General features: G+C 32.7%; 31 protein-coding genes, 1 long non-coding RNA gene and 2 other non-coding genes across 48 annotated transcripts; 16 read left to right on the plus strand and 18 right to left on the minus strand.

Moving 5' to 3' along the window:
• The first annotated feature begins 6,007 nt into the window (after positions 1–6,007).
• LOC101214476 (sec-independent protein translocase protein TATB, chloroplastic) lies at positions 6,008–11,494 on the plus strand. Of its 3 annotated transcripts, none has more exons than XM_031882452.1 (6): positions 6,008–6,382; positions 6,462–6,601; positions 10,104–10,163; positions 10,272–10,464; positions 10,805–10,942; positions 11,110–11,494. In XM_031882452.1, exons 1-6 carry the CDS (start codon positions 6,160–6,162, stop codon positions 11,217–11,219), a joined length of 864 nt encoding a protein of 287 aa, XP_031738312.1. In that variant the 5' UTR covers positions 6,008–6,159; the 3' UTR covers positions 11,220–11,494. The 3 variants fall into 3 exon arrangements, with proteins under 3 accessions (XP_031738312.1, XP_031738311.1, XP_004140768.2); XM_031882451.1 differs by having other exon boundaries at positions 6,012–6,382; positions 10,802–10,942; XM_004140720.3 differs by having other exon boundaries at positions 6,014–6,382; positions 6,477–6,601; positions 10,802–10,942.
• Positions 11,495–11,679: 185 nt separating this feature from the next.
• LOC101214239 (BAHD acyltransferase DCR) lies at positions 11,680–14,147 on the minus strand. The gene is made up of 2 exons (XM_004140719.3): positions 13,590–14,147; positions 11,680–12,690 (listed from the first exon to the last, which is right to left on the minus strand). Exons 1-2 carry the CDS (start codon positions 14,061–14,063, stop codon positions 11,800–11,802), a joined length of 1,365 nt encoding a protein of 454 aa, XP_004140767.2. The 5' UTR covers positions 14,064–14,147; the 3' UTR covers positions 11,680–11,799.
• A 3,800-nt stretch (positions 14,148–17,947) lies between these two features.
• On the minus strand, positions 17,948–20,242 carry LOC101210600 (F-box/kelch-repeat protein At3g23880). The gene has a single exon (XM_004140783.3). It carries the CDS (start codon positions 19,307–19,309, stop codon positions 18,191–18,193), a length of 1,119 nt encoding a protein of 372 aa, XP_004140831.1. The 5' UTR covers positions 19,310–20,242; the 3' UTR covers positions 17,948–18,190.
• A 180-nt stretch (positions 20,243–20,422) lies between these two features.
• Positions 20,423–21,823, minus strand: LOC101213996 (protein SRC2 homolog). The gene has a single exon (XM_011652874.2). It carries the CDS (start codon positions 21,529–21,531, stop codon positions 20,656–20,658), a length of 876 nt encoding a protein of 291 aa, XP_011651176.1. The 5' UTR covers positions 21,532–21,823; the 3' UTR covers positions 20,423–20,655.
• A 9,205-nt stretch (positions 21,824–31,028) lies between these two features.
• On the plus strand, positions 31,029–34,531 carry LOC101213750 (mediator of RNA polymerase II transcription subunit 36a). Its single transcript, XM_004140717.3, has 6 exons — positions 31,029–31,181; positions 31,489–31,799; positions 32,054–32,149; positions 32,258–32,335; positions 32,425–32,601; positions 34,109–34,531. The coding sequence occupies exons 1-6, from the start codon at positions 31,166–31,168 to the stop codon at positions 34,358–34,360; spliced, it is 930 nt and encodes a 309-aa protein (XP_004140765.1). The 5' UTR covers positions 31,029–31,165; the 3' UTR covers positions 34,361–34,531.
• Positions 32,822–32,893, plus strand: LOC116403024. Its single transcript, XR_004215754.1, has one exon. It is a non-coding gene; the product is annotated as a small nucleolar RNA snoR60 (small nucleolar RNA).
• Positions 33,910–33,981, plus strand: LOC116403025. The gene has a single exon (XR_004215755.1). It is a non-coding gene; the product is annotated as a small nucleolar RNA snoR60 (small nucleolar RNA).
• Positions 34,532–36,352: 1,821 nt separating the features above from the next.
• LOC101213514 lies at positions 36,353–38,371 on the plus strand. The gene is made up of 5 exons (XM_004140716.3): positions 36,353–36,492; positions 37,048–37,146; positions 37,239–37,607; positions 37,709–37,746; positions 37,824–38,371. The coding sequence occupies exons 2-5, from the start codon at positions 37,080–37,082 to the stop codon at positions 38,025–38,027; spliced, it is 678 nt and encodes a 225-aa protein (XP_004140764.1). The 5' UTR covers positions 36,353–36,492; positions 37,048–37,079; the 3' UTR covers positions 38,028–38,371.
• Positions 38,372–41,126: 2,755 nt separating this feature from the next.
• Positions 41,127–45,585, minus strand: LOC101211162 (ferric reduction oxidase 4). The gene is made up of 8 exons (XM_011652875.2): positions 45,376–45,585; positions 45,171–45,288; positions 44,896–45,072; positions 44,565–44,799; positions 43,130–43,457; positions 42,782–43,019; positions 41,613–42,325; positions 41,127–41,495 (listed from the first exon to the last, which is right to left on the minus strand). The coding sequence occupies exons 1-8, from the start codon at positions 45,536–45,538 to the stop codon at positions 41,356–41,358; spliced, it is 2,112 nt and encodes a 703-aa protein (XP_011651177.2). The 5' UTR covers positions 45,539–45,585; the 3' UTR covers positions 41,127–41,355.
• A 3,381-nt stretch (positions 45,586–48,966) lies between these two features.
• LOC101211894 (uncharacterized membrane protein YjcL) lies at positions 48,967–54,003 on the minus strand. Of its 2 annotated transcripts, none has more exons than XM_004140709.3 (6): positions 53,570–54,003; positions 51,975–52,201; positions 51,329–51,439; positions 51,025–51,180; positions 50,551–50,792; positions 48,967–49,598 (listed from the first exon to the last, which is right to left on the minus strand). In XM_004140709.3, exons 1-6 carry the CDS (start codon positions 53,899–53,901, stop codon positions 49,275–49,277), a joined length of 1,392 nt encoding a protein of 463 aa, XP_004140757.1. In that variant the 5' UTR covers positions 53,902–54,003; the 3' UTR covers positions 48,967–49,274. The 2 variants fall into 2 exon arrangements, with proteins under 2 accessions (XP_004140757.1, XP_031739024.1); XM_031883164.1 differs by lacking the exon at positions 53,570–54,003 and adding an exon at positions 52,996–53,027.
• Positions 54,004–60,730: 6,727 nt separating this feature from the next.
• Positions 60,731–63,652, plus strand: LOC101211413 (probable receptor-like protein kinase At5g24010). The gene has a single exon (XM_011652876.2). The coding sequence runs from the start codon at positions 60,880–60,882 to the stop codon at positions 63,361–63,363; it is 2,484 nt and encodes an 827-aa protein (XP_011651178.1). The 5' UTR covers positions 60,731–60,879; the 3' UTR covers positions 63,364–63,652.
• A 2,231-nt stretch (positions 63,653–65,883) lies between these two features.
• On the plus strand, positions 65,884–69,647 carry LOC101212629 (deSI-like protein At4g17486). The gene is made up of 4 exons (XM_004140712.3): positions 65,884–66,660; positions 67,404–67,665; positions 68,703–68,770; positions 69,082–69,647. The coding sequence occupies exons 1-4, from the start codon at positions 66,526–66,528 to the stop codon at positions 69,370–69,372; spliced, it is 756 nt and encodes a 251-aa protein (XP_004140760.1). The 5' UTR covers positions 65,884–66,525; the 3' UTR covers positions 69,373–69,647.
• Positions 69,648–70,081: 434 nt separating this feature from the next.
• Positions 70,082–72,998, minus strand: LOC101212865. Of its 2 annotated transcripts, none has more exons than XM_004140713.3 (2): positions 72,838–72,998; positions 70,082–71,539 (listed from the first exon to the last, which is right to left on the minus strand). In XM_004140713.3, exon 2 carries the CDS (start codon positions 71,111–71,113, stop codon positions 70,463–70,465), a length of 651 nt encoding a protein of 216 aa, XP_004140761.1. In that variant the 5' UTR covers positions 71,114–71,539; positions 72,838–72,998; the 3' UTR covers positions 70,082–70,462. The 2 variants fall into 2 exon arrangements, with proteins under 2 accessions (XP_004140761.1, XP_004140762.1); XM_004140714.3 differs by having other exon boundaries at positions 72,635–72,847.
• Positions 72,999–76,848: 3,850 nt separating this feature from the next.
• LOC105434851 lies at positions 76,849–82,656 on the minus strand. The gene is made up of 2 exons (XR_004215582.1): positions 79,156–82,656; positions 76,849–77,274 (listed from the first exon to the last, which is right to left on the minus strand). It is a non-coding gene; the product is annotated as an uncharacterized LOC105434851 (long non-coding RNA).
• Positions 82,657–84,449: 1,793 nt separating this feature from the next.
• LOC101212140 (beta-carotene hydroxylase 2, chloroplastic) lies at positions 84,450–87,262 on the minus strand. Its single transcript, XM_004140710.3, has 7 exons — positions 86,680–87,262; positions 86,497–86,556; positions 86,332–86,403; positions 85,967–86,101; positions 85,645–85,770; positions 84,989–85,045; positions 84,450–84,740 (listed from the first exon to the last, which is right to left on the minus strand). The coding sequence occupies exons 1-7, from the start codon at positions 87,067–87,069 to the stop codon at positions 84,648–84,650; spliced, it is 933 nt and encodes a 310-aa protein (XP_004140758.1). The 5' UTR covers positions 87,070–87,262; the 3' UTR covers positions 84,450–84,647.
• An 11,319-nt stretch (positions 87,263–98,581) lies between these two features.
• LOC101210355 (probable serine/threonine-protein kinase At1g01540) lies at positions 98,582–101,927 on the minus strand. 3 transcript variants are annotated; one of them, XM_011652879.2, is made up of 7 exons: positions 101,292–101,925; positions 100,912–101,019; positions 100,698–100,823; positions 100,132–100,293; positions 99,913–100,039; positions 99,554–99,763; positions 98,582–98,847 (listed from the first exon to the last, which is right to left on the minus strand). In XM_011652879.2, the coding sequence occupies exons 1-7, from the start codon at positions 101,801–101,803 to the stop codon at positions 98,815–98,817; spliced, it is 1,278 nt and encodes a 425-aa protein (XP_011651181.1). In that variant the 5' UTR covers positions 101,804–101,925; the 3' UTR covers positions 98,582–98,814. The 3 variants fall into 3 exon arrangements, with proteins under 3 accessions (XP_011651181.1, XP_031737951.1, XP_011651182.1); XM_031882091.1 differs by lacking the exon at positions 98,582–98,847 and having other exon boundaries at positions 99,376–99,763; positions 101,292–101,927; XM_011652880.2 differs by lacking the exon at positions 98,582–98,847 and having other exon boundaries at positions 99,619–99,759; positions 101,292–101,927.
• A 763-nt stretch (positions 101,928–102,690) lies between these two features.
• Positions 102,691–107,639, minus strand: LOC101211661 (glutaminyl-peptide cyclotransferase). Its single transcript, XM_011652881.2, has 11 exons — positions 107,175–107,639; positions 106,986–107,042; positions 106,132–106,167; positions 105,716–105,780; positions 105,282–105,345; positions 104,870–104,987; positions 104,520–104,617; positions 103,943–104,013; positions 103,817–103,844; positions 103,575–103,626; positions 102,691–103,172 (listed from the first exon to the last, which is right to left on the minus strand). The coding sequence occupies exons 1-11, from the start codon at positions 107,445–107,447 to the stop codon at positions 103,060–103,062; spliced, it is 975 nt and encodes a 324-aa protein (XP_011651183.1). The 5' UTR covers positions 107,448–107,639; the 3' UTR covers positions 102,691–103,059.
• A 1,743-nt stretch (positions 107,640–109,382) lies between these two features.
• LOC101210914 (heat shock protein 83) lies at positions 109,383–112,828 on the plus strand. Its single transcript, XM_004140705.3, has 4 exons — positions 109,383–109,789; positions 109,929–110,070; positions 110,184–110,464; positions 110,983–112,828. The coding sequence occupies exons 1-4, from the start codon at positions 109,652–109,654 to the stop codon at positions 112,531–112,533; spliced, it is 2,112 nt and encodes a 703-aa protein (XP_004140753.1). The 5' UTR covers positions 109,383–109,651; the 3' UTR covers positions 112,534–112,828.
• A 59-nt stretch (positions 112,829–112,887) lies between these two features.
• Positions 112,888–117,034, minus strand: LOC101212382 (protein REVEILLE 6). Of its 3 annotated transcripts, none has more exons than XM_011652884.2 (8): positions 116,806–117,034; positions 116,390–116,447; positions 115,458–115,581; positions 115,206–115,361; positions 114,574–114,678; positions 113,729–113,838; positions 113,549–113,608; positions 112,888–113,379 (listed from the first exon to the last, which is right to left on the minus strand). In XM_011652884.2, exons 1-8 carry the CDS (start codon positions 116,943–116,945, stop codon positions 113,335–113,337), a joined length of 798 nt encoding a protein of 265 aa, XP_011651186.1. In that variant the 5' UTR covers positions 116,946–117,034; the 3' UTR covers positions 112,888–113,334. The 3 variants fall into 3 exon arrangements, with proteins under 3 accessions (XP_011651186.1, XP_011651185.1, XP_031738778.1); XM_011652883.2 differs by having other exon boundaries at positions 115,176–115,361; positions 116,806–117,031; XM_031882918.1 differs by having other exon boundaries at positions 115,176–115,361; positions 116,645–117,006.
• Positions 117,035–119,144: 2,110 nt separating this feature from the next.
• Positions 119,145–119,917, minus strand: LOC105434852. Its single transcript, XM_011652885.2, has one exon. It carries the CDS (start codon positions 119,811–119,813, stop codon positions 119,307–119,309), a length of 507 nt encoding a protein of 168 aa, XP_011651187.1. The 5' UTR covers positions 119,814–119,917; the 3' UTR covers positions 119,145–119,306.
• A 4,224-nt stretch (positions 119,918–124,141) lies between these two features.
• On the plus strand, positions 124,142–129,878 carry LOC101210672. Of its 2 annotated transcripts, XM_011652886.2 has the most exons (10): positions 124,143–124,401; positions 125,180–125,259; positions 126,468–126,648; positions 127,092–127,204; positions 127,350–127,428; positions 127,789–127,817; positions 128,075–128,168; positions 128,431–128,520; positions 128,685–128,874; positions 129,189–129,878. In XM_011652886.2, exons 3-10 carry the CDS (start codon positions 126,490–126,492, stop codon positions 129,617–129,619), a joined length of 1,185 nt encoding a protein of 394 aa, XP_011651188.1. In that variant the 5' UTR covers positions 124,143–124,401; positions 125,180–125,259; positions 126,468–126,489; the 3' UTR covers positions 129,620–129,878. The 2 variants fall into 2 exon arrangements, with proteins under 2 accessions (XP_004140752.1, XP_011651188.1); XM_004140704.3 differs by lacking the exon at positions 125,180–125,259 and having other exon boundaries at positions 124,142–124,401.
• Positions 129,879–132,133: 2,255 nt separating this feature from the next.
• On the minus strand, positions 132,134–140,071 carry LOC101210102 (DUF21 domain-containing protein At5g52790). 3 transcript variants are annotated; one of them, XM_031882108.1, is made up of 13 exons: positions 139,664–140,064; positions 138,523–138,599; positions 138,312–138,395; positions 138,109–138,222; positions 136,842–136,928; positions 136,470–136,609; positions 136,291–136,378; positions 135,458–135,531; positions 135,054–135,160; positions 134,791–134,978; positions 134,231–134,277; positions 133,769–134,045; positions 132,134–132,438 (listed from the first exon to the last, which is right to left on the minus strand). In XM_031882108.1, exons 1-13 carry the CDS (start codon positions 139,842–139,844, stop codon positions 132,391–132,393), a joined length of 1,512 nt encoding a protein of 503 aa, XP_031737968.1. In that variant the 5' UTR covers positions 139,845–140,064; the 3' UTR covers positions 132,134–132,390. The 3 variants fall into 3 exon arrangements, with proteins under 3 accessions (XP_031737968.1, XP_031737967.1, XP_031737969.1); XM_031882107.1 differs by lacking the exon at positions 132,134–132,438 and having other exon boundaries at positions 133,656–134,045; positions 139,664–140,065; XM_031882109.1 differs by lacking the exons at positions 132,134–132,438; positions 133,769–134,045; positions 134,231–134,277 and adding an exon at positions 134,285–134,438 and having other exon boundaries at positions 139,664–140,071.
• A 2,204-nt stretch (positions 140,072–142,275) lies between these two features.
• Positions 142,276–150,498, plus strand: LOC101209857 (DNA-directed primase/polymerase protein). Its single transcript, XM_011652887.2, has 14 exons — positions 142,276–142,502; positions 142,797–142,933; positions 143,121–143,281; positions 143,385–143,531; positions 143,643–143,694; positions 143,803–143,977; positions 144,164–144,246; positions 144,647–144,856; positions 148,135–148,251; positions 148,421–148,577; positions 148,833–148,940; positions 149,156–149,221; positions 149,311–149,561; positions 149,888–150,498. The coding sequence occupies exons 1-14, from the start codon at positions 142,433–142,435 to the stop codon at positions 149,963–149,965; spliced, it is 1,812 nt and encodes a 603-aa protein (XP_011651189.1). The 5' UTR covers positions 142,276–142,432; the 3' UTR covers positions 149,966–150,498.
• Positions 150,499–151,377: 879 nt separating this feature from the next.
• LOC101210428 (protein SAR DEFICIENT 4) lies at positions 151,378–153,331 on the plus strand. The gene is made up of 2 exons (XM_004140703.3): positions 151,378–152,204; positions 152,542–153,331. The coding sequence occupies exons 1-2, from the start codon at positions 151,496–151,498 to the stop codon at positions 152,859–152,861; spliced, it is 1,029 nt and encodes a 342-aa protein (XP_004140751.1). The 5' UTR covers positions 151,378–151,495; the 3' UTR covers positions 152,862–153,331.
• A 1,680-nt stretch (positions 153,332–155,011) lies between these two features.
• Positions 155,012–176,724, minus strand: LOC101209928 (uncharacterized protein At3g49140). Its single transcript, XM_004140701.3, is given in 12 exon segments — positions 155,012–155,280; positions 155,282–155,326; positions 157,381–157,476; positions 158,352–158,504; positions 159,253–159,588; positions 159,723–159,848; positions 159,928–160,137; positions 168,516–168,583; positions 168,685–168,787; positions 169,352–169,574; positions 175,489–175,585; positions 176,526–176,724. Coding segments are annotated over 12 exon segments (1,572 nt in total). The 5' UTR covers positions 176,596–176,724; the 3' UTR covers positions 155,012–155,235.
• On the plus strand, positions 155,704–156,536 carry LOC101210178. Its single transcript, XM_004140702.3, has one exon. The coding sequence runs from the start codon at positions 155,887–155,889 to the stop codon at positions 156,277–156,279; it is 393 nt and encodes a 130-aa protein (XP_004140750.1). The 5' UTR covers positions 155,704–155,886; the 3' UTR covers positions 156,280–156,536.
• Positions 176,725–177,816: 1,092 nt separating the features above from the next.
• On the plus strand, positions 177,817–180,316 carry LOC101209439 (pentatricopeptide repeat-containing protein At4g21190). Its single transcript, XM_004140699.3, has 6 exons — positions 177,817–177,971; positions 178,213–178,297; positions 178,412–178,510; positions 179,117–179,260; positions 179,364–179,576; positions 179,760–180,316. Exons 1-6 carry the CDS (start codon positions 177,898–177,900, stop codon positions 180,159–180,161), a joined length of 1,017 nt encoding a protein of 338 aa, XP_004140747.2. The 5' UTR covers positions 177,817–177,897; the 3' UTR covers positions 180,162–180,316.
• A 530-nt stretch (positions 180,317–180,846) lies between these two features.
• LOC101209193 (dnaJ protein ERDJ2A) lies at positions 180,847–185,632 on the minus strand. 2 transcript variants are annotated; one of them, XM_004140698.3, is made up of 11 exons: positions 185,441–185,632; positions 184,557–184,785; positions 184,363–184,458; positions 184,074–184,194; positions 183,880–183,986; positions 183,547–183,764; positions 183,079–183,256; positions 182,868–182,987; positions 182,403–182,489; positions 182,075–182,185; positions 180,847–181,896 (listed from the first exon to the last, which is right to left on the minus strand). In XM_004140698.3, the coding sequence occupies exons 2-11, from the start codon at positions 184,740–184,742 to the stop codon at positions 181,063–181,065; spliced, it is 2,058 nt and encodes a 685-aa protein (XP_004140746.1). In that variant the 5' UTR covers positions 184,743–184,785; positions 185,441–185,632; the 3' UTR covers positions 180,847–181,062. The 2 variants fall into 2 exon arrangements, with proteins under 2 accessions (XP_004140746.1, XP_011651191.1); XM_011652889.2 differs by having other exon boundaries at positions 184,557–184,793.
• Positions 185,633–186,905: 1,273 nt separating this feature from the next.
• LOC101209685 (probable NADH dehydrogenase [ubiquinone] 1 alpha subcomplex subunit 5, mitochondrial) lies at positions 186,906–188,697 on the plus strand. The gene is made up of 2 exons (XM_004140700.3): positions 186,906–187,326; positions 188,234–188,697. Exons 1-2 carry the CDS (start codon positions 187,014–187,016, stop codon positions 188,425–188,427), a joined length of 507 nt encoding a protein of 168 aa, XP_004140748.1. The 5' UTR covers positions 186,906–187,013; the 3' UTR covers positions 188,428–188,697.
• A 1,668-nt stretch (positions 188,698–190,365) lies between these two features.
• LOC101208950 (protein SGT1 homolog) lies at positions 190,366–193,972 on the plus strand. The gene is made up of 10 exons (XM_004140697.3): positions 190,366–190,673; positions 191,118–191,187; positions 191,413–191,537; positions 191,719–191,848; positions 192,031–192,127; positions 192,221–192,286; positions 192,566–192,701; positions 193,182–193,264; positions 193,339–193,443; positions 193,548–193,972. The coding sequence occupies exons 1-10, from the start codon at positions 190,514–190,516 to the stop codon at positions 193,647–193,649; spliced, it is 1,074 nt and encodes a 357-aa protein (XP_004140745.1). The 5' UTR covers positions 190,366–190,513; the 3' UTR covers positions 193,650–193,972.
• Positions 193,973–196,868: 2,896 nt separating this feature from the next.
• Positions 196,869–200,232, minus strand: LOC101208704 (ABC transporter G family member 8). Its single transcript, XM_004140696.3, has 2 exons — positions 199,068–200,232; positions 196,869–197,720 (listed from the first exon to the last, which is right to left on the minus strand). Exons 1-2 carry the CDS (start codon positions 200,158–200,160, stop codon positions 196,990–196,992), a joined length of 1,824 nt encoding a protein of 607 aa, XP_004140744.1. The 5' UTR covers positions 200,161–200,232; the 3' UTR covers positions 196,869–196,989.
• Positions 200,233–208,167: 7,935 nt separating this feature from the next.
• Positions 208,168–209,514, minus strand: LOC101208464 (probable membrane-associated kinase regulator 5). Its single transcript, XM_004140695.3, has 2 exons — positions 208,633–209,514; positions 208,168–208,534 (listed from the first exon to the last, which is right to left on the minus strand). The coding sequence occupies exons 1-2, from the start codon at positions 209,468–209,470 to the stop codon at positions 208,422–208,424; spliced, it is 951 nt and encodes a 316-aa protein (XP_004140743.1). The 5' UTR covers positions 209,471–209,514; the 3' UTR covers positions 208,168–208,421.
• An 11,569-nt stretch (positions 209,515–221,083) lies between these two features.
• LOC101208221 lies at positions 221,084–223,174 on the plus strand. Its single transcript, XM_011652890.2, has 3 exons — positions 221,084–221,408; positions 222,403–222,564; positions 222,934–223,174. The coding sequence occupies exons 1-2, from the start codon at positions 221,153–221,155 to the stop codon at positions 222,558–222,560; spliced, it is 414 nt and encodes a 137-aa protein (XP_011651192.1). The 5' UTR covers positions 221,084–221,152; the 3' UTR covers positions 222,561–222,564; positions 222,934–223,174.
• Positions 223,175–235,291: 12,117 nt separating this feature from the next.
• On the minus strand, positions 235,292–258,087 carry LOC101209612 (gamma-tubulin complex component 6). Of its 3 annotated transcripts, none has more exons than XM_011652891.2 (14): positions 257,651–258,084; positions 256,717–257,436; positions 255,570–255,770; positions 255,138–255,449; positions 253,592–253,716; positions 251,966–253,069; positions 250,442–250,583; positions 250,172–250,331; positions 249,840–250,003; positions 248,380–248,465; positions 248,116–248,215; positions 246,999–247,060; positions 236,369–236,528; positions 235,292–235,873 (listed from the first exon to the last, which is right to left on the minus strand). In XM_011652891.2, the coding sequence occupies exons 1-14, from the start codon at positions 257,810–257,812 to the stop codon at positions 235,700–235,702; spliced, it is 3,672 nt and encodes a 1,223-aa protein (XP_011651193.1). In that variant the 5' UTR covers positions 257,813–258,084; the 3' UTR covers positions 235,292–235,699. The 3 variants fall into 3 exon arrangements, 2 of the variants coding, with proteins under 2 accessions (XP_011651193.1, XP_031738214.1); XR_004215166.1 differs by lacking the exon at positions 235,292–235,873 and adding an exon at positions 237,004–237,113 and having other exon boundaries at positions 236,392–236,528; positions 257,651–258,087; XM_031882354.1 differs by lacking the exons at positions 235,292–235,873; positions 236,369–236,528 and adding an exon at positions 238,436–238,611 and having other exon boundaries at positions 257,651–258,087.
• Positions 258,088–260,473: the final 2,386 nt, after the last annotated feature.

Genomic DNA, 260,473 nt, shown 5'->3' on the forward strand with positions numbered 1-260,473 from the left:
TTTGTTTTAAAAATATCATCAAACCATGTTGTGTTTCAAATTCTCAATTAATTTTACTTTTATAAATTTACAAACTGTTTTACCAACACTCTTACCCTAAAAACTTCAAAAAAATTCCATTTCTAACCCATTATTTTTTCCAAAATCAAAAAAAGAAGAAAGAATTACAAAGAGATGCAAAAAAATAAAATAAAAAGAATAATAATGATGATTGATGAGAGACGAGTAGTGCACGTGATGGAGTGCAGGAAAGCAATGGAATGAGGTGCAAGCCAACGTAAATAAAAGCAATTAGAAGGGTAAGTATGAGTGAATGAGATGAAGTCTTTATATAATATATATATATATATATATAATAATAACTTTAATAAGGAATTAATTAATATATTATTATGATTTTTTACTTGGAAGCATAACCCCCTTTTCCTCCCCCCCAAGTAGTGCACGTGTGCACATCCACTTGCTTTCATATTATGGGTTTTCGGTGTCAACAAAGAAAGTGACTTTTTTCTTTTTTTATTTAGATTTCATTTATTTTATTATTTCCTTTTCTTTTTTTTTTCTCTCTCTTTTTCTTTTCTTTTTTTTTTTTAATTTTTTCTCTCTCAAAGATTAAGCTTGCACGAATGGTTCTCTCATACCCATTATTCTGTTACTTTATGATGATGATATCTCAACCTCTTCTTTGGCCTCATTTACTAAAAGAAAAGAAAAAAATAATACCCTTTTCATTGACACCTAACTTTTTAACATTTGAGATGCAAATATCACCCCCCTTTTTTTTTCCTCTCCTTTTTTAATTTTAGCTACTTCACCTTTTTAACCTTTATTTTTGTGTTTTGGTTATTCTTGACCTACTTTTTCCTTTCATCTAATTTCTCATTGCCTTTTATTTTCTCCAACATTTTCTTCCTCCAGACTTCACATGTTTCACTTTTTAACATCAATAAACACCCCTTATATATGTAGTTTGAATTTAAGTGCCTAGCTACCTCTATACCCTTTTTTTTTTGCTCTAGCCTTTTTTTATATATATATCAAATTTATTGTTGATCATCATAAAGTTTGGATTGTCCTTTGTCTCAAAATATATTGATTTTAGAGATGTTTGGGTTCTCCTGAATGTGCACGAAAAACATTTAAGTATATTATCTAGGTTATTGTTCTTATTATGTCTAAGTGAATTAACTACGAGAATAGTTTGTCTTAGGATATGGGGTGATTTTGGACTATGAAAATTATCAAACAAGGAATTCACCTTAGGATGCAAGATGTGCATGAAACAAGAGGCACAACTTAAGGAGTATGTGAGGCGGTTCGAAGGGAGATGTCAACTAGCCCTAACGTGATCCTTGTGCAAGCTAGATTTAACCTTCTAAAGTTCTATTTGTAAATGAATTGAAGAAACAACACTAGGTTTAACTCCACTGTATATATAGAATGTGATAACTTCATATTAGTCAAATTTAAGTTCTTTCCTAAAAATTTGGTTTGATTGGTCTTGTGCTAAAAACTAACTTAAACATTGGAGAGTTTGTGACATGCCATATTAAGATGTGTTGAGTTTTTTAGGCAAAATATTAAATATGTAGTTGTTTTATATTGGTTATTTTGGAGAAATGTGGGTAACTCCAAACCTATAAAAAGAGCTCACTTTCTTTGTTTGCAAATGACTCAGTTAGAAACACTTTAAACTTCAGTGTGCTAACTCTAATTAAATTTCCTTTGTATTCTCTAGTTGGAAAGTGGGTAAAAGGTGAGAGTGGCAAAAAAATTTCAGCGAGTGTTCTTATAATTGGGGCTAGGAGAGAGAAAATCATTATTTGTGATTGTAACAATTTTTTTAACCGAGTGAATTTCTTGATTTTATGTCCAAGTTGGGAGTTTCCCAAGTAAATTAATGTATTTTCAGTTTTTATTGCTTTATTTAATATATTTGTTATTTATGTGTATGCTCCTACTGCATAATTGGGAGGTTTTGTCCCAACGGGATGTTATCCTAATTGTCTTTGTATGTAACATGATCTTCTTCGAAATACAAATTTATTGTTAGTAGCATGTGGAGATTTGATGAGTTTCTTTGATTGTATTTTGCTATCAACGCGAATTATTTGTGTAATAACAAAAGTACAACATGAAAGGTAACTTGGAACTTGTATTTTACATATAGGGACAAAAAAACTGATCACCTAGTAATCTTAGTTAAAAGACACATATAAGATAGCTTTCTCATCTCTAGCTTATATAATCTATGAATGAGATTATCTTTTAATTTCTTCCTAACTTGTTTAATTCTATAGGAATTTTAATTACTTTATCAAATGTCTCTTTCATAAAAGAGTGATTATGAAGATATATATTCTCTATACAAGAAAAAAGCTTCCAGTAATCTATCACATCATAAAACACCATACACCCTTGAATAGACTAATTATACTTCATTAAGAAAAGCTCTTATCACATAAAAGGAAAATATAATAAGATGGTAAAAAAGAAACAACGTTGATAGAGACCCACAAAAATAAAAACTAAACGAGACAACCTATTACATTGCATGATCGAAGAATCATTCAAAAGTATATAAAAATTGAAGAAGAGATAACGTCAAAAAATTAAGACGACATGTGTAGGAAACCTTCCAAGATCATAAGCAGTTAACTCAAGAGTCATCAATATGATAAATTCTATGACAGATATTGGATATCTGCTTTTTTATTGAAAAGATTAACAATTTTCAAACAACGTATTTGATAATACGAATTCAAAATTGGTGGGAGGGGCATAAAAAGTGTAAAATTGTAAATTGGGTAGAAACACAGTAGGGTGATATTTAAAAAATGAAAATGTGCATAATAAAGATAGAGAAAATGATGATGATGAATAGGTATGAAAGTAGATTGTGGTAATGAATGAAAAAGTAGGGAATAATTAGTGGTGATACCTTTAGCCTTTTACCAATGGCCACACGTGTGACAAGTTAAATTTTTTTTATTTAATTGTAGGCTTAAAAGAGAAAAAAAGAAAGGGCAATTAACTCTCTTAAAAGGGACCCAGCCAAGAGTGTGGAACAATTGGATATTTCTTTCTTCACAAAAAACTGACCCCTCTTTATGGGGTGGCTTAGTGTAGTTTTGGACCCACATTGCAAAAGCTAAACCAGCATATCACATGTTTGAGTTATCAACTAGGTGGTGGCTGACCTATATTTTTTAAAAGTCACATCTATTATATTATATTATGTTATATTATATTATTCTTTCCTTTTCTTTCTTCTATCTAATATGCTTTACTCATTTTACCATTATTTCAACATTATCAACTCTACTAATCATCACCCTTACATTCTAACTTTTATTTCACTCAAGATCTTATATTAAATTTGAGAGAAGATAATATATTGATTACAATGCATGGAATTTCTCTCATTTTCTTAAATAGAAAATTTAGTTTGATGACTATCACATAATATATATTGTTAAGATGAATGTAATTTAATTGGAATAAAATTTATAGTTTATTTACCATTTTTCAAGATCAAATGTTATGGTTTAAAATAAAAAGAGAAACAATTGGGTACAATTTTTGTTTTTCTTTCATTAATTAAATTAAGAAGAAATGAAATTATAAAGAATATAAGAAAGGCAAAAACCAAAAAAGAAATAGAATAATATTTGAACATAAAAAAACTAAAAGAGAAAGAATGTGAATGGAAGTAAAAAAAAAAAAAAAAAAAAAGAGATGTAGAAAGGTATAGATGCATGTATAAGGCTGCATTTTTAGCGCTACATATAGAGAGGTTTGGTTTAGTGTCTTCACTTTATACCTTCAATTATTTCCTTTTCTTTTTTTTTTTTCTTTTTTAACTCATCCTTTTGTTTTCCTTTAATTTGTCTTCTTCTCCATTTAAATATAGTCACTTCAATCATTTTTTTTCTCTCTCAATATTATCTCTAATATCTTATACTATACATTATTCAAAATTTACATTAAACTTTTCATTAATTACATCTATCTTGCTCCTTTTTATACATGTATATAGAGTGATCACTTGTATATAGTTAGTTTTTTAAAAATATATAACAAATATAATCAAGGTGGAATAAATTAAGACCGAACAACTTTCCATTCATTTATTTTAAAAAGATTAGATTAAATATTGTAAGAGTTGTTGGCTAATATATAGAGTGTGAAACGAATCTCAAACCTTAAGATTAGTGTTGTAACAAATTATGTGTTAACTGTGAGCTATATTCATGTTGGCGACTTTATTCTAACTCGTACTTTTGAATTTCAATATAAAATATTAGATACACGATGATGAAAAATATTGTAATATTCTTTGTAAAATGAAATCTCACTTTACCAATAATATTATGCTTAACTACTTTTGAAATTAGGTTTGATGTGTATATAATAAAGTATTTATATGATTGATAATGATATAGTTGCAAGGTAGGAGTAATAATATATATATATTATATATATTAAAAAAAGTGTGTGCCTTGAATATAGGAGTTGGGAAGGTGGGGCAACATTGGCATCCCATGTGAAGCATTTAATTTAGACTATAGTTTTCATGTACGTGTTTATATATATATATATATATATATATATATTGATTGGGTTTATTACATTTGACAATTTTATATGCTTGTGGACAAAGAAGAACACTATATATCCAACTACTAATGCTTGATTTTGACTATGAACTTCTAAGTTTTGAAACAAAATTATAATAATTATAATTATAATTGAATTGTTTGTTACAATTTAGACTTGAGTTGGGCCTATCTGCCATTATAATGTCCGAAAGAGTAAGCCTGGGCCCCATTTAGCCCAATAACCCGGCCCACTTACAAAACCTTGTTGGATATTGGAGTCAAATTTTATTTTTAAAAAAGATTTTCTAACACAAATATTCAGAAATAACTTGACTATTACAACTTTATATAATATCAACGTAGTAATTAACATGCCCCTATCTATTTTTAGGTTGGATCAATCCTTTCTGTAATTGCTGTACTAAAATTTTTAAAAAAAAAGTTTCAAAGAATAAAGTAAATTAATGGTAAATAATAAAATTGTTTAAAGCATTTATAAAATATAGCAAATTTTCATATTTCATCGTTGATAGCACTACTATCTATGCACTTATAAAAGTCTATCATGTTTGATTATACAATCATTACTTTATTAAATGTGGATTAAAATGCAATAATCACTTATTTAGCATGTGTTTACTTGTTCGTAGAAACCTTTATTTATATAGAAAAATTAAATTTGAAAAGTTGGAGTAAAAACATTAATTCAATCACTATATATATTTTTACGAAATTTAGAAATAAAAAAATTGAAAAGAAAATGAATGATAGTGCAACCAAGAAATAAACTCAATTCACGAAATAAGAAACCTAAAAGAATAGACTACAAATAGAGAAGAGAGTACCTGAAGGAAACTAAATACTATTTATTGAAAAAGTTTAGATTTCAAACCATAATTCGACAGTAGAGGTACGGCTGGCGGCTCGGATGCGGAAGAGGCGCGGCTCACGGCTCAAGTGCGGAATGGGATCGGCTCGCGCTCGGCAGTAGGACGGCTCAAGGCTCGGCTTACGACTCGGATGCGGAATGGGATCGGCTCCCGGCTCCCGTACACATACAGCTTGGACAGAGCGCGCGCTTGCGAGAGGAGACGGCTACCGGCGCGGACGCGGAAGAAAAGCTTCACACGGCGGCTAGGCTTCGTCGGACGATCGGCTGTGCGCGGCTGATGGAGATAAATTCGACGAACGATCGGCTGGGTTTCGAAGAAGACCTTTCTCTTTTTTTTAATTGCACTAAATTTGAGGACCATTTATAAATAATAATAATAACATCATTACTTTTTCTTTCTTATTTTCATTACATCATATTTTTATGTTCCCTAAATTTATTATCATCGTAGTTAAATTGAAACTTTTTATCCAGCTAGAGTTGATTATTATAGTGGTTCATAATGGTCACCGTTTATGTTAGAGAAATAAAAAAATAGAAAAACAAACAAAAATCTCAAGGCTACTGCGAATGAGGAGGGAGTGAAGTGAAGTGAAGCTGTCTGTATCCTAATTAGCGACTATCTGTTTGCGAGTCTCCCCCAGTTCATGGTTCTTCTCAATAATCATGACCTCCAAAATTTCAGTTTCCACATTACCATTTCCCCCATCTTCCCCAACATCTACTTGCTCAAGACTTTCACCCTCCACTTCCACTTCCTCTTCCATCTTATACCCCATAACCCCCAAATTTCATCTCTCCTTGTGTAATTTCCCACTGGGTCTCCGCCTTTTCTCTCCATGGACTGGTTTAAAGCACTTGGGTATTTCTACCAGAGGAAGGTTTCCCGGTATGGATATAATACTCTTTTATGTTTAAGATTCAATTACTTTTTCATATGTGTCTGTTTGATTTCATATTGTCTGAAAGTGGTATTTTTGCAGAGAGAAGGAAGAGAATTCCTAAGGGGAAAGCAGTTTTTGCATCTTTGTTTGGGGTTGGAGCTCCCGAGGCACTGGTTATTGGGGTTGTGGCTTTGTTAGTTTTTGGTCCCAAGGGCCTTGCTGAGGTTAGTTATACAATTCTTGTAGATTACAGAAATTTTGGAGGTATTTGGCTGTTTCAGATTTGTTTATTTCGTTTAAACGTTTTTGTGGATTTTATTGTCTGATGTTTTCTTGATGATGGCAAAAGTTGCGCCTTTGATAGAATGAATTCTCTTTAGAAATTAGATTCCATCTATTTAAGGTAGTCTGGTAGGTTTTGGTGTTGGTGCCGTTGACCAAAGTTTCTATTAGAAACAAGAAACTTCCCTTACCTTAATGCTCTAGTCTTTTTCTGTCTTGAGCCACGGTGGAGGAATAATTAGTGTTGATGCAAAAATCAACATTTGCTGCCTCGGCCTGGTCGAGGCCAAGCAGCGCCAAGCAATGCCGGCCCTAGTTAAGTCTTGTATTCAAACCCATTCCAGCCTTGGGGCATCGTTGCTATCGTTGCTGGCCCTGATTCTATTATTTGATTGGCTTTGTTGCCCTTTTTTCATGTTTGGCAGATTATACCCATTGGTCTCATAACAAGTATGCTGTATTGTCGCAATGACAAGAAGGGTAGCTTCCTAATTCTTTGACAGACCTTCAATCATTGTTGTGTACATGATAAAGTGTGTTAAGAAAAATCTCATGTATTAAATTCACCCTTGTGACTCGGTTTGTTGGTAACTTAAGGAAGCGTAACGTGTAATCACCATAGGTTAGCCAGCCTAGTTACACGAGAGCTATCATAAAAAGTGAGGTTATGAGTTTCTCTCCCATTTACCTTTTGGAGGAAAAGGTGATCTTTTTTGGTTTGTCTGCGTTTAGGCTTTGTTGCGGGATCTTTGGGAGAGAAACAATAGAATGTTTAAAGGTGTAGTGAGGGGCTCTAATGAGATTTCAAGGTTTCATGTTTCTCTTTGGACTTTGGTTTCAAATATTTTTGGTGGGCTTGCTTTTTTGTTTGCCCCTGTATTGTTTCGTTTGTTTAGCTAGAGCCCTCTATGAGTAATATTGACAACCAAACGTAGTAAGGTCAAACAATTGTCTTGTGAGAATAAGTGAGTTGAACCTCTGGTCCAAATACTCACAATTATTTTAAAAAATAACGTAACTTAAGGGGCATGACTAAGAATATAGAAGCTCCTTATGAAGAAAAGATTTGTGCACATATTTTGGGAACTTTAGAGTTGGGGAGTGATAAGGAACTCCAAGAAGTTTCATTAGTTTGTACTTCTCTGAAAGGGTTTCTATCAGTTATAACTTATATTACGATGTCATATTTAAAGCGCTGAGAAATGAAATCACTGCATTCATTGTCTCTTCTTTGGTAAAATAGTGGGTGGTAAATGTTTTATAAAGAATTGTGAGTGATGTTGATAGTGATTATATTTTCTAATTCTCCACATCTCTTTTGCTGTGCTTTTTGAAATTGAATAATTCTCAGCTTCTATCACGCTTTACTTGAAAAGAACACTAATGATACTTGATATGATTTTAAACATCTTGGTTATTACAATGGACTATCTGTTTATTTCTTTTCCGAGGGTCTTGTCCAGTTGGAACCCAAAAAGTGAAGGCATCGGCTGCCTCATAGGTTTCCTTTTCCCTGTGCTGCACTCTTGTTTTGAGAACCCTCATCATCAATGGTTCTCTGTGAGTATTGGCTTGTAACTGTAATGGAGATAAGAAAGAAGGATAATCTCATCTCTGAATTAAGTAATGCAAGTATATAAATGAAATCTAGCATTTTAAAAGATTCCTCCCTACTATCATTGGGTTGGCCTAGTGGTCAACAAGGTCCATGAGTTTAATAAAGGACCTAGAGGGAATGAGCTCAATTCAAATTCACGGTGGCCAACTACCTAGGCTTTAATATCTTCTAGTTTCCTTGGCACCCGAATGTCGTAGGATCAGACAGATTGTCCTGTGAGATTAAGTCAAGGTGAGTATTAGCTAACCCAAACACTCATTGGTATATCAAAGAAATAAAAATTAAAGGGTCCTCCCTCTTAATTTGATGTATTTGTTGTATGCTCTCAAAATTGTTGATACTGACCCAAATACTCAAACGGCAGTCTACCATTTGTACTTGTTTGGAGACCAAAGTACAAAGAAAGTTGGTTTGGCTTTGGAGATCTCAAAAGGCTATGAAGGTCAACAAGTTCTTGGTATACATTATTACAGTGTAGAGTGCTGAAAGTTGCTCATTTATGTTTCCTGATATGAGACTTGTAAAAGGGTAAGAGTAACTTTTTAAGACTGAAACCACTTGAAATGAGGAGATTGATATGTCAATGTTATTTATTAATTTGTTGTTATAAACAGAAACGGGCAGTCTTAAATGAACACATGTTAGTGAAGAGTAAGGTTAGCCTTGGGTCCTTAACCCCATCCTCATTGTAAAAAGATTATAATCCAGCAATATATCAATTGTAATGGCCCTAATGGGTGATCCTACTTCTAGTCTTGTGCACCTCAATGTAAACTTCAGGATATTGAGCTTTCCACTTGGATGCTGGAACTCAAGAACTTGCAAAACTTCCTTAAAACGTCGAAAATCTTTACCAGGGCCACTCCTTGGCAGCAAGGCTGATGATTTGAAACTGCTATTATATAAGACAATAATTTTGGAACTTCTTTTGGTGGCTCTATCTCCAAGTCTAAAGATGAAGCTGATGGAAAGTTCTTTTTCTTTGGTGTTTGATAGTTCTTGATTATAGAGCTTTGATCTCTGTGCCAATCAAATTTGTTCTGGGCAGGTTCATGTGAAACAAAAAAAAAAAAAGAAAAACCTCACTGTCAGTTTCCTATGTTGCCCTTGGGTTTGGTAGAATGGAATGCTAGGATTTATTTTGATTTGCTCTTCTGACTGTTAGATCAAACGAATGATGCTGCTCATCTGAAAGTTGGTAGCATTATGTGCTTGAAAACTTGTAGAGTATGGAAGGTGAATGGTCAAATTTGACTAATCTTAATCTGCTGGCTTTGTAGTCGAAACAGGTTGTCTGGCTAACTTTCTTTACATTTTCAACCAATTAGGATCTCTTTCTGTAAACTTCCAAGGTGTTGGCTGGGGAAGACGAGAAATCCTTGTTGAAATCTTGAGTTTAATTCTTAAAAACCTCTTCAGAGGCCTCCAGAATGTTGCATTTAATCAAAAACATATATCGAGTTTGCCTGAGTGAAATTCTAAAAAACATCTCTTCAGAGGCCTCCAGGAACTTGAAAGTTGAAGCTTTATAAAGAAAAAATCGTTCAAGTAAGCTGATCCATTGAACTTGGAATTGGATCTCAAAATAGATCAACCTCAAGTTAATTTAACTATTTTACCAACTATCAAACAAAAAGGAATTTGTTTTTATCAAAAGCATCTAGGACTTTGCATAAGATGAAAACAACTTGACATGCATTGATTACCAAGTCTAACAAAAGACCTGAAAACCATTTGGGCAGGTTTTTGTTAAATTCTTTAGAAGATTTAACCTAAAACATATCAATAAGTCCCAAATTTAGTTGACTTAACTTATTTACATGCAGGTTGCTCGGACTCTGGGGAAAACCTTACGTGCATTTCAACCCACTATTAGAGAACTCCAGGTTGTTATAAAAGTATATAGTATAACTTATATATCAGTTTTTGAGATTTTCTTGTATAACTTCTTATAGACCTTATTGTAGTTTTTTGTTCTTCATTTTTGTCTCTAGGATGTTTCTAGAGAATTCAAGACCACGCTCGAGCGAGAAATTGGTCTCGATGAAATTGAGAGTTCAGTTAACAGCTCATACAATGCCAGCAAATCTACCTACTCAAACCCACCTTCTGTTTCTAAAGCAGAAGAATTTGTTTCAAACTCACCTTTTCTTCCTAAAGCAGAAGAGCTTTCAGTGGCTGAACCAAGTGAGCGATTAAGTTATTTCTTATCCATATTCTTATTTGTTATCGGTACTTCTGTTCTAGGGAAGAAAGCTACATAGAAAAAGTAGAATGCCAAATGGAAAAAAAAAAAAGAAAAAAAGATCAGTAAGCAGCCTTATTTTTTGAAAATAGAAACAAAAAATTAACAATTATTGTTAAACCAAGCCATTTGAGAACATGAAATAAAATTTAATAGCTGCCGTGCATCATGTCTAGGAATGTTAAAATGAAACAATCAGTAGGGTTATAGAATCATCGTTCTGTCAGCTTCAATTATGATACGGTTTTTGAAAGAAAATTTTCTTATGTATTTTAACAGCAGATGATTCTTCATCAGCAAGCAAAGCTTATAGCTCTGAAGAATACCTAAAAGTTACAGAAGAGCAGCTAAAAGCTCAAGATGAGCTTCAAACCAATTTTGTAGCCCAAAACCAGAGTGGATCTCAAGTACAGCGTGAAGGTTGTTAAAATCAAATCTCTCAAGTTTTATTTGATAACTATTTTGTTTTGATCTCATTTTTTAGGTAAACATTTGAATTCATAGTCAAATTCTAAAACCAAATGGTTATCAACGGGATCTTCATTTTCTCACCCTCCTCCTAAAACTCTAACATATACTCTTAATAGGAACTGTTGAAGAACCTGCCACGGGTGCTCCTGAACTCCAAAATCTTGACATAGGTAAGGTTGAGGAGTCAACTGCCTCAGCACCCGGACCTCCTGGAACTGAGACGTAGAGTTATTGGAATCGGAATCCATTGTGGATGGATGAGTATTTGTTGTTTCATCAATGGATTGGATATGATACAACATGTTTGTTTAGGTGGGCAATTAGAAAATGTGTTAGTGTTTGGGAGAGGTGATTTTATCAGTGTCTTGGAACGTAATTAGTTTCTAGGCATTGGATAAGATGGTTTTTGTTGGATTACTATTAAGTAGAATTCCTTCCTCATTTCATATTAATATCTTCCACGGATTTTAGTTTTAAAAAAAAAATATATAATTCTTAGTCTATCAGTTTTGTGAAATAGATTCAAAACATATTCTAATTAGATTACCTTACAAAATGGCTAATAAATAATATCCATAAAAGAAATATATATATATATAAGAAATTTGAAATTCTAACATCTTGGTCAATAATTAAACAATTTCATTATTAATAAAATAAAAAAGCATTTTTGCGCAATTAAAAAGGAAAAAAAAAGGGTCACATAATGTAAATAACATTATAAAAAGCAATATTTCCCCAAGAAATTCAAAACCCCAAATTCTGTCCTCTTCCACTTTATTCAAATCACTTGGGAAAACAAAAACCTAAATCTCCAAAACAAACTCCTTATCCTTCTCCAGCCTCGCCATAGCTTCTTCCTCCAAGCTTATCTCCACATCGATTCCTCCATTCTTCCCTTGATACAGATACATCATCCCATCAAATCTATTATTACATCCACTCCTCACGCTCTCCGGTTTTCCCCATCCAAAATCCACCTCATACACTTTAAATCTCGGTGAACTCCCCACCGCCACACAGTTCATTCCAGCGTCCTTGAACTCGAAGATCTTCGGCGCACTCTCCCATTCTTTGTTCCTTTGATCGATCGCCGCTGCGTCGTGTGACACGATTGCCTTTTGGATCACTCCAGCCCCGAATTCCGCCGGATTCATCAGTAGTAATCCAGCGGCAGTCCCGGTGAATATCGCTTGGATTAGGTTTCCGAAGTAGCTCTCCGGCATTGGCGGATCCACGCGTTTACGGCAGTCTGCGAAAACGGTGAAGACGGTGATGTCTTCCGGCTTCAGGTTTCGGGCCTGTGTGACGTGACGCCATATGTGGACGGAGAGTGATTGGAAAGTGGAGAATGGAGTTGAGCCGTCCGGTTTTGGTGGATTTGCTGAGTTCACTTTTGATTTGATCTTGTTAATGGCTGTTTCTGTGAATTTGAAGACCTTCTCCTTTAGCGGTTTCGGAGGCGGGGCCGTGGAATCGCCATTGGCGGATGCGGGTTGCGGTGGCGGAGGGGATATGTCGAGTTTTACTCGTGTGTTGCGCGCCTTGGTGCGCTCGAGAAATGGAGGGACGGATATGTCTTGAGCCCCACGGGAGACCTCAGCCCATGAGCTCATAAAGTGCCACGTGGCGGTTCCATCGAGTACGGCGTGATTGAACGCGCATCCCATTGCGATTCCGTCCTTAAGCTTGGTTATCTAGACGGAAAACACACAGTATTTGGTTGTTAGTGGGCTGTCTGAAGCTGATTTATTAGCCCAGTTACAACTATTTTGCTCTGGGCTTGGACCATTGAACTACTGAGCCTAGGCCCACAATCCTCATGATGCCATATTGTGCCGGGGATCCACAACTTTGGGACCCAGGCTAACATGGTATTGAAAATTCAGTTTAATAATGAAACGAAAATATTAGAAAAGGATATAGTCACACATATAACCATTAGACTGAAAATAATTAAGGAATAATTGTAATGGAGGGTTATTTTTAGATTAATTTTATTATATTTACAAATTTGTTATATACTTAATTATTTTGAATATAACAAAGTTTTAAAAAAACTTTTAAATATATCAATCTGTTAAAGTATATCAATATAAAAGTACTGATAGACTATTATTATGTTGTAAATACTGTTCCATCACTAATAGATTCTAACTTTTACTATATTTGTAATTTTTAAAAATGTTGTTATATATTTAATTATTATTCTTAAAATTATCAATAATTATAATTATTCTTAAAAATGTTAATTTACTAAGAATCTTAAAAAGATTTTAACAAATATGAAAGATATATATATATTTATTGCATTTATATGGCTTTGACCATTTTGGACTTTTGTTCAATTTTACTCCTGAATGTTTTATGAAACTTATTAATTAAATATGTAGCAACATGATTGTATCGCTAATAATAGATTGGAAGAGTGATCTATATAAAGGTTTTAATGATATATTTGTAATTATTATTATTTATTACAATTGTAATGGCTTGTGTTTCTTTACACTAAAATTATTATCATTATTTAAACAATTTAAGTGAAAATCAACTATAAAGGGTTAAAATTCGAAAATAACTATCATATTTATTTTACCTGAACAGCCAACAATGGCCTCTGGAGACCTTCCAAGTTGAGGATCCCATTGTATGGAATCAGCTCCTTGAGTGTAGCCGTGCCTTCCTCTGCCACCAAATCGGCTAAACCCACATCCTCGGCGACAGCTTCGGCCACCTCTACGCCTTCCATATCATCATCATACTCCACTCTAAAAATCCCATCCTCATCCTTACCCAACCTCCCAGCAAGCTGATGGAATGGCTCAAGAACCATCTCCAGACCATCCTTCAGCTTCTCCACCGTCTCAGGGAACTTCACCTCCCCCCCATTGTCCCCGTAGAGGATGAGCTTTTGGTTGTAGTAGAAGGCAAGATAAGGGAGGTCAAATGTGACCAATTGGTAGTGTTTTGTACCCAGTTTTTTGTTGGGTTTGACATGGGTTTTGCCTATGATTTTCACCTTCACTTCTTTCTCCTCTTTTTTCACAGCTTCAGGAAGATCACCTGCCATGGATTTTGAACAAACAAACAAAGACAAAGTAAAAAGAAAAATAGAGATTAACTGAGGATGTGGAGAGAAAAGGAAAAAGATTTTGAGTGTTTTATAGAGAAAGAAAGTAAGTAATATGGTTGGTAGTGCATTTATGGGGTTCATAAGGTGCAGTTGTGACATATTAATGTTTGTCTTGAAAGTTGAGAACCCACTGGCCACTGGTTCTGCCTTTGGATGGAAGTTAGAGAAATTACATTGCCTTCTTCTTCTTCCTCTTCCTCTTGGTGCAAAATAAATTATATAACCATCAGGCTTCTTCCCTAATAATTTAGGACCCGTTGTGTTTATAAATTACTTTTAAAAAAAGAAATGTATTGTAATTCACTTCTTGATTTGTAGAAAAATATTTCAATAAACATCGTTCATTTCATGTAATGAGGTTGGAAAAGGTGTGTATGTGAAGGGCAAATATGGAAAAGGGAGGTCTAAAATTGCAAAATAATAGTGACAAAAATTGACCAAACAAGTGGTTGGAGAGTTTTAGTTGAGATGAATTTATTTTGGATTTTTGGCAAAAGCATCCCCTCTTTAATAACCCATAAGGCTCATCCTAATTTGGCATTACATATCAAATGGAACCCACCCATTTATTTTTATTGCCTTTTAACTTCACTACCAAAACAAAATAATAATAAAACCTTCTACCCAATTTTCAAACTAAGAAGTAATCTTTCTTACCCACTCTAAATTGATTAATTTATAAAATTTACAAATTTAACTAACTCAAATCATAACTTTCTTATCCCCATATTAGTTTATCAAAGATTAAGAAGTATATAATTTTATCCCATTACTAAAATTTAGGGTTTAAATAAATAAAATTATTATTGAACAAGTCATATTAACTTTTAACTTTTAGAGGTTTAGTGACATTTTCAAAAATAGCAAAATATTAAAACTATTTATTCCTATATCCATTAAATTTTCTATTCTGGTATAATTTTATGAAATTTTTTCAAAAATAGTAAATTTTACAAAATATTTACAAAATATTTACAACTTATAGCAAATTCTATAACTGATATATTATGGTGATAAAAGACTATCATTGATAGAATAAATATAAGATATGGTTCCAAATTTTGAATTGATCTTTTTTTTATGTGCACAGATAAACTCATATTTATTGGACATTTTCAAATATAATACAATGAATTAAAATATTTACAAAATTTCAAACTATATCAATCTATCAATGTCTATTAAAAACAACTCTAAAACAAGAATAGCTCAATTTATGACATAGTGTTTATATTCTCAATTATAAAGTGAAAGATTAGTGTTAGTGTAAGGATATTACAAGAACACTATGAAGAATCTAACGACCCATTTAGATTGATTTAAGAAAAAAGTGTTTTAAAAAAACACATTTTGATTTAAATTCTCTTTCGACTAAAACTATTTAAAATATATTTCAAAACTGATTATCGAACGACTTATTTTTTAAAATTAAATATTTTAAAATGCATTCCATACTAATCATTTGGTTAGACTCTTATTTTGACTGCGTTGACACATTGACTTACTAGATTAAACTTTGTAGATAACATTCATTTAAATCTAGAAAATTAAAATTTGGTGGCGAGAGTATCTAACTACCCTTTTCAAACTTATTGAAAAAATATATTTGATTGAACTAAACTCTTAAATGATTTAAAGTTACTCAATTTAGAACGTTTTTTTTTTTATCAAGATTTAAATGTGAAAATCGTACATGCATTCAATTTGTACACTTTTACTAACTTATTCAAAAGTCATACTAAAAAATTGAATAATTATCATTGATACATGGACATTTTTTTTAAGTAAATCGTAATCAAGAGTCTAAGATGATTAATTTATATTATTAAGGATTTAATGGATAAAATGATAGGTTGTTATATGGTATCTTTATTTTTTATAGAAAAAGTTATATGTATATATGTTGTGTCACATGTATTTTTGCAACATTAATTAATGTGTGAAGCCCACAAAGAGGTTGGCATTAATATAAACAGCAGCAATAAGTGAGAGTGCTTATTTTGGTTCCTAACCTTTCCATAGCCACAAAAGTAGTTATAGACTTTTAGTTAAATCAATGTTAACTCAAAATCAATATATTTCTATTTTGACCATTTCATTATCAACTTTTAATCAACTAATACTTAATTAAATACCCATTTAGAATGCAGAATGGAACCATTTTGAAATTATTTCTATTAGTATTTTGTATTCGATTGTTTATAATTAAATTTTCTAACCTAATCGCGAACCCAACAATACCAATTAAGTTAAAATTTGTGATTGGAGGGTAAAATCCATCTCAAAATCTTCAAATGAAATGTTTAGAGCTTCATTTCAAGTTTGGTTAATTAAAATCAAATGAACAAATATAGAAGATGGGAAGTAATTGGTTTGAAAACCCATCAACTCCATTAAATGGAATAACTTCCTAATCCTATGTTCTAACCATTTAAAATTTCTCACATATAATTTCGCATATTGTATGCCTTTAATTCTATGTTTCTCTCTTTAAAATACTTTAAAGATATATATATACACATTATCAAATAAAATTTTATTCGTCTCTATCCTAAATATCATTCACCAAAACCAAACTATAATGGTCTTACATGTCCTTTCAATTCTAGATTTTTCTTTTTAATTTTTAAAATTCATTGAGAAGAATTTTTGTTAAGGTGTTCCATTTTTTTTTTTTTTTAACGTTCGAAAGCAGTTTTATTTATTAATTCATGTATTCACCATTATTATTATTATTGAAAATTTAATGGAGTTAAATTGAGGTAGATGGAAAATAATGTCATATCCCATTAACTCAATTGAAGAATTATAAAGTCAATATAATGACTGTGAGTGTCAGAGTATATATATATACCAAAATCAACTTTAAAATTAATCTTATTATTATAATTATTATATAATAATTAAATTAACATTCATAGATTAAAAAAAATCTTTCTCAGGATGGTGAATGTCAAACTATCAAGTGCACATGGATATGGGTTTGTGCCCCTATATTAAATGTTATCATAAATATTGGCCACGATGCATAATTTCTTGACCTACAAAATTGGAGGAATTGTTTCTTTTTTCTTTTTATCATAAAATATTATATTTGAGAAGATAAATCAAACATACTTCATATCCAAGTTAGCACATGATTTTCCATTTTCGAAAACAAACATCATGCAATAGTTCAATGAGGAATAATTACATTAATTTACAAAATATAACTAGAGTAGTTAGACATCAATCAACCTCATTTGCGATTTAATTCCTCTTTTAAATATGAAATGGATTTAGTTATTCCATTATATAAAGATGAAAAGAAAATTGGATTATAAAAGATTAGAGAGTAACTTAGGAAAAAAGTAATGTAGGATTTTATAACTTACTTACTCAATCACCCATAGGGGAAAAAAATCTCAAATACCCACATAATTTTTCGATAATGTTATAGCTTCCCTTTACCATTTAATGTTGTCATTAATTTGTGGCACATTACTTCCAGTTCAAGGTTTTTGAAGTTCATATCAGACATTTATGGAGGGGGAAATGGATGATGATGAACAAAATGTGGAGAGTTCAATTTCATCTTCATTTTCTTTTCCCATAAAAAGTTAGTAAAAGTCAATGACAAGGTATATGAATCCTCTCGTTAGTTGAGGCATGTATTTTTAACCCAAATATTCGAAGTTACAACTTTTCATCTCAAAGTAATTTAGGGTGAAAAGAGATGATATGTATGTTATAATGTTTTCAAGAGTTCTCTACCTAGAACCATTAAAGAGTACAATTCAACTATAACTATAACAGAATATATATTTGGAATTCTCCAACAATTGACTCGAAAGAAATAGTCTGTACTATAAATTTTTATCTCCAAGTAATTCAGAGCAAAAAAAGAAACATGACATTTTGAAGAGACTACTTGAATGGTCTACCAATACGGAACATGAATTACACGAGTAAGATTCTAATTGTATTGAACATACCAATCCATGATGTGGTCATTAAAAAAATTAGATTCATATGTTCAAAAAATAGAAGATTACAGATTGAATCGTTATCAGAATTGTACCTTATTAGAGTAGAAGAAGACTCTCCTTATAAGAATCTGCATAAACCCAATGAGATCCCAATTCAATTCCAATATCTTCAATGCGATCCAGTTCAGTGTCAACCAATGCAAGGCTGGGGTTCCCCATCTCTTCAATCTGCCTAACAGTGAGAAATTTATAGTCTAAGAGGCTCCAAGGTCTTGTTATTTTCCCATGCAATGGCAGAACAATAGAGTTTAATCTCACCCAAGACCCCATTTTCAAAGCCCATGTGTCACACACTTGCTTCCCGTTCCCACCATCAGGCCTGCAATGGAAAATAGAAAGAGATTCTTGGACTACTCCCAAGCATAATGGTGGAGTGTCTATGTAAACCAAACAATCAGGCAACATTAGTCTATGAAACTCCTCAGTGGCTATGTCAAAAGAGAGAATGGAATTGGGAATTCCACCATTTTTGTGCTTCACAATCCAATAAATAAGCCCATTAGAGCAGATGGATTTGGACAACAATCTGCAGTCAAGTGCAGTAGGAATTGTAGGAACAGAAGAAACTCTCCTCCAACAATCAGCTTTGAGACTGTAAATTTCCACTTGATAACAGCAACTCCATTGCTCAATCCTCACAATTCTCAACACTATGTGATCGTTCGTTGCTTGATGGAAGCCAAATGCTAGGTAGTTTAGAGGCCAACAATGGTCCCATTTGGGAATCAAACTACTGGGAAGCAACCTAGTTTTCCTAACAGAAGGGTTCCATATATAAATTGGATCAACATCCAATAGACTTGCAGACGAAATGCAAACTAACCCATTATATGATCCACAAACAGAGAGTTTATAGCCTAGATTGGCCTTCATAGGAATCTCTGATCGAAAAGTTTCATTGAATGTTTCAGCATTAACAAGTGAGAAACATGCTTTCTGGTCTGTGGGGGAGCTATTGATTATGAGCAGAGAATTTGGGATTCTCTTTTCCAAATGGGCATTAACAAACAATGGGTTCTGAACTAATTTGTTCCATTCTTTGCATACACATCTGAATCGCAGAAGCGATTTCACAGGTAAATACGAAAGAATCTCAATCAAAATTTCAGTTGGACAATTTACAAACACATCGTGGGAATCTAGTAGTACTCGCATAGTTAGGCAGGAAATCCAAACGACAGAAACCAAGTAGACAATATTAACGAAAATAGGTTGAAATGCAAGAGCAACCCCCAAGAAAAGAAGTAAAATCTGCAGATTTCACCTGTGAATCAAAAGTAATTTGAACTAAACTCAAATGAAGATTGCAATCAAACAATTTTTATCGAGATCTATGCTAATATTTGGAGCACAATCAAAGTGGAAAAAGGGAAGAAACGGTTGGTTGATCAATTGAAAGTGAAAGAAAAAAGGTAAGATTCTGAAAGAAAGAGGAAAAAGAATTCACACCATCAATCTTTGAACTGATTCGATTGGTTCCAAAAGTGTTTGGGAAGAGAGAGAGAGGGTGAGATTAAAGTTATAGTAAGAAGCTTTAAGTTGAAGATTGGGATTTGGGATATGGAAGCTCAGTAGTGGCTGCCATACGCAGAATATTGTCCGTTACGGCGCCCACTACGCACATTGAACATCGTGACGAGCGCCATAATATTGCCGCTAAGCTTTCTCCCATTTCTCCCGCTTTAATTTACTATTCACATAAAGCTCCAATACAACCAAAATCCCACTTGGCTCAAATTATGTATTTTCTAAATTCTGAATTCATATCTATTGAAAACTCTTATCTAATTTTAAATATCGTATAATTATATTTTAAAAAATCAAACAAAAATACAATGAACTGAATCTACATTTCTTAAATATACAATAAAATGTTTATATATATATATATATAGAAAACAAAAATAAACGAACCATATAAACTAATTTAGACCGCCCACCCTATATGTTGGGATTGATATTGAAATTCAAAAGAAAGAAAAGTAGGGGAGAAAAGGCATATTCTAAATGCAATTATTGTTTTAGAAGAATAAGACATTAGTCCATATTTTGACTATAATCTTTTTCTTTCTTTCTTTCTTAAAAGAAAAAACTATAAAATAAATTATTCATTTTAAAATAATCTATTATAAATTAAGAAAGTGAAAATTAGTGAAAAATCAATTTTACACAGTATACACATATAGAAGTGTTAGGTTTTAAAACTATTATAACACTATACCTAAACTTCAAAGATTAAAGGATCAAATTGGTATTTTCTTTTTCATAAAAAGTGAATAATTGTTATTTATTAAAAATAAATACATATTTTTTTTGTGATTTTGAAAATTATTCTAGGCGAAAAACTAAGTGAGCCTAAACACGCATCCCACACCGAGCCCAACAAACAATAGCCTACAACGAATATATGAGCTCATGTTCCATTGGGCCCAAACGAACATCCCGAAACTCATGAACTGAATAGGCACGAACCGACCCGAATACGATTAGTGTTTCTTCCTCTAAAAATCTTCGTCGCCGTAGCCAAGGTCATCCTCAACCTTCTGCGCTGCGTCCTCGGCGATCTGGTCCTCCACATACTCGACGCCCTCTCCGATGGCCAATCCACCTAAAATTCCAGCAGCCGCGCCCACCGCTAGCCCCGTCCCCATCCCGAACTTGCTTTTCTTCTTCTCCTCCGGCTGCCCATAGTACGTATGTTCGCCATACGCTGGCTGTCCATAACTTCCCTGACCGTACGATGGCTGCCCGTAATTCGATTGGCCGTATGGAGGCGCTGTTGGTGGTGGCGCCGGTGCGCCATACCCCCCGTAGGGGTATCCGGACGGCGGAGCCGCCGAATAGTAAGGATTGGGAGGAGCAGAGTACGGAGCGACATAAGGAGGCGGCGGAGCAGAGTAATCCCTAGCGCTACCTGGCGGTGGGACTCCATACGGCGGGGTGTAATAAGAATCGGATGATCGGTAACGTGGTTCTCGGACAGTTACTTTAACTTCGATTTTCCCTTGCGGCCTACCGGAGGGCCGTTTCAATTGGAGAGTTCGTTGAGAGCTTTCGCCAAGTCCAACATCGTCGATGAGCTCCGCAAGGGGAAGTCGAGCGGAGCCAATCAACGGCTTGGTGTCTTCATCAGCGCCGACGACATGAACGACGTCGATATGGAGCGTGGAATCCTCGATCGATGAGAAGAAGGGAATGACGAGCGTTTCATCCCAAAAGGGCGATGTATCGCCTTGATTGTCGACCTTTGTAGACGATTTTTGCTTGGGATCGATCCAAACGACGGCGTAGGGCTTGAGAGTGCCGTACTTCCAGTTGATGTTCTTGAGATCTTTAGCGGACTGAATTTTGAGTTCCAATTCGTAGCGAGAGGCCATCGTGGGTGCCGGAAAGAGCAGTTTAAAGGGTGAATTGAGAGATGAAAATGGGATACCTAATGAGTTGTTTCCGGTAAAGACGTAGCTAATTCTAACATTTATAGGAGACACGTAGGTACTAGATGATAGTGGTTTGGAAACTAACCGTGGCTTTGTAACTTAATTACATAAATGGACATTACACGTGTCATTTTGGTTAATGCGAAATGACAATATTCTCCTTGCTGCTTGCTTGTTGGCAACTGGCGTGGAGGATTCGGCCTTCGGGGAAGGTAAAAAGTGGGGGAGCCATTAACCGGACGGGTGCGGTTAAAAAAGGAAAAGTCTGAGAATATCGTTTAATGCAGCGCACGAAGCTATGGACTAAGTTGATAGCTTAATTGCTAAGCAAGAGAAGCTGACGTCATAGTTGGTTCCTCCTTTTTTCTTTTTTATTCCAGTCAAGTACTCTCTATTTGTTGTTCTTAAATGCTGAGGTTGGACAGTAATTAACATGATAATTTTTTTTTTCCTCTACATTATTCAATTAAAATATAATTCAATTAATCGTAGTAGTCATTTTTTTAAGTATAACTTTTGCGGAATTTTGAATCCAAAATTTCTTCTTCTTGGTTACCTGTATCTTGTTCAATAGTTGTTTTAAACTATATATAATATAAATTATTATATATATTTAATAATTATTTTGTAGTTTTTCTTTCCTAAAAATATCTCTAAAACTTTTTCAAAACTTTCAAAAATACCTAAAAGTATCCTCGTAGAAATCATTAAAGTTTTATTTCAAAAACACTCTTAAAACTTAAAATAATAATTAAAAAAAATACTTTCACAATTAGTATACGAACTATAACTAAGACTCTTAATTGTTGCAAACCTAAATCTAAATTGAAAATATATCTCTACTAACAATAAATTTATTAGAAATTTTATTGAGTTTGAAAATAATCGATTTTAAAACTGGTTTAGTAAACACTGCGTCTTCCTCCAAATTCTTCATTTATTATCTATTTTTAGTGAAAATTGTGTCAAGCTCCCGTTAGGATAGAAACTCCTCAAGTTTAATTCTCTCCAAGTTTGTGAGACTCACTCTCATGAAGTTGCATCTTTCTATAATCTTTTTTTGTTTGAATGACTTGTGCACCTCCTAAATTTAAAGAATTCATTTTCAATAAATCAACATGCATAATGGTAAGGAGAATGAAGTATGTCTCCAATACACAGTATAGTGTTCCCTCTTCTAACACGAATCGAAACAACTACAACAATATAATATCAATGCTACTCTTAAGAGGACCGAGTGTCCATTAAATATGCACACTAGAATCACTATGAAAACCCCTTACTTCCATGGTAATCATGCACTAGATAAAGGAAAAATATAAAATATAAAAGACAACCATTGAAAAGGAAAGTAAATATCGCAAAATCGACATTTATGTAGACCATCACTTTTCCAAAACAACCACAATGCAATGTCATTTTCAATATTGTCAATCTTATAAAATCCAATAACTTTATATGAATTTATAACCATACAAACAATAGAGACATTTTTACTTTAGAGTTGTTTTTTTAACGAAATATTAACAATTTTAGTTCATGCACTAATAATGAACATTTTCTTAACATTTTTTTTTCAATTTAAGGATATTTTTTAAGCTTTTCAATAGTTTAGAGATATTTTCTAAACAAAAATTTCACAATTTCTAACCAAAAAGCACTTTTTAATAATTTTAAAATTTTAATAAAAAATTTAAAAGCTTAGGAGTATTTTTACCTAAAATGAAAAGTTGAGGGATATATCTTTATAATTTAGCCTAACAAACTAAACAACTCGTCAAATAATAAGATGTGACTTTTCTATAAAGTTAATGAGAAACAAGATGGGTCAATTTGCATATGTCACAACATCAATTTAATATCGTTTTTCCTATAAGACGTTTCTATTTAAAGATTAAAGTAGAAAAATAATTAATAAACATTATCATCCCCTACAAAATTGAGTATTTATTAGAAATAAATTCAACTAAGAAAGTTGTAAACTAAAAGATATGACATTTTAAACTTTGTACATCAAATGAATAATAGATCTAAAAAAAAATTATTTGATGAGATAGTCAATTTGCTTTGCTGACATACCATTCATAACATAAGATATGATAATAATGATAATAGAATTTCTTCCATTGTGCATGCCATTATATTGATACCATATATGTATATATGTATACTATGGAAAGTTTCTTATACTTTGTTTGACTTTTGTCGGTACATAAAAGATAGAGAAACCAAATTGGATCATTAGATCTAAAATATAGTTTCATCCTCTAAAATGAGAGAAGAAAGTTGGCAAAAAAGAAGCATTAAAAGCACATATAGCAAGGATGTGTGTGCCACCCTAAGTTACTATATACAACCTATGACATCAATAATACATGTAATTATTTTTCAATATTTTATGTTTCTTTTATATTATTTTCAAATTTTTTAATTTCATCGTCCCAACAATTTTATAATTCGTATGTTAATTCCTATTTGGAAATAAAGTGATCTTTTTCTCTTTTCTAATTTGGCCAACTCCTTTTAATGGTTGATTTCTCTTTGAATTTCAACATCATTGTATGGCTAAGAAACCATGAAGAAAAAATACAAGGGGTGAACACCAATAAAAATAGGTCCACTCACACGCTAAACTTCTGCTACAAGAAGGTTGAGTTTACACCATTGCAAAACAACCATTGGACAACAAACACTGGACGGACATGTGATTCTCAAACCGTACATTGTTGCAAAACAAACTCAATAATTCAACTCTCCATTTCATGAAAATGTTGGATTCCCACTAAACAAAGATTCGTAGAAGTGTTTCAAAATCCATTTCGAGTAATTCTCAAGTATATCAGTTTTTCTTTTCTAAACGACTTATTCTCAAAGCTAAACATGCAAAAAGTTAAACCAAACACACTTTACTTTTACGTTTTTTTGGAAGAAAGTTAAAATATTCCGCCAACAACTTAAAATAATCATCCTAACACTTTTGAAGTCTATTGTAAATAGTAGTTAAAAAATAGATTTAAATATATATATTTAAAAAGAAAAACACTTTTTCAACCGTCAATTATAGACTGTGTTGATAATTAAAGGAATTGGAAAATGAAAATATGTTTAAAATATTTCATCAAAATTATGACCAAATAATTAAAAATAAAAAAGAAAAGAAGAAAAAAAGTGGGAGGAAGGTGTAGTGGAAGGGCTAAGATGGTAATTGAATCCGAAGGAAAAGAAAGGAAAGTTAGAGAAGAAATAGAGGAAGGGAATAATGGTGAGCTTTAAGATTGAAAAAGTAAAGAAAGGGGGCCCACGCGGAGTCTACTCGTACACTAATTTGGAAAATGACCCTTTCTTTTTCTCTTTCGACAATTATAGACTTCACTTCATTCTGCAATTCCAAATATGTCCTTTTCAACACATGCCTGCTCTTAAGCTCCTTCCCTCTCCCATCACCACTCACCCAAACGAGAAAACCCAAATTATGTGTTGGAATGGAACTACGCCATCCCTTACCTATCTTATGTACTTTATGTGGAATCTATTATCCATACTTTACTCTTATTCTTATACACATTCTTACCAATCATCCTTAATCATGGACATAATTTTTATTATGGTTATGCGTAACATGACCTTAATTGTGAAAAATATCACAAATTTATGTAGACAAATATTTGGAAATAACTTTCGAACCTTAAAGATTAGTTCAAAACTTAATTTATTGACAAAATTTGAATGAAAACTATTAGTAGTTAATAAGTTGTTGCAAATATAACTCTAATTGAGTTTTAAAATAATTGTATTTTCAAGAAAATTGTATAAAAATTCTTATTTTGTTTTCATACAAATACCTACAGTTTTTTCATATTTGCCGTTTACAACAAATTTTTCAACAACTAAAATGAAAATCAAAACTTCACAGTGATAAATAACTTAACGTTTAAACTAGCCATTAACACACCATGATAGACTCTCTTGTTAAAATATTTAAGTTATAAGATCCGTAGTACTTTCAATATTCATTTTTTTCTTTGTTATATTATATATACACGTTAACTGAATTGAATATTTATTTATTTAGATAAAAGCTTGTCAAACAAGTAATAGAAAATGAAGATGAGAGCTCTTTAATCCATAAAGTTTAGGGCATTCAATAAAGTGGAAAAAGTAAAGAGCAGAATATTAATCATTTATGTTCTTAAACATAATTTTTATAACTTTTAAAAGTTTATGGCTATTTTAAAGGAAAATTGTTTTAAATAATAAAAAAATTTAGAAAAAACATCTCATAATACATCTTTTTTTACATACGACAGGTTTGGCAATATGATGATAATCTACTTTTAAATTTGTTATTTTTGTAATTTTAAAAATGTAAGTGACATGAATTCTTTTATCTTAAGTTTTCTCTAGCTATTTTTGCAGACTCCTCTAATTTTAACACAAAATATAAAAAAGAGTTACTAAAACTCAACTTTTAGTAATTCTTTTTAGAAGACTAGAACGAGGGACAATAGAGATCTATCGGAAAAAAAAGAGCGAGAGAATAAAAATATTTCTCTAACTCATTTGATTCTTTAAACTTCGACAACTTTATTTTAGGTTTTTGCTTCTAAAATATCTTTACAAAATATAATAATATTTATTTTAGACATAGATTTCGAACAAATAAAAATAGTTGTAATCGCCTATATATCCTTGATTGTTTTTTCTATCTAACCAACATAAAACTTTAATTGCATTCCTAATAAATTTGAAATTTTAATGTTTCAATTGAATTTTATTCAAACATCAAATATAAAGAGTGAAAACTTAATTAACCTAAGTCCAGAAAGAGTTGAAACAGATGTATCTGCCAATAAGGGGAGAATAGTCATGTTGAATGATTTGGTCTCGTGGCCAAACTTTTAATTTGATGGCAATAATAATATAATGTATTTGGAAAAAGAGGAAGAAGATAACGAGAATGTAACTTTTCCTTTTCGAAGATCTTTATGGTTGAGAATCATTTTTAAGGAATATTTATGGAAATAATTTAGAATGCTTCTCATTCTTCTGTTTCTATTAGTTAATTTTCTTTTTCAAAGAAAACCAAATTACACATTTACATTACTATAATTATGATTATGGTTAAAATGCTTTGTTATTTGTCTACATTTTTTCCCTTTCCATTGTCTTAGTTCAATATATAACATTTTTATTATAATTTTTGAAAGTATTCACATATACCCTTTTTTTTTTTACCTCCAACTACGAGCGGTCGTTTTTTATATTTTAGTCTTCAAAGTTTGATTATTTATACTTTTAAAATTAAATTTTCAAACGAGAAATTTAAAATTTCATAAGTGAATAAATTAATAAAAATAAGTTTGAGGTCATGATTTAAAAACATCAATAAATCACTTTCAACAATTAAAATATACACTAAAATAGATATTGGCAATGGGATGTTTTATTCAACATTTTAGGATGTAACTTTTATGCTATCAAAATTGATTTTATGTAATTCAATACGTGTTTGGAACGAATTTGAGCTCAACGACACCAACTCTCGCACTATCAAACTCTTACCAAAAGGCATGTTTGAAATTTGTTGGTTGAACACGATCAAAAATAATTTTAATCATCTTAAAATAGACTATTTGCGACCAACATCTTCTAATACTATAAAGTCTAGACGTAGTTTACATGTGCATTAAACATATCACGTGCCATTTTTTTTATCAACCAGTCAACTAAACAATCAAATTAATTCAATGATAATTTAGATTTAGTTTCTAACTGAAATAAAGTTTAGTTTCTAAAATTTCTTGATGAAACTAATATTAAGACCTTGTTTACAACAATGTGTAATAGAACGTAGGTCTTATCATGGAATATGTGATAAAATGCATTTGAAAATTGAAAAATAGGTGAGACGATAAATAATATCTTCCAGCTATGACTAACGTGATTATTCACAGGAATATCTAACGTAACAAAAACACAAATAACAAAGAAGACTTCGATAACCTAGCAAGTTCAGCCTACGTCTAAAGACCTTCTTTGCTCATATAATAAATATTATTGAGATTCAAAAGTTAGTAACTTAAATCTAAATCAAAATTGATAAGTTAAATAAACTTAGACTCTACGTGAAGGTAATTATGAATCTCGTCGAAGACGAATTCATGCTTCCTCTGAATTCATTGACCGCACTACAATTTTCTCAGTTTTCATTCATATTTCTTATCGGTCGACACCCTATCAAATCGTCTTCAATAATTGTCGTAACTCAAAAGGCGACAGATACTGCTTATCGAATTAAGATCTAATGTCGTCAACAATAATGTTTGTGATCTTATTAGTTAAAAGATATTTATTAAGATTCTTAATAAATAGGTCAATCTTTTATTTTAAAATAAATAATAATGTATTCAACAAACTTCCTAATAAAAGATTAATGTTGAAAGCAATCAATCACCAATTATTAAAAAGTATTCTTATTTAATTGTTTAACAAAAATTGGGTAGGATACACCGAATTTTAAAAATATTTTTTGAAATGATTTCCAAATTTGGTTGGTTTATCGCTAATTGTTATTGGATCTATTCACGTAAAATATAGAACAAATTCAAAATTTTGGGATATGGTTCATATTGGTAACACATAAATCTTGGAATCTTTTTTTTCTTTTTTCTTTCTTTTTGTCTTCTTTCTTTATGGGTAAAGAAAATCAGAGAAAAAAAAAAAAAGCTTTCTTTTAGTTGATGAGTGAGATAATATATGAGCCAAATTTGAAGATAAGTTTTTTTTATGGTTAATTAGAGAATGAAACCCTAAGTTTGTCAATATTATTTGCCCAAATAACAATACACACAAACAATTCAAAACAAAAAAGAGTAAATCTTCCGTAAACGAGACTTGCACCAATATCCCCTAAAATAATATTTCCGATTTCTTGCTTTTTAAATCAAATACTTTAACGATTTATTTGTATAAGTCATAAATGGTTAATAGCAATTTGAATTCTAATTTTAGATCATACCTCTACTAGTAAAATCGTAAACATAAATTCAACATTTTCATATTTTTTATATTTCAAACTATTTATCAAAAAATTATTTATAAATAATACATACAACTGTTCACACGAGAATTTGAAGAAATGTATTTTGTGAAATTGAATACAATCTTTGATATTTACTCTTTTGATGAATATATTGATGAATAGAACTTCTTGATCTTCGACTTGATATTCGGTCTTGTAGTTGCAAGTCGATTTGAGAATCAAGAAAAGTTTAAAAGTCTCTATTTATAGAGATATTTTGTGGGCTTGAGCCCATTTGATTGTTGTGCTTGAGCTTGGACCAATTTGATTGTTAGGTTTTGGCTTAGACCAATTTGCTCGTTGGGCTTGAACCCATTTATTTTATTGGGCTTGAGCTCATCTGTTTGTTGACCTTATTGGACTTGAATTTGGGTGAATTGAGTAAAATTAATTATAAAAATCTAATTATCAAATATTTGTTGTGATGATGTGGTAGGATTTAATTGACCGAAATTTATTGCTCAACAATTACTATTTTTAATAACATTTTCAATTTAGATTTTATATCATTCCTAAAATCATCAACTTCATTCAAATTTTGTACCAGACATACATTTTTTTCATTTTCTTATTCACACTTCCTTCTCACAAATGGCCTTTTTCAAACCTACACATACCACAACATCAAAATCTCTAAGTGTATTCATTAGAAAATAAATGTTAATAAGGCAGTTGACCAAGCTTTTTATCATACATTTTTTCTTTACAGCAGCATCCATTCATTCCTCCCCCTCTTTTTTGAAGTGATTGGACTTTTGTGCTTGCTATTCGACCCCTTGACCATTGTATCTTCTTGTTTCTACTGCAATTACTCATACAACAAGTTATACGCATCTACAACTTGTGTGTAATTGAAAAAAATATACATTAATACGTCGTCCGAAGAACTTGACAGAGTTTGAATCTCCTGTACTAATGATTTTTTTGGAACCAGTGATCTCAGCAACTCACAAGCTGTCACTTGTTCTTATTCTTGTTCTTCCTTCCCCCTCTCTTTTTTATATTTAAATTTGCTACAAATTATAAAAACAATAAACGTTTATACATAAAAACAAATCCTGTTGTTGTTTCTAAAATAAAGGGCATACCTGTTGATATAATTAAAAATAAAAAATTATTATACAATCTTGCAAGCGTTGTATTAATTATGTTAGCGTATACAATATACATATATAAATGGGCTCGTGATATCCCAACTTGGGAATTATCTCAGCTCTCGGATGCTCGTTCATTTGACATCCTCTCAAATGATGTTAAATTAGTTTTAAAATAACACTTGTTTGAATTTTGTTATTCGTGTTAAAAATATGTTTCCACCTTCAAAAGTCTATTTTTTTAAATGGCTTCTTGTGGTTAATATATGAACATGTATCACACCTGTTGCAACAATATTTCTAAATTCTTAAAAGTTATATTAGTCTCGTTATCTAAAAATAAAAATGATATTTTCATTTTCTACCGTTCAATTTATGAACTAACACTTCACTTTTTTTTTTTCATTATCTCTTATTTTGTTACTTCCATTTTGTTATTTGTCTAGCTTTTGTTAATCTCTAAAGAGAGAGAGAAAAAAAACGACTCGTTCAATTAAAGTAAATAGATTATAGCGACAAAAATAAAGATAATGATGAAGCACTAAAGCGACCTTAAAACTTAGTAGTTTAAACAATGTTATACCTTAATCGAGTTAGTGCTAATGACTAAATATGTGTTTTTTTAGTATACAACATTTTGATTCATCGGAATTTTTCTTCCCTTTTAGTATATGACTATTAACCGAGTTAGCTGTAGAAGATAAACAACATAGTTGGTAGTTGAAGTTGGTCACTCGTGGTGATCATTTGAATTGCCCACTAAAGGTGGTTTGTCACCAACATTGATCATCTTAAGTGAAAGCCGTGATAGTAATTAAAGACGATCAACACAAAAGTTGATCAATGAACATCATAGGCGATTTTCTCTAGAGTTGAGCGTGTGAAGGTGATCAATAAAGTTTGTTGTCAAAGTATGTGTTATAAATGTAATGCAAGAATAGCGGTTGGTTGTGATCAACAAGTTAACTTAATCAAAACATTAGAGTAAGAGAGAATCGATAAAAACAACTACTGTTGATGGACCAAACATTAAAAATTTGATGACTTCCACCGATCTAACCCAAGTATATATATAGAGAGAGAGATATAAGGTTGAAGTTTTTTTTTCTTTTTTTGTTGTTGAACAAACTGAAAATTTTGTATAATTTATGCACAAAGAAGAAATATTTTGTATAATTTAGTAAAGAGAGAGAGAGAAAACTCAGGTTTAGATAGTGGCATTCTTGAAAATAAACCAAACTTTGTCTCAAATTGAAACCCTAGGTTACCGTCCCCCAAAACCTCGCGCCCCCTATATATTTAAAACCCTAAACCATCGTTCTTACTTCGTGCTACTTTTCCATTGTTCTAAAACCCTAGCCGGAACTATCCTTCGCCGTCCCCTCTCTCAGTCACTGAAATGAGACCTCCTCGAGGTAGATACCACAAACTAGCAGTTCATCTACTCTTTGCGCTTTCTATTTTTAAGTTCTTGAGAATTATCTGTTGACTATAATGGAGAATAATAGTTCTAGCGCAATGTATTGTTTATCTGCTTTGGTGAATGACTATGATCGTTTCCCTTCTTACTTCCTACTAAATCTGTTCCTATGTAATATCGTTGGACCGGTTGTTTGATAGTTGAGTCATGCTGTTTAGTGTTATTTTTTTTCTTCTGCTTGTTTCATACAGTCTCTTTCACTTTGTGTGTGTTTGTAATCTGGATAAGTTGGATATGTGCAGGCCGCGGCGGTGGTGGTGGGTTTAGGGGCAGAGGTGATGGAGGAAGGGGAGGCAGAGGCAGAGGTGGCGGTGGAGGTAGAGGCGGCGGTGGTGGTAGAGGTATGTCAAGCCGTGGTGGTGGTCGTGGAGGTGGAGGTGGAAGAGGTCGTGGTGGAGGTAGAGGAGGGGGTATGAAAGGTGGAAGCAAAGTTGTTGTTGAACCTCATAGACATGAGGGTATTTTCATAGCTAAGGGTAAAGAAGATGCTCTTGTCACGAAGAATATGGTAACTGGAGAATCTGTCTACAACGAGAAGAGGGTATCCGTACAGGTGATTCTCGTTTAATAGTTATTTTCCAACAGAATGTGTTTTAGGTTTCAAATGACATTTATCAATGGGGGACTGTTATTTTGCAAAGTTTTCATGTGTTTTTGATGTATTGTTATTACTCACGAGAAATTCCGGTTAGTGCTGTGGCACAATAGTCGGTGATTGTTATTTTTTTGTTATTTGAATGATTTATTTAAGTCTATAGGTAGAACATCAACGCCTGTAGCTAATTGTTGATATGTTATGCCATTCAGAATGAAGATGGAACAAAAATTGAGTACAGAGTTTGGAACCCATTTAGGTCTAAGTTGGCTGCTGCTGTTCTTGGTGGTGTTGATGACATATGGATTGTAAGTGCTTTTCTCCTCCAACTGGATGTTTTAGTCGTTTAACTGTTTCACTCTGTAGTTTGTTCCCTTTTTTTCTTCCTAAATAGTTTGGTTACTTGTATATTGTAGAAACCTGGTGCTCGAGTGTTGTATCTTGGTGCTGCTTCAGGAACAACAGTATCTCACGTCTCAGATGTTGTTGGCCCTGTAAGTATTTATCTAAAGAGTATCTTTTGGAATTTTTCTTGACCTGATTATATGTTTACTTAATGATTGTTGTTGATTTTATTTTTCAGTCCGGTATAGTGTATGCTGTTGAATTCTCCCATAGAAGTGGTAGAGATTTGGTCAACATGGCAAAGAAGCGCACTAATGTTATACCTATTATTGAAGATGCTAGACACCCAGCTAAGTACCGAATGTTGGTTGGTATGGTGGATGTGATATTTTCAGATGTTGCTCAGCCAGATCAGGTTCACTCTTTTTCTTTTTAAATTCTTCTCATTTATCCTTATTATTCTCGTATGCAAACATGAATAAAATCGTAGCTCTTGTATTTTGTTTTCCCCCTTGATAACCCTTTCTAAGTTGTATTCAATGTAATTCGTTCTATATACTGTTTTTTTTCTCAACAATTGTGTTCATATTCACTCCATCTTTTTCGACACTAAACCCTTTTCTACCCGAATTATTTAGCATATGACGAATTACTCGGATTCCCCTTCAAGACTTCTTGAATGATGCACAACCCGAGTTTCTGATGCTTGAAGAAATACTTTTGAATTGGCTTGATAAATTATTTCTAAATTCCAGTCTTTTTGTCTGATTAGCAGTTTTTTTTTTCAATTTTTTCATTGTGTTTTCCCATTTCCGATTGTTCATCATCCTATTTTATTGTATCTCCTCTACTTGTGTGATTGAGTTCTCCCTTTGGGTTTTTTCGTCTATTCCTGATGATTTTTTTGTTATTATTATTGCACGTCATTGATTTTTTTTAATCTATGCGTTGATACTAATCAACTTGTTTTCTAAGCACTTTTTGCAATAATTTGGCATTTTATCTTTTACATGTTACTAGAATAGGTCATTTATATTTTGATCTGGACACTCCATCAAGTAGTCTAGTGGTAAAAAGGGAAATGGTCTTGATAACTATAATGAAGTGGTCATACGTTCAATCCATCCATGACCGCATTCTTTCAAAAAATTATTATTTTTTGAGTTTTTTTACATTCAAATGTTGTAGAGTCAGAGTTAGTGTCTTTTGATAAGTTGAGTTGTGTGTAAGTTGTGACTTGGACACTTGTGAATATAAAAAGGTGGTAGGGTCTTTCTAGGTATTACCTTTCTTATCCCCACCCTCCCCTAGAAAAATAAGTAAATTAACGAACTTTTGCATATTTGAGTAGTTATGGTAATGATCGATTCTGGATCTGCAAAAAAAAAAAGATAATCTACCCTGTATCTTTCAATTTTGGAGGTTTATAATCTTTCTTCGAGTCTACTTGAATCAGAGTAGAGAAGTGAGAAAAATAAGGAAGGAGAACAGTTATCTACATTGTTTAAATCATCTTGTCTAGAAATGGGATTAATGGTATTGTCCTACAACTTTGTGAGCCGTAGGTCTGTCACCAACTCCGTTCAGATTATATTATTGTTTGATAATACAGTTTTATTCTCATTTTCTTTAATCATTCTGCACTTATAACTGCTATTGAACATAAAGCTATGTGGATATCTTTCTTATCACTATTTTTGCCTTTTGGGCTCTTCTCTTTTCTAAGCATGTGATGAATTACTCGGATTCCCCTTCAAGACATCTTGAATGATGCACAACCCGAGTTTCTGATGCGTCCAGGAATAATGTCTCATACATTGATGAAACTGAACACTTCATCAGTCACTCATTAATGTGTCATTGAACAATGTTTCAATTTCTTACATTTGACATGGTTTTTAACAAACATCCCTTCAATGCAGGCAAGAATCTTAGCACTTAATGCGTCATACTTTCTCAAAGCCGGTGGCCATTTTGTTATATCTATCAAGGCCAACTGCATTGACTCGACAGTTCCTGCAGAGGCTGTGTTTGCAAGTGAAGTTAATAAGCTCAAAGCAGATCAGTTCAAACCGACTGAGCAGGTGACCCTCGAACCATTCGAGCGAGATCATGCTTGTGTTGTTGGTATCTATAGGGCGCCAAAGAAACAGAAGGCTGCTGCAGCTTCTTAGACAGTCAAAACTGTGATCTGTAGTTTATCAATGTTTCTTATCAATAGCTTGTAGGGGCGTAGGTGAGGCCTTGACGTTAAAAGAAAACCAATATAACTCAGATTGTAAGATTTTTATCGTTCACAATTTTGGTGATTATTGAGGAAAGAACTTCTGCATCTTTTTTCTTCTTCTTCTTATTGCATCTTTTATTTCTTATTAAACCAATTTTAGTAATTTATTCATGATTGTTAAAATTTTCATTGCATAATAACTGCCTCTAGCTGGCGAAAATACCAGTTCTCTAATTTTCTTTCAAACTAAAATAATCTCTTAACAATTTAATATTTAGTTTTGATTATGTTGGATTATTTGTGCAAATTGCATTCTCTTTATTTTTATTAGAATGTTATTTACTCGTTAAACAATGCTCCATATATCATCTATATCATCTTGCTTATCATACTTTTATTAAATTAATTTTTATTAATATTGGTTAAACTATAATTCTAATTTTTGTGACAATGAAGCAATACAATATTTTAGTCTCACAAAGTTAATTTTTTATTAATCCTAGTTAAACAATAATTCTAATTTTTATGCAATAAATAATTGCAATATATGTTGCCAACGAGATATTGAGGCAGATATATTTTGTGGAACTAAATTTTGTATATTAATTAATATTGTGTTTTGTATACAATCTCTAATATGTCTAGCTTGAGTTTATTTGCTTGTTGGGTTTAGACCCGTTTTCTTGGTGAGCTTGGATTTGGACTTGTTAAATCTGAGCCTATTTATCTTGTTGGGCTTGAGTTTGAGCCTATTATTTTTGTTTGATTCAATTTTTACCTCAGTTTAAATTTGGTTGGATGTGAGAAAATTTACTGTTCAAATTCAATTAAATTATGAATATTACCATTTTGATGTGATGCCATAATGCGATTTAATTGATCAAAATTTCTTGTTTATATTTTCAAAATTATTGTCGGATAATATTTCTTTTTAAATAATAAACTTATAGTGGGATTAAATTTAAGAATTATTAAATCTACTAGAGCTAAAACTTAACCATTGAAATACATAAACTAAGCCGATATGAGTTTAACTTAATTGACAACCCTGTCTTTATTACAATATCTTTACACAAAAAAAAAATATTTTAATTCTTTTTTCTTTTTTACCTCAAAGCTTACATGAAAAACGATTTTTTTCGACTCTATTTTTGTGTGGGTACTATGGTAGAGATGATTTAGACATCGTACAAAAAGATTACTCATAATTAGTATGGTATGTGAAGAGGAAAAATCAAAGGGTGATAGATTGAGTAATACTTATTTTGATAAATTCAAACGATGTTTGAAGGACTGTAAAAACATTGTGAATTATTTGTATTAGATAGTGTAAACATTTGATAATTTTTTGTGATACATTTTAATGGATGTTATATATTTTTAATACAATATAACTAAATTATATTTAAACTATGAAACAAGATAAAATCCAAAATAATATTATCAAAGAAAATTTCATTTATGGCTCCCTTTCTTTATTTATGGCTTCTTTTCTTTAAAAGACACTAAATGGAAATTAATTTCTGTTTTTTTAGATAAACAAGAAAGAAAAAGAGAAAAAACTAACAATACAGTATCGATAGGGACGTAAAAAGTTATTGAAAAAAATTATGTTCTAGTCATTTTTTAATATAGATTGTTTCACAAATAATCTTATATTTTTATTTTAAAAAATTATATTAAATTTATTCTTATAAATTAAAACACGTATTCATCCAAACTTAAGAACTAAAAAGTAATTTTTTTCAAAATTTATTCGTTTTGCATGGAAAATAAAATGTTAAAAAAAATATGAGAAAACTGTATTTAGTATTTTGTCAACGGTCATATTCACAAATAAATAAAGAAAGAAAGAAAAAGAAAGATGAAAAAGTTGATGGCATTAACGAAATAGCGGAAGCAAATGAAGGGCATCAACGTAAGCTCACAAGAAAGTTACCGTTGGAGAAATGTTGCGTGTATTTAAGTTCACTCCCCTTCAAAGGACTTCCAATTTTGCAACGGACTAAATTTCGAAATAATCGCCAGAAAATTTTCCATTAGAAACTGAAGGAAATCGAGATCAACGAATTAGTGACTGTGAGTTTCTCTCTTGTCTTTTTCATTTGAGCCTGTTGTTTCGATTACTGTATGATTCTTTGTTTAATTGAGAAACAGATGAACAGCAAGAAATCGTTGAAAAGTGATTAACAAGATTTTAGGGTTTTGTATGGTCAAAGTTGCAAATGGAAATTTGTTGTCCTTTCTCACGATCTATGCCGTCGACGGATGATGAAATAAGAACCTGGAGAAATTTCATAATGGAAAATTAGGGTTTTTCTATATGTTCTTTTTCAATTTGATTCTCTGTTTTTGAGATGGCTGAAGTATGATCTGAAATTAGGAAAAAAAAATTCTCACGGATTGAGAGCGAAAGATTAAGAAGGGGAAAATGTTGGCCTTAGGCAATCTTCATTCACAATCGAATGATTTTAGTTCTCTGTAACCTTGAATTGGATTACATTCTTATTTCCGTAGGTATCATTACTTGAGCATTATGCTTTTATTATAACGGATCAAAATGTAGTAAATAGGCCTTTTGCCTCGATTTCATCGTTTAATTTGCCTACTGGGTTCCATTCGTTCTATTCGCAGGAGAGAATATACATATCTGTACTATCAACAACATGGCAATGACATTTCAAAATGGTGGTCTTGTTCATGATGAGAATCTCAGTGTTCAGTATACTAAAGGTTGGAACTGAAGCTTTTTGTTTGAATCGAAGTTTAGTTCGTTCTTGATCCATTTGAGTAATATGGTTTTAAAATTGTAATTTGCATCACAGGATCTGCTGTTACAGGGAAGGCTAATGCGATGAATTCACAAAGAAAAAATGGTCTCAGTGGGCGAAAGCCCCTTGGCGATCTATCAAACTCAAGAAAGCCAGTCATTAACCAATCATCAAAACGGCAGAACACAAAGAATCTCACGTTTATTGATGAAGAAAATGGTGCAGGCAAAACGAAAAACATCCCAAAGGGATCTGAGAAAGTGCAGAAGGGTACTCGAAAAGTGCTTTCCGATATTTCAAACTTTGGAAAGAACATCAATCACAATACCATTTGTGAGGAGCGCTTCCTGCACAACCATCAAGATTGTATTAAAGCACAAAATTGCTTAGACAAGGATCAATTTCTGAGCATAATTGGACTTGGTATGGTTGTGTCAAGTTTTAACATCTATCATGAAAAACCCACTTCTCTTTGATGTTTCTAAGAATTTTTTGTTTCATATCTTTTGCTTCTTGTTATTTAGATCACTCTAAAGAGTTGAAGATAGCCACCACAATAAAGGTTAGTTTTGATGATATTTCCCGTAGTTCTACAGTTTTTTGGAGCAAAACATAACAACCATTTGGGTTTTTTTCCAGCCTGATAGCCCATTGAAGCTCAAGGAAATGGAGGAATTTGCAGGATTTGATGAATCTCCAAAGAAGTTGTTTCTCTTTGGAAGAAGAGGATTTGAATCATCACCGCCTTGCAAATCCCCAGAATCACCTTCACCTTCATTAGATCACTTTTCTTTCTGGGCGGATAGCAATAGTATCGATTTCACATTGATGAAGACCCCATGAAGCGCACACCTTGGGCTTTGATTTCATCTGGAAAGATTCGGTAGTGGTGGTATTTTGATTGATATGTAGATTGTAGGAAGATTGTAGACTCTATGGATGCTAAAACTAGAAATGTTTTGTTTTTTCGTAGATTAGATGCTTCTCAAAGGCTGTTTTAAATGAAGAAAGAATGTCGGTGTTTCTTTCCTTTCTTTTTTGTGTTTTGATTGAGATGAAGATTTATTATCATCATCTCTCTAAGCTTCTTTTTGAAAAGATGATTTTCGAAGATTGTAATGGAGCAGATCTTTTGTTTGTTCTGGGCAATTTCTTTGTATATATTATTATCTTCTTATTTTGGTTTAGTGTTTGTGGTACATAGCCATTTTCTGTTCTTTTTTCTCATTTATTGGTACACAACTGTTTTAGAGGAAATAAAGTGGAAAATTGAAAAATTAGCACCATTTTGATTTTATATTTTAAAAGTAACACAATTTTAAAAAACTCCTAATTTTATTTTTCTCGATCAATCTTGGTCGAGATCGTACCCTATATTCTTCTCAAAATTTTAAAACTATTTCAAGAGTTTTTCTCAATCTTAAATCGAGTGCATCACCAAGATAGTGCCGTTATTATTAATAAATTTGAAAATAAAGAGATATATTAAATGATCGAAATATCCGTGACATCAAACTATTTGATATCCTCACAAAACCCTAGACACATCATTTCATCGTTTCACCCCGAGAATTAAGCAAAAAACTCCGATAGATTTTTGAATTTTCCATATATCTTGCATCTCCAAATTTCAAATTGTTCTAATATAACTTTGACGATATTATGATCTACCGTAAGAATTTAGAAGAGCATTTAGAGCATCTGGAAGTGGTTTTGGTTGTTTGCTGTGAGAAAGCGAGCTATATGCTAATAGAAATAAATGTCAGTTTGTAAGATGAAGAATAAAGTATATGGGGCATATTATCTCTGGTGAAGGAGTAGAAGCTGATCCCAACAAGATCGGAGCAGTATTAGAATGGCCAATGGATATGTATCAAGGAAGTACAAAGTTTCCTTCTACTAATGGGTTTTTTAGAAGATTTGTACATAATTATGGAAGTATGGCTGTACCACGTTACGCAACTATTAAAAAAGGGAGCTTACCTGAGAAGCATTTGAACGGTTGAAGAATGTCATGGTGACTGTCAGTTCTAGCAATGCCAGATTTCAGCAAACCCTTTGAGATAGAAACCGACGCTTCAGGTTATGGGTTAGGAGCAGTCTTGATGCAACAGAAACGACCCATTACTTTCTATAGTCATACACTGCCGACTATTGAACGAGGAAAATCATTATATGAGAGAGAGTCGTAGTATTGGCAGTGCAACGTTGGCGTCCTTATTACTTATTGGGACAAAGATTTGTAGTGCGAACTGATCAAAGAGCTCTTAAATACTTGTTGGAACAGAGAGTCATTCAGCCTCTCGATCGTTATCTAAATTACTCGGGTACGATTTTGAAGTAGAATACATACGAGAAGTGGATAATAAAGCAACAGATGCACTATTATCCAGAAAACCGGAGGGTGTTGAGTTAGCCTCTTTGGTAGTACCCACATTGTTAGACATGGCTGGCAACCAATGCTGAAGTTTATGAAGATACCAAGCTAAAAAAGAGAATTGAAAAGTTGAAGGTGGATGGGGACAGTGTTTTAAACTGTTCACTTCAACAAGGTGTATCGAAGTACAGGGACGATTGGTAACCTGGAAGACCTCTTCCCTATAAAACTTATCATGTGTATTTAGGGGACATTCAGGCTTGAAGAAAGTTGATTCCCCTCTCTCTCTCTCACACACACACTACACACGAATTTCATCAGTCTTTGTGATAGTCATATTCTTGATCATAATTCTGAGCCGTAAATAGAGGGTTAGTGTATTCTGTTCATCTTTTCATCTAAAAGAAATAAACATAGTGGTTAATATAACATGATTAAATTTGTGTATAAGTGGATCGGTTCCAAAGATGACATGTGACTGCACTATTTTTTAACACTCTTCTGTACCGATTATCCATCAATATAAAAGAAAGAGTAAGAAAGTAATTACAGAGAGGACAGAGCTAGAGAGAGAACTGGAAATAAAATAATTTTAGGGATCGGTGAGGCGAGGTTTTATATAGAAAAGATTGCTGTTCTTTAAAGGAGAAGTTGCCAGCCTTCTCAAAGGATCTGGACTATTTTGGTGTGTTATTTCCTTGTTTTTTACTTATATTTCATTGTATGAACTTTGTGTTTATTGAATATAAGCAAATTATAGAGTACTGACTCTGTTCCTGCCCTTTTTGTTGGAATTCTTGTTGTTTTAATAGTGAAATTCTAACATCTTCCTAACGAAAACCAGATGCATTTACCTCTAGTACGATATATTCTATTTTGTTAATGAGCTGTTTGCAGTAACATTGTGGAGGCAATCTCCGAGGGAAAATGGGCTAGGGGACCTCTTGATCATTTTGTAGTGACCAAGATGAATTGAGAGTTAAAGAAGAAACAAGAGCAACAATTAGGTGGTTTTCCTTTTGAACAGCAACAAAGGCTTAAAACATGTCTCATGACTGGTAAACCCGTCGAGGAAGTTGCAATTTTTGCCAAGTCTTACTGAGATATAATATCAAGGCATGCCTTAAAATCTCGAAGTCTTGTTCATTTCAGGTCTTCAATCACATTCGTGCACTATCTTAAAGGTCATGTTAAATATTTTTGGAAGAGGGAGCCTTTTAAATAAGTTCTTCCAAGGCAAAGGCTCTAGCTATGGTCTGCGTTGGCATTATTCTTTTGAAGTTTGACATGTTTTTGTTCTCTGCCTGCCTAATTATTTTCTTGGTGGCTCAGTCTTTCATTTTTGGAGCTCTATTTAAGTGATCCATTTATTTATTGAACTAAATGGATTGGCAATCTTGTTAAAGCATCACTTAATTTTTGTCTTTTATTTCATAACATAACATGAGCTTGTTCCATTTTTACGATGTTCATCTTGTGAACTAGCTAACGTAGTATTATAATGAATATTTAACCCCTCAGAAATTTTGCAATTTTTCCTGTCCAAGGAGACAATTTTAGCAACAGGATACAACAAGTTTTTTGTTTGTATTCTCATTTGAATTTGGTACAATGTGATGTAGCTACTAGAATTTTCAGGCTGAAATGTATTGTGTTTACATTGGCTCACTTGAATAAACACAAGTAAATACAGATAAAACAAGAACATGTACTTTTAACTTCATAATCCAACATGGCTGTTTACAATTAAGGACACAACTTCGAATTTAAATTCATGCGCTGTAATTCAGGTCTTTACCAGGTGAAACTCATTGAGTGAAACTTTAGATTATCTCCATAAGCAGAAGAACAAATTTTTGCTACGTCATGCCGCATCCCTGTTGGGCCACTAACTAAAACTCCAATGTCCGATCCTTTGCAGTCAAACAAAATTTCTGCAAAACAAATCATGTTAATTACCATGTATCATAGTTGCTATGTATTGTGTATATATATATCATGTATGTATATGTAGCCTGCTTTTGGTTGATACAAAAGGCAGGAAAACTTACTGTTGAGATCAGGCCTGCCTTCATAATGAATGTTGGTTGCTTGAACAAGGGATTGATAGGGAAGGCTTTCAAGCTCACTATCACCTCCAAAGATCCATGACCCAGGTGATGCTTTTGGTGATTGAAAATTGTGAATTTGAATTTTTTTGTCATTTGAAGCATTTGTTTTTCTTTGCCACAGAAAGACTAAGCTAGAAGAAAAGCAAATACAAGCAAATGCCAAGAACATGTCCCAAAGAACTTTGTAGGTGTAATTATAGACGGCATCACCATTTCGTTCAATTGGGTAAATGTAGTAGCGAGTGACGATGCCTAAAAGAATCAAGAACATCACAAACGAAGATGAGATGATTGCACCAAGGAGCAGCCAGTTGTTTCGTCCAAGAACCTCCGAGACTGGCGAGTCCAGTGGATTTGGCTTAAACCATATCGTGTTTATAAGATTTTCAGAATTTGTTTGAGGTTGTTCTTTCTCTCTGGTGATATAAGCTTCAATCTGTAACGGTACATTTGATATTTCTGTTTGTGTACTAGATACTGGAAGCAAAAGATCCAACATAGTGAGATCAATGGATTTCTTGAAGGCGCAGATGAGCCGGATTTGCGGAACATGGAAGTTTATATTTGTGCTTCGAACAATCATTATCTCTTTAATTATTGAAATGAAAGGGGTAATGCCACTTCCTCCGCTTATCAGCAGCAGAGATTCATGCCTTCAAAAGAGAAAAACATGAATTAAATTGAAGGTAACTTGTAAGACTCCTAGTTATTGGAATAGTAAGATTCAATGTGTTAGGATACCTCCTAACAAGAACACTCCAGAACAAACAAGAACACTCCAGAACAAACAAGAACGAATAAAGAACACTGAAAGATAGAACTATATTGTAGTTTCAAGGAGAAATTGCAATATACCTCAACACATTCTAGAGGGCTAAGAGTCGTCTCCCAAATTTCCCAACTAGAAAACCACCAAAATTCTCCACACTTTACTCTCAACCCAAACCCTCATTTATAACTACAACCCTAACCAACTTACTAACTATTTACTAATTTTCCCTTCTAATTACCACACTACTATTCTACTCTTACTGATCTTCCTATTTCAATAACTTCGTCTTACATAACTCCACCAATTCAAGGCTATTTTTTTGGCTGTAGAAAGTCACCTTAAAAAGTGAGTAGAAGCAGGCCCATAAGGACCTTCAACCGAAACTTGAAGGTGATCCAAAGAAGAAGAAAGTTGTTTGTGAAGTTTTGAAGTCCAACTTCCCCCCGATTTGATAACAACACTCACGATATCAGGCTCCAATTTACAATTAGAAGTGACTGTAAAGGGATGCCATTGCAATTTGGAGATGCTTGGCACATTTATGAACATCACACTTGTAGGATTGTAGCTTAGTTCTGACCAGGAAAAAGGGAAAAAAAGGTAAATCCCAAAAAAAAAATTTGGTAAAAGACAGAAAATAAAAAGGAATAATTTCAATGATCAGCTCTTGGAGAAAAAACTAAACCTGGACTTTTCAAAAAGTTCAGTTCAACAGCGCCAGAAGGAAGATGGCGAGCTGAAACAAGGCTTACACGGCGTTGCGATTGTAAGAACCGTAAATATCGATCGATAGCCCAGAGAAAGATACCGGGAAGAATCAAGCATACATAAGCTACTCCCACATGGATTAGATAGAAGATGATGTAGAGAATGTAAAGATGGTGAGTGTAATAGAAAACCTCAAACATTTTTGGACGGATCGACTGAAGGCTGGTCACCCAAATAATGGTGGCAAATGCCATAGCAATCACTCCTGCAACGTTTGATACATAGTCCTCACTCCATTGTTTCAACTACTCAATATGATGCAACATTCAATTAGTAATGGTTCATAAGAAACACATGAAGCAATATACTAATAGACATAAATAACAATGGTTCTTATTGCTATTGCTTTGCAGTTGTGTTTTGATGTGTAGCCAAGAGCTATATATTATTTTACCTCTTTCTTTCTTCTTCTTAGTAACATGCATTTTATGGAATGAATGTCAATTATATATTTTTGAAAACCTTTATAAAACGGCTTGCTAAAGGTCATCATCTTGTATAATCAATTAGAACATAACTTAGGACATAATTTAGTGTAGGTTTGAAATATTCTAAAATGACCAAGATCACTCTTAAATATGTTTTTAGTTTGCATTGAAAATTGAGTTTAAAATAGTAAAATTAAATATTGAATTGATTAAAAGCATGTTAGCGATTTTAATAACTTTATCACTACTCACAAATTTCAAACATATGTTTGATCAAAACAAGTCTTTTAATCACAAAACTAATTTAATATTTAATTTCATACTTTCAAATACAATTATTGTATTGGGTTTGAATAATTAAGAATACGATCTTGAAAATAACAAAAATATATAATTTGAACTACTACTGTCATTATCCAAATATGCCTAATAAAGAAGACACTTTGTAACTATCATAATTTGAAAAATCTACGAGAATCTCCCAACCCTAGTTGAACATAGAAACTGCAGCCCCATACATTGACTACTAAATGACAATGGAAGGAACAAGGAAGAAAACAGAAAACAGACACCAATATATGAAAAATAGTTGAAACTTTCAAAAATAATAAAAACTACACTATGAAGTGTATATATGTTCATATATGTTTAAAATTATTATACCTTTATCTTTAGAATCTAAAAATCCTTTATAAAAATCTGAAAGAACCAATCACTTTCAAATGCAATATATATAGGACAAGAGGAAGGACAAGTAATTCAAACAAATGAAAGTAGAATAATTCTTAGATAATAAAAAAACAAAAACTTAGCAGACAAAAAGATGAACACCACTCTTTTTTTTTCTTCAAAAAGTTTTATATATGATGAATTGAAAAGTCAAAATTGATGGACCAAAGAACAAAGAAAATGAGAAGAAATTACCAGAGCCAGTTGATGAGTGAGGGCCCAGTAGATGATGAATCCAATGGTGTGTAATGCAAAGAGAAGATTGGAAAGATGGCCAAGCCAAATGTGATATTTGATGGATGATTCTGAAGTGAGTCCAATTAGAGGTAATAATGAAGAGCCTCTTGTTACTGGAAAGAACAAAAATGCCCAACATATGTTTCCAATGTATCCAACTCTCAATGATACACTTCTAAACTTTAATTCCCAACTGATGAACAACAACACTGTTGTTAAGTATAAAGTGTTTTTTATTCATTATAATAAGTAAAGAGAAACATACTTAAAAGCATAGAAAATAACATACATTGTTTCTCCAACATTATCCCTATGAAGATGACCAAAACTGACGTATAAGTAATTTCCAAGAGACCAAATCAAAAGCAAAAGAAACGAAACTCCAAACATAATCTCCAATGTATTAACAATCCCCAGTGGATTCATTACTACAACTGGTCGTTTTAGAAATGATTCTCCTCTGACCCTAAATTCCAAAAAAAAAAATCAACTTATTAATATTTAGGGAATTAAAGAAAAGAGAGACAAAGAAATAAAAGCTACAGCAATTAAATGGTTAAAAACCTCTGAGTAGAAAAGGGTTTAGGATCTAATTCTGAAGATTTCTTCTGAAAATGAAGATAAAAACAGCCCAAAACTGCCATTAACATGATGGGAAATGAGAAGAGAAGAAGATTTGTGCCTACAAAAAACAAAAAAAACAAATCACAAACCAAAATAAAGAAAAAGAAAAGGAAATTAAAGTATAATAATAATAAAATGATCATACCTTGTTCTCTAAAAAAAGTGGAGTTGAGATTCATATTGAGTTTGGGGGTCCAATAGTTCTTATAAAGCTTTGTGGGTAACATAATCCAAAGCCATAACCATAACACAAATGTTAAAAAGAAAATGATTTTCAAAGCTCTACCCATTGCCATTTCTTTTGCCATCGTTATTGCCCACTACTGATCTCTTGTGGTCTGTGGAATATTTATCCAACTTTTTTGTGCTATTTATATGCACAGATTTAGTAGAATAATTCAGAAGCCTTGCTGCACAAATGTTGTCATTTGATAGCGACCCCTACCAAAATTTTACGTTATAACTTGGCCGATGAGACTTTGATAAAGATTTTTCATAATACTATGGAAGTTTATATATATATGAATGTTGAAAAAGGTAACTAAATATACATTTTGGTTTTTGTTTGTTGTTAATTTTTGTAATACTACCAAGTTTGTTATTTATTTAGAATTGTTATTACTTCAAATTCATTAATGATATACTCAAATGGTAACGTCATTTATCATGTTCAATAATTTATAGATTTATTTTTAAAATAATAAAAAAATTGCTTTTCTAGGTAAAATTTCTCGAGAAAGAAATGACATGAAACATGCTTATGTACTCTCAAAAGAGTAACGTTTGAAATATTGGTCTTTTTTAATATAATAATTGGAGTAATCGGAAAAGTCTAACAATTATTGAATCCACTCTTCTCTTTATCTATCTTATCCTATTACTTTAGATTTTGCACCTATAGCAATATTTAGTCTAACAATGTTTAATCTTGTGATATAAGTCTATCAACTATAAAATTTATTTTATCACTAATAGATTGAACTCCATTATTCATCATTGACATGAGTTTAGGGTTTATTGAGTTATATTATTTAAAATTTATTAACAATAGTCAACGACGATAAATTTAAAACGTACTTGCATATACAAAAGCTACTTATTATCTTTTATGACATATTATAAAGCTTCAATGATAGATAATTCAAGTATAGGTTAGTTTTTTCTACTTCTTTACCTGGTTGGTTTGAGAAAGAAATTGCATCAAATTACATTGAATTTTCTTTTGTTGAGTTATCTATGAAAGTGACGTAGAAAAGAAAATTAGAGGAAAAAGGGAGAGTTGTTTGTGGTTAAAATCTATCAAATATTAAGAGTATGTTAGTGATAAATCAAAAATTCAACTGACATAAGATATCATTTTATTAAAAAGAAAAAACAAAAGTATGTTGTGAATTAAAAGTAAGTAAGTGATAAATTACTTGATATAAAAGAGGATATTTACAAAATTATGCATATAACGAAAATGAAAGAAAGAAATCACAAAATTGGAACAAAAAATTTCAATGTGAATCAAGAATGAGAAAAAAGATTAAATAAACAAAACAAAAAAAAAAAAAACAAATCCAACCAAAATATATATATCAGAAGAAAATTTGTATAGTAAAAGTAATAAATAGTATATTTTTAATTCTTCAAAAATATTGTTAAATTATGATGTCAAATAATATTGTTATTTCCAATTTAAAAGTTGAATTTTAAAAAATAATAAAATTTTGAAGGGGTAAATAGAATATATTGGAATGTATCAATTTATTATAAAAAAAGTATATAATTAAAAAAAATGGTTGACTATGATATACTAATTAATTTAGTTGAGATGGAAGTACATGTGACACCCAAAAGTTTGAGTTTGTTGATAGTACAAAAATAAAGTACAATCCATAAATCCACCGTTTCAAGTTTTTAATAGCGTGTTAGAAAAAGAGGGGAAAAAAAAAAGTAGAGCATAAAATAGAGTAATTTAGCATTTTTTTTTAAAATCTCCAACGTGTAGTTAGAAAGGTTGTACCGATACCACTAAATTAAGCCCAGGTTGATAATAATGAATATAATTTTAACTTGTGAAATAAGTAATTAGATTACTTATAGTTAAAATGAGTTAAGATGTTCTAGTTTACTACTCGAATTATAGTATTATAGTGTATTAGATAAAAGATATCAATGATCACATCCAAAATTATGGTTCTTTTATGATTGCTCTTCAAATTTTGAACTAAAAATAATCATAATAACAATAATAAAATTAAAATGTCATTTTGGTCCATAATTTGAACGTTTGTTCAATTTTAGGTTTTCAATTGATTTTTCCTAAACTTATTGATGGAGGTTTTCTTTTTCTTCCAACGTCATTTCTTTTAGTTTCGCCTGTCTTTTCATCTTTGGTCTCTCACTCATCTTCCCCAACATGATTGCCTATCTTCTCCAGTCTCACCCACCTTCTCTGGCACGATTGTCCTTCATTTCAGTTCATCTTTTCCTATCTGATCGTCCTTCCTTTCAGGTCTCTTATTCTCTGATTCTGACACTCTTTTTCAAGGAGTGATTTTGAGAGAGTGAGAGACACAGAAAGCGAGATTGAGATGGGTGAGACAAGCGAGAGTGAGGCTATGGAGATGAGAGAGAGTGAGACATAGTGATTTGTGAGTGAAAAAAGATGAGAGAACGAGAGTAAGATTGCTTTTTTCACGTGAGTGCGAGTATATTTTTATGATTTCATCCGAATTTGACGTCAGCAAAGGGTCATTTAAATTGTTTTTAAAAAATGAGATCATTAATGTATTTTTCTTAATTCTTTGATCATTTATATTCCAGCGGATTCGTGCTTAGTTCAAGGAGTAGTTAGACTTTAGGTGAGAATTCAACCTCTTACCAAGTTGGCCGAGCTTGGACATCAAACCTCTTAATTAAACATGTGCTCGTATTCCAATCCATAACTCTACTCTTTACCCCTAAATACTTTTTCGGGTAGCTAATGAGTTGGAATGTTTGCTAACGTAAGCATGAACAATAACAATATAAAAGTTTATCTACAAGCAATAATAATAAATAAAAAATGATGATTAAGTGTTGACATTCAAATAATAAACTTAGTGTACTTTACTAGATTTCATAATAAACAGTAATTGACTTAACTACAATTCAATGGACATTCTTTCTAGTTTTTTTTTTAATCCAATCAAAATTTCATATCCTATTAATTGTACTAAAAAAAATTCAATACTAGAATAATTATCATTATTATCGTTAAGAAAGAAAGGAGTGTTTATGCTTTCCTATGATAAAAAGAACAAACAAACAAAGATTAAAGAAATTTTTTTAACATTTATTGTAAATGTCACTTCAAATGTAATTTAACAATTAAATCATACATTTGTACATTAGTTTGATCATAACTTAATAGTTAAGCTATCAAGTAATATTAAACTTATATGAAAGTAGTAGTTTTTTCAAAAAAAAAAAAAAAAAGCGAAAAATTCATTATCATCTGGTATTGTTAGTTTTTGTTTTATTTTCAAAGATCCAAATTTTAGTAGCTTTCAGATTTATCACAATCATAGTATCAACAAACTAATTAAAAAAATATATAAAACCAACGATAAATTTAAATACCAATAAACAAAACATTAATTGATAAGATTTAGTTATTATAATTTCTTGAAAGAATGAATTTATAGATTGGGTCATAATAATAAGAAAATAACATCCAATTTTACCTATCAACTATTGTTCAAGTAGAAGGGCCGGAACAAAAGACCTCTTGATCATTGATTGCCTGACTTGTGAACTATTTATTGTGTTTATACAAAAAGACAACCACTATGCCTTCTATTTATTTGGTTTTGAAAAGAAAGGCTCAAATACCATAAACACAACTAGATGCACATAATTTGCTATCTAAAATCAAACTATTGCAAGAAATGCAAATAGATACTCTCCTCCAACGTGTCTTTTCTTTTTTCTTTTTTGAGAGAACCATTTTAAAGTCCTTCCCTTGATTAACATAAGTTTACACACTTTTGGAGGGAGAGCAAGGGTTTCTATGATCTACATGTATTTCAAGACCATCATTCCAAATCCAATCCCTAGGAAAGTTGCCATAGCTATTCCGAAAATGCCAGCAAGAATTCCAGGAATAACCATTGAACTCCAACCCTTAGCTGTGGCCATCCCGCAAGCTGTTGTGGGACCTCCAACGTTCGCGTTCGATGCTATGAGCAACGACTTTAGATCAAAGCGAAGCAGCTTCCCAAGACCAATGATTATGACAAGATGGACTGAAATCTGGACAAAAGCAAATAAGAAGATACTTGGTGCAGTGTTGATGACACTCCATACATTTCCACTTGCTCCCACTACAGCGAAGAAAACCTGTCTCCAGACAATGAGGTAAGTGTAGAGATGTTAGGAGTTTAAAATTTGTGTGTTATGAATAGTATCACATAATATCAGAAAATACAAAACTATATACATAAACAGAGTTTGAAACTAACGAATTCAGGTTGTTTTCTTAAAGACAGTTTTACTTATTGTGGTACTAGAGTTTCAAGAGTAATTGTTTCTCAGGATTTAACATATTATCTTGCTTATGAAAGCCATACTCTGTCAAACTCTACATTGTGGAGTAAACCAAATTTCAACAAATTTTTAAAATAGAAGAAAGGTTTAAGAAAGAAAAGTGTATGGAAAAAGTGAAATTCAAATTTGGAGAAAAGACGTACTTATAGACTAAGTTGTGGCCATTATAATAGCCATCTCTTCTTCCAGCTGATTAATAATTGAAATAACATATCCCTTAAAAAAAAAAGAGCAACTTCTGGAATTGAAAGGACGCAACCTAAACAAAGAGTCACATGTCATTCTAACAAATAGTTGACAAGGGATAGTTACAAATCATTTTTTTTCATCTTCAAAATCACACCATAACATGCACTTGGGATCATTCAAAATTGTGGTTAAAGCTATAAAATACAAAACTAAGTAAGATTTCAAACAATGAAACACATGTTCTAAAGTGCTTTCATATATGACAAAACATAATTGTAACCGTTTCAAAATCACTCCTAAACATGATTTAGAGAGAATGCATGAAAATATATATGTCTTTGTTGCCAATTAAATTCCTTGTAAATTCCAAAATTTGTGATCAACTCAAACATTCGTCACACGTGAGCATACTACGGATGGAGGAAAATCTTAAAGAAACCACAAGCAATGTGCCAACAGTCATTCCATGAGTTATACAACATTTGTGAAACATCAAATTTAGAAGGATTAGTGTAAATCAAGGTATGAAGAGTGGATGGGTTGAGATAGCATGTACCTGCATTAGAATCAGAGCCATAGCTTCACCAGAAGGAGCAAGGTAAGCAAACAGCTTAGGAAAAATGGTTGCTAAGACAACAATGACGGCTGTAATTGCTGGCATGCTACCACCTTGAATTCCAAAATATTTGGTCAAGTAGGAACCAACTTTACAAATGGCAAATGATACGGCGACGGCTGAGGCAGATTGTAACACTGGAAGCTTGTTACTAGGTTCAACTTCTGCGTCCTTCCCAACACCTACTCAACATAACTTCCATTAGAGGCTTAATTTGGCAATATTTCATACTGTTGTCAAGAAATCCCTAGTTTATCCTATCAAACAAACCGACCACAAACAGCACACATGATAATTCTAAAATTGCAACAATGGATGGAAAGCTGCAGATAATTACCAAAAATCATTCTCCAGGAAAATAGTGAACTGCTAGAGACTATACAGGCCCAGATAAATGAAATTTTATATCCCTACCGTTATCCAATGTCGTAGGTTCAGGAGGTACTTTTGATGCCAATGCAAACAATGTTGCAAAATACACTGCACAAATTACATTATCTGCAGCAAGACCAGCAGCTAATACTGATGGAGAAACACCCAGAGCATCAGATATGGCAACATAATTGACAGCTGCATCCGTACACCAAAGGAAAAAAGACCGATGAGTTGATATTGATGTGAAGAACAATAGTTGGAGGAATCAATGTGTCACTACCTGAAACTGAAACTGCCTAGGTATTCAAATAGAACTAGAAGATGAGATAAAGAGAGCATCTACCTCCACCAATATGTCTTCCCATCAGTGCGGCGGCAATTTTCCAACTGTCTTGACCCAGTGATCGCATTGGTACAAGAAAATAAGCCACCACAGTTCCAACTGTTGTTCCAACTATAAGAAAAAGAGAACGACAGAAAAACTTGTCAAGATGACCCTATGTGGTGTGAGTGAGACCAAAAAGAATCTAATGTCTGAATTAACTTATGGTTATGAACCAATGTCATTTATTGGACATCAATCTAATTCAAATATACAAAATATAACCACGAGTAACTGAAGTGCAATAGCAATTTAAAAGTCAGATGATCTTGGATATTTGAGATTCTTGCATATGCATTTATGAACTGTTATGAACTCCAGTTTAACTGAAAATCCCAAAAGGAAAACAGCCATGTTTTGTTAAATTGTTTTCTCAACTTATTTGAATGTTTTGGTTATAAAGAGAGTCCAAAGTATGTCACATTTCGTGAAGAGTCAAGAATAAGAAAAGCCAAGTTATATAGCTTATAAGCTGTTCGAATGATATTTTAAAATTGATCATACTATTCCCACTAAGTCATAATGGCTCGTAAAGAACTGATCAACAAGGCATGTAAAAAAAGATTTGAGAATCAGAAACTCAAAAAGAAATCATGGGGGTCATTACCTGAACCTAACAAAAATGCCAAGAGAAGTGTGCCGGTTGACTTTATTACACGACGCAAATCTGCTCTAAATAACAGCAAAGGAACGGCTAACGGTAGCAAAAACTCCAAAACAATAGCAAAAGCTGGAGCATCAGATGCAATGATCCCAAAATTACTGGCTGCAAGTCCTACCAATGTGCTCACTAAGGCACCACTTAATGCACTACCAACCTTCGTTTTCTCGGACCTTCAATTTTAAAGGAAGCAATAAAAAAATATCAACATCAAAGGTTAATTTAGAGGGTTGAAACTATTATAATATATAATTTACCGCAACAAGAAGAGGAAAGGATAAAAACCAGAACTTCATGTCAGAATATTCAATATATTCCTAAGAATCAAAACTAAATCCTAACCTTTCCAAGTTCTTCTTGTGTGTACTGTAGTGTGTACATACTAACTTGCATCTCCACTAATCTCATAAATCTGAGGTCTAACAAATTGGGAACGCCAAACCTTTGTAATACTACTCTGAACTTGAACAAATTCTAAGCAATTGTTGGTAATTTCCGTTGTTTTAATTAATAAGAAATTAAAGAAAAAATCACAAACATGCTGTCTAGATATGTTGGAAAAATTAAGGGACCTTGCAACTTTTTTAAGAAATATGAATTACTTTTATCATTTTCAATTGGTTTTGAGATGGAATCTTGTGCTATCTAATATGGCATCAGAGCTCACAAAACCCAAGCAAGTATTATTTCAACTAGCAGAAAGCTTAAACTATTGACCTCATTGTTAGAGTTTCGATTCTCTCACCTCTCAAGAAAATAAAAAACAACTGAAACATCCTTTTCCATTGTCTTAGTATTAAACTGATTTGGTATCAGAACAAATTAGATAAAAAGAGGCAGTTGCATGAGATTTTGAATTTGGAAATGGAAGAGCACATGATTTGCCAATTTTACAAGCTTCACAAAAATCAAAAGTTTCATTGAACTTCACAGGCAAATAACATTGTCTAACAAGCTCATTTGAAACCTATGGTGTCGAAACATTCTAACACTGTTTACACTTAAGATGACTTCGGTGAAACAGTGACAGAACCAATAAGAGTTTTCTTAGCCGACCTCTTAGATAAATTGAAGCACTACCATTGTCCTATTCCGAGCTGGTACAACTACAAACCGTCTTTCAGCATTACCTTGCCCATACACGTGTCCTTAAAAAGGCAACAATCAGAGTGAAATTAAAGAGCATCACAATCTCTATAAGATACAGTAACTACTCGAGATGAAACCTCATGTTGTCTAATACAGTATTAGAGCCCATAAAAATCTAAACGGATGTGATTCAAGAATGTACACCAAAAGAGACCACGTTGAAGGAGTTATTAGAATCCCACCATGGAAAACTCAGAGGTGACCTCACAATCAGATACATTTGCTACTTTTTTTTTTTTTTGCTATTAAGATGTAACCTAAAACTCACTCAGAGAATAGCGAAGTAATTTATAATCCCATATTCGTGATACGAAATAGAATTCGATTAATCTATCGATCAGGAACCTAAACACTAAAAGTTTTTTTTAAAAAAAAACATTGAAAAAGTTCACCAGATACCGAAGGCTCCTATGGAGAATAGAACAGTCCAGTTGCCCCACTGATCGTACGGAGAAACGAGGGGAAGATTCAATTTCAGGTGAGATCTAACAGCAACATCTCGTCTAGATTGAACATTTCCGTTGCTGGATTTGCGAAAGCTCCAGAATCTAGGGCATGTAATTTCAGCAGTCAACGAAGATGAAGATAAGGATTGCAGCGGTGGGTGAGTTGCCATCGAGATGCTCCTGGAGAATCCAACCGAGAATTTGGTGGAAGAGAAACATGGAGTCTGTAACTCAGGCGACTTCGAGTGAAGAATGGTGAGCTGTGACTGTGAAGCCATCTCCGGCGAGGTGGATCGGACGGAGATAGAAGGGCAACGATTGACATCATCACGGGTTAAAATTAAGGCATATAAATTAAGTATCTGTTTTTAACGTTATGTAAAATTTGAAACAGTGGTTGTAAAACTATTTTAAAAAAGAGTTGATTTCAGTGGATTCTATATATATATATATATATATTTATATATTTATACTACAATGCCTTTCACATTTTTTGATTTTTTATTATTTATATACGTGTCTCACACGTTTCACTTTTTTTCGTTAATATATGAGTTTTTTAAAAAAAATTAAAAATTGGAAAAAATGTAAGTGTAATTTTGATTAAGAAAAAATTAAATTAAAGTAGAAAAATAAATTTAATAATAAATAAGTAATGAGAAAAAGTGAAATGTGTCATACCCACATATATAAATAATGTGAAAATAAAAAAATGTGGAACGAAAAAATAGAATATGTTGGGTCCAGTGCATGAAAGTCGTATACTTCGTACACGACTTCACCTCAAATTACCTATTTTTAAAAATAGTTCTACACCCACCTACTTTGTATATATGTTTCAAAATTTACATTATTTTTAAAATAGATCCAAATTAGAGAGATTAGTACCCAAAATATTACAAAAACCATTTTCACATCTAAATGGTCCAAAATGGCAAAATGGCAAAATGGACCAAATCAATAAATTGTAATCAGTTTTTTCACATGTATAAATAATTTGTATTTTTTTATTATTGTCGAAAAAAACCTCATTTTTTATATCTATTTGTAAATATTTTCCCGATTTTGCGTATTTTTTCTGATTAAAAGTTCAAGTTATATATACTTCTCTTTTTTAAAATTATTTTTACTTTAATGAAAAACTAAAAAAATTATTAGAAAAATAGCAAATTTGACAAAATATTTATAATAGACATAAAAATTTTAGATTATATTAATAATAGACATTAATAATTATAGTGACATTGATAGACAATGATAAAAGACTATCGACGAATAGATTCCAAAATTTTGTTATAGTTTGTAAATATTTTAATTTATTTTTTATTTTTAGAAATATAAAAATACAAAATACATAATCATTTAAATTAAACTTATTAATATTAGAAATAAATCCATTTAAAAAACTTTATTAATATTAATTTTAAAATTTGTCAATCAATTTAAGCCTAAACTTTTTACAAAAGTTGTTATGAATTTTTTTTTCACAAAATATAGTAAAATAAAGAGTTAGATGAATTTTGGTGTATTTTAATAATATTTTAAATATTCTTCTCTGTGAAAATATCTCTAAGTATTTCAAAAAAAAAGTTGATTAGATTGTAAAAAATTTAAGAAATTAATTGATAAAGTTATAAGTCATATATAATATTTTAAACTGGATAAATATCATATAGGAAATTAGTTGTATAAATTGATATAATTGTTAGTATAGTTTTAATTAATACAACTTTAAAGTTCAGCTGTAAATTAATTTTTCTGTTTGGTCCTTTTTCTCTATATTATCGATAATTTAAAAAAAAATGTCAAATTATATTGCTCACTAGATTGGAAATTGGTTGAATTTAGTTTTTGTAATTTACATTTTATTATAATAAAAAGACTAACAAATAGTTTTAAAAAGCTTTGAAAAATAACGATAGGCTATTAGACACAACCTTTAAGTTAAAGAAAGTGATTTGCATGGATCGGATAAATAGGCCTCTTATTTGTGTCAACACTTTGTAAATTTACTAATTTATCTTTGAAAACCATATGCACATTTATAATTGAGAAACATTACTCGAAGCACTATGCACATTTACAATTGAGAAACATTACTCGATGCACGGTGCTCTATGCTCTATGTTTTATATGCTTTGTGTTATATATTAGACACTCATCCTCAATCCTCGATACTCAATAGTAGATACTAGCTACTTGATGCTCAATGCTCAATACTTAATACTTGATGTTCTACATTTTATTTAGGTTATATTTGTTCGCTACTCGATGCTCAATACTTAAATAAACACACAACAAAAAAAATATATATATAAATGCACTAAAACTGAAGATGAAATCTAGAAAAAGGACATAAAAGAATAAATCCAAAAAAAAAAAAAAAGAGAAAAATAGTAGAAAAAAGTTAGAAAAGATAAGAAGAAAGCATTTAAGGTTAAAGTGATAATTTTACACGGTGATGACATAAACAAAATGTCACTTTTCATTGGTTTTTAAATAAAAGTATCCATTTTCTTTTTGATATTTTATTTTAGGCCATATATACAAAATTTCAAACATTTACAAAGTTCTAGTTGAATTCTATCGTGTCTAATGATACAAGATTAACGTTTTTTTCTTTTTGTTACACAACCTCAAGTTAACATAAATAGTTTATGCGTAGTACTCCCTAAATCTATTAGACACAATTTTTAAGTTAAAGAACTTACTAGACTTTTTTAAAGTTCAAAATTTTATCAAATACAAACTTGGTTTAAGAAGATCTCTTAAACCTAAACTTAAAGTTAACAAACAAAATTGTAAGTTATCTAGAACTTAAAAATTTGCTCGGATCTAGATGAATCAAAATATATTTTTGAAACTATACTCATAAACTTTAGTCCAATTATCCATTTTTGTAAAAATGACATTTAAAGAATAATCGACATACCTACAAAATTAATACATAGATAACTTTTGAAAGGTAACTATACTAAATACTCAAATAAACAATTTCTTTTATGTAAAAGTTATGACATTTTTTTATTTATTTATTTTCATTTTCTTATATAAAAGTATACATACTTTACATTTAAAAGGAGAAAAGCTGAATTTAGCATACTTTCTAATTTAAATAAGTGTTATTTCCCTAACTTTTCATAAAAGCATTTTCAATTATAATTTTTATTATTTTATTACATTTTCTTGAAATTAATATTACCATAAACTTAGTTGCATCACTTTTAAACATACTTATGCAATTCAACATATTTATTATTAAGTCTATAAATAAGAAAGAAAAAAGAAGATATCTTAAAAGAGCTTCCATGTTTAAAAATGTCTAAGTTTTTTTTTTCTTTTTTTCTAATTTGAATAATAATTGAGAATCTAATTATTGGTTTCCATTAGGAAAAAAGAAAATTATGTGAAAAGAAAAATAAAAGGAATTTAGAAAAGAATAAAATAAAAAATGAATAATATTTGTTGGTAATGAAAAGGAAAAGCCACCCACCCACCCACTACCCTTAGGCCCCGCACTCCCCATTCAAATCTCCCCATCACCACTATATACTGTCTTCTTTAATATATATATATATAATATACACTTTTGATTTACAACTCACAATATCTCTATTAGAGGGTTGGGTTGGATTACACCATTTTCTCACCCCTCCAAATTAGGGTTTTTTTAGGTATGTTTTGTAAATAGTTCTTTTTGTTATTTATGACAATTTTTCTATGTCAAAATGAACCGAAATATTATTGACTGACACCTATGATGAGATGAGGATCGGCATAGATAAATGTGTATTAGTGTCTATCATTGATAGACTATAACATTTTGTTGTATTTGTAAATATATACATTTTAAAATTATACTTTTCATCAATTAATTATATTTTTATATTAAATTATAGAAAAATGAATGAAAATAATAAAATTGTTAAAAAAGTGTATACAATATTAGAGTGGTAAATATGATAAACTTGTCTCGAGTAATAAAAATTCTTAAAGTTGATAGAATCTAAAATTTTATTATGTTTTTAAAATATTTTGATTTATTTTATATATAAAATTAAAATGTATTAGAAAGGGACCCATGGTTGATTGTGGAAGAGGTTATTTATTATGACGCTTACATCATCTCAATCTCTAAGTCAATATGTAGGTTTGATTCACACGGATCCATGTTATTAGAAAAAAAAAGAGAAACTAAGTTTTTATACAATCGAAGATCAAATCACTTTGATAAAGGGAAATTTTATACAACTTTACAACTAGATAGTGCTTTTTTCAACTTTCTCAAAATTCATTCTATTGTGTGTGTATAGCTGAGAGAGATTACAAATATTTCTATTTGCAATTTTTTTATACTTTTTCAGACTTTACGTCGATTTAACTTTTTACACATTCTTACATTTTTAGAGATTAAATTTAACTCTGCAATTCAATATTATTTATATAGCTCAATAAAATTTCACAATTTGGAAGTATACAATTGAAAAGCAAACTATAATAGTGATAACAAAATATGTAGAAGAACTGCTCAAAAGTAAGGAGAATGTCATGGTAAGTTGTGAAATTATTTAGATGATGTTTGTAAAATTTAGGAGCTAACATAAATATCGAAAAATTATAATAATAATATATTATCGTGTATATGAAAATGTAACAAAAAGCGAAGTATATAAATAATATTAGAAATTCAAATTTTTAGAAATGCAACCCTAAAAAACATAAAAAGTTCACTCCAACTCAATCCAAAATTAAAACTAACTCAATTAAACATGTAAAATTTAGTGGATGGTTTTGGTTGTCGAAAATTTTGAACACTTTTAAATGGAATATCATATCAATTACGGATGAATTAACTGGTTAAATCAATATTCATTTGAACATTATCGTTAAGTTATTTATAAGCTATTATGACAAGAGAGTGAGTCATGATCTTTTAAGTAGTGAAACGATGAAAGAAAAGTGTGTTATGTTTGACACTACTATATTTGATGGATACAAACAATTAATTAATTATATTGATTGGACAACCACACTAAATGTTATGAATCTCATTTCATGATAAATTTAGAAAGAAAGAAAAATGCATCAACCCAATGGATGAAAATGACATGATGGGTTTATTTACAACCTAAAAGAAAGAAGAAAAAAAAGTCAAAACTACACACTAAATAATACATTTATTATCTTGATTATCTTGATTATCTATTACTGGAATCTAATTATCTTGTTGTTATTCAACTTTGTCCTATTCTAACTTTAAAGAAACACATCATAGTTTTAAAAACTATATTAGAAATGATGAACATTTGTTTTCAATTATTATCCAAATATAAAATTATAAATACATTTCATTTCAAAGGCTATTTTTTTTTAACTTGACATCAAATTATATTGTTATAAATCTTCAAAGCACTATAATTGCAAAATAGCCCTTCAAATCACTGCAATTTTCAAATAGTCCTTCAATGTTCCCTTATATGCTTTGTGTATTCCATTTCCACCTCCACTTCCACACTTTAGTCAATAGAAGATGAGTGGAAATAATCATTGCCAATGTGAAAATTCTACCAAAGAAATGTGATTCTATATTATGATTAAAAAAAATAATCAAATTTAACTCATAAATTAAAACTTTTAATTATCAATAGTCTTTTGCCAAATTATACTTTAAAGTTAAGTAAAGTGTAGGTTTTAGCTTAGAAAAGCAATGCAAGTTTTCTCCTCTAATCATTTTTCATCTGAAAGATCCTTAATAAAACGTATTCTCCTAATATGTGTTAATGAATTATATAAAACATATGTATAGTAAAAAAATTTGAATTTTAACGAGTTATGGTAAAATTGTTCTACTAATATTTGTTTCGGATATCAACGTATTTTATTGCACAATACTTTTCTTAATCTGAAAATTTATGGTTGTAATATTTCGTCCAAGATTTTGCTTCCTTAAAGAAGGGGTTCTTTATCTTAGGGGAACCTAAGATTCATGGGTGAAGTGAAGGGAGTTAGCTTATGTGAAGAAAAGACAACAACATTGAAAAGAGTTCTCATACACGTTGTTGAAGCCAAAGTGTGCACCACTAATTAACCACTCTTATGGGTAGCCTAAGCATGTGGAAAGTGAGAGGATGTCACACGCAGGGGGAGCCTAAGTACATTTGAGATGAAGTCTTACCTCTAGAAAGAGCTTAGGTGATCAATGAGTTGAGCTCTAGGTGAGTTCGAGTATTGCAGACAAGTATGACATTGTAAATTGCTTGGCTCTTTAATATTAGTGAATTATCCTTTATGGACACACTGCTCCCAAGATGTAGTTGGTTTATTATCGAACTAGATCATTGAATTCTACATCTCTTTATATGTTCACTTGTTTTTTATATTTTCTTATTACAATTGTTTGTTCTTTCTATTTGACACTCATAATTCTATGGCAAGTCACCTCAGTGCTTATGTTCCTGTTTACAATATAGTTAAATACTTCCTTTAACTTTAACATTTTTAATGAAAAAAATGTATCAACTAAGTTCACTTTATCACTCATAAAGTATATAAAAAAATGTATCAATTAAAATGATGATAAATTATTAACTTTTGTATTGGAACGGAATTGTGAAGTATACCAACAATGGAAAAAACGATTGAATTGAAATTATTAAGAAAAAAATATACAAAAAATATTATAAATAAAAAAGAATATTTGAATATAAACAAGCACGTTAACTGATATTACGTTTCAATCTCGCAAACAAATCAAATCCATTAGGTAAAGTAAAATTTAAAAAGATCAATAAATTAATAAAATTTTAATTAAGGGGCTTGATTAAATGAATAATTGGGGTAGTAAAGTCAGCAATTGTGATAATGGTTGGAAGTTTAAAGAAATAAAAAATAGGGAAAGAAAGGGGGAAAATAAAATGTTATGATATGATATTTGGAGAATTGAATTGAGAGATAGAGAAGCATGTCATGTCTCATCTCAAATATCTCATCTTATGCTATTCTTTCTTCACAAAATATGCGCTACAACTACAACTACAACTACAACTACAACTACAACGTATACATGAACAACTGTCAAAGTTGTTATTTAAATTCTTCTTTCTTTTCTACTCCTTCAATTTCTCCATATTTTCATTTTTCACTCCTCCCTCTCACTTTCCCTCTCTCTCTCTCCATTTCCATCTTCCACACTAATCCAACCCATTTCCCTTTTAAAGCTAACCTTCTTCTTTCTCTCCAACTCTCCGGCGCCTCCCATGGCCATCTTCACATCCCTCTTTCTTCCTTTTCTTTTTCTCTTCCTTCCTTTTCTTTCCTCTGATTTTGTTCCCTCTGACATTTACCTTCTCAGCTGCGGCTCATCTTCCAATTCCTCTTTCTTTAATCGCATCTTCGTCGCCGATTCATTGAAACCCGCCTCCGACTTTCTCGCCGCCGGTAAATCGGTGGCGCTTTCCGATCGAAACCCACCTCCGGATTCTCCTTCTTTGTATCATACAGCCAGAGTTTTCACCAGGGTCTCAAGCTACAAGTTCAACATCAAGAAGAACGGTACTCACTTCCTGCGGTTTCATCTTTCGCCATTTTCGTCGCCGGCTTTCGCTTTACATTCTGCAAATTTCACTATTTCGGCTAATGGGGTTTTTCTTTCTACTATTTCTCACGTTAACGATTCTGTAATTAAAGAGTTTATGGTGAGAATTGACACCAACGTGCTTGAAATCGAGTTCCAACCAGCTTCGAGTTCGAGTTTTGGATTCGCGAATGCAATCGAGGTATTTTCAGCTCCTAAAGAACTCATTACCGATAATGGAGCTAAGCTTGTGGATTCTGATGGAGGTCGAGAATATTACAAGCTCACATCGCAGATTTTGGAAACCAAATACAGAATTAACGTTGGGGGTCCCAAATTGACTCCATTCAACGACACTTTATGGAGAACTTGGGTGCCCGATGAGCCTTATCTGGCTTTAAAGTCGGCGGCAAAGCTCGCTTCAACTTTTCACACTCCGAACTATGAGCCCGGCGGCCCCACCAGGGAGGTCGCGCCGGACATCGTTTATATGACGGCGCAGCAGATGAACAAGGACTACTCAATTTCGGGTGCAAAATTTAACCTCACCTGGAACTTTCCATTGGACTCTAATGGCGTGAATCACTTGGTTCGCTTGCATTTCTGCGATTTTGTTAGTTCCGCTCTTAATCAATTATATTTCAATGTGTATATCAATGGCTATCCCGCATATAGGGACTTGGATTTGTCATCTTTGTCCCTTCAGCTTTCAACTCCCTTTTATATTGATTTCATTGTGGATTCTGGTAGTTCTGGGGATGTTCAAATTAGTGTTGGACCGTCTGATCTGAGCAGTTCTTTGAGATATAATGCGATCTTAAATGGAGCAGAGATCATGGAAATGGTGAACTCTAAGGTTTTGTTTACAGAAATTGAGAAAAGGAAAAGAAATTTGTGGGTTATTGTAGGTCCTGTTGTTGGTGGATTTATTGGTTTGTGTTTGATCGTTGCTGCAATTGTTGCTTTCGGATGCAAGAGGAGGAAGAAACGGAAGCCGAAGCGGGCAGAGAGCGCAGGCTGGACTTCAGTTCAAGCGTATGGAGGAGGCAGTTCTGATAGTAAATTATCAAGAGGATCAACTCTTGCATCTTTTGGGCCAAATGGATACCACAGCTTGAAGATCCCCTTCAGTGAAATTCAGTCAGCAACAAACAATTTTGACAAGAGTTTGATAATTGGTTCGGGCGGATTTGGGATGGTTTACAAAGGGGTTCTTCGGGACAATATAAAGGTTGCTGTGAAGAGAGGTGTGCCGGGATCACGGCAGGGCCTTCCTGAATTCCACACAGAGATTGCTATCTTGTCGAAGATTCGACATCACCATCTTGTTTCGCTTGTTGGATACTGTGAAGAACAGTCAGAAATGATACTGGTTTACGAATATATGGAGAAAGGTCCGTTGAAAAAGCAGTTGTATGGCTCGGTTGTGTCACCATTGTCGTGGAAACAAAGGCTCGAAATCTGCATTGGTGCAGCTAGAGGTCTACACTACCTCCACACTGGTTTTGCACAGGGAATCATCCACCGTGATATCAAGTCGACCAACATTTTGCTGGATGAGAATTATGTTGCTAAAGTTGCTGATTTTGGTCTTTCGAGATCAGGGCCTCGTCTTGACGAGACACATGTTAGTACTGGAGTAAAAGGCAGCTTCGGGTATCTAGATCCAGAGTACTTTCGAAGACAACAACTCACTGACAAGTCAGACGTGTATTCATTTGGAGTAGTACTCTTTGAAGTTCTTTGTGCTAGGCCTGCAGTTGATCCATTGCTTGCTAGGGAACAAGTAAATCTCGCCGAGTGGGCTCTGCATTGGCAACGAAAAGGGATGCTTGAAAAGATTGTGGATCCACATTTGGTCGGGCAAATTAATCCGAATTCATTAAAGAAATATGGAGAAACAGCAGAAAAATGTTTGGCTGACTATGGTATTGACAGGCCAACAATGGGGGATGTCTTATGGAATTTGGAATACGTTCTTCAACTACAAATCGGGCCATCAAATGAACCATCAGAACCTGTGGACATCGACGACTCCGACTTTCCAACATCCACAGCTATTCATCCAAGCAACATGAGGAGACATTCAGAAGAAGGTACTGATAATTTTTCAGACATAAGTACAACCAAAGTTTTCTCTCAGTTGCTTACTAATGATGGAAGATAGCTTATTAGCTTTATGGTGGGTTCTAAAAAACAGAAGAAGTTTCCAAAATTACAATCTCAATAGTTATGTTCCTTTTCTTACAACATATTCAGAAATAGGGTACTTACATTATACTGTAGAAAAACCTACACCCAGGCCTTCTTACTAATGTTCTTCTCAAGAACATACATTTTTTTTTTGCCATAATGTTGTGGATTCTAGAGTATTGTAAAGTTATCTCAAATTTAACAGGAAATTGTAATTTATAACTTAGTTGTGTTTGGTAATCCCTCTTTTTCTTTTCTTTTTAGTTTAACTATGGACTTATCTAGTTGACCATCTGATTTCTATTTTATAGATTCATTGGGTTAAGCGCAAAGCCCTCTAATTCTATTTTTAAAACTGTTTTCTAATGTTGTGATCTTTATATTATCAAACAGAGTTCGAAATTATTATGTTTGGCGTTGCTAAACTACTGTGTGTGTGAATGCATTATCTTGCCTTTTCTTTTTTTAATGAGATTTTAAATAATTCAAAGAAGAAAAAAATCTGAATCCAAAGCTACATGTCGAGTTAATTAATTAGGGTGTTCTACATGTCGTTTGTGGGAGATGAAAAGAAAAAAGGAAACTTGGAGTGGATATGAGACCGTGGCCTCTTTCTTCATCTTTTCTTTTCTGTTGGGAATCTTTTGGTTGTGACCCAAAGTTGATGTTACCTCCTCTATCATAACTTATAACTCTTTTCAATAAACTTCTCTCTAAATATTTATAATCTTAACAAAATATTATAATTTATTTCTGATAAATTAAAATACACTACAAATAAAATATAATATAATAAATAAATACTATATATAGTATAGTCTATCACAATCCATGGTCGACAAGTACCCCTATATTCTAAGTGAAAATCAATCTATCACAATGTTTACTATTTTCTTTTAAACTAAAATAATTTATACTTTAAACACATACTATTATAATCCAAACTAAAATAATCTACATTTCAAACACAAGTTATTGTAATCTAATTGTAGTATTTATCTACAACTACAATAATCAACTCCTAATATCAAACATTCTCCATGGACTTATATATGTATTCAATAATAAAATAGAAGAAATTAAAATGTTAAAGATTATTGTAGGATTTAAGCTATGTGATTTATTTATATAATAGTGTTAGTTGATAACAAAGGTTACTAAATTTGAAGATAGATTATTCAACTACTAATGGTTGAAATTTTAATTATTATACTTTTTAGATTAATCAAGTATATGTATTCATAAACTTGAATGATGTGGACAATGTCTTATCTTTGCAAACTAATTTCATTAGCAAGATGGACTCCTCCTTTGGGGAAAATGCCAAAAATTTCTCAACCTTTTTTCAAATTGGAGAAACAGTAGTTGTCAATCTTTCCCTTCATGTGAGCTTAAGCACACAAAACGATAAATGAAAGAAAACTATTTTGAGATATGAAAGGAAATTAAATATTCAAGTCTTTTAGTGGAAATAAATACAATCTCTAATTTTGAACATTATTGTATGAGTTATATTTATTTAAACATTGTATTTTTTTTTGTCATCCCTTCCTTAACTCAAAAATAATTAGATAAATCGTAACAATCCTCCGTAGATTGGGATAATAGTTACAATTATACTTTTCAACTTTCGTGGATTAAAATTAAACCCTAAATTTGTATACGTGTTAAAATTGTATTATTAAACTTATAATAAGTTTAACTATAGAGATTAAACTTGTACATAATAAAATCAAATACTCAAACTTGTATACAAGTGTTATAATTTTATTTTACATTTATATAAGTTTGAGGTAGCTAAATATTTAAAATTGAAAATTTAAGAATATAATTATAACTACAAATATATTTTAAACGTATATGCATATATGTACGCATTAAAGAATGGATATTTTATATAATTATTATGTAACAAAATTAAAAGAGCCAATAGGTTGTCTATTGTTTAGTGCGTAATTACCTAGTTGATTTGATTTTGAGCCACATTGGTGAAAAGTTCAATTGTTTATTTTGACCCATCACCAAAATTAAAATATTTTTGGTTAAAAAAATTACATAATTATTATAAATATAGTAAAATATCAAAATTTATTTGTTGCATATTTATAGAAATTGAACGAAAATGTAAAAGAAATATGGGAAGATTATTTACTCTCCATCTTAAATGACATCAACTCGGTCTTTCCTTTACCTTAACACGTTTTAGATGTGAATTGTTAATGAAAACTTAAGAAAATAAAAAAGAATAAAAATATTATTTTATTTCATTTAAGCAATAAAAAGAAAAAGAATTGAATGGATGAATGGATGGAGAAGAGTGATAGTGAGGAGTGAGTGAATGGTTAATGAAAGCAATAGACCACGTGGGGACCCACTTGTCCAAGCCATTTCAGACAACGCCCTTTCCCTTCCTTATGTCCATTGTCCATCATCATCACTCATCGCCCATCGCCCATCGCCCATCGCCCATCGCCCCATCCATCTTGCTACCTGGCACCGACTGCCACGCCAGCTGTGCTTTAGTTTCCCCCATTTCTTGTAATTTCACACACCCTTCCCCCGACCCCAATTTCGTAATCATACCTTTCTCCTCAATCATTTCGGGTAACAAAATTGAAAACCCAAATATTTTCATTAAATTAATTTCTTTATTTACTTTCAACATTTTTTAAAATCCTTCATTCCAATCGGAAATCCAATACTGTGTTTCTTCTGTCTGTTCGAAAACTCAATCTCAATTTTCCATTTTCCAATTTCCAATTCGCTTTTTTGGACTCCAAGAAGGAATCAGAAACAAATATTTTTGGTTTTCGAGTCAAGAAATTTTTGAAATCTCAACACAACCCCCACACACACCAAATCATCATCATAGTGAAGTAAAATAGATGACCGTGGCTGAAAGGTTGTTTCGATTCAATCAAACAATTTCATACAACTCTTTTCCTCCAACTCTCACAAACATTCATTGCATTCATTTCCACAATTAAGCTTCAGGGGGGGAAAACGCTCGCTGATTTAGGGTTAGGTTTTTTTTTTTTTTTTTTTTTCAATTTCTCAAAGAAGAGTAGGCAGAGGCAGAGGAAGAGGAAGACTAGGTTTACGGGTTAGGGTTCTGGTTTTGCGTTTTTCTTGAAAAATGACTGACGTGATACTGCATATATACGACGTTACGAATAGCGGATCAGATAAGACCAACAATACAATTGTTAATATCAACAAGATCTTCAAGGATGGAATTGGTCTAGGCGGTATCTTCCATAGCGCTGTTCAGGTTTCTCGCTTTCTCCTTTGTTTTTCATTTTCCTTTTTTTCTACGTATTTCCACGTTTATGTAGAGTTAGTAATGACTATTTCGATTGTTTTGTAATATTGTTTACCTTAGATTTTATCTCCCGTATGTTTTTCAGTTTAAGATGAACAATTGGTATCTTCATTGGTTTACATTGGCGGGAGCATCTGCTTAATGATCCAGTAGTATTATTTTGTGTTGCTCTGATTCAGGTTGATATTGTCGTCTTTAGTAGCTTAAGACTTTTGAGAGATTTTGCTCCTTTTATCTTTTCAGTTTGAAATGGTTCTTGTTCGGGAGATATTGGACTCTCCCCGGACCTTATAACTCGATCCTATTTGGTTCTTTCTACATTGTGATATAGCGTTACTAGTTCTATCTCTACTTAAGGAATGTGGAATTTTATGCATTACATTGTTTATTCACTTTTCCGCTCATGTTTCAATCCTATTCTGGCCATGGATAATCACAGATTTTACTCTGAAGTTCTGCACGGCAATGATATTTTCCAAGTTATTTGTTATTTCGTCTGCTTAACTTCAACAGTTGTGGTGTTTTTACATAAGTATGTCATTACTGTCAAACGAACTACAAGGCAGATGAAGCTTTCAGTTTCATTGTGTTGCTCATTGCCGATCATATTTTCCTACCCATAACTTCCCTACATAGAGTTGTGTTTCTAAAGATTGAACAAAGTGTTGGATTAATTGTGTTATGCACTACAGGTTTATGGAGATGATGAATGGTCCTTTGGGTTTTGCGAGCAAGGAACTGGAGTTTTCAGTTGCCCCTCTGGACAGAATCCAATGTACACATATCGTGAAAGTATTAACCTTGGGAGAACAAACTGTTCAATTTTCAAGGTTAACCAGATTTTAAGAGAGCTTAGTAGAGAGTGGCCTGGAAGTTCTTATGACTTACTATCAAGGAACTGTAACCACTTTTGTGATCAGTTCTGTGAGATGCTCAATGTATCAAAGCTTCCAGGTAATGTTGTCTGAGTTCATACCATTATGATCTGTAATCATAACTCATAAGATCTTTGTTTTGAGACAATTTCTCTGTGCATTAATGTTAATCATAAGATCTGTAACTATGATGTTTTATGGAGATAAACACAGAAATACTTTTAAACCTATTAGATTTGCTTGATTAACTTAACATGTTAGCCTTCCCACATTGGCCACTCAGTATATATCTGCATCACCTTGGTTTTAATATAATGTTTATAACGGTTCTACCTTTAAATGGAATCATTTATGTTGAAGAGTGGCCTAAATTGCTCTAAAGAGCTCACTGGGTATGACAATAATAAGTATATCATTGGTCTCTTTAAGATATTGAGGCACACGCTTAGGTCCGACCTAGTCTGAGGTTCAATTCCGCTGCACTGCAAACAGAACATTTTGAAGTCTCACAGAATCATAAAACATGCTACAATTTTACATCTTGTGGGGATCATTGGCTCATAACTGAGTTTAGGGCCTATTTGAAGCATAGATCTTATCAAACACATCTTCATTTTCTTGACATTTTATTTCTCTTTTAACTTTAGTTTTTCTTTATCACATTAACTCTTCTTTTCTCTTCTCTTCTGTGTCATAACTGAGTTTAGGGCCTAGTTGTTACCTTTTTCTAGTCTTTTCATACCCTTTTGACAATTGCTCGCCATTGATTTTCTTCTTTCCATACTTTTTGTTTTTGTCTTTAATCATAAGTGGTGAAAGGTGTGAAAACAGTGTGAAGTTTCAAGGATGTACTGGTTGTATGATTAAGAAATATATTTGATGAAGATCTGGACTTGACAGTGATGTCATAGGATATAATAGTGGAGGTAGACTTGTAGAGACTATTTATTTCTAATTGAGATATTAGTTGCAAATACTTCGCAAGAGTTCATGTGAAGACCGATGGGGAAAAGAATTGTGGGTGTGTGGGGGAGGACTTCTTTTTCCTTTATCTCAACTACAGGATGATGATTCTTTTTTCAGAGGAGAACTCTGATGATGTTTATCTTGTTGTAGGTTGGGTTAATCGGTTTGCCAATGCTGGTGATGCTGCATTGGAAGTAGCTGGAAACACAGCAGTTCGTGTAAGATTTTTACTTCATCATATATAACCGCATAACTGAACAATCATGCATCATTTTCTAAGGGAATTTTACCACAACTTGCATTGTATGCATATTGGCATATTTGAAGATGTTTTCTGTTATGTAATTTGGTCAATTTTTTTTGTTTCCATTCAACTTCCAATGTCTTAGATCTGTGTGATTTTGGTTTCTAAGATCCTAAAAGCTATACAATTTAATAGAAAATTATAAACCACAAGCAAAGAGCTTGGTAATTATAAAATGTGATGAAATAATCGTGCTTCGTTGCATTTCCTATGTGGTGATTGCAGTTCAAACAAGCAAAGACAGAGATCATATCGGCCAGCAAAGTTGCATACCGTTTTCTTCTAGGGGCAACAAACAATGTCATGTCTTCTCCAGAGTCTACTAGTAATTCAAATAGAGGTACTCCTAGATTTCAAGCCGCATGGTTTAAGAATCTCATCACTACTGGTGCGAAACCATCGAGTAGTTCAGAATTAGGAAATCAAGTTGAAGGCACACAGCAGCAACAACAACAATGCAAAGCAAATGAAGATACACCAATGTTGCTCAATTCGCGATCACAACATGATATGTGAAAGTGCATGTTGTTGTTTCTGGAATGTTGTTAGGTACAAGTGGAAGTCGTGTTGATGAACTTAGGTTTATTTGTTTGATTAAGTGTAAAATTTGATTTTTACTACTGGAAAAGTATATTGATTTGTGTGGGTTTAGGGCACTGCCCCTTTGTTTTGCATCTGATGGTACCCTGTGCTACAAAGTCATTGCATAGGAAGTGGGCGAAAAGGTGTAAGGTTCGAATTTCTATAGAATTAGATATAATGCAACCGTTGCTTGAAGGTTATGTTTCTAAGGTGTAGCTGTGTGTTTACACCCCTTTTTTGTACTGACCATTAATGCTCTGTTCAAATACTGTCTGAGGTCGAAATCATCGACAAAATTGTGATTTATATGGATATTTCTAAAAAAAACATAGAACCAAAATTTTAAAAGTAAATTTAAATTAATTAAATATACATTTTATATTATCACTCAAGTAAACATGATATCATTTATTTTATATCTATATATTAAGAGTATTTTTCCTTTTAATAATGAGAAAATAATATACGATCTCATATGGCATAAGATTTGACGATAAAAATCTATCGTTGATGTAAATATCGTTATTGCTAAAATTGCCACACATTATCTTTTAATTTTCACGAGTAGATATCCGGAAAATCTCAGAAGTAAACAATTTAGGGACAAATAAATGACTGATGTAGGTGGAGCAAATGAATCCCATCCCAAGCAGAAAAAGCAATCAAGTTAAAAAGTCATTGAAGCATTCATAACATTTCTATAATACAAATTCATATAAAACACAATTTAACAAGCCACAGGACTAAGTAATTAATGATCTCAGTAAACAGGCTTGGCAAGAATGCATTAACTGCCTGCTGGGTATGCCCTTAGAGCACACACCAACACATCAACTGCACAAGGTTGAATTTGAAAAGCTTTAGGGACTATAAGAACGACTCTGGGTACAAGATAACTTACAACATCCCCACAAAAACACGACATATCTCCCGAGTAAACAGCAGGATTCAGGTCGACAATGAAGAGAGGCAAACAATTCTGCAAAACATGTACCAAACCGAATTTTAAATGGTTTGGGGTAAATTAGATACCCCTTCGCATTCGGTTAAGGACATTCATTTCTTCATCCCCATCTACTGTTATCTGAAGTGATGAAACAGCCTGTGCCGCAATAATACCAGCAGAAATCTCACTAACAGCACCGTCAACTTGTTCGAAACATAATGTGTGGTGTTCTTCAGTGTAAGGTCCAGCTGAAACTGACCAGTAGTCATTCCTAAAACCATGCCACATTGATTCAAATCTATCGATATTAGAGGTCCAACCAGTCCCTTCAATGGAACATCTCCCAAACTCCTGCACTGGTAAGCCAGGTCTAGTAACATTCATTACGTGGTCGAACTGCCCAGGGCACTCCCAAGGGTTGAGATCGTCGTTCTTAAGAAGAATCTTGTATGAGTCATCCGAATCTTCACCAATCAGGACATGCAAAGCAACAGCTTCAGCAATGGCAGCACCTTCTTCATCTAGCCTTTGTTGCTCTTCCTTCTTCATTTGTTTTTTCTTTTCAAGTTCAGATATAATAGCTGCTGAAGTGGCAAGGGCTTTTTCTAACCGCCTTTTTTTCTTTTCAGCTTGTTTCTGACGATCCAACTCATCCTTCACCTGCTTCTTTTTTGCTTTCTTCACCATAGGTTGTCCTTTATTACCCATACTAGCCACAAAACTAGCCATATCTAACTAATCTTTTCAATCTCTTTTTTTCAAAGAACTAGTTGTAAGTATTATATATATCCTCGTAATTGTTTTCCCATCCTTTCATCATGATACTGTAAATCTATAGTGGATCACTTTATTAAAATCTACTATATTATTTTACTACTATCCTAAACACTACACCCACTCAGGTCTGTAGGAATACCTCATTTTCCTGACAATGCAATCCCAGACAGAGACAACAGGTGACAACAAAAGAGCATACTTGTAAGAAGTCATAGAACCACCTCTCGGCACCAGTCTTCCTAGTTTTCCAGAACCTTTCCACTTATCCATTTTGTGCATATCAAATGAACCAAGAGATGCTTTATTAAATTCCAATGGTAGCGAAAAAACCCTAAACTGTCTAAAATCTTGCAACTCACATGAGCCCTTCCCTGATGACTGCAGATTGAACAGAACAAACAAGTCAATAAATTTCATTAGAGAAATGAAGAAACACAACAACAAAAAATGCTTATTATAAGCTCATTCAACAGCTAACCGAACAAACGTACTTGGAACATGCCTTATATGGATAATTTAAAGAAAAAATTGTGAAAATTTATGGTGAAATGATAGGAAGGAATGTTTAATAGCACTAAAAGCATATACTGTATAAGTATAGCAATTATAGAATTGCATAGTGATTGGCCGTCTGAGCCTCACAACTTAAGTTTGTGGCCACAACCTTGCACTCTCATTCTCTTCTTTTTGCATGAAAATTCACTACCATCATCCATTATTCACATATAGCATACCACATGTGGTGACAATTTGCACCCATGTCCATCACCATCTTACCGTGTATTTTGAACTAAACTAGTAGTAAACAAATTAGCCTTAGGTTCTGCACCTAATTGAGACTCAAGTACTTTATACTTTATACCCATGAGCAAAGGAAACATAAATGACCATCAATTCAGATTTGACTGTGACTTTGCACCCAACACCATTTGCAGTTCAACTGCTACCTATTTATGAATTGACTAAAAGTAATTGAATTGGTCTTAGGTGCAACACTCTGATCAAACATGTTAAAAACTAGCAACCAAGTCTAGAAACCAAGCAATTATCACCATGACAACGAGTCATTCAGAGTGAGTAGTGACCTCCATCAAATATAAAACGTGAATTTAGAACTTCTTAAACTACTTCCATAGTTCCATAGACATTAACACCAAACCCGAATATCCAGTAGTCAAAATGTACGGATTAAAGAAAAACCCAGATAATTCAATCCTAATTCATCACCGTGCAATAAATTATATGTATATTTCAAAACGAAAGCAAATATATTGGTGGCTCAATCACATCTCTCTTGCCCGCTCCACTAAATTATAGTCCGGAATACCCAGATCACAGATTTTAAAACCATTTATTCGGCGAAGAAGTAGCAGCATAGGGAAAACGGCAAAAAAATCACAGCAAAATAGACGAAAATGAATAAAACCTAAAGCATATAAGCATATGAAACAGGAGTAGGAACTAAAGATAGACCGGGTCATAGAAATTGGGGGATCGGATCGTGTAGCGTAGAATTCAGAAGGGATCCATAAACGCGGAGTGAAAAGAAGGAAAGGGAAAAGGGGGAAACAAGAGAGGAGTTGGAGAAGTAAAGTGGTGCAGAAGGTACATATGTGTGAGGAATACGAAAAATATTGAAATTGAGGATGAAATAACTGAGAAAAGAGAAGCGAAACCTTTCAGAATGGTAGAAAATAGAAAGAGGTCCCCATCTCCATTATCGCGATCTACGAAGTGAAAACCCCAAGAAAATTTAGGGTTCAGATTTTGCCGATTTCGGATCCACAGAGAAAGAGAGAGAAAGGGAAAGAGAAATATTTGAGAAACGGAGTTATGTCGGAGAAAATAGTAAAATACAAGAAAATTTAAAATAAATTAAAAATAAAACTGACTTTGTGAGAGAGTGAAGATAATTCTTCACACACGAATTGAAATCCACCACGTGGCTTCTAATGGCTGGCCTTGATGTAAAAGTTTTGAGGCATCTAAAATTAAAACTATCTCGCTCTGCCTCTGGCTCACACCTTCTTGGCGGCTCGGCTTCAATCGGCTGCCCCACTTTCCTTTTCTTTTTCTTTTTCTTTTTTGCTTACAAATTTTCTCTTATGAATGAATAATAATTTCACAATATATTTTAATTTAGTAATCTAATATATTCATTTTCTTTGAAAGGAAATATATTGACCTTCTCCCCCTTTGACATGATCTTTCCTTAGTTTTATAATATGAGAAAATTTTAATATAATTCTTTGGACCCATTATTTGTAAAATAGAGCATTAAACATACAAAAGAGAAGTATTGGAACACAACTATTTGATCCGATCATTATGTTCTCTTTCTAAAGACACTTCTAAATACGCTCAATTTTTTTAAAATTTAAACTCTTAGACGACTTATATAGTAATTATTGAAATTTTGAGGAGTAGTAATTGCAACTAACATGGTTGTTTAGGGTGGTTTGTATAATTTGGTTTTTTGAAACACAACAACAAAGCTTTGTTATAACAAAATTGACCTATTTGATTAGAATATACCTACATTGATCGAAACATGAGAATAAATCCAATGTGTGAATATAAGATATGACCTCTTTTTTCTCTTTATCCTATTTATCTCCTTCGGCCAATATAGATCTCAAAGTGCTAACTCATGTTGAGTACCAAATGTTGGCTTTGCCTTAAAGGCACCATAAATGATAGCTTTGATATTCTATGAAGCAAGAAGTGACGTGATTCTTCCCTACTCTTTTAGTCTACAATATAATGATACACATCTTGGTAAAAGAAAAAAAAATATAAGTAAGAGTCTATTTAATTGTGTATTTGATAGACAATTCCGATTCTATTTAAAAATTTGTTATTTTTTATCCAAAATAATGTCTTTCCATTCGAAAGTAACCTCATTTTTAAAATCTACTTTTTTCAAACCTTTCACACTTTTAGTGAAGGTACCCGTGAAGTGAATGTACAAATTTGACCCTCCATTGAACTCAAACACAATCACTGTTTGTGTTTTTTCACCACTGTAGACCATCTCTTCTCTTATAAGCTCCTTTTTCTCGGTAAAAAAAAGACTCATCAACTTCTCTTGAATCTTCATTCTTGTTCTGTTTGTATTTAGCTCCGATTGGATTTTGGTAATGTTACATAAGTATCTTTCCATTTTCTTTTCTTGCCAATGACTAGATTATATTGTTTATAGGGAGTGTTTATATGATTTCGAATAGAAATGTAATGAAAAAAACCTAAAACTCCTTTTATCAACAATACTAATTTTAACGAACCCAAGCTTTCACATGCTTCAATTGTTTAACTTCAACGAATTTGAAAGAATTTGTAAAATGTGTATTTAAGAAAACGAGGGAAGAGACTTTGCATCTAATTGAGTTGTGATTTCATTTTTTTTTTTTAGATTTAGAGTTGTATTGTGTTAAATGTCTTATAAAGTTGTTGTTAATGCATTACGAAACAAATGACAAACTAAATTACAAGAATCCAAACTTTACGAGCCAAGGAGACAGCGAGACAAAACAAATGTTTGTCGAAACACATTAACGACCATCTATCATTTGTCTTGTAAAGTTTAAGTTTGTAACTTTACGAGACAAATGCCCAAACTTTATAAGACAATGTGATACTATACGAGACATAACTTTTAACACTATCAATTGTCTCATAAAAGATAACATTGTCATTTGTCTCGTAAAGTTAGCTTCTCGTAAAGTTACTATTGTCAAATGTCTCATAAAGCTAGCATTACATTGTCTTCTTTTCTAAAGTTGGGGTTCTCATAAGGTATCACTGTCAATTGCCTCGTAGAGTTGGATTCTCATAATGTTACAATGTCTGTGTCTTAAGGGTTGAGTTAGATAAGTTCATATTGAAGGCAATTGAATGACCATTTATTGAGGGCAAACTTGTACATTCACATCATGGATTCTAAAGAGGTTAATAAAATAGTTTTCAGAAACGAAGTTACTTTTGAATGCAGGAAAAATCAGTTTTAAGTTAAAAATTGCAATTTTCCATACTATTTGTGAAAATTGTTTTCGGACGTTGTGATCTTGTAAAATATGAAAACAACATTTTATGCTTTTATTGTATCCAAATTTTAAACTTGAAATATTAGAATGCAAAATTATATCAAATAAATATAAAAAAAGAATATTTAGAAATACAATATGACATGTTATAAACTCAATACATTTTTAAAAAGACTTAATACATAAAATATTATAAATTATAAATTATATGAAATTACACAATGATAATTATATAAATTTTGTTAACATAAATCATTAAAAAAAAAAAAAGCAATGGTTTGTTATCAACTAAATTTCAAGTAACTGTTAGTTTTATGATTAAAAAATATATACTACTAAAGTACATTTTAAAAACTTATTTGATTTATAACTCAATTTCTAAATCTACTATCAAACACATATTAGAAAACATGAAAAAAACTCTATTTAATTCATTGAATCCATCGTTGTCAAATTTTCTACCGAATAGACTTTAATTATTTGTTCATTTTCCTAAAAAATTTGATTAATGTTTAAAGGAAAATTATTGTCATAAGTGATAATTAAATTAGTTTTTCGTTGTCATAAGGATTATAGTTGTGAAAGTCCAGTTGGTTTGATGATTGATTGAAGCTTCCCATGCATAGTAGAGTAGCTACTCATGGTCTAACTTCCATCTGCACTAAAGAAGAAATCATCACGTCCTTCACCACCAGATTGGGTATTCATCTAGTTTTGTTCCCATTCCATCACAAAAAATATGCAAACTCAGAATTCAATTTCTGGACCGAATTCACTAACGTTGAAAATAGTTCATAGGGCAGAAAAAGAGCAAGACAAAATTTTCAAAAAGAGAAATGAAAATCACTTTTCGATATCAATAGCTGGAACTTCAAGCAATCTTCAAGCTAATGATGTTGTAAGGAGAAGTTACTTCTCGTTTTCTTTTCCCTTTAAGAAGTTAAAGACTTGCAATGTGTGAATTAAACACGACGACTAAGGTTGTGGTCATAATGCAATAATACCTCATTGTGTAGTTGTATCCACTAAAGTCCAATCAGTAATGCTTGAAATTTCTTAAAGTTTTCCTCTAATTATCATCATATAGCTTTGAAGATGGAACCAGAATTGGAATCTTTCATGAAATGCTTCAAGCAAAGACACATAATGGCACTATGGCCAATCAAAGAAGAAAGGGATCTTCAGAGGTTAGACATTTTGGTAAAATGAAAATGGGAGAGTTCCTCTTCCAAATCAAAAGTATATTGCATGTTACTTAGAAACATTCAAACTTTTGACTTTTGGATTGAGTATGAGTTCCCTTTTCAAAGGCTTGACCATCAAGGTTAGTCCTTTTTTCTTCCCCTAGAGTCATTCCTCGTAAGTTTTTTTTCTCAATTCCTTAGATTTCATATCATTACAACTCACTCAAAGGTTTAAAGCTAGTATTTTGTCATGAAATCAATTAAGGAACATGTTCCATTACTACGGTCATCAATAAGAATTAATAATGAAATAAATAGATATTGAGCCAAAGAACCAAGTTGGAAAAAATATTAATATAAATGAGCTAGGTGTTGTGGGATTGAAATACATTTTGTTTGTTGCATTAAATAAGCATTAATAATTGTAGGGGACACCCACTAGAGAGTACGTTTAGCTAGATGGTTCAACAGACCATAGCGGTGAGATCTTTTCTTTTTCCTTTTTCAGCTTTACCTATCTGGATTTCTAGTACAAAAATTGTGCTACTTCTAAAATATCAGGTCTTAGAATACAAATTAGTGCAGAAATTTAAGTTTACAATAATCAAATAATATATAATGTGCACATATATATATAGATAGATAGATACTAGCTGGCAAAGTAAGCAAAGCATACCATTGATATCAACCATACAGTATGATGAGAGAATAGTGTCAACCATACAGTATGATGAGAGAATAGTATCAACCATACGACATTAACAGCATATAAGGCATTTACAAACCTTGATACCTCCATTTCAAGATTATCAACGTAAAATCTGTGATTTTGATGAGAAAATTTATTTGAGATTCTTCTACAGCTTACGTTCTCTGGCCAAAAAGTCTGATAAATAGCAAGACTACAATATTCAAATAAATGCAGAGCGATTGAAGAGAATCTGAAAGTTTGAAGCTAGAAGCCAAAATGATTCAATAAAACACGAGAATTGAAATCTAATGTAGTGTCCCTACGAAAGGTTTGCAGTCAACGAGGCAATTAGACTATTTAGCATCAAAACTGTTGAGAAAGAACAGATAAACAAGTTCATTTACATCAATCAAGAAGCAGAGTGCCATTAAGATACCTCTAACACTCTTATTTAGGAGATTAGTGTCATCGTCATAATTTTTCAACTGTGCAACACCATGATCTTCTCTCAAATATGGCCAACCTAAAGGTAACTCGAGCCAATACATTCTTTTTCATGAGTCTTTTACTCTGTTGGAACTTAGGCGAGGCACTTCCATCCTCAACCAAGCTTACTTTTTTTTTTTTTCAGCTCATGACTTGCATTGAACATCCACTCAAACTTGTCACACACGTGAGCGTCCTTTTGCTCATTCTCAAGTCTCAACCAAGTCTTCTCAACTTGACGCTTGCAATTTAGCTTGCTCTCAGCAATGTACATCGCCCCTTCCATACATTTCAACGCTTTCAACCCCTCTTAACTGACTTACTCCATCTTGACCTTGCCTTTACTCTAGGGACTAGGCTAAGGTACTCTCAACAGGTTAAAACATCTTTTCTTTCATCTTAGTTCTCGTCCACTGGGTTGTCCCATTTCTCACATCAAGTCAGGACCTTACCAAGATGATTCTTGTCTTTCATGGGATCAATACTACTTTATCAAACTCACTTAATGCCACCTGTCACATCTTGAGTTAGGATTGGGAACTAGCTTAACTTGCCAACTGGAATAAGTCTTGGCTGATCTAACCGAGCCAGGACTAGCTTTCCAGTGCTCACTGAGTGGATACTAGTATTTAATGATGTCATACCAAACTTTAGAACGACATAAAACTTAAATGCCACTCAAAACCGTTTTTGAGTTACTCCTCCTCAAAGGAAGTTGTTCGAGAGGCTCACCCATGCCATGACACACTCATGTGTCATGTGGTAGCTCGCTTAGGAATCTTAGAACACCGCACCTGCGCGTATAGTACATTTGGAATATTTCTTCTATTGCTAAACTTGCACGTGGAAATCAACGATAAGTCACTTGCTTTCGTGGAGCACCCGCTTCAACTCCAATTCTTACAAAATCTAACAAGCTTACATCTCTCACTCCAATGCATTTAACTACAGAGTAATTTGTCCAAACTCTCGATGAAGCCCCAACTTTTGAAGCAATGACCAGGGACCCTATCTGGCCCCATATAAGTGTGTTGTTGACCTTTTAACCCCATGAATTCTTCTCATTCACTCATGCCCTATCTTAGCATTCCAATACACTTCATCTTTGGTGTGTTAAACAATGTACCTTCTCCTCGATCACATCACAGTCCTTTCGTCAAGGTACTTGCTTATCTGTGTCGACGAGCTTGGTCATGAGAACGTCATAACATCTTTGGTATTTGGTTTGAGGAAGGAATGAACCTAAAAGAATACAACACTAAAATGTACTAGAGACCAAAGAAAACGTTAACGCTGCCTTCACACTTCTGTTGTTATTTGAAGACCGTTATAACTTGATCCAAATGAGAATAGCAATTCTTTTCTCAATATCCATGTAGAACTAAACAAAGGTGGATCATAGCCAGTAAGCATAAGATCATCGACATATACAAGAATCATATGAACAGACCCTTAGATACGCAAAATCAACAACCAAATAAATGATTCAGAGCACATTCCTATGTAGTCAATCGCAGTGCATACCATGCCAGCAACTTATAGAAGACAAAAACTGTTAGAATTAGCCACACAGATTTCATAACTCCTTACCAAAGTATTGAAGATCTCAACGAGATCCACTCCCAACGAGTAGAGGCTCTTACAGCAGGATGGAGATGGAGCCATCTACACCTTACTAGTTTCCAAATTGAACGACGCTGGACAGCTCTTGTTCGAAATTCTGCTTGAAACTAAGAATTGTTTGAGTTACTAAAACGCTCAGTTCTGTGAGTTGGAGAAGTGGCACCGAGAAATGAACGGCAAGCATGGGGGGGAGCGACTTGGTGCCGTCGCCGGGGATTTCCGCCCGAATTTACAAATGGGAAATGGATCTTCAAGGCCCAAATTTGAAACATAAGGTTTTTCAGCCCATAGCGAATTTTCACATGCCTCGTTTCTAGACGGGGGCGCTTGGGCCCAACTTGGATGGGCTGGAGTGCCCATGCCGGCCTTCAGTTATAATTATTTGATATTTTTACCGATTAAATTCACACCTAACTACGATAAACTAATAAATAATTTGAAAACTTTTATCGTCTTTAGTGTTTTACATGTTGTACCCATTCATTAACCCAAATTAAAAAATAAGTGATAATGGGCATCCTAAACACATTTTAGGACTCAAACGAAAATAATCAATTCACTGTCTCAAACACTTTATTTCAAATAGATCTTTTCTACCGTACATCAGTAGGAAATTAAACTTCAGACCTTTAAGTAGGAATCTTATCGTCGTTAAGTTAAATTTACTTTTAACTGAAAAACTAATCATTTTATTTTTAAGTTTATAATTTTAAATGTATTATTAATCAAAGCAAAAGTTGTTTTAAAGTAACTTATATTAAAGGAAAGGGTTGGATGGATTTTCTTGTTGTATTATGGATTTCTTCATTACTTAGTAAATTACAGGGTGTATTATATACATAAGACTACTTAAATATAGACAAAAGATACTAACAATATTAACATCCTCTCAAACTCAAGGTGGTAAAGTGGTAAAGTAGAGGTCAGTTTGAGTTTGCAACACAACTAATTGAAGCAAGCAGAAGTGAACGCCTTAGTGAGAATATTTTTTGGTTGTATGTAGTGAATGTGGATTGAAGACAGAGAGTAGAATTTTAGAAATGGTGGCAGATAAAAGTGGCAATGAATGTGTGCTTTGTCCATTCATGAAGAACATCAATATGACTAGTTCGAATAGCATCATTACTGCCACAACAATAAAAAAAGAGTGGTAGAGTTTTGGGGTTAACTCCCATATATACTAGAAGCCATGGAAACCATACCACCTTAGAAATAGCATCAACAAGAACATTCATTAATTCCAAAATTCAAAAGCAATTTTGTCAAAAAAAAAAAAAAACATTCAATGAATCGTTCAATTCTGCACTACAAAAATAAATATTTTAATTGATAGCAGAAAAAAGTTGTATTTTTTTAAGGAAGAAATCCGCTAAAAGGGAACCTAAAAATTCCTATACAACTGTAGTACTAAATTTTTTCTCGTAACTCAACAATGATAATAAATATTTATCCACTTGACTTAGTTTGACTTTAAACATAGAAATAGGAGTAAAAAGAAACTGAATTGAGTATTAAAAGACAAGGATGACGTGCACGTTTTTCATGAATTCCGTTTTCCCACTAGCGAAAAAGAGAGGTTTTATCACCAATTATGTGTAGGAAGAAATAGGCCTTAAAGTGGTGACATGATGAAACCAAAAGGTTTGGATTAACTTCGAAACTTTTATTGTGTTTGGTAAAGAATGGGAGACAAGATTGAGCTAAAATGGGACCTATTTTATTCATATCATTTCAAGCACTGAACAGAGTATATGGAATATGGATGGAACCAACATTTCTTTTCACTCTTCAATGTCTATTTCAATGCAAAGTGCACAAACCTCTTCTTGGGATTAAATTCAACATGATGATAGAGGCTTTTAGATCATCGTTTTGAGCTAAGGTTTAGGTCAATACATATCATTTCAAAAGTTAATAGTTCGATGATAAATGTCTGAGTTGTTCTACTCACGATTATTTTATAAGACTAATCTAAAAGTGGTTTAAAATACTATGTATTATATTAAATTTGGTTCGCTTATAGGTTTAAGCTTTTCAATTGAATTAATAATTTAAAATGATATATGGAATTGAGGGTATAACATGCCTAAATTTCAACCACTAGAGACAATTTTATTGTCAAATAATTTTTAAATAATCACCAAACATAGACTTCAACCTATAAGTCATCAATTTAACATATTGAAATCAATGGTTAGATCATATTAAAGAAAAATCGAACAAGAAGTACCAAAGGAAAATTTTGATTTAATTTGAATCTTCTCAGAGTTCTTATCGTCAACACTCTTCTCGAGTGTGAACATCATCACAATCGAAACAAACCAAAAACTCACACAGGGGTGTGAACCAAGCAAAAGAAAAAACAAAAGAGAAGAAGAAGAAGAAAGAAACCAATAAATAAAGCAATTAGAATTTGACAGATTGGGAGCCATTTGTCCTCAATGGAGGAAGAGGATATTCTAAAATATCATTTAAAGAATTTGAAAGGACTAGTAGTGCATGAACGAACCCTCCCACTACACTCCCGACCTTACGGGGCTTTCTATACTAATTAACAGAAATTGGTAAGCAATTTCCGAGGGGCTCCCAAAGGGAGTGACAATGGCAAAACGTGGGGTGGGGGAGATTCTAAGAAATTGACACGTAAAAACCCAATACCCCGAATGGAGACAATTTTTTTAGGCTGATGATGCTAAATGCAATTGAAAGAGGGCACTTGATGGGGTTGACTCATCCCATCCCTTGCAAGTGCTTTGGTTGGGGACTTTTATCAAACAGGTGGAGTGCATTATCGAGAATAGATATGAGTTTTTTAAGCCTTTTTAGGTGTTCGATGAAAATAAAATATTGTTTCTAAGAAAAATCTAGAGAAGAATTTAAAATAAAGATATCCTGATGATCCAATACAGAGATAGAAGAAATAGGAAATCCCGTAGAATTTGGTCATTTCTAGATTCTTAGACCTTTTATCAAACACATGGCGTGCAATATTTGGTTGAGTTTGTGCACAGCCTTGCCCACAAACAAAAACACAAACGCATTAACTAGAAAAAGAAACTTTTGTGTTTTTGCATGTGATTTAAGGCTAATCAAAACCTCAAGATAGGGATAGGTTTGTTAATCCAAGAAGCGTTTACACTCCTCATTGACTGATCAATAATAATTCTTAAAATAATCAAAGCGAAGAAACTTTTCACCGACCTTAAATATGAAATTCGGGTGGACCCATTTCAGCACTAAACATAGCTTGCTTTTCGGTCCGAAATTTCAGCATAACTCGGAAAGAAAATCGGAGGAGATGGTTTTGTGGCGGCACCGGCAGGAAGAAACTGAAATAGAAAGTTGAAAAGCGTAGGTCATCCATTGCGTGTAAAGCAAAGTGTGAGCTCTCCTTTCTTTTTTCTTTTTACTATTTTCTTCCTTACACGGCTCCAGCTCCTCACCGTATTATACAATAGAATAAGAATTTCAAAATCTACCCGTTTTACATTTTTGTTTTCCAATATTTGGACTCCATTAACATTGTCAAAATAAAATATTAAAATTATTTATAAAATATAAAAAAATTACCAAACTCTTGTTTTCAATATTTTTTTATGATAACCATTCTTCTTATTTTACTTTTTTATAAATTATTTGTCATTTATTCTATAAAAATATGTGTAGTATTATCTCTGAACCTTTGTATTTATAACTTTTCCTAACATTGACATTTAGAACTTCAACTTACGATCTAATTTGAATGTATGATCCAATCTTAGTTTTGAATAGCTACAAAACCATCTTGATATACATCTAAAATTCTAAAGAAAATTTGACTCTAAATTAATATAATTTAATTAATTAAGGCATTATATTATCATGTATTTTAAGGTCGGTCCTAAACTTATATTTCATAAGGTTAAAATTATATTACAAAAATACATAACCATATCTTAGGTTATACCCATGGTTGTGTATTTCACGCAATTTTTTGAGTTATAATTTCTTCCATTTTTCGACTTATGTATTTTAGAGTGTGAAATGCACTCATACATTGCTATTTTCTTAATAAATTAATAGAATTTTGGGAAAAAAGTAAACATTTCTTTGTACTTGAGTTTTGACTAATATTTTTTTATATGATGAATAAAATATTTACGCTTCATAAAATAATTAAATGTAATAAATTTTGTCTTTTAATAATTTCTAATATTTTTTTTATGTGTAAATAATTCGTTAATTTTTTATTTTTGATAAAATTCAAAGTTTATCGTTTGGTTTTTAAGTTTAATAAACGTTACTTTGTTTAATTTAAAAATAAATTATTTTTATTATAAAAACAAAAGTGTTCTGTGAAGCAACTAACAATATATTTTTAAATGTATTTTAAACAATTTTTAAAAAATAAAAACGAGTTATTCAAAAACATTTTTCTTCGATCCTTACTTCTTTAAGTTTTAAAATAAAATTAATCTTGTCTTTACGTTTCGATATTTACTCTTATAATTTAGATTTTCATGATGCACTTACATTTTCATATTTAGCTTTAATGTTAATTAATTTAAAAATTGTAATAAATGTTATTTTACTATTTTACATTACTATTCAAATTAAATTTAAAATTTAACTACAAATTAAGATATCAACAAAAAAATATATATATAAATTAGTAAAAACATAATTAAAAAATAACTCAAATCTCTTGACTTAAAATAAACATTGTGAAACTTAAATTAAAGACAAAATTCAAATACAAACATGAAATCTTTCATTCTATTATATTCACACATAATTGAATAAAGTTTTATTTTTTCTAAACAAATAAAAGTATAATTCGTTAAAGTTGAATATTCAAAGGCTTAAGCAAATGACTTTCACGTGTGGGCTGTGGGTGCAACCCTTAGCTTATACATTTATCCCAACTGTATATTCATGAATCTTGACCATAACTTCAATTAAAACCATCGATTCCCAATACATTTTGTAGAGTAATTCCAAATACATAATTATATAACAACAGATTGTCTCTTTCCCTTTATTTTTATTTTTTTAGAAAATAAAATAAGAAAGATTGTCTTATTCACACCATCCTCAATCAGAATTTACATATACAGTATGTAAGAACTCGTGTATTCTTAATTCACGTTAGCTACCTACTTGCTCAAATAATTACATTTTTTTATATAACTTAGTCAAATATACAAAATTACACAAACATTGAGTGTGTTGTTTGTTTACGTGTATTTTTATTTATTACTCGTATAGAAATTAAGAAAAAGTAGAGTGAAACATTTGTTAATTGTGTACCCAATTCACTATCTCATTCTTTTACTCCTTTACTTCGTACATAATAGAAAAAGAAAAAGCTCTGAACTAAATAATATTTTACTTTTTAATATTAGAAAAAGAAAAAAGTTACTGCTCAAGTAAAGCTTCTTTTTTTTTTCCTCTCTAATTTTCACATAATATTTGGTTGATCAAGAACCATCTATTGATTTTCGAGCCGTCCATTTTATTCTTCTGTTGATTTCCTTCTCCAATTCTTCTAACCCTCCCACTTCCTCTAATTCCTGCACACCCACCATTTAAATTTACAAAAAAAAATATATATATATATATATACAATTTTAAATATAACAAAATCAATCTAAATATTTACAAAATATTACAAAATTTAATATTTATTACGGAGAGACCCAATAGAATAATATGATTATTATTGATACACTATGAAATATGAAACTTATATGAAACTTTGTTATGTTTTTGTAAATAACCCTTTTAAATAAAATTAAAGAATATATGAACTGAAACATACCTTAGGACCCAAAAAAAGCCCGTATGGCACACCATTGAACTTGTCCGAATGGTGAAGCTAAAGCAAAGGAGAAAAAGGGGAAAAGAAAAATCATAAGCTTCAATTTTAAATTTAGATTTACTCTAAGATACGGGTAAAATGTAAAAGTAGTTTTAACTGTAAAAAAAAAAAAATCTAACGTCACATCTAGAACTTTTCAGACTCCATGGCTATCTTATTATTTGAGCTATTATTGGTATCTAATAGTTGGTTGATTTAAAGCCATATTTATTGAGTCTACATTTATATGTTTAGTTCATCATAATATTTTTACCTTATTCGGTATTCTTAAATTTAGAAATAAGGACATCTAGAAGATTTTATTTAACCCATTTTTCATATAGTTAATTAGTAGAATCTACATCTAGTGATCCATATACAAAAAAGTCATTAATGAAAGTCAACACAGTATCAAAATTAAGATTTAAATTTATAAATAATGTATTTTCTTTTTCTATTTAATCCGAACTAGAATAGACTTATTATGTAGAATAAGTAGCAAGTATAGCAAGTAATTAAGGATTATAATGAACTTAAAAATACGTAAATGGACTATAATTGGAAAAAATTAAGAATAAGTGGGTGAAGGTAAATAGGAAAAGAGAAGAAAAGTTTACCTGGTGAGCAGCAGCAACCTTTCTGAAGTAAGGGACGTTGGCGATGGGACCTACAGGGAATCTTTTGTGAACGAGACCGTCGTGGACGAACATGTAGGCCATCCCAAAGACCGTAATTCCAAGACCCTGCCACAACACGCCAGCGTGTCAAACCCCTTTCTCAATACCACAACTTTTTTTCTTTCTTTTCGAAAGGCTATTTTCGTCATTATAACACTCTTATTAGCACTAATCCCCAGTGATTAAACAAACATTAAACAGTTGGGAGTATGAACAAACTGAGATTCTCCAAAGATAATGAGAGAGAAATTCAGAGATTTACTGCGCCAAAGCAGAGTCCAGGAACAAGCCCTTTATGGAAGAACCCGTATGAAAGAAGAGCTATGGCCGGCACAGCGTTGATTATGGCGAAAATATCGTTCAGTTCGAATGGTCCTTCTCTTGGTTTATGATGCGACTGTTGTAATAATCAAAACATTCAACATCAATAATGGTCAAAGCCCCTCAACCATTTTCTCTGTTTTATTGTAAAAATAATTATTTGGAACATGAGAGATCGATACTTAAATCTATAGAGAAGAGGTTTTTGATTGTTTGTTTGGTATGAAATTAAGCCTCAGAGTGATTAATGTATACAAAAATTTGCTCAGAAATCAAGAAATTATATAGTGAAGAAGGATTAGAAACCTCGTGCATATGCCATAAGGAAGAGTGCCAAAGAGCTCTATGAGCCCATCTTGCCCAGAACTCCATGCCGACCTGATTAATCGCAAATTGATTGTGAAGAATCAGATTAAAGCATATGGAATTCATCAAGAAAAGTAGAGAGATGAATGGAAATTGAAAACGTACAGCGGCACCAACAGAGAGAGAAAATGTACCAAACATTTCAGAGAAAGGAATCTCTCCGCCCTACACACCGCCAAAATCAAACAACCGCAATTCAATATTCAATCAGAAGAAGGCGGCGCCAACGAGAAAAAACAAAGCAATTAATGTTTCTAGGTAGATAGAGGAAGAAGAAGAAGAGAGGACCTCCATTTGCCAGTAAAATCGGTAATAAACCGCCATGACAGCCATGGATGTAATTCCGAAAGTAGACATAACCGCAGCAACAAGATAAGTGAAACGCTCCGATTTCTTCCTAGCTAATCTTTCGGAAACGTGAGGCGATGGGATCTGAGGAACTACAATCGGCGATTCTTCATCGGAGAGATTGTCTACCTTGCCGGAACTATTTTGACCCTCAACGAGTACGCAGACAGTGAGTAAAGTTTTTCTGCGCATCTTCCATTGGAATCTACTGTTCCGGAAGACAGAAGGTGGAAAAAGAAAAGGAGATGGAGGTTTAGGGGAGAGATGGGAGGAAGTAAGGAAGAGATGGAATGGTTTGGGGAGAGTGGCGGCGGAGAGGCCGGCCGCCATGGGAGAGAAGAGGGGTGAAAAGTGAAAAGACGGTGGAAGAAGAGGAAGGTTCTCGGAGAAAGAGACGGCGGGGAGAGGGGTTTAAAAATGGAGTTTGAAGAAACAGAGACCACAAGTTTTTTTTTTGGTTTCTTTCTATTCAGTTGAAGTGTGGGAGCAAAATTACGATGAGAGGAGCTTTGTTGGACCATCTCCAACCCTTCTTTCCCTTATATACACAAAAACACATTCAACAAATAACTTTGCCCTTTTTCTATTTTTCCTTTTTTTTTTATCTTTCATTTTTTAGGAAAATTAAAAAATTTCTCTCTTACAAATCTTTTTAAGAACAATTTCTTTTTAGTTATAATTGCTTTTCTTATTCAACTCTCAGTTTTGTTTCTTTTTTTTTTTTCAGGTCATTTTAATTTTAGTTCATCTATGCATCCCTTCTCATTATCTAACTTAAACAAATAATAAAAATATTTCACAGAAAAATAAGAAAAAAATTAGTTTTAGTTCATCTTGATACTTCTAAAAGAGTAGTATATATTCCAAGATGTACTCATTTTTGTCTATCTCTTTCTCATCACTCAAGTCAAACAAATAATAAAAATATTTCGTTAAAAAAATAAGAATAATTTATTCCATGGCATTGTTTGATTGAAACTATTTGATGGGATGCACCAAAGCATGTGATGTTTGGGATGCACTTAGTGAAAATGGATCGAAATAATAACTTTTCAAAGTTTCAAGAAACTAAATGATCAAAATTGAAAATAGAGTAATCAAAATGACAATTTAAAAGTATAAATATTAAAAATTTAAATTACGTGGATGAAAGAACTATTTTAATCCCTTTCAAGTTTGCTCTTCTTAGGTTAGATAAGTAAAAAATATTTTTAAAAAATCCACTTTTATTTAAATTCATTGAATGGAAACAGATTGAAATATTTTTCAAAACTTATTTTGAGTAATTTTCGATCTTCCTTTTTTTTCTTTAAAATAAATTAGTACACACTTGTAATGCAATCCAAACGTATCAATATTTAATAAAAATCACTTACTTAGTGAATTAACTTTCAATATTGCCCTCATTTTTTGAATTCTTAACTTTTGTGTGTAATAAAACATTAACCAATTCCCTCATTTTTTGCATTCTTAACTTTTGTGTGTAATAAAACATTAACCAATTCTATTTTTTACTTTTAACTTTTATTATCTTATTATCTTATAATCTACCCGACACTAAATAAAAAGTTTGGAGCAACCCTTTTTAAAATAGTAAAATAAATTAAAATATTTTCAAACTATAACAAAATTTTTTATTTTATTAATGATAGTCTTTTATTACATTAATATATCAATAACTATCGGTAATAAAATGTACTATAAATCGTAAATATTTTGTAAAATTTGATGTTTTTAAAAATTCTCTAGAAATTAAAATTTAAAATAAAAGTTAAAATATCATTTAAATGGTTACGTATAATTCATCAAACACTTAAAATTTTAAAAGTAAATCTATTATTGTCACTTTTTAAATAGGAAATTTGTCAAAAACAAAATAGTTGGACAAACTTTTACACTTAATTAAATTTTTTTACATGATTTTGTTGTATGGAAGGTAAATAGTATATCGGATCTTATATATATATATGTGTGAGAAGTAAAATAGAGAATGATTAGATATTAAGTAACTGAGAGAAGAGAAACAAAATCAAAGGTGGAGAGATGATGATAGTTTAGTTCTTCAAACTACTCCTAGTTGGATTACACTTTTCTTAATGTAGAAAATGGGTTAAATCATAGTCTTTTTTTAAAAAAACTTAATAATACCAAAACCCTTTTTGTCTGCCCCTTTTTTATAAAAGATATGTTGATCTGTCCCTCTTTAAGCATCGTAACAAAATACTTGTAAGTGAAAATTTGAATCACAATTTCACAAGTAACAACATCAACCTAATGCCCATTATGTTTTCCAATAATTTATAGTAATCCAAGTTCAAAACAAAAAAATGATAGCTAAAACTTTAATCAATTTAAAAGTTTAAATTTAGTATTTATAAATACAACAAAATATATTAATTTATCTATTAATAACCGTAATAAAAGTATTTGTTAAATAAATATTTTAATTTATTTTTTTCGGTTATAATTTAGCTACAATATTAAAATCAAATCACATCATTTTTATTATCTTTATATTGTTATCTATTATTTTATTTATTATGTAAAAATTACTAATAAATTTTTATTTTAAATAATAAAAACTTATCACTAACAATAAATATAATTACTTTAAAATTTTGTCCAATCTTCACATACAATAGGTGGAGTGAAGGTTAAATTTCAAAATTTTGAATAGGAAATTTCGAGTCTATCTCAGTTTATTTCAAACAATTATTGAGTTAATTAAAGGCTAGATGAAAATTGATAATGTCTTTCAAATATTTTAACGTATTGATATTCTACTTTACTTTTTAAACTCAATAATCTACAGATTTTGTTAGAGATTCCAATTTCTTTAAAATTTTGATTGTTTTTATTTTGGCGTCACATACAAATTTTTTAATACCTCAAATTTGATATATTTATGATTTATTATTTTTTTTCTCCCAAACATGCATATGGTTATTGTATTGCATGGCATATTATGAATTTTATATTTCAATTCTCATATATATCCAAATGCTTTTTTTTTTTTTTTTTTTTGGTGTTGCTTAGAAAATGCATTTTTAGGCAATACAAAAAAAAAGATAATGCTATTTTTGAATTAAATAGTATTCTGGCCCTCTCTTGTTTTCTAATAGTTTCAAATTAAGAGGCTGTTGTGTTGTGTTGTTGCGTCATCTTCATTTTTCTTTTTAATATACTTTTATTAGGTCCTTTAATTTATTGTTATTCTACTTTTAGTTCTCATTTATTTTTATTTTTACACTCTCAAATTCAGACTTTTAATTTTGCTTTATTTTGATATTTATATTTAAAAATTTGATCACTTCCATCTATTTATTGTTCTCATTTTTATTTTATTCTAAAACATTCAAATTATCAGATTTTGAGAAGGGAAAAAACAAAATGAATGAAAGTTGAAAGAACAATTATCAAACGGACAATTTGAAAGTATCAAAATCAAATTGAAAATACGAAAATAAGCAAAACTAAAAGTGAGGTGAATCAAAGTAATATTTGAACATTTTTTTTATGTTAAAAGTTTGCACATTTTTTTTATGTTAAAAGTTTGCACCTTAGTCCTTACGATATTGAATTTAATGTCTAGAAGAATATTATCAATTTTCATACACATATATATGGATCAATTTAGTAGATATGGTTTTGTGGCTAACACATCTAACATGTAGAAATCAATTTAGAAATTTAACTTTTAATAACGGTGCTATTTTTCAATTTTTGTGTGTAATAAACTATTAACCAATTTTATTTTTTTTATTTCATTTTTTTATTATATTCTATAAGCCTACCAAATAGAAAATTAATTGAAATATAGATTCCTAATAAAAAAAATGTAATTTATATAATAATAAATGAGTTGATATTTTAAAGAAAAATTAGACCAAACGAAACTATTAACAAAATATAATAAAAACAAATAACTTAAATTCTGTTCGCTCGATGTATTATTATATTGTTTTAATATTATATTATTTTTGAAAATATCTTTAATAAACATATGTATTATTTATTAGACACAGAATTTAAGTGATTTGTAAATAACTAAGTCTAAGGTTTATGAACTTTATTAGAACAATATTAGAAATAAATGAACTAAATTATTCAGAAGCAAATGAACTAAAGCAGAGAACTAAAAATAAAGTGACTATAAATCGTGTCATGATATTTTAATCCTTTTAAATTAAGAGTTTGGTTGGATTATATTTGGTTAAGAAAAAGATTAAATCATAGAATTAAACAGAAATTTTACTCTCTCTTTTTTTTGTTTAAATTATAGTGAAACCTCTTTATTTAAAGAAATTGTTATGGACAGAAAAAAATATAATAAAAAAATTAAATAAGATATATAGCAATTGTGATGAATTTTACTATACTTTTACTATTTTTATGTTTATTATTTTTATTTTTTGAAAAAGGCCCTTTTTAGTGTTATAACTAATTAAAGATTGAAAGTAGCCTGAAAACAATATTAATATTGAAAGTGAATTTATAGGAATCAAAGTTAAAAGAAATTGTAGTTTTGGAGTTTCATAAATTTCAACTTTAAACTAAAAGACAATTCGGTTAAATCAATAAAATATAAAGAAAAGTATTCCAAATGACAAAATTATATTGCAAATATTTATAAAACATAATAAAATTTCATATCCACCATTTACTTTGTTATATTTAAAAATATTTGAATTAAAAAATTGCACTATATATTGATCATCTCTTATAAAATATTCAAAGAAACTTCTATGCCATTTACTTATTTCTAAATAGCAAAAATCGTCATTAAAGTATTCTCAAATTTTAGATAGCATGTAAAAACCAAGTCTTCAAACTTATAATAGTTGTAAAAATTGAACCTCAAACAACACGTCTTTAACTTATATAATTATCATAATTTTTTTCAATTTTATAAATTTAATGATCTAATTTTTACAATTAAAAGTTTAGCGATATAATTACAATTATTCCGACGTTAGAAAATATTTTTTAATTTATTTGTTGTATTTTATTATTTCACTAAATTCACAGTTAACTTTAAAGCTTTTATTGAAAAACTCACCAACAAATAAGTAAGCATACCTATTTTGGTAATGAAATCTAGTAGAAATGATCATATCTAACATTATGTTAATTATAATTTATAGTTCAATTTATATAATATTAGCACAATTATCTCGCATTATAAATCAAATGTAGACATGGGTGGCTTAATTAATTAGATAATTTAAAAACTAGAAACCACTTTATAAATTATAAACATTTGTATAAGCTTTTAGAGATCAAAACAAAATCAATGCTTGAAAGTATATTAAAAGTAAAAGAAAAAGAAAGTCTAAGAAATTAATTAAAAGAAAAATTACGAACTTTAATATTATTGTATTATTTGTTCAATAATCAATTGTAATTTTATACATTAATTTGACCACGAGAAAGGTTCAAGATTGGAAAATGTGTTGAATACAAGAAGTAGATAATGTTGATAATAATAAATATTCAATTTTATTTGTTTTCTATATTCGGTCGAATTATTCAATTATAGTTAGTAACGTGACATGCATTCTTATTTTCTTTACAAAAACAAGCTTAGTTGAGTAGAAATAGATCATTTTATTATATAATTTGTTTACAATATTTGTCTATCTAATCATATTTATTTAAAAGAAGATAACAAAAAAAACAATTGAATCATACACTAAAAAAAGACCTAACCGAATGCAATCTATGAACATTCATTAATATTTTAAAGCACATAAAGATTTTATAAAGGTGGCAATTTCAATATTAAAATAGAGAGTATAAGAGGGTGAGAGTGGCTGAGTCTTATAGGAATAAACTTTTAGTGTGTCAATAAGGCCTCTACTATTTAAAAATAATTAGTTCGGGTTTAATATCATTTTAAATTACGTATTCTTAAGTTTGAAAGTTTTTCAATTTTGGGATTAATTATTCACATATCTCTTTCTCTTTTAATTACGGTTGACTTTAATGCTAGTGATATATATGATGAATTTAATTAACAATGCAAGATTGGTTTCATTAAAGTTAAGGATGCAATTAAAGAAATTTGGAGGTTAAGGAGATTAAGGTTTGGATCATTTCACCTTCTCGTCCTGTCCTTGTATTTGTAATCAGGATGATCCGTGTGTAGTTTTGTATAATATTGGATTCGTTAATTTCTTTCTTCTTTTTAATCTTTCCATTCGAAATATTGTAAGCCTAACTAACTTTTGAGGACGTAAATTATTGGTGACCGTTTTCTTTACACTTGGAGGTCGACTTCCATGATATTCATTAAAAAATGAGTAGTATTATACCTAATTAAGTCACTTCCTCTTTTCTTCTCGTTTCTTTCTCTTCCGCTCCATAGAAAATTGTGTTGAAATGATAAAACGCTTGAAAATATTTATAAATATTGTAAAATTTGTCTTTATATAGTAGATATATATGAGTGTATCACATGCAAAAAGCAATGTTTATAAATAACTTAGTTCATTTGTTATTACATGTGTGAGAGATTGAACATTTGACTTTGAGGTTAATAGTAATACAAGTTGATGCCAATATTTGAACTTGAAAAAATTCATCTGACTTTCACGTAATAGCAAAAGAAAATTTATAGCTTGAAGAAGAGAAAATCAGTCAAACAAAGAAAAAAACCCTAAACCCTAAACCCTAAAAAATTAGTTAAAAGCTAATTAAGTTTCATATTAAAATCACAAATCTCGATTTATTAAGTTTTAGTTATCAGATATGAAGTTATAATGATGATTAGATATGATAGATTTTTCCCCATCTACCTTAGTTAGCATTATATCGAATTACATAAATGATTAGTTAACATCTTGATTTATTTAAATTCACAGTCACTTTGTAATTATCTTCCGTTATCTTTTCATGATTATTAGTTGATTTTGTCATTTCACATTAAAAAACTACTTTAATCACCAAACAAACAATATTATTATCTATATAATTATGTGTATATATAACTAGTTAAGCAAAACTTCCATATCATATTCCATGAATGGAAGTGTTAAAACAAGATAGATAAAGGCTCAAACTATGTTAGATGCACATCAAAATGTTATTTTGAGATAAATCATATTTTCAAAAGTATTTCCTAATATACTCTTTATAATTTAAAATTAAATTTGACTATATAAACACTATATTTAAATATTCAAAATAAAACATTGCACTGAGTTTAAAAGATTTATTTATAATACTAACAAGAAGTACTTTAAATATATTAAAAGTAAAGCTAACAATTCATTTTTTAAAAAAAAACATATATATAAAGAAAGTAATCATCATATGTACTAAGACTCAAGACATTGAATACGTTAAGAAATTTACAATTATTCTTCTACCTATGTCTACACTGTCTAGATCACATGCCTTCAAAGTTCGAATAATAACTTGAACTTTAAACAACATTTACATTTCATTGATAAATTTTCAAGATATATCATTAAAATGAATTGAAATTTTATAAAGAATATGTACATTTTGATTTTGACGTGTTTAATTACAATTTTAATGAATATATTTAGAGGATATTGTAAGTTTTATATTTTCATCATCACACGATAAAACCTTAATATTGTATAAAACAACAAATGTAATTTTTTTTAATTAGATTATTCTAAGGGCGTTTAGTGACTTGTAATGGAATGAATATATAATATAAAGTAATCCAAAATTCAGGTTAGAAGTAAGCGTTTTTTTTGTTCAATCTATAATACAAAACTTAATTTTCAATTTCACGCTTCACCGTCGCTTACATTCTTGAAGGCGCTTTTGGTATTCAATAATCCCAATTATATTCCACCTCTCCTCTAAACTGCCCTAAACAATTAAAGAAAAGTTGGTTAATTAAGGAATAATGAGCAAAGCAAAGGAGCACAAAACGTGAGGTTGGTGGGCGTCGTAGAACACAGAAACAGAGAGACGACAGCAAATCAATCACACTTCAAACCACAATCCAAAAAATCTAGAACCCAATCAGGTTACGCCATGTGGAGTTGTGGAGTCCGTTAGCTTCCACAAAAGAGCCATAGGGCGGTCCGTGGCCACTCTATGTATTGGATCCAACGCGGATGCTCCTCCAGATTACAATTTTCGCTCCTTTACTTGAAACGTGGCAGTTTACTTATCCCATATTACACGTGGCAATTGGACGATGTTCACTAACTTCCTACAGGTTCCACGTAAGTGTTGTCTATACACTTTAAACAACTTTGGTGAACCAATTTAACTCTTCTCCATATAGCACGTGCCAAATTCCAATTCTAAGTCTCCTCTTTTCCCTTTTTAAAAATTTGTTTTTAACATATTTTTATAATTTATTAAATTTTCTAAGAAAAATAAAACGGTTATTAAGTTATAATAACAACCTTACAAGTTCGAATCGAAAATTAACTATAAGTTTTTCGACTAAGTTCTTGAAATTTAAAATGGGTCTAATATATCTCTAAATTTTTCGTTCTTTTAGTATAATTTTAAGCTTTTTATTTTACGTTCAATACGTTCGTAATTTTTTCAAATTCATACCTCTATTAAAAATAAAATTAAAACTCACCCCTTGTTAAACATAAAATTTAATATTTAAAGGCTTCTCTAAACATTTTTAAAAGTTTAGAAATCAATAATTTAATTAAATATAACATAGTATATAACATTTTCTATTCGTTTTATAAATTTAAATAAATTATATGTATAAAACGTAACATCAATTTGAACATTAAACTTTGAAGATCGTATCATTTAAAATCATAAACTAATATTTTTATCAAATTAGACTCCGTACTTTTATAAACGTATCAATTTAGAGTTTGAGTCTTTATAAATGTATCAATTCAAAATCTTCAAAACAAAATATAAATATATAATTTATTTTTTCTTTACTTATTCTTTGAGTTTTTCTTGTTCTTCTTCCACCACTTATAATTGGAAATTTTAAGTCTATAAAACTATGAAAGTTATGTGTTTAAACTGAAACGCTTATCCATGTTTGAAAACTAATTTGATATAAGTTTTAATTTAAAATTTAAATCAATACAATTATTAATTTAGAGTTTAAATAAATAAGTGTCGAAAGTTGATATTTTTGTATGGTAGTAGACATCGGGTGACCGACTCTTTCAGTCAACTATTTGGAGAGTAATCTATAAAAAAAACAACGTGTGCAAATATATGATAGGCTAAATGATTTGTTTTTTATTTAGTTAACAAAAACACGAGTTATTTTAAATGTCAATATTTTATATTTTGATTTTTTTATATATATTTATAAATAAGTTTGATTGTGTATGACAACAATCATTACCTAAATTATTGTATTTTTTAATTTACATTTATATAATTTTAAATTTCAAACTTATCGTATAATTAATGTTGTTTTATTTATTTGGTATGACAGTGGGACTTAAATTAAATATTAATTTTATATTAAGAATATTGTTGAAAATTTAATTAGGAGTTAGAATTGTTATGAATAGAAAATATTAAGATTATTTTTGCATTCTTCAAAAATAAAAAAAAAACTTAAATGAATTATAATGTAAGATAGGTTGTTGCTATATTTTCTTTTTCGATCTATCAGTACAGTGTAAAATGGACAAAGGGAGAGAAATATTTGATTTTTCCTTTTGCCCATTTTAGTGATTGATTAATTTTAAACGGATTAGATTTGAAACAAATTGTATCTATTTCAAATCTGACGTAAAATTATATTATAAAATGTAAAATAAAAAATCTTAAGTTAATAAGATGGAAGAATTATTATGGATATAAATAAAATGAAGCTATTTACAAAAAAAAAATATATATATATAGAAAAACTTAAATTGAAAGAAAAAATTGGATAGATTTTACTATATTTTTTAAAAAGGTTTTAATAATTTTTTTTATTTATTTGAGTGGGTCTTATTTTTTCTATAAATTATTAAATTAAATCTTATCTTTAAAAGTAACTTCTCTACTTTTTTTTTTCTAATCTTATTTCAACTCTTTTTTTTTTTTTTATAGAATTTGTTGTAGTATTATAGTTGTGTTTTTTTTCTTCCAAATTTTGTTGTATAGTTGGATTTAGAATGAGATATCATATTTAATTTATTCGTTTTTCTTAACATTAGTCTATTAAATAACACATCCCCGTTCTCTTTTATCTTTTATCGACTCTCTAATTTGTTTTACTAGAATTTTTATCGAGTTCAATTAGTTTAATTTAGAGGTGGACAAACTTTATTGTTTATGTTCGTTTGTGATTAATGCATTAGTTACTAACTTTATTGTTTATGTTTGATTGTGATTAATATATTTGTTACAAACTTTATTGTTTAAATATTCACTATAGAACAATTTTATTTTAAAAGAAGAATTAATATATTTTTAAATACTAACAGTTAGATAAAAGTGAACAATAATTAAAAAAAAGTAACACATATATTTTTATAAGGTCTTATTAAATGAATCCGAAAGCTTTTGAGGGAAAATTTATATTTTTATTACAAGTAATATTTCCTTCCAAATAAATAAAATATTTATAAAAAGTAGATTTTTTAAAAAACAATATTTTACTTCCAACTAATATCCACTTCAAGTAATTTTTTAAATAAAATTTTATATATCTATTTAAAAAAAAAATTAAAAAATTAGGCAAATCTAACTTTTAAATAGTGGAGGTGTAAACATTTGTTTCTATAGCGTATCTCATCTCCATTATTTTTTAGTTTTAGTTTTAATTTTGTTAACTTACTCTCCTAATTTTTTGTAGTTTAATTTCGAAGATCATTGCAACATATTGTTTAAGTTATGCACCCTTTCAATTTTTTTTTTTAAAAACTTTTATGTGATTGAGTTTTAGATCAAATAATCTTTTCACTACTTTTCATTTTCAACAAACAAACTGGTATTTAAAAATGTCTAATTTAAGACGTTAATACAATTTTCTTTTAAAAAACCCGATAGTCATATGTCCTTTCTCGTAGATTTATTCTCCTTGCAATATTTTTCCCTTATTCCATCTTTTTTTTTATTAATATATATTTCTTAAAAAGTTTCCATTTATATTTCAAAATAATTTTGGATTTATTTTGAGTTTTGTATCTATTTAAACTTTGATAATTGTATCAATTTAGATAATAATTTACCATAGACTTAAATGTATCAATTTAAACTACTATTTATTATGTTTTATTTTGTATTACTTATAAAAATTAAGTGTTTAAATTAATACATATACAAAAGTTTAGGGTTTTAATATATTTAAGAAAGTTTATGGTTTAATTGATATAATTATTAGTTTATGATTTAAATCTCTACTAACTATAGGAAGGATGGTTGGTAGTATAAATTGGTATGTCATTTTCTTTAATCTCAAAATTCATTTAAGAGAGGATAGTCCGTTGGGTTTTGTTGATCATTTTGGGGTCAATCAAGATCCAAACCAAGTATATAATAATTGTTTTTTTTTCTAAATACCAAATATACTCACCCCTAATAATTTAAAGAAACCTAATTTAAAAATACCCAATGAAATAAATTAAAATATTGAAAGAAACCTAATAAAAGATTCTATTTTTAAGGTTATATATATAGTGGTTTGGTTCGATTTTCGTTCGTTTTTCAAACAAAAGTTTTATTCCAATCAATACTAATTTGTTTTTTTTTTTTAAATACAAACAAAAAAGTTTAATTTGATAAATTAAAAAACTAAACCATTTGAATTTATTTGGTTTTTAAAATTTCAGGTATCACCCAGTTTGAAGAATATATATATATATATATAAGCACTGCTGCCATACACTTAAAAGAAAAATACAGCCACATATGATTATTTTATTTTTCTAAAAAAATGAAATAGAATTTGATTAGCAGAAACTTATAATCCAATAAATTAGGAATATATACAAGTGTAACAATATTTTATTTCGATTCTATAAATCTTATCCTTTAGGGGAGGGGGGAATAAACCTAAAAAAAAAACCTTCAAATTAATTAAAAAGATTTTTTTATATAATTTAAATAAAGAAAAATCTCAATAATGGAATGGTAATCAATCATACCAAAGCTTCACAAGAACTTACTCATTCCGATTTGACAGCCCTATAAAAGATGTAAATAAAAAATAAATAGAAAGCATGTTAGTAAAAATATGTAGCATCTCACATCTCATATATTTCCTATCACTCTACCACAAAAAGTAAAGTTTAAAAATACTTTTTAAAAAATTTATTTTTTATGTTGTAAAAAAATGAAGAGTATATTAGATAGGTGCATCCTCTTACTTTATATACAATTAAACTAATATGTTTAGTTGGTCTAATAGTTATGATCATCATTGCCCAATAAGATCATGTCATATTGATCTACTCAACAAATTTTTTTAAAAAATTTATCCAACCACGAAGAGATCATTAAAACTCATATTTAATTTTAAAAAAAATTGTAAATATAACAAAAATTTAAATTTATTTATAAGGAGTATCATCAATGATATAATCTAATTCCTTACTATTATCTTTTAATTTATAGAGTTTATAACTAGGGTGATAGAGTTTATCCCTAATTTGTCTCTAGTTATAATATAAATCTTCATTAATATCAACCAATAGGGTAGTTTATCACTTGGAATTGTTTCACAACGTGGCAAGATTTAATTATTAGCGTTGGAAGTGTTAGTCCATGTAATTACCTATATAAGTATGTGCATGACTGAATAATATATATGCTTATATGTATGTATGTGTATGAACGAATATATAATATATATACATGTAGAATGTGAATGATTGTAAATAGTAATACGTACATCGGTGAGTAAAATGTCTTGAGGTTGAAGCATGAGCAGAATTTGGGCCATAGTGGGCCTATGCTGTATGTCTGGATCAACACAGCGAAGAGCAATTAATAGCATCCGTTTAAGTTGCTTTGATGATGGTTTTTCTTCCAATTTGGAATCCACTGTTTCAAATGCCTGTTGATTCCCAATCATTGACTTCACCCACTCTATCAAATCTGGCTGTGCATTTTTCATTAGAGAACTTCCATCAATCTCCATCTCTAAAACATATTTCGTACATTACATCTTTCATTTTATCATCTCACAATATGCAACCAAAAACTATTCCGTCCCACAAAGAAAAATGTGTCAAAGCATATACACTATACCTGTGATTGATTGCAGTCCGAAGGAGGTTTTCCAGTTATCATCTCCATGAGAAGTATACCAAAGCTATAAACATCATTCTTCTTTGTGAATGGACTAATTGATTCATTCTGATCAAGAGATTCATACCTGAGAGTTATCAACAAATTATCTCCTTTGAATAAATGGAGCTTAGAAGTTAAAACAGTATTAGAAAGGAAAAAGGATGAGACCCCACTAACGTTTCTCTAACCAAAGGTCCAGGCCAGTAATCCAAAGGCAAAAGGTCAACTAGTCCGAAATTCGCAATCTTGGGATTCCAGTACTGATCAAGTAATATGCAGTTGGATCTAAGCCTGCCATGAAGAATTTGTGGTTCTACATCTTCATGAAGATATGCTAATCTGCAGAACACAGATAAACACTCATCGTACGAGTACTCCAACTCAGAGATAAAAACATTGACAATTGACATAGATAAATTTGTGTATGAAAATTTCTGTCAAACAACTTCCATTAATCAAAACGATTGAAATTGGTATAGGGAGCATCTTTTCCTCGTATATAATTGAGAAGATCGAGACAATAGAGGAAGATAAAAGTACCAATGTCAAATTTCCTTTTGGTATTTATACACACACATTGAGCTAGTGTATATATACATTGAGCTGGTAGATATATATGTGTGTGTATATATATATATTACATGCCTATTTTGATAAATTTTTATTTCTTAAAATTCAAACGTCAATTCTTCATCATGTTTTCAAAAAATGTCAGAGCTAACTTGTAGATACGTGCATCTTACCCTTTTGCAATTCCTTGAATAATGTTCATCCTAATGGACCAAGTCAGAGGGCTAAATGGTTTCTGTGGATATCCATGAAGCCACTGATGCAAATTTCCATTGTCTACATTTTGATAAACAAACATCCTGAACACAACAGAAGCCATGAAGGTTTTCAATATTACATTATGTATTAATAATGGAAGATGAGATTCATCAGAGTGATGAGTAATACCTGTTATTAGGAATTCCCTGGGTGCAGTATCCAAGCAACTTGACCAGATTTTTATGGCTAATATGCCGAATTCTCTCTGCTTCTTTGATGAACTCGTCGTCTCCAGAACTGATAACATGAGATTTTCAATAAGAAAATTCTATTGTTCTTACATCAACATAACAACCTAAAGCTTAGATGAAACATGCGAATTGTTAATATTAAATAAGGGGAATTCGACAGATTCATACTCCCTGTGATATTAGGGTGAATTGAACCAAAAGCTATCTAATTTTGATGGAACGCTGTTAATAGAGATATTGAACAACTTCAGGATTTAGTTGGACACAAATCGAATTTGGCTCACTTATATGAGATTCAATTATCAAAACAGAACATACCTGTAATTTGCATTGAATATCTTAACAATTACTTTTGTATCATCAGTCATATTTCCAAAGTAATCCACACCGAAATCTTCGATGCTAATGAGATTCTCTTCGTTGAATCCATCCGTCGCGAAATCAATCTCTTCCAGCGAAAATGTTCTTCTCTGCCGGTCCTTAAACGCCTTGGGAGAGTATTGGCCGGCAGAATACTCCCAATCAGTGACAATACTTTGCTGAGTAGTCAGACTACCCTGGCATGAAAATTGATGATCGGAACCCTTCTTTACCTTCATCTCCATCTCCGGACGAACTTCAGCCGAAATGGCAGCTTCACGATCATTGCTTGGACGGCTTCGATTCCGATTCCGGTTCCTCCGACGAGAATAGACGTGAAAAAAGAAGGTGAGAATGAGAACGAAAAGAAGAAAAATGAGAAGAGAAGTAAGAATCAAAACCCATAGTTTCACTCCGAATGAGGTCCGGGTGGAGAGCCATGAGGGAATGGAAGATGAGTTGAATGCCATTGCGGAGTGAAGAAGAATGAGAGAAATAGAAGGTTTGGATGAAGAAGACGATGTAGTTATTGAAACTTCGGATTAGGGAAGGAAGTTTTCACAATTCCGTTCTCTTCGGTTACTAATAACTAACTATAGCTTTGAGTAGCGCCAAACTTGAATCTAAATATAAATTTAAAATAGGTTAAAATTATCATAAAATTGAAACCTATATATAAAACTATGAAACATTATTATCATAAAATTGAAACCTCCACATTCCAAACAGCATGGACCTTCATTTGGTTAAAAGTACTTTTATTTTTGTCCTCATTTAAGACAAACAATAATCTTGTAATAATTTCAACCGTAAATACCATTGAGAACAAAACAAAGAGAACTCTTTCTTGGATTCAATTAATTATAAAATATCTGTAGGAAACGAAATCAATAAAAAAAAAAAAAATTGAAAAAGACACAAAAACTCTTTTTGGTTAAAATTTATAATTTTTTGCTAAATTGCTAAGATTCCGTTGGAAAAAACAAATTTATGAAGATTATAGAACTTATTTAATCAATTTGTCTCAGTCCAACTCAATTTATTATAGAGCATTTTAAGTTTGAACTTAATAAATTTATGAAAATTTTTGCGGTTGTTTCTTGGTGGTTGTTCTTTTTAAGCTCAAATTTGATTTCCCCCTTCATTTATGTTCTATGAAAAACTTTTAAAATGGCCCAATTAAATGAATTGCAATCTTGTTTCTTGATGATTGCATTTCCTATTTGCATGTTAATAAAATTATTTCGAAAAGGAATATAGGAGATTGCTTTTCCCAAAAGAAAATAATAACAATAATGAAAAATGAGTGAGAAAGCTGGGAGTTTGTGCTTAGTGCAGAAGATACAAACAACTCTAATTGCTAAGACTGGCCTTGATGATTGTGATATTAGATTGTGCTGTGACTATTAGAAAAAAAATATATATGCAGTGCTGTGTATTACAAAAACTACCCTACGCTAAAAGTACTCAAAGCACAAGGATTCGAATAAACACAAATCCTACAAATGTTACTTGCCTTTGATTTTTTTTTATTTGGACTATAACTACATAACTTTAGTAATATAGTTGAAATTCGAACATATAATATAGACGAGTGGTCTCTTTTGCTATCACACGGAACGCAGGCAGAATATTATCTAAAAAAATGGATAGAATATTGAACTTCAACGTATGTATCGACTGCACCCTGTGTGGATCTAGACCTTGTTCGTCACTATAATGTTAGTCAAAATGTAATTGGCTCTCGCAAGCAAAGCTGCTTTATCTTTTCATCACCATAATGCTCATTTGATGGCTGCACTTTGATTTCATAGAGCTTTGGCCATAGCTTTCCTGTCACTGAAAGAGAAATGGAGATATATATGAGCATAGACAAACAACTCGATTTTGAGTGAGGTAGTTCATAGAAGATGCCAATACAAATTATAACATCAGTAACTGTTTTAGGAAAGAGAACTATTGATCGTTGTAAGACGAGATCTACCGACATTAATGACTTGACTAATCCGAAGATAAATGTATAAAGCACAGCATTTAAGGAATTTGAAATGCTTTCACATTGAAATGAGAGTAAAATTTGTGGTTTGGGTACTACTGGATTAATAATCTAAGGGCGAAGAAATAATTGACGTTGCAGTCTGCGGACCCGTCAATATTTCTAACGAAAGATATAATAATAACAATAATTAGGTAGCGATGCCGATGAACAAAGAGGATATCAGAAAAATCTAGGGTTCTTACCAAAAAGGCGATTCTTGCCACTATCCCATGCAATGCCATTTAAAACATCAATCTGCAAGTAAGAACAATGGGTCAAACGAACTTCGCTGAATAAAAACTTTAGAAATGCCATTGTCAATGGAAAATGATAATAAAATGTTTCATTCTTCGATAACTTGTCAAATGTATCATCCAATAAATATAGTATATCACGACCATAATCAATGGGAAAATAACTATTTAATTCTGATTGAAGCACTTACTCGTTTCCCTTCTTGCAACAATTTCCGTCTGTAATAGAAAACACAAGTACGATTAATGTGAATTTCTACTGACAATGTGAAGTTTCATTAAAATTCTGCTAAGCACAATTGTATTAAATGCAAGACCTCAAAGTCGGGAGGAGAACCCATCCAAGCACACCTCCATCACGTACAGAGATTCTGGCAATGCAATCTGTCTACAGAATGGAACATTAAATCAAACATTATAGCCTTGCAGAGAAAACAGAGGCCAACAGAAAAAACATCAATTTAATATTTTTATCAGATATATTCAATTTGACAGTATCACGAGACATATAAAATGTAAAAAGTTAATAATTAAAATGTTGGTCGGACAAGATAGGCCCCAAAGAATGATATGCCAGAAACAGACTGATCGAGACATTTTGGATTACTCCTAAAATTTGAATTTACTTGTTAATATAAATTTTGGTTTCTATCAATTATGGTTCTATAAATGTGATCTAGAACGTCATAAGACCAAACATACGAACTTACACCAACATTCCATTAGGTAGCAAACAAAAAGCTCCAAAACGTGGTCAGGCTAACAATTATTTTATGGTGCACATACACCTAAGAGTAAAATTATTTCAAGACTCTAGAAACTTTAGAACGACAATTAGAAATTTACACAAAGAGAGAAAATCATTAAAAGAAATAGATATCTTGGAGAATATACCATCCAAACATTTGCCCAGACTTCTCCATTGATAAATTCCAACTCATTGAGGTTATGCACTTCATCTCCTTGATAGCTCACAACCCATTTATTAGTAACTGCATTAATTGAGAAAATGGAAATATGAATGTTAAGTAACGAGACAATTTTTGCTAAATTAAAAATAAAAATATGATAATATTTGTTTTTTCAGTAAACAATATCTAGGTAATAAGTAATACACTAAGAAGAGAGGCATGAGACAAGAATGCTTCAAAATCCTCATACCAGTTGGGAACAGATTACGGAAACTTTTAGAGTCATGGAGTTTAATTTAGAATAAAACACTAATTGTTACGTGATAGAGCAACCTATAAATGTCTCTGGATCAATTTGATATAATGTTGACGTTCCATCGCTTCCATACAAAATTTTTCCATCTGTTGCCAATCCCCAACCATCATTCATTTGATGAGTGAATTCCTTAACCTGCACGGAGAATAAAAATAACATTATATCTTTACATCTTAAAATATTTTTTTTTGTAAATGATATCTCAACATATGTAACATAGTTGACATTGGAATTTAGAGCACCTCTCTACTTAAGTATAATTAAAAACCTGTGAGCAAAGGGTCCAGGAACATAATTTGATCTAACTTTATTACAGGTAAGTAGTAAGAAAATGTGTGTTTTTCATAATTTAAAACCTAATCATGAATTAAGCAGCCCAGAGGGCACATCAAAAATTGAAGAACAAGGTAATAAAGATGAAGCACAAACTTCGTTTAAATTGTCTTGGTCATATATGAAACCAGTTTTCTTCAACCAAGTTACTTGAAACAGCCTACAAAAGAACATAGAAAGGGCTAAATTAGAGATTTTGAAGACTCCTTAGACATTTTTCTAGCTGCTACAATGAATACAGGTACAGATACATATGACACAGTAAAGTAAGAACAGATTAGCTTTTGAGGATGAGAAATAAAAAGTTAGGCTGCATATAAATGGACATATAGGTTTTAAAATAAGAAAATAACTGAGTTTCAGCACACAAAACACCCGATTATATTCCTGGTTTGTTGTTTAACAGTTGAAAGAACTGAGCATTTGATTTCATACCTAGATGGTTATTGGTTAATATCCAAAACTAATTTGCTAAACTTCCTTCAACAAAATATCAAAACAATGCAATTAGTATCCAAACCATCACAAACCTTTCCCCAAGAAGTGTTAAACCTTCCCCAAAGTAAGAGTCATCCATCTTGTGAAGAACCTCGGTCTGCAGAGGAAAACAAGTAAATAAATAAAAGTAACAAAGAAAATGGAATGTGTTTTTAAACAGTTTCTTTAGTCATCAATTGAAAAGGAAAGAAAACAATGTAAAAGAAAATGCAGTCAAGTTGGGGGAGAGAGAGAGAGAGAGGAAAAAAGAAAAAGAAAAAATGTCCCAAAAGCCGTGCACTTCAAAAGCTCCCCATTGGAGCTCTCTCTCAACATCAAAACTCAAAACATCCGGCAAAAATTTTAAAAATTCTAACGGTATACATCACAATCCAAATAATGAAAACAACACATTAAAAATGTATCACTTTATTTTATGGAATGTGAGAAATCTGAAAATGAAAATTACCTTCCCAGTAGAGAGAGCTACTTTTCGAACTGATGACTGCAACAGAAGTTATATAAAGTCATGATAAAATCCACAGGAAAAAAATTGAAGGATAACAAAACTAGAGTTATTCAATATTCGTCAAATTAATAGAACAACTAAAAATGTAATAATTTCCCGAACTGTATACAGACATTCTGCTGACACTTAAACTTAGTTGTTCAGAACAGCTATGACAAAGTTATCTAAGAAGAAGAAAACGCTGAAAGAAGGAAAACGAAACTACACATTGAAAACCTCCTCAAATTCTAATCCCAATCTATTTTAGTGTGCTGTTGAAATAAGATGAAAGAGAAGATGGCAGGGCATAAGGCCATCATGTATATAGCAATATCAAATTATGACTATTTGAGATATAGCTACAAAATAAGAACACGATGATCAGAAATTTCTTACCAAACTAAGAAGAAAATGATCAGAAAAAACCATGTGGATTTCAGAGCACAGGAAACAACAAGCTAAGCAGTATTGCTAATCACAAAATTGTTAACTATACTTAGAACTCAAGGATACACAGCTGTACAACCTCTAGAATTCAAGTAAGGTCGTAAATGGTACTATGGTAGGAAACATGAAAGTAAACAGAAGCATTAAAGGATGAGGCGATGAAAAGTTCACAGTAAAAATTGTAAACAACATAAAGAAATTCTTTGAAATTGACAAAGGAGGGTGAACCCAAACCATGGAATCAGGCAAGGGGGAATGAAAAGGTAATGAATAAAAGAAAACGAGAGAACACTTTAATTGAAGATTCTGAACCAATGAAGGCAATCAAAGTATTTAAAGCGCCGTCACAATGAGAAATGCAAATTCACCTGTCCATAGAGGCCAGTTGACTCAAATAGGGTGTCATTTTCTACATAAACCAGTCCCTGGTGAATCATGAGACAGATTTGTCAAAATCAATACAAAAACTTGAAATTCAGACTCCTGAACCAAAAAAGAAAAAAAAAAGAAAAAAAAAAAGGAATTATGAATTCGAAATGGCTCAGAAATTGGGATACCTGAGTAAAGGCTCGAGGATCGTGAGGAAATTCGTTGACGACCTCAATAGAGTAAATCATTGGCGATTGAACTTCATATTTGGGCGATCTACGCAAAACATTCAAAGAAATGCCGGAGACCAGAACGGCAAAGAAAATCAAAGAAATGAAAAGTAAGAGGGCAGTGGTTCTATGGGCGAGGAAAGATTGATGAGAAGGGCGAGAAGGCATGACTATAGAAGGCTTGGAATTGGATCGCTTAGACTGCCTTCTCTTCAAGGATCCGGCCGCCATTAGACGGCGGATTGTTCATTGATATAGGGAAGAAAAGAGAGAAATGAATTAGGTTGAGCATGCAAATGGGGATGCATAAGAAAAACTGATTCGTCTAAAGTTGAATTTGATGGACTCCCAATTGTCCATTGGAGATTCGTCTTCAACTCTTTCCTCTCCCCTCCACAGTTTTGATTCAACTTGATATGGAAAACTTCAAAACTGAAATAATGGTCAGATTAATTATGTAATAAATACTTTTTACTTATTTTCAAATTCACCCTAATTAACCAAAATATTTATCAAATATTAAACTCCTATGTATCTCCGCCAATGATAGATACTTAACATAATTAAGAAAATAATATTTTTCAACAAATTTAATTTTTAAAAAACTTTTATTTTAAAATACACTTCTTTGAAAGTTCTGTATTTTTAAAATAATTTCTCAAATGTTTCTAATAATATCATTCAAATACTTTAAAAAATAAGAAAACAATTTTTTTACTAACAAATAAGAAAAATATTTGGTTATTTTCAAATATTAACCAAAATATTGACATTAAATATAACAATATATTATTTATAATGTGTAATTATTATAGTTTATGAGTTATAATAGTTTGTGTTTGGATACAAATTATTTAAGGAAGTGGGGAATAGTGAAACGAGAGAGTGAGAAATAGTGACATATAGGAGAGATGGGGTGAGGAATAGTGAAATGAGGAAGTAATGAATAGGAAAAATGATGTAAAAAGTAGAATAGTCATAATTCTTGAGGCAAACATGGAGTGAGCTAAAACTCCTTTATAATATAAAGAGCTAAATGAATCCTTAGATAATATTAATTGCATCTGTTACACTCAACAACACCTATACTTCGAAGTCATTCAAGGGGCGATGCACCTAATTGAAGTTAAAGCTGCTCTTGATCGTAAAAGACAAAGATAGTCTCGAAGCGACTCCCTAGGAGAATGATGCCTTGCTAATGCTTGGCTAAGTCTTGAACCTTCCCTCAAACATAAAGGTCTCTATGAAAAAATTAATAATCTACTTCATTTTCAATTAAGTCTTGATTTAGCCCTTTTAATTATGGATGTCATTATCGATACCAATAAAAGTTATGGGTATAGATTTAGAGATTATGGAGAATACAAGTAAAAAGTGACATTTTTTAAATTATGGATACCGATATAGATTGTGATATAAATTACTGAAAATTATTGATTACTTCACATTGATATTGATAACGATACTAATTTTAAATGCAACCAAATTTGATGAACGATAACTAACGAGCCATGTAAATGGGCAAAGTTTGAAAATTTATTTTTTCCAAAAAGAGTAATAATGTGTCTTGCCCACACTATCAATGATAATCATATCGATTATCTCTCATTTTCAATTGAGTTTCGTATAAGAAATATGAATTTTGTCATTGAACCCAACACTCATTTATCAGTAATAGACTTCTATAGTGGCTACATTTACATATTTACTTTCAATGTAGGTGATTGCTATTTTTACAATTGACTGTATATAATTAATAACCAACCTATTTTGCATTATTAAACTAACAAGTAAAAAAAAATTTGAATTCCAGTGTTATCCTTTTAAGTCTTTTAACTTTGTTCAATTCTAATATCTACAATTTCAATTGTAGGATTTTAAAAGATCATATTGAAATTAAATTTAAGATTGATTTAAAATATGTAAATTAAATAAACCAAAATATTTATAGAATTGTGTGGGTGTTTGATAAAATGTAGAATTTACTAAGTCTTATAAAGAAAATAAAAAAGGGAAAATGGAAATGTTGAAAGAAATAAAATCCAAAGGTAAGGGAAAAGGAAGGAATAAAACGGTATTTCGCGCTAAGGAACATTCTAGAGACGACCCCACAACGAAAGAACGTTCTCGATATGGTTATTAGCGACCAAACCGTCAATGGAAAGCGAGCGGCAAAGGGTCATATGGCGCCGTTTAAACATCAACAATTCACACCTGATTTCTTATCAAAGCTCTCGAGAGACGTAGAAGGATCGAGAGTTTGTTATATTCTTCTTCTACTATAAATACCTTTCGTCTTCTTCCACTCAGATCAACTTCGAGTTACAAGCGATCTCTCTGCATATCCTGCTCTTTACACTCTTTGCTCTCTCAAAACTTGTTTTTCGTTTGCTTTGTGTTTTTCTCCACTCGTTGAGGTTGTATAAGAATATTCGATGGCGGACGTGCAGATGGCTGATGCTGAGACCTTCGCCTTTCAGGCTGAGATTAACCAGCTTCTCAGTTTGATTATCAATACTTTCTACAGCAACAAGGAGATTTTCCTTCGAGAGCTTATCAGCAATTCCTCTGACGTGAGTTTTTCTTCTTCTTCTTCTTCTTCTTCTTGTATCTTCTTTACTTTGAATGTCTACGTCGTTGTTGAGTTTTTAGTGTTGGGTTGTGTTCTATTGACGACGGTTGATTGAATGTTTTGGTTTTGATAATCTACAGGCATTGGACAAGATTCGATATGAGAGTTTGACAGACAAGAGCAAACTCGACGGACAACCAGAGCTCTTCATCAGAATTGTTCCGGACAAGGTTAACAAAACTCTCTCCATCATCGACAGTGGAGTCGGAATGACTAAAGCAGGTAAGAGAAAGGTCGAGATATTTCTTCCTTCCTGTTAAAGTTTGGACTCAACGATTTTGTTGCGATATTGGAGACTCGAATTTAGTTGCTTCTATGATGTTTCTTGAATACAGATTTGGTGAATAATTTGGGAACCATCGCAAGGTCGGGTACCAAAGAATTCATGGAGGCATTGCAGGCCGGTGCCGATGTGAGCATGATTGGTCAATTTGGTGTAGGGTTCTATTCGGCTTACCTTGTGGCCGAGAAGGTGATTGTTACCACGAAGCATAACGATGATGAACAATACATATGGGAATCACAGGCCGGTGGTTCTTTCACCGTCACAAGGGATGTAAATGGAGAGCAACTCGGGAGGGGTACCAAGATCACTCTCTTCCTTAAGGAGGATCAGGTAACGGAGTCTTATAATAGTAGTTCATTTTGTATTCTCTTCTTAGGATTCGAAATGGGGAGCATGAATTTCGTAAGTAGAATAGAGAAAGTGATGCGAAATGTGTTTTTTTGTTAGTATGCCTTAAATATAATATCCGGCCCTGAATGACCAAACACGTAACATCATGCACAATATTTGTTATAGACCTTATAATCTTACTTTATCGGTGTTTTCACCCTCTAGGGTCATTGTTGGTCGGTGGGAATTGGTTTTTGGGATAAAATTGATGGCAATTGTTGGTTTTGTTGAGGCAGTTTACCGACTGTCTCACTTTTAAACCCGCTGATCAACTTTGGTTTAGTCATTTTTGGTCGGTCAGATTGGTTTTCTAGTGTTTTCTTGCAAGCCATATAATGCACACGTAGTTAACATGTTGGGTTGATTTCTCTGCGGTTTACTTAACTTTTATTACACTTTTGTTTTGAGTTTCTGCATAATGTTGAATGCGGCACTAATTGGATGCATTAATTATTCAGTTGGAGTATCTGGAAGAGAGGAGAATTAAGGATCTTGTGAAGAAGCACTCTGAATTCATTAGCTATCCTATCTACCTCTGGGTTGAGAAAACAATCGAGAAGGAGATTAGCGACGATGAGGACGATGAACCTAAAAAGGAAGAAGAAGGAAACGTTGAAGATGTGGACGAGGAAAAGGAAACCAAGTCAAAGAAGAAGAAGATCAAAGAGGTTTCTCACGAATGGGAACTCATCAACAAGCAGAAACCCATTTGGCTGCGCAAGCCTGAAGAAATTACCAAAGAAGAATATGCATCATTCTACAAGAGCTTGACAAACGATTGGGAGGAGCACCTTGCAGTGAAACACTTCTCTGTTGAGGGACAGCTTGAGTTCAAAGCAATTCTCTTTGTCCCAAAGAGAGCTCCATTTGATCTTTTCGACAACCGTAAGAAAATGAACAACATAAAGCTGTATGTGAGAAGAGTGTTCATTATGGACAACTGTGAGGAGCTGATCCCCGAGTATCTTGGATTTGTTAAAGGCGTAGTTGATTCCGATGATTTGCCGCTCAATATCTCACGTGAGATGTTGCAGCAGAACAAGATTTTGAAGGTGATAAGGAAGAATTTAGTGAAGAAGTGCATAGAGATGTTCAATGAGATAGCAGAGAACAAGGAGGATTACAACAAGTTCTATGAAGCTTTCTCTAAGAACTTGAAGTTGGGTATCCACGAAGATAGCCAAAACAGAGCTAAATTGGCTGACTTGCTTCGATTCTACTCGACCAAAAGTGGAGATGAAATGACAAGCTTGAAGGATTATGTCACCAGGATGAAGGAAGGTCAGAAAGATATTTACTACATCACTGGTGAGAGCAAAAAGGCAGTTGAGAATTCTCCGTTCTTGGAGCGCTTGAAGAAGAAAGGCTATGAGGTGCTTTTCATGGTCGACGCCATTGATGAATATGCTGTTGGGCAACTGAAAGAGTACGACGGCAAGAAGCTAGTCTCTGCAACCAAGGAAGGACTCAAGCTTGATGATGAAACCGAAGAAGAGAAGAAGAAAAAGGAGGAAAAGAAGAAGTCTTTTGAGAACCTATGCAAGACCATCAAGGACATCCTTGGCGACAAAGTAGAGAAGGTCGTCGTTTCCGACAGAATTGTGGACTCTCCTTGCTGCTTGGTCACTGGCGAATATGGTTGGACTGCGAACATGGAGAGGATCATGAAGGCTCAAGCTCTAAGGGATAACAGCATGGGCGCTTACATGTCAAGCAAGAAGACGATGGAGATCAATCCAGACAATGGAATCATGGAGGAGTTAAGAAAAAGAGCCGAAGCAGACAAAAACGACAAATCCGTCAAGGATTTAGTTATGCTTCTCTTTGAAACTGCTCTGTTGACATCTGGTTTCAGCCTTGATGATCCTAACACATTTGCTGCAAGAATCCACAGAATGTTGAAACTTGGTCTTAGCATTGATGAGGAAGAAAATGAAGGAGATGACGCAGACATGCCTGCTTTAGAGGAAGATGCTACTGAAGAGAGCAAAATGGAGGAGGTAGACTAAGCCCATCCTCTGTATCATCCATCATCCAATTTCTTTAACCGTTCATCGTGTTGATATTGGGATGTCTGTGAATGTATTTTGAGGAAAGTAAATGTCTTGCGTCCAGTCATTGATCAGCGTCAATGTTGGTTTTTGTGTCTCACTTCCTGTTTTACATAATCTGTTGTAATCAAGGACAAATGTATGTGCTAAAGCGTGTTACTCTCCTGTTTTACATAATCTGTTGTAATCAAGGACAAATTTAAGTGCTAAAGCGTGTTACTCCAATGTATAAACAGATCTTTTTTGTTGGTCAGCATCTTCTGCATATCTATCATCTGTGTCCAGAAAATCAAAATCAGGAAGTAAAAGAAATAGGCAAACACTAGATCATCTCTTATAATGAGTATCATAATTTTCATGTCAAAACTTAGGCCTGTACATCAGCTCATGTGTAAACTCTGGCTAAGTCCAGCTTAGTTAGATGGAAACTGTTGTCAAAATATGACGATGTATTGGCACTCCTCACTCTCTTTTGGACTAGGTTAGGAGTAGGAGTCATAGAAGGGACAAGGTGTGACATCATGAGTGGAAAGTAAATTTATGGAAAGTAGAGTTATTTAGAGAACGTTTTTCAATTCTCTTTTACACTGAGAAGTGATGGTAGGTGAATATACAATATTAATACAAGACTGGCTATCTAGTGCAATAATATTGAGGAAGCTCAATTAGGTATGATTGGGTGAAAACTAGCTAGGTATTGACAGCTGCCATTTCCATCTTTTTCTCCAACGAGCGAAACTTTTAAGCTTTCTTATATTTCTAACCATGTTCCATGAAACCATCATACGATGAGAGTACCCTTTTCTGCAAGAGAGATAATATGTAATAAAAAACAAGTTAGAAAATAAATAGAAGCATGTTTTCTCGATAATGGAATATTTCTTATTTCAGTATACTTTAAAGAGTAAGGGTTAAGGGCGACCAGATTTTTCTCATAAGCTTATGCAAAAACAGAATTTCAATAAGAACTCACATGGTCCTCAAAGTCAGAGCTGGTGAGATTAATGGCTAGGTTCCTCATCAGCAACAGCACCTGAAGAGAATGAGAAGATCAGATATCTACAGTGTAAGTTGTTTTAAGCAAAAAGGATGTTAAAGAAGAGACTATGTTTGTGAAGTGGAAGTAATGAAATAGGGATGAAGAACAACATACGGTTTCAACGTCTATTTGGTCCATCTGTTCTAACCTCTTCAAATGATTTGAGGCTTTCGGGTCGAACACACTGCCAATGAAGTTGTAGACTTGACCAAAATCTGGCAGTACTGCAATGAATTTGAAGATTAAAAAAGCATCAATAAAGGATCGAAGAAGAAACTCTAGGTCAATTTTCTGTGGATCCACAGTAGTAAGTGAAGGAACTGAATTATGTAACGCCGGTCTATCTTTCAGACGGTAACTTCTACCGTTTGTGAAGTTTGTCTATGGATTGCAAAAACCTGAAAAACTAGCTAGTCTCAAAGCAACTATTTTACAATATACGTCAAACGATGACACTTTTTAGATCAAGGGTAAAAAGTATAAACAAGTCCAGTGAAAGCAGTATGACAAACTGAGGTCCATTTCTCAAGAGTACAGAGTCACAAGTAGTGTTCAACTAGATTGAATGTTATGGATATATTTCCCGCAAGTACAGCTTAATTGCGCTTTCTGTAATTATTTCAAAATTCTGGGAACGTACCCTTCGGATACTTGGGGTTGGTTTGAGCTACTAGCTCAGAGCAAGAAATGATGTTCATCCTTGTATGTGGCTTTTTGAGTCGGAAATAAATTTGTGTTATACACAATTAGAGCTGTTTTGTGAAGCACTAGCTAGAAAGGAATTGGATGATTTTCCAAACTGTTCCCTTGGTATATTACAATTTTCTGCTTTATTCTTCTATTGCTGCTTCTTAATGGAGTGCGTTTTTATTTGGTAGACCATTTTTTCTCCAAGTACCAATCAGGCAAAATAAAAATTAAAAAAAGAAAAAAGAAAAATCGTAATCATCAAAACATACCTCTCAACTGAAGGCTGTTATGTTCCTCGATGCTTGACTTGGTTGGAAAGCGTGCTCTTGTAGTGCGGTCTGTGCTGCTACTACAATTGTTTTCTATTACTTGCTCTGCAAACATAAAGTGGAAAGGAAACAAGTTCTTAGATTGTGGTTCATAATAAGTTCATTTTTTCTTAGAATTATTAGTCAAATTTGAGGTTCTGATATTTTTTTTTTTGTTTGTAATAAAAGCATTTGGTATTTTAAAATAATTCTAAAAGTGATAACAAAAGAAGTGATGGTGTATCGTCTAAAATTAGATGTTATCAAATGAGAATGCATTCAAAGCATTAGAAAAGGAACAAAAAAAAAAGTTTGTAAGTTATTAAGTAATGAAATTTCTAATCCTTTCTATTTGAAGAAAACCGTTTCTATTATTATCAAGTAACTTTTAAAACTACTTATTTCGGTTCTCAAAGCTGCTTGGTTTTTTACCACTCCTAAAAAGTAATAAGATAACTTTTAAAATTTTCTACCACTTCCGAAATTAAACAAAACCAAGAAAAGGCTCACTATCTAAGCAAAACTACAGAAAAGTAGGATCTTATTCTGATTCAAATTCTCACTTGTGATTTCACAATTCAAACCTCCTGCACCTTGAGAGAAATTGACTGTCTGGATAGAGTTATCTGCCCTAGATGACATGGCAGTAGCAGAAATGAAACTGGCTGGAGTAGAAGAGGAATCTGGCTTTATATTATATTTCGGTTCAACAGAAGAAGATTGGAATGGCTCCGTCACTAGTGCTACACCTGAGACCAAAATGGGTTGTCATTACCAGAAAGCTTTAACAGAATTACATTGTCAAAAAAAAAAAAAAAAAAAAAACAGACAGAAATTGTACGGACCATTTTTCGAAGATTTTTGAGGATATGGATGGGCAGCTTTCCTCTTTGGTCGTGGAGGAGGCAAGTGTTCGCCCGTCCCACTCTTTTCAACTTTCAGGAAGTACTTCTGAGCATGACTGCGTATCTAATCAAGAACCATCATATTCAGAACGATTTATAATAGATGAGCCAACACTTGAAGAATTGGAGCATTCTTCAAGATATTCAGTAGCTTGTAGCAATAGAAGTTAATAGAGTACGAAACTGAAGGGAAAACAAGATAGAATGTTAACATTTTGAATGAAGATTGTTGTTCCAATGAAAGAACTAAGCAGTTATTTCTCTGTGTTGGGGTGCAATGAGAGATGATGATTATAATATACAAAGTTGTAAATGGCAGACAATGAGGATTTTTAAATAAGTTTTAGAGCAGTTAAATGTGTAATAACAATTTGAGCCTTCAACTATCAAAATGAGCGGACCCGAGTTGATGCCAACATCCTTAATTTATTTATTTGGAGGGCAAATCAAGAAAGAAGTGGGATTTCTTTCACAAGAGCAGAGTGTTAAATCGCTTCTAAATCCAAAACTGAAACAGAAATTAGTTAAAATAGAGACAAAATCAGTTTCGTATACGTTTCTATTTCTCCATTTCTTCCTACATCTCCAAGTCAGGAGGAGATAGCAACTTTCTCATATATTCTTTTTCCATTTGTATGAACTTGAGAATAACATGAACATTGGAAATGATTTCTTTTAATCGAACAGAACAAGAGATAGAAATTTACTTCATAATCTTTAAATAATGTAATGAGGATCCAATTTCCCGAACATGTCTATAATCTTAGAATTTAGAAACGGTATTTTGAAAGACCAAAATTCGAAAAAAGAATGAAAACATCCCCAGATTTGTTCAGATAAAAGCAAGACGTGAGACGAGTGTCTTACATTACCTGAATGACAGTCTTCGATCCAACAAAAGCCTCAATCTTCTTCCAGTCGCGATCAAAGCTAAAGAATAGAATAAAAAAGAAAACGCACGAACAATTAGAATTCCAAACAAACACAATACAACGATTCAAACGCTTCGACACATTTCTTCCTCATTTCACCCCAAATAATCAAACAAACAGACTAGAATTCCTCTCCCGATGAAAGTAAACCAAAAACAAACAGTCAAATATTCCAAAATCACTTGGAAAACAAACCTCACAATCCTCCAATTCGGAAACCTCAAATAAAAAAGCATGCCGGAATCAGCACACAATTCCAAACAGGAAACGTTGTCAACATCGACAAATTTTCAAATTGAACAACGAAGAGAAAATCATGAAGAAGAAGAAGAGCAGAAAGAAAGCGGAGAATATACAGTTGAATAGCTTCGAGGAACTTATCGTGCTCTGGCTCGGTCCAGCTCTCTCTACACTTGGTGATGGTGTAAGGCTTGCGAGCTCTCTTGGAAAGGTCATCTCTGGAGGAGGTGATAACAGTTTCGAAGGGTAACGCCATTGGTACGGATCCTACATCAGGGCTGAGACGAAGCGGGAGGTTCGAGAAAATGGGTGTTTGCAGTTGGCTGAGTGCGATTGATATTTCCGTGAAGATACTTAGAAAGTATCAGATGCGGGGGGTGTAGATTTAGCAGGGTGCAATGAGTGTATTAGAAGGTGCCAGGTGGTTAAGTAGGTATATTTAGGGCCCAAGGAGAGCGGAGTGTAGGGTGTGGTGAGAGGTAGAGGATTGGGGCTGGGAACATGGAGGGAAAGAAGGGAACCGTTGCATGGGAAGTGGAAGAAAGGATAAAAGATAAAAGATAAGTGTCCTTAACCAAGGGGCAGACACGTGTCAGTGGATGCCTCGGTGGCTTAATAAAAGTGGTTTTTAACACATCCTCAGTAGAAGATATTTTGATTGGGACCCACATAGGAAACTCGAATCTCTGCCACTGATCCGACGTTCGGGCAGTTTTTCGTTTATCCATTCATCTTCACTTCATTGTTCTTCCGTTTTTAGGGTGTAAATTAAGTATTATTCTTTTTTTGAGATGGTCTTTTTTTTTGTTAGTGTAAAATTAAATTGATGTCAATCTATTATAAAGATAGATTTCTTTTATAAAATTTTTAAAATAAAAAAAATATATCCATGTTTATATATACACTATAAATTTGATATATAATTTATGTCCCTCACATTTGTATACAAGATATATAGAAAAATGGTACTATGCTTTTCCTCTTGGATTTTTTTATAGTCAAGTAGCATTGGAACTGTGATCTGATTCAACTGCACTGCTGGTGGTATTCTGGACAAGGCATCAGCCACCTTATTCTCTAAGCCCGGTCTGTACAACACCTCAAAAGAGTACCCTAATAGTTGTTAAAAGTTAAGTTTAATTTATATGATTAAGTTATTGACACATAGTTGTTAAAAGTTAAGTTTGATTTATATGATTAAGTTATTGAAATGGAAAGGTGGTGAAATAACTATCAATTTACTACGAAAGCTAACTATTACCTGCATAAACAAAGTAACTTTTTCAGCCCTCTATGTCTTGGTTAAAGTCTTCAAACTTACTCTGGTTTGAGTCAAGCTTGGGTCTCCATTAGTCACCACCTTTCTCCCTTCATGTTGGCACTAACCTTTCTCCCTTCATGTTGGCACTAACCTTTCTCCCTTCATGTTGAAAGGTTATTGCTAATTTCCTCCAGTCAACTCCAGTGACCTCTAAGGAATGTACCCACTAAGGAATGTACCCACTGCATTCCCAAAATTACATCCACCCTGACCCCTAAGGAATGTAGCCACTGCATTCCCAAAATTACATCCACCCTTTAGCAAGAAGCTGTTTATGATTTTCCATTCTCACACATTCAACTCAACCATACCACATATCCCTTTACCTTAGTCAACTCAACCATACCACATATCCCTTTACCTTTCACTACTGCCCCTGACCTCAAAATCACTCCGTAATTGGGCGTTTCCTCCCTGGATAAATTCAAAATTGCCAATTCTCCGCTATGAAGTTATGAGTCGCGCGATGAGCACTATTATTTCCCCTTCCTTTTATCTTGCCTTTCACCTTCAAGACGCCTGGGTTGGATAATCCCACCACCAAATTAATGGATAACTTAATATTCAGATTCTCAACATACCCTTTCCCTCTGTTACTATTTTCGTCTCCTCATCTTCTTTAACTACCAGCATTCGTAATTTCTTCTCCCTAGCACCTATGACCCGCGTGATATTTTTCTCCACACCGAAAACACAGTCCCTTCAAATTCGGCATCCGATAATTTCCCGTTACACCCTTGTCATCCTATGCCACTGCTTTAACCCACATTCTTTTCTCACTAACTCTTTGATGCCAACTTATTCTCAATGCCAATCAAATTGTTGGGTCAAATTGTTAGTTCTATTATTATGGCTCTAGCCTCTGCTAGCTATAAAATAAATGACTAGTGTATTATGATCGTCCCAAGTTTTGGTAGTACTCCACCCATATTAAATATGGTCTAATACTCTAATTGGTCTTTCCAAAGTATTAATTACCAGACACATGCTCATTCTTTTTCCTTTTTGTTTCTATGTAAACGAAATAATACTCTGCACCTATCGTCTAATTGTGACGGACTTACAACAACATCAAACAATGATTTATGTACAAAATAGTTCTAAAAGATCCTCAGCACTAAAAAAAAATGCATCGAATAGTAATAGATGTGCGGAGATCTCAGATTGATTCTAAACGATCAAAGTTCCTTACCTGAACGGAAAATTTATATTACATTCTCACATAATACCTTCATTATTATTTATTATTTACATACATTCCCCGGCCCAAAAATCCCCTAATTACCAAAACTCAATTCAGTTCCTAGCCGGATCGATTCCCACGGACTTCAGCGACTCAGTACGGTGAGGATGAGCATATGCATCGCCGAGCAGAGGATCATAAGGAACTTTGTAGTCCCCAAATTTCTCTACCTCCTGAATGTGAGCCACTTTTCTAAAGAAAGATTTAGCGAAGAACTTCTCTGTCTCCTCCGCCACGTGCTCCGGCTCCACCACCTCCGGGATCGTCTCTCTCCGTTTCTTCCGAACGGAAACCGATGGCGAGTGAGCCAATTGCTGTTTCGCCGTGTGTAATCCGAGACCAACAGAGAGAGCAATCATTCCGATGGCCACGTATACCGGAACAAAATCGCCGGCTCTTGAGGCCTTTGGCTTACTCTGGTGATGGAAGTGGGAGAAATCGGCCGTGGGCGCGTAAGATTTCATTCTTGGAGTGGTCGCCGTGGCGTAGGTTCTTGTGCTTCCATATGATGTTTTGAAGCCATTGGCGGCCATTCGAGATACCAAATATCTGAGCGCCATTTTGGTTAGGTTTATGAGTGGAAGGTCGATAGTGGGCGGATTTTATAGGGGTGAGAAAGTAGGAGATGGTTCTGGAGGTATGGTGAAGCTAAGCCGGTGTTCGAAGAAGAAGATGGTATTAGGTGTCGATGTGGAAAAGCTGACACGTTTCATGGAAGTCTCCTGAAGTTGCCGTGTGTACAGCCCTCGTGTTTCGTTTTATATGGAAAAGTAATGTTTTTGTATTTTTTGTTTTAGAATTATCTTAGTGTAATGAAATGTCTTAACCCTCCTTTGATTAATTACTACTCTTTTATAATTATTCTCTTAATATTTTGGTTTTTTTAAAAAAATTGAAGTTGGTGTAAAAAAACTAGTCCATATCTTAACAAAAATATGTACAAACTTCTAAAAGGAGATATAATTTTAAATACAAATCGAGTGGGAACCGTAAGGATATATGTGCTTAGGCATCTATTGTATTGTTGTATAGTACGAATACATTTCGACAAGCTTATTTGGGTGAGCATTGCTATGTACTCTTTGATTGTGGTGAGTTTGAAGTGCTTCCATAGTTCTTTTGCCACAACGTCACTTGGTGAGTAAGACATTTTTGCAATAATTGTTCAATGGACTTCACATGCAATGAGTAGTGTGTTGCTTTTCTTGGGTTATTTTGGACATCAAATGCTTTTTAAATTTTTTACTTTGATCTCTTGCAGTCAGAGATTCGTTTCTTTGTTTGGTAATAGACTCGTTGGCCGAGACAATATGGATGATTGATAGGTGGTATGATCTTTTACCAGTTGTGTCATCTTGCAATTTTGTTACTTAATTATGAAGTCCTACAACTTGGTAATGAGCGTGAGTCCAGTTTAAGTCAGTCTTGATGTTAACTTTCATGACCTCTGAGTGAGAATGGGCTCTAAGATTAAGGTTTTCTCCTAATTACCTTTGTGTTGATTGACATTGTCTTTATCGATTAGAGCCTTCATTTGGAATATGAAATCATTTGTCACCTTGAAGTCGAAGAAGTGTTCAAAGTACTGCTAGTTCGAGCTTGTAACAAGACTAAGACTACCAAATATAAACATTGTCTGTTACATCACATAAGAGGGATAATTGAAATTCGAGTTTGTGAACTTCATTTTTTTGTTTGATCATATCTAAGAAAATTGTGAGCCACATACAACTAAGAACATATATTTTATAATAACTTCTTAGCGGGAGTGATTCAAAAGAAAAAAAGAAATCATGGGTTCTACGATCTCGTTTTGACTCTCTTCCATGGTTTCATTTTTCTGATGGCAACATTGGTCAGAACAAGGAATATATTTTCTGACATCGATCTCGACCCCATCCCCACTCCGCCCGATTAAAAATCGTTTTATATGCATATGATTGTTTGATTTATGAAATGAGTGGAACACTTTAGTACATCTTTGTACTAATTTTAAAATTGTTATGTGATATCATATCATATTTGTATGTAAAGAGAGGACAGATTCTATGTATGTATATCATATCATATTTTAAAATCAGATCTGAAAAGTAATTTTGAAAACTACAAATTAAATTATACTAACATATGCATTTTTGGCTATATTAATTACCGGTATACATGATCGGGACAGTACTTATCCGTGTTATGGTATCTCCCTAACCAAACAGAGAGCCAATTAAATTTCCTCAGCGTCGGGCTTCAAAGTTCCTTGGTAAAAAATGTAAAGTATACAGACATACCAATTTTTTTTTTGCAAATATAGCAATTAGATTTCAAATATTAACATATACAATAACATTTTTTCTAAAAATTTACAAATATAACAAAATCTATCACTATTTTACAATATATTGGTTTATCATTGATCAACCATAAATATTTATCGGATAGACTTTGTTATATTTGTACTTTTTAAATTTTGCTATATAGTTAACTATTATTATTAAAATTGCTACATGTTATAATTACCTTTAAAAAATTAAATATAAGTTTAAGTCCTAAAATTTAACTCGAATCCTAAAGTCTTGTACTATAAGAATTTTGTCTTTGTCGACGTAGAGAAACGTGGATAGAGCTTCTGCCAACGTTATTTTTGCATGGGCATGCTTCGTGGCTGAAACTCCATCTTTTCATTTGCCTACGTTATTGACGTTAAGTCGGCAGAGCTTCCACGTAAAAATAATGTTCAACACTTTGGCAAGTTTAGTCTTCATGTTAATCATCATTATAAGTATCATTATTGAGTTAGCACCAGGAGAATCCAAGTGTATACGATTTTAAATTGTTGAAATTTCATGGAGATCAAAATCGGAATTGGTATACAAAGAACTTGAAAATTCTGATGTGACATCGTAAGACTTTAAAAAACCTCAGTAATAATATTTGTATCCTTCTTAGTAAGTGGTTGTTAGTTTTATGATATTTGTTCAAGTTTTATTATGTTTGCTTCTTGGAATGTTTGGATTGTCTCATAATTTGTTTATGTGAAATTTTTTTTGAGAGGATGTGAAGTAAGATGATGTTCATGTAGATTTCTTTTTTCAATATTTACCTTACTCCGTAGATTATTTTCTCTAACATATTTTCCTTTCTCGGTGCTATGCCAAATATATGTGGGGATATTTTCCATAGCTTCGCTATATTTTTAAAGCTTTTGAAGCCTTCTTTGCTAGGGTTGTCACAATGTATTGTTTTATGAGTTTATTACAGAGCTTTGGATATAGGCTACATTCGATAGTGTGTTTGTTTGAAGACGAAAGTTCTCTTTAAATGTGATGGCAATTCTTGTGCATGCATTGTTGTTACAAAGTCATATCAAATTTCAAACGGGTTGCATAAGGTGATTTCATTCCAGAAGGATTTTTTCAATCTTTGAGGATCACAAGGTACCATCTTTAAGAATGGAGTTCTCTTACACTAAAGGGGAGTCTTTAAGTGTTTTTGTAAATGAAAGGAGTTCACAAGAAGAAAAAAAGATAACTTCAGATGAGAGTGGGAGTTTCATAAGCCTAAGTGCTCTACATCACTAATGTCCACATACTTTGATTAGGAGTACCTAAGTTCAGGGGAGAGAGTATCACATCTAGGCTCTACGGTTGTCACTCTAACCTTTATTGTCTATTGATAAATACAACGTTGGAATCACTTAACTTGATTATATTAATGGATTATCTTTTCTAGGTACACTGACCTCCAACGGTGTTTATCACCAAACTGGGTTACTAACTTTGGCATGTTATTTTTCGTTGCTTTGTTTGTTGATTTGCTCTTTTCATGATTGCTAGAGTGTGTTGTGTGACATTTATATTCTCTGTGTAAAGATTACATTCCAAAATTTTAGTGGAAAATCACTTTTATAACAAGTTTGTCAATCTCTAATTTGTAGAAAAGAAAAAAAAATCAAACTTTATAGGTGACTTCAAGCATCATACATGTGAAGTTTCATGTAGTGATAATGTCTAAATACACACTCTTACAAGTAATTCTTTTAATTTCAATACTTACATTTCAACAATTGTGCAAGAGAAAATCTAATAAATTGAATAATATGGTGATTCCTACTAATATATATATTCATAACGTTCCTTGAAAGCATCGCACATGATAAAGATATATTTGGCGCACAAAGTTGAATTGAACTAAGTTGGTAATAATTGTTTATGTTAATAATAATTATATTTGTGTTTAGCATGTAGAGTTGAGTTATTAATAACTATGGATGTAGAAAAAATTTGAGTTGGTTTAAGAAGTATGTGTTAGGAGTGCAATAGTTGAGTCCTTTAGGTCACTTTTGTAACTTAAAAGTTATAAATTGTTTTCGAATGCAAATATTTTTCTAAAATTTTTAACCCTAATTTGAGATGTAAAGTCAAAAGCACTATTAAAAAAGGAATTCTTTGAAGGTTTTTGGAAAAAATGTAAAAAAAAAAGTGATTTCAAAGATAAAACGTCAAAATTGTTTATGAAAAGACAAAGATGGGTCAATTTTTTAAACGTCGACTGATATGCATTTTTGTTTTTTACGTTTTAAAAAAGTAAAGTAATATCTATTGTTTTATCTAGTATGAAAAAGGTGGAGGTGGAGAGAATTTTTGAATTTTTTTCATTAGGACCCTTCCTCGATATTTAAAAAATTGTCAAATGTCATGTACTTCTACGTTAACGTTTTTAAAATGTCAAGTAATATCTATTATCGTTTCAATGTAAGTCGGAGAAATTTTTTAAAAGTTTTTGGGATGAGAGGTTTGTTGACGTTTAAAAAACGTTAAGTGTTGTGTACTTTTGACGATAATTTTTACGAAAAAGGTAGAGATGGCCGAATTTTTGAAAAAATTTCACGTTATTTTAATATTAAAAATTTAGTTCTCCAAAATTTCTCCCTCCTTCGACAATCGCATCTCTGTTCCCGGTCTCACCATCTGATTTCTCGGCTTCCTCTCGATCGTCGTCTTCATCTCTCTTGGTTCTTCTCAATCGTTGTCTCCACCTCTCTCGGTTTCCTCTCAATCTTCGCCGGTTTCGTTCCAGACTCTCTCCCGGCCTTGCTATTTAGGGATTGTGACATCTAGAGATCCCAAAGCTCTTGAAATTGCCTTGCTATTATCGGTATTTCATTATCTCAATTCTCTTTCATATCCACGAAGTCATTATCATAATGTGTTTGTTGAACCTGTGGTTTTACAATGAATGTCAGAAGTTTGGTTCATGTGGTCTACGTTTGGCTGATTTTTCTGTGTGAACTATTGGAATCAAATCAGTTTGAATAATTGGGAATTAACTATTTGTTAATTTGTTCTGCAAGAAGTAAGTAGCTCGTGATTTTTTAGTTCGAGTAATTGGGAGATTGAACATAATTTATGTCTTTTTTTGGAATCTGTTACTCATAATGATAATCTACATCTTGATAGAAGAGGTTTCAAAGATGAGAGCCAAATGTAGATCTTTTCAGCCTCTGGGTTTGATTTCTTTATGTGGTTGTAAATTAATTTTGATTATAGTTTTTGTGGTTGTTCTCAATTTGAATTTGTTGATTCTTCTGTCCTCCGCAATGCTTGCTGGTCTTCTTTCCCAGGAGAGCAAAACTCCAGGACGAGCTTCGGAATATTGAGAAACAGGATTTTCTTTGTTTCCTTCTCAGATTCTTAATTTTTAATTTCTCTACTTGCTGATTTATGAATATGAACTTGACATACATTGCGTCTTTTCAATGCTTTTTGTTTCGATTCTATTTGGGTTCTTGGACCTTTTTTTTAGCATTTTTTCTTCTTTTACTATGAAATCTTATATCACTCAATTATTATTATGATTTTTTTAAACTGCTGCTCTGCGTATATCTAGTTGTGAGGATCAAATTGGTTAACAAGGTAATTTTTTTTCTAAACAGAATGTTTGAAAATACATGTAAGGAATAGAGAGGACACCTACAGAAAAAAAATGATTTGGGAAGTTAGAAGTCCATAGAAGGTAAAATTCTTCATTTGTTCCACCTTATCGTAGTATTAATATCTTTGATAGACTCTAAAGACAGCAGCTGAATTTGGCTCCTTCCCCCAACGCCCAACATTTACTTTCTCTGCAATGAAAATTCAGAAATTAGTCTAGTAGCCACCTCTTCCTTCACTGGCATTTTGCTTATAATGGTTGAATGTTCCTCCCCTACCTTTTTTATCTGGCTTGCTGCCTCCTAGAAAGCGTAGATGATAGTTTGTTTGAACTTTTGTCTAGATGATTGTATAAAAGGTAAGCTAATATTTTGTGGAGCAATGCTATTAGAGCTCTCCTTTGGCATATATGGAAAGAATGGAATACTATATTTATGACTAATACTCAGATAAATTACTTAGATTCACAACCAAGCCCTACAGCTAGAGTAGACTACATTATGAGAATAATTGGCAAAGAAGGTTGATTGAGAACACTATGAAGAGATATCATTCCTTGAAATAGCAATGAAGGTTGATTGAGAGAAGAGTTGTTTTCACTACATTAACCAGCAACAACCTAGCTTTACTTTTCAGCCTTAGCAGCGGGAGTTTATTCTCTCTTTATACTCTACCAAAAACCTAAAAATATTAAAAGTCTTAAAAGCTTTCTCCCAACACGCCAGTGTAGTGGGGGCTACTGAGTATTTATATACTCATTATTTCTTCTAATCTAAGCAAGGATAGCTCGACGAATGACAAAAAAAATCAGTGACCGAGCCTATGGGACTAGTGCGGTTTCGGCATATGTTTCTCTAATGTTTTTTCATGTTTTGGTCCAGAAGTCAAACATTTAGATTCTTGGACTGTTTTATTTAGTTTTTTTTTAAAAAAAATTGATTTAGGATACCTCGAACAGTGATTTTATGACCTTACTCTTTTAGAGCTTTATTTGATAAAAGGCTATTGTTTATTCTTTTATTTTTTTTAAAAAATTACCAAAGATCTATTTTTCAGTTATGGATACATTTAGCAACGTCCTTTGAATATGATAGAAAGTCGGGTCGTTACATTGATATGATGATGTTTTTGTTTATGAACTATTATTCATGTAATAATGACCAGGTATAGGAAGTTGACTTGCTACAAATATGCACCTTCCTTGTCTTCATCATTGTTCAAATAATTCTTCAACTTGACTTGATTTCTGGTGATTTTTTTTCAATTAGACTTCATGTTTTTAATTGCTAGGTTTTGGTTGTAATTTCAAAATATGGGGGATTCCATGGGTTCTACTGAAGCTGGTAAACTTCAGGAGAAGTTAGCATCCATGCTTGACCAGCTCTATTTAGAGAGTGGCATTCTACAAAAAATGATTTATAAGAACAAGAACCAGCACCGTCGGAGTTCCTATTTTCGATATCTTCTGCAGGTATTCTTATCCCCTTTCTAATAGAGTTAATTATACATACATACATACTATATATATATATATATATATATATATATATATATATATATTGAAGCTCTGGTTGATTGGTTGGTTGGTGAGAAAAAAAAAAGTAAACTGCAAGAAAAGAAGTACATGAAATATTTTTTGTAGGAGATTATTTCTCTTAAATGTGTACGCTAGTCTGTGTAAATATATGTTCATATATGCAAGAAGTGGAAAACATTTTAGTATTGATTACTCCTCTTGAATGGAAAAGGGACAATGACTACAGTTTGGAAAACTGGTGTGTCATAATTCACAAACAAGATCTCATAGAAAATAATATGTAGCGTACTTGGTGAGATAATTCATTTAAGTTTTAGATGAAGAATTTGAAAATTTTGTCATACTTGTAACTTGGTCTTGTGTCTACAAAATGTTAGGTGAGGAGAGATTTAAGACTTCTACAGGCTGTCAAGTTGGAGGAGTTGTTAAGTTCCTGCTTTCAAGTTATTGACGGAAAGAAACCTAAGCAAAAGATTCATTTTTTAGAAAGGTATTTGATTTTTCCATAGAAAAAAAATAAAAGAAAGTTATTTGATTTTGAGTTCCTCTTTTAAGTGTATAAAGAGATGACTAGACTAATAATGTACAGATTCATTTTCCTCTGACCTTCTGTTTCACTTTCTATTTTGTTACAGTTTAAAACGGAGGAAATGTGAAGTTGGGAAATATAATTTCATGGAACGACTTCTGGGGGCTGTGCGCCTTCTGTCACAGGTGATCTTTCTCTTGGATTTGTCTTCTTTGTATCACCAATTGGGAGATGTTATACAAAGGGTCATTCTTTTTCTATTTGTTTATGCTTATGATTTAAAAAGATCAAGATATATTCCTAATCAAAAATTATATATTATGATACATTATTACTGAGTTAAAACTGTTATGCTTAATGTAAGCTGTTCAATTTTCACTCGTATAAATATTTTTCTGCTAGTTGGCCTTTATTTTTGCCTGAGAGGTCAATCAAGGGTTATTTTTGTTATTGACCACGAGGGGCAATGACTACAGTTTGGAAAATTATGTTCACTTTATATCTTTGTACATTATTGAGAGGATGTTTTTTCAATTCTTTTGCAGATGGTGGAGCCAATTTTTAAGGCAGCAACGTATCCTTTTTATCTATTAGTCTAATGCTTGATAGATATGTTGGTGTTGCTTTCTATTTACTCAAATTCACGGTTGTATGACACACCAATGTTTTTGTTTTATGCACAATTGTCCAATGTAAGTACTTTTCTGCATTGCTGACAATTATATTGAATGATTTCTTCTTACCTGGAGGTAATTTATTTGCCAGACTATGGAAACTAATTTGGAGAAAGAAAAATTCATTATGCAAAATATTACCTTGACCATTTGATAGTGAGATATCTATCTTGCTTGCTCGAACATTTTTCCCAGGGTTTTGCTTTGTAATTTTGGCATTACTGGCTCGTATTCGAGTGTTAGTTCAACAAGTAAGTTCCATTTTTATTATTCAGTATTTAAGAAAATAGGTATCATTTGACATTTTAGCAATCTTTCTTAGTTAGTAAATTAATAGCCCGATGACCAGATCATGGTTAGGATTTTCTTAAAAAAAAACCTTTTCCTGCAAATAATTTTCCAAGGATTGTCATTATTCTGTAAATTGTAACATAATTACTATTTTCAAATTTTCTGTGTTTATGATGCATTTGCATTCTCATTGAGCATTTGTATCTTTTTTCTGTTATGCAGATATTGCTCGATGTTGTTTCAGTATTCAACACGGTTTCGTCTATCTCCAAAAAGAAGCAAGTAGTTGCAATAAACCAGGAAAGAATTCAGGTATTTGTGCTCCACTCGTCCATTTTTTTTCTCTAAGTGGAAAGGTTGCATCTACATAACCAAGGAATTCTTAAGCAATCACAGTAATGTTCTCGTATCAGCTGCCCTTCCAATTATCTTGACGAAGTAGAAGTTCTTAAAACTTTTTTCCAATCCTTTTACAGGTCTTTAGAGAGTTTTACCCAACGAATGATGAATATGTCCTCTTAGAGTGTATTTGGGAAGTAGACAAATTTATTTTGAAAGAGAAAAAAAATGAAATTGCAACTAAGAATCAAGAAGAACATATTGCACCTGATTTTTCTTTAGCCACTTCAGCTATGCGGTATCAGAAACTTCGATCTTTTCTTGGAGGTAAGGTTTTCCTGGTATTTATACTCAGCTCCCTTTACACATTCTCCTTTCTTAATAGAAATATGTGTGTGTTCTTTTAATAAATAATCAAGTATTCCTCTTTGTCAATTGCATTGCTTTAGTAATAAATTATGCTTTTATGTAGAGCTTACTATCCGAACCGTCAAACGAAATAGCAACGTTGCGTCTAATAACCTCCATTTTTTAATCTTCTAATTCTTTGTACTGCCATCATCTTTAGTTTCATTAATCTTTTTCTTGGAAAGAAAAATAAACTTTAGTTTCCATCTTGTATTCCCTCCTTTTGGGTGTAGACGATGAATCAGAGGAGGCAGAAGACCATGAATCAGAGGAGGCAGATGCAAATGAAAGTAATGAGAAAGGTCTTGATCTAATGAAAACGACTCCGAATGGTTTGCTAGCAAGCCCATCGGGAAGTGTGAATGATATATCTATGGAAGATAATACAGAAACAAAAGACGGTTTGATCAGTCCGGTAAAGACCACGAGCAAGACCTTCTTGCCCCAAGAAGGTAATTCTCTCGTAAATTCAAGCCCCCCCATGCCCAGTGCGAAAAAACCGAACTCGAAGAGGCCAGCATTTGTTTCTGTAGAACTTCCCAAACCGATTACATCTGGTGGAGTTGGAATTCAATTCAATGAAAGTAAAGTTGATAGTGTGGAAAAGGAGAATCCATTTTTCACTTTGCTCACTGGCGGGAAAGCCAAAAGCAGTTTATTTTAAGCAGTAGAGAGAACTTTAGCAAGGAGTTATGTTCTTTAAAATTGCACATCTGCCATTGCTTATGGAAAAATCATCCATTAGCGTTTACTGATAAATTTTGAGATCAGTGCTGTAAAATTTTGTATGGTTATAGTTAGATAGCTAAAAACAAGTTTGAACCTTTGAGTTCAAACCAATTTTGTTGCTTCATTTAAGCTCTCGACTTGTCTATGAGTTATTAACTAATAAAAACTAGAGCAGAGCGGATCATTTTCGAACATCCAACGGAGTTTGAAATACAAGTCTTCCCATAGGTAGCACGTGAAAACCAATCAGGCAACTCAAAAGAATCCCAAACTTTTACCATAAGACACCAACTTCATTTTTATCATACCAACAATATACAATATATCATTTATTAAACAATATACAATATATCATTTATTAAATGAGTCTGTTTGGATTAACTTTAAAAAAATACATTTTTCATAAGCTCATTTTTGTTTGAATTCATTTTCGTGAAAATTGTTTAAAATGGTTTTGAGTAATTTTCTAACACTCTAATTTTCTTTTTAAATTAAACACTTGAAAATGTAATTCAAGCCCATCGTATGATATGATTAGCCTTCTCTAAAAAAAATGAAAACTGAAGAGAATTGTTGCGTATCTTTATAATTTTCTTCGCATCATTATATTTTTTATTGTTCAAAGTCTTACTTGATATTGTTCTTGTCTGTGGTTTATTAAATAATTTTGAAAATTATTTCACGATAATTTTTTTTTTTATAAAAAAAGTACATATCTTGACGTTCTTGGATATCAAATTCATAATTCTTTGAAGAAGAAAAAATTCAATTCTCATTTGATTCTTGGATTTTTCGTTTTCGAAAATTACTAGCATAATTTATTTCCACATATAAGTTTTTATAACAATCATCAATTGTTAATCACTTCCTAGTCATGATTTCAAAAACCAAATCAAGTTTTTTAAAATTAAAATGGCAAATATCATATTTATCTTGAATCATTGTAGTCGTATACATTTAAACTCTTGACTAAAAAATCTTCATATGAACATTTTACGAAAGAAGGAGAAGAAAAAAAAATGATGAAAACTCCCTAAACAATTAACTCTGATACCAATTGTGATCTTCCAACAAGGAAGAACAAATCGTGTTCCCCACTTAAAAAATAATGATTAGGGTTTTAAAAAGGAGAGAAGAAATATGTATGAAAAATAAATTGTTTTCCTATCCGAATAAAATGTGGAAAAAGAAGTAAAAGATGATGAAGGCATGAAGAATGAATGAGTTATTGAATGATAGTTTATGAATAATAACACATTTAAGATGAAAAATATTTTAAAAAGTAAGAATTTTACGATATTTATAAAATTCTAAAACAATGTGTTATATTCACGTTAATGTAATAATCACCTTTATTGGAAAATGGTTTGGATTCAAACCCGGAAATTTTCATCCAACCCAATTCACTTACCCATAAACCAGTTTTTAACTGTGGAGGTAAGTAAAATGGTTTTTTGATTGGTTAACAAAGAGACAAAGAGGCAAATAACTCATTTTTTAAGGAAAACACACATAGTAGTGTGTCTTGAGCTTGAAATCTTGTTGTTGAAGAAAACAAAAATAAAGAGTGAACCACTTAAAAGGGTCGAGAGCTCTCTTCAACATTCTAGTGAGTCATATTCAAAGTGAAAATACATGGTGTATTTTTCTTATTTGGGTGAGAGTTTCTTTTATTTTATTTCAAAATATCGAAATGTGACATCTACATTCTGAGAATTTTCGTCTATTTGGAGTAGAGAGTTTTGCAAGCGTGTTCGCGGATTTCTTTCAATCTATATCGATGTAGTAGAACTTGTTGTTGCAAAAGACTAAGAGTAGTCCCGAGTTTGGGGTGAACCACGGTAACTTTTGATGTCATTCTCTTTTTCTCTGCTTTTATTATTTACAATTTTACTATTGATTGCTTATTTGGTACTAACACGTGGAAGTGAGAATTTGAGATGCAATTTAGTATGTTCCATATTTATATTTATGTAAATTTCCATCATCCTTTTCCTACTAATTTCTTTGTTTGAAAGGAAATTGTCCATAACAATCTCTACAAGTTTTCACATTACCAAAACAAAAGACTTGGTAAATACTCGTTATTGTAAAGGTTCTTTTTCAACCAACTGTCGAGATCATCACAAAGGTTTTGATGGTCACAAAAGTTTGATTTTAAAATTCGAAAATAATGTTTTATGCACACTTTGAGATTGACTATTAAAAGTTTAAAAACTATGTAGACTAAAATTGAACAAATTCTAAAATACAATCTAAAACAATATTTTAATCCGGTCTCCATTCCGTGCTAGATCTTTTCATGGTTTATGTTCCTCTTTCCTCCCAATTTTTATCATAAAAATTTAAAATATCAATTTATTCCTAATTCTAATTATTCATTACTTATTTCAATAATTTATATTCCATCTATTACTTGAGAGATACATTTTATAATTATTAATTTCAATACCAGAACTATAAAATTGATATTAACTTGTGTAACAAACAATACATTATTATCATTTTGTATAGAAGTTCATTTCAATTCTAGCCACATGCCTTTCCCTGCCATTTAAACCCAATTAAGAAACAAAGGTTCTTCATTATAAACTCATCCCTAAACACAAGTATATTTGATATATCATGAGAAATATGCACACTGATGTATAATGCTTTTCAATTGCATATCATACATACATTGCACCAAATAACAAAATCTGTAGTCTATGATCCATTTGGCTTCTTCAGCTTCTCATATGATTTCCTTGAAATCTAGAAAGAAAGAAAGAATATATATACATAATTAAGTTACAACGTTAGAATCCACTTGTATTATTACATTAATAAATTTCGAGGGAATAAGGCAATAATAAAAGAAAGCAACAACTAAGTATTTTGTGTGATAACCATATGACTGTTCTAAAAAAAATTAGCCAAAGTATTTTGAATTAAATTAAACAAAACCATGAAAATCATATATGTGTTAAATGAACACTTTTTTGTGTTTGAAATTTTGTGGAAGTAATAGTTCATTAGTTTGTGAACTTTAATTTAGTTTGTAATAGTTTACTTATATATACACTTTCAATTATATAATAATTCAGTCTATTTAGTTTAATATCTAATGATTTAATCTTTTTTGCTTTAAAATTTTACAATAATTTAATCTAATCTAGCTATCATGAAAAAGCAATTACTCAGATTTATTGAAACTTCTTACATATATTGGTCAATAAACGAATTTTGACCAAATATGCTTATAAATTATAAAAACTTGAGTAATTACATAATAAAAAATGAAACTAAGTTTAATTTTGATGGTAAGAATTATATCGTTATAAATTAAATTACATGAACTAAATATTAGTAATTAAGGTTTGATTTGAAAACCATTTTGTTTTTCATTTTTGTTCTTGGAAATGAACCGTATAGACACTATTTCTACTTCTACCTTCAGTTTTCAGCCAAAATTTGAAAACTATAAAAAGTAGTTTTCAAAAACTTGTTTTTGTTTTTGAAATTTGACTAATAATTCAATAATTATATTTTTTAAAAAAAAGATGCAAAACTTAGTAAAACATGGATATGAAATAGACATAATTTTCAAAAACAAAAGTGAGCACAGCGTTCATAACCAAACAAAACATCAAATTTAGGAATAATTTATTAAAATTCTGAAGTGTCCAAACTAAATCAGTAAATTATAACAAAATGAATTAAATAGACTAAGAAGTTCCTTTTCTAAAAATATTTTGGTTAGATTACAAATTTGGTCTTCCAAAAGTGTTAGAATTTAGTCTCTATAATTTATAATTAGAATTTGAAGTGTTAGAATTTAGTCTCTATAATTTATAATTAGAATTTGTGGTATGTGATGTATTAAAACAGTTCTTCTCACCATTGTTAAAAACTAAATTCTAACTTTTAAACTTATAAAAATTAAATTCTAACTTTTTCTAAACCAACTAAACGTGTAATTTAACCAAGTATTTTTGTTGTAATCCCATATCCAATTAGTTAAAAACACTTTTCATCTTTCATATCAAACTCTGTTAGATGAGTATGAGTATATGTATGTATGTACGGAAAGAGAAAAAAAAACCTTATGAGAAGGTGAAGCAGAAAGAGAAGGAACAGAGCATGGAGTTGGAGAAGAATGAAAGTAGTTTCTTGGGGAAGAAGAGAGGGATGGTGGATTAAATGGGGAGTGAATATGTGGAGGAATTGGAGAATGAAGTATTGGTGAGTGATTGTATGAAGAAGAAAGTGGAGAATGATGGTATGAAGATAATGGGGATGCCACTGGTGACATCCATTGCAGACGAGGTCCTCCTGGTGATTCCGATGTTGATCTCCTTACTTCCATATTCACTTTCAGCCTGTATTTTTACACACATAAACGTGTTAGCCTCATTCATGAATCACAAACCTATTTAAAATGACTTTCTAAACAAATATTGAGCATTTAAAAAGTCATTTCAAACAAGTTCTAACCGCTAACCGAATCAAGTTCTATCGCGATGTAAAAAAACAAAACCGAGAAAGAAAAGAACTCAGGAGTTACTTGTTGTGGACAGCAACATATTCATCAGTCTCATCCAATATCTCTTCCTTCAGAAACATGAACAACAAAACAAAGAAAAATAAGTATGGTTCCTAGTTTTGGTAATCTTAGGCCTCATCTGAAAACCATTCGGTCTTTGTTTTTTGAAAATCGTGCTGTTCTTTTTACCATATGTAATTAGTTAAAAACATTTATAGAATATCTCTTCCTTTGGAAAGATCAACAAATAACAAAAACGGAGTTCTCGTTAAAAAAAATTCAGTTTTCATGACTTGTAATGGATTTCGAAAACATTATTACAAAGTTGAAAACAAATCAAAGGAACTCATATGTTATGAAGAGTAGTGTTTAGAAGCTTAATTTTAAAAACTAAAAATCGACGAGGAAATAGTAATCCAATTGTCTCTTAAGTTGTGTGGTTTAGTTAAAGTACTACAGATCTTATTGTTTCTATATGTTCTAAAATGATATAATCGAATATTTATCTTTAGACAAAGAATTTGAGTTTCATTTGCATCGAAAATCAAACATCTTTGAATTATCTAAAAAACAAAATGAACCTGTAAAAGTTCTTCCATGACATCCTCCAATGTTATGATACCAATAACATTTTCATCAAAATCTGGCATTGATTTTCCATCGGTATCAGTATCTCCATTAGAGCAAATATTCCCTATTTGCAACTTAATATGTCCTAACTCCATCTCAGTTACTGGTGTCGCGGTTTCGAGTTCTGGTTTGTTAGAATCTGCAGAGATATGAGGTTAGTTTTTCTTTTTGATGACTCTGGTTACCAAATCATGATGATATGTAAACATTAAACCTGCAGGCCTTTTGGCTTCATTATGACTCTTTATGACAACAGCCATATGACTATGTCCTTGTTGGAACTCGTTCAAAATGTCATACAAAGGTAAGTTCTCACGTACCCTGCATCACATTTGCAACTTTTTGTTGAATTGTAAAGAAAAATGAAAATATTTGGGTGCATCCTCGATTGCACTCTTTTTTGCAATTTTGTTATGGAACAAACTCTTCTTTATTTTTTCTTCTTCTTTTTATTAAATATTTTTTAACATATGTGTTTTGGAGTGTGGAGTACTGAAAGATAAATGCAAATCAGGATGCCTTTATGTATTCCTCTTACTAGATTATAAAATAAATTCTTTAGAAATATTAAGCTTGTAATATAAGAAGCAGGCTAAGGCATGCATCCAACACCTTTACCTTGGAACTTTTCTGATGGTGAGATTTCTGATGGGAGTTTCATCCTCTGGATGAAATTTGATCAGATTTTTAACCTGCAGCAAAATTATTATCAGTATTTTTAGGAAACAAATATCAATATATATGTAGAGATTTGTTAGGCTCAAATAAAGTCTCTTGTTGATTTTGAAAGGCAATAGTATTATGAGTGTGTTAATGTGGACAATTAGATATATCAACTGGTGTAATGTTTTCGAGTAGTTTCAAAAACAAAGTCATAAAGATTTGTATCTAAAATGAATAATATCATATTATTGTGAAAATAAAGAAAGTCTATGGTATAAATTTACTATACGATCACACTACAAATTATATTAAAATAACACATGTGAACAATGACATGTAGAGATATGGCTCCGAGTAGGAGGTGATGCATCCACCTTGTATGAGTAGTTTTTAGAAACTATCAAAGGAAGCTTTTAGGAAGCTTTAGAATACATATAGAACATAAACGTTTAAATTACAAATTTACATTCGTGTCTATTTAGTCTATGTATTTTTAAAAGATAGTTTTTAAACTTTGCAATTATTTGTTTCATAGATCTCTAATGAGATCTAAAATTATTAAAATTAATTGATTTATTATCTATAACTTTAAACTTGATGTTTGTTTAAACGTTCAGAACCGTGAATTTCTTTTAAAAAATAATTTGAAAGTTCGGGTATTAGATATGTTAATTATATGAAAAACCAAATAGATACAAATATGAAAGTTGGAGGCAATTCTAACATAACCAACATAGATAGAGTATTGTTTCTTTAATTAGGCCTTACAATTCAACACTTGAACATACCAAAATAATACCAATGATATTAGTTGGATATCCAGAGTATATTGGCACTCGACTATGTCCTTTTCTTAAAATCAGCTCCATGGTTTTCCTTAGATTAAACAAGAAGTCAAATAAACAAGTTAAAAATCAGATTCATAAAGTTAAAACTAATCAAAATTAAGGTTAGAATTGAAGCATACTCATCAAGTTTGGAATTTATATCAAGTGAGAACAATTTGGCTAATGGAGTCATAGCATCTTTGGCAGTTTTGAGTGTCATGTCCAAAGCTCCAGTGATAATGGTAGTTTCTTCTTGAGTCAATTCTCCACCTTTCCCTGCCTGACACAGAAATTATCAATCATATGGTTTTTTGTTTCCTCAAACACATTAAAATTTAGATCAAAACTGTTAATTATCAATCACTGAGCTTTTTAGCATCTAAACCTTTTTTTCAGAGTTAAAATACAATTTTGTTCCTATACTTTCAAAAAAGAATTTTCAATTTTAATCATTAAACTTTGGGTTGTCTAGTTTCAGTCAAACCATTGGAATGTAAGCATCTTGAACCAACCTTATTCCCATGCATATCCACAAATGTCTTGAGCTCTGCCCTTCTTAGAAGTGCAAAATGCCCCTTCCCCAGAAGCCAATCTAATAACTGTCAATCACATTTAGAAGCTCGTGTCAATTATCAATTGTTTGTTCTCCCAGCAAATTAAAATACTAACAATAAGATTTTGTCACCTTATATTTTCTCTCCTTTCATTGGTTTAAAATAAATTTTTATGGAGTTTTTTGGGAAGGGTTAGATTATATGGTAACCCAACCTGTATTTGGAGAAGTTATCATAACCCTAGTTTTACTCCTAACCTTCCCTCAAACATTTCTTAATATTATTTAAAAATAACAAAATAAATTAAAATATTTACAAGGTATAGCAAAATTTTGAATTCTATTCCTAATAGTCTTATATCACTCTAATATATTAATAACTATCCCGATAGAATTTGTTATAGACTATAAATGTTTTGTAAAATTTACTGTTTTTGAAAATTTCATTAAGACAAATTGTTTTACAAAAACTAGGAAAATTTGGTAAATTAAATATAAAAAATTTGTGTATTGAATTTAGAATATAATTTTTTTAAAAAATTAAATAAATCTTCTTTTTTAGAATTACATGTGACGATTATTAAAAAAAAAAACTGAAAATGAACGTCGTATTTAAAGAAATTTAAGTAAATTATTTTACGAGAACTAAAACGATTGTGTATAGAAATTTGTTTATTGGATTTATATTATAATTTTTTTTTACGTAACATTTTCTCCAAACACATCTTATTATAACAATTTCTCCAATGTTTAACGTAACACTAACTCTTCATAACTCAACCCTTCCTCCAAACAGGCTCTTAGAATTTTTTGGAAGCTATTTTAAGTGATTGTCGAGCAATTAAAACCTTTCTAATATTATTTTTTTTCAATACATCCTAGGTTGCACCTATCTCATGTGGTCTACTTCTTTTCGTCCGTTATTTTTATGCAATGGGGTTGATATAGAGAATATATAAGATGGGTGCATCCTACCAATTATGCATTTAAAGTTTTTTTTTCAAATTAAATACTAAAAAGTTAAACCAAACATTTTCCCGATCATGTTAACCACATTATTTGACAATGCTTCTGAAATGCACACAAGTGCTGTAAACAGAAGTATGTGAAATCTTATGTGAGATCTTGGTGTGATATTATGACATAAAATTAACCCAATTAATATTCCAAAACATTTATCATTGCCAGATTGTTAAGCAAATTAAATTCATAACATGATTTATTACCTTACTGATGGGGTAAGACAAAGGAAAGAGGACTAAGACAAGCACCCGAACAACGACGGACAGCTTAGCGCCAACACTCAGCCCATACCTCGAACATATAGCTTGAGGAATAATCTATGGAGAAAAGAAGGATTATTATTATTCTATCAAATGAAGTACCATATAACATGAAGAAGGAAGTTCATTTGTTTTAGAAAATCTACCTCTCCAAAAGTTAGTATGAGAGTGACTGATATCACAATTGCACCCCAAGCTGGTAGAAGTGCATCAATGAAGATAGGCAGGGCCTTGTATTTATTGGAAGGATAAAAGGAAAAAACACAATTATATTAAAAAATATTTTCAAAAGCAGTTCTTTTTTTTAAAAAAAAAAAAAGAAAAAGTTTGATTAAGATATAGAATGAAGAAAAGTACCTCCATTGCCATAGCATTGCTTATGAGGAGTGTGCAAAGAAGCAAATGCTGGTTCTTTACTATGGGCAGAATTTTAGCTACCAGCAATGTCAAATGTGAACACATAATTAAGTTAGAAGCACGTTTACTTATTTTTTTTATAATCATTTGGTTTTTTAAAATATAATTAAGCTTATAACACACAATTTTCACCATTATTGAGTTCTATTGTTTTGTTATATCTAATTTACAATAATATTTAAAAAATGCACACCAGATTTTTTAAAACTTAAAAGAAAGTAGATTTAATCAAACTTGTTCTTTCTTCTTTGGAATTAGACTAAAATTCATAGAACGAAGATTGTCTGCATCATATCCTACTGTCTTCCGTACTTCTCTACTACACAAAAAAAAGTACTTTAAAAAAATTGTTTTTAAAACAAAATAAAAATGTGAATTGACAACATTTTATTGGATTGGACTTAATGAAACAACAAAATAGGTGTTTTTTTCCAAACAAGCAACGGACAAAATTCAGAAGCACAATTTTCAAAATCTAAAAATCAAAAATCAAGGATGATATGTTTATTTATTTATTTGGTTGTTGTTTATTCAAATTGTGCTTGGATTCTCACATAACAAAAAAAATTCAACCATAGTTTTCATTCTAAAGCAACATTTTCAACTCTTAGCCAAATTATTAAATATATATACACACTTTTTTTTAGTTTATAAAACAAGAAAACATTTTATATAACAAAAAATAGAAACTAATAGTTGAGAGTAGTGTCTTGAAAAACTTAATTTTAGAAGACCAAAAGACTTTTGATATAGCGTTGGATTAGTTATTATAGTCTAGAGTTATATTAATTTGTGTTTGGGAGGGTTGACGGTTTTAGTAAGTAGAAAATAGTAAACATTGAAACAAAGAAGAATTTGAAAGAGTACTATTATAGTTAATTGAAACCCCAAACATGGAACATGTTGTAATGCCCACTCCACCCATTTGAAGTTGGAGGTCCAACGCTCTCAAACGTTATCAATTGAAGTCAAACAATTTTAGCTTTGTTTCTACTTGAATTTTGCGAACAAGTTCATGAATGCAAATATAACACGAATCAATTGCTCAACAAGAGGAGGGGAGCAAGTGCCTGAAACTTACCAGCATTTTTCCGGTCGTCGGGCCTGCCAGATTTGACAAGAACCTCGAGATCAACCAAGCTGAGCGACATAAGTCCAAGCGTAAGCCCTGACATAAGACCAGCAAAAGCAACCAAACCTACACATATCAAAAGATACATCCAGAACCTTGGCTCACAGCATGGAACATCATTTGCAGCCATGTTCTCTTTATTTGTTAATACAAATTAAAGCTCTTTGGAGTGGATCAAAGTACTTTTTCTTCAACAAAAGAAGCAAGATTAAAATTGTGGATACTAATAGAAGTGGGTAAGAACACAATGAAGTGATTAAATAGAAGAGGAATCGAGAGGGCCAACGGACACATACCAAAATGATAAAAGAAGAGAAAACCTATGACATGTATAAAACAAAACTGTCCCCAAGAGACTTATTGGCCCTTTGAAATTATAAACAATAATGCTATAGCACAAAATGACCTTCTAATAAAAAAGGAGAAAGTGGAAGTTTGAATATGGAAAATTGATGTGGTTACACTCTGCTGATGTGCTTGTCAATAATTCAATTGAAAATACAACAAAAGTAATTTTGTGGGATTCACTTTATGAACTTGTTTTGTTTCTCAATACTTAGTGTATTAGTTATTCTCTGTTTTTTCCTTTAAAATAATATAAACTGGTGGTTGAGGTTAGGATGCCATTTTTTATTTCAAAGATTTTACCGAAATTTGTCTCATCTATATGGAAGTGAAAATGAGGACAAGAAGAAAAAAAAAATCAATCATTTTGAATAAATTATATAGAGATGATTTTAACTAGCATTTTTAATGTATCTGTTCCAATAAGAATTCTTCATTCCTTCCTCTATCTGTTTGATGAACAACAGAATGATTTGAAATGAGAGTGAGTGATGCATTTAATTCAAAAGCATAAAGCTAACACTGACAAGTTTATGCATAGAAAGCTTCATAATGAAGAACAGGGAACTAAAACTTTGTAGAAATTTAACTTTTGACTACCAAAAGTAGGCTGGATTTTGGGTCGAATACTCCAATTGTGTGACGATTCGATGTTTCAGCAGAGCTAACACAGTATGAATGAAACAATATTGCATGGATGAATACTCCATTGTATTGTTGTTACGTGATCAATTTATCAAACACACTTCAACAAATTTGAACCACTAAGTACACATTTGGATATGAATCTTGATTAACCAAATCATTTTATTATTAGTTAAAATCGAATGACAATGAAAAGAGTAAAGGCCTATGTTTCTTGTAAAGATGATGAGATTTTTGACGTTTGTAATGTGAGATTCTCAACAAAAACCAAGTATTTCAATCCATAAAAAATAATCCTTATTTTGTACCATAACAGAAAAAGTGAAGTATATGAATATCAATAAAGCTATTGTTTCATTAGTTATATTGTCCTGAAAATAGAAATTAAATCCATCAATTACTGTTTTTAGCTACAAAAAGGTAAATATACTAATGGAGTTCAACTTACTCATTTGAATATTAACATTAGAAAAGTTAGCTAGTTGTAATGGAGTTGCAGGCCCTAAGCCGACCCAAAGGGGTTGGACTTGTGTGGCCAATCAAACTCTGTTAGGTTAGTCTTTGCTCGGTCTAGTCGACCCTAGCCATTCTTAGGCTATTCTCCATTTATGGTTCTATGGTTCTACCTTAGAACCATCAATGTGTTGTTTGACACTTGGTATAATTTTCACTCACGACAATAGCTACTTACATTTTTCTTATTCAAACACCACATGTGTGATTCAAACATCTGACCTCTTGATCTATTCGATTAGACTATTTTTTACATTTATGTTTGTAGATAAACATATTACTAAAAGAATAAGAAAATATTGAACCAATAGTTAAAATAAAAAGGCCCAAATGAATTTTTTGTACTTTTTTAAAAACAAATGAAAAGTGGCTATTTGCTTATATCATAGTGTAAAATTACCGCTATAACCTCAAATCTAACATTTTTTAATATATCATCAGAGTGTAAAATTACCATTTTAATCTTAAATTCACTTTTATTTGTTTTTCCACCCCAAATAAATGACAAAAACAGGGTAAAATGAAGAATGTTTGACAAAAACAAAGTCATTAGTAAACTTATTATGGTCCAACTATATCCTCCCACGTTGCACATTTCTCATTCCTTTATTTTGTACTAAATAAGTTTTAAAGATGTCAATGAGTGCTACCTCTTACGTCTTGTGTTCAATTGTTCACTGTTAGTTTGTTTTTTTTTCTTTGACGCCGTATGAGTAGAAATCACAAACTAGCTAGGTCCATGATTTCGATACTTATTTTTGTTTAATTTTTTTCTTACTCATTATTTTTGTCATTATTTATTAAAATAATGTTATTTAAAAAAAAATATCTAAAATTTGTAGTATGAATAAGGATCTGTTCGAATTGATTTTAAAAAATATTTTTGAAGAAACTCATTTATATAAAAATTATCTTGAAAATTTTATTCTAATTTTTTCTTGTGAAATAACTTATTTTTTTGAATTAAACAATTAAAACACACCATAAGTACGAGTAAAAACTCTCGTTAAGGAGGGTAATTACGAGGCGAGGACCGCGTCAAAGGTTGGCCGTTTGCAGAAAGAAGGTTAGGAGCGAGAAATGGTTTAGGCGGGAAGAAAAACACACAAAATTCGATTCGAAAATAATACAACACTCTTATTTTACAAAACAAGAGAGGACAACGGCGAAATACGAAAGCGGTACACAGTCACTTCTAAGTTCCGACGGCCCAAGATGGCATCAACCGTGAAGGACGACGTCGATCGATTGTTTGAATGTTTCAAGTGCGGCGTTTCTCCTCCTCGTAAGTATTATTTCTCTTATTCTGCTTCGAATCTCTTCAATTCTGGCAGCCTAGCGTATTCCGTGAAGCAAGGTACTGCAAATCTCATATATAGATACAATCAAATTTCAACGGCGATGAAATGATAATCATTGCACTAAAACTACTAGACTTCGTAATCTGGAATTACGATAGAAGAACAATGTATGTTTTAGGTCAAATTTCTGTAATGTCACGGTGATCAGTATGAATGTTCTTTGTTTCTGTATGTTCTGCTTCTGGTTATGTGCGGTTATCCATCATCTTTCTATTCAGAATCTGCTGTGAGACGAAAAAAGAAAAGAAAAAGTAAGGTGAAGCCCGAGTGTTCAGTAAACTTTGAGACTCCAGTTTCTGGACCGGTTGAAAAAGCGGAGGAAAATGCATCGAGTATTCAAGATACTGTGGAGAAAGTAAGTCATTGTTGTCTGAAGGCGAAGTTTGTCTGATTGTTTTTCTTTATAATGCTTATCCAAGTATTTCAATTATCTAATGAAGTTCAGTATTCATTGAGCGAATGGTGAGGCTGAAACAAGTGGATATATACATATACATATTTTCTTGGCGTTGCTTAACAAAACTATGTTTAACGCTTTTCAGATTGGTTTGACAAGTAAAGATAAAGGTTCTCGTTCTAAGTTCTCTCCAATCGTATTTTATGGTTCGCCTAGAGGCGTCCCTCCAAAGAGGCCATCTAGTTTATGGAGATTATTGCGTGAAATCCGTGTCGATCTTTCTGAGCAAAGCAGATTCAAGTTAAGGTATGTTTGGGATTCTTCCAACCTCTCCCATTTCCTGTTTATTTCACCATTATTCCACTTCTCTACGAAACTATTTGACATTTCTGGTACTTTCTCTGAATAGCAAGCAAGTGTGGGCTACATTTCCCAGACAAGAAGAAGCAATTAAGTTTTCGAGAGAGCACACTGATGTTCATATTTTTAGTTATCAAGATCACTTTAATGGACAAAGGAGATTTCTAGTCTCATCTTACAGTGAGTTCTGGCATAGGTACCATCAAATTTTCTTCATACTTCGAGGAGAAAGTTTACTTCACATAGAATTGTCAACTTACCAAATCCTTATGATCTTGTTTCACTACGTTTTCTTAATTGATTTCAGGTATAAAAGTATGGATGCAAAATGTCGACACCATTATGAAGTGATTCAAGAGGTGAGGTGAACAAGTTGAGTAAATGTAATCATGTGGTTTTTCGATCTATGAGAATCATGTGCCCTTCTCTTCTGCTGCACTTCTCACTTTTCTATTCCATGTGTTCAGGGTGCTCCGTGCCACCTTTATTTTGATTTGGAGTACAGTAAAAGAATCAATACGGGAAAAAATGGAGACGAAATGGTTGATTCTTTGATATCAGTTGTTCTGCAAGCCTTAAATGAAAAGTATTCAATTCAGGGAAGCTTTGACTGGGTACTAGAGCTTGATTCCTCAAACGAAGGTATATTTACCATCAGTTTGATCTAGGCTTAAATGCAACTTTCTTTAAGAGATTGAGAATGATGAGGGCTTTCACCTATAGTCTAGCTCTGGCATCTTGCATTTTTTCTTTCTTTTATAGATTCCTAGATACCTACGTTGCAAGTGATTTTGTTGATAATTCTTCCTATTTCATTTTTATGTCTAGAGAAGTTCTCTCGCCACTTGATAATCCGCGTACCAAAAGTTGCTTTTAAGGATAATTCACATGCTGGAGCATTTGTTGGTGAGGTACTCCACTGAACAAACATAGGATTATAAAATTTCTAGCTTCATTGATTAACAGTTGAACTCTTACTTTGTTCCATCGAACGGAAATCGTATTTGTTCATGATTATTGTCATCAGTTTCTACCCCTCCCTTGGCTGGTACGTAGTGCTTGTGTTAAAGATGCATTTGTTTTTTAACTTCTGATTGCAAAATGCTCATATGTTTACATCACAATTTCTAATTGCTTCTTACTTCTTAGATTTTAGGCTAATTAGCTAAGTAGGACATTCATCTGAGTGAATGTCCAAAAATTTTAGTTCTGAATCTTCATTATTTAAGAAAATTTTGATTGAATACCTATAACTATACTGTCTATTAATACAAAACTACGTACTATTTTGATTGGTGGGTATATTATCAGATATGTTCACGGATTTGTAGTGCAAAAGTGGAAGGAAGATACGAAGAACTGTTTATAAAAAAAGATTCAAGCTCCACTGAACGTCCGAGCCATCTGTTTGTGGACAATGCAGTTTATTCTAGAAATCGTTGCTTTCGTTTAGCTTTGTCATCGAAGGCAGGGAAAACTTCTGTGCTTCTACCTACGGGGAGACATGCATGTACAAAAATGGTATGCTTCTTTTTACTAGAACATCAAATTTTAAGTTCTTCATATTTATATTATTTTCTGGGTGATATTAAATTGTATAACGAAGGATGAGTGCATAGGCAATCAATCCCAAATGTTACTTTGACAGGAAGTTGTCCTTTTCAGATACCCATCCTTTCCCTTTTGGATTTTTTATGATATCCCGGTTACCAATTTTTGGTTTCAACATGGAATTGAGGAAAAAAGAACGATATTGTGAAGTTTTTGGTGTACTAATTTGGTATGAAACCTCAAGGAATTGTGAATAAGAATTCTCATCTGAGTTAGGGGAACCCCTATACCCCAAAATCAGTTTAGATTTTAGAATCAATTCTGTGTTGGAGCTTCCCACAAACAGCTTTTCGGCCACTCCTTCAGTCCACATCCCATTCTTTTCTCCTATTCTTTAGGCACTTCAGTTGGGACGTGGCCCTTCTTCCCTAATAATCTCCCCCAGGTTAAACCACGGTACAAAACTCCCTAAGTCCGTTGGATTGATGCCTTATGTCAACTTTCTTCATTGTTTTAGATGGTGACCTATGTCCGCCAACTTAGTCAATACCGCCCAGGTCACTACTTACGCGCGTGTGCACCTCCCTTAGCGTGCCATCCGTGCGTGCGACCACCCTGTGTGGCATGCGCCCTTTTTGCGCATCATCCTTGGTTCATGTTCCGTGTGGGCCCTCGTAATAGGCTCGTGCCTGTCCAGCCGGCTACTCTATGTCTGCAGCATGAATGAAGGTTAGCACAGCCCTGTTGGTGCCGCTTGCCCATTTCGCGCCTTGTGTCCTGTCTGACCTCCCCCAAGATCGAGGCACTTGTTGCCTATCTCGCCTAGCTATCCGCCATTAGGTGGGGTTGTGGCATGTCTTGACTTGGTCTACTCCAAGTCCATTGACTCAATCTCCAAGCAGTCAAACTCCATCAATGTCAGTTTTCCGTCTTTGTGGCGCCTTGCCACCAATTGACCTCTCATGGTGCTCATTGTTAGTTTTCGGGATCTGCCATAGAGCAGTTGGCTGGACAGGTGCAAGTGCAAAGAACACGTACCACAGATGGAGCACATGCCACATTATGCGGGCTCCCAGAGTGCGCGCACAAATGGCACACAGAGGGAGGCGCGCACGTGCACAAGCAGTATCATGGGCGGTACTGATTGGGCTGGCAGATGACAGTTATGCCACAAGCTCAAAGGACATTGGAGGCTCGATGCTACACCACTCAAGAGCTCAATGGACTAGGTCCCACAAGGACACGTGTCACAGTTTGAAATAGCCAAGAGAGGTGACACGTGGCATCAATTCAACAGACCTATGGGGTTTTGAATGGTGGTTTAATGTGGGGGAGATAGTTAGTGGAAAAAGGCTACATCCGATTCAAAGTGCCTAAAGAATGGGAGAAAAGATTGGGTAGTGGGTAGAGTGGCCGAGAGCTCTTTGTGGGAAGCTCCAACTACCCACTATGCCTTTCCTTCCTATTTCTTAGCCTACAATCTCATTGTATAAAGTGGACCTTTGTGATTGTTAAAGAAAACATATTCGTTCATGAACTAGAGTTGTATTGAGTGAACTCTCCTTGTATTATCTCTATTGAGAAAAGTATAGTGCTCCTTTTATTGTGCTTTTCATAACATTCTAATAAGGGAATTTATTTCCACAACTTACTTTCTTCCTCCTTTGAACGTGTGAGCTAACCAAGTCCCATTTTAGGGATCACTTTTGGCGTGAGTCCCCAACTTGTGGGGTTGTTTAGGGCCGAACTAAGAGAGGCTGGTCAAGGCGTCCTTGCGCCACATGGACACTAAGTGATAAGTGCACTTCAACGATGCACAAGCTTTCACACCACAGCACACCCTTCGCACACCAATGCTGTGTGCACACCACTTCGTTGCATTGCTTGTGACAAGTAGTATCAAAGCCCACTTTTTCTTTCCACTCAATTGAGTACCCATTTTCCCTCCAAAAACGCAGTGGTTGACAAATTTGAGTGAACCATGTCGAAGATTGCTTGAACTGAAAAAGACACGTAATTTTGATGAAGTGACGGTCCACAAGCATTGAAGCAAAAACATACCTGATTATGGACTTGAATGGTCTACAATATCGGGAATCCCCGCTACACTATGAACCACGCCCCTGAACAAAGCTATGGAGAAGCAACATGGGGCACAAATGGACCCTGAATGTCCACTCTTCTAGGCTCGGCAGGTGGCTGAGTGGAGCTATGCAACAAGCTCCAGAACGTTCCACAAGAAGGCTGATGAAACCTAATTGCATGCCATCCTAGTAAAATTTTTAAGTGAATCTAACATGAACACACAGAAGTCAAACACTATGTTGTAACAAGATAGTTGACAAACCAAATAACTTAGGAACAAACAATAAAAGCAAAGTTAGAGTTGCATAAAGATTGGGAATCTTAGAATTCTAAAATTACAAAGTGAAATCTCGTTGACTTTTTCTCAGTCATTTTTACTTGAATTTAAGACAATCTAAATGCACTTTTGTTGTTAGTTTGACTCATTGAAGCAAAAACGGGTGCTATTTTCTTTTTAAGACCTCGTTCCTTCAAAAATTTCTTTAACCAGGACAAAGAAAACAATCATCTATATAAAAGGTGCCCATCCCAACCGTTTGTTGTTCAGTTTTGTAGAGCGGAAAGGGGAGGCAGGGAAGCACCGAGATATTAAAGTTCGAAACCAGTGAGGGGGATATAAGGGGTTGGTTTTTTGTTATAGCACTTTTTTGTTATAGCACTTAGAGAAATTGAATTAGGTTCTTTTGACTCATTGAGTTTGGCTGCAATTGCCATTTTCATTTGTTCGGAGGTCATGCATGGGTTGCTAGGTAATTTTACTTGTATTTGGAAATTACTTTTGCGAGACAAATTCAGATAAAAAAATATGATTCTGGTTTCCTTTAGCAAAGAGGAAGTTCAAGGCTCCTCGTTGTCATCATTATTTAGAAATTTTTGCACAAAAAATTCCAATATTGAAGAAATTGTTTCGTTACTTGACTTCTTAAGGCAGTATTTGTAGAAGATACATTATTCTGAGAAGGATCCTATTTATTAATATAATTAGATTATTCTTAGGAGAGATTATTCAGGAGATATTATTCTGGAGATATTATTTGATATTATTTCCTTAAGTGTATTTCTCTATGGTTATATATAGGCTTGTATCTCTATTAAGTAATTAATGAAATATAGATTGATTCCATAAAATCAACACTATTGTCCACTTTGTACATATTCCCTAGTGTGAGGAAGACATGTTCATGGCATCCTTGATCTGCAACGTTGATGCTGACTGTGAAAAGCTTCTGGTTTGCAAAATGGATTTAGACTGCATAAAGACATTGCAATTTGAGATGGAGGTAAGTTCAAGCTGAGTATCAGTTTAAACTGTAAAGCTGCTCTGAACAGTTCATACCATGTGTAATATAACTTCAATTTTAATTTTCCTATAAACCCAAATGTTTAGTACCTTTATGTTTGATCTTAATTATTCATGACCTGTTTACCTTTGAGTTTCTCTTGCTACAGGAGAAATGTAATTTTGGACACAATTTCAGTTTCACCAAAGAAGCGGTGTTGACTGGTTCCATGAGAGATTTTTCAGCAACCTCTTGCATGGGAAAATCTCCATTTCCAGATGTGGATAAGTTTGTTCAATCAGTTGCCTCCACTGGAAATGTAGCAGGTAAATTGCCTGTATTTACCATGAGACAGGCAAGTTTTGTACTTCGTGTTTAAAAAATCAAATGTAATAGATAAATTGTAATTCTTTGTACTATAGCATCTTAACTTTTACTTTAAGGGAGATGATGGTTCTTTTTCTTGCATTTAGAATATTTGCTTTCGTCAATTCTAGATTTCACGTCTGTTGAGATTTATGGCTCTCTCTTCTTTAGTTTACTTTAGTTGCTAGTCATTAACTTAGCTGCTGCCTTCTCAGGAAAAATACGCTGCTGGTACTGGTTCTCAGAATTTGGACTAATAGTCTACAGCATGTCCAGTAATAGATACTGTGAACGAATTGGTCGAGAACACAAAAGCAATCATGGTACCTATGAATTGAGAGCTTCTTTATCTCCTAAATTTGTGTTTCTAAAAATAAACTGAAGTACCTGTGTACGTTATATTTGAGTACGTGTAGCTTCTCTAGTTTTCTCAGTTATCATATAATTACCATAATGTGATACACTTTCTCTTTAAATCAACTGAGAATTTTCTCATTTCGTTTTTTAAGCTAAGCAATGACTTGTTTCCATCATTCAGTGATGTATGTTGTCGATCTTAGGAGGGCTGCCTATTATCAGAAGTGTCACGATCCAGATTGTAGAGGTGCTTGAGTAATCCCCAATTCTCTCTCTCTCTCTCTGTGAAAAATATTGATTTGTAGTCATTGTTTAATTGAACTTACCATTCTACAGGTTATCGATCTCCTCTGCGTCCAATCCCAATTGATGCCATTCCTAGTCCATGGATTTCCACAGATTCAGGACAGATATCAAATGACATGGTGTCAACCCATGATTGCATTGACTATCATCAATCTCCAAGCAACGATGAAAATTGTCTTCTGCTTTTCAGTGATAAGAACATTACAGATAGCAGCGTCAAGGATTCCTGGTGGCTTGAAGTGATGAGAGTGGCAGACGATGTTGAAAACAAACGGAACATGGTTGATCCCCAAAGACAATTTTTTACTTCACCTACTTGTGCACTTTTCTTTGCATTGGTTCTACATGATCTATCCCTTTGCCATGCGGACGAATATTTACAAATAAGAGCTTATCATTTGAAAGATAATTCATCTTTATTATTGCTCATCTTGATCTAAATCAAATATTTGCTGCCATTTATGGTAGATCATAGTTAATTACTTGATCTTACTGTTTGAAGGTCTATTCTTTCGTAGACTAGAAGAAACCTCAGGATCAAAAAGCTCTTATAGTATTAACTAGCATGCATCATCCATTTTATTGACTCGATGACCATTTTTTCCAGGTCCTTGGAAAACTAGACTTCGAAGACGATGACTGGTGGATGGCTGTGGAAAACTCAGTAAAAGATTTGTCTACTTGAAAAGTCAGGACAGGATGACAAATGCGTTTTCTTCGAAACCAATAACCATAAAGAAATTATTATCCTTTGGAAGCACTGGTATTGAACTTTCCCAGACACACGAGGTAGATCATGTGAAGAGGCAACCAATTGCTCATCCAATACCGAACCTTGTCGGATATTTGGCCACACTTTTAGGCGTGGTTCCTTAGAATGTTAGCTCTGTGCAAATTCTACTAAGAAAATTGCATTCTGTTCATCCAATAACAAACCTTGTTGGATATGCAGCAATTATAGGCATGGTTCCTTAGAATGTTAGCTCTGGAAGGGCTATACGTAAATAACTGTGGAGTTTAGGATGTGATTTTACTCATGAAACGTATTGTATGATGAGAGTTAAATGTAGAGTTGAAGTTTTTATGCTCTAGAAGCAAAGCATAAACCAGGACTGCAAGAGTTCTCTAGAATTCGCTTTTTCTTTCCTTTCATGTATAAAGTTAACCTTTTGAACCGTTTATACTTTAATAGTAAAAGATCCAGGGTTTATTTATTTAGCATTCAATTTTATTTTTGCGAATACGTTGAGAGATAAAAAAAAGCGAAGAAAAATTAGTAAGCAGTGATTGACTTATTGAAGTGCCTCTTTCTTACCACAGGGTCCCCCCAAGGCCAGTCTTCCTGTTTGTGTACCATCTTTGTGCAAGCGTTTCCAACTCGTCAGCAGGATGCGAGGTAAACAAAAGTTCCTTTGATAACAACATTTTAGTTTTTATTTTTTGAATTTGTGCTTGTTTCTATTATAGTTTTCACAGACATTTTGATTTTCAAATCAAATTGCAAAATCTACTTTAATGTTCTAAATTTAGCCTGGTTTTTAAAACATGAATAAATGAGTAACAAAACATAGAAATTTATAAAAATGTTATCTAAACCTTAGTTTTCAAACCAAAATTAACAAATAGACTTTGAGTAAAGTTGTAAAATCTATTAATATTAATTTAGTTTGAATTATAATAATATGTGTTTGTGATGTAAATTATTTTAATTTGAGAAGAAAATAGTAAACATTGTAGAAAATAAAAAAGAAAATTATGTATTAAATAGTAAAAATTTAGTTTGGAGGTTTTGAAATAGTGTTTATCTAAAAGGGTTTACGGCTAAGTGATTATTATAGTCTTGAATAGTCATAGCTCCAAACACTCTAAAAGAGACTCTAGTACCCAATATGAAATTAATATTTTTAAGGGCCAGAGCATGAAATTAATATTGTTTAAGGGTAGGAGTCACAAACCCTCAAACCAAACTCCTGTATATTGAAGTACTGTTAAATAATGTGAATCAATAAAATTGAGCTCATCCAATTTCCCTTTTTTCCAGGAAAAGAAACGGAAACGAATATTAATTATTTGCTACCCCGAAGACTCATTGGATTAAATTTCTCCACCTCCTACTCCGAAGACTCCTTTTATTCCCCCCTCCCAATTTTTTCCACCTACAGCTGATTCTCGTCTTCTCCAATTCATCAAAAAACCAGAACTGATCATCAAATCTATGGCTTCCGCATCCAACAACCCAAAAGACGACACCGAAACAAATCTCACAAAGAAGATTACAGTCAGAACTCCAATGGTTATCACCAAAGAAGCTTTGGACTCCATTCTTCAACACCAAAATCTAATCGAACACTTCCAATCATCTCTGCCGATCGTCTTCCCCACAATTTCCAGCCCAATGCGTCAAAGCCATGCCGTTCAACCCCATTCCTCTCTCCTCCTCATGCCCTCTTGGTCTTCTTCTCCTTCTCTTCCCTATATAGGCGTCAAGCTTGTAACCCATTTCCCCCAAAATTCCGCCATTAACTTACCTGCAATTCATGCGAGTTACTCGCTCTTTAGCTCCACCACTGGCCAAACTCTGGGCTCCATGGACGGTACTGCTTTGACTCTTTACAGAACTTCTTGTATCTCTGGTTTAGCTGCGAAATATTTAGCCAGACCTGACAGTAGGGTCATGGTTATGGTGGGTGCGGGTGCCTTGGGACCCCATTTGATCAAAGCTCATTTGGCAGTAAGACCCAGCGTTAAGAAAGTGATTATTTGGAACAGAACTGAAGAAAGAGCTAAAAAACTAGCTGATGAGATGCGGGAAAACGCAGGGCTAGATGGTGTCTGCTTTGAGAGTAGTGCAAATCTGGATGATGCGATCTCGGTGGCGGATATTGTGAGCTGTGCAACAAACTCGGAGGTTCCTCTAGTCAAAGGTAATTTCAATTATATATACAGTTTCGATATGTGGTGGGAGGTTATATTTTGTTTAGTACTTGCGTCCAAGTATAACACCTTCATTGCATGTAGACTTGAATGTCATAAAATTTGGCATGATCATTAATACTGCATCACACGAGTATGAAAAACACGAGACAAAGATGATTTTAAAATCACTCTCAAAACATAAACTTAATTTGATCGACGGTGTCATCTTTAAAAGAGAAAATAAAGTGTATGAATTTGAGTTTGAACCAGGTTTGATATCATCCATATCACCATTAAATCGTGAGATCTGAATTGATACTGATGGTTAGAACATATAAATGACAGGTGATAAGTTGAAGGGTGGGGCGTACTTAAATTTGGTGGGGTCGTTCCAGCACTCAATGAGGGAGTGTGACGATATGGCGATGAAGAGAGGGAGAGTTTTCGTGGATTGTGAAGAAGCTTTGGAGGAGGCAGGGGAGTTGGTGGGAGCTTTGGAGAGAGGGGTTATTGAGAAGAGTGATATTATGGGATTGGTGGATTTGATAAAAAAAGGGGAGATTGTTGGAAGGAGAAATGAGGATGAAATTTTTGTATTCAAATCTGTTGGATCTGCAGTGTTCGACCTCGTTGCAGCTCAGTTAGCGTACGAAACAACCACATGAACTTTTCAAGCTTCTTTTAATAAACACACCCACCCACAGGCCACAGGTGCTTCCTCTTTCCTCTCATTTTCTCCATCACATTTCCTTTCTTCCTGTTCCCTCTTAAAATATAAAAGTGTACGTCTATTTGATCCGGAAAGAAAAAAATTGGAGAAAAAGTTGAAATGAGGAGGGTTAGAGAAATAAAGGGAAGTCAATAGGAATGAGAAGTTGAGGGGGAAATACGCATATAATAATATATAGTGGGAAAAGGGATTTTACGATATTTGAAGAGACGTTAAATTAGAACTTAAAAAGAGTTTGATTCTAGGGGAGATTATTCAACAAGAATATAAGTTAACGGTTGAGTGATTTTTCTTTGTTTCTTTCTCTTTTTTAAGGGTTAGGATGTGCAAACCATGGTATGTATGGTATTCAATTTCTGTCCTATTGTACGTATGGTATTCAATTTCTGTCCTATTGTACGTGTTTCTATTGATTTGATATTAACATAAGGGATGAATTGATATTTAAAAAATAATGTTACTAATTTAAATATAATATAAATAATAGACATGTTAATTTAATTAAAAAGTAAAAACAAAAATAATGTTACTAATTTAAATATAATATAAATAATAGACATGTTAATTTAATTAAAAAGCAAAATCAAAGTAAGGCTGGATGCTAGAAATGTATATAAGAAAAGTGAATTATATTAAACATATAAGTTAACAAAGTTTGATATAGAACTTTTTGTATTTATAGTTATCAACATTTGACGGTCATTTTTTTTTTTTTTTGTAAAATCAAGACCTTGACAACATTGTAAAACTTGGTGCAAATAAATTGAACACTTTGAGTAAGAACTTCATAGGCATGTGATAATTCTCTTGTAAAGAAGTAAGTGCAATGCGTATCAGTTATAGAGCTCTAATTAACTGTATAAGATTCTTTTGATGAATTACCAATATATTAAAATTTATCTGTGATCGTCTTGGTAATGGATAGATTTTTTAATCGTACTTTTCATTAAGAAATGATAGATTCTCAAATTCAAATTTTGATCTATTTATAAATTTAAAATTTGCAATTATCTTTACGATAGTTGTAAATTTAGCCCTTAGATGCAAAATAATTAAGTATATAACAACATTTTAAAAAAATTACAAATGTAGCAAAATTTGTTAAATTCTATCGATAATAGATCAAATTGTAAATATTGGTTTATCGTTAATAGATCATATAAGTAATATAAGTTTATTATCGTTAATTTTACTATATTTACAATTTTTTTTTAAATGTTGTTATATCGTTAACTATTATTTTTAAAATAATCATCAATTATAATTATTTTTTTTAAATGTTGTTATATCTTTAACTATTATTTTTAAAATAATCATCAATTATAATTACCCTTAAATTAAATAAGAGGGTAATGTATGTTTTGAACACTTGTATTTAGACTAGAAATATCCTTAATGCAACAGGTTAAAGACTAGAAATATCCTTAATGCAACAGGTTAACGTGTGTTTTGAACTCTTGTATTTAACTAGAAATATCCTTAGACCCATTGATTGATTTGTGTGGTTTTGAATGCTCTCCTACGGATATAATTACCTATGTTTGAAAATAGGACCAGAATGGTTCAATTTGGCTTCAAAATTTGAAATTTGAAACCAAGTTAAAAAGCATTTTTTTTTTTTGTTTCATTCAATTGTCAATTTGATCCTATTTTTAGAAACAGTTTGGATTTTACGGTTATAAGGAAGAGGTTTTTGCAGTTAGAAGGGAAATAAAATTAAATTCTAATATTGACGGAAAGAAATTTTAAAGTAAACAATTAAACAAGAATCCAAATTCTTAAAAGCAATACTAATTTTTAAAAAATGTTCAAATTTGTCAAGAGAACATATCAGGCACAAATCAAATTGATAAAACCTCCAAGTTTAAACTTGGGAATTAACCTAGGAGAAATTCATCTAAAAGCAGTTAATTTGATTAACGCCCTTCATGCTTAATCACTTTAATTAAAAGTCAGATTGTGTCTACTGTCTAACTTAACTAATAAAACATGTCATCATCGACTTAAATTTTCACTTCTCTTGTACTAAAAAAAATTGACTTGAAGCAAGCAAACGGTAGGAAACTGATTAATGGCAGAGTAAAACAGCAGAAAAGGGATGTTGGTAGAGGCCAATTGATAATAATTGAAGAATGATTGCGGGTTCGCAATCACCGGATCCATAATCTAATGAATCAACAATTTAAAATAAATTTACCTACTTCCATTCTGCTTTGAAGCATTAAAGATCGGAACCTGAGAAAGCCAAACACACCCATAATTGAATTGTAATGTGGTGAGAAGGCTTACAATGTTTAGGAATCATTTTGTTATGTTTGTTTCACTTTTTGATGTTTGGAATTAATTCTCGAGAAAAAGCAAGTCGTTCAGCTGTTTTTCCGCACTGAATTCTGAGGTTGCCTGCACAAACATACTAATTGGTTAAGCTCACTAGTAAGCATTTTCCTGCAAAGACAACTCACCGCCATTACAAATATAAAACTTCAACACCAAGAGAGGGTAATTTATCCATGATTTAGAAAAAAAACAAAATTATTGTTGAGATATTAAAATGTCTCATTTCATAACAATTTGGTTTTTTGTTTGTTGTTATTGACAATCAAGTTCCATAAACATCATTTTCAATGGTAATTAGATATGGGTAGTTAAAATCCACAGATTTCAATGGTAAATTTTGAATATTAAAATATATTCCAAAACTTTCTTCTTTTAAAAAAAAAAATTAGGTAAGAATTCAAATGGTTAGGTGAGAAATGTGAAAAAAGGAAACCCATTTTGAAAAACAAAAAAAGGGGGGCGTAGGGCCACCAAATTCCTAGCTAAGGCTGTCCCCCCTTGTTCGTTGCCTAACTGTCAAGAAAATTCCATGACAGAGGTCTCTTCCTTCCTGCCCTAAATCTAAAAGCTCATGATCTCCAATCGATCTCCAATCACGCGAGCTTTTTCAAAGTTCGCGAAACATGACCCTCTTCTCTAGACCCCAAATTTCCATAATTTTCTTATTTTTACTCCTCATCTTCGTCTTTCCAGTCCGATCTGAGGATGTTTCCTCAGCCATCCGCTTGCCTTCTGAAGCCACCAATAACGACGGCGATGTAGATCTCTGTCCTGTATCGGTGCCCTCTTCTTGCCCCGTGAAATGCTTTAGAACGGACCCGGTCTGCGGGGTTGATGGCGTTACGTACTGGTGTGGTTGTGCCGATGCTTTGTGTTCAGGTGTCAAGGTCGCCAAGATGGGATTTTGTGAGGTCGGCAACGGTGGTTCTGCGCCTATTCCTGGCCAGGCTCTCCTCTTGGTGCATATCTTGTGGTTGATCATACTTGGAGTTTCCGTCTTGTTTGGACTCTTCTGAATCTTCCGTTCCTTTGGCTCCCATACCATTATCTGGTTTGCTGTATGAATCCGTTTTTCAATTTACATTTTTTATCTTATACTTGAACATTCTTTTGAGAGGATCATTATTCAATACCATCCAGCTACGAAAGCTAGGATACGCATATGTTAGATAATCCGTTTTCCTTTTCCAGAAAACTCCAGGATATATGTAAATTTAACCTAAAGATTCTAAAGGTAATTCACTGAAAAGAATAAAACATTGGCTTCATTAAATAGTTGAAGATATTTAGGTAGCTTATTCTTTGCATTTTGAAGATGAATATTAGATAATTCTAGGGTTTGGTTTTTTTCCCTTCTAGGGTTTGGGTTTGGTTTTTTTCCATTCTAGTTTTGAATTGGGAAAAAGATTAGATGAGCTACTTAAAGGTCTAGAGTATCCACTGCCTGAATCTTAGAAGAGACAACATGCGTCCGGTCTGTGATATATATATATATATATATAAACAGATTAGCCAAATCGGCTAATCGGGTAAATTTTGGTGTCCAAATTCATGGCTCTACTCTGCACGGGCAGCATCAATTAGGATGAAAGAAACTGAACCAAGAAAACTAAATGGATCCAAGCCATAATGGAAATCGAAACATTCTTTGTGTTAAAAAAAAATAGGGTATAGTGATTGAACCAAATCCGGTAGACTGTCTAAAGGCTGTGTGCCAAAAGGCAAAACCGCACTTGAATAAAAATCGGTTTAATCAAGCTTCATAAGAGCATATTTGAAATCTGATAAGTCCTTCCAAATCATTCTTAAATTGTTTTCACAAATCTGACAATTAGGACAAACAATTCTCCATTTATAAAACGGAGAAAAGCACCATGGATGGAAGTTCATCAAATCACGTCATAATTGGTTACGTTAAAAATATTGCAGCTGCCAGTTATGTCACAAACTACGTATAACTATGCATTTGCTGCTTTAGTAATTGTATATGGTTATTGCAGCTGCCAATTGTGTCACAAACTATGAATGAATATGCATTTTCTTTTTTGGTTATCATATGTTGTAATTAATCAAGAGGAAAAAACAGTAACTTGAGACTAACGTGATAGTTGACTTACTCGTGTATCAAAAGCAAACCGCAATGTTTGGACCTGAGTTTCGGAGCAAACCCTCACATCAAATCCAAGTGAATCGATACCATTGATTACTGCCTCCTGCAATTATTCAGTGAAGACCAAAAGATCCGAAGCACCATGAGAATCATTATAATATGCATATCTATTGTTGAACTAGAATGAAAAATGAAGGAACTAAAATTAGAAAGGACAGGTCTTTGGAGAAACTTTATAGCTAAGAATTTTAGAATTGAAAATTTCTCCTGTCCTAGAACTTCCACCATTGGCGGCATAAGTACTCATTCATCGATTATGTGCTTCTTTCTTTGGAAAATTAATTACGTGTATATATATACACAAATATAAAACCTGAATATTGAACACTCCTGTGAAATTCCATTATAGCCAATGTTCAAATCCATGTTGAACTATTCAACTGTGAACTGTGTACTGAGAAAATACTTCGGTTCACGACACCGCAAATCAGGCAACACAACTAAAAAAGTACATTACTTAGTAGATTTATCTCTATGTTACAGCCAATGAAAGAAGGCTACTTTCGTTCTATATTCCTCTACTAATTTGGCATATGTTTAGACACTGACAGTTTTCAAAACCAACCATAAAATTAATAAGTCCACTATGAAGTAAGTAATGACTAATTAATAGTCAACCAAAGTATACCCAGAGTAATTGGTATGACCTCATAGACCTAAATTCTCATACCTCTTCTATAATATGAATAGGTCGTTATTCTATTACATGACTAATTAAATTTCAAAATACATAATCCTTCTTTATTTTTATTTTTGAGAAGTCAAAATACATAATCAGATTTAAATAAAAATAATAAACTGAACAGCCTTTTGGAGACGTATCATTTGGGAAGATGAATGGTAATAATTCAGAGACAAGCAAATATCTTAACGAAAGATTGAAATAATTTCTCATTTTGAGAAGATTTATATATTTACCTCAACCTGAATGCCCTTGCATCTCCAACAGAGAGACTTGAGCGCTTGTGTGGTCTTTTCTCCACCTGCTCTTAGACGAGAAATAATTTTTTCGGCTGAGTGCGCAATCGCATCAGGTTGAGCTTTCATGAGATCTTCTATTTCAACGTTGCTCTGGGAAAGATCAAAGAATTTTTGTCAGCAACAACCAGAAGCAGGTTCAAGAAAAACAACAAGCCTGCCCAGAATTTAGGGACTGCAAATTGTAGGCATTAAACATTTATAATGCATAAAGTATCTAAAATATGACCGGCGAAGTCGCCCAAGTCCCAGGAAGTGCTGGTTTTCTTTGTTAGATAGAATATATCATGGTCAAATAAAAATTTAATACAAGAAATGAAGGCAAAGTGGTTTGTATCAGTTAATTTCCTGTTGTGTGTTTATAGTTCCACTGGCCGAAGCTGACAAAGGAGCAGTCACGAGCAATATATCTTACTTTAGTTCTGAGGCAGCAACTTTTCCACCCACCGCCATAGAAAGATGAACGACATAATTATTTTTAAAATCGGTAATGAATACCATTAATAATTTTTTCAGAAAATTAAGCATAGCGTGCGAATATGAATGTCCAAGATACATATACCCTTGGATATTTCATTGAATCAATGAAATGGTTTTTTATCTCTCCCCCCCCCCCCCCCCCCCCCAAAGAAAGAGCCAAAGATTCGTATTAGAGAGGAAACGCACAACGGTAGCTTCCAAATGAGAAAAACTCAGATTAGGCCACGGCAACTGTACACTAAGAGAACTCATTCTTACAGGTGAAAAAGGTGTGGTGTATGATGCTGTTTCAAGAAAACATGCTACAATGTAAAAGAGAAATCAACGACAAACTGCAAAATAAAACAGAAACTAAACATACTGGGTGTGAATTTCCTGTAAATAGCTGAACTTTTATCATCTCCAGCCGGTAAAATGAAGCCTCACTCGCTGGAATACTTTCATCCAATGCCTCCATCAAGTTTAAACCATCTTTGGATGAACTTGATTCATGACCATGATGATTGATCCTACCATGACCTTCAAGGTTCTCTTCAAGTTCCTGAGCCTCGTTTATGTCACCATTACTCAAATGGCGGCTGGATAGATGCTTTTCGATAACAGTCTGCTCTTCATTGAATGCAGGTCTTAGAACACCTTGAATCACTAAAGTTGCTGGGGGCTGTTCCATCCAATCAATAGGATCATCTGATGCAATCTATAAGACATAACAAGCATATGAATATAAATATAATTGGAAATCAGATGCTTCATTTAACATATATGGAGAGACCAAGACTCATTAGTAGTTCCCGCTGGGGGAAAAAATTGTAATCCATCATAAATCATTACCTCCGAAAGCTTGTTGGCAAAATGCATCGGATGTGAAGAACGCATTGTCTCCAGTTTTGCCCAATCTCCCAAGGTTTCATCAGAGTGATTTTGATCATCTTCATCATCTATGACAGAAACCCAGTCCTGCAGAATGGAGAAACATTTAATAACAAACTAAAATAGTGAAATCCAACAGTATACTTTTTCTTTTATATAGAGAGACCCTATTGTATTCATCATCTGCATCGTCGTCGTCATCATCCTCATCCTCATCGTCGTCTTCGTCTTCATCTTCACCATCACCATCATCATCATCATCTCCATCATCTGAAGCTCCATCATCAAGCTCTTCAAATCCAAAATCAATTTCTGATGGACCAAACAACTCCATCTCATTGATCATTTCCATAGTATCAATGCCAATAAGCACTTGCTGTATCATTAAAACCATCAAATGCATTATCCATTTGAAATTTTTTTTCCACTAGAAATTAGTTTATACAGCAGATATTACGGAATGAAAGTCTGTCTGCTTAAAAAATCTCACTACTCATGAGATGCTGGATGGGAAGAATGTAAATAAAATACCTGATGTAGAGAAAGGTGTATAAAAGTTTACCAAAAGTCTGATCATGATGAACATTCTTAAACTAGGCACTACTCCCTATATGTTATGATGACAATGGCAAGTTTAAAGAGTGAAATTTATCGTCAATGTCATATTAAACTCCCTCACAACCTGAAATAGTTACAATCAAATTTTGATTGTGATATTATTAAATTTTAAAACATTGAATCGAATCTTCATTTATACAAATAAATAATAATAATATGACTTCCACATTTGATTTTAACAAACTTAAGTTGAAAAATCTCATAAATGAAGTTAAATAAAGAAATAAAGGCTCCAAAATAAATTTAAAGCATTATTAATCACCCTCGGAGGAAAAATACCGCCCTAAAAAAACAAAAACAAAACTGTGCAGCATTTGTCAAAAATTTAATAGTAGGCTAAACAAAGTAAGGGAGAAATTGACAATTCCCTATTTCTGAGAGGGCAATGAAACCCCAAAAGAACAAACGAAGAAGAAGGAAAAGAAAGGGGCCTAGACTGTAATTGCATATCTAATCGGTGGTATAGATGGGGTAGAGGTGTGCAAAAGATTTCTTCCCACCCAGTAATCTTCACAAGAATAGGTATTCAAGCATTCTCAATTGACATTGAAAGAACTAGGAGAATGAGGGAAAAGTGAACAGGAGTTTTAGAGGAACAGAAACTTACTTCTCTAGGGAGAGATAATAGATGAGCCTTCCACTCATTTTTTTTATTTCTTCATCAGTCCCTTCAAGCATCATCAGCCTTTGGATCCTAACAAGTTTTTTAAGAAATCTATTACCTCTCTCCCTACATTTGATGTTCAATTTATTAAAGTGGTAACATCCCCCCTTCTCCTAAAGAAGTTCTTCCTCCTTCAAAAAATGATGAGAAATCATTGTTAAGTGTGAGTAATGAAGTTCTAATGGAGGAACTAGTGCAATAGAAGAACCTACTAGAGAATATATTTGCAGAAGTCTATAATCAAAGTTTTGCAAGTGAAGATATTGGTTCACTTATGTTAGGTTTTTGCTGCAGCTTCTCCTACGCCTTCTTTGCTTCTTGACAAATTCACTTCTTTGGTTAAGGTTTGTGGTCTTCAGTTGCAGGTGATTCCCTCTAGTTCTCAAGGAGCTAAAGTTTAAGGGTGCTCGTCTTGTTCATTTAGAGCTATTTGCATTTTTGTGAATTGTTTGAGGTTTAGAATTTTTTGAAGTCCCGTTTGCCTTGGGCTCTCGTTTCCCTCTCATATGGGATTTTTCAGACGTTTTTGACACTTTGTGCCAGTTTTTTGGATAGATGTTTCTCTGTTTGGCCTGGTTTCTCTTGGTTAGGATTTTCTCTTATTTTCTTATGGGACTCTCTTTCTTAGTTTCTTGTGCTTCTTAGTTGAAGTTTTTCTTCTTTTAGCATTTGTCCTTCATTAGTTGTGTTTGTCTCCTATTTTTTCCTTATATTTTGAGATCTTGAATTTTGAAGCAGTAGTCTTTTTTCATTATATCGACTAAATTTTTGTTTCCATTAAAAAGAAAATCCTTCTCAAGACCTAATCAAAGGGATGGGTAACTTCAATGACCTTGAAACTATGTCCCAACTAACAAGATAAATCATCCCTTTGTCAAACCCATCTTAGGAGAAATTCCTTATAAGATTCTCTAGGCTTTTATTGATCGAAGCAGGAATTCTAAAAAGGAGAGAGAGTACAGTAGAATCCCAGATACCACTGCTTGGACGAGACTTGAGAGCAAATCTTCCTCACTTGAAAAAGAAAATTTTTCTTTCAAGAAGCAAGGTGATTGTGGACCTGCTAAAACATCACAACCCTCCCCCTTTTCTTATCTATTGATAGTTTTTTTCAATATCAAGAAGCAAGTCGCTAGTGGACGTTTTCAATTACTGTAAAGCAAAAAAGGAGATACCCCTCCAATTCTGACCACCAAAGAGCCAGGCAACACACTCACCTCATAATCCACAATAGCTGCCAACGAACTATTTCAGTTCTCTCGTTATTTTCCAACAGAAATGAAATAAAAAAAATCTTTCAGTTTAATCTAAAGGTTTTGATACCTAATGAATAACCATTATAATTTTTGTTTCTTCTGAATTACAAAGGTATACGAGAACCCTTTTTGCTTCAAAAGCACGTCAGTTCTTGAATGCACTCTATATTCCCAAACTTATAATGAAATGGAATGCATTAAAACATCCTAAATATATCTTAGGGTTTTTCTATTCCTTTTTTTTTTTTTTTTGTTATAGAAATAACTACTTCCATTGAATGAAAAGAAAATGAAAGAATATAAGGGTATACTAATAACCAAGACCACAAAATCCCTGGTCACAATCGGCCAAAATGATTCTTTAGGGACTCCAACAATTTGGTTTTCTGACAAAGGAGACTCTTCGACCCCACCTACTGACTCCTAGGAATGATTCTGGAGAGAGGAGGATTCTCTTATCTAGTCCATGTTGATCAATAGTATGGAGCCACAGATTGGCAAACCTCTGTTATATGCAACAACTGCGAAGGACCTATGGGATACTACTCAAAAACTCTATTTGAAGCGTCAGAACACCTTTCTTCTGTATACACTGAGAAAACGGGTCTATGATACAATGATACCTAAAAATATCCACATTGCTTTCGAATGTCTTGAGTAAAACACTGCAGTGATGGAAGAGATGAAAGCTCTTAAAAGAACAAGACTTGGGAGATTTGTACTCTCCTTAAGGGACATAAAACTGTGGAATGAAAATGGGTGTTCACACTCAAATACTAATGGAACTCTTGATAGACACAAGGCCAAGTTAATTGCGAAAGGGTTTACTCTGAAACCTTTTCCCCAGTTGCAAAACTAAATACCTTTAAAATCCTGTTATCTATTGTAAACAAAGATTGGTTCACATATCAGCTAGATGTCAAGAATGTGTTCTTCAACAAAGACTTGGAAGAGGAAAGTCTATATGAGCCCCTCTCCATGGTTTAAAGCCCAGTTTGATCACCGAGAGCATGGTTTGATAGGTTTACTACATTTGTCAAGTCCCAATGGTTCAGTCAGGAGCACTATGATCACACTTTGTTTACGAAAGTTTTCAAGGCTAGGAAGATTGCCGTGTTAATTGTTTGTGTTTATGACATTGTTATGTCTGGGATGACATCGTTGAGACCATATAACTGAAAGAGAAGATGGATGATGAGTTTGACACTAAAGACTTGGAAAATCTGAAGTATTTTATTGGGATGGAGGTAGCTAAATCAAAAGAATGTATCTCTGTATCTCAAAGGAAATATACCCTTGATTTGCTGACTAAATCAAGTATACGTCCTACTGATACTCCTATTGAGTTCAACAGTAAACTGGAAAGTGCAGGTGATAAAGCTCCGGTTGATAAGGAAAAATACCAGCGCCGTGTGTGAAAGTTGATCTACTTGTCACACACTAAACCGAATATCTCCTATGTTGTGAGTGTCGTTAGCCAGTTCATGCAGCCCCTGTGAGAAACACATGGAGGCAGCTAACAGAATCTTGAGATACTTAAAAACAACTCCTAGTAAAGGGTTGATGGGAAGACCTACAAAGGAGCTATTGAGGCCTATATTGATTCTAACTGGGCAGGGACCGTTGTTGACAGGAAATCCACCTTTGACTATTGTACTTTTGTATGGGGTAATCTCAAAACTTTGAGAAGTAAGAAGCAAGGGATTGTGGCCAGAAGTAGTGCTAAAGTTGAGTACAGAGCTATGAATTTAGGGACATATGAGGGAATTTGGCTACATAAGGTTTTATCTTACCTTCATCAAGACTACGAGGTGCCGATGAAATTATTCTATGATAATAAGGTAGCTATTAGCATCGCAAACAATCCAGTTCAACATGATAGAACTAAACATGTGGAGATTGATCGACATTTATTAAAGAAAGACTAGACAATGGTAGCATATGCATTCCCTACATCCCCTCAAGTCAATAGGTTGTTGATGTTCTCACCAAGGGGATTCTCAGATAAAACTTTGATTCATGTGTTAGCAAGTTGGGTCTTATTGATATTTACGTCCCAACTTGAGTGGGAGTGTTAGAATTAGTGGCCCAAGGAAAGATTAACCCTAATATTCTTTCCTTTTTTTATCCTAAGCTTGCTGTCTATTTTTTTTTTAAAATGACACAAGCTTCTTTATTATTAATAAACTCAATATACAAGAGAGCTATACAACGAAAATAATAGGGAAGCCAAGAAATGTGGGAGAAAGAGATACATAGATAGGATAAGTAGATGCACCCGGACTTCTCAACTAGGATGACATCCCCATAGCACCCTCATCATATCCAAAATACAAAGAAAAGATCAAAGTACAATAAACATACTAAGGTCATGAAAAGACCAAAGGAACAATCAAAATAATAACAGAAGCTACCTACGATAGACAAAAAGCAAGGCTGAAAAATAAAAACATAACGGCAAAAATACATATAAGCAAAGCAACTCTGTTTGTATATCTGAGTTGTGAACCAATTCCACTTCATTCAGACCAACACTTTTTGCAAGCCCATCAATGATTTCTAACTCTCTCAAAAGCCTTTCCTCTTTCTGCTTTATATCAATCAAATGAGTAGCATGCCAATTTTTAACAGCAAGTTTCACTTTACGAAGCTGCTCATGAAGAATGAAACCAGCCCACTTAACGCCTAGGGGGGCGATTTTCAAGACTTCCTCAATAACCTTGTTGCACTCTTTTATCAACAACCAACTATTGCAAAATCTGAATGGGGATGACCCCCATAGTATTGCACGCACCTGCCTCTATAATAAAGGAAAGTGATCGGAGAAGGTTCTTGCTTTACGGGTTACTCTTGAGTTTTCAAATTCAATTTATTGTTAATAAAAAATCTGTCCAACAGAGATCTTGCAGCAGTGCCACCCTCTCTTGACCAAGTAAATTTACCATTTTGAAGGGGAATTTCCATTAGATTGGCAGATTCTATAAAGGCATTAAACTGTCTCATCCCTCTTGTGCTTCTGCCAACTGGAAACCTCTCATAGACCCATCTAGTGATATTAAAATCTCCACCCAAACACCAAGACTCTTCCCCACATTCTGTAATTGTTAATAATTCTGGCCAAACAAGTTTCCTCTCTCTATAACCACACGGACCACAAACATTGTTAACCCAACCACACTTCTTGCACAAAGTAACCCATGTCCTCTTATGGTTTCCACCACTGTGATTTTACTTTTATCCCATAGGGTAAGAATGCCTCCGGAAGCGCCATAAGATTCCAGTGATTCCCATCCTATATCCATAGAACTCCAAATTGTTTTAATGAAATTTACTTCCAGAATTTCCATTTTTGATTCTTGGATTAGCACCATGTCTGGGTGATGATTTTTTATAAACTTCTTAAGAGCGGAATGCTTATTTGGATCTTTTAGGCCGCTTGTGTTCCAGGAAATGATCTTCATGGGTGAAAATTTTGAGCATATACATTACACTGACTTACTTAAACCAGCATCACTTCACAGTCTTTAATAATTGGCAACAATTCCTTTGGAATTTCTACTGATTTGATTGGGGAAGAGCAAGGGAAATTACTAAAAACACCACCTTCCACTTTGAAAAGGAAAATTAGATCCACTGCTTCAATTTCATCATTTGCATTATCATCTTGAATGTGAGTTAAACCCGGGGAGTCTTCACTGCTGACACTGTAGGGGGAGATAATTTCAGTATTTGATAGCTTCTGCACTGACTCAACTGAATGGCATGGAGTTCCTCATACTAAAGTGACTTTAGTGTTAGGATCAGTGAAGCATGAGTAATTAAAATGGTCAGAAGCGGGGCGGGGAGAGATAGACCTGATATTATATGAAGCTGATTGTATTTTGGAGGTACATATTTCCAAGAAATCTGGATTTTGTTCTGATAAGGAGGTCTTACTTGGCAGATTCTTTTTTAAATCTTTTTCCAGATCTTTGAAGGAACATGCTGCAATAGCTTCAGACTTTAGTAAAGCTGTCCAAGCATTATCAAATGAAGTGTCCTTTCTAATAAATTGTTTCAACGGTACTATTGAGGAAATTTTACTCTTCTTTCCTTTGCTTGAACAAAAATTATTTGGGGATCCTTCTGTGGTGGAAGAAAAGGCCGCTCCAACAGAATCATTAATTTTGTTGGAGGGATAATTAGGAATTTGACAAAAGCTGGCAAAAAGGATCGAATTATTAGAGGCAGAAGAGATATTTTCTTTTCCTGACTCTTCAAATTTCTGTTTTTTGAAAACAGAGGGGGGCCTAGGGGAGAATGAAGAGGGAGTTATTGTGGCATTGGGCAGTTCAGGAGTTGGCTGCAGAAATGGATAGGCCGAGGACTTAAATAAAGAGGTTGGAGGCTCATTAATACTCAAGGAAGTAATTAGGGGGCCTTTTCCAACGTTTCTCTCACCTGATGGGTCATTAGCAGCTGCAAAAAGAGGGTTTAATTTAAAATCAGTGGGCCCCATAGCTCTTTGGAGATAGCTGTGCTGCAAGGGGTTGGAGGAAGACAAAAACTGTTCAGTTACGCGCTCATTAGAAAGAACAGCCAGCTGTTCACCGATTTCTGTTTTCTTCTCCGGCAATGGCACCGGTGAACTGACCGGAAAGTGCTTCAGGAGGTTGGACGGATTCCTATCAAGATCTTCGTCAATCAAAACTTCCTTGACACACAACCGGTCAATTGAATTACTGAATTTCCCTTGCAATATGGGGGCTGAACGTGTATTGACTGGATATAAAAACTCAAAATCACCATAGTGTAAAAAGATGTTGCCCCTCTTAAGATAAAAAGATGTTGCCCCTCTAAAGGAAGATTTTTTATTTTCATCCAGCCCCCAAAACCTTTAAGCACAAGGGGCCTACTATGTCGAACTGAGTCCCATTTTTCAAACTTGATGTGGAATTCGCCCCAAGCCTGCCATTTCTTTTCCTTTCCGATGAGATCCTTGGATGGAATTTTGTCAAAACTAATGAGAGCATTATCGTCATAGAGGGGGTTTATAATGATTTTAGATTGATAAAGCGTCTCCAACTGTTTGCGAATCAATCTCCAAGCATCGGAAGCAAACAGTTTTATAATAATCCATAAATTTTCAAAATCAACCTTTACCACTTCATGATTCTTGATAAGCCACTGGTTGTGTTTAGGGGGAGAAGGCTGGACAGATACTTGATGAGCTCTAAGCGGGGTGTTGCGAGGACAAGGTACCTTGTCCTGGGGATTTTTTATTGGAGAGGTAGTCCTAGAAGAATTGACCATTTCTACATAGGAAGGTCTATTCACTGGAAACTGAGGAGAAGTCTTTGGGGAATTATCTGAAAACCAACTGGTGTAGTTGACCTTTTCTACAAATTTAAGTAACATGTTACAGAAAGACCACCAACCTTGCAAATTTTCACATGAACTAACTCTAATCATAGAATATCCTCCTGAATATGGCCAGTAGTCACAACATAAAATCCTGCTGGAATTTGCTTGAAACTTCGAGACTTTTAGCCGGCCTCTATCAATGTTTGCGTGCTTTCTAAATAAATGATCAGCTGGAAATTTGAGAAGTTCAACAATGGCTTCTTGGAGCCAACGGGTTTGGTTATCAGATAGGGGAAGGATTCTATGGGCTTCCGTGTCTTCAATGATGCAATAATTATTTTCCTTCCATATGCAGTAATGAAACTGATTGATCTTGCAGCTAAAAACCTCCATTCTTAGAGAGATGGTGGTGGCCGGAGGGGCTGGCTGCCGGGGAGGAAAGAGGAGAGAGGAGAGAGGGGAGAGAACTTACCTTTTCACTTCTCACTATTCAATCTTCTCCATTTGTCTAACTTTCTCTGCACTTTATCAACAATTGGCTGCCAAAATGTAGCTTTAAGCTTGCTGTCTATTTAATTTTCCCCCATTGTACCTTTTGTTCATATGAAATAATAATTATAAGAAAGTCATATAGTGGTTTTTCCCTCGATACTCGGGTTTCCACGTAACTCGGTGTCACATTTTCTTTTACCGCTTTCAATAGTAAAGAATACCCTATGGGCGTACACTATGACTAACATCACAAGGGAACCTTCACATGGCAAGTAAAAATTTGGAATAATGAAAATTAAACAACTGAACTCATTATTGGTTTAAGACAAGATGTGAGAGATGTGAAAACATTATGTTTAATATGTAAGTCAAAATCCATACCACAAAGTTATTTTCTGATGTTAGATTTTTCATGGCCTCTTCAGTATTCTTCGCTTGAAAGTAGATATCTGCAATATATTAAAATAACATAATCAATAAAATAATAGGGAAGGTTGGCCCAGGATGGCCTTGAGTTTGAGAATAGTGAACTCTAAAATGTAGGACATACTTCCATGTGCGTCAGTTACATACGGTAGTTCTGGCCAGATAATGTTTTCCTGAACTTCATCATTAATCAAACCCGCAAACATTAATGTTGCTTTGCTATTTACCTGAACATGAAATGCTATTGAAAATATTAATTATCGAAATCATGCAACCTACATACGATAGAGAATTACAAAAGCAGCTCCCTTTAATATAGCTCCCACCCACTTTCCCTTTGAAGTAGGAGGTTCAAATTGCCATTCTTATCTTTGTTGTACTAGGGGCAAAAATAAAGTTTTGTACTAAAGAGAGGGAGGAAAAAACAGAGTTTAAGTAAAAAGGTAGTGAAAAAATTGGGTCCATTGTTTTTGTTTCTAAGATAATCTTCCAAACTTCAAGATTAGCAATTCCAGTCCTTGACCTCCATTTCAGTCCTTGAGAACGTGATGGAAAAAGAATATACAATTCAAACAAATGAGTAGCTTCCAGTGGTAAAATTGGTTGGTGCATAAAGCACAAATGCAAACAACGTTCCTTCTAGTAATGCATCAAACATATTAAACATCATGATTAAGTATGAACATAAGAACAGCATTAGTATGAACAACGTTCCTTCTAATAATGCATCAAACATATTAAACATCATGATTAAGTATGAACATAAGAACAGCATTAGTATAAATTGATACCTCAATGATTGTTCTAGTAGTTTCTGCAGAGGTAGGTCTAACATCATCAGCAATCTCAGTTATTGATTTCACAAGCTCCTCAGATGGATGATACTGCAATCCCCTATTTTGTTTAATTGGATCTGATGCAGAGCCCAAAGGCTCTGCTGATGCTTGGATTCCAATCTTTTTGAGATAGCTTCTTCCCAAGAGAGACCTACTATTAAGTCTCTGGCATCTTTTCCTGCAATTTAGTTATCAGGTTTTAGGATTCCATTCGTGCAGTCCTCCTATTGCCTTTTACATGCATAGACTGAATCAAATTTGATGTTCACAAATAGAAAAGGTACAATTCGGTCAATGTCCTCTGTACACAATAATTATACACACACACACACAAATAATGTATCTAAGCACCACTCTGATGGAGTAACAGTCAGATACACAATCATTTCTGAAAGATCTCAAACAACACAGCTGCCAATAACATTAGTCCTTTTGATGCTTGTGTAAGGCTCCCATCATTCATACGTATATGAGAAAGAGTAGAAAGGTAAATACACCTAATATTAATGAGGAGGAATGATTGGAGAAAAGGATCGTGCAGAGTAGGGCCCACATGGAAGAACTTAGGAAAGGCTTTAAATAGTGATTGATAGGGAGAGTGTAGCTAGGTTTTCTTTTTGTCATCTTTAAAAATGTAGGCTGTTGTAGCCAGCAGGGGTCTCCATTGATGTAAAAGGGGACTATTATGTTTCTTCTATGTTTTTCTTTCCTTGTTATCTTTATATCGTAGCTTGTGAACATCTTGGCATTTATATATAAATAAAGAACACCAGAGTATCGTCTTTGTTTCCCATTGTTTGTGTGTTTTATTTGATATTTGGGGTTGGTAGCCTAACATTTGGTATCAAAGCCCGAAAGCTAGGGGTGGTTATGCAACTCATGGCGCAAAGACAGATTGAGGAAAGAGTGGAAGAGACTGAGAAGGAGATATTCGGTATGAAAGAAATACTAATGGAAATGAAAAAATCGATGGAGAGGATGGCGGATGAGCTAAGGGAGAACCATATCTATAAAAAAAGAGATGAGTCAGGGACATCAGATGGTTCGGTCATGAGATTGAAAGGAAAAATAGATGAAACAAAAGTTACCACTGAGATCAACTTGAACACAGTAGACCGCAGTAAGTACAAAAAGTTGGAAATGCCTATGTTCTTGGGCAAAAATCCGAAATCTTGGGTATATAGGGCTGAGCACTTCTTTGAAATCAACAATCTACCAAAAACAGAGAAAATCAAAGTGGTTGTGGTAAGTTTTGGGTCGAACGAAGTAGATTGGTATAGATGGACTCATAATAGAAGAAGGTGGAGTCATGGGAAGATTTTAAGGGGAGGATGTTTGATTTTTTTAAGGACTTGGGGCAAAAAAGTTTGGTTGCTCATTTGATTTGAATTCAACAAGATGGTTCTTATAACGATTGTGTGAAGAAGTTTGTTACTTATTCAGCATCTCTACCACACATGGCAGAGAGTGTTCTACGTGATGCTTTTTTAACCGGTTAGAACCCAAACTTCAAGCAGAAGTAGTCAGCAGGTATCCACAAACGTTGGAAGATTGTATGAGAGAAGCTCAACTAGTCAAAGATCGGAACTTAGCATTGAAATTGTCTAAGACATACTGGAAGTTGGGAGAACAAAAAAAAGGAGAAGGGCATACCAGCCAGGTTCAAGAAGGAACGGATAAAGGGATATTGAGATAAACGGATTTTCCAATGAAACAGGTAACCATACCCATTAAGGGAAATTACCAAAAGAATGAACCATCTGTTAAGCGTTTGTCCGATGCAGAGTTTAAGGCCAGGCTGGACAAGGGCTTATGTTTTAAATGTAATGAAAGGACTCACCATGACATAGATGCACAATGAAGGAAAAAAGGGAGTTGATGTTATTCATTATGAATGAAGAAGAGAGTGTTGAGGAAGAAGATCGAACAGAGGAAAGTCCAGAGGAGGTGGTGAAATTGAAACAACTAAACCTCACAGATGGAATCAAAGTAGAGCTGAAGACAATCAGTGGATTGACAAATAAGGGAACCATGAAAATAAAGGGATATAAGAGGGAAGGAAGTGGTGGTACTAAACGACAGTGGAGCCACCCACAACTTTATACACCTCAAGACAGTAGAGACAAAAATTATACCGTTGGAGGAGGGAACTCAATTCAGAGTAACTATTGGGAATGGTGCGAGGTGCAAAGGAAGAGGAGTGTGTAGGAGGTTAGAGCTGAAACTGAAAGGACTCATCGTGGTCGCTAATTTTCTAGCTATTGAACTGGGAATGTGGATGTAATTTTGGGGATGGAGTGGCTTGCTACCACTGGTACTATGAAGATCCATTGGCCTTCCATAAATATGACGTTTTGGATAGGGACAAAACAAATTAGCCTTAAGGGGGATCTATCCCTTATTAGAGTCGAATGTTCCCTGAGAACCATTGAGAAAACATGGGAAAAGGAAGATCAAGGCTTCCTCTTGGAACTACAAAACTATGACATAGAAATGAATGACGACCTGGAAGAAGAACAAGAAATTAAGGGGGACGAAGAAGATACACCCATGAGATTCTTGTTGCAACAGTATTTAGACATTTTCGAAAACCCAAAAGGGTTACCTCCTAAGAGAGAAGTAGATCATCGAATCATGGTGATGCTTGAACAGAGACCGATTAACGTGAGGCCTTACAAATATGGACACATTCAAAAGCAAGAGATTGAGAAATTAGTTGTGGAGATGCTTCAAGCAGGAGTGATAAGACCCAGTCATAGTCCTTATTCCAGTCCAGTCTTGTTAGTGAAGAAAAAGGATGGAGGGTGGAGATTTTGTGTAGATTACCGAAAGCTAAACCAGGTGACTACCTCTGACAAATTTCCTATCCCAAAGAACTGCGGGATGAATTGCAAGGAGCCACTATATTCTCAAAGATGGATTTGAAGTCTGTATCACCAAATAAGAAGGAAGATATTGAGAAGACTTTCAGAACTCACGAAGGCCATTATGAGTTCGTAGTTATGCCCTTCGGCCTCACGAGCGCACCTACCACCTTTCAGTCATTAATGAACCAGGTATTTAAACCTTTTTTGAGGCGTTGTGTATTGGTTTTTTTTTTACGATATACCTATGTATAGTTCAGATATCACGGAACATGAGAAGCACCTAGGAATGGTATTTGCGGTACTACGTTATCATTAGCTTTTTGCCAACAAGAAAAAGTGTGTTATAGCTTATTCTCAAATCCAGTACTTAGGACACTTGATTTCCAATAAGGGTGTAGAAGCCGACTAAGAGAAAATCCAAGATATGGTGAACTGGCCGCAACCGAAGGATGTTACTAGTTTGAGAGGATTCTTGGGCTTAACCAAATACTATCGAAGATTTGTGAAAGGGTACGGGGAAATTGTGACTCCTAACTAAACTGTTACAAAAGAATTCCTTCCTATGGAATGAAGAGGCCACAATTGCCTTCAATAAGTTGAAGATAGCAATGACAACCAAACCAGTGTTTGCACTACCTGATTGGAACCTACCTTTTATAGTTGAAACGGATGGCATCTGGAATAGGATTAGGGGCTGTGTTATCTCAGAACAATCATCCCATCACCTTCTTTAGTCAAAAACTATCTCCTAGGGCACAAACCAAATCTATAAATGAGAGGGAACTTATGGTTGTAGTGCTCTCTGCGCAGAAATGGGGACATTATCTTCTAGGGAAGAAGTTCACAATCATATCTGATCAGAAAGCGTTGAAATTTCTTTTAGAACAGAGAGAGGCACAACCCAAGTTCCAAAAGTGGTTGACCAAACTCCTAGGATATGATTTTGAGATTTTGTATCAACTGAGATTACAGAACAAAGCTATTGATGCCCTATCTCGGATAGAGCAACCCCTAGAACTCAATACCATGACTACCACTGGAATTGTGAATATGGAGTTAGTTGAAGAGGAGGTACAACAAGATGAAGATCTTAAGAAGATCATAGAAGAGTTGAAACAAAAGACTAAAGAGACAAGTAAATATTGTTGGGAGAATGGGAGACTATGGTATAAAAACAGGATAGTGTTGTCCAAACACTCATCACTGATATCGAACTTGGTGCATACGTTTCATAATTCAGTTTTAGGAGGTCACACCGGATTTCTAAGGACATATAAGAGGATGAATGGAGAACTACATTGGAAAAGAATGAAAACAGACGTCAAAAACTATGTTGAGCAATGTGAGATCTGCCAGAGGAATAAGTATGAAGCAACCAAGCCAGCAGGGGTTTTACAACCAATTCCAATAGCAAAGAAAATTCTAGAAGAATGGTCCATGAACTTCATTGAAGGGCTGTCAAAAGCTGGAGGGATGAATGTGATCATGGTGGTAGTTGATAGACTCAACAAGTTCTCGTATTTTATTACCTTGAAGCATCCTTTTACAGCCAAAAGAGTAGCTAAATTCTTCATTGACATAATAAGCAGCAGGCATGGCATACCAAAATCGACTATCTCAAACAAGGATAAGATCTTCATCAGCAATTTTTGGAAGGAATTATTCGCTACTATGGGTACAGTCTTGAAGAGAAGTACAGCCTTTCACCCACAAACCGACAAGCAAAGCGAAAGGGTAAATCAGTGTTTAAAAACATATTTGAGATGTTTCTGCAATGAACCCCATAATTGGGATAAATTCATTCCATGGGCTGAGTTGTGGTATAATACCACCTTTCATGCCTCCACGAGAAGCAATCCTTTCCGGATAGTGTATGGAAGACAACCCCCTCCACTGTTATCATATGGGAATAAAAAAACGCTGAACGATGAGGTAGAATCTATGCTGAAGGAAAGGGACTTGGCACTGAATGCATTGAAAGAGAATTTGAGCATAGCCCAAAATGGGATGAAAAAAATGGCGGATACTAGGAGAAGAGAGCTCAAATTCAAGGTTGGGGATGAGGTGTATCTGAAACTGAGACCCTACCGGCAACGTTCCTTAGCATGCAAGAGGAGTGAGAAATTGGCTCCTAAGTTCTATGGGCCGTACAAGATAATTGAGGAAATAGGTGAAGTAGTTTATAGACTCCAACTTCCCCCAGAAGCAGTGATACACAATGTCTTCCACATCTCCAGGCTAAAACTCAAGTTAGGAAATCAGCAAGTGGTTCAACATCAACAACCCATATTGACTGAAGATTTCGAGCTGCAACTATGGCCGGAAACTGTGCTAGGAGTTCGTTGGAACAAGGACCTCAAAGGCAACGAATGGTTGGTAAAGTGAAAAGATTCTGAGACTGAAGCTATGTGGGAAGCCGTTTACCAGATGAACCAGTAGTTCCTCACCTTTCACCTTGAGGACAAGGTGAACCTAGAACCGAGGGGTATTGTAAGGCCCCCAATCATTCATACGTATGTGAGAAAGAGTAGAAATGTAAATACACCTAATATTAATGAGGAGGAATGATTGGAGAAAAAGATTGTGTAGAGTAGGGCCCACAGGGAAGAATTTTAGGAAAGGCTTTAAATAGTGATTGATAGAGAGAGTGTAGCTGGGTTTTTTTTTTGTTATCTTTAAGAGAGTAGGTTGTTGTAGCCGGCAGGGGTCTCCATTGATGTAAAAGGGGACTATTATGTTTCTTTTATGTTTTTCTTTCCTTGTTATCTTTATATCGTAGCTTGTGAACATCTTGGCATTTATGTATAAATAAAGAACACAAGAGTACCGTCTCTGTTTGCCATTGTTTGTGTGTTTTATTTGATATTTGGGATTGGTAGCCTGACAGCCAATTGCGATTCCGTAAATACCACATATTACAGTGGCTTATAAGAATAAAAAAAATATTGTCAATTAAGAGTTCTTTCTCATTGCATTAGGCTAAGTATTTTCTAATCATAAATTTATATTCAAGTCAGAATTTTTTTCAATTTATTACAATTTCTGGCCAGTGGGAGCAGTATAAGGACTAGAGACCCGTGGTTACTTAAACACTCGCATGCTGCATTGAACTGTGATTGCTTTGCCCCACACGCATATGGTACCAAGAAACTCATTGACAAAATTATTTAATAAAAAACAAATAATAAAAAGAGGAAAAGAAAGGAGCAAGCTCAAGCTAAGTACCAATGCACGTCGGAAGTGCAAGAATGCAAAAGCCGGCAGAAGCTGCTAGCATTGCCTATACTAGTTACATCCTCCGAAGTCCAAGCTGGACGGTGATCTGTACATGCACACAACCAAACACAAGGAAGAAAATTAGTCTCAGCTATACATCCAAAAAAACACCGGATTTTCCAAAAACAAACGCTGCGTAATCGTTTGCTTCATTCAATTTAAGCAACCAAAAAAATTGTTTCATCTGCCACTAACACTTAATTCAAAGAAATTATAGAACACTTGTCTCAGCTTGGCAGCCAAGAAAATGCGGGGGGGACACCAAAAAGAAAGGCAATGGAATCTCGAGCTCCACTGTTTCAAACGGAAATCACATTAAGCAATCAAAACGAATGTTTCCTCTTTCGCTTTCCCTTATTTCCAACAGCATAGAAGAAAAATACTCTCAGCTCGGCAGCAAAGCAAAATGCTGGAGAAAACGCCAAAAAGAAAAGCTGTGGAATCTTAAGCTCCAAAGCTTATAATAGAATTCAGGTTAAGCAATAATAGCAATCGTTTCTCGCCCTCTTGCATTTAATTCGAAGAACATAGAAGAAAAATAGTCAGCTAGTAAGGTTGATAGCCATGTAAAATGCAGAAAAAAGAACGCCAAAAAGAAAAGCCGTGGAATCTTAAACTCCAAAACTTTCAATAGAATTCAAGTTAAGCAATAATAACAATTGTTTCCTCTTTCTCTTTCGTCTAATTCGAAAGACATCTACGAAAATTAGTCAGCTAGTAAGCTTGGCAACAATGTAAAATGCAGGAAAAAGAACGCCAAAAACAAAAGATGTGGACTCTTAAGCTCCATTGATTTCAACAGAAAGCAAGTTAAGCAATCGTGGACTCTTGAGCTCCATTGATTTCAACAGAAAGCAAGTTAAGCAATCAAAAGAAACGTTTCCTCTTTCACTTTCGTATAACTCGACCAAAAAACATGGATAAAAAAAAGTATAGCTCGTCTTCTGAAGTAAGTAATGGCGGGGAAGAAAGAGAGGGAGAATTACAGGACACGGCAGAGGAGTAGCAGAAGTTTGCGCCGGCGGGAAACCGAACGGCCAGAGCAGTTTCGATCATTCTTTAACCTTCTTTGTTCTTGGTAATGAGTTATTGAAGTAGGAGATCCACGGGCATTTTCGAGAGAAAATGTGTATTAGGATGAGGTACCTGCTCTTCGTCTTGGCTTCACGTGGAAAATATCCTATGCGTCACTGAATATCCCATTTTCTGTACGAGCGAATAAACCTCTTCGGATCCTTACGGCATTGCAGTCAAGCCCAATGGCAGCAGTTTATTGGGCTCGCATATCATATCCAGCCCATTAGCTTTTGAATTCTTTTATAGTTATTATATTGCGTATAAATTTTTAAGATCAAATGTGTAGCAAACATCCTTTTTTAAAAAATTGGAATTGTAACAAACACTATCCACCATAGGAAAAACTCTTGTTGCTCGATATTTGATATTTGTTATATAGTCTATCTTTCGTAAATTTATGTAAAATATGTCTTTATATTTGTAGACTTTTTATATAGTTGTTATAAATTATAATACTCTAAATCTAATTGTCATATTTGTAACTATTCATTAACTTTAGATAGATTGTTTAATACATCATTCTTTGCGTAGTTCATTTAATTGTGGAACTATACATTGGCATGTGATAAACATCTTAGTTCTTTTATTGAAAACGTTATTGAGATGTTTTTTATGTAACTTAAGTACTTGGGTGAATTGTATAAATATGAGGTTGACATGTGATGTACCCAATTGTTCTTCATTACCTATCTTCTCCTCACATTCGACAAAAAGAAGGATTGAACTGTTTAGGAATTAAACGATAATAACATAACCAATAGACAAAAAACTTCACCTTCTTTAGAATTTTGAACCGAAGCTCTTTTTTCTTAGGTGCATGTACAATTACATTGTGAAATGGTAACTTATAACCTAATATGATTTTTCTTACATTTCACGTTTGTTTAATGGACATGTAATGTTATTTTATTTTTATTTAGTAAAAGTTAAAATCTTATTTTGATCCCTAAATTTTGCATATTATTTCATTTTGGTCTCTAAATCTTAAAAGGTGTTTGTTTTGGTCTAAGTTTTTTTGAAAAAAAATTATTTTAGTCGTTGTCATTACAACCTCGTTAGTTATTAATCGGAAAGAGATATGGTTAATTTATTTCATAAATCTGACAAATGGCAGAAACGGATGGAAGAGTGAAACACTTTTAGAAGGGAAAGATTATATTGAAAATGACAAAAATCACATGTAAAATTTTAAAATGGTATAAGAAAAAAAAATAGTGAAATTATCTTTTGAAAAATGGGTTTTGAGATATTTGGGGGCAATTTTCCGTAGAAAAATTGGGAATGCTAATCATTTTCACTTCGATGACACACTCTCTAGCCCAAGCAACGCTCTCGTCCTTCTTGGCTTCCTACCGGTAAGCTCTCCCTTTCTCCTTATCTCTATTTCTCTCAACTTTCGTGCTTGGTTACTGAGAAAAATTCAAAAAGAAAACGAGAAATTTGTTCTTATATACGAAGTATGCTTTGTGTGGACGATGAAATTTATTCATTTCCTTGAATAGCGATTTCGTGTTTTGCCTGGTTCCTCCTAGAGCTGGAAATTTTGATTTAAATTCGTTGAAATCTATTGACATTTGATCTCATTTGCTGGTTCAGGATGCTTACTTTAGTTTACACTTTTCCAGTCACGTCCAAAAGGATAGAATCTGTAAATTTTTCCTGGTGTCCAAGCAGCTCGGTTGTAAGTCTTCTCGTCAGTTACTTCGCTGCTAGCGATGATAAACGGAAATTGGGTTTAATTTTTACGCAATTCCTGAAATTTTCTTTCACTTCTTACCCAAGAGTTATTTTGTAGGTATGCGCTGCAAAGGGTCCACGGCCGAGATATCCTCGGGTTTGGAAAACCAAAAAGAGGATCGGGACTATATCCAAGGCAGCAAAACTTGTTGATTGTGTAAGCTCTCTTGTTCCTGTCTCACCAATCCTATATATCCTCCATCCATAAGTAGGGTGACATGATGCCTATTCAAATTGGATTTTCATAGTAGAAAATCTTTTCTTTCATCTTCATTGGGGGTATATTTGGGATGCATTTTCAGACTTTTGGAATTATTTTTGACAGCATAACCAAACATCAAGCAAATTTTAAATAGTACTTTTGATTTCCAACATAAATTTTCACCATATTTAAATTCAACACCAAAGTCACCCTTAATGTAATGCAGTCTCTTTTTATTTGTTATATGATGTAACTCTAAATTTACCTTCATTCATGAGCTTGAGCTTTTGGTTTCAATGGGTGATTTAACATGGTATCTAAGTGGATGGTCTAGGTGATCCTCTATTCAAATCCATGCAACATTAGTTCCTTTTCAATCAATATGTTAGTTCCTTTTCAATTAATATTGATTTTCACTTGTTCGATAGTCTATATATTTCAAGCCACAAGTGAGGGGAGTGTTAGATGGAAAATTCAATGATCTAACATTGCTTCTTGTTGCTACTTTTGAACTTGTTAACTTCTGGGTCGACCTTTTTAAGTACTGACTTCGCATTTTAGGTAAAGGGACTGTCTAACGTCAAAGAGGAAGTCTATGGGGCTCTTGATTCCTTCATTGCCTGGGAACTAGAGTTTCCTCTTATTACAGTTAAGAAAGCCCTGAAGACCTTAGAGAACCAAAGAGAATGGAAGAGGATAATTCAGGTACATTCTTACATGTTTCTTTCATGTCCATTCTTGCTCTGCCCTTTTGTCCTGAGGATGTTGCTGACGAAATGAGTTAAGCAAAATGAGTATACTATTGTAGTTGACGAAATGGATGCTAAGTAAAGGCCAGGGAAGAACAATGGGAAGCTATTTTACACTATTAAACGCATTAGCTGAAGATGGAAGACTTGATGAAGCTGAAGAGCTTTGGAACAAATTGTTTTCTCAGCATCTGGAGAGCATTCCTCGCATATTCTTTCATAAAATGATATCCCTCTACTACGATCAGGCAATGCATGACAAGTTGTTTGAGGTATTTCGTTTTATTGCTACAGAAGTAGTTTCAACTGCATTGGTCACAAATCTCTAACCATTCCTTCCACTCCATATTGATTAAAAAAGGGATAAAAGTTATGATACATGGTGCCGATATATCATTTTTAGTTCAATCATATTGAGTTCCATGGGTAACGAAATTTAACTATGATTGACTTAGGTATTTGCTGATATGGAGGAACTTGGAGTTCAGCCAAATATGGCAATTGTCACTAAGGTTGGAAACGTTTTCCAAGAGTTGGGTATGCTCGATAAATACAAAAAACTGATGAAGAAATATCCCCCACCGAAATGGGAATATCGTTACATCAAAGGAAAACGCGTCAAAATACGAGCTAAGTATCTGTCTGAAAATGGTAATTCAAACAATGGTTTAAGTGAGCATGCCAAAATGGAGCATAGTTCAACAAATTCAATAGATGAAGCTGAAATAACTTCCGAAGATTCCAGTCTCGAAGATGATGAGGATATGAGCGAAGATCCAGATGAAATTCTGGAAGATGAACATATGTGGAGCAAATCCAATTTTGAGCATGATTTCATGGGGCTTGGGCAATTGTAAATATATACACATTGTAGTTCCTTGTCGAAGTTTGTCATAGCGTAGACTTTTATATCAGTTATTATTTGTAGTTTTAATAGACGAGATGACACATTGATCATAGAGCCAATTCCCTTTATTTCATCCTTGAATATTATAGTCCCCGATCCAACATATGGCCTAGGCTTATGATGAAACAAGGGAACAATTCTTGGTTTAAAATTTTCATTAACAAAATATACGAACGTGGTCTTATAACTCATGAGGAAAAAAAAGGTTGCTGGTAAAGTGAAATGCTTTCAAATTTTATGAAATTTACAAAATAAAATTTAAGAAAAAAAACTACGTGTCTAGTAATCTGGCCACATATAACTCACAAGAAAATCCATCCATCCACGTAGAACTCACAAGAAATCACACTATTTTATTTCGAATATAGATTTTCATTAATCTGTCCACGTTGATCTTACAAGAAATCACACAATATTTGGTTTGAAAAATACATTCTCAATAATCTGTTCACGTAGAACTCACAAGAAACGCGCAATATTTTCTGAAAAATAAATTCCACCAATTTGTAAACACTTGGGAGTAAACAGATTACAAGTGATAAAAGTAAATTTAAACCAGTTCTACAGTGATTTTGAAAATATATTAGGTTTCATGGTGATTTTGAAAATGTCAATAGTCATTTGCTAAAATTGCCTAACATGTGAACTATGCTTGAGAATAGGGGCAATAAATATTGGTTTGATACTCTAACATAGTCTGTTTAAAAGTCAATCTCGTTGCCGTAAAACTTCTAAATTGATATAGAGACAAAAAGAAGAAGAAAAAAAGGTTCTAATGCTCTATCACTGTGTGGAAGGGGCCATTTACCCGCGGGAGGGGTTGGTTGTCTCACTAAATAACATATGGTTCTTCATTCATCATCATCAGAGCCAGAGCCCTCCGAACTTGAACTCTGCTTATGTGCCTTACCATTGGCAACAGGGCCCTTCTTTTTCACATCTTGTTCATCAGCTTCGTCTTCACTGTACTCACTCTCGTAATCATCATATTCTTCTTCATCATTTTCCTCTTCCTCTTCAATTCCATCTTCCATGCTTGGTCCTTCTTCTGTCATAAGACTACCACGGGTACCCGCACGGGTTCGTTTCAATATTTTCAATTTCAGGTTTGTTTTGTTATCGCAACCGATCCAAGAATCACACAGGCAGTAACAAGTTAAATTGTAGTTCCCCTCAGCTGGGGCGTGGAACTTGCCCAGAACCAACCTAGACCCTGCTTTTACTTTCTCCACTGCTTCCCTAACTGCAGCACTGGTTTCCCTTACACTTGCTCCAGATCCCTCCATTTGTTCCTCAATTGCCTTGGAAGCAGCGGTTATGGCCGTAGCTTCATCCATGAAACTGACCTTCTGATAAAACCACACATTGTTTGAATTCGGATCCGCAAGCAAGAACCAGAAATTCTCTTCTTTGTGAAATGGGTAGTAGGGAGCATGTGGGAGAGCACCCACCAACCCGTTTCGTCGTTCAAGTGTTACCCAAGCCTGAATGGTGACAGTATCACCCTCTTGGATACCTTCTTCACCTTCTGTTTCACATGAGATAGTAACTGTAACTGATGGCATCATTTCCAGCACCGTTTCAACATCTTGTACTTCAGCAGGCGAGAATCCACCGACCTGAGCTAGCAGATCGGCACGCTCTTCTTGACCCAGTTTTTGAAGATCCTCAAATGCTCTCACTTTCTGCATTAGTACCAAAAAGAAGAAACACGCATTAGAGTGGCAGAAAACTACGGAAGGAATGAAAAGTGAACATAAACACAATGCATTTAAGAATAGCAATAGTTTGTTGAACTCCTTGGCTAAAAATAATATAATAAACTACAAGTGGCATACTTCACAATTATGTAGTCCAACCTACCTTGCGGGCTATCTTTTTGACGACAGCCTCGCTAAAATGCGGCAACTGTAGAAATGGTGCAATACCTTCAGAAGATCCTCCAGTGGCCTTCCTTGAACTGAGAGGAACAGCCTACATTCAACATGTGATACGGATCAAGATAAATTAATGGTCGCCAAAGCTTGTGTGATATATTCGACAGACAAGGTACATGGGTTCTGCACCACTACTGCAGTAATTCTAAAAATAGAAGGATTCCAGATATGCCTTGAAAAGATAATATTCATGTGGCTTCCAAAGCATTTGTGAGAAATTTACAATGACAATACCACCATTCAAAATATATTACCTGAATGACACATTGAGTGAGCTCAATGACCCCGGTAGCAGGACGTAGCCATCCTTGTCCTTGGACATTACGTGGGATCAGTGCCATCTAAGCACAAGAAGATAGTTAAGCATATTAGTTTATCACACATACTTTTTGTCAAATTAGTAAATAGAAAATAAAGAGCTACAAAACCTTTCTTTAAAAGAATAATAATAATAAGTAACTAGAAAATTAAGAGGTAAAAATCTATCTAGGAACAAAAATGGCATACGACGTGACAGCTTCGTAGAACTGAAACAAAACCACGTCAAAGATGGAACATCCAGCAAAAACACGGAGAAAATGGAACCATCAAAGTAAAACGAGCTACACACTTAATTACATGATATCATGATACAACACAAAACTCAACACTAAATGCAGTTGGTAAAATTCAAAGATATTAAAATACAGCTAACTTTGGACTAGGATTCTTCATCACACCTTCATTAATTCTTCAAGAAGGCGAGGAGCAAGTTCCAGCACGTGTTTAAAGTCGGCGTTCAAAGGTGGAGGCAGGTTGGCAAATTCACGAGTTAATTGAGCTTGGATCAACAATTGTGTCTGAATGTAGAAGGGCAAAGGTGTAAATCAAAATGGCAAAGGTAAGAACAAATTTAACTCACCAAACAAAGTTGCACTGTGCAGAAATTACTTTAACAAGGGCTGGATGTTGCTTCCAAAACTTCGCCTGCTCTTGTTTAATGTTCTTAAGGTCAAGATTCAACTCACTCCTAACTAATCCAAATATCTTTTGAAGAGGGTCATTATCAGTTCTACGAACTGGCATTTCCACATACTCAGCTGCCTTTATGAAGACATCCATTACTTTGCTGTGTATAGACAAATTTATTGACAATGTTAAGAAAAAAATAAAAAAGGAAAGTATAGGACTTGCTTCAAGAAAAAGAGCTGAAGAATTTTCTTTAGTTTTGCCATATGATAGTAGACGAAGATGTCATGTTTTCTTCTAGAATGACAAGAATGTGTAACTAAATAAATTTGAAAGCAGATAAGAAGAATGGTCACGGACATCCCTATCTCTAAAATTGATTTAAATTGGATTGTCTAGTCTTTGTTAACCTAAAAACTGAAGACAAGTAAAACTTTTGACCAAAGATACCTTGGTGCCAAAGAAGGCTTCATGAAGTAATAATATGTGGAAAGTGTCTGACGCATGACATAGTTTCCAGTGTATTTTGACGACCTTGAAAGATATATAACGGCTATTACCAAGGGCAAGATAATACAAACTCCAACAATCCACAGTAAAAGTATCCCACCAGATGCCCCATCAATGTTTAGTAAGAATTGAGGGAGTGCAATTCCCATTTGAAACCCCTGCGTCAAAATATTAGCAAATTTAAATTACAAGGGGTCATTTGTCAAAATCTGAAAACCATACAAGACACCAGACAGTTATTCTCGTTTCCTGTGTAAGAAAAAGTTAACTAACCTGCTTGCCATCTGGATGGCCATATTTTTCATAATTCTCACGGGATATTGGATCCGTCAAAGCTTGATAAGCCTTAGATATGAACTCCACGAAATATTTATGGGCCTCTGAGTATAGGACGCAAAGGACAACGTTAGCCGAGATCTGCAAGGGTTGGAAAATAAATGGAGCAGTATACAATTAAAATACCTAACCTGGATCTGGATTTTTATCTGGATGGTATAGGATAGAAAGTCTCCTGTATGCCTTCTTTATGTCAGCCTCTGAAGCCCCCGTTTCCAATCCCAGAATACTAAATGGCTCGAAGACTTGAATCTGTGCAATTATCATAAAATTATCTTTCACACCAACATCAAGTATTAGCAAATTTTATGCATGGAGAAAATACTTTAGTTTTAAAAGAATCAATAGGCAAAACCAAAACAAAATAACACTCGGTAGAAATATAATTTTTTTCCCCATTAATAATTGAACATAATTTACCTCCCGGCTAATATTTTTAATGTAATAGACCAACACGAACATGAAGATCCAAAGAAGTACTAGTGTCAAGTTGCTATACGTAGAGAAATTTGCTATCTGCAAAATATAACGCAACAAACGTTATAAACAGATCTGAAACCTACTATTTGAACTTTGATCAGATAGAAGATTCAGTGTCGTCAAAAAAAACTTACTCGCTTAAATATTGACTTACGGTACTTCCCTGAACGGGAGCATTCAGCACACTGGCAATGTATAATCTTTGCCTTCTTCGAAGCAGCACGACAAAGCTTAAGAATTGTATAAGGCACCAAAGGCAGTGCCATTATTGTCAAAATAAAAATTGGAAACAATGCACTATTCTCTTCCGAAGTAGCCATTGAAACCTTTTATCAGCAGTGCCTTCCGTCAACTTTCTACTGTCTGAAAAACTAGCTTTGTAATAACATCATAACAATGAGAATAATATAGCATTTCTTTTCTTTTTTTTTTATAGAAATGAAAATAATACAGCATATCATAAAGGAGCTTATCCATTCACTTTGAAACCTAAATGAATTTCAGAAACAGAGAAAAGAAGGAATCTTCAAGTTACAAAGAATAACGTGGTTGACCATGAATTGTTTGATAATTGCATGCGATTTTGGGAAACTACAGCGTTGAATAAGAAACATAGATCAATAACATCTTCATAATTGTCGAAAAAGTTGAGCAACAAGCCATTAACAAAGCAACTAACTCCCACCCAAACTGTTCAATTCCGCCTATAAACCCAACATCCTTCAACCCCAATAATTGATAGAGAGGGAGAAATAGGGCACGGAACCCATTGAAAATTAAGTATAAACGATTGAAGCTACACCAATCGATACTCAAAGAAAAACATAATTTCGATCCATACGAATCTACATCAATCTCATTGAAATCAGTACAGAAACAGCTGCGTCAAAACCCATAATTAATTAAATTAATTCAATCAAACGCATGAAAGTATACGAAAATTGAGAATAGGTGGTGGATAAATACATAAAATGTCTGATCAAAGGAAGAAATTGAAACGTTAAAAAGAGAGAGCGACCTGAACAAGGGGAAATCGAGTCGGCGATCTGCTAAGCAAGAGCTAGTTCCGTCTGGTGGCTCCACTACAGAGAGAGTGCTTATTGGGAGAAGAAAAATTGAATGAATTAAAAAAAACGAAAAATAAATATTAATATTTCTTTTCTTTTATTTTATTTATTTAATTTCAAGTCTGAGATCCAAAACGAAAAAAAAAAAAAAAAAAAAGAAGAAGAAGAAGAAGAAGAAGAAGAAGAAGGAAAAAAAAAAGAATAGAATCTGGTTTTTCTTTTTCCAACTTTAGACCTGAAAGATCGACGGCCGGTATTGATGAATTGATATCTATTCATAATTCATATCCTCCTATTCTATGGTTGTTTAATATTAGATGGAAAACGGATAATTATCTCACAAGAAAAGCAAAGCAAATAATTTTTAAAAAAAATGACGCAAGATTGCGAAAAATCGGCCAATGGGAAGAGCGTTCTATCACAGGTGGCAAGCATATATGGATCCACGTATTTCAAATAATATATATAAGGTCGATTTCAATTGATATTTTATAAAATAAATAGAATAATTTATTTAAAATAAAATGAGTGTAAAAACACTTTATGATTTTTAACCAATTAAGACGTCTTTTGTGTTATTTTGTCTGTATAATAAATCTTATTATAGTACCATTGAAATATTTGAACACGGGCATGATAGGTTAACTAACACAAATCTACCTCATTGATCTCGAGGTCATAAGATCGAATCCCACCCCAAAGTTATTGAAGAGAAAAATTTAGATTTGATTATTACCTTCATGTTCTTTTACATTATGTATTTGTTAATACTTTGAGTTTGAGTTTGATTATTAAATATTATAATTTACAGGTATAGAAAATTATTAAAATCATTCCAATTTACATATGGAATTAGAGAATTAAAAAATGACTGTGCCTTTTGAAACGATAATTCAGGCACATGTACCAAATTCTAATATTGCTACTGTACTTCCCTTTTTTTTTTCTCTAACTATACTCTGTTGACATCGCCCCTATTTTTATTTAGTTAGTTTGAAATAAAGATGGGCAGTTTATTTGTTTGTTTTTAGTTATATTCATTGGGAGTTTTGGATGAATATTTTTCTTTTCTTTTTGCTTGTTTTAAGATTCTTAGACATTTTTGAAGAACAAACTTTTTTTAACTAAATATTTGTCCAATGGTACCCTTTTTTCGCTCTTAGTTTAGGATCTAAGAAAATCGTGAATTTCAAGGCTCGCCAATAAACTTTAGTCGTTATTTTGAAAATGGGCTTAATAAACATAGGATTTAGGTAGGCCCATTAAGAGTAAGAGTAGCTGTTTTGAAACATGGCTTTGAGACCCAATAAGTTCAACTACGAACAAGTCGTCATTTTCAAAATGGGGCTTTAGGAAGGCCTGGTAAGAGTCATCGTTTTGAAACTGGGCTTTGAGGCCCAATAAGATCGATCCCGTTCTAGTCAATCTCAACAGCGAGAGAATGGCCCCTCCATCCTCCTGAAGCGACTGGCTCGTTACCACTGAGAAGCGTGATCAAGAGGAAGAGACAAGAGTTTTCCGACGATGTTCCTGCGAGCGATCGGACGGCCATTATTGGCCAAAGTGAAGCAAACGACGGGGATCGTCGGTCTGGATGTTGTTCCCAACGCCCGAGAGGTCTTGATCGGCCTTTACAGTAAAACCCTAAAGGAGATCCAGGCCGTCCCCGAGGACGAAGGATACCGTAAGGCGGTTGAGAGCTTTACGCGGCACCGCTTGAAGGTCTGCCAGGAAGAAGAGGATTGGGAGAATATCGAGAAGCGGCTTGGCTGTGGTCAGGTCGAGGAGCTAATCGAGGAGGCCCAGGACGAGCTCAAACTCATTGGTAAAATGATCGGTATGTGTTCAATTCATTGCCACCAAAATTTTAAGTTTACGAATTTGTGAAATTTTGTTGTCTGTAGATTTTCATTTCATTTTCTCGTCCTGTCTGTGTCTGGTTAGGATGGAATGTAAGAATTGGAAAAGGGAGGCATCAGGATTTGTAATCATATTTACATTTTTGCATTCCATTAGAATGACGAAAAAACATCTTCCCCCATGCCTTAGAGGATAAAAATTAACGACTTTCAAGGATTGAGAGTCAAGGAATGAAATTTGCATCTTGTTGCACTGAAAAACTTGGGCCACACCCATCAATTAGACCGTGTTTATCCTTCTTCCGTTCTACCCTTTTCTCATCTCGTCGAACCATTTTCCTTATCGCATAGCAGCAATATTTGATTTTCCTTTCGTCTTAACCTAAGATATTAGCTATCAAAATTGTCTAGGTATCTATTCATTTTACAGGAGTGGTATAAAGCTTCTTCAATGTATGAATCTCAGGTCCTTCGCTGGTCTTTAGCCACGATTTAGACTATTGGATCACCACTTGACCCATTAATATCTCTGAACTTTTTGAAGTTCGTCTTTTGTTCTCACTAAGGTGGATGAAAGTGCCATTTTGCAAAAGTCAACCTGGACTTATCAACTAGACAAGAAGCTTGAAATTCTTCACTAACGACAGAAATTATTTTCATACTGATTCACTGGCACTATATTTCTTTCTTTCCTCAATCTTAAGGAGGTTTGTTTGTTCAGCTTTTTAGTTTGATTGAGAGTGATTACTAGTTTGCCTAACTTGTCTGGTCTATTGCATTTGGAGAACACTTGAACTATTCCAGATATGGATCTTTGTAGAAATCTGTCAGTTCAACACAATTTGTTGGTGTTGTTTTAGTGATTAGTTTACTTCAACTATGCAGAGTGGGATCCCTGGGGTGTTCCTGATGACTACGAATGTGAAGTGATCGAGAATGATGCTCCAGTACCGAAGCACATTCCTTTGCACCGACCAGGCCCTCTCCCTGAAGAGTTTTACAAGACGCTGGAGGCCATTAGTGGTGATAGTACTAAAAAAGTAGAGACACCCGAGAAAGCATCTCAGGTGACAGAATGACCTCTTTTTCATCATTTGAAGGATTCGAGTTTCGGATCCCGTTCTTTGTTTTTGGCTTTGATGTTATCTATTTTTGCTTGTTCCCCGATAGAGTGCCTGTATGCAGGGATTGTTCACAAAGTCATGTGTTTCAATAATCTCTATCCAATGTTGGAATTACATAAATTCACTTTTTCATTGCCTTGTTTACTTTTTACCGTGGACATCAAACCCCGTCATGGTTGGACTTTAGAATGAGCAATATTAAATTTAATTTTCCTACCATCTAAATACAAACTCTATAACTTTTTCCTGATTCGGAGGATAAATGATGATCAAATCAATAGCAGAAGAAGAGTTTGAGAATCATAGTTGTTTTGATATGTATTATTTAGGAATTCTAACTAAATAATGGAATTGTAACTAACTTTTATTGGATATCATTTATTAAATGGTTTTGTCTATCTATCATGATGAAGCAATGAATCTCACTACGTAATTCTAACCAATCTTGATGTAGAGTAGAGTCTCATTCTAAGATTTCACAAGAGTTAAGTTTACGAGTTTTTGCACTAAAATCGTGTCAGTTGGATTCATCGTACAATTTTGTTGGCAGCAAAGATGAATCATGTGGGTTATAAGCTGAAGTCCTCTTCTTGCCACATTTTCTCCAAGTAGCACGATTCACATAGAATTTACACATTCTGCCTCAGGTGCCATGGATTCGACAATTTCCATTGCCTACCCTAGTTGTCCAACATGGCATAAGAGATCAACCATACAAACATATCGATTTAATTCCAAAGAGATCAACCATACAAACATATCGATTTAATTCCAGCTCTATAATATGTGTTGCTTTTAATATGTGTTGCTTTCATAGAGTGAAAGTAGATAAACAAAACTACTTTGACTGCAATCTGAAATCATCAACAAGAATGTGATAGAATTAGGCTTTAGGTCAATTAATCTCATTATTGTCGAAGGTAGAGAGAGTATATACTACTTTTTACTACTAAAAAATAACAATGGAATTGTTTCCAAATTTCAACAATTCAGAGTGAAGGAATTTGGCTACACTCCTGCTGCAAAAATATCTATAACAATTTCGTTCACAGCCATGCTCACAAGACCATATGTTAAATAAATCCAACAAATAACACTTTATAAGTAGAGAACAAATTAGCATTCTAAGCTTTGGTTGTCAAGTTATGAGCTATGATATTGTGAGACCAATGAATATGGGGAAATAAATAGCCTCCGAAACTTCACCATGTTTATTATTTGACTTGATTGTTGTTAATTTGTCGGAATAAATTATTTTTCATATTAAGTATTTGTGTCTACCAACTTTGGTTTGAAAATCTAATCTATAGAGAAATATTCTTTTTACACTTTTGGGAATATACATTTATGGATTTTTATATTTTCACTGCCCCTTAATTTATTTCGTTGCTGTGATCTTATTTAATTTATTTAGTTTTGAATTCGTTAGAACTGATTTGAATTTTTTCCCATTTTAATTAAATATTTTTATTTAGATGAGAATTAAATAAATAAAACTATGTGTTCTGTCCCCCACTAACATAAGGGTTCGGCTTCAAGTGTTGGGATTTAAAATTAATTATCGTAAAATCAAAGGTTTAAAATTAATGATTTTGCTACAATGATTTGAATTAAATATAGATATATACACACTAAAGTATCTTTACCATTCAACTTTTTCCTTGGATTGTGGTCATCGTAAAAAATACAATTGAATAGAAATACATTCACTCTACACTTTTATCTTCTCCTTACTCTGGCTTTTATTATTATCTTGTTGTTTTACACCAAGGTTATTTATTTGTTTTTGCTTTTTCCGTTTCTAGAAAATTCGATCAAAGAAAAAAAAAAAAAGACCTAAAGTTCAAGGTTCTTGACTTCCTGTATAATCTAACGTTGTGTCATCAAATACCTTACCTTAGTCTACCGATTGTGGCATTGCTCTTAATAGCCTTTTATCATTTATCACGACTTCAAGTCAATCAAATTCTTTCAAAAAAGCAACCCGATCTTTCTCCTTCCCCTCCCTCCAGAACCTTCCGACGCTTCAACTCTCTCTACCATGGCGTCCGATCTCGAAGCCAAGGCCAAGGAAGCCTTTATCGACGACCACTTCGAACTTTCCGTCGACCTCTACACTCAGGCTATTGCTCTCAGTCCCAAGAAATCCGAGCTTTATGTTGACCGCGCTCAGGCCAACATCAAACTCGGCCATTACACTGGTACTTCTTCTCTCTTCTCTCTTCTCTATTTCCTTCCAGTTTCATGTTTCTTACTATGTAATGCCCCCTTTAATTGACTCTGTAAAGTATAGGATTGCGCGAATCAGAGTCTTTGATCGGATTTTTACTTCTTTTGGTTATGATTTGTACTAAAAAAACTTTACTTCTCTTCAATTTTTCTGTTCTTTTGAAGAAGTTAATGTTAAGAGCTAAGTAGATTCGAGAAGTTTTTGGACGAGTCGATTCGTTTATGGTTTCTATTTGAAGTTTTGCAGTCCAATCCCTCGGGTTTTGGTTCTGGGATTAATTTAGGATTATATGACTTTTCAAGTGTTCAAAAAAGTGTTTTTAAGTGACAAAACAACGATTTTGAGCACTAAGAAACAATTAATAAGAGTTATTGTTTTCTTTATTTATTTTAATGATTCGGGTTTATGTTTGTAGAGACTGTTGCGGATGCTAACAAAGCAATTGAACTTGACCCTTCAAATTCAAAAGCATACTTGCGTAAAGGGTAAGCTTCTTTTCTTTCTTTCGTAGCTTCTGATGATGTTCTATTTAATTCTCAAGAGTCTAAGAGTATAATGTTTTTAAGAGCTGATGCAACTTTGTGTGAAATTCATATGGATATTTGAAACGTGGTGGATTATTTATTTAATTCTTGAATCACGTTCTAAGTAGTGTTGAAATATGCATATCTATATGGTTTTTGTTCTTCTTGTATTTATCTTTGTTACAGCACTGCATGTATGAAGCTTGAGGAGTATCAAACAGCAAAGGCTGCTTTGGAGACAGGCTCTGCTTTAGCCCCAGGAGATTCAAGATTCACGAATTTAATAAAAGAATGTGAAAAACTCATTGCTGGTATGGGCTGCGTGATAATATACCAGTTTAAATTTGTGGCTTAGGATGCTAGATAGTCTTTGCAAAGTTTTTGTTATGTCTAAACACAGTTCTTTTTCTGGTAGTTGACATCACTGACTATTATTTGGAAAAAGCATTTACATTTTTTTCCAATTCATGGATGCCCCCATTTTCATAACAGAGGAAATGGGCGATCTTACACAGGAATCTGTGGAAAATGATGTTCAGGAAACTGTTAAATCAAGTGCTGACATTGTACCCGTGAGTGATCAACTGCATCAAGCGACAATAGAAGTCAAACCAAAATTCAGGTTGCTGCTCTTTGTCGGTTTCTTGTAGGAGTAAATATTTTCTCTCTTTATCTTTTGCAGTTCTTTTTTTTTTTTTGGTCTTCCTCTTTGGTACTTTATTTATATGGTATTCCTTTACAAGGATGCATCACAAGATAGATGGTAACCTAACTAGTCATAGTTTCTGCGAAATACTCATGCAGGCACGAATATTATCAGAAACCAGAAGAAGTAGTTGTGACCATATTTGCTAAGGGTATACCAGCTGAAAATGTTGCTGTTCAGTTTGGTGAACAAATTGTATGACTATAATTGAATGTTCATTTTTCGAATATGTTTCAAAATCTTGAATATTTGGACAGACTTACTGAAATTTTAATTGCTTGTTTGCAGCTAAGTGTTACTATTGATCTTCCTGGTGAAGATGCATATTGTTTTCAGGCTCGTTTATTTGGGAAGGTATTCCTGATTTTTAGCATTTAATTTTTAAGAGACAGACAATGGGTTCTATTTGATATCCAAAACAAGATGGGATGTTGTAAATGTTGAGAAGTGTCTTCGATTAATGTAGTAATCTTCACTCTATTTTCTTTCTTCCCATTGCAATGGATTGGTTTCCTTAGACTTATTTTTTTTTATTTGAGCATTTGTTTACTTCAGCAACATGAATATTATGCTTATCTATGCCTCTAACTTCAATTAGAAATCTTATGTTTGGTGTTTGGTTGTCGCAAACAGATAATACGTGAGAAGTGCAAATTTTTTGTGTTATCAACGAAAATTGAAATTCGTCTTGTGAAAGCTGAGCAAATACACTGGACGTCTCTGGAATTCTCCAAGGAGAACAGAATTATCCCGAGTATTAGTGTCCCCTGTAAGTGAATTCGTACCCTGTACACTCTTTCATTTAACTGATTATAGGTTTTACACTGTAGCATGGACTGATCTGTACTCTTCGTTCAATGCTTAATATGCTTGAAGCCTCGAATTTGGCATCTAAAAATTGTGAACAAAAATATGTGATCTGTGATCTGTTTTATATGCTGTCGCATATTGACTATATCAAAATGAAAGTAACCAATAATTTTGGTTCATATCACAACTCGTTATTAGAGATCAATCCTGAACGTGCAGATTGGTAAATGGTTTTGCAGACTGTGTTTCGAGGTGTAGCTTTCATTTATGCTTTAAAATGTGTGCAGTTTTGGTTGCCTTATTTCATGTTCCTGTAGACTATCATGCATTTGGTTTCATTCTTATGCAATGCCGACGAGGGGTTTTTACATATTTGTAACGTCTGGTGTCTCATGTTTTATTTTTGCGGAGTTTGATCAAAGCTTGTGATATTTTGCAGCTAGTGGATCGCAGAGACCTTCCTACCCCTCCTCTAAGCCAAGAAGAGATTGGGATAAGATTGAAGCTGAAGTGAAAAAGGAGGTCTGATTACTCTGGTATTTTTCCTCAATATTCCTTGTGGGGAAATGAATTTAATCGTATTTGTTACATTTTAGGAGAAAGACGAAAAACTAGAAGGCGATGCGGCATTGAACAAGTTTTTCCGAGACATATACGGAGATGCTGATGAGGATACAAAAAGGGCCATGGAAAAATCATTTGTAAGGCTTCCTGAAGTACTTTTACATGTCTAATCACCCTGTTTTGGTATTGTAATTTTAGGAAACTGTTCTTGTCCGATTGGTTAATTTTCTTTGTTCTTTAGGTGGAATCAAACGGCACGGTCCTGTCGACAAATTGGAAGGAAGTGGGATCAAAGAAGGTTGAAGGTAGCCCTCCAGATGGTATGGAATTGAAGAAATGGTAGGATCTGATCTGTTCTAGAGCTTTTTCCCTGTGGTTGGATTTGGTTCAAGTTTGAAAAGTTCTTGTGGAAATATTTCCATTTTTTCGTCATTTTGTAGGCAGCTGAGTCACCATCAGTCTCCTTTTGTTTCTGCTCGATTTTTCTACTATTTCTGTAAAACCAGTTATTTGCTTATTCTTCTGTTCTGAACTTTGTGATTATTGTGTTTGGAGATTGAATGGGTTTAAATTAAAAAATTGTCTACCATGTACATTGTATTTCTTTTTTAGCAGAACTGAGATTTAACGGTTTGGTTTATCGTCAGAGAATTTTTGTTATGTGAATTGTTCAAGCATTTATAGCAACCAACTGTAGTTTGAAATAGCTTCATATTCTTAGTAGTTTCTAATATTTACTTGTATTTTAGAAGCTTCTTTATTCTTTGCTTATTTTCGAAAAATGTTTTTAGCTAATTATGGTATATTTAAATGAGTTGTTTTATTATATTGAGGATAGATATTAGAATTTCACAACCAATTATTTGGTAGAAAATTGCAATTTAGGGGATTGTCCTTGTTCTAGTGTAGTGAAACTCAACATTTTGAAGGGCAACGATCAACATTATAGAAGAGAGAATTATGATTACTATACTAATTCTCTTCTTTAGAGAAGGGGAAAATGGAATATAGATAATAATTGGATAACTAGACTGATGGGATTCATAGCGGTTGGGCCATTGTGCAACTTTAATGGATCGTAATGGATGATTGGTCCAGCCTCGCTAAGACGTTGAAATCACGTTGGGCTTTGATAGGCCCGTATTGATCAATTGCATGAAGCCGAATTCTTTTGGATAAAGGCTTCGTCAGGGCTTTAGATTGATCTTGAAATAGAATCACTTTATATTGTTGATGCTATACCTTTTTTTAAAACCAAACTTTTTAATTTGGAGTGAAGTTTGAACCTAAGATTTGAAGGAGGTTGGAGAACAATTTTACCATCAAACTAATTACAATTTTTGGTTTTATATAGTTCTTTTTAAAATATATAAATAGCTAGTGAGAATCCATTAATTCTTGTGGTAATATCGACAATTTTTCATCAATTCCATCCTATTCAAAGTCACACAATCAGTTTGTATATTAAATGAGAATCCATAAAGCTATATGGTTGATATGCATAACCCACACCCTAAACTTTAATATTTTTTTTAGAAAAATCATGGACCAACTAGACACATAAATTAAAATTTAAGATTTCATTCCCCATATTCAAATTTATATATAATAAATTAATTACTTTGTAAACAAGGACAATAATTCGAAAGTTATTAACTAAGAATTTCGTGAACTAACAATTTTGCTTTTTTCACTTTTTTTTTTACAACAATTTACATATTTCTTAAATTCATGGTTAAATTTATAGCCGAATTTGGAAAACAACTTTTGAAAGTTTTCTTTTTCTTTTTCGATTTTAAAAAATTTATTTAATTCATTGAAATAATATAGATAACAAAAACAAAAGAAAAATTAAAGGTAGAAATAGGTAGTGTTTGTAGGCTTAGTTTTTACGAACAAAAACAATAAACGAAATATTAAGGAAATCAAACCTAAATGTTTTACTAAAACTAAATATTATATTTGAAAAGTTCAACATTTTTCTTTAAAGAAGTACCGATATGGATAGAGTTTTGTGAATTGATGACAATTATTTAAAGGAGAATTTTATAGAGAGAAATATAGTTATAAAAGAAGACAAAGAACCAAAAACAAAGAAGAAAAAAAGAGGAAAAGTTCACGTGTCATAGCAACAGAATAGTAACCCGTGAGTGAATATTTTGGCACTCATTCAATCACAGTCCTTCACACCATCAAAACAAAACAAAACTATTGTTTCTCTCTCTCTCTCTCTCTTATTTTTATATCTTCAAAAATCCAATTTGCCAAAGCACCCGTGACATTGTTATTATTTGAATGATCTTTTTCCTTAAAAAAAACGTCACTTATTTTATTTTATTTTCAAAAAGAGTGGATGTTGAAATTTGAAATTTTTAACTCATGCAAGATGTTATTAATTATAACATGGGTTGGTTTCGTGTTATCTTACTTTTTGGTCCCACCTTGTTCTAGTCTCGTTTGAGTTGAATACTCTATCAATCAAATGCATTTTGATGTTTAAGTTAGATCGAATAGAGACTACTATTTACTTTTCTCAAGTTAAAAAAAGACATGTTGAATTAGACTATTTATAAGGTATTTCTTTGACATTAGCTTGAAGTTTTGTGTAACGTGAACAACATCTCATTGTATCTTGTGGAGTTATAGCTAGAGTGCCAACAAATTTGACTTGTTATTTCTTTTATTTCAAGAAAAAAATACAAACAAAAACATGCCTATCCACTACAATATTTTGGCCTAGTCTCGTAACATTATTTTATCTAAGATATATAATGGAAGACAATATTAGCTCATATCCCTTTATTCTTTATATATATATATATATCAATTTGACGTTTCCACAAATATATATATGGAGAAAAAATTGTGGCTCAGAGAAAATATAAATCCTATAATAAGAAAGTATAATATAAAGTTTGCATGTGGGGTCTTTTGGACATTTTGGTCTATATGCTCAAATGATTGAAGCCTCACCTTCACATCAAGGGGCTCTCTAATCCCTAACATCTCTCTGGATCTAATTTTATTATTATTCTTTGTAAAGGGCCAAACAAGAATCATAAAATAATTGACAAAATTCAAAACAAGAAAAGATGCTCTCACTAATTTGCTTTTAACACTTAGCATTCACTCATTTTCTCTTTCAATAATGATTAATGAATTATTTTATATTTCTATCCATAATACTTTATGGATGTTTATGGACATTGAGAGATATTTCTTAATAAAATTAAAAAAACTAAAGAACAGTTAACCTTGTTTTATTATTCTTTTAAAGAGTTTGCATCTTTATTATTTATATTATATATACTTTAGTAATGTTGGTTAAAAAAACAATAATTACTTAATTTTTATACAAAAAAAATGAAATACATAAATATTTTCAAACTTATAATAAAAAATTTAAGAAATAACAAAATGTTGAGTTTTTTTTTCTAAAAAAAACAACAATAATAAAATCATTAGGCAAGACTAGATTTAAGACTTATATCAAAATAAAATAAAATAAAATGGTCATTAAAAGTATAAAAACTACCGCTCAAACATACTTCAAATAAGTATATATGCATCAAATTGTATATATATATATTGATCTCTATCATTTTATTTTACAAAAAAAGAAAAAAATTCCACAAATGGAAATAACAATGAAGGTAACAATAATAATAGTAGTTAACGTTTTATTATTTCTTAGATGTAGAAACCCTTCTAATCAAAACAAGCAAACAAAGAAGACGATATAACACAAAAAACGCTACCAAAGCATAAACATTTCTCCAACGTTGGTTCTGATCAAGACCTCTTTTAACCAACACATCTCCCCCCGTGACCAAACACTCATTTTCATTCTCTTCAAACCAAATGAAGCATCTTGAAACCAAACACGAATATTCGTTGATTAGCAATGCATCAAGAGCGTACTTGTACATCGACATGAAGTTCATAAACATCCAAAACTTAGGCAAGCTTTCTTGTGATATGAAGTAACCCGAGAATAGGAAAAACGCAGCGAGGAGAACCGTCACGAGCGACGTCCCGGCTATGTAGTTTGGGGCGAGGGAGCTTAGGAAGAGAACAAAGGAGTTGGCCATTAGAATGATGACCCAAATGACGAGGACGAAGTAGGCGAAAGCTTGCCAAGTGGCACAGAGGCCGACGAGGAAGTAGACGGAGGCGGAGTAGATGAGGGCGATGGCGAGGAGGTAGGGGAGGAAGACGAGGGTGTTGGCGATAATGTAGGAGGAGAGACGGTAGAGGCCGGAGGAGGTTTCACGGAGGAGAATTGGACGTTCGTTGAGGAAAATAGGAAGAGTTTCGGTTGTTGAAGAGAGGAGGAATGTTAGTGTGAAGGCGAATAAACCAAATCTTTTCTCTATGCCGGCTTTGTCCATCCCGATGTTTATGTAAATTGTTCCTGTTTACAAATTACATAAATATATATATATATATTAATCCATCTCGACTATACTCATCTTTTTTGTTAATTATAATTTCACTTTGTAAATTGGAAAATTGTAAAATTTGACCAAATATTTATATGTTATAGAAAATTTTATAATTTTTTTCTTTTAGTTGTTTTTTTTATAGATGGTAAATAATTTTATTTTATATATTTTTGAAAAAAATCCTTTTGTATATAAGAATTTATTTAAAAAATTATAAATATAAATTTATTTCACAATAATGTTTATCATTTGTACCAGTTCAACATAAGATAAATATAATATTAAAAATTGAAAAAAAAATTGTTTGAATAATTATTTTTTTAAAAAAAATATGTCAACACGTGAGTCTAATCGAATATAAAATGCATGGAGTGGTTCGAATTTTTGTACCTTTGTTGTAGAAAAATAAAAAATAAAATGTAAATTTTATCTTTAGTAAAATAAAATAAATGTATTTTATAGAAAATTGAAATTTACAGCTAATTTGTATACAATTCAATCTAAATAAATCCAAATTATAAAATTATCATTCTTGACTTGGGGCCAAAAGAAAATCTTAAATACATTTTAGAGAAAAAACCAAATAGTAATATTATTACAACTAATTTTTGTATGAATGATAAATATTTTATCTATTTTTGCATTTTTAGGTATTTTCGTTACAATTAGAAAACAAGTTTTCTAAAAAATAAATTTCTAACAACTCATTATTGAAATTGACATTCCAATATTTTCTGGAAAGAAATATAAACGTGATTTTGGTTTTAATAATTCAAACCTGCCCGAATAAATCAAAACGAAATTTTAAATAATATAATTAAATGTCATGTTACCATTTCAAAAAAAACTCACAAATATACTAGTTTCTTTAAATTAAAATAAAAAAAGTATAAAAATATCTATATTTCCTATTAACATAAAAAAAATAGATAAAAAAAAGAATCATTTGAATGATAAAACTATTGAAGATGTTTATAAAATATATAGAAAAGTTCAAATTATATAAACGATAGCGATAGATGCTTGTACACATTTATAAACGTTTATAAATGATAGATTTAAAATATTACTAGTTTTATAAATATTTTGCTATATTTAAAAATGTAAAAAAAAATTAAAATTACAAGTAAAGGAAAATGTAATTTAAAAAAAACACTCACAAGTGTGCTACGTTTCTTTAATTTAAAATCAATTTAAAAAAAAGTACAAAGAGATCTATACTTCGTATTACCATTAAAAAGGATTACTGTAAGTAAAGGAAGAAGTAATTAAAGGGAGATAGATATAAGAGAGAAGTGTGATATTGATTTACATACCTAATACAATTCCCACAACAAGAGCTTCCAAAGTATTAGTCAAAAGCAGCTGCCTCGTTCGAAATATAATAATCCAAAATCTCCAATGAAGCGTCAAAATCTCATGCAATCTACAGCTCCGATATTTAATCTCATTGTTTTCATTATCTTCATGATTATTCGAACAGTAAGTACCACCTTCATTACCAATAATCACAACACCCTTATTACAAGGCGTAAGATCATTAATAATTTCCATAGCAAATTCCAAAGCATTAAGCTGCGGCGGAATACATAACTCTTTCGATATCAAATAACTCTCCAAACTCTCAACACTCCCATGATGAATCACACATCCTTTACATAGCAAAAGTATCCCATCAATCTCAGACAGTATCCGATAACTCGGCTGATGAATCGAAACCACCACTGTCCGATTCCTCGACTCGCATATCGATTTAAGGGTCGATATCACATTATATGCGGACCCACTGTCGAGGCCGGAGGTTGGTTCGTCGAGAAGTAAGATAGCTGGATCGTGGAGGAGAGCGAGGCCGATAGATACGCGTCGACGTTCACCACCAGAGAGGCCGGAGATGAGGCGAGTGTTGGCGAGGTGGGAGAGACGGAGGTCGGAGAGAAGGGAGTTGACAGTGGAGGGGATTAGGGTTTTGTTAGGGAGGAGGAGGCGGGCGGCAAAGGTGAAGGTTTCAGAGACGGTTAAGAGAGGGAGAGAGGCGTCGTGTTGAGGGACGTAGGCGGAGAGTTTACGGAAGGTGGAAGGGTTAAGAGGGGAGGAGTTGAGGAAGAGGGAGCCTTGGGTTGGGGAGGTACGGGCGGAGAGGATGTCGAGGAGAGTTGATTTGCCGGCTCCGCTTGGGCCGACGATGGCGAGGATTTGGGAAGGGTGGGCTGTGAAGGAAATGTTACGGAGAATGTAGGTGGGTTGGGTGGTGGTGATGCAGGATTTGAAGAGCCAGTTGTAGGGTGAGATGGTGGTGGATTTTGTGTAGGAGATTGAGGATGCTGTTAATGTGTAGCTTCTTGGAGGCAGTGGTGGCGGCGGCGGCGGAGGTGGTGGTTCTGCTTGTGGCTGTGGTTGGTCTTTTTCCATTGGGAGAGAGATTTTTGTGATGGAGAGAGAATGAGAAAGAGGGAGATGGAAGTGATCTTAAATTGACTGTCATGTAAGAATACTAAGTGACTTTCATAAAAATATTCATAAAACCCAATTTTTTTTTATTGAATTATATAATTAATAGAATTATAAAATAATTTTTCATACCTCCACGAATTCAAATATTTATAAAATACATTAAAATTTTAAATTTTATTAGAGATCGACACCCGGGTATTTAATATATTCTAAAACTTTATTATATTTTGAAAATAATTTTTCATACTTCTATAAAAGTAAAAGAATTTTCAACCAAAGATGTGCTCTCGATAACTAAAAGTGGTTTAAAATATCACTTATAGTCCTTAAACTTTCATAAAAAAGTAACAATTTAGTCTTCTACTTTAAATTTTGTAACAATTTAGTCTTTATTATAAAAAATTAATGAGATTTATTACATAAATAAATCGATAAACTAATTAGAGGCTCATTTTAGAAAATATGCATAGTTTACCTTATAAGATAATAACAAAACTACATCAAATATTTTGATGATTTTTTTCTGTTAAGAACTAAATTGTTACAAATTAACAACATAAACTTAGTTTAACTGACATTTATATGTTCCCGAAACAAGAGGTCTCGAGTTCAATTTCTCTACTCCAAATTCTATTTAAATAGACCTAAAAATAATGTTACAAATTAAGAAAATCAATTATTAAATTGTTAAAATACTGAAGTTACCGAGTAAACTAATACAAAATCAAAATTTTTGGGATTAAATCAATAAAAACTAAAGTTTAAGGACTGAATTATTAATTTCATAAACGGATAAAAAGTATTTTTTAACAAAATGTTGGAAGCCAAAGAGTTGTGAACTCTATTTACTATTTGACGGAAGGAGTTGGTGAGTACCCCAACTAAAAAATCAAATTTATATATCAATCGTTTACATCGCAGTCTCACGAACTTCGTACCTCTTCGTTGCTCACTATTCAATTCCCCACTCCCAAACATCCCTACAAGTAAAACTTAGTCAATACTACATCCAATTTTTAATTGTGCATCACAATATTTTTTTTAGAAAAAGAGATGCATTATATTGCCTAAGAAAATGAGGGTATTCTTGTAAAGGGAAAAAATTATCGACGGATATCATTTTGTCTAGAGGCTAAATTTCATTTTCGAACCTGTTGATGGTGAATTGACATTTTGTACCTTAGAGAGTCAAGGAAGAAACTTGTGGCTCTCAAATATTGCATGTCTTCTTTTACTTCTTCTTCTTAATAATGAAGTCAAAAGTCAGAATCGGCACTTGGCAAAGGCATAAAGTGGAGTAGTGGCGACAAAATAGTAAATGAAATTTAATCAATCAAAATAATGTGTAAATATAGGGGTTTAAATGACTGATCTGAAAATTTATTCATGAAATTAAATTTTAAGTAAGATAAAGTGATAATTAATTTAATACATATTTTAAAGGAAAATGCATACATACATATATATATATATATATAATAGAGATGTGAATTGAGCATATTTTACTGGGCTTATGTACAGTTGGTCAGACATAGAAGAAGCCATGCAGAAGTGAAGTTTAAGAATATGATTTCCAAGTGGACAGTCCATTTTCTCTTGAATTTTACATTCTATGGATTGTATAATAATGGTGTCAAACCTCTTCTCTCTTCCAAATAAATAAAAAGAACAAAAAAGGTCAACACTTGTACATTTAAGATTTATTGGCTAGCCTTTTAATTTTTTTTAAGTTTATAATTTTTAGAAATTAAGAAAAATATCAGTTTTCACTAAACTAAAACTTTGAACTATTAGTTATATATCCATTTAAATTATTTAAAATTTTGATGATAAGTGTATCAATTATACTTTTTCATTTTTCCTCCGTAAACCATATTAAATTTGTATATTATACTCATAAATTTTCATAACTCAATCAACTTGCACTATTTTTTAGAATTACATTTTCAAATTCATCCATCCATCAATCATAAACTTTTTCAAATGTCAATTTTGTAAAATGAATAATTATTATAAAAAAAAATAGAAAATTTGACCAACCATTTATCTTCTATAGGAAAAAAGTACTAAAAAAATTGGTAAAAAATAAAACATTTTGAAAAAATATTTAGGCTTTATGAAATTTTGTAATTTTTCTATTTTTGAAAAAACTTTAGTTATCCATTTTCTTCTTTTTTTATATATATATAATTTTTCAAAAAGAATATTCAAAGTTAAAGAGTTCACTGAAGAATCGGCGCAGATAATTTTTCCCTCCCTCCGACTCAACTTTGGAAGAACCGAAATGTGTGTGTTTATTTTTGTTAATTAAAAATAAAGAAGTTATATTCAGAATATAGCAGCAGCCCGTGACACCTCCCTCCAGATTTATTATAAGCCGCCGGACGTCGTCGTTTTATGATCTGCCATATAATTTAAAAAGCACTTCTTGCCAACACAAAGACAAAGTTTCTTCTGCTTCTGCTTATGGTGTTATATGTGCAACTTGAAACAGCTTCTTTCCATTTTTTAGAAATCAGTTCTACTTCTCCTACCCTACATTGGATTAATTGGGATGAAAAAACATTTAGAGCATCTTCAATTGTGTCTGTATTTGCTTAGTCCATCAAACTGTTACGACAAATATATTCAGTATACTCTATAAATACTAGTAGGATATCCTTAGCCAATCCCACATGCCATTCACAACAAATTCATTCCAATTTTAACCTCTGCATATTCATATTTGAGATATCAATTAGGTAATTATTTGGATTTTTATCTTTTTAAATGTAGGAGAAGATTAAAATGATAAACAATCTGGTGATTTCTTTGACGGTAAAGAGTTTCCTTAGGCCATTGAATTGACTTTATATATATATATATATATATATATATATTTTGTCATTTAAAATATTTTATTTCAAACGTAGAAAAAAACGGACCACAAACCACGGATTGGGCCACGTAAAATTCTGGATACAGTCAAACTTGTAATAATCATGGGCTGCCAAAAGCCCAATGAAACTAACTATCCCCACAAAAAGCCCAATTAAATTAACCGTTCTCTCCCCACTTGATGAAGAGTATTGCAAATTAATTTGGTAAACAACAATTATAAATACCACAAAAATAAAGGTGTTGTCGTCTTCCTCTCTCGAGTTCAACAAGGCATAGTTAGTCTAAAACCTTCGATCTTAATAATGTGTTAATCTATTGAATTGAAGCATAATCATTTTAGCAAACATAAATATCATAAAAAAGAATACTTTTTTCTAAAGGAAAAAAAAAATTGTTGATGGCAACTTACTCGGCTTTCACATTCCACCAATTATGAATTTGTAGTTAGGGAGGAGGTTCCCTCCAAAACAGTTGAAAGTATTTACCGTTAATACTCTGATACTTATGTTAAATCTCAACACAAATGTGAGAGCAACAAATTTAAGAAGAGTATGAACTTATCTGATGTTGAATCGTCGTATGAATTATAGTACGTTAAATTATATAAAAAAAACATCAACTTTGTAGTTTAGATAAAAAATATTTCTAAATTTAAAAAATAATAATAATAAATGCTCATAAACTTGAACCCCTTCAAGGTACCTTCACAGGTAGTTTTTTTTTTTTAGGAAAATCGTTAAAATTTTGTTTAACTTTTTTTTATAAATACCTGGTAAATTTTTTTTAAAGAAAATCTCTCTTATTCAAATTTTCTCGCCAACCAAACAAAAAAACTTAAAATTTAAGTTAAAATCATAGTTTTAATTTTATTTGACTATTAACATACACAGGTAACGAACACAACCGATGTCTATAGTTATGATTGTAATTAACATACAGTTAACTGTCAAATAAAATTTTTAATTGACTATTAACACAATATTGATAATATGATAAATCTAATAGTGTGACAATTTTTTGTTTGACTAATTATTGTTTTATATGTTTTAAGGAGAACATTTTATTTTGAAACATCGTCGGATTTTGTAGAATTTTAAGTTTTAACTTCCATAATTTAAACATTGTGGGTTTAAATTATGGATGTTGATACTAAATAGATATATATTTTACATAAATTTCTATTTCAATTGATATTTCTAGAAAAATTATAAAAAAATAAAAAATGTATTATTTTAAAATAAGCAAACATGTTTGTTGTTTATATTATATTTTTATTAATGTCATTTTGATGTTTATTTTTGTGTGATTTGTGGATCTTTTTAAAATATAATAAAAATATAAATTCAACCCTTGTATCGATATCAAACTCATGAAAATGTACAAGTATTAATAGAAATATCGAAATATCGACTATGATTTGAACTTAAAATTTTTATTTTTATTTTAGGTGCTAAAACTATTGAAATTTTGAAAAAATAATTTTAAGGAGAATTATTGTATATAGAAAAAACTATTAAAAATATTTTACGAAATATAGTAAAATTTTAAATTCTATGAGTGTCAATTAATATCAATAATAAACACGGATAAAAATCTATCCATAATAGATTTCAAATTTTACTATATTTGAAAGTATGTATTGTTTTAAAAGTTCATAAGATATTTTACCAAAGAATAGGAAACTTGACAATGGGATGTGAAACCACAGACATCAAATAAACTATATACAACAAACACAAATGCATGTGATTAATTAATTAATCCAATGAAATTAGGGATCCAATGAAAGAAAAAACTATATTATAAATAATTCGATCATATAATATAATGGTGAAGAAGAAGAAGAAGAGGAATAACCTACCCAACTTTCTTTATCCCAAAGCCCTTTAAAAAAGCAAATAAATGAATAAAATTTAACTTAAAGAGCAAAAGAGATGAGTTACATATAATTTGACATTAAATTTTGGTATATTTATATATATATATAATATGATGAAAGGGGGACAAAGCAAATCTAAAACCCTAGGAGAAAGATATGGTGTTGGGTATTCTCTTATTATATTCTCTTAATTTTTCTCTAGGGACATTCATTGTATTAATGTGTATATGTATTATATACATTGTTTTCAAATTTCTCAAGACTAAATAAATAAATTATTCAATATTAATTACTTTTTCTTTTCTTTTCGCCTTTTGGATTAAAAGATGTAAAAAATATTATTTGGTTTGTGACACAATTTTTATTAAAAAATAAAAACTTGTTTGAAAATAATTTTATTTGTTTTATTGAAAATTTATTTTTAAATATAGTAAAATATTGTATTAGTAATATATACTGCAGACACGGTTATTTATTAGCTTTATTATAGATATTTATATTTATATTGATTATGTTTTAGATTTTCTTACTTCTTTCAAGTATTTGTTACTCATATTCAACTGGACTTTACTATAAACGAGTCTCGTTACTTATCAATAGATATATGAAAATGTAATTAAATATTGAGTTACCTGACTCACATTCTTTGTAATCTTTTCACAATGGTTTGCTTTGTCATATTTGTAACTTGGTTCCTAACCAACTTGACTCTATTAATTATGTCACGTGGGGGTTTTAAATCTTAGTTATTTTGCTTGCACCACTAATAAATAATTGTTATGTTTGAATATATGTATATATATTTTTTTTTTGTTATTTTAAAAACTACCCTAAAATTCAAGCCTTTTTAACGGAAATTTTAGAAACTTTTTACATAGGAAAAGAAAAACACATAAATGCATTTTAAGAAAATGAGCTTACTCTTTTAATATGAACAAAAAAAGAAAAAACTTAGAGGAAAAATCAATTTCTATGGGTTCTAAGATAACTTTTGAGTTACAATGTCCTAGAAAGAAAAAAAGTTAGCAAAAAAGAAGAAAAAAAATGCATTCAATTCAATCTCTTTCAAATTCATAGTGATTAAATCAAAGAAAGAATGCAAAGTGTTCAATTAAGAGACAAAAAGCACTTATATGCTTTTTCACTTTGAACTAATTAGCTAACCCTTTTCTATTCTTTTCTTCTTTTTTTTTTTTCCAACGAAAGCAAATAAAAATGCTGCTTTTGATGTCCCAAACAAAAAGTAAAATTCTCAATACATGTTTCCAAAGTTAAAGAAAAGCTTCTTCTTTCTCGTTGAAATTTGTTCAATGGGCTCTCAATTTTGGTAAAGTTCCTTCATTTCTTTTTTAAAATACTAATTAGCACTTATTCTATTTTTTTTTTACCATTTTTCAAATATAGCAAAATAAGCTATGAGTAAACATTATAAATATTAATAGATGTCTAGTTTTGTCATTTAAAACTATCAAATTCATAAAATAAATAAAAATAAAACTAGTATGGCTATGTGATTAATTAACTGCTTTATTTAATTTAAATGAATCATCTCTTAGCCAAATTCCAAAATTGTAAAAAGTTAACCAATATTTTACATCAATATAATTATATCTATAGATAAGTTGAATTTACATTTAAATTATATCACAAGTATGTGATTTTAATTAAGATATTATGACACACAATTTACATATGAAACATACTAGAAGTCTATGATTTAAATTATTATTAAAAAAAAGAAGGGTAGCAGGTAGCATGGAGCCAAAAATTTAATTTTTTATTATCATTCTTTTACTAACTTGTGGCATTGGCCAAAGTTGGTCAAAGGTCTGTGAAAGTTTCAAAACTTTACTTTAAAAAAAGAAAAACAAATAGTAAATAAATATTTAAAGATTCCTCCTATTTTGACATCATTAAATTATTACAGTTGTGAGGAAAAGTCCAAAAGATTATCCATAAAGCAATTAATGCCATAAATCTTTTCATTTTTTGACCAACTAATTCCCCTTTCTTACTTGCTAGAGAGGATAGTAATTTTTTGTTTAGTTCTAAAATTTAAGATGTATAGTCACCCAATTTAAAATATTAATATACTGTAATATTTTGAAAAAAATTCGTAGATATAGTAAAATAGTTAAATTTAGAAAGACTTTCGATTTTATTATTAAATTTAGATGAAATAATTTAAATTTTCTTGAACGTCTTCTTTTTAACTAACTAAAAGTCTAAAAGACTAATATGTAAAGCTAAAAAGAACCAAATCAAACAGAACAATTACTAATCTTTCTTTTAAACAAAATAAATGTGTAGCATATAGCTCTTAGTCACAAAAGAAACAAATACATGTAAATTAAAAGGTTAGGAACTTACTCATTAATCAATTAGATAATGTAAATATATCACAAGATTCGGAGTTATGTTGTTTTTGCATAACTTTGATATTAAAAAATAGCAAAAATATTTAAACTTTATATAAAAAATATTTTTTCGTCTTTTAGTGTTTTTTTAAGTATAAATAATTTGTATTTTTTTATATATAGAAAATGCATATTTATTACTATTATTATTTAATTCAATAACATGTAGATTGAGAAGTACAAATTTCTAATCTTGATTGATTATACCCATTAAGTTATAACTTATACGTATGCTTAAATTTTATTATTAAATAAATTATTAGCTTCTTTCACGTTGAGACTATTTGAGAATTTCCAAAGTTTATTTTCAATATAATTTCCAAAACAGAATTAAAACGAAATCTGGAAGAATATATACTTTTCTTTTAAAATACTTAAATTTTATGTAAATGTACATTTTCTAGAGCCTACGTAAACAAAAAAAAGATAAAGTTACTCATAATTTAGCAACTTTGGCATCTTCTTTTAACACTTTCTTGAGTTTAGAAAGATTTCTTTCTTGCTTCTATTTTATTTATATTTTAAAGAGAGAAGTGTCATGAAAGGATGATTTGTTATGATGTTTTATGTTATTTAGTATGTACGTGTATAATATAATGCTTGCAATTATAATACCTTGACCTATATAAAGTCATATTTACCTAAATTTTATGTATAGTTTTTTTTTTTTTTTTTTTTTTGTCATTTAATGGGCTTTTACATTGAGGGGTAAATATTTTATTTTTTAATTACTCTAGAGAAAAAACTCCCAAAGAAAAGGTAAAATGTATTGGAAATGATATGGGAACATAGGAAGAAAATAATAGAAATGTTTTATCACATGACATACAAACAAATTAACAATCATCATTTTAACTATTATTTACCAAATACACCTCCGAGCGAGCCAGCCACTACCAAACTCACCGAGTCACTGTTCATCATTTCTCTAAGAAAAGAAAAAAACGAAAACTGTCGTCCACTGCCTAATTCAGTTTTTTACTCTTTTTACATTCAAAACCCAATAAAGAAAGAAAATTCTCTCTCTATCGCTCTCGCTTTCTTCAATGTTGTTCGTCTTGTTTGGCTTCTGAGAAAGAATCTTTTCCCGTCTTCTGCTTCTGCAAATCCTCAGTAACGAATACGTTATCGTCACAAGTTCCATCAACATCATCATCTGAAATTTCCATTGAAATGATTGTTAGATGTGCTATACATTTTCAATTCAAATTAGGAAAAATAATTGTTGAGAGTTTTTTGGCTTTTGGATCTTGCCTCTTGTAGCGCTGAATGATCTTTTGCAATGCAGAATGGCGCTCTCAATCCCGTCGTCTTGCTGCAAAAGTGAATCGTCTCGTCGATTCGTCGGCGATACAGCCATTCCAGTGGACGACGATGATGATTTACTCTTCCCTAAACGCTTACAAACCACTCGAATCCCTATCGCACTATTCCTCTGTTTCTCATCAATCGATGGTGCCGTCGTTGTTGTGGACGGTGAAGATACTGGCGAAGATCTGTGGTTTTGTTTCCTCGAGACTTTTACGTACAGTGGTTTGATTAATTTTAGATACTTCTGCATTCCTTCTCTCTTTGATTGACGCTCTGTTGCGTCAATACGATTGTTATTTCTTGAACTGTTGACTCTGTTTAGTTTGAAGGTGAATCGTTTGCTTTCTGTGCTTTGTAATTTATGAGACGGTGAGTCTGTTTCATCTATCTTCTGTTTCGCCATTAACTTTGGCTTCTTGAACAATGAAATCGAGAGTCTAGGTGCGGATTTAAGAATTGAAACTGAAACCGGAGACTCTGGCTTGGAACTGAGTTCAATCGGAAGGATTTTACGTTTGGAGATGAGATCGGAATGGGAGAGAAGAAGGTTCCGTTGAGAGAAACCGAGTTCATTTTGGCTTGAGTGTGTGAGATTCTTCTCATCGGGAGATTTGCCGGTTTCTGAAGAAGGAGGAAGAGAGATGAAATCCAAATCGAAGAATGAATCTTCATCTTGGTCGTCGCCATAAAAATGAGAACGAATGAAAGGATATGCAGTTTCAACAATGGAGGAGAAATGGGAGTAGAGATTATGGAGCTTTACGAAATCGAGAGCTTCCATGGCGGAGAGAGGATCGGGAGAAAGACAAATTGGAGGGTTGAGGGTTTAGAGGGTTTTATAGCGCTCGGCGTGTGGAGGAGAGGGGTCGGCTTAACACGTGCCACACCCTGAAAATAACATAACACAAAATGATTTACAGTTAAATTTATTATTGTTTACTTATATGATTGGGTTTTAAATCAACAGTTGCCTCAAATAGATATCCAATTTGGGTTATAATTCATAAGTTACAGTAGTTTGTATTTTAAATATAAACTAGTAAGAAACAATAAATTAGAGTGAAGAAGGAAAAGAGGATGATATAGAAAAATAACGAACAATCATAACAAATAAGATGTCGAATAAATAATGCTTACTAAATCAAATGATAGGTTATAAATAGTTAAACACACTATTATTGTAGTTGATACCTCAAACATTTAGCAAAACTATAATAGCTAACTCTAATATAACTATTTAGTCAAAATGAAATGAAATAAACTAAAGAGTGACTCCTCAATCAAAACAAAATGAGTTAAAGTTAATTAGTCACTTTAATCCATCGTATATTTTTCACCTAGAATAATGGAGAATTTTGTTGTTTTTTCATGTTTAACTAATTTTTACATTAAAATTTAACAGCAAAAATACAAAAACGAAATTTCATTTGATTTTCCTTCAATGACCAACGAAGGAGAAAGAGAACAAAAAAGGAAAAAGCTATAGGAAAGTGTGCTTCAATTTAGGTTGAGAGAGAGCTTTAATACATGTACGTTTCTGCCCTCTACTTCTGACTTCTCAGCGGTTTACGTTGAATTTGGATTCCTCGCAATGCTCCTCCCTATGACTCCACAGAACGTTGTTCTTATTTAGCCCTCGATTTTTTTTTAATATTTTAAAGTTTTGTCTGAATTCGACATTTAATTTAAAATATATCTCATTTGAGGACAAGATGAATTAATTTAATAGATAATTATAGATTTTAACTAGATATTTATAAAAATTGAAAGATTTAAATTGATATAATTATTTTAATGGATACAAATACTAGAAATACATACATATATTTTATTAATGAAGGTTAAAATGAGATACAAGATTGGTATCACAAACTTATAAATCTATATTTTGTTAGTTGAATTAAATTTATTTTAATTTGAATTATAAATAGTGATACTTTAATAATAAAATTAAGAAATTGATTATTAGTGATTAAATGGCAACGGAAACAAAATCTTAGGTTTTTCTCCTTTATTTTGCTTGTTCTTTTTTTTCATTCTTAAAAATCTCCAATTAAATTCTATTTCTTTCAATTCATCGATCAATTCATACAAAACTTATCGTGTGTTGATATTTTTTAAAACAAAATTTTTGTCTCATATTTGCAATTTAACATGACCAACAAAATATATCATTTTAAACACCTAAGCATAAATTTCTTATAATACAAATTCAATGATATCTTTATTTTAGTTATTTATTTATCAAATACTATAACTAAAACTTTCAAGTTTAAGAATCAATTTTTTTTGAAATGACACATAGGATAAATATCAAATCTCTTACCAAATACTTGATAATTGTTTTAACAATTACTAGGAGATTATCCAACTTTCTTAAAACTGAAATTGTAATTTTTTCCATTTAATAAATTATAGTTCTTTTTTTTTCTTTTTCTAAATGATATAAATTGGTAACCTCACCCTACGTATACGATAAAAGAAAGTAATAGAAAAATGATGTAAATAAAATTTGTTTTTGTTAAGATATGAATTTGACTTGACCATCATATGGACATTGGGAAAAATGGAAAAAGCTGAGAAAGCTTTGGTGGTCAGACTGCAAAAATAGACTTAGCCTATAGGTCTTTTCTGCAATATTCCATATTTCTTCATTTGTAAAAATAACCCTTCACGCGCTCCCTACTCACGTGACCCTATATGATACATCACTGACCTCTTGCCACGTGGCAACATATAAGTGGAAAAAAATAATATCGACAAGGGAAGAAAGAAAGAAAGATGAAAGCAAACTAAACCTACTAAATAATTAAAGGTTAGACTTAGACCTTTCCCACTACCATCTTATATTTAATATCAATTTTACACCTTTCGATGTATTCTATTTGACTAATATTATAATTCATTTGACATAAGAAATTTTCTATTTTTGTGGACTAAAGTCTAAAACTATATATTTAAAAAGGATCTTTATTAATTTTGTCAAAAAAGAAAAAACAAGAATTTATTTCTAAAGTAGTTTTTAGGAAACAAGATATCATTTATCCAAATTATAATTTTTCAATTTATTTCTGATTTGAATGAGTAAATTCTAATTCGACAGGCTTTATTAAAAAATAGAAAATTTTCACTTAATAAATAATCACAATCTCAAATCCAATCGTTTTTATTATGCTAACTGCTAAGTTTCTGAATTTTTTTTAAGAGGAAGACTCTACGTCAATTTTTCCTATTTTTGAAATAGAGTAAAAGGAAAAAGACATTTACCAAGAAGCTTTTTACTCAAAATCTTAACTCAATTAGTGCAAAAGTGGAACAAAGTTTTATTTATTTATATAGAAAGCCTTGTCTTTTTCTTTTTCTTTTAAAAAAAAGTATGCATGAAAGTATAATATTCAAAGGTAGTGAAGAGAAGAAAAGAGGTATACATGTGGGCATAGAATTTGAAGGTGGTGAAAAAGAGGGAGAGAAAAAAAAAAAAGGAAAAGGAAAAGAAAAAGGAAAAGAGCATTTAAAGAAAAGGAAATGAGAGCAAAGTGAAAAGGAAAGGGAAAAAAAAAGAAGAAAAAAGAGAAAGAAAAAGAAAAAGTTGAAGTTATACTTATATGGTTGTTGATATATTAGGGTTAAAGAGATGTCTTTGAAAACTAAAGCATTGAAGAGCTGTTAAAGAGAAACTTCCAAAAAGATGAGAGAGAGAAAAGAGTTAAAAGGAAAAAGAATTTGAAATGAATGTGAAAAAAAGCCTAGTAAAGAAATTGTAGACTTTGAGATAATGGATAAATAATAATGAAAGAGGGGAATGTAAAAGTTTTTTTCTTTTTTTTTTTTCATTAAAAAAACATTTTAATAATTTTACCAATCAAATTTTCGTAACTCATATTTAATAAAGAGGGGAATGTCCATATTGCAAACTAGTTTCAAACTATATTTTTTTACAATTTAGAAAAACAATTTAATTGAACGTTGTGCTTAGACGTTAAAGAAGAGAATTTATGTTGCAATGAATTTCAGGATGTATAATGCTTTGTGATGTCAGCAGAAATTTAGTTTTTATTTATTTTTAAAGTTATATAAGTTATTTGTATTGATGTCTTAAAACTTGAATCGTTCATATAAAAATCTCTTTTAACAATATAACAGAAATAAATATTTTTATTCCTATTTTTGTTTCATCGTATTAAGTTCATTTCCATTTCAACATTCGTAGAGATTATGTTTTAATTTTTTTGAAACTTCCAAATATCGTGTTTTGGTTATATCTTTCAATTTCACGGTTGATAACAATGATTTTTATATGCAAGTTGAGATTGACTTATTATTTGTATTTTTATATGGTATTAAGGGGTTTTTTTTTCTTCCTTTCATATTGATATCAACATATGTATTTGAGAAAGAGGAAATTTTGGTTTTAAGAGGTAAAGGGAAAGTTGAAAAGGTGAGAAATAAATAGGGAAGAGCGGCAAGGCTTTGTATTTGACCATATAGCCTCTCTTTTGTTCCTTTTGTTTGCTTATCCGTAGCTTTTGTTGTTAGTGTGGACTCCCAAGGTTTTTTGTTTTTGTTTTTCTTTCTCTTCTACAAAAGCTTTGACCTTTGAACATTTGGGGCCTTCATTCTCTATTCCTTTTGTCTATTCATTTATTTTTCTTCTATCTTTGTCAAATACATACATACATATATATATATATATATATATATATATATATATATATATATATTGATTTTTTTCTAAATTTTCAAAATAAATAAATAAATAAAATTTCAAAATTTGAAATTTGAAGAATTTAATTTGACTAATAATTCAACTATTTTACTTCTAAACCATCATAAGAAAATGTGAAAAATTAGAATTAATTTTCAAAGGTTAAAACTGAAAATGAAAATTTAAATTGTTTAATAGATATTTGCCCATTGATTAAACACAATCTTAAAAGAAAAAAAGAAAAAAGAGATTTATTTATGTAAAATTTGGAAATTAAGGTACAATTTTTTAAAAGTTGATGTGCGAAAATGGAAAAAGGTGTATAATGTGTGTGTGGGCGCGCGTGTGAAATAAAAATGAACAAGATATTAAATTTTATGAAAAATAACAAATTAAGACACAACGATATACATTTACAAATTACAAGTAAGAAAAAGGATGGAGAGAAAAGTTGGTTGGAAAAAGAGAAAAGTTTATGGGCCTATTGGGCCTGGTGTGTAGTGAATCGTTTCTGTAGGACGATGCCTTTCTTCTATTGGGCCTTAGAGAACTCTTATCCAAATGGGGAGACCATTTTGCCCTATTTCTAATGCTGTTTATTATTGTTAAAAAAAAAAATTCTACCTCTTTGAAATTACCTTTTTAGGAAAGATTTAGAGCGAAAACCTAAACTATGGTTGATATCCGAAAATCTGACAATTTTAACCTTCATTTAATTATTTAAAAATAAATTATATCTGTAAATTTTAAATATTTTAGAAAATCTTAAAGAATTATTTCCTTAATTATCGACCATCTAATTTATTATATCAACGATAACTTTCTTAATTATTATATTATATATATTTATATTTATTAGGAGGATGTCTAAAAATAGAAGAATTGTGTAGAGTATTTACGGCCAATAGCAAAATTTGAACCTAGGCCCAAAACCATACGGTGAAATACCAAAACAACTACTGTAAATCTAATTTTTCATAAAATCAACTTTGGGATGTTTTTCCCTAATCGATACCAAAAACACAATTTTTTTCTTTTAAACCGTCTCAGATGTTCTTCTTCTTCTTTTTTCTACTTCTTAAATGATACCTCATTCTCCAATGATTAAATTTCATTCAGCTTTGAAGTTGAGATGTCTGTAATTTTTCCCTCCCTTGATGCATATGAATCTGGTGTGAATCACTGACGAGATATGGTGTGCCAATTCACATACCTTTTGCTGAGCATTGGAGGTATATTTTCTACGTTGCATTGGTATTAAGAATGTAATCATGCCTTTTCAATTCTTCTTCTCTTTTTTACTCGATCAATTTCCTTTTTCTACAGGCAACTCAAGATTTAATTTTTTTTCTACTTCGGTTAAACTTTTTCTACTTGGGTTAATCTTTTTCTACTTCGATTCTTCATCTTTAGCATTCTACATAAAGTAAGTAATGTTTCATTCCTCATTCTTCTTCTTCTTTTGTTTGTATACATACTAATTAAATTTATTTTTTCAATGAATGTCAAGCACTAAAAGAAAAATAGAAACATCGAAGGAAAAAGAGGTATGGAATTTGATATTGTTTCCTTTAAACAAAATAATTATGCTACCTTTCTGCCTATAAGTTTTACAACATGTTTTAGATTTTACATGTAGGTTGAAATATTGCCAAAGTCTTCTATAACTATTACACAGTGATAGAGTGGTTATGCTACCTTTCGACCTATGTTTTAGATTTTGCATGTGGATTGAATACTAGTTATGTTATGCTATCTTTCTACCTGTAATTTAGTATTTGCGACATGTTTTAGATTTTGCATGCCGATTGAAATATTGCTTATAATGATATATGATAGTCTTTTATCATTTAAAAAAATATACAACAATTTATTTACTAGCTAATATGTTTTAATAAATATTTTTAATAGGTAAACAGGATGACCTCTAAAAAAAGATGCAAACAAAGGCAATGAAGATGACCTCCCAATAAATAAATAAATAAACAAAAGCAACGAAGATGACCTCTTCAAAAAAAGATGCAAACAAGGCAAGACTCCATAAAAACAACAACATCATCATTAATGAACTTTGCTCCAAGCTTCAGCTTAGGACTGACGTCTCCATCCCAAACCAATCCTTTCACAATGAACTACATACTTTTGTGAATGATGTATTTTGAAACTTGCTTTTATACTTGTAAATTTTGTTTATGCTACATTCTTGTATGTAGTGAATATGAGCGTTGTTGTATATAATGACAATTTTTGTAATATGCTACATATTTTTGTAAATTCTGAAGGTAGTGAATATGAGTGTTGTTGTATAATGACAGTTTTTGTAATATGATATCTTTCTATCATGGATGGAAATTGATATCTTTCAATCAGGAATGGATATTTATATCTTTCTATCACTTGTAGAAATTGATATCATTTTATTAGTTTTATCAATGATACAAACTAATATCAATTTGTATCAAAGTTTATATATCACATGTATCAAAATTTGAGTTGAAAAGAGAGACGAATGTTGACTTAACTTGAAAAGAGAGGTCACTGAGAGGATTATAAGCTACCATTAAAAATAATTTTGTCTCTGCATTAGCCCCTTTCTTAATTAAAAATAGAAGAATTGATACATGAAGTTCATTTCTATTGATTTCTATCAGTGATAGACACTGATAAAAAGATATGAATTTTTATCAATGATAGAAACTAGTATCAATGTTTATTGATCAAATTTTATAGGATTTAATTCGAAAAAAATATACAAATAGAGTTTCAATGAGTTTATACACCACATGTTTCAATTCAAAGATAAATACAAACAAAGACATCGACAATTTTTATTGATATAAAAAAATTGAACTACTACATCTTGTTGAGCTACTATTAACTTCACCGATTGATGAGATTCTTAATTTTTTATGTCTTTTAGCTGGACGTTTAAAAATAAGAGGTAAAGCTTTAACATCGTCATTTACAACCCTCCAATTTGAATGAACTCCAACTGGTCGCACACAACCTAAATATGTTGACAACAATATCTGTGAATGATAATAATCAGACACATAAGGATAAGTATCTAGGTTAAGCATTCAAAGAACAACAAGAGTATGAGAACAAGGAATCTCATGAAAATCCCATACTCGACAGCTACAAGATCTCAAGTTCAACTTCATTATGAATTTTTTATCACCAACCATTACGTTGTATTGTTGATAGGATGAACCTACAAAATGAAAATAGAAAAAAAAAACATTTACAAATAAACATTCATAGTTCCATCATAGTATATCACTGATAGACAGTGACAGACTTCTATCACTGATGCGCATTAAGTACTTGTTGTGTGGCCAAAGTCCAATAACATCGATAAATCAATATAAGCATCAAAATAAATTTCATTCAAGATCAAATTGACTAAACCACCCAAATTCACCATATCATCAATAAGTACTCCAACAACACTAGAATTCTCATAAGAATTGTACTGCGCCCATTGTCCACTATAAAAAACTATTGTGAAAATTTAACCATGATATCAAATTAATGCAAAAAGCAAACAAGATAAAATAAAAAATAAGAAGCTAAAGATATGAATACAGCTATATCAATTATAGAAAGTGATAGAGTTCTATCACTGTCCATCAGTGTACATAAAATTTAAATTAGTTTACCAAAAACACAGAGAAAAACAACATCAATTAATTAAAATCTAAAAGATAAGAAAAAGCAGCAAAGAAAGAAGAACGAGAAGAAAAGAAAAAAGGAATGTTAGAAAAGAAAATTGAGGAATGTTAGAAAAGAAAATTGCATGGACATGCTAGTGATGCTAAGCTTGAATTTAATGGTTTTGTTATCCTTGCGATTATTTTTAGGAGTTACGATAACAAACATTTTTCATTGAATTTTGTAAGATTTAATTTCTTGTTTTGTGGCAATTAAGTAGAATATTCTTTTTATTTGATTTGAATTAATTACTATTAATCTTGCAAGTAAGTATCATATTATCATTTTCAAGAATTCGATGTTCATGTCTTCCTATTAATTTCACACCTTGATGAAGTTTGCTTGAAATTTGATTTTAAATGAAAACAAAATTATAATTAAAAGTGATTCAAGAATATAGTAGAATAAAATGAAGGAAATAAAAAAAAGAATACCAGAATAGGAAGTGTTGCCGATGATGGACGTGGAAAAACCAACCATGGAAAACCTAAATTCGAGACAAACGAAGAAGACGATTTGGAAAAAACAAACAAAGATCGGATACTGATAATGGGAGAATAAGGCGAAAGAATATGTCAACGATAAAAAAACAACGTAGCATGGATATTTGAGTAACAACATCAAACGTATTTTTGGAATAACAGAAAATTAATATATTCCTCCAATTTTTTTTGCTATAGGATGTAAGTAGCTTCAATATTCTTCTATTTATGTAAATTTCTCTATTTATTACTTGTTTATAATTTAAATATGATATAAATTATATGTATCTATATGGTAATAATTATTTCAATTTAAATAATAAACCAAAATTATTTTTTCATTCAATCATCAACATGTTGCACTTTTTTTTCTTTCTTCTGATTCCTGTACAAAAATAAACTTGTTCTATTCTTCTATCCTTCCGATTTATATGAATAAATAAATCACCAACATGACGCGGTGCAAGGTACGTTAGAAAATAGGTCACTATTCCCGACATGGAAAGTGTAGCATCGAAAGAGGGTGGACAATTAATTGTGTCGTTTGGCCTTCCTCCAACGTGGTGCCAGGTGCGTCGAAAAATGTGCACATATTCCCGATGTCTACAGTGTTGCGTCGGAGGAAGGGCAGATCAATAACTGTACGTTACGCCTTCCTCCGACGTGGTGTCAGCAACGTCAGAAATATGTTTAGGGATTCTCGACGTGTCACTAATTGCGTCGAGAATAGTTTATGGATTCTCGATGTGTCACTAATCGCGTCGGAAATAGGTTTAGAATTCCCGACGCATCACTAATTGCGTCGAGAATAGGATGCTATTCCCGATGTTTTCGTTGTGTATCGAGAGTTCTCTGTCTTTTTAACTCCATTCTTTATAGAATAGAAATAGAAAAGAGAATGAAAACCGAGAGAGGGGGAGGGAGACTGAGAGGGAGATCAAGAAGAAGAGGACATTCATTGCCGTTGTCGTCCCCGTTACCGTCGTCTTCGTCATTGTCGTACCCATTGCCGTCGTCATCGTTGTCGGTAAGTAGTTTAGTTATTATTTTGTTTTAGTTAATTAATTTTAGTATTTAGATTTCAAATTAGTTTTAGGTTTTAGATTTTAGGTTTCAAATTAGTTTTAGTATTTAGATTTTGAATTAGTTGTAGGTTTTAGTATTGAAATTGAATTTGAAGTATTGTTATGATTTTGAATTAGTTGTAGGTTTTAGGAATTTGAATTTGAAGTGTTGAAGTTGAGATTGAAGTTAGGTATGAGAAGTTATATGAAGGATGTAAAAAATTCACTAAATTATCCACATTTGTCAAGTTGTATAATTGGAAAGTTAGGTATGGATGTAGTGATATTAGCTTTTCAGAGCTACTAAAAACTTTAAAGGAAATTTTGCCTACTACCAATGTGATCCCAACATCAATGTATGAAGCGAAGAAAACTTTAGGTGCACTAGGAATGAATTTTGAAAAGATTCATACATGTTCTAATGATTGTTGTTTGTATAGAAAAGAATATGCTAATGCAATTGAATGTCCTGAATGTGGTGAATCAAGGTGGAAGTATGCTAATAATGTAAACAAAGGGAAAAGCAGATTCCTAGAAAAATTGTATGATACTTTCCACCGATTCCACATTTCAAAAGATTGTTTTGAAGTATTGACAATGCTAAAAATTTGATTTGGCATGCTAATGAGCAAGTAGTTGATGAAAAATTACGACATCCTGCGAACTCTCCAACTTGGAAATTAGTAGATTTGAAGTGGCTAGACTTTGGTTGTGCACCTAGGAGTATTCATTTAACATTGTCAGTTGATGGAATCAACCCACACGCTGAAATGAGTTCTAAATATAGTTGTTGGCCCGTAGTGATAGTTATTTATAATCTACCACCATGGTTGTGCATGAAAAGAAAGTTCATGATGTTATCAATGTTGATATCGGGTCCAAGACAACCAGTAGATGACATTGGCATATACTTTGCACCACTAATTGAGGATTTAAAACTGTTATGGGAAAGTGGTGTTGAATGTTATGATGCTAATCAAGAAGAACTATTCAATTTAAGAGTTGTTTTATTATGGATAATAAATGATTTCCCTACATATGAAAATCTTAGTGGATGTAGTGTGAAAGGGTATAAGGCATGTCCAATCTGTGGAGGTAATACGTCCTCTATAAGATTAAAAATATGGGAAGAAAAATGGCATACCTTGACAGTTAAGACTTCTAGCACACAACCATCCATACGTCGTTAAAAGAAGTCTTAAATGGTGAAAATGAGCTTAGAACAATTTCAGAATCTTTGTTTGGAGAGGCCATATATTCAAGAATAAAAGATCTTGAATTTCCAAGATGTAAGAAGAAGACAAAAAAACAGCCTATGAAAGGAAGTGCAAGGAGTTGTTGGAACACAATGTCTTTGTTTTTTGAGCTACATATTGAAAAGATCTTCATGTTAGACATTGTCTAAATCTGTGCACATTGAAAAAAAATGTTTGTATGAATATATTGGGTATGCTCCTTGATATTCCCGAAAAAATTAAGGATGGTTTGAATGCTAGACGTGATCTAGTTCATTTGAAAATTCGACCAGAGCTTGCATCGATCAACGGTGAAAAGAAAAATCTTTATTGCTCCTGCTTGTTATACTCTTACAAAGAATAACTTTGTGTTCTGAAGACATTGTCAGAAGTAAAAGTACCTGAAAGTTATTCTTCGAACGTTAAAAATCTTGATGACTGATTTAAAATTTAATAGTTTAAAATCTCATGATTGTCACGTGCTCTTACAACAATTGTTTCCTTTGCGATAAGATCTGTGCTCCCAAAACACGTTTATCATTTAAAATTCTTAATTTTTTTTTTCTGGAATTTGAACTTATGGTAGTAACGACTAACATCTTCATTCTACTTTGCTGTTAGTGATCCAACTTCTACTAGAGACGATCGAACATTTTGCAGTCAAATCCAACTTTTATTAAGAATGGTAGAGCATCAATTTTTTTTTTATTTAAAACAATTTTCTTAAAAAATAAAAGGTTAAAAATACTATTCTCCTGCTTATATATTTTGAAGTTACTCAATTTAAGTTCAATCAAAATAAAATTAACAAAATTCGTAAGATAAAAATTGGGTTCTTAGACTTATACACGTGTTAAAATTGAAACTTCAAACTTGCATAATTGAAAAAAAATATAATCATTTTAAAAGTTTGAGCATCTAAGTTTAACCGTTAAAATTTGAGAACAACAAATTTGATTGAGGTTTAAAATGTTTGTACTTCAAATCTTTTTAACTCATTTATGCTTAAAAAAGTAATTAAATTTACCTGTGAGTTCCTTCGTTATTTATTTATTTTATTTTCTTTCTCTATTAATCATAATAGGAAAACGAAAACGTGGAGGAGAAAACTAAAGAATTGAAATAAAAATAAATGAAAGGGTTGTTTTGCTGAAAAGAAATAAAAACAATAAATAAATAAAAGAAATAAAAACAAAAAACTCTACCGAAGAATACGCTATTCGATTCGACTATTTTTGTTACAGACTGTATCATTTCGGAGCTATGGCTCCCAATCTCCATTGTTACCATTCATCAGCTCCCTTCATTTCTCTCCATTCAAAATTTCTAGTTCTTCGCTCCGATGCTTTGAATCGAACTTCAAAACTCAGTTCAAACTCCCCAAAAATCCTCACAATTCGATGCTCCGCGAACTCGAACAACCAATTGACGCTTAGAACTTGCAGGAATTGCAAGGCGCAATTCGACCCCTCCCTCAATCACCCACGAGCTTGTCGATTTCACACTTCACATTTTGGAGGTAATGCCCTTATTAAGTTATTTGTAATTTCTCCAAGTTCCTCCCCATTTTACAATTTGAATGTGTTTGGAGCTTTGATTGCTGCTCGGATCTTGGTTTTTCCATTATTTGTAATTCCGGTTTTGTTAGTTGTAAACAAGGTGCTGTTTGAATTCATGGAACTGGACGTCGAAGGTTTATACTTTTGCCTTTACTTCAATTACTCTCAGATATTCTATTCAGCATGTGGACAAACTGAATATGTGTTATGTTAGGTCTCTTTTATATGATATTCAAACATCTAATATTAGAGTAAAATAGTTTTTAGAATTTGGTTGAGAATTCGAATATTTCTTTAGGAGTGAAGAAAACCATAGTAAAGAAGATGTGAGGAAACAAGTATAATTTTCAAGAAACAAAAAATAAAAAATGAAAACAGTAACCATTTAGTTTTTGCCATTTTAGCTCTTTGGTTTCAAATATTAAGTCTATTTCTTCTCAATATATTACAACTTTTTGTAGCCTTTTTAAGTTAAAGAGTTGGAACTCTTAGCCAGATACATAAACAAAGCCAAGATTTTAAAGAACTATTTGAAAACATTGGTAAAATGTACATAACAAAACAAGAAGTTTAGAGGTGGAAAAGGTGTATAGGGTTAATTTTCGAAAAACTATAAAGCAGATCGTTGCCAAACAGGACCAAAATCATCATCAAACATGACCTTAAAAGTCAGGGATATCAAAATTGTATGTCTATTTTCCACTGATGACTTTCTTGAACTCTCCCCAAACAATGACCAACTGTTTCTCCCTTTCGTTTGAGGTTGACTGAAAACTCGGTAAATGTTTTGTTGCTTTTTTGTTCTTGGACAATTTGAAGATTGAAAATGGACTGTAATTCAGTTTACTACTTCAAATCATTCTTTTCTTTTCTCTGAAGGCCAAGTTCCAACTTCCGGAGTCGTAAGTCGTTATTTTGCTGCTCAAGATTGTAACGTATTCCTTCTTCTTACAGGTGAAACTAAGCGCAAGTTTGAAAGTGTACACTCAGGAGGAACAATGGACACTCCAGACTCTGGCAAAGTTTTTCAATACTGGCATTGCTGTGGGTCCGAGGATCCTTTTGATCCGGGATGTACTGCTTCTCCACACTCATCATACGACGATGATTAACACTGTAAATCAACAACCTTTTCTCCATTTCCTCTTCATTCGTGCAAGACTCTTGATCTTTTTTACTACTTCCTAAAGTCTGTGTAAAAGTGTACATATTCATATCCTATCTTAATTGTTGTTATTTAGTATGAAAATTAATCTTACTTTGTTGCTGCTTCTTTTGTGTATTTAATTATTTTGGAAATCTGGATCAATGCCAAATTTGTATGATGATAATCAACTAATGGTAGCAATTAGAAAGTATTGTGCATCAGAGCTACACACTTCAACACTATCAAGTTTGTGAATTGTTTAGATAGAAAGTTGTATTTTAGTGTAACTCTTTCACATCACCTTAAGTTAGTATCAACTATTGGCTTTGTGCTTGTAGGTCGGTCGTCAATAATTTCACCTAGTCCAAAAGGTATACCAAAAGTTTTATTGGTGGAAGAAGAAGCCTAGCTTTCCTGGACAATGTATATTGTGAAATAGTGGTGCTAACCAGGGCGGACGGATTTATTAAGAGGCCAGTAACATGTGTCTCCCTCACATTCTCGGTTTTTGTATTTTAATATTAATTTTGAAGTGTTGGATTACAATATTATATTAATTAATGCTTCATTTTTACTAAATTTTGCTTCTGGTGTAGTGGTTGCGCTTTTTGTGAAACTTCAAATAGTTTTTATTTTTATTCCAAATATCAATAATTTTCTTCTTCAAATGATTTCTTAAATATTTTTTATCTAATAAGTATTTAGAAAAAATGTAACAAAGCCAAACTTCAACATCTTTTTAGTGTGTTTGTTATATAGCGTTTCCTACCAAAGAAATCTAGATCTTTAACTTGTGGTTTCGGGTCACTTTAATCGTTAGTCATGAAACAAGTAGCTACTCACATTGCAATTGGGGATTCTTTTAAACTATAAAGAATTCCACATCGACTCTCCTCTACCAGATAATCCATTAATGATAGGCACCTTCTGTAGCAACGGAAATGGAAAGGAAAAAGACAAATAATTGTATTATGTTGATAGTAAAGTTTGTCATATTAATAACCTACTAAGTTAGCAAGATGTGTCATGATATGAATTACTTGAAAATACTTCCATAAAAGAAATTAGGAAAATTTGGAAGAATAGAACATTTGACAAAATATTTATATTTCATACGGAAATCAAGTGTATAGCTTTCGTCTTATAGTAGTTTTGTTCTGGGGAGTGTGAATAAGTTGTCAATTTTATCCAATGTGTACTTGCAAAAACGTCAAAATAAGTTATACTAATTAAGTCCATAACATACACACTTTATTATTTGTGATAATGACAAAAACAAAGCTCAGTCAACACATCAAGAGGTAAAATGTCACAAATGTCTCTTGATATGTGGACTGAGTTTTGTTTTTGTCATTTTATAAAACTCAGTCCACATATACTTGATAATGTAAAATACTCAGTCTACTCAGTCCATACATCATTATCAAATTTTATGCAATGTAAAATACTCTAATGAACTGCATAAAATTTGAAAAAAAATGAAAATTACGTAGTAAGTATATTAACTAACTAATACATATAATATAAGTATATTACACACTGATATACAAAACTGAAACAAAGTAAAACCAAAAGAAAATCAATGTAAAATACACATCGAATAAAGTAAAAAAAATCACAAATGAAGTTAAATACTCTAATCAACAACCATTATATTTCATATTGCAATTATTATACTATTAATATTCTAAAATCAAGATTAAGATAGAAATAATAAATAATTTTTCTAGTATAAAAATAAATAAATAATTAGGGCCTTAAAATGTAGGAGAATAAATAAATAATGAGTAGTGCATTAAAAAGAGGAAGAAGAATAAGTTATTGAACATTAGTTTATGATTAATAACAAATTTAAGATGAAAACTATTTTTATAAGTGAAAATTTTGTCACATTTGCAAAATTTTAAAACAATGTACTATATTTGCTATATTATATTATCAAAATGTCACCGTATGCAATTTTCTTTTATCAAAAATCTATAATTTAATTGAAATTACCAAATATAATATGCATCAATAATTTTAAAAAACCCCTAATTTCGAATTCAACCTATGTTTTTCTCAAATTTTGGGGAGCCATTTTTGTCATTTCATTTTGGTAACAAATGGACCAGAGGTCCTTACCATTAGAGGTGATTATCAATGGATATTTTATTAAAATAATGTAGTTTAGAAAAATTATTGCAAAAATGATGTTTTGAAATAATTTAGAGAAATAATGCACTTTTAAAATAAAAAAAAATAAAAAAGAAAGAGAAGGTGGAACATTCTAATTTTCTTTCCTCTTTTTTAGTTACTTCTTAACTAAAATTTAATTTCAGGTATGAAATAAAGAATAAATAAGCTAAATAAGAATTATGAAACAACACAAAAGAACACAATGAAGAAGAGAGGAAAAAATCAATTGTGGTGTGTCTTACAAAGGCATCACATACATCTATTTATAGGACATGCCATGGTGTGAGTTACACTATGAAATTCAATGGGATGAATGTTACAACATGGAATTGAGAGAGAGTTATAGGAAGATTGATAACCTATTGTAGGTTATGGATATCTATATAATTATATTTACAATACCCCTTAGATATCCATATTATATAAAATAAATGTCCCGTTAAAATCTTACTAGAAAAAAATTCAACAGAAAAAAAATCCTAGTGAAGGAAAAAGAGTGCATCATTTTTATATATTAATAAATGTCTTATTAAAAACATTGCTAGGAAAACTCAATGGAAAAAACCATAGTCAAGGGAAAAATAGTGCAATATTTCTATTTCCTAAAGAAAATATTTCTACTCCCCCTTGTGAATACATCACTTGAGTTCTCTGAGTTGTCGCATTCCAATGTTGTGCACTAACTTTTCGAATGTTGATGTGGGTAATGCCTTTGTGAATAAGTTCGCGAAGTTGTCACTTGAAGAAATTTGTTGAACAGTGATGTCACAATTTTCTTCAAGGTCATGTGTATAGAAAAGTTTTGGTGAGATATGTTTTATTCTATCTCCTTTTATCTACACTCTTTTAATTTGTGCTATACATGCAGTATTGTCCTAAAATAATAATGTCGATAGATTTTTATTGAAAGACAAACCACATGTTTCTTGAATATGATGAGTCATTGACCTCAACCATAGATGTTATCTACTAGCTTTATGAATTGCAAGAATTTCTGCATGATTTATTAAAGTGGCCGTAATGGTTTGCTTTACAGATCACCAAGATATAACAGTTTCTCCAACAAATAACATGTTTGAGATCTTGCTTTGTGTGAGTCAGATAAGTATCTAGCATCTGCATAACCAACTAGATCAAAGTTTGATTTGTTTGAATAAAACAAACTCATATCAATCGTCCCTCAAAGATAATGAAGTACCTGCTTAACTTCATTCTAATGTCTTTTTGTTGGAGCAGAACTATATCTTGCTAATAAATTTACTGGAAATGTTATATCTAGTCCCGTGTTATTAACAAGATACATTAGTGCACCTATTGTACTAAGGTATGGTGCTTTAGGACCAAATAATTCTTCATTATCTTCCCGAGGTCCAAAGATATCCTTCTTCACATCTAGTGATCGAACCACCATTGGAATGTTCAATGAGTGTGATTTGTCCAGGTAGAATCTTTTAAAAATCTTTTCTGTATATGTCGATGAATAAAAATTCGATAGACTAAATGCTCGATTTGCAAGCAAAGGAAAAATTTTGTTTTGCCAAGATCTTTCATCTCAAATTCCTTTTTTTTGAGATATTCTATTAACTTTGAAAGCTCTTCAGGAGTTCCAAATATATTTAAATCATCGACAAATTACATTATTTTGATAACCTTCTTTCAATAAATATTCACTTAAGCGATTGTACCACATTCGTCTTGATTTAATTCTCTAGAGTTTAAATTATATGATTTAGGTATCTTAAATCCTTCAAGAATTTTCATATAGATTTCATTTTCCAAAGATCCATAAAAATATGTTGTAACTACATCCACAAGATGCATATCAAGCTTTTCACATACGGTCAGATTAATTAAATATCTTAATGTAATAGCATCCATTACAGGAGAATATGTTTCCTCGTAATCAATGCCCGGTCTTTGAGAAAAATCTTATGCAACAAGTCATGCTTTATATCTAGTGATCTCATTATTTTGATTTTTTTTACACACAAATACCCATTTAAATCCGGAAGGTTTTACACCTTTAGGTGTATGAACTACAAATCCAAAAACTTCACATTTCGAAAGTAAGTTCAATTGTGCTTGGATGACTTCTTTCCACTTAGGTCAATCCTTTCTATTACAACATTCGTCAACAAATTTAGGCTCAAAATCCTTATTTCAATGAATGATATTATGTGCAACATTATACGCAAAAATGTTGTCCACAACTATATCAGTTCTATTCCATATTTTTCCTGTCATGACATAATTTATCGAGACCTTATTGTTATCTAGTTGAGTCTCTTCAACATTTTTACCATTAGTTATGTCCAAGACTTCTTCTTGAATGTTCCTATTGTCAATTAAGTCATTTCGACTATTGATCACTTTTCTTTTTTGAGAATTTTTATCCTTTGAACCTATTAGTCTACCACGCTTTTTTCGCAATGCTGATTCATTAACTATAGCAACTTGATGAATTGAGTTTCAATTTTAGATGGAGCATTTGCAACTGGAATAATGTTTGCTTTCCCAAAACCTTTAATTAATTTTGTAGAACCTGATATTGTATTGACATTTACTTCAAGCATTGTTAATGTAGAAAAATACCTTTTACTTTTAAGTATTGTGTGCGTAGTTACATTATCTGCCAAACATAAGTCTTCATTATTCATATCTGGCTCAACCAAAACATGAGAAATGTCCATAACTCTTTATAGAAAATGATTACAATAAGTCTCACGGTAAAAAAACAAAACTAACGTTGAAATATAAATAATTTAAATAAACTGGAAAATATTGAATAGAGAAATACCAAAACATAATGTAAGTGTCAGATTTGGACATTATCTTAATTAAAAGAAATATTTGCTACTCCTTCATTAACCTCAATTTTCTCTTCTTGAGATTCAAAGAAGTCAGCAACATCCAAATGTGTCATATTGGAAGGGTCACAAACATCATCTTGATAGGCAAAATTTACTTTTACATTCTTCCATTTTTCCTTCAATGATTATTACCATGAAAAGTATAATTACTTCTTCCTTTACCACGGTCACGACCTCAACCACGATCACGACCACGACCTAGTCCACATACTCTCTATCTCGATCTAATTGAAATGTCTTTATAGTTTTCCCTTATTGATTCTCAACTTCAGTTTTATATTCTCTAAACTTTTCAAGTGAATTAGACTTTTGATACAATATGTAAACATGACCAAACCTTGAATAATTATCAACAAAATTGATAAAATGTTCATACCCTCCTTGAACTTTGACATTCAATGGTCCACAGAGGTCCAAATGTTTGAGCTCTGAATGTATTTTGGCTTTAAGGCCTGTTCCAGTAAAAGATCTTTGAGTCATTATTCCTTTTAAAACAAGACTTACAAGAAGGTAAGAGTTATATAACCAATTTAGAAATCTACTCTTAACCAATCTCCCAATTGCATTCAGATTTATGTGACTGAATCTTAAGTACCATATATAGGTATTAAAAGAAAATTTTATCTTTTATGCTAAATATTTTAGTATTTAACATAAAATTTACTCCAATTGGTCTTAACTTATATAAGTTGTTTATACGTATAGTAGAACAAAACTAAATACATTTTCTAGAAAAAAATGAACACTTCATTCTTTTCAAAATATATTCTATACATTTGTTTCGAAATACAATAGATAGATATTAATTTCCTCAACTTTGAGAAGCATACAAATTTTTTTTAACTATGAAACATCTATCTAAACAACTTCAGATCTCCCACTGCTTTAGCGGAGATAACCTCTTTTATTCCAAACTATGAGGATGATCCTGCCTTCTACAAGCTTTTCAAGAACTAGTTCCCTGAAATAAGAAGTAAATATGATTAGTGACTTATGAATCTAGTATTTAGGTTGAAGTTTCATATTCCACTAAATACGTTTCAACAGCTAGTAAATCATATTTACCTTGTGCTTCCTTCTGAGCAAGGTACTTTGGACAATTTCTCAGCTAATATTCGTCCTGGTTGCAATGGTAACATTTACCTTTGAGAACGTTCTTTCCCTTACTATTCTTAGGTGTCTTCCCCTTTCCCTTCTTCTTCATTTGTGAAGGTTTAACTCCGGTCTTAGAGGGCGATTCCTTGAAAAACTCCTTCACTGTGGTAGCAACATTTGCTTCCACTTCCTTCCTTCCCATTACCTACGATAAGGTTTTGGAAACATTGGAGCTCATTCAAAAGGATAGTTAGAGTGAACTTTATCTTATTCATATACGTGTTTTTCTAAAAATATATAAAACTCTTTGGAAGAGACTCTAAAATAAAGCTCACTTAATTTGCCTCATCAGTGAGACCGTCATTTACTTCAGCGATCTTGAAGTGCATCATTATGTCCAAGACATGTTTTCACAAAGGTCCCTTCCTTCATTCGCTTGGTGTAAATGTGCTTAATTTTTTTTTGTGTATGCGAGATCATGTAGGCTGACAAAAAATCTCGCTCAGTGAATCCATAATCTCTTTAGTCATGGCTAAGGATTCATGTTTCTTTGCCAAAACATCATATATGCTCGCAAGAATATAGACAAGGGCCTTTTCATTGGCATTTACCCATCGATCATATGCTTCCTGAACATTTCGATTAGCATTTGAGGTTGGAGCTTGAGGACGTTCCTCAGTTAAGACAAACTTTAAATCATTTACAACTAGAATTGTATTTAAGTTTGATTTCCAAGTCGCATAATTATCGTCATTAAGTTTTTCTGAGGCTAAGAGTTGTTCTATTGAGCTACTCATGCTGAAAAGATAAAACAAACACTAGTTAGTGAAAAATTATAATCCTTTAAGAACCAATTAATTTAGCAAAAATTAATAACGTATCAATTATTATTTTGATGTTCAAAATAAGGAAATAGGCATGTGGAGACACTTTTGGAAAAATCACAGTTATTTTTTGAAGAATCCCAAGCGCAGTTTTGTGAATGATTTATACATGAAATTCCATGTCTACAAAATTACACTGCAAGGTGAGGAAGATGAGAATTATTATCTCAATACTGCTGAATTTCGCCCTTTTGATGTAGGTAATGAATTTGAGGACGAATCATTTTGAAGAGGAAAAAAATAATAAGAATCATGATGTTCCATACATACCAATTACAAGATCGAAGGCATCAAAGATTAACCAAATCATTCACTCTTCATGCACAAGAATGGATAGGGTTGGTTCACCGAGAATTTCACACTACAACAAGTCATAGTTTTCTTGACGTCAGAGTGCGTCGGAAGATGGTCTCATGATGTTTTCCTCAACATCTAGACGCACGTTGAGACTTCAGTGTCGGAAGAACTATTCCTGACGCACCAAATGCAACACATCGGGAATGCCCTTTCCTCGACGTTCATTATGCCAATGACATAACAGTGTCGAGGACATGTGGCTCGCCCGACGCACAACCTAAAGTCGGGAGAAGTGTTTTTCCGACATGGCGTCATGTGAGCTTTCCCCGACGCATACACAATGGCGTCAGGGAAAAGCTTATTTTCTTACACAAGCAGTGCATCAGGAATAATTTGAGTTTTTTTTTTCTAGTTTAAGTTTCTATTCAATACCAATCTGATTTAATTCAATTAAAACTAAACAACCAAAGTTAATAATTGAATATAATGGCAAATCGAAATTGTATTATAATTAAATAAACGTTTCATTGTCATCGTACATTCAAATTTGTTAAAATAAATTTACATGGAAAAAATCATGGTAAATTTTTTCGCAGACGCCATAATTCAACAAGTCCAGACCTACAACGAAAAAAAAGTAAATTTAGATATATATAATGCTAATATCAATAATATTGCAAAGTAAACAACATTAAAGTTTAAAAATACACACAACAAGTTCTCGACTCACGGTCCTCTTTGTGCCCGAATCATTTCTTCAATCATCTTCTTCATTTCTTTCATTTGTTGGACCTACAGCTCGAACATCCTTCTCTGCTCTTCAATCATGTGCTTAGCTTTTTGAAGCTCGAGTCTTTGCTGCTCAATGAGAACTGCATTAGCTTACTCGAACGTCATAGAGTAGAAGATGTGGTCGAAGAACGGCTAGCAATTCCAATTCAATTTTCTATTGAACTATTCAAAACAATTCCAAATTTCTATTCAACTTTCTATTGAACATTCCCCTCTTCAATTTTCTATTCAAAACACTTCCCCTCACAATTCCCAATCAACACCCCTTCTTTAACTTCTAATTCTCACTTTCCTCTCCACTCCACTTAATTATTTTCAATTCAAGCCCCCTTCTTTAATTTATTTTTTCACCTCTCACCCTTCTTTAACATGTGAATTCTAACACCTCCTCTTTAACTTGAATTCAACCCCCGCCCCCTCTAATTTTCAATTCAACTAAACCTTACTATTTCAATTACCCCAATTTTCACATCCCCTTCGTGTTTTCAATTCAACCCTTACAATTTCAATTGATTCAACCCCTCCTTTCAAAATTTCAAATCAACCCCTTAAATATACATTAATTCAAAAATCTAAAAAACAATTAAAATTAAAGTTGAATACCAAAAACTAATTCAAAATATTATTCCTAAAACATAATTTAAATTCAAATCTAAATACTAAAAACTAATTCAAAAATCTTATTCCTTAAATCTAATTCAAATCTAAATAAAACAAACTAATATCAAACTAATACTTACAAAAATACGAAGGTGAGTGGCGGAAACCGACGACAAGAACTTCTCGATCTCTCTTGATCTTCCTCGACATCTCTCCCTTTCTCTTTCAATTCTGTAAATCACAAGATGCAATGGGTTTAAAGACAAAGGAACTCCCAACGCAGACCAAAAACGTTTATTTGATTGCATCAAAAAAGGCCAACGGTACAATTTAATTCTTCGACCTTCCATGACGCAACACTGTTGACATCGGCTTATCCACAGGATTCTCCGACGTCTACAATGTTGCATAGAGGATTCCTCGACCTTCTCCGACGCAACCCTATTTTATGTCAGCTTATCTCCATGAATCCCCTACGTAACACTGTAGACGTCGAGTTTTTTTTTTTCCAAAGTTTATTTTAGAATTTCTTATCACTTTCTTTTGGTTGATCTAAATTAGTATAAAAAGAGGTTAGTTTCTTATTTCAAAGGTATTGTTATGTTAATAGTTTGAACCTTTGGATTGAGGATTATGATTGCCTTATCATTTATATACAAAATCACCACCTACCGCAACCATTAAAAAATTGGTGCACAACATTGAAATGCGACGACGGAGAGATCTCAAGTGATGTTACCATGAGGGAAGTAAATTTTACAACATTCTTCTTATTTTCATGCTGTGTCTTTTATATTTTATGACTAAATACGTGATTTTCTTAAAAAAGTTCCGAAAACAATTTTGAAACTTTATTTCAAAACTTAGGATTTTGACTTTTTTTAAGATACTCTTGATAAAAAGTTTTAAAAGAACATTAGGTGAAAGTCATATTTGCAGGTAATGTTTACAAGCTTCATGTTTTATTTAGTTAGGCACAAATAGTTTTTCTTTCAATAAAAGGAAAATTATCTTGTAATTTGTTTTCACTTACTACTTTTGAAGTTTGTCTTACAGCCAATAGTCACTTTTCATTCACATAATACTTTTCATCGACATAATACATTTATTTCGGTTGAAAGGTAAACTTACAGCCAATAGTCACTTTTCATTCACATAATACTTTTCATTGACATAATACATTTATTTCGGTTGAAAAGTTATGGTTCCATGTGGTAACTATTTTATTTTTTATTCATGTTTTTTAAAATTAAGCATGAAAATACTAATTCATTTTCCAATTTTACTCCTTTCTTATATATCTTTTTTTCAATCCTTTAAAAATCCATGCAAAAATTTGGAAACTAAAAAAAAATCTTTTATTTTAAAATTTGACAAATAATTCAATCATCGCACTTAAGAAAATACAAATAAATGTATGAAATGCGAAGAAAATATATTTAATTTTCAAAATCTAGAAACAAAATTATTAACAAACAAGATCAATGGAGCTAAATAGGATCCAAAACTTCATAATTTTGTACAAATAATCTAGAAAAAATGTAAAGCGTGGAATTTAAACCAAATAAAGTCTCAATAGGTTTAGAAAGTCTGAAAGACTAATTCATCCCTGAACCAACTGATGATATTGATAGAAAACCTATTTATATATATAAAGAACATATCCATAACAAACATATAAATACATGCATGCATATGCATTATGCATTTTATTTTGCAAACTAACACTTGAAAAGGTCTCTATACGTTTAAGAATTAACGTATGAATAACTTTTATTGATTTATAAAAATTTAAAAATTTAATTGACTCAGGTATAAGCTGATCCAACAGAATCTAAAGAGGAAGGTAAATTAAAGTTTCAATTCATACCACCCAAATGAATAAATTGATTTTGACTTCATTCAAATAAAAAAGTCCGAAGTGTGAAGAAGCCCTAAAAACACATTTTTTTACCATAAATCATAAAATCTTGTTTCAATGAGACTAAATCCTAGAATAAGAAAAATGCTTAGGATTACAATTCACCTATCTTTGTGTAGCCATCGATTACCTAATTAAAAGCAGCCCATCAATTACCTAATTAAAAGCTATAATGTTTGAAGACACCTTTTACTTTAAAAAAAAGGCGTTAAATTATTCTTCTATAATCATAGAATAAATTTTATTATCATATAATAAATGAAAATGGCGTAAGGAGATAGGTATAGTCGAAAATTCAAGAACACAAAAAGGAGAAAAGTCAAAATAAACTCAATAAACCCAAACATATGCGAAGAGCAAACTACATGAAATAAAACTTTATTTTAAAAAATGCATAGAGATAAAAAAAAAAAAAAGAGAGAGAGAATGAAGAAAAAACAAGTCCTCAAGTACGCATTCATCATTTCCATCAAATTTGATTTAAATTAACCCAAATCTTAAACAGATGCCCTTCTTTCTTTTCTTCTATGCAGCTTTTATTTTAGCACATCAGGCCTAGTGCTAAAAATGCATACCTCGCCTGACAAACTGTTTATGATAAAATTGAGGGTTCGTTGTTCATCATAACAGAGATCTCCTCGTCCACCGTCCCTTTGAGTTTAAACATTTCTAGGGTTGTAAGTCACACAAAGTATATGTGTAACTCATTGCTTTTACAATGAAATGGTTCGTCCCACAGATTATACAACCCCTTGTCTCTTCTTGCCACAACTCTAAATTCATCCACCTACACAAAGGATGATCTCGTCAATTCACACTAGAAACCCTGCTTGGCGTTCACACTTTTTCTGTACGAGACATTATTTGGGGTGGATATTGATAGACCTAAAAACTGAACCGACCAAACAAAAGATGGTTGATTAGAGACGAGGGGTTCAAACAGTGTTAGGTTGAGAAAATTCCAAACTAACAACATTTTTAAAAAAGAATCCAAAGGCTTAAACTGACCTAAATCTTAAACTAACCTAAATCAACCGATCGACCGACCAATGGTTGGGGTTGGTTTGAAATTTACTAAACATACCTTGGTTTGGTGACGGTTTTGTCGAAAAGTTAGCTTTGACTGACCATTGCTCATCACTAGTTATTCCTTGGTACTATTTATTGTTGATTTTCGAGTTGGCTCCCAATCTCTCTTATGGGCCTCAAGCCAAATGTCTTCCAAGCCCCCTACTCATGGAGAACATTTACGTCTATGTAACAGAATGCAGGTCGTCACTAAAAGTATTGACTAAAACGTCCTTTGCCATGCTCAACAAAGGTGCAAATAAATCCTCAAACTTTTGAAGGTATCCGCACGTAAGACGTGCCTCTCTGTCAAACGTGGAAACAAACGTAAATTCCCTATTTGAGTTCCTTCCATGATTTAAATTTTCAACGATTCTCGACCCAATGAAACTAGTTCAACACCTTCCCCTTCCAAGCTTACAATCGTTATCTTCAACTTTTCTTTCGTCGCAATAAGTACAATTGAAAATAGTGTTCTGCTCTGAGAAACCACCCATTAGGATCTTCTCCATTGAACATTGGCAACTCGAGTTTCTTGAAAAGAGGTGAACATTGGCAACTCAAGTTTCTTGAATTTGATCCTCTCTTGGCCTCCCACGTTCGCTCAGTTCGGATCACTCTCCTTCGTCTGCTCAATCTCGTCCAACTCAGTCCTCTATTCTTATTTTCCTCTTCCTGTAGTACTTTCGTCACCTCCAACGACACTTGAGTTTTGTGGCACTCTCTGTACATCTTTGTCAACACCACATGTATCTTCTCCAGAGATTTTTCTAATGCCAGTGACCTCTAAATTTTCTGCTTAATAGTTCCTATCGCACTCAGTTGTTCCTCGATCTGTTTCTGCATCTTCTTCCATCTCCCCAGGTTTTCGAACATCTCTGATATCACTCGTAAGGGTATTTCCTCACCATTTAATATTCAAACAATAATAAATGAAATACAGGGGAATAGAGTTCGATTATACTAAAACAACAGGCATACACAAACCACAGCCAAATAAGAGGGTTGCTCTGTCCACTAAAGAAATTCAATGATACTTGCTTAAGTAATACACAATATCAACTCTCTTTACAAAGAGCACAAGATGACAAGATAGACACATTTTCTATAACACAAACTAAGAGAAAGCCACACATCCGCACACTTCAATTTTAAAAAAAGAAAAGAAAAGAAAAGGAAGCAACTACCAAAGTAATAGCAGTACTACTCATTACAAGAACCAAACCTATGTGTGAAGGGATAGCATAGCATCATCACTAAGAAATCTTGAATGCAACATGGTTCTAATTACAAACATTCAAACATTGTAGAAAAAACCCCACCTCGAACGTATCTATCGAATTCAATTTCAAAAACACTTTAATGATGCCCCATATCTTTTGTGGTTTGAAATATACCATTAGACTGAGAAAGCATAGTAACTCATTTCATTACCAGTGATAGGGTAGTGATAGTTGTAATTGAGACATTCCCAAAGTCGAGATAGCCCAAAATCTCCAACCTTAGGGGACTTCAAATGACATAGGTGCAATTCCTTTATGCTTCTATCAAATCTCTTCTTTATGACAAGTACCTGTAAGATGACATACAGTTTAACCTCCTTATCAGTTCTCTTTTTAGGATAATAGGAGGAAAATATATTATATATTTTCAAGCTACGTACGGGTAATATACATAGTAGTTGTCAATTTCAACCAAGGCATGTATAGCAAAGAAGTTGTTATAAATGTTTCCATTATTATATTGATAAATGTCAACTAATCTCAAGAATGGGGAATAAGGAGACCAATTGTCATGTCAAGTCAAACACGAGGAGAACAGGAAATGAATTCCAAATGACAAAAAATGCAAGAAAATAACTTCTCTTTAGTGCATATTTTAATGAATGGCTTTCCATAAAACTACACTACATTTTAGGTACAAGGACGGGAGAATTGAAGCATGGACAGACTAGGATATTTTGAACACTTGCCCTAGATTTGAAGTGTGAAGCAAAATTAAAATTAATTGCTCCTTAGTCCTTACCAATCCATGATCGTGATAGGGAATCTCTACTTAGGTAAGTTACCTGAGCCTTGTTGATCTCAGAAAGTCTCCTCGAAGAAGCTGCATGATCAACTTGAGTATTCCACATGTCACCAGTAAAACAACATCGGAGATCTAGAGCACATTGCAAGAGTTGATTAATGGTACTGGCCACAGATTGGGTTTCTTCAGATAAGAAACATCTGCAAAAGGTTATACATAAGAGATATTAGGAACTCAGTTAACGAAATCAAGAAACTTATATGCTTCCAGTTCCACTGGTTGACAATGAAGAAAAATGAATGAATATGTTTCTAAATCACTTTTTTTTCTATAGACAACCTATAAAGCACATACATTGCTCGAAGATTTGAGGTCAAGTTGAATGTTGCAGACCTCTACGCGTTTGACCAAGTCAAGCACACCTTAGACAACACGAGCCATTCTTACTTTTATTCTGGACAAATGAACTTCCTAGTCTTGAGTTTTCCACCATTATATTATTTGGTCTTTAAACTTCAAGTGGCATTTTCTTTCCTTTTTGTACTTTTATTTATTTGAAACAATTGAAAGAACATACCAACTCCCCAATTACAAAAGGAAAAAAAAAGTATTCTTTGATTCATTCTCTTTCAAATACCCCAAAAGAGAAGAGATCCAGAAGTGTTTCATCAAAACCTTTGCTTTGCTTTTCAAGGACCACCCAAACAGAGCCTCTACCATCTAATCAACAACTAATCTAGGCAAATAGCTGGAAGTCCAACTTCATTCAGCAGAAAGCTCCAACCCTGGAAGCAAAGAGACAATGGAGGCTCCAAATGGGTGACAATGATAACCAAAGAATTTTATTCATGAACTCTTATGCGGAGGAGGAATGGGTGGCAATGATAACCAAAGAATTTTATTGATGAACTCTTATGCGGATGAATAAATAATATATTTTTTAAAAACGGAAACAAACATCTTAATATAAAAAAAGAGACTAAAGCTCAAAGTAAAATAGACATACCAAAAGCAAAAAGGACTAAAAGAACAGATACAGCAGAAACTGAGACAAGAGAGAACATAATAAAATTTCAGACCCTCTGAGCCCGAGCAAAACAAGAAGAAGAAAATACAAAGCAAAGTTAAAAAAAAAAAACGGTCAACAAGGAGCCCCAAATCAGCTAAAAACTTAATCACAAATGGCTTCAGAAATGAATGAAGGAAAACATCAAGAAAAGGTAAACAGCCGAGCTGCTTCAGGCTTGATTGAAAAATACAATTGTGGCCCTAGAAGACTTGCTGAAATCTTCCACCTCAACAAAAAAACTGCGCATGTACTATTGAAAAAGCCCATCAAAGCTCCAATTCTTCGAACAGAATTATGAAACGAAGAAAGAAATACAAAGGAGAAGGCCAAACATGAAACCTCGCTTTACAAAAAACCATTATCTTGCTTCAACAATCCTTCCCATACGCCCTGAGAATCACCGGATTCCCATTAAGTTTTTAAGATTAAATGTCTGAGGAACCAGAAAACACGTCTACTTTCAGGGATCAAACCAAAACTAACCCACATTTCTCAACAAAGGACTTAAAATGATCTGGAATATCACATTGACGAGCTTGTGAGAGAATTCCAGCGACTTGTTTCTCAAAAGTTAAATCTTCCTCATCGTGAAACAGAGAATTTAGATCGGTCTCTAAAGGGTCCTTCAACAATTGATCTTCCTTCTCTCAAATCTTATCAAATCACCTACCTCACTGCTCAAACTAAATAGAGAGTTAAAATATGAAACAAGCTTCTTTTTTGATGAGGAGACCGGAGTTTGGCTAGGAGAACCTCTCAAGAACTTTACCTTTGAATTAGGTAGGGAAAAAACAAAGTATTTAAAATGTCGATGGATCGTAATTTGAAGAACTGACCTGTTTGAAAAAGAATGGGCTTAAAGATGGGCACAATTTAATTCTAAAGGATCAGGAATAATTAATCTATTAGGAAGTGTTTGTTTCTAAGGGTTGGGATTCGATGGGTTAGGCACCCAAGCCCAAACCTTGTTTTGGGCAAGGGTTTAAGAGGGCAAGGCTTCCTATATTCTTTCCCATTTATTCAAATCCATGTGTTACCTCTTTGTTTTTCTTTTTTTTCCTTTCCAATTTAATTTAGGAAGTTCATCAGCCAACTTCTCAAAACCACGTCCAGTGACCATCACCAGCCACCAACTCTGCTACTCCGCCGGCAAAATTCCGACCACCAAACCCCTACAAATTTCCGGCCACCAACTTGGTAGGTTCTTGTTTCACCTGCAAAAGATTCAAACCACACACACAGATACACAAAATATTTCCAGCACACTCACAAACACAGTACAATGGAGAGAAGATGATATATGTGTGTGTGTATATATGCAATATGGAATCATAAGCTCCACAAAAGAGTTCCAAACAAGTATCAGCCAAGTAGCCAAGTAGGAGGGCTGCTCTCTCCCTAATGAACAATGTTCATTCAAAATATATAATAACCACGATGATCAACCCTAGAACAAAATGCCTAAATATATTCCCTTTCTGTTGCTGCCACGTGTTGTTAGGACCACTGGTCATCCTAACAACCATGTTGTCTAGGTGGAATTTTCCTTTTTACCCCTCCTTTGGTAAACTTGGGTGATTGGAGGCCTAGCAATACCCCCATGGAGAAGAGCCACCTTGTCCTCAAGGTAGAAGTTTGGGTATTGGTTAGTAAGCATAGCGTAGGACTCTCATGTTGCTTCATGGCTTGGCTGATCCTTTCATTGAATTAAATATTCCCAATCTCGTTCAGCATCGTTCCAACGAATTTGGGTCATGTTTTCAGGTTCCAAAACAAACTCCATTTGATCATTGAGCATGGTTATATCTGGTTGGATTGTATGTTTATCTTCCAGCGCTTTCTTAAGTTGTGAAACGTAGAAAACCGGGTGGATTTTGGCAGTTTCCGGCAGGTCCAACAAATAGGCTACCTCCCCCACTCTACCCAACACCATATAGGGCCAAAAATATTTGGGAGATAACCTTTCACATCGCTTCTTAGTGACTGATTGCTGTCTGTAGGGCTGTAATTTCAGATATACCCAATGCCAAAAGCCACGTCTCTACGATGCACATCGGAAATTTTTTTAATTTTCTCTTGTGCATGTCTCAAATGACCCTTTAAGGCAGTTAGCATTTCGTCTCGAGCTTGCAACTGATATTCCACCGAATCATTCGAGGTGGTGCCCGCTTGGCCATAAGAAATGATAGGTGGCGGTTGTTGTCCTTAAACTACAGCGTAAGGAGTGTTTTTTATTGACGCTTGGTAGTTGGTGTTGTACCAATACTCGGCCCATGCAATTTTATCACTCCATGTTTGTGGTTTCTTGTGACAAAAACACCATAAGTATAGTTCCAAGCAATTGTTAACGACCTCTGATTGCCCATCCGTTTGTGGATGATATGTCGTGCTTCTTTTTAGTTGGGTGCCTTGCAATCAGAATAACTCTTTCCAAAAGTGACTTAAGAACACTCGATCTCAGTCGGATACTATCAAACGCGGGTACCCATGAAGACGCACCACTTCCTTGATAAACACCATAGCTACTGTTTTGACCAAAAATGGGTGACCCAAGGTTATGAAGTGAGCATACTTGCTTAGGCGGTCGACTACCACCAATATTGTATCAAACCCCTTGAATCGTGGCAATCCGTCTACAAAATCCATGGCTATGTCTTCCCAAATACAGTTGGGAATAGGAAGAGGCTGCAACAGCCTGGCCGAAGATAGCGCTTGAACCTTATTCTGTTGGCACACCGAACATTGATCCACATATAACTTGACGTCTATCTTCAATCCTTTCCAAAACAGCTCTGTTGCGATTCGCTTATAGGTGCGTAATTGACCCGAATGTCCCCAGATAGCCGAGTCGTGAAAGTGTGCAAGATGGTTGGAATTAAGCTTGATTTCTTAGGAAGGACTAACCTGCCTATATAAAACAGCTTGCCTTGTCAAACTGTATATCTAGGAATGTAGTCCACGCCCGTCGAAAGCCGGTCAAATATTTCCTTTAGTTTCGCATCCTCTTGAACTTCCCTTTATACCACCTCGAGATCTAGTAGAGATGGAACAGTAATCACATTCAGCTGGGCCTCAATTGGACTGCGTGAAAGAGCATCCGCTGCCTTGTTCTCCGGTCTTGCGCGATAATATATCTCAAAGTCAAACCCCATTAATTTCAATAGCCAGTTTTGAACACCCGGTATCAGCTCTCTTTGTTCTGGGATAGGCCTCAAGGCTTTCTGATCAGTATACACCACAAAGCGATGGCCCAACAAGTAGTGCTGCCATTTTTCCACCGCCAACACTATGGCCATGAGCTCTCTCTCATAAACTGATTTTTCACGTGCTGTTTCTGATAGTTTTTGACTGAAGTAAGCAATCAGCCTCTTGTTCTGTGATAAGACTGCACCTAATTCAAACCCTGACGCATCTGTTTCTGTTTCAAAAGGCAACTGGAAATCCGGTAGCGCTAGAACCGACAGTGTAACCATGGCTTTCTTGAGGGGTTCAAATGTTGTTGTTGCTTAATCTGACCAACGGAAATAATTCTTCTTGGTCAACCGCGAAGGGGGGTGGCAATGGCACCGTAGTTTGCTACAAATCGTCGGTAATACCCAGTCAGTCCCAAAAACCCTCTAAGTTCCCTTACGTTCTTCGGCACTGGCCATTCCAACATGGCTTTAATTTTCTCTTGGTCAGCCTCAACTCCCTTGGCAAAAACCCAATGGCCCAAATATTCAATCCGGTCTTTCGCAAAATGACATTTCTTCCAGATAGCAAAGAGACAGTGTTGTCTTAATAGTTGAAACACCATTGTAAGGTGCTCCAAATGGGTCTCCACATCCTTGCTATACATAAGAATATCATAAAAAAAAAAACCAGCAGGAACTTACGTAAATAAGATCGGTAAACCAGATTCATAAGAGCTTGGAAGATCGCAGGGGCATTAATTCATAAACCCTAGAACAAAATGCCTAAATATATATTCCCTTTTTGTAGCTGCCACGTGTTGTTAGGACCACCGGTCATCCTAACAACCATGTTGTCTAGGTGGAATTTTCCTTTTTACCCCTCCTTTGGTAAGCTTGGGTGATTGGAGGCCTAGCACAACTCCGCGACCACTGCCAACCAATCTCTAATCACTACCGACCAACCTCGAACACATTAACAAGACTATATACATAAAATATATTGGTCTATGTCGATATATTATACAAATTGTATTTTTCATGCACTTATCAAATATACACTAATTTAATTATAGAAAATTCAAATATATAGTGATATATATATAAAATAAACTTCACTTACATGCTTCCTTTTTAACATAAAGCCCTAATTTTGTTTAATAATATTTTCATTTTCCTCGTTGGTCAGTTTAATTAGCACAAAGACTTTGTATCATTTTTTTAACTCAAAATTAAAATGTTGGAAACAACTTAGCAGCCAAATAAAAATTAAAATTCAAACTTTATGATTTCTTTTACTCAAATATAATTTGATAAAAAAAATTATAATATACCACAAACTGAATTTAAGATTAAAATACTAGTTTATTTCGATTAGAGTTTAGCAAATTACGGTAAAAAACACCTGATTGTTTTCAAATTAGTTAAAGTGACAAAAGCTTGATATTTTCTTTCAAAACCTAGTAAAATCAAAATATCAAATTATAAAACACTAAATCAAATAAAATTGTAATTTTAGTTGAATCTCTATTTCAAAAAAATGTTGAAAACAATTATTTTTCTAAGTTTTTTAGTTATATTTTAAATTTAACTATATAATCATAAACTCAAGATTTAGAAAATCTGCACTTCATTTAAGCCTGTACTCCAAACACAGTTTTCTTAAACCCAAACTACCTAAACCTACACTTCAAACATAGTTTTTTCTTAAACCCAAGCTACCTAAACCTCCCAGCCTAACCCCAAGCTCAACATTCTCAGGCTTAAGATTCCAAACCTGGACATCGAACACCTCCTGACTGTTGGACAACATACGTACATACGTTTCGTAAATATGTATGTATATAAATATATATATTATAGAAAAGGTAAGTTCTCTCTCTCCCCTCTCTCCTCTCTCCTCCCTCCACCCCACTCCTTCCGATCTCCCCTCTCCTGCAGCCAGGTTTTTTCAACAGTCCTCACCGTTAAGTTTCAAAGATCACCATGGAGGTGGTTAGCTGTAAAATTGACCGGTCACACTACTGCATTTGGCAAGAAGGAGATCGTTGCTTTATTGAAGATGTAGAAGCCAGCAGAAGCATCTCTCTATCTGTTTGCCAACTTAGATGGATCTGGTTAGCATTATCTGATCTTATCAGTTTTTCAGTAGGTAGACACTTTAGGAAATTTGGGGATATCGACAGAGGCAGATTGAGAATTTCAAAGTTTCAAGCTAAGTTGGGTTGGATACTGAGCTATGATCACTGGCCATATTCAGGGAGTCTCTTCAATATCATAGTGTGCTTAGGTAGTGAGAAGCAAGGCTGGAAATTGTTTTGCTAAATGCTGGATAAGTTTGTCGAAAAACTGGATTATGCTAGATGGTTTTCTAATAATTCCCTCAAGATTCCTCCTCCGAATTTGAAAAGGAAACTAAGTTATGTTGAGATGGCAAAATCAAGTCTTTCCAGTTCCCCAGTTCCAAGACCTAAATTTAAGGTAACCGACCAGATTCCTAGTAAAAAAAGGAAGGTTCAAAAGTCAGTCTATTTTCCCCCTTCAAGACTTGCTGACAAGAAGTGCAGTGATTGTGGAATTATTCTGGCCTAGTTTAGAAGTGCAGCCATCCCTATCCTTCTATCAGCCATAATGAAGATTGTCTCATGGATCACTAAGGGCTTAAATGATTCCTCTAAATGTACAGCATTCATTCATCATAATCTGCAATCTAGATGTGTTCATGATTCAAGAGTCTAAGAAAGATAGTTTGAATTCAGTTTTCATAAAATCACTGTGGAGATTCGAAGTTATTGGCTAGAATTTGTGGCATCTGTCGGGTCATCTGGAGGAATTCTTATCACATTTTCTTGGCAGGGAAAGGAATTTCTTTCTAGTGAGACCCTTCATCACATTTTTTGTTTTGTTTTGTCCGGTTTTTTCTTTTGGCTGGGAAAGGATTTCCTCCTTGTTCAATGTAGTTTGGAGTTTTAATCACTCTCTAGGCGCTACTGTGGTTCAGCTGCTGTCTGGTCTGATTTTTTCCAAAAATGTCACATCATTTGGGTAAATTTGTTAAAAGCTTTATTTTCATAATTATGTTTCGAGCGAAATCAAAATTTCTTCCATGATAAAGCAAAGTCAAAGAGCAGAAATTATGTGTGCAGTAGATCTTAGTGCTGCAGCTTGGTGTTCATTAAAAAAGGAGTCCGCTAATTTTTCTATTCAAGATATTTACCTCAACTGGAATGTCTTTCTTAAGCGAGCCTAACCGATGCTTGTTCATTTTCTCTGCATTGCTGTTCTCTGTCCGAAGTTTTGAAGTCTTGACCTTGTTTAATTTTATTTTGAGATTGTAATTGTTTTTTGGGGTTTCTTTCTGAATTTTCAGTTTTTTTTTTCTAGACCCTTGTAATAGGCTGTTTGTTTTTAGGTTGCTCCTCTGTTGGTTTTGTTTTTCTTTGATATTTACTTTCTCGGGATATGATGATTGGCGCTATAGGGGTGTCAACCTAGTTGAGATATCCCCTTTCTATTTCTTCTTTATTGCTCTCTTTGTATAATTCTCTTGTACTTAGAGTTCTCATTGATAAAGAAGTTTTGTCTCTGTTTCAAATATATATATATATTGTTTACATGGCAAAAATAATTGAGTTCACTAATATTCCCCATGAGTTGGTTCCATTCTTAGCAGCCTGTGGAATTGAACTAATCTAAGGAAAAAGTAGGCAAGATGAAGATTCTATCATGGAACACTACAGGGATAATGGTTTGTAAATTTGATGAGGTGATGTTGGAACATGTAAGGAAAACGTTATTAGTTTTTTAATGGTGTTCTCGGCAAAAGATTAATTGGGAGAAATCATCCATCCGTTGTATCAATATGGAGGACAGCAAGATTCTTTCAACAGCTAATAATCTGAATTGCAAAGTGAAAAGCCCTCCCTTAATTTATCTTGGTCTTACTTTGGGTGGATACCAAAAGAGTTCTCTGTTCTGACAGCCTATTTTTTATAAAGTCCAAGGAAAGCTGGAAAAATGGAGAAGAAAGAGTTCTAAGCTATTTGGAAAGAATTATGAGAAAGTTCTTTTGCAAAGGAAACAAGGGAGAAAAGTTGGATCACTTAGCAAAACAGGATGATGTCACTAAATCTCATAAGGATGGAGGCCACGGTTTGGGCAAGCTGAATCACTAGAATTCGGCATTTTTGTCTAAGTGGGGCTGGCACTTTTTGGTTGAACAAAATTCACTATGGTGTCAAGTGTGATTAGAAGCATCCATTGAAGTGGCACCTTCAATTGGCATATAAGTGGAAAAGAAACTTTGAGCCTTAGAAGCCTTGGATTAGCATTTCTAGACAATGGCGCAAAATAGATGCACTGGCACTCTTCAATTTAGATAATGGCAGCAGAATCTTTTTGGCAACACACTTTGGATAGAAAGAAATTCCCTGGAGTGTAAATTTCCAAGACTATTTAGGGTTGCACTGAATCCAATGGCTCAGTTTCAAATCATTGGGCCATTTCAGCAGCTCTTGGTCCACTATTTTCTGAAGACTGCCTTATTAAGCTAGCCACCTATCCAGATAGAAGGTTCCCTTGAAACAAATGGCTCCTTCTCGGTAAAGTCCTTGGTTAATCACCTCTCTACATCTTCACCTATTAGTTGAAGTTTGGTTTGAAAGAAATCATAGGGTTTTTCATGGCAAGCCTTCGACGTGGATGGACGGTGTTGAATCTGCTCGACTATGAATGCAACATCGTGGTGTTCCCTATCCAACGTTTTTCAGGATTACTCTCTGCTGAAGATTTTGCTGAAATGGCCAGCCTTCATAGCCCCACCACTTTGAAGTCTTGGACAGCATGATTTTTTAATAGCCTTCTGCTTCCATCAGAACCTAGCATAAATGAGGGCTGCTTTTCTAATGTATCTCTGACCTTATTTTGTTTTATGTTTTGTATGGGCGACTACTTTATCTTGGGTTTGCAAAGGCTACTATCAGCCTAGAGAAAGCATAACTTCTTTTTCTGCACTATGGATATGATGAGGGCGCAAAGGGGGTGTTAACCTAGTTAATATGCACAGGTGCACCTGTTGATCCAACTCTTTCTTTCTTTTCTCGTTCTAAAACCCTATTGTACTATGAGCATTTTTTCTCTCTATTTAAAATAGAACATTAATAATATTGAGACTTGTTTACTCTTCAAAAAAAGAAATATAAGTTCACTGAATTTAATTAACAGAAATTCATAATTAAACACATTAAAGAAAAACCCAAATTAAGCAAACAAAAGTTCCCAAGAATGGAAAAGAACGAACCCACTTCTCACATCTATAAATCTGAAAACAGGTAGCTATATCTTATTTTCTTCCGTCAGATCTAAGAAGGGGCTAGGGCCCTTGCACATTAGCGAAAGCAAGGGCACGGTGCAGTAGTGCTAAAAGACATTGCTCAAAGTTTACAAGTACAAGATTACATAATACCCAGCCTTCAGTGCAAGCTCATCTGGAAAGAGAGGTACCTAAAAAGGCCACTTTTCTAAGGCTTTGGCTCTTGAAGAATCAAAACAGGGAACTGATTGTAGAGAAAAATTCCTAAAATGTTCCTTCAGTCCAGTTGGTGCTCCATGCCCACAAAATTAAAGGGGAGAAAGGATGCTTCCCATCTCTCCTTCCTCTGAAATTAAACCCTAAAATTGATATCTTGCATCACTGGGCATTTCTTCCAAAAGACACCCCTCTCACTAATTTGACAAAAAGTTCCACGAATTCCCCATGATCTTGCAAAAGAATTTACATTGCTTCGTCAGCCTACGGATGACCTTTTGAAGGATGGCAGAAGCATTGTGGCTAAACCTCGTTGAGGGTACTCTAATGTAACTTTTTGGTTGAAAGGCATCACAGGAAGTTCGAGGCCATTAATAGAGTTTTTCCCGATTGGTGTGTCTGCCTGGTTGTCTGATTCTCTTTCATCTTTACTTTTTAAGGTTCAACAAACCTTTTTCTCTTTTTTCTTACAAATCCAAACTTAATTTGAGCTTGTACAACCTTATCCTCACCTGAGTCCCCTCTTTTGAATCCCAGAATTATCCAACAAAACTTGTTTCTTCTTACCAAGAAAAAAGTGCAGTTAATTCCAAAAGAACAGAAAGTTAAGCATGCGAAGGAACTCTTATAAGAGAGGGTATGAGCTTTGTAAAAGAGGGTCAATGTACGATATAGTTGTGTTAAGTAAATGCTAACAGATCCAACTCATCCTTTCAAACTGTCCTCTTTCCCCTTTGGATTCTTTAATCACAATTTATGAGATTGATTTCCCAACTACAGTCTATAGAAAAAGAAACCTATTCCCCAAGCAACTTTCTTCTCTTCTTTCTCATTCAAGATCCTCAAACCCCGTACTAACTATCCAGTTCCCAAAGATACTTTTAACTTTAAGATAGAATCTTACGTGTGTAGTGCGTCAGTTAGATATGCCATATGCATTGACTCCAGATCCATCATATCTTTTGCCTACATAAAACAGAAGCATGTCTGATAAGGAAAAAACCAAAGCATTTAAATGCATAAACGAAGATGCTACCCACTCTTTGGTCATGAATGATAAATGAAAGGATGGATCAATACATTTCTCCCATATTAATTAATTTTAAGATGGAGACTTCTTCGTAAAATGTGTTCCAGATTTCTTGATATAAAGAACAATGAAATCTAGATTCTAGGATGAGATGCATTGGATGGTCAAGTAACAAGATGCCTTAAAACACGGAGAAATTAAGATTAAAAATTTTTAATCAATGTCGAGCACGATTCTATAAAACAATATCAGGTCACAATGTAAGTGTTGAAATTTGAGAAGTTTGATCCAATAAATCTTTTTTTTTAAAAAACCAATAAATGAGGATAGCAATTATTAAAATCAATGTAGTAATTAAGCAAGCTAAGCCCTATTTCAAACCTACTATATTTAGTTTTTAAATATAAAAACTTGCTTTACAGGACAACTTGTTAAAAAAAATGATATTGAGAACAAAAAATGGTAAACTGGAAACAATATTTTGTTGTTTGCGTGTATAGAAAATTTACCATGTACTATAACAACCAATAACTACTGAAAAAAAAGTTATCATAATTATAAAATAGCACTCCTCAAATCATAAATCTAATAACTACTTTTATAAACCACCAAACGACAATTTTAAACATGGTTTTAGAAACAAAAGCAAAGAGTCATTTTTCACAATAATCCCAAACATGCACCCAAAAAAGTTTAAATACTTCATCATCACTTTAGTTCTATTTCTGTATAGATTCAATGATGTTTAAGTAAACGAATAAATATGAGAAAGTAAAAATTTTGGACAGAAGATGGATAAAGAAAATGTGAAGTCTTGGAAATAAGATGAGAAGAGAGGGGGTACTCTTTTGGTCCTACAAAAAAAATATAGGAGATGTCCTTCAAAGAAAAATAAACCTAGAATAACTCAATAACCAATCCTGAAGAATAAGAAAAAGTGCCATAAAATAATATTTTATACTAACATACGAGATAAAACATTGACACTCACCTTAAGTTGAAGAGATTGAAGAAATCTACACCATGAAAGATGAGATAATTGAGACTCCACATAATGCTGTAATACACACACAAAATGGTTGACTTCATGCCTGATAATGAAAGAATGAAAGGACAAAAATAGTCAGAAGACAGAAGTACACATGATAACCACAAAAAGAAATTAAAATTTAGGTATGGGTCCATGTTAAGAGTAAGAAAATGGCAGCATTATGAGCAAATCAAAGAAAGACAAATTGCAATAAATCAGGAGCACCTAGTCTTCACCAAAATATTGAAATGTTGGATTTCCTGATTAATAAGTTTGGAATGGCGATTCCGACGGACCGAGAGAACCATGTCCTGAATCAAAATTTGAAGCAAAAGGCATAAGTTCCATTCATATTTCTAAGAATTTAAGACCAATTCAACTTCAACTAATTATCCACGCCTGCTAAACAAATATTATTCCATTGAACATTCTCGTATCTCCACAACTACTAATGAAATTAAAACCTGATTTTTTTTAACCAGAAACAACCTCTCAACAATATAATAAAAAAGAATAAATGTTCAAGAGATACAAACTCCTAAAGGGAGTGAAAAAGAAAATGAAGCAGAAAAATTATAAGTATCAAACGCAACTGTAAAGAGGTTCTAATTATCCAAGGAAACTAAATAAATAAAAAGCCAAATCTAAAATCTTCCACTGAAAACTTGGAGGGATTACAAAAAAATGAAGAACATAGATGAGACCCCCAAACACTGAAAAACCCAATAGCTGCTTCAGAACTCCCAAATAAAACCAAGTACCAAACAGCAACCAATCACAAAAACTTCTAAAACCAAAAACAGAAATCTACACAATCACAAAAGCTTTTAAAACCAAAAAGAATTTTGATGCAACAAAAACAGAAAGATACACAATACCAAAAAGAATGATTCTATCAAACTCTCAAACTTCAAGCCATTTCTGCACATAACACCTCAAAAAACTCTGCAACTTAGCAAGAACAAATAACCCAATCAAAAAAGCTTTGGAATCTCCTTTACAAGTCAAACCAAATATCTCAGAGAAGCCAAAACAAAACTTTGCAAAATGAACAAAGATGGACCTTCTATCAGAGCCAAATGAGGACTTCACAAAAACAGAAGATCTCAGTCATCTAAGAAGGCTGACAACCCCCCTCCCCCCCCATCGTTCAGTTGAAATATCTATCTAGTTCTAGAGGAGGGAAAAGGTTGTCATCCATGTAACTTTGTCGGAGTCAATCCTAATTCCTAGGTAATGAAAAAGAAGGGGAATAAGACGTGAAGACATAATACATCACACACCTAAAAACTCGATCTAAAAGGTTGAGAAAAGAAATAGCTCAAGGAAGAATAATTTGATTCAGAAATAAATTGAACAAAGATCCATTTAAAACAAACCTTATTTTTTTCATAAAAATTATAACGTATTCAAAATATTATTTTTGTATTGCTGCTCTAAACCTTATCTGATTTCCACTCATCCAAAAGCCCCATTGTATGCATTATAGTCAACAGTTCAATTTTTGTTGTCTAATGTCTCTTGAGTTGCCACCAAACTTCTTCACGATTCTGTTGCATATTTGTATTGACCATGCTTTATGGATTATTGATTGTTCGATATTTCAAACAATTATATCGAAACGAATTATGTTGCTTCAATGAACCAAACCCTTTGACTTATCAAATTAAAGGACATATCACAACCTTCAATAAGGACCAAACTTTGGTCAGAGAGAAACCAGCAAGCTTCACTTTAACATGAAAACTGAAAATCTCAGCATATATTTTCAGTGCAGCAGGCGTAAGAATGATATTGATGGGCCACTCTACTTGATATCCCAAACCTAGAAACTCAAATGAATCAATCCCTGCAGTTTACAAAGGATCCCAAGGTTCAAATTAGAACTAGAAAAGACCAAAAGCAAATACAGATTAGTTTAAACCAACAGGTACCAAAATATAAAGTTCAACCAAATGAGGGCTGTGAAACAGAAATAAAAAGAAGGTGGTATAATTGGAGTGAGTAAATAACATACCGATGGTTGCTTTGGAAAGTGGTAGAGTGCACTGTTCTTTGATGTAGACAAATAATCTATCCTTGTTGCGGTCATGTTCGCACGATGACTTTTGAACAGACAATTCAAGATAACTTTGAATATCTTGAAGCTTACTATCTGCCTCTATGACACACCACTTCTGTGCTTTCAAGGAGTGGCGATGAAGGAAATCACAAAGAAATTTCATCAGCAATTTCAGCTCAGAAAAGATAACAAATTGAAAAAGTAACTCGGTATGCATTATAATACATGATTCCACAGAGATGTGATAAATGAATCTGCCCAATCCGCTATTTCCATAAAGTGGTACCGTCGTAATGCAAGAAGATGCCCTCGCAAATCAAATCCTTCATCTAGTAATTTTACAGTTAACTTGCTGACATAGGTATATCTGGCAGTGGTAAAGGAATAACTATTGCCCATTATGCCAGATGGATCCTTCCAGAAATCCAACTCAATGGTGAAAAGGTAGAAAGACTCAATATCGGGACAAGTAGAAAGCAGCCTGCAGTAATTGACCTTAAAGGTTGGAGATCTTGGACAATCACAGTTTTCTCTCAAAATAATTGCTCAAGATGGAAAGCTTCCTTCAAGTGAAAAGATAACTCTGGCCTTAAGTGGGACTAAGAACTAGCTAGGAAGATTGTTTAATATTATTGATCTTCAAAATAAGCATATAACATAACAACACCAACAAAAGAGATGCCAGCACTAGAGAAAAGATTGTTTAAGAGACACTTTACTACTCACATAAATCTTATTTGGTAGGGAGTCTGAAAACAAAAAACTTAAAAACAAGGGATTTAGTAACAACAAAGTTGTATTAAATGTTTTCAAATGTGTACTTGGTACTGAGGTGGTACCAAATTCAAATTTTGGTTTCTAATTTAAACAATCGTTTTAAATGAGTTTGATACTGTATCTATAAACCGTTAAACTATAGCTAATCCACTAAATATTAGGCTGACAATAAACTATTATAAATCGATTTATGAACATCTGTTATATTAAAAAGGTACAGTTATTATTTTGTAATATTTATTTATAATACATCACCTAATACATATTCTAAATTTTTTTAAAAAAGTTGAGTTTAGAACATGGAATATTGAATTTCTAAGGGTTGCTTTCAAACATAGTAAAATGAACCAAAATATTTACAAAAAATAGCAAAATTTTAGAATCTATCAATATCAATATCCAACAACGATAGATTATAAAATTTTGCTTTATGTGTAGATATTTTCAGCAGTTTTGGCATTTGCAATAATTTCCCTATTTCTAATAACTTTTATCTTTATTTTATATGATTCCCCATTTTAAAATTCAAAATCTGAATACACTGAAAGCATAGACAAATTGTTTTCAAAATTTGAACTGTATAGATCATGGAATCCGAAAATTGTTTTATGAAACAGGATCTCCCAAACACATATTTTCTGGACTCAAATAGAATCCTAATTCCCAACCAAACAAACCCTTAATTGTAAATGGAAAAGGAAACTTCCATAGAAGCAAACAACAGGATAATCAGTACCATACAGTAACTATGAACAGAAAATTACTTGTAAAGGCCAAGCCTATGTGCAATGAAACTACAGCAATATTAATGTCTGAACCTCCAGCTTACTGGGAAAAACTGGCAAAATATAATGACAAACTGCAAATGCATTCTGAAAATATATATATAACAATTTAAAGAGATAGGGTAAAAGACACAATAAACAACCAGATATAACCAGGCATACGTCCTACATATTTGCCAAAGGATACTGAAGTATTATTTCTTGCACTAAGCATTTGTGAATAACAAAATCAAGTGGCAATTCAAACAATCCTGAACGAGATAGCCTCTGCCCTTCAGCACTCTTATCAACAGTTCTTTTGCTTGCAGTACAAAGTGTAGTTTCCCAGCTCCTTCCACCAGAAACATTTGTGGAAAGATTTTCTGTGTCATTGTAAGATTTGGTATTGTCTACAAAAATATCCTCTCTAGATCCTCGTTCAATAGAGTCAGTGCTTTTACTATTAGTAGCAGGACTTTGAGAGTTCCCACCACTTAAAGATTCGGCTCCAGAACCAGGGAGTACATTTTCTGCACGTACCCTACACGGATCCTCTACAACAGAAAAATCAAAGAAAGGAAAGGATTGACCTAAAGCACTGGTGTGTCTCTGATCAGGCTTCGTCGTCACGGGAAGGAAAGCATTTCTGGTAACCATTGGGTTCAAACTTAAAAAGTTGCTAGAGCAGTTGAGATTCTGCAGTTGTAACATGAATAAATTAGAAGCACGTGGAATATTATCAAGTTGATTGTCCATTGAGACATCCTTTGTAGCACTGGTATTGTCAATTCTCTTCCTAGAAAGAGATAATTCTCCAAAATGGGCTCCATAATTTCTTCTATCTTTCCTGATATCAAACTCCAAGGAATGGATATCTGAATAACCAGTGCAAGTGGCATCAGCATTCCACGACCAATTAGCTAAGTCAAAGAACAAAGATGTATCACTTGAGTTTAAGGCATTGTTTTGAGATTGCACAACACAGTTTGCATCATCTATTTTTGTAAATGTCCCATCCAAAACACTTCCTACATGAAATAATCCTTCTCCTTCACTTTGAGAAGGCGTTCTCAAAGAATTAGTATTCAAAATCTTCTTAGAGAAGCTTAAAGAAGAAAAATGATCTTTTAGCACACCCGTATTATCATGAGGCTCAATCCTTTGATGAGATTCAATTTGATCTTCACCACTAATTGAGGATTGGCATCCAGGGGAGTCATACATGTCAACAGCCGAATCATACATGTCCACTTCAATGTCAGTTGCATCCAATGAACTACTAGAGTCGTCATGATTTGTCATGTCTTTTAACCTGGATCAGATCAATAAAACTCAATGAATGAAAACTGTCAAGGAATTAGCCAACAAAAGCTTGAATAAGATTTATAAAACGAGAGAAACAATGAACAGAGATGATTATGCAACAGCCTCACAAAGCCCTAAAATTTTGTGCCAAAATATATTTCATGTGTGAACAGCAGAGCATATGCGTCTACACACAAGGCCTTGTGTACTTTTACCATACAATGGACACATAGCACTCTTAGAGAAGTAACCAACAATATAAGATTGTTAGAATCCTTTCCTTATTTTCTAATTATTTTCCTTGTTAGAATCCTAGAATATTTATGGAAAGATTGTGGGAATATTTTCCTTATTTCCTGAATCTTTTCCTTTTTTATTCTCTTGTATACTCTATTTATTCTCCCTTGTACCTATTGTATTATTCATTAAAAATTAATAACAACAAACAATCGTGGTTTTTCTTCCAGTACTCGGGTTTCCACGTAAATTGGTGTGTGCACTTTGTCTCTCCTTTAAATAAAGACATTACATAATTGAGCTCCTTTTATCTGGTTCTGGAACAACTATGCTACTCCCAGACTCAATTGACAAAGGTGCACTTATGCTTCCTCCAACATGAGCAAGGATCATAGATACTGCATCATCTGGAGCCACCTATTAAAGGACAATATTCATAAGACTGATATTAATAACACAACCAGCAGCAAAGTTGTAGAACTGCAAAATATATGACATATTAATAGGAAGAGCAATGAAGAAATTGATCATAGGTTAGACATCTTGGAGCTTACTTTTATCATCATGTTCCACAACCTATGTTGTTAAAAGCTCTATGAATAATTCTCAGGGTAACATGGCAGGGTGAAGACAAACATAAATACACATACCCTTATAAAAACAATACCATGAACTACCTACCGGCTACAGCTGATCCAACAAAAACCATTTTCCCTCAATTCAAAATTTATAAATTTAGACAATTGTTTTCAATAATTAGGGCATCAGGAGTTCAATTCTTGCATCAGTATGCTCATCATTACCCACCCCTCATTAATCCTCCAAAACGTTTCACCCTTCCCAAGAGTCTAAGACTACCTAAGGGTCGAAGACAGCAAAGAATTTAAGTTATTGAGTACTTGTTGAAGTATTTGTAAAATATTAAATTAATCATAACCAATTAGTTCACGCTTTTTAGGGTTGATGGATGATTTAACAAGGTATCAAAGTCTAGATCTTGTGTTCAAACTCCAACATCATTTCCTCTCCATTCAACTTTAATATTCACTTCATGAACCTTCTACAAGATAAAAAAGATTAAATTTGCCACAACTCCATCAACTTAAATTTTTGGATTGATCGGTGATTTAATATCTCTCAATATCAGAATTTGAATGAAGTTAATTCCAAACATCCCAAGCCCTTGCCATCAAGCTACCAGGGTAAACTTTGTTTGCATTTCTCATAACAAAATGCAGAACATGACCAAGAACCCTTATTGCAGCACCAGCAACTACTTAAAACAGAGGAACCTAGAAACGGGATGCAGGACTATTGCCAATTGTGGCTCTGGCTTTAACACAAACTATGTTGATACTCACAATTGTGGCTCTGGTTTTGACCTATGATCAGCTTTTCCATGAGGCACGACCTGTCCTTTAAAGGGTACTTAAAGCATGAATTCAAAATTTTAAAATTAGGAAGGAAGCCCAGATTTAAGAAACCAATAGTTGGAGTGCACGTTTGAAAAGCCCACATTTAGGAAAACTAAAGCGATTTGTGAGTTGTGAGTTTTGAGAAAGTAGATTTGGGGTACTATTGAAACCGATGAGTTTGTCCAATAAACACCAGGTTTGACTGACTCATGGGATTAACGTAGGTTTGGCATCTTGTGCCAAACTTGCCAAAGCCCAAACTCTCATTCGAAACACCTCCTCAACATTATGGAGGAAGGACCGCATTAATCCAAAGTTATAAAAACCAGAATATTTGTGCACAATGTTGTATCATGAAAAACAGAGAGCTATTTGCATCTGCATATTTCTTATTCGAGATGCATATTGTAGCATTCAGATTACCTGCTCATATCTGAACTCCATTTTAGTCAAAAAATTATCGAGCTTTTTCTGCATCATTTCATAGTAAATATTCCTTGCAGAAACCCTGGACTCCACATCTTCTTTGCTGAAAGAGATTACAGATTCATAGCTCCCATGATAGCTAGAAAAGCCAGTCCAACAAGGAAGAAAATCATCATAAGTACAGTCTGCAGTGGCAACAGAAGTACCCAATTCAAGTAGTTTCACTAATACTTGAAGCTGCTGGCCAGCTCTGAGAAGAGGAAGCAATAATTCTTTCATAAAACAAGGAATAGAAACTCCTTCTCTCTCCTACAGGGAATGGTCCAGAACAATGAATGTCAAACTCAAACCAAGGAAACCACACAAGAGGACGAAATAAAACTGCTAACTGCTTTTAAATTTACAAAAAAACAATAGTAATAAGACTACCCTTGTACATGCTAGTGGGAAACTGGAGATTCCAGCAGTATTGAGATTAGGTGTTTTAACGTCAACATATTCAACTACGAACTCTGCATAAGGGTCAACAACTTCAGCTTTGTATATCCATGATCTAATAAAAGCACAATATGGTTCACATGAGTGGAGGAACAGAAATTTGAGTACAGCACAGTGTGCAGGATCAGCAACCTAGAGAATATGGGTCAAAAATATGTTCATTATATGATCCATAAAAAAATATTTTATGGTATAAAAGAGCAAAGTTGTAAGGGAAAGGATAAGAAATTCAGTTGCACGCAAATGCATTTACTAAATAAGCATAAGCATAAATATGCATTTTTTTCTTTTTTTGAAACTACATAAACATGCATATGAAGAAGCTAAAGCGGCCTCAAATTTTATGAATGCCCCAAGTTGGTATCAATAGAAACGAGGCATAATATCCCGTAAATATGATGACTTATACAATGGATTCCTCAAGATAAAGAGAGATTAAAATCCAATTCCAAGTATTCAAGGCATAAATTCAAGCATCTTCACCATTTCATTAAAGTCAGATACCAATCAACAGCTCATCTACATTGCCTAAATACCAAGCCAAGAAGCCCAAGGTTCAAACTACAGACTTGCTTAAACCAAAGCATGTGAAAGGTAATATGTCAATAACTTCTAAAGGTCATCAACCAATATTCTGCAAAGCACAAACAACTATAAGAAAGCAAATAACTCCCTTTTGCAGTCATTCATATAAACCTATTAGAAACAACTAACCACATGATAAATCTAATCTTGGTTGCCTTCTATCAATTTCAGACAACAAAACCGCCCACTGCAACCCCAGTCTTTCTCATCATAGTACACACAAATACTGTTAAAGGATTCATTTTTTTCTCGCACCTCCAGTACCAACTCACTTGTTTGGAAGGGATTGCTGACAGGACAGGACAAACAAGAAGCCAGGATAACCTTTTGATTCTTACTCTTTTTTCAGGTATCTCCTAATACAAAAATTATTCTAAACCTTCAAGTGACTTAATAGGCACCAGAGGAAATATTCTTGTATAATAAATTTTTAGAATTCAATGAGAAAAGTAAATTACAAACCAGAAGAAGGATATTTTCTAGTTTAGCTCACCTGTAGTTGAGTGTATAAATATGTAAGCAAGTCTCCACCCCTATGAAAATTACAAAATTCAGACGTTGCTTTACAAATTAGGTCTTGAAATGGTAACAATGAGAAACAATTGGCTATATTGTGCAGGTTGCATATATTTCCAAGTACTTCAATCTGATTTCTCAATTCCCTTGTATGAAGGTACATCTCCAACAATGTTACTTCAGAATGCACCACACTCATAAGACATCCTTCCACTGATGATTCAATAAAAGGCGCATCAGGCACTTTTGACGTTCTTCTCAAGCCTACAGAAGCATGCAACGAATCTAGTGCACACGTGTATCCTTCTAAAATTTTTTTCAGAGCAACTGCAAATGCCTGATTAACAAGACTCTTTTGGGAGCGTTGTCTCTCTATCACTTTACTGTCATCGTTACTTTTGCATTGTTCGAGCTTAGATTGATAACTCATCTGATTAAATGTTTCGTCTATACCCATTTCAGTAAAGTGGCCTACAAATTTATGAAGCAGGAAAACTAAAAATCCAACACAGCCAAAGGACCTGAGTATTTTTCCCAAAACATGCGTACTTGAAGAACGATTCCATAAAGATGGAATTTGATGGAATGTCCTGTCCGAAGGATCAGAACAAAAGGCAGCAGATACATTTTCCACGCTGATAAGTGCTGATTCCAGCCCTTGTAGTGCGTTCATGGCCAATCTAACCAAGCTCGCCTCCTGAAACATAACGATCGTAGTTTCAATCTTCAAAAATCAGTGCATAAGCAATTTGATACTCAAAAGTTGCAGTAAGTAACAAAACTAACAAAATGACAACGCCAAAACTTTAAAATGCAACAAGTATGATAGAAAGAAGTGAGAAGATCAAGCAGGTTGTAATTCCAAAAAGAAAAGAGGGATGAAGGTAGAGAAAAAGGACGAGAAAAGTTACAGAGACTGAAGATGAGGAGATGGCAGCACTACAGCGGGAAGGGAGCTGAGTTTGTTGGCTTTGTAAAGGGAAGGACTCCCAAGTTTTAGGAGGAAGCCATGGACCTTCCATCTTCAAACTCTCAAACAGAGATTGGAAATTCAAATTGGTATCTACGGCCATAGTTTATACTTCAATGCTAAAATTTTAACATCGGCAGAAGAATTCTTCTCCTTCCGACTCGATGTTCAACAGTTTCAGAAACGCCTCAGAATTGCTTCATGAGAATGAAGGCAAACCAATGAGAAGAACCCATCCAACTTAGTTTCATGGAGGAATGGAAGAATTTAAAAGATGAATAAAACTTTCAAACACAAAAATCGGGCTCTAGAGTTCGGAGATGAAAGGAGAGAAGGCGGGAGGAGAAAGGTTCCTTTGGAAATGGGCCAGTCGACGTGAGCGGTGGGAGAAGGGTAAAATAGTCCTTTCAAACTTTTAAAGTTTATAAGTCTGTAAAAGTAAAATCAATCCAAATCTCCTTTCCCCTTTTTATCTCAGTTTTGGCAATTTACCAAGAAAAACTTCCCGTTGATTGGACGTGTTTTTTAAAAAATTATTAGATAAAAGGTGTGATTTTTGTGGTGAAAATAAGGACTAGCCTAAACACTCAAATTCATAAAAATATATTATTAAAATTAGGGGTGTAATTGGGCTGGATCGGGTCGGTTTTCCTTCGAACCCGACCTCACCTGAAATACACGGGTTTCTTTCTATTATGACTCAAGTCGGGTCTTTTTTTTCCCCTCTTCTTCCTCTTTTCTTAAATTTATTAAAGTTTGCATATAAATTTTTATTTTCTTTCCTTACAAAACACAACTATTAATTTTAAATACTATACACTTTTTGTGCAATAGTCCAATTGATTAAAGTGTTGAGTTGTTAAAGGTAAGAAAAGCGTTAAAAAAGAATAAAAAATCTCCTACAACAAAAAAATCACAAAAAAATATTATCAATTTACATAAATCATACATAACATTCTCAGCCTACAATTAAATGCATTGCCTACGTTCCGCCTTGTTCATATAACCCAAAGCCCTTCTATCACTGTGCTTCAAGATTCTAGAATAACAAGATTCAATATTTAACAAATTAACAATTTAAAACAAAAAAAAATGTAAATAAAGATTTGAGAGTAGGAATTTAGACCATAGAATCATGATTCAGATTCTCAAATGCAGCTTCCATCTCCTTTCTTATGTTTATGAATTCTAGATCAAAATGACAAAATGTTAGCTTAATAACATAATTTTAAATTTTAAATGATTACTTCGAAAAAAATATTACCTTCGTCAATTTCTTCAGCCCCATCAACTTCTTCAGTCATGTCGTCTAAAGGTTTAGATTGAATCCAATTCTGAGCATAAATGAGTGCCTCTGCCGTTTGAGGAGTTAATGAACTTCGAAAATAATCTAACACCTGTCCTCCAGTGGTAAATGCTGACTCAGGAGGCACAGTTGATATAGGAATATTGTAGATTTCCTTGGCTACTTGTCTAATGATCTTAAATCAAGAGGAATTCACCTTCCACCAATTTAGCAAATTTAAATATTCATCTTCTATGCGAGCCTCATCTAGATAACAAGCCACCTCTGTTTTAGCATCATCTACACATGTTTTGTTGCTTTGTTTAAATCTATCATGAACAGTAGCATGTGTCTTATACGATCCACCAGATGAATTATAAGGTGTTTCACTTTGACTTTGAAAGCCAAATCCTTCCATAGGAGTCCATGATTGTGTTTGTGAATATTTTTTCTTTTGACATTGACATTCTCATATAATAATCATCACAAAATCAACGAAATGCTTCAACTTTATTCGTCCATTTTTTTGCACTATCTGGCCACTCTCGTTCGTACATATCAAAGGTCAATCTCTCGCGAACAGGAGTTCATAATACACTTAGGATTAAGACTAAGTTATCTAGGTCATCCTAATGAAATAGAAACCTAACTAATTAACGGAGTTACATATAGTGGTTATTATTTCGCAGTCCGATCTTATACAATCTCATTGCATAGGATACCCTCACTCACATTTCACCTAGCCTTATCTTAGTAATACTATGGATACAGCTCACTTTGTATTCGATACAAATGCAATGATCCAACGCGTTCATGTAGGTGACATGCGAGTGAGGGTATCTTATGCAATGATACTGAATAAGATCGGACCACGAAATAGTAACCACTAGATGCAACTATGTTAACTAGTTAGATTTTTGTTTCATTAGGATGACCTAGGTAACTTAGTTTCAATCTTGAGTGTATTATGAACTTCTGTTTTTAATAGATTGTCCTTTGATTTGTATGGGTGAGAGTGGTCAGATTACCAACTTCATATGCTTATCATTTTGGGGACAAGATCGAGCGGGGAGTGGGAACATAATCATATAAGATGGAATTCACTATTTTCCGACCTTAGGCTAAGTAGATGAGTGTTCCCTTAAGTGGTGTATTTGATATTTGAACAAAAGGTCATACCCTCTCTATGACACTAGAGGGATTTATGTTTAGTGGTTGCACCATAAATAGGTTGTTCATTAGATGAACACTGGTATTTAATGTCTAAAAGTAACTTAGGAGTAAAACGGTAATTTGTCTATTTGGTGTTATGAACACTTGTGAAAGACTAACTTACTGTTATTGGTTTATATATGTGGACACAAAAATATATCTACATTGAAAAGAGTTTAGTCGTGAGTATTTAGTGAAGTGTAAACATAGCGGGGAGCTGAAGTGTTTCCTTAAATGGTGTCTCCATGACTTTGAACAAAAAGGCCC

This window comes from Cucumis sativus, chromosome 3 (genome assembly GCF_000004075.3).
Source record: "Cucumis sativus cultivar 9930 chromosome 3, Cucumber_9930_V3, whole genome shotgun sequence".
NCBI lineage: Eukaryota > Viridiplantae > Streptophyta > Magnoliopsida > Cucurbitales > Cucurbitaceae > Cucumis > Cucumis sativus.

Excerpts from the sequence above, each read along its gene's own strand:
- LOC101214476 (XM_031882451.1), top strand. The coding sequence starts at position 6,160 with ATGACCTCCAAAATTTCAGTTTCCACATTACCATTTCCCCCATCTTCC. Across the intron at positions 6,602-10,103 it reads GTCCCAAGGGCCTTGCTGAG|GTTGCTCGGACTCTGGGGAA; the intron begins GTTAGTTATACA and ends ATTTACATGCAG. Across the intron at positions 10,465-10,801 it reads GCTTTCAGTGGCTGAACCAA|CAGATGATTCTTCATCAGCA; the intron begins GTGAGCGATTAA and ends GTATTTTAACAG.
- LOC101214239 (XM_004140719.3), bottom strand. The coding sequence starts at position 14,063 with ATGGCAGGTGATCTTCCTGAAGCTGTGAAAAAAGAGGAGAAAGAAGTG. Across the intron at positions 12,691-13,589 it reads GGCCATTGTTGGCTGTTCAG|ATAACCAAGCTTAAGGACGG; the intron begins GTAAAATAAATA and ends TTTTCCGTCTAG.
- LOC101210600 (XM_004140783.3), bottom strand. The coding sequence starts at position 19,309 with ATGCGAGTACTACTAGATTCCCACGATGTGTTTGTAAATTGTCCAACT.
- LOC101213996 (XM_011652874.2), bottom strand. The coding sequence starts at position 21,531 with ATGGCCTCTCGCTACGAATTGGAACTCAAAATTCAGTCCGCTAAAGAT.
- LOC101213750 (XM_004140717.3), top strand. Across the intron at positions 32,150-32,257 it reads GTGTTGATGACATATGGATT|AAACCTGGTGCTCGAGTGTT; the intron begins GTAAGTGCTTTT and ends TGTATATTGTAG. Across the intron at positions 32,336-32,424 it reads TCTCAGATGTTGTTGGCCCT|TCCGGTATAGTGTATGCTGT; the intron begins GTAAGTATTTAT and ends TTTATTTTTCAG.
- LOC101213514 (XM_004140716.3), top strand. The coding sequence starts at position 37,080 with ATGGCAATGACATTTCAAAATGGTGGTCTTGTTCATGATGAGAATCTC. Across the intron at positions 37,147-37,238 it reads CAGTGTTCAGTATACTAAAG|GATCTGCTGTTACAGGGAAG; the intron begins GTTGGAACTGAA and ends TTTGCATCACAG. Across the intron at positions 37,608-37,708 it reads TCTGAGCATAATTGGACTTG|ATCACTCTAAAGAGTTGAAG; the intron begins GTATGGTTGTGT and ends CTTGTTATTTAG.
- LOC101211162 (XM_011652875.2), bottom strand. The coding sequence starts at position 45,538 with ATGGCAAAAGAAATGGCAATGGGTAGAGCTTTGAAAATCATTTTCTTT. Across the intron at positions 45,289-45,375 it reads CACTTTTTTTAGAGAACAAG|GCACAAATCTTCTTCTCTTC; the intron begins GTATGATCATTT and ends TGTTTTTTGTAG. Across the intron at positions 43,458-44,564 it reads TCACTCATCAACTGGCTCTG|TTGAAACAATGGAGTGAGGA; the intron begins GTAATTTCTTCT and ends CATATTGAGTAG.
- LOC101211894 (XM_004140709.3), bottom strand. The coding sequence starts at position 53,901 with ATGGCTTCACAGTCACAGCTCACCATTCTTCACTCGAAGTCGCCTGAG. Across the intron at positions 51,440-51,974 it reads GGCATTTTTGTTAGGTTCAG|TTGGAACAACAGTTGGAACT; the intron begins GTAATGACCCCC and ends TTTTTCTTATAG. Across the intron at positions 49,599-50,550 it reads TGGCTCTGATTCTAATGCAG|GTTTTCTTCGCTGTAGTGGG; the intron begins GTACATGCTATC and ends GTCTGGAGACAG.
- LOC101211413 (XM_011652876.2), top strand. The coding sequence starts at position 60,880 with ATGGCCATCTTCACATCCCTCTTTCTTCCTTTTCTTTTTCTCTTCCTT.
- LOC101212629 (XM_004140712.3), top strand. The coding sequence starts at position 66,526 with ATGACTGACGTGATACTGCATATATACGACGTTACGAATAGCGGATCA. Across the intron at positions 67,666-68,702 it reads CAATGTATCAAAGCTTCCAG|GTTGGGTTAATCGGTTTGCC; the intron begins GTAATGTTGTCT and ends ATCTTGTTGTAG. Across the intron at positions 68,771-69,081 it reads CTGGAAACACAGCAGTTCGT|TTCAAACAAGCAAAGACAGA; the intron begins GTAAGATTTTTA and ends TGGTGATTGCAG.
- LOC101212865 (XM_004140713.3), bottom strand. The coding sequence starts at position 71,113 with ATGGCTAGTTTTGTGGCTAGTATGGGTAATAAAGGACAACCTATGGTG.
- LOC101212140 (XM_004140710.3), bottom strand. The coding sequence starts at position 87,069 with ATGGCGGCCGGCCTCTCCGCCGCCACTCTCCCCAAACCATTCCATCTC. Across the intron at positions 86,102-86,331 it reads CCTTATGGCATATGCACGAG|TCGCATCATAAACCAAGAGA; the intron begins GTTTCTAATCCT and ends TTATTACAACAG. Across the intron at positions 84,741-84,988 it reads GGCTTTTTTTGGGTCCTAAG|GAATTAGAGGAAGTGGGAGG; the intron begins GTATGTTTCAGT and ends GTGGGTGTGCAG.
- LOC101210355 (XM_031882091.1), bottom strand. The coding sequence starts at position 101,803 with ATGGCATTCAACTCATCTTCCATTCCCTCATGGCTCTCCACCCGGACC. Across the intron at positions 100,294-100,697 it reads ATTCAAGGAATTGCAAAAGG|ATTAGCATATCTTCATGAAG; the intron begins GTAAGATGCACG and ends TGTGTTCTGCAG. Across the intron at positions 99,764-99,912 it reads CGGACTGCAATCAATCACAG|CCAGATTTGATAGAGTGGGT; the intron begins GTATAGTGTATA and ends AAAAATGCACAG.
- LOC101211661 (XM_011652881.2), bottom strand. The coding sequence starts at position 107,447 with ATGGCGGCCGGATCCTTGAAGAGAAGGCAGTCTAAGCGATCCAATTCC. Across the intron at positions 105,346-105,715 it reads TTAACACTTCTTGGGGAAAG|GCTGTTTCAAGTAACTTGGT; the intron begins GTTTGTGATGGT and ends GTTCTTTTGTAG. Across the intron at positions 103,627-103,816 it reads TGTTGCAAGAAGGGAAACGA|ATTGATGTTTTAAATGGCAT; the intron begins GTAAGTGCTTCA and ends TCTTACTTGCAG.
- LOC101210914 (XM_004140705.3), top strand. The coding sequence starts at position 109,652 with ATGGCGGACGTGCAGATGGCTGATGCTGAGACCTTCGCCTTTCAGGCT. Across the intron at positions 110,071-110,183 it reads AGTCGGAATGACTAAAGCAG|ATTTGGTGAATAATTTGGGA; the intron begins GTAAGAGAAAGG and ends TCTTGAATACAG. Across the intron at positions 110,465-110,982 it reads TCTTCCTTAAGGAGGATCAG|TTGGAGTATCTGGAAGAGAG; the intron begins GTAACGGAGTCT and ends TTAATTATTCAG.
- LOC101212382 (XM_011652883.2), bottom strand. The coding sequence starts at position 116,945 with ATGGCGTTACCCTTCGAAACTGTTATCACCTCCTCCAGAGATGACCTT. Across the intron at positions 116,448-116,805 it reads TTCCTCGAAGCTATTCAACT|CTTTGATCGCGACTGGAAGA; the intron begins GTATATTCTCCG and ends TCTATTCTTTAG. Across the intron at positions 113,609-113,728 it reads ACCAAATAGACGTTGAAACC|GTGCTGTTGCTGATGAGGAA; the intron begins GTATGTTGTTCT and ends CATTCTCTTCAG.
- LOC105434852 (XM_011652885.2), bottom strand. The coding sequence starts at position 119,813 with ATGGCGCTCAGATATTTGGTATCTCGAATGGCCGCCAATGGCTTCAAA.
- LOC101210672 (XM_004140704.3), top strand. The coding sequence starts at position 126,490 with ATGGGGGATTCCATGGGTTCTACTGAAGCTGGTAAACTTCAGGAGAAG. Across the intron at positions 128,521-128,684 it reads TAAACCAGGAAAGAATTCAG|GTCTTTAGAGAGTTTTACCC; the intron begins GTATTTGTGCTC and ends ATCCTTTTACAG. Across the intron at positions 128,875-129,188 it reads ACTTCGATCTTTTCTTGGAG|ACGATGAATCAGAGGAGGCA; the intron begins GTAAGGTTTTCC and ends TTTTGGGTGTAG.
- LOC101210102 (XM_031882107.1), bottom strand. The coding sequence starts at position 139,844 with ATGGCTGCAAATGATGTTCCATGCTGTGAGCCAAGGTTCTGGATGTAT. Across the intron at positions 136,929-138,108 it reads TGTCTTACCCCATCAGTAAG|TTATTAGATTGGCTTCTGGG; the intron begins GTAATAAATCAT and ends TGTGATTGACAG. Across the intron at positions 135,161-135,457 it reads ACCATCAGAAAAGTTCCAAG|GGTACGTGAGAACTTACCTT; the intron begins GTAAAGGTGTTG and ends AATGTGATGCAG.
- LOC101209857 (XM_011652887.2), top strand. The coding sequence starts at position 142,433 with ATGGCATCAACCGTGAAGGACGACGTCGATCGATTGTTTGAATGTTTC. Across the intron at positions 148,941-149,155 it reads AGAACACAAAAGCAATCATG|TGATGTATGTTGTCGATCTT; the intron begins GTACCTATGAAT and ends TCCATCATTCAG. Across the intron at positions 149,562-149,887 it reads TTGAAAACAAACGGAACATG|GTCCTTGGAAAACTAGACTT; the intron begins GTTGATCCCCAA and ends CATTTTTTCCAG.
- LOC101210428 (XM_004140703.3), top strand. The coding sequence starts at position 151,496 with ATGGCTTCCGCATCCAACAACCCAAAAGACGACACCGAAACAAATCTC. Across the intron at positions 152,205-152,541 it reads GGAGGTTCCTCTAGTCAAAG|GTGATAAGTTGAAGGGTGGG; the intron begins GTAATTTCAATT and ends TATAAATGACAG.
- LOC101210178 (XM_004140702.3), top strand. The coding sequence starts at position 155,887 with ATGACCCTCTTCTCTAGACCCCAAATTTCCATAATTTTCTTATTTTTA.
- LOC101209439 (XM_004140699.3), top strand. The coding sequence starts at position 177,898 with ATGCTAATCATTTTCACTTCGATGACACACTCTCTAGCCCAAGCAACG. Across the intron at positions 178,298-178,411 it reads GGTGTCCAAGCAGCTCGGTT|GTATGCGCTGCAAAGGGTCC; the intron begins GTAAGTCTTCTC and ends GTTATTTTGTAG. Across the intron at positions 178,511-179,116 it reads CAGCAAAACTTGTTGATTGT|GTAAAGGGACTGTCTAACGT; the intron begins GTAAGCTCTCTT and ends TTCGCATTTTAG.
- LOC101209193 (XM_004140698.3), bottom strand. The coding sequence starts at position 184,742 with ATGGCTACTTCGGAAGAGAATAGTGCATTGTTTCCAATTTTTATTTTG. Across the intron at positions 183,987-184,073 it reads AGATAAAAATCCAGATCCAG|AGGCCCATAAATATTTCGTG; the intron begins GTTAGGTATTTT and ends TCCTATACTCAG. Across the intron at positions 181,897-182,074 it reads TCAAAAAGATAGCCCGCAAG|AAAGTGAGAGCATTTGAGGA; the intron begins GTAGGTTGGACT and ends GTACTAATGCAG.
- LOC101209685 (XM_004140700.3), top strand. The coding sequence starts at position 187,014 with ATGTTCCTGCGAGCGATCGGACGGCCATTATTGGCCAAAGTGAAGCAA. Across the intron at positions 187,327-188,233 it reads ACTCATTGGTAAAATGATCG|AGTGGGATCCCTGGGGTGTT; the intron begins GTATGTGTTCAA and ends TCAACTATGCAG.
- LOC101208950 (XM_004140697.3), top strand. The coding sequence starts at position 190,514 with ATGGCGTCCGATCTCGAAGCCAAGGCCAAGGAAGCCTTTATCGACGAC. Across the intron at positions 192,287-192,565 it reads AGGCTCGTTTATTTGGGAAG|ATAATACGTGAGAAGTGCAA; the intron begins GTATTCCTGATT and ends TGTCGCAAACAG. Across the intron at positions 192,702-193,181 it reads CCCGAGTATTAGTGTCCCCT|CTAGTGGATCGCAGAGACCT; the intron begins GTAAGTGAATTC and ends GATATTTTGCAG.
- LOC101208704 (XM_004140696.3), bottom strand. The coding sequence starts at position 200,160 with ATGGAAAAAGACCAACCACAGCCACAAGCAGAACCACCACCTCCGCCG. Across the intron at positions 197,721-199,067 it reads TGTTGTGGGAATTGTATTAG|GAACAATTTACATAAACATC; the intron begins GTATGTAAATCA and ends ATTTGTAAACAG.
- LOC101208464 (XM_004140695.3), bottom strand. The coding sequence starts at position 209,470 with ATGGAAGCTCTCGATTTCGTAAAGCTCCATAATCTCTACTCCCATTTC. Across the intron at positions 208,535-208,632 it reads ATCATTCAGCGCTACAAGAG|ATGATGATGTTGATGGAACT; the intron begins GCAAGATCCAAA and ends TGGAAATTTCAG.
- LOC101208221 (XM_011652890.2), top strand. The coding sequence starts at position 221,153 with ATGGCTCCCAATCTCCATTGTTACCATTCATCAGCTCCCTTCATTTCT. Across the intron at positions 221,409-222,402 it reads TCACACTTCACATTTTGGAG|GTGAAACTAAGCGCAAGTTT; the intron begins GTAATGCCCTTA and ends TTCTTCTTACAG.
- LOC101209612 (XM_011652891.2), bottom strand. The coding sequence starts at position 257,812 with ATGGCCGTAGATACCAATTTGAATTTCCAATCTCTGTTTGAGAGTTTG. Across the intron at positions 250,332-250,441 it reads TCACATCTCTGTGGAATCAT|AAGTGGTGTGTCATAGAGGC; the intron begins GTATTATAATGC and ends TTGAAAGCACAG. Across the intron at positions 247,061-248,115 it reads TTCAATCTCTTCAACTTAAG|GCAAAAGATATGATGGATCT; the intron begins GTGAGTGTCAAT and ends TGTTTTATGTAG.